Genomic DNA, 288358 nt, shown 5'->3' on the forward strand with positions numbered 1-288358 from the left:
CTCAGCATCCCTCCTCATCAGGGAAATACAAATCAAAACCACTCTGAGATACCTCACACCAGTCAGAGTGGCTAAAATGAACAAATCAGGAGACTGTAGATGCTGGCAAGGATGTGGAAAAATGGGCACCCTCCTACACTGTTGGTGGGAATGTAAGGCAATGGAGCCCTTCTGGAAAACAGTGTGGAGGTTCCTCAAAAAATTAACAATAGAACTCCCCTAGGACCCAGCAATAGCACTGCTAGGAAGTTACCTGAGGGATACAGGAGTGCTGATTCCTAGGGGCACATGTATCCCAATGTTCATAGCAGCACTCTCAACAAGAACCAAAACATGGAAAGAGCCTAAGTGTCCATCAACGGACAAATGCATCAAGAAGATGTGGTTCATCTGTACAATAGAATACTACACGGCAATGAGAAAGAATGAAATCTGGCCATGTGTAGCAACATGGATGGATCTTGAGGGTGTTATGCTGAGTGAAATAAGTCAGGCAGAGCAGGACAGATACCATATGTTTGCACGTATAGGTGGATTAGGAGAAACTTAATGGAGGACCATGGGGGAGGGGAAGAGGAAAAATAGTTGGGGAGAGGGAGGAAGGCAAACCATGAGAGACTCTTGAATGCTGAGAACAAACTGAGGGTTGATGGGGATGGGGGAGAGGGGAAGGAGGATGATGGGCATGGAGGAGGGCACTTGTGGGGATGAGCACTGGGTGTTATATGGAAACCAACTTGACAATAAACTATTTAAGGAAAAAAAGTCTCCTAGAATACTCCTTAAACTAGATTGTCTCTTGCAAATATTTCCTAAATAAAATTTAGAAATCCCATTGTTTTTAACTCACCTGTTTTCAAAATGTATTTTAAAAAGTTTATTTGAAACCATAATCAAGGCGAAGACCAAGAACTGTATCATAAAGGATCATGAAGCAGTAGGAATGCCAGAGAAAAAAACCAAGGTATCAAACAAATTAAAATTAAGAACAAAATGTAGGTGCTAGTGGGCTGGTAGGAAAAGGAATATGGAATTATAATGGGCTACATAATTCTTAATATTAAGTGAGAGAAGCATATTGGTTTTTCAGGAAAGAAAAACACAATATAGCTTGTCTTAATATTAAATTTTTAACTTTATAATTCATAACATAAAAAACACATTGATAAGACAAGACCAAATATCCCTCAGTAGCAAATGTCTATTTTGATAGTTCATAAAATCACCCTAGTGCTCAAGTTACATTTCCCATTTAAATAGAATCGTACACTTCAAATGAAAGAGATCATTTTAAAATTCTTTAAGACTAATTTCTTTTGAAAATTTTAGAAGTAACAATATTTCACTTCCCAATTTATGTCTAGCTTTTGAATGACTTCTCCAGGAAATACGGAATACATACAATTTCCCCTTATTCCTCCTGCTAAAAAACCCTGGACATGTCATGTAAAACAAATACAAGAAGAGTCTGAAAGGTGGAGAAAACAAGGCAGACTGACTAGGAGGACCCAAGGAACAACATAACATTGAGTTCTCTGGATTTTCTTTTTTCTCATCTTCCAGTGCTAGAGAATTTGGCAAACTAGAAACACGAATGGCACAAACAGTAAAAGTTGCAAGAAAGGCCAAAAGGACTAAAAAATGGTCAGCTTAGAAAGACAGGAGTCTATTTAGACAATAACTGCACTACTCCCACCAATCACTACAAGCAAAAATGTGATCGTAGCCCCACACTTGCCAGCAAAAGCTAAGTGGAGAGATTTAGACTTCCACCGTCACAAGGTTGTAACAAGGTGTCAGCCCCCATCCTTCCCCTGGGTGTCAGAAAAGGCCAATAGAAAAGCCAGAAATTTCATTATCAAGAGAGCTCCACTGAGTCACTGTGATAACCCTCCAAAGGCTGGGGAAAGGGCAAGAGAACTTAAAGAAACAATAGCTTTGAGGCACGCCAGGTCTTCACAGAGTACACTTCAATGGTCCCCCAAAAGCTGGAGATAAGGAAAAGTTGGGAGAAATTGGTGTAGAAATTCACAGATGGGTCTGGAAAAGTAAGAGAACTCACCAGAAATTTAAAAAAAGATTTCTTATTGTGATGTTGGAGGTCTCCCATAGTGTTTTAATTTTCCTCTTACCGCACTGATGAGGGAGAATTCCCACCCGAGGGTTGTGGGGATGGCAGAATATGTGATACCTGACATTGGATGGATGAGATTGACAGCAGTTCAAACATATATTCAAGTGGGGAGGACAACATCGCACACCATGCTGGTCACACAGAGGTAGCACGTAGGAGCAGAGTGAACAACAAGGGGCTATATGAAGCAGGCTCTGTAATATGAGAGTGCAGGCTGCCTCCTGGCTCCCATGAGAGGATGCAATTGTCTTGTTTCAATAATTCTCCAGGCTGGCAGGGAATTGAAACCCATGACTTAGAGACAAGCAGGAACTGTGCCTGGTCCCTTTGATAAGGAAGATTGTTTGACCAGGGGACCTTATCCACCAGAGCAGAGTGGGGAAGGCAACTTGTGGTTAGGCCATCTAAGGCTTCAGGGTTTCACATGTCAAGTCAACACATAATATTGCACTTTTAATTTTAGACCTTATACCACACAAAGTTCAGAGAACCTTTTTCTGTGTTATAAAGGATAAGAACTCTCTGGAGTTTTGCCTGTGCTCAGAAAACTTAGTTGGAAGGAAAATCTTGATCATGCTATTGAAGTATTTAAATACTGTGTTGACTTAAAACTAATAAAAGATGAAACAACTTTAGTTTAGATTAGTCCCAGCTCAACTACAAATTGACTCAGCCTGCACACTTGAGTCCTGACAGGAATAAGGGTATGCTCTTCTCTGAGGCAAAGTTTATCTATTATAGTTCTTTTACACATAATGGTTCTCAAAAATTATGAGACAAATGAAGAAATAAGAAAATGTGACCATAGTCAAGAAAGAAAACATCAGGGGAGCCTGGGTGGCTTAGATGTTTAAGCGTTGGCTCTTCATTTTGGCTCTGGTCAGGATCTCATGGTTCATGGGATTGAGTCCCTCACTGGGCCCCTCTGTGATGAGAGTGTGGAGCCCCCTTAGAATTCTCTCTCTCTCTTTCTGCCTTTCCCCTGCTAATGCTCTCAGTGTCTCTCTCTCAAAATAAATGCATAAGCATTTAAAAAGAAGGAAAACAGCACGAAAAAAGGTTCAGGAAACTCTGAGATATTAGGTGTATTAGAAAGATAATTTAACATAACTCTGACAGAATATGGTAGAGAATGTGGACAACCCATCTGACCACAAAAAGCCTTTCAGCAGAGACAAAACTATTAAAAAAATTAAATGGAAATGTTGTATACAAAAAGTATGAGATCAGAAATAACTCATTTGATAAACTTAATAGCACAGTGGAAGTATCAAAGAAAAGAAAACAATCAGCTAATTTGAAGACAGGTAAAAAAAAATATCCAATGGAAACACAAAAAAGATAAGTGTGTAGAGAACAGGAAGGAACTATGTCTAAGGTCTGTAGGACATCTTCATACAGTATGACATACATATAATCTGATTAAATAAAGATGAAAATAAAGGAGAAATATTAGGACAACAAATAAATTTTTAAAGATAATAGATAAAAATTTTCCAAAATTAATAAAACACATCAATACAAACACTCAAGAAGTTGCGAAAATCCCAAGAAGGAAATTATGCCTGGGAATATTGCAGTAAAATCCTGAGACACCTAAATAAAAAAAATATTGAAACCATTCCATAATTAATAAAAACAATTGTATTATATAAAGGGTACAACAAAAAAGGCTGACTTTTCATTACAGTTAATGCAAGATGACAATAAAATGACAGTTTTAAAGTATTCAAAAGAAAAACTGACCTGTTAATTTAGAATTATATATCTGGTAAAAATATCTTTCATAATAAAGGGGAAATAAAGACATCTTCATTAGCCAAAACTTGAAAGAATTTGTCTCCAGAAGACCTGCATGCCAGTCTACTGACAATTTAAATTAAATGGATACATTCCTTTAAAAAAATTACTAAAGGTGATAGAAAGAGCCATAGAAAATCAAAATCTAAAAAGCCTCATTCATAATGAAAACTTTTCAATAAAGAAAATTCCAGGCACAAATGGCTTCTCTAACAAATTCTAACAAAAATTTAAGGAATAAATATCACAAGTATTTGTGAACTTTTATCCAAAAAAAAAATAGAAGAAGAAATAATATATCCCTATTCAATTTATGAGGCCAGAAAAATATGAATATCAAATATTACAAAACTGAATATTTCAAGAAAAATAAAACCACAGACCAATATCCTTCACAGATATGAAAACAAATACTCTTAACTAAACAGCACTATGTATATCAGATAGATAGATAGATAGATAGATAGATAGATAGATAGATAGATATAGGCTAATATATCATGACCACAAGGGGGTTATTCTAAGAATTCAAGGTTAGTTTACGTTTGGAAATCAAGCAATGTAATTCACCATATTAGCAAAAGAAAATAAATTAATGTTTAAAAAGTATGTGTATGTTTCTAAATAGGTACAGCAAAAGCACTGGAAAAAATTAAATACTGGTTTATATTAAAATCCCTCTGCACACTAGAAATACAAAAGCATCAACAAAAAGTGTACTGATAATATCTTTATTAATCATGGAAGATTAAATGCTTGTCCCTTAATATAAAGAACAAGCAAAAATGTTTGCTCTTACAACTTCTGTTCACTATTGTGTTGGAAGTCTTAGACATTGCAACCAGGTAAAGAAAAGAAACAACAAGCAGAGTGATTGGAAAGGAAAAAGTAAAATGCTATTATACAGAAATAGCATAACTATGCACCGAGAAACTCTTTGTCATCTTCAAAAGTAAAACAACAACAACAATAACAACCTACTAATTAGGCAAGTTCACCATATAATGAATCTAAAATAGTGACACAAATTTTAAAAAGAACTAAATTGAATTGCTCACACTGAGTTTAAGATTTAATCTACAGTAGTCAGAAGAGTGTAATATTGGTGTTCCAAATAATGTAAGAGAAAGAGAGTTTTCTCTAAAAATAAAACACTTAAAGAGTGAGTCCAGAAATCAACCCACACTGATTTTGAACAAAAGCACTGTCAATTCAATGGTAATAATAAAAGAAATCTTATTAACAAAAGATACTGGAGCAATAACTATGTAATTTTTAAAAGTAAACCTTCATGTCTAGTGCACTCTAAACTTAAAATTAATTTAATATGGATCATAGACTAAATACTAAATAAAAACTAAATCATTACCTTCAAGTAGCAAACATAGAATAGCTTTATGATCTTAAAAATGATTTCTTTGATGGAGCACAGAAAGCCTGCACCATAATAAAAGGTGATGCATTGAACTCCTTCGAAATTGAAAACTTCAGCTGTTCAAAGGACACAATTAAGGAAAGTGAATAGCAAGTTCTACATTGGAGAAAAATTAGGAATTTAGATACTAGGACAAATTATCCATCAAGAATATAAAATAAATTTCTATAAATTGATAATAAAAAAGACAAATAATCCAATTAATAAATAAGCAAACGCCTTTTGTAAAGACACGTAACAAAGAAGATATACAAATGGCCCGTATACACATGAGAAGATATCCAACATATTCTTTTATCAGAGTAAAGCAAACTAATTAAAGTTATAATTAAATAACATTTCTAGGCCTTTAGAGAACTAAAACCAAAACACCTCACAACACTAAATGCTAGAAGGGAGTAAGGTAATGAAAGTTCTCATCTATTGCCAGTAGAAATGTAAAATGGAGTGGGTGGCTCAGTAGGTTAAGCTCCAACTTCCGCTCAGGTCATGATTTGCGGTCTGTGAGTTTAAATCCCCAATGGACTCTGTGCTTACAGCTCAGAGCCTGGAACCTGCTTCAGATTCTGTGTCTCCCTCTCTCTCTGCCCCTCACTCACTCACACTCAGACTCTCTCTGTCTCTCAAAAATGAATAAACATTTTTAAAAAAGAAGAAATGTAAAATGGTACCAGCACTTTAGAGAACTGAGTGGTAGTTATAAAGTTGAAAGTAATGCATCTCACCCTTGACAAAGGAATTTTACATGGACATATTTACTCAAGAGAAATAAAAACATGTCCACAGGGGCACCTGGGTGGCTCAGTAGGTTAAGTGTCTGACTTTGGCTCAAGTCATGATCTCACCATACATGAGTTCAAGCCCCACATCAGGCTCTGTGTCAAAAGCTCAGAGTCTGGAGCCTGCTTCAGATTCTGTCTCTCTCAAATAAATAACATTTTTAAAAAGCATGTTCACACAACTACTTGTACAAGATGATTTAGAAAAGCCTAGGAGTGCCTGGATGGCTCAGTCAGATAAGCATCCGATTTCAGCTGAGGTCATGATCTCGTAGTTCGTGGGTTTGAGCCATGCATCGGGTTCTGTGCTGGCAGCTCAGAGCCTGAAGCCTGTTTCAGATTCTGTGACTTCCTCTCTCTCTGCCCCTCCCCTGCTCATGCTTGGTCTCTCTCTGTCTCAAAAATAAATAAAACTATATAAAAAAATTTAGAAAAACCTTATTCATAGTAGAAGCCCCAAATTGGAAACAACCCAAATGTCCATTAAGAGAAGAAGATATAAATGAAGAGTGAAATGTCCATACAATGAAATACAATTATATGATAAAAAGAATAAAATGAATATATATATATGTAATAACATGAATGAATATCAAAACTAACATGTCGAGTGAGAGATTTGAAACAAAAAAGAATGCCTATGTTACAGATCTCTATGTATATGAAGTCGACGAACAGGAAATACTAGTTTATGGTGGTAGAAATCAGAAAGTAGTTTCCTCTGGGAGTAGGAGGATTTTTTAAATTTTTTTTTTTCTGAGGAGGGGCAGAGAGAGAGGGAGACACAGAATCCTTAGCAGGCTCCAGGTTCAGAGCTGTCAGCACAGAGCCTGACACTGGGCTCATGAACAATGAGATCATGACCTGAGCCACAGTCTGGTGCGAAATAGACTGAGCCATCCAGGTGCCCCATGGGAGTAGGAGGATTTATTGCAGTGGCCATGAAAGATCTTTTTGGGATAATGTAAATAATTTTACATTTTGCTTTGGGTTGTGGGTTTTGAATATATGCAATTGGCAAAATCATTGAATTGAACACTTATGAGCTAAACATTTTATTGTATGTCATTTACACACTAATTTTTTAACTGTGAGAAAAGATTTTAATAAGCTTGGAATCAAGAATGTTTGCCCCTTTCGAGCAGTAAGTTGATCTTTCTTAAATCAAGTGTACAATCTTTCCTTTTCCAAATACAACAAATCTAATTCTTCCATTCATCTGTAGAGCAGAGATGATCTCCAGGGCAGAAACTCAACTTAAGTTGGCTTGATATTTACCAAAAATTTAATACACCTGGAACATGAAATGGAGGAAAAGAATACTGTGGGACACTAAGAAACTTCACTGTTAGAATCAGCACTAAAATTTAGGGTTTCTAAACCAAGTCAGTAGTCTTTGTATACTTAACTCTGTCTTTATAATATAGTTTCTTTAAAACCACCCAATCCCAGTTCAATTTAAAGCTTAGAAGATTTGTTCTAATTTTATTAATGGGGGAAAATGTTAAACTACTGTTTCGACAGCAAATATATTTACACATATAGATACACACATATATGCATTTACATATGTCTATATATTTAGGTATCTACATCTATCTCTATCTACCTATTTATATATTTACACCAACACCAAAATATTGCTAAAAATGGTTCAATATCAAGAATACTATATTGAGTTGAATAGCAATCCAACAATTATTTTTTTTTTACCATGAGAAAACACAATTAAGGTAGGAAAATAAAAAGCCAATAATATTTCCCCAGTTTATGGAATTAAATAAGTATGGTCCTTCTACTAACTGTCATTATCATATTTAGATGTCCTCAAAATATGAAAGTAATCTTTTGGCAAGAGTTACTTTTCTTAAGCCTCAGAAAAATGGTTAATATAACACCCTAATTTAAATAAACATAGCTTAAATTTAGAGATATATCAGCTGCTGACAAACTCTCATTAGTAATAAATTTAGGAAATGGCCAGATGTCATAAACAAAAGTTATAATCAGAACAAAAATAGCTCACAAAACACTTCACTTTCATCTGAAGTATTCTTAGTAACTGTGATTTTAACTTATTATACCCTATCCCTTCATTAGTTGTATCATTATTGTTCAGTTTTCAGAAGCTAAATTATAAATCAAAAGGTAGCCTTGTGGAAATGGATTCAGTATATAATTAGCAATAATACATCGATAGATTGAAGAAGGTGTACAATACTTAAGTACGTAGGCATATGAATCAATGCTAAATATACCATTAATAGAGTTGTAGTAACAGGACTAATTATAATGACATCTTACATTCACGCTGGGCAACTTTAACAAACACAAAACACCTTTCATTCCTTTCTCAGGCCTTCATTAAAAACAAAAAGGAAAAAAAAGACATATGATCTATTCTTATCATTCACACAAAATGAGAACACTTGCTTTCACAGTTAGAAGAACTTATTTTAACAAACTAAGTATACTCAACATTAATTCTCAAATTTTGGAGATTTTGTATGTCATGACTAGAAACAGCCACATTCCCTTGGAGTCCTTTAATACCTTAGAATAAGCAGTTCCTAAATTTAAGAAATGTTTTAGAAATGTGTTCACTTCAAATTTACAGGTGACATTTTAAATTTTACTTTAAGTATTTAAGTATGTATTTAAGTATCTATTTGCCAGATTAGAATTTAAGGTCAATTTAAATTTAACTAGACGCTAGCAACACACCAATAAAATTAAGAAATTACCTCCATCAGCAGTTATAGTTTGTTGCTTCTCTTACTTTATGCAAATCTGTGTATCCCTGGTTAAATTAGAGAAGCAGAAAAGGAAAATATGTGCTCAAAACATTCTGATGAATACAGGCAAAGAAATTCTCCGGATTTTCACTGAAAAAGCCAACAAATAAACTTTTATCAGTGCTTCTGCCTTTAGTTTTATCAGTGCTTCTGCTGCCAAATCCCAGTAGATAATAATCTCTATTCTGAGTACATCTACCCTAATACAGTTTTTCTCATATTTCCATTGACCGCTTTCTCATGAATTATTTTAAGGAGGGCAGCATGGCAAATGGCTTCAGGTTTGAACCTGAGATCTTTTTTTTTCTCATCCCTGCTCTGTCACCTACCACTGGTATGGTTTTAAGGCTGTCTCTCGATCTTGCCAAGCTTCAGTTATCACCTCTGTGTTCTTCCTCCAAAGATTACATGGTTTAGTGCATATGAGACCACTTTATACAATGTAAAGTAACATATTGGTAAAAGTTGGAATCTTTTTATCTCAAGAAACCAGAGCTATACTTTACCATCCATACTTAATTTCCATTACATTCTTCTCCCCTTGCCAGGGCAATAGTCTGGACCCACCTACCCTTGAATGTCTTTAATCCTTATTCTTACTCTAAGCACTGGAAAGCCTTCTGTGTGCCCACCCTGTTCCAGAAATTCTCACTGGACAGATAATAACAGTTGCTGGATTTTCCCTTCTGAGGCCAATAGAAGGAGAGATTGGCACTGATTTTCCTTCTGCTAATAATTATAATACCTGTTAGCTCACCATGTATTGAATCTGTGCTAAGCATTGCATTAAGTGGCACATAAACAATATTAATCGTATTTAATTTCTCTAACAATCTGTGATATTATGACTCACAATCCCTATTTTACCAAGAAATCAAATGACTGACAGGTATAGTAGCTGAAAATGACACAACTGCCATTTGAATCCAGGCCCTTTAAGTCTGCGGCTTAAACTAAACCCTCGCCCTCAGGTTAACCCAATCTCATACATTAATTTAGATTCTTAATTTTTGTTAACAATGGAAGCCAACTTCTGAAACTGGTGGAAACAGCAAACACAGAGCCTGGTTTCAAAAGAGAGCAGCCGTGTTTGCAAACCCACCTATTGTCTTCGCCTGTGGCTTCTATCTCAATCTGCAACATTAAAGCAGCAACATGCTGCGTCCAAAAAAGTAACAGTTTCTCAAAGCAAAGTCTGTTGATTTAGTAGATGATTCAGTCAGTCAACTGCAAGAGTAGCTGAACAACTGGCTGGGCCATGAGCAATAATAACATTGCAACAGTTTTCAGTATAATGCTTTTCTTAAGGCTGTTTTCATAAATATTGCTAAATTCTGCCAGAAGATTTTCTCTACCCACATCACTACTGGATAATGATGTGTCACACATTTTAAAGGAAAATAAATGCTTTAAAATTCTTCTTCATTGTATGTTACACAAAGTGCTAACACTAGTAATGCTCCAAATAGACCTGTAATCTCACTAGAAGCAACAATAGCAAACTTCTGTGTCTTAATTTCTTTTTTCTTTCAAGTAACATGTTAATTTAAAAAAAGCATTGGTCGTTCTTACCTTAATTTCCTTTGCACATGGGTTTATACTAGATGCTAATATGTGGAAACTTCTGCTGGCCTCTCTTCAGGCTGTCTCCGAATATTCACTTATTTTCAGAAGCAGAGAAACAGGAGCTTAAGAGGGGCAGGGGGAAAAGCACCCTTACAATGGCCTTGCCATTATTCTCTCTGTGAATGCCTAGCAATAGAAGCCCAGAGACCAAGAAACTAAGATGCCTGAGGGCACTGACCCCAGCCCGCCTCGTGTCCTTTCACTGTGGCATTTGATCCTAGAGCCTTACTAAAAAGTGTTATCCAAGCTGAAGTTTTAGTCACCATTGTGATTAGTGTGTTCCAAATAATGCAAGGCTAAGAGACTTTTCTCAAACTTCTTGAGAGCAACATATTTTGTTAATTAGTAATATTTAAGCCTGCATGAAAACAGGCATGATATGGAAAGCATAGCTATTAAGGTTTAAACTTTTAATTTAGAAACAAGAATTCCATTTAGAATCCCATTTAGAAACAAGAAAAATAATAAAGGAAACTAGGATAAACTGCTCTAGCTTTTTTGACTAACACCATTATTGCTGCCCTGGGCTGCGTTCCTGAGTGCATTTCATAGCCACACCTCACTGATAAATCTAATGCTAGAGCATTCTATAGTGTCTTACACAGCTCCTGTAAGTGGGTGGAAAGTGAGTTTTTAGGAGTCTGCATCTCAGACAAAGCTTTCTAGGACAGAGAAATTTCAGTCAGCTGAATCCCTTAACTCAGCTTCTGCCTGTTTCAGCCTTTGTTACCTTTCTTCTGTTGAGTAAGCAGATCTTCCTCTGCGAGCTGGTGGGAGAGCCTGTGCTTTGTCACCTTTTATGTCCTTTGGGACCAGTCTTGCACAGGATAGGTGATCTATAAATACATAGTGCCCGCCTCGTAGCTAGAAGTAGTGGAAGCTTTGACATAAGTTTGAGTTCTTCCTTATCTATAATGTACTCCCATCGAGATTTTTCTCTCCAAGAAGCTGAAACTCCCCAACTAAGAGCATTGTTTGTTGCTGAAAAACCATCTCCAGATTTTAGCACATTCAGATATCTATGTGTGAAACATTTGGAAAGTTTAGATGCACATGGGTGGAAGTTTCATTGTCACTACATTTCAGTGAGTTATTAGTGTCTGCTTTTGAGGGACTATATATATATATATATATATATATATATATATATCCATTCAGGGAAAAAAAAAAACTGGAACACAGTGGGTTTTTTGTTTGTTTGTTTTGTGTTGTTTGAAGCCAGTATTCCATTAGCTACCTAGCTTTTAGGAACTAGGTAGAATCTCTCAAATGAAGTAATTCTTTTTTTTTTTTTTTGTTTTTAATGTTCATTTATTTTTGAGAGAGAGCAAGAGAGCTGGGGAGGGGCAGGGAGAGAGGGAGACACAGAATCTGAAGAGACTCTGGGCTCTAAGCTGTCAGCACAGAGGCTGATGCAGGGCTTGAACTGCGAGATCATGACCTGAGGTGAAGTTGGGCCCTTAACCAACTGAGCCACCCAGGTGCCCTTCATGTGAAGTAATCCAAAATTTGATCACCAAATTCTATAAAAATTCAAAGTCTTGAAGAGCATTGCATCCAGCCCTCCTCTGTGCTCCACCACACTGCTCTATTTAGAGCCTGGGTAGAAAACTACCGAATTGCTTTATAAATATATTTTCCCATCACAAATAGAATGAATTACATAATGAGTCATAGGTCAATAAAAATATGTTTGCTTTGACACTAATGTCTGCCTTAGACATTACATTGTAAAATTAAAACTTATGCCCGGATGCACATAATTCCACATAAAATTGAAAAAGATGAAAAGGCTTTTGAAACAATAATTGTTTGTTATGAGAAAAATATGAAATGATTTTCAACAGAAAATATTGTATGGCCACGACGAACAGCATTGGGCATGACAAAACTGAGATTCTACTTTTCTAATTATTCTAGCAAAATTAGGATCTTATTCAAATGTTTTAAAAATATGAAAACAATATTTTTACATAATTTAGTATACAGCATATTATATACAATGTCTATGTAGTATTATGTATGTACTATATCATATCTATATACATGTATCCAAACATAATCTACATGCATAGCATATAGAATATATATAATTTAGTGTTTTATATAGTGTATATATATTACATATATTATATTATACATATATATGTATAATTTAGTGTAATAATATATAGTGTATATATATTATTTACATATATATGGGGGGAGAGTATGTGTGTGTTTGTATATATAGCCCAAATCATTCTAATATAAGGTAAAGAAATAAGCATTTTGAAGAGTCAAAGGAAGATAAAGAGACATGGGAGTCATTCAGAGGTTACTTTTCATCCATTTATTTTCATAAACTTATGTGCATGTTTATATATGTATGGAGAGAGAGAGACAGAGAATCTCTTTGTAGAAAAGTAACTGGCAAGTCAATTTTTTTTCTTTGTATCTCATCACTGTATCTCTAGAATGTGACACATTTATGTGTTTATTAAAGAATTCTTGAAAGCAGTTTTCAAAAGTAATGTCAAGTTTTCTGAACTTTCTTAATCCCCAAATATCACTTTCTCTACAGCAGCCAGAGGTAATTGATGTAAAATTTTAATCAGATACGTACATTCCGTGTGTGTAAAATTCTTGTCTTTCCCATTATGCCTAAAACATAACTAAGATTCTCAGATGCTAATGATCTTACCACTTCAATCTCATCTGACACCACTCCCTTCTCTGCTTACTATGTCGCTGTCACGCTGATGTTCCTTCAGTTCTCAAACTTGTCACACTGTCATTGAACACTTGAGGCCCCTTGCCTACAAATCTGTCTTCCCAGGCTTCCCAAGGCTGCTTTCTTTTCATCATTAATTCTCAAATTATATAGCTCCTTCGTCCCTACAAGTATTTCCTTCAATAATGTATTTTACAATTAGTTGCTCATTGACTGTTCATTTCCTCCCTACCACGTAACACAATTAGTGGTTATTTCACTGATTTTTTTCTTTCTTAAAAATTTTTAAATGTTTATTCATTTCTGAGAGAGAGAGTGAGAGTGAGAATGAGAGAGAGAGAGAGAGAGAGAGAGAGAGAGAGACAGAGAGACAGAGAACATGAACAGGGAAGAGGCAGAGAAGGAAACACAAAATCCGAAACAGGCTCCAGTCTCTGAGCTGTCAGCACAGAGCCTGACCCCGGGCTTGAATCCATGAATCATGAGATCACAAGCCAAAGTCAGATTCTCAACTGACTAAGCCACCCAGATGCCCCTCCACTTATCTATTTATTTTTAATCATCCTAGCCCAAATGAGTCACTAAAGTCCATGATGGCAAAGGAACATGTTAATCACATTCTGTTGTTTTATCTCATTGCCTAGCACAGTATCTAACATACAGTAGGTTCTAAATAAGAATTGAAATTGAGGGGCACCAGGGTGGCTCAGTCAGTGAGTGTCCAACTCTTAATTTTGGCTCAGGTCATGATCCCAGTGTTGTAGATTCGAGCTCCGTGTCAGGCTCTGTGCTGAGTATGGAGCCTGCTTAAGATTCTCTCTCTCCATCTACCCCACTCCCCTGCTTATGCTGTCTTTCTCAGGAGAGAGAGAGAGAGAGAATTAAAATTGAGTGAATGAAAAGTAACTTCTGAATACCCATAGCTCTTTATTTGTATTTCTCTTTAAACACTTAATCCTTTCTACTTGTTTTAGAGCTATTTGGAATATAACTGGAATATAAAGTCCTCATGTGTCCAGGGCAAGACATGCTTTTTATTTCCTTTTTTTATTATCTATAGCACAGATCTCAGTCTGCCTGTGGTAGATGATGCAGTATGCTACCCAGGTTCTTCTCCAGGAGTAAAGAATTCATTCCCCCAACTGCTGGAAGACAGCCCACAACTTTCTTCGGGAATTATCTCAGCCTTGTTCAGTGTCATACCTCCTTCTGGCAGTAGCCTGCAAAAAATGACCAGAGTTGAAATATGAAGACTCAGCTTCCTCAATCTGACTAGGGATACTTCTGAAAGGGCTTCACTTAGATCTTCACTGGGACTGAAAAGCAGCTCACCTTGTCTCTCAACCCACAACCACTGCCTCAAGCTTATGTAACTGTTGAATTTAGTAACACTGCCTAATAAACTTCCTCAGAGGTAATCTCCATCTCGTAATCTGTTTCCCAGAGAACTTGAACTGCATCATCTACAAATATTTATTTCTCCCTTTTCCGTAGTAATAGAGACGCCTTAATTTTAGCTGAATGAGAGCCACATGTCCTAGTATCTCCTGCAGCCAGTTGTGGTCACGTGACTAAGTGTGTGGGTTATAGCAGAAACTGTGTGTCCCCCTGCCAGAAAACGTCCTTTAAAATTGCATTTGCATCTTTCTTTGCCCCTTCCTCCTTCTTACTGCATGGCATATCTGGAGTTAGCTTGAATCCTGAGAATAACTTGGAATCAAAATTCATACAGGGCATAGCATTAAGATGGAGGAGTCTGGGTCCTGGGCATGGTGATCTATCACTCGGTTGCTGGACTGACCATGTCCAGACTGCCTGCATAGAGAGAAAAGTAAACTTCTATCCAGTTTAAGCCATGGGGATTTAGTGGGGATTTCCAGTGATTGGCATCAAACACAAATGCTAACTAACCTAGTACATGACACAGAGCTTCAAGCATTGTTTTGAAATTTGAATCAATAGGAGTGCCTGAGTAGTTCAGTCAGTTAAGCGGCTGATTCTTAATTTCAGCTCACGTCATGGTCTTGTGGTTTGTGATTTTGAGCCCTCCACTGGGCTCTGTGCTCACAGCGTGGAGCCTGCTTGGGATTCTTTCGTCTTTCTTTCTCTCTCTCTCTCTCTCTCTGCCCCTCCCCCACTCATGCTAGCTCTCTCTCTCTCAAAAATAAATAAATGTTAAATATATATAAAGAAAATTGAATCAATAAATGAATAATTACAGGAAAGTTAACATTTTAGGCAAATGTTCACTGTGAATGTGAATAAGAGATAATGGGAACAGAAGAAGGCAAAGATACTTTAACAATGGGACTCGTTTCTTGAATGGCAGCTTAACAATTTATATTTGAAGGCAGAAAAAAAAGAAATACAAGATGTTATGCTCTAGTTTAAATCACCTTGAATAAGACTATAAAAAATGTATTCTCTTCCCACTGCCCCAATTTCCCTCTTTGCTTGAATCTTTACTATAAACACGATTTTATATCTTCTAAGATATATTTGGTAAGGTCTAAAAAATAGGGTATTTTATACAATCCTCTAAGAGCAATACTATTAAAATGATCCAATTTCAAAGGGAATAAATCCTGCTACAAAAGTTGACATTCTCTCTGCACTTGGTGAAAAACAATTGGTTCCTAAGAAAATAGTGTGCTAAGAATATATAATTCAAATTTAACTTCTCATCTGACAATAGAAGAAAAACAAAATATGATACTACAACATAGTTTTATTTATATTAGAAATTTCATTGTGGTAAAATACATCATTGTACAGGGGAGAAAAATAGTCCTGTGTGTTGACTCTGGAGCTGGAAAGATAATGACATTGGTATAACCCATATTTTCAACTTTGTGTCTCCAAACTCTCTCCAATGGAAAACCATATGATACCTTACATTTAAAGCATATCTGTGAAGGTGAAAAACAATTCCACTTATGGGAAGTTGATGTCATTACACTCAAAGTCAGTCAGAGATAAATCTACATTATGAAAAGTTTACATGGTGGCTTGAATATGTCAGAATTCTCATATCTCCTCTCCCTCATACTTGGAGGACACGGGAAAGTTTATCATCAGTCAGCATACAACTTTTGGAAAAGGAGAGGAGGGTTAATTAAAGTTGTCTCCTTTGTTCAATTCAGGTCAATAATGTACACTGGAAGATGACACAAAATCATATTTTTCTGGTATTTGATAAATGGGGTCATCAGCATCAAATCATTTTCTACATTCTCTACACCACGTGGTTTGCTATTGAAGGGTATTTAATGAAGGAAGGCCAAACTCAACATATACACGAAGAAAAAGAGGGATGCTATCATTGATTTTGAACTAAAAGGGGAGAGAAACTTTTAAGTTTTATAAAAATGTATGCATAAGTTTGAGGAAAATATATTAAGGGAAAACTGAAGGCTTTGTAAAAATCCTGCTAAGTGTTTATATGACCTAAATCAAATGTTGCTTTGTAAATGCATTGCAATAATGTTGGAATGAAGACCTAACATTTCTAATTGTAATATGTGATGTAAGTGCTTATTTGAAAGGACACTGGGCTTCCACTTATCCCTGCTGGAGCCATTTTCATTTTCTGTGATGTTATCACCTGGGCTGGTTTTTAAAATTTTCTTTTCTGTAGTAATTTCATGTAAAGTTAAAATGTATCTAAGTTATGTGTATGTATGCTAAGTCTTCTGTGACTAACAAAAAATAATAAAACAACAGATCTATGATTTATGTGATAGCTGAATAGATTAGTTATATTAGTAATAATAATAATAATGCATTATTTTTGAGCAACTTCATTCAACGTCACATATAGTATAGAATTCAGGATGCTTGTAATTATAATCAATATCTTAATTCTCTAATTTAATACTCAAATATTTTAATAATAAGATGATTCCAGGTGAGACTACATGCACAGTAAAATTGTCATTACTTTTTAGGAAGTGCTATTGTGTTTGGATATTAGTTCAAACCAATTTCAAAAGGACATTTTGAAAAATCAGGGAAATTTGGTTATGAACTGAGTGTTAGATGAACAGGAATAATCTGATATAGTTATATGTGATAATGGCTTTGTAGTTACATAAGAATATGGCTCTGTTTTTAGAAATGCAGGCTAAAGTATTGGGGTAAAATGAGTAGATCTGGAATTGCTTTAAAATATTTCAGAAAAGGAGAAAAAGAATAAAAAACACAATTTTATCAAAATATCTTTTTGGGTATAGGATATATGGGAAATTATATTATTATTTTCTCTTTTTTGAATACATTTTTAAAAGGAAGACTGAGTGAAAAAACAATGAAAAATTGATGGCTTGAAAGTAGATAAAAAAAAGAAATATCCTGATAGTTTTGAAAATAGCATCTATTTTGCTTATTTACATTACTGCTCTTGCAGAAAGTGATTTAAACCAAAGAATCCTTCCTTAGGGATTTGAGTTCTGTGTCATTGTCGCTAGACCACTTGATTACCTTCATAGAATGGCATATATGGCCACGCAGCTATGCCCCAAACACATCTGACCACGACTCTACCCTTGCTCACTGTGAGCAGCACACTGGCCTCTTTGGATGGTTTTACCACAAGACCTTTGCACAAGCTGTTTCTTCAGTCAGGAACACACTTCTCCAGGTATCCACATGCTCCCTCTTTTCTTTAGGTCCTTCCTTAATTGTCTCATTGAGGCTTTACCTGATTATTTTATTTATTCATTTATTTTTAAGATTGAGGTACCCTTGACAAATAAATTTGTAAGATACTTAAAGTGCATAACATAATGATTTAAGAGATGTATATGCCGTGAATGGATTCCTTCCATCTAGTTAATTAACACATATATCATCTCACATATTTACCTTTTCATGTGTGAGGGAGATTTCAGTCCCATTCTTTAGCAAATTATGCAATACAGTGTTATTTATAGTCACATTACATTAGATCTGATTATTTTCCTTAAAACAGTAACACCCACCTGCCATGTCCCAATATTCTGTATCTGCTTTGTTTTCTCTTCTATAGCTCTTATTATTTTATCATATAGTCTACAATAAACGTATAACTTTTTATGTTGCCTGATCATCCTCCACAGCACTGTAAACTCCACGAAGGCAGAATTTTGTTCCTGCTGTAGTCACTACAGTATTTCAAGTACTTGCTAAATAAATTAATGGGGCAGATTTTGACGAGAGAAGAGTAGAGATACAGCAATTGTTAAGTTTTCATCTGTGGTTGCTAGGCAAGCCTTTAGGGAATGGGAGAGAGCATTGAAGGAAGGAGAGCAGTGCTGCAAATGTGGTTCACCTCAAATGGGCCAAGAAGCACAGAAACAATCTCCTTGTTCACAAATACCTCAGACAACATTCCACACCATAAGATTCCATTAGAGTCAAAAGTTATGTTTTAAAATACAAGCTCTTTGGAGAGCTAAATCTTTTATTTTTTCATACTTAATGATGAATTTCCTAGATAAGATCTAAGTACAGTGATAATCAAGAAATGATGAATGATGAAGTCATTTGGAACATATACCAGACAGAATGGAACATTTTAAACATGGGGACCTGTGGGAAGCAGAGAATAAAGTGGAAATGGGATCCCAAGTATGTAAAGTACTGGCACTTTAATCAATTTTATTTTATTATTTTTAATCAATTTTATTTTATCTATAAATGTAACCTATAAATATGACATATAAGATAATTATACATTATGTATGTTATATATAGCATAATAATATATTTATTGTGAGAAAAATACATATAATACCTATAAATATATATATATAAATTTTTAAAACAAAATGCTATGTTAAGAAACTGATAGCTTAAAAATACTTTGAAATCTGAAATCATATCAACAAAACTAAAAGACAATGCATGGAATGGGAAAAGATATTTGCAAATGACATATCTAATAAAGGGTTAGTATCCAAAGTATATAAAAGCCTTATAAAACTCAACACCAAAACAACTAAATCATCCAATTTAAAAGTGAGCAGAAGATAAGAACAGACATTTCTCCAAAGAAGACATACAAGTGGGCAACAGACACATGAAAAGATGCTTAGCACCACTCATCATCAGGGAATGGCGAAAATCAGCAACAATTGGAGTTGGCGAAGATGTGCAGAAAAAGGAACCCTGATGCACTGCTGATGGGAATGCAAACTGATGCAGCCACTCTGAAAAACAGTATGGCGCTTCCTCCAAAAATTAAAAATAGAACTCCCCCTATGCTCCAGCAATCACACTACTGGGTATTTACCCAAAGAATACAAAAACATTAATTCAAAGGGATACATGTGCCTCTACATTTAGAGCAGCATTATTTATAATAGCCTGCCGGGAGCCGCACCAACCTCTCTGGATGACAGTTACAGCAAGGAAATAGCAGTGTTTGCAGCTCCTCCCATGAGTAATGAAAACTGGTATCTCCTTCTACTACTACTGGCTCATGTTGGATATAAGCCTGCTGGTATTGACCAAGCCTCACAATATTCCATATCAGACCCATATTCTGAACACAGATACACCATAAGGAAAAGCATATTTCTGCCTTTGCAAGAGAGATTTTAGATGAAAGCTCTATGGATGATTGTCAAAAGGCTCTTCCTATGGGCCTTGCGGATCCAAGACTTAAGGGGTTAAGAACACAAGAGCTACAATTGAGCCTGGCCCTGAGACAAAGAGCCTATTTCAGGGCAGAACATAAGTTACTACACATATCTTTACTAATTGGTGAAGCATAGCAGTCCCTTCCTCAAGGCCTACTTTCTACAAACACCCTCCCTTACACTGGCAGCTGGGCTGAGGATAGATACGAGTAGCTAAAACATAAACCCAGGTGCAAAGACTGACACATTATGGCCCCCATGGTGCTTGCACATTCAGCATCAAGGTAAAGCCTTGCTCAAGCAATTTAGGAACAAGCCTAATATACATTCTTCCTCTTGTGATTAAAAATTGTCTAGAGGTGTACCCATGCAAAATAAGATAAGTTTGTTAGTACCTTAATCTGGGGGACTGACGTCAAGAATATGGGGAGGTTCTGCAAGAATACTTTTGTAAAGCCTGTTTCTGTACACCTTCCGCTGATCAAAGCATCTTATGACAAATAATTAGCCCCTGTAAAAATTCTGTCTTCTGATGTCATATAGTTGTTGAACCTTAAAATAAAGACACCAAAACCGACAGGACAGAGATGCCTGCCTGGTGATCAGAAAGAATCTTGGGGCTCTCTCATTCTCTTTCACCAACACCGTCCATCCTTCAGGGACCCCTGGATCTGTCGGAGCCAACGCGGCCTCCAACAATAGCCAATATATGGGAGCAAACCAAGTGTCCATTGATTGATGAATGTACAAAGAAGATATGGTATATATATACATACACACACACACGCGCGTGCACACACACAATGGAATATTACTCAGCCACGAAAAAGAAGGAAATCTTGCCATTTACAATGACATGGGTGGAGTTAGAGAATATAATGCAAAGCGAAATAGGTCAGTCGGAAAAATACCATGATTTCACTCCTATGTGAAATTTAAGAAACAAAATAAATGAGCAAAGAGGAGGAAAAAGAGTAAGAGAGAGGAAAGGAGACAAATCAAGAAACAGACCCCAAATTATAGAGAACAAACTGATGGTTACCAGAGGGGAGGGAGTTTGGGGAATGGTTAAATATGTGATAGGGATAAAGGAGCGCACTTGCGATGAACACCCGATGATACATGGAATTGTTGAATCACTGTGCAAGAAAGAGGAGGGTATCCGAAACCAGAGACTTTATCCTGTTTTTAAAGTGTTTTTAAATATATTTAGTAAATTTATTATCACATACTTCAGAGAAATATTCTTTGAAATTCCCTTATTTCGTTATGGTTTTCATATTTTCTAAAATTCCATGTGAATACATGTTTGAATTGTCTTGCACCTAAATGCTGAGACAAAAGTTTCATCACATTTTCATCATATCTGGTCAGGTCCCCATTTCAACAAACATCAGAGCCAAAAACAGATCCTAAGTAAGAGAAGTTTAATAGAAAAAGAATATAGAGGGGAAAGAGAGAAAGCAACAAGATATGGCAAAACTGATAGATGAAGACAATGGTACTCATTTAAAGGATTCTCTTATTTTGATTTGCTAAACTGTTTTTTGCACTAGTTAGCAGTAGGCTTGAGAAAGTAATAGGGACTCAGTTTCCTTAAGTGTAAACTAAAGAGGCTCAAATAATGATCTTTAAAGTTAGTGATGGTAAAATATTTAACCACTGTTTGTGTAGGTGGTGAGGAGGAGGGCTGATTTGTATCATTTGTCAGTTTAAATAGACATTCTTCAAATAGACACTGAATATAAACCAAAGTATTTTAGATTCATGTGTACAATAATTTTGCTGCATGTATGGATCTGCTCTTTGAATCTAGATTGGTTTACCTATATTGGGAGTTAATTTTTTAAGGTAGAATCTAGAGTATGCTTATGTATCCACAAATCTAGAAATATTCTCGAGAACTCCAGGGCATAGAGTCCAAGTTATTTTAATGCCAAGAAAAAAAGGTAAATAAGATTTATTTGCCTTCATGTTTTAATTGAGACATAAACACCATACAATGAATTGCACATACTCGAGGTATATAATTTGGTAAATTTGGCACATGTGTGTAGCCATGAAACCATCACTTTAATCAAGATGATGAATGTATCTATCATTCCCAAAACTTTCTACACACCCTTTGCAATTCCTCACTCCCACTGTCCCCTACTCCACCTTCATGCAAGCACTGATGGCATTTCTGTCTCTGTAGATGAGCTTGCATTTTCTAGAATTTCATGAGTAAAATTGTACTACAAGCACACTATTACACCTGGCTTCTTGAGCTCAGCATAATTATTTTTTCTAATTATCCATGTTGTTGCATGTATCAATAGTTCATTTGTTTTTATTGCTAAGTAGAGTGTTATTCTCTGCATGTACTCCAATTCGTTTATCTATTTATCTGTTAATATATACATGGATTTTTTTCAAGTTTTTTGGCTACTAAAAACCAGACTGTTATGAATATTCATATATAAGTCTTTGTATGGACATATTCTTTCATTTTCCTTGGGAAAATATCAAGGTATCAAATGGCCGTCTTATGTGATAGGTGTATATTTAACTTTTTAAGAAACTATCTATTTTCCATAATGGTTGCATCATTTTATATTTTCATCAAAGTGTATGAGAATTCTAGTTGCTCCACATTATTGACCATACTTGATTTGGCAGCTTTTTAAAATTCTAGACATCGTTACATATCAAAAAAAGAAAAATACTTAAAATCTTTAAATATACTTGTAGATTTATTTCTTTAAAAGTTCTACATGAGTTTGTTTAATTTAGCTTATTTATTAAATTTTTAAGAAATATTTACTTATTTTTGAGTGTGAGCAGAGAAGGGGCAGAGAGAGGGGGAGACAGTATGTGAAGCAGGCTCCATGCTCTGAGCTGTCAGCACAGAGCCCAATGCAGAGATCGAACTCACGAACCCTGAGATCATGACCTGACCCAAAGTTCGACACTTAACTGGCTGAGCCACCCAGGCACCCCATTTACCTTTTTAAATAAAATGTTTGTCTGCTTTTGGTATCAGAATAATGGTGGCCTCACACAATGAGTTAGAAAGTATTCACATATCTTCAATGTTCTGGATAATTTTGTGTAGCATGAATATTATTTCTTCCTTAAGTAATTGGATGCTTAAGTGAAGCTATCTGTGTCTGGGATTCCTTGTGGGAAGATTTTAATCTATAATTTTAGTTCAATTTCTTTAATTAATACAGAGAAATTCAGATTATCTACTGATCTAATTTCTTCTTGAGTGAGATCTGACAGTTGTTGTCCTTCTAGGAATTCACTTATTTAATCTAAGTTTTGAAATTATTGGTGGTAAGTGGCTCAAAATATTTTCTTATTATCCTTCTTATATCTATAGATTCTGTAGTAATATTTGTTTCATTCCTAAAATTTATTCTTCTATTTTCTACTTTATTGATTTTGCTCTAATCTTTATCATTTCCTTTCCTTTTGCTTATTCTTGATTGTACTTGCACTTATTTTCCTAGTTTTATCTCCTTTTAATATAGGCACTTAGTTCTGGAAATGTCCTTCCTTTATCTATATGTCCCAAATTTTTATATGTCATTTGCTCATTTTCATTCATATAAAGATATCCCGTTTTGTTTCCTCTTTGACTCATATGTTATTGAGAAGTGTGTTATTTAATTTCCCCACACTTAGGGATTTTCTGGGGAAGCTTTTTGTCATTGATTTATAATTTAATTTTGTTATATTCAGAGAACATTCTCTGTATGAGTTTAATGGTTTTTAAATGTATTGAAACTTGCCTTATGGCTCAGGATATGGTCTATCTTGTTAGATGTTAAATATGCACTTGAAAATGGTGTAGCTCATTTTGGGTGGAGTGTTCTAAAAAGATCAATTTGGTCAAATGTATTGATAACGTTATTTAAGTCCTTTATATCTTAACCGAATGTGTGTCTACCTATCTTATAATTATTGAGGAAAGAGTGTTGAAGTCTATAATTATGGATTTGTCTAATACTCCTTGAATTTCTAAGAGTCTAAGACCCCAGATCTTGCCCTGTGATGTACATGCTTATATAATCCTTGGAGATTTTCCTTGATGAATCTCATTGAATCAGGTAAACCTTTAAAAGGACAAGCATCCAAGTATGATTTGATGTAGGATAGGAATTCTGTGGGAGGAAGGGTCCCTGTTCCTGGCTTTAAAAATGATGGAGTCCATGTGCCAACATTCAGCAAAGAACTGGGGAACTTAGTCCTGTGACCACAAGATAGTGAATTCTGACACAATCCTGTCGCCTTGAATCAGGACACTGACTTCCAGATTAGAACACAGCTCAGCTGACACCTTGATTTCAGCCAACTGAAACTGAACACCATGCCCAGGCTTCGACCTACAGACCTCTGAGACCCACTAGGTGTTTCAAAGTCATTAAATTTGTGGTAATTGGTCATGCACAGGCAGAAAGTTCAAACAGTGCATAAACATTTAAGATTTCTATGTCCTCATAAGCAGTTGGGCCCTTTATTATTATGAAATAAACTTATTTATCATTGGGAATATTCTTTCATCTGAAACCTACTGATGTTAATATAACCACTCTACATTTCTTTTGATAACTGTTAGCATAGAATATCTTTTACCATCCTTTACTTGTAACCTGTGTTTTATATTTAATTTGACTTTACCAGAGATAACATGTAGTTACAGTTTAATCTGATGTTGTCTGTCTTTTAATTGGGATGTTAAGACCTTTACATTGCTGTGATTCATCGTTATATGTGATTATAGTTAGATTTAAATTTGCCACCTTGCTATTTGTCTTCTATTCAACCCATCTATTCCTTTGCCACCACTCCAAATCCCTGACGTTTTTGCCTTTCCTTGACTTCTTTTGAATTAATCAAGTATGTTTTATGATATACTTATGAGTTTTATTTGTTGGGTTACTAGCAATAACTCCATATGATCATTTTAGTTTCTGTAGTGTTACTAGTACCTGTCTAACTTATCCCCACTTCTATTTAAAGGATATTATTTTACTTATACTTAGCATTAAGAATCTCACTAAAGTATTCTTCCTTTTCTGCTCTTCCAGAATTTGTGCTATTTTGCTATAATTTTTCTTCTACATATGTTATAAACTATACATTATGCCATCATTAATTTTTGAATTAATAATTGTCTTTTAAAGAGATTTTAATAATAAGACAAAGAGCCTTTATATTTATTCATGTGGTCACCATCTCTGGTGCTCTTTATTGCTTTGTAGAGGAATGCGTTTTCATCTGTTATCATTTTCCTTCTCCTTGAAGAACTTCCTTGACATTTTCTATAGCACAGGTCTGCTGCTGTTGACTTCTTTCAGCTTTCATATGTCTGACAAAGCCTTATTTCACTATTATTATTATTATTTTACAATTTATTGATACATTATTATTTTTGAAAGATACTTTGGCTGAGTGAGGAATTCTAATAGTCTTTTTCATTCAGTACTGTAAAGATGTTCCTCCAAAGTCTTCTCACTTACATTTTCTGACAAAAAAAAAAAAAAAAGTACTGCTATCCTTATCTTTGTTCTCCTCTACGTAATGTATCTTTTTCTTTGGATGCTTTAAGAGTTTTTCTTTATTACTAGTCTTAAGCGATTTGATGCTGATTTGCACTGTTGTGTTTTTCACATTTCCTGTGCTTGTAGCTCTTGAATCCATGGGTTTAAAGTTTTCACCAAACTAGTGGACCAATGACCATATTTTCTTCCTCCACCTTTGAGGGTTCCAATTACACATACAGTTCAGTTGGCCACAGTCCATTGATGATTTGTTTTTGTTTTTGTTTCTGTTTTTTCACTCCAGGTTTCATCATGGGTAATTTCTATTACTAGGTCTTCAAGGTGATTGATCTTCTTTTGTAATGTCTTATCTGCCATTAATAATCCCATTTCATCTTGGATATTATTTGAACAGGTTTTCTTTCATCTCTTCTACGTCTACACTTACCATATTTAATCTTACTTCTACCTTATTGACCATATGGAAAAGAGTTAAAAGCATTCAACATACTTGCCTCCTAAATCTATCTTCTGTGTCATTTCAGGGTCACTTTTAAATGATTTGTTTTTCTCCTCATTATGTGTTATATTTTCCTTTATCTTTGCATGTTTGGTAAATTTCAATAGTATGCCAGACATTGCAACTTTTTCCTGTTGAGCATTAGATATATTTGTATTGCTTTAAATATTAAGACATTGCTTTAGGGTATGGTTAAATTATTTGGAAATAGTGTGCTCATTTCAATTTTTGCCTTTAATTTTTGTTAGGCAGAACCAAAGGAACATTTAGTTAAGGGCTAGATTTTCTTTTTTGTTTTTTAAGGGCTAGTTTTTCTTGACTACTGTGCCAAGATGACTGTTGGTATTCTGACGCCTTGTACAGTATGTTGTTTTCCACTCTGGGTACCAAGAACAGGCAGTGTTCCTGGCCCCAAGTGATCTCAGGCATTTGTCCCCTCTGCATCTTCTGCATGTTCCTTTTCCTGGACTCAGATTTTTTCCTCATGTGTATATATTCAACAGTACCCAGCCAAATACTTGAGGATGGCCCTCTGCAGAACTCTGCCATTTTCTTTCTGTATAGCTCCTTTCCCACCAGTATTCTGTCCTGTAAGCTCTAGCCACCTTTGCTTTCCCAGTTTCCCAATACTATTCACTAACTTCAAAGAGAACCCACAGCTCTGTTTAGGATCCTTTCCCTGTGCCATGGCCTGGGCACTTTCTGCAGGTAATAATCTGGGGCAACGACAAGGCTTGCCTCAGCTGTTGCTCATGTGTCAGCAATCATTGTTGCCTGATATCCAAAGTCTAGAAATTTAGAAATATAGCATGAATAAAGCACCACATATTTCTATTTTTATTTTTTATTTATTAAAAAATTTTTTACATTTATTTATTTTTGAGGGACAAAGAGTGTGAGTAGAGGAGGGGCAGAGAGAGAATGAGACACAGAATTTGAAGCAGGCTCCAGGCTCCCAGCTGTCAGCACAGAGCCCAACGTGGGGCTGGAACTCACACACTGAGATCATAACATGAGCCGAAGTCGGACGTTTAATTGACTGAGCCACCCAGTCGCCCCTCTCTCTTTTTAATGTATTGATAGCACAGGATAAAATGACCTTAAACTGTCTTTTTTCTTGAAACCTAACAAAAAAGAAATTGTAGCTTTAAAGCACATGAAATTTTGTTTCAAAACAGCAGATGGCAGTATCAAATTCTAGATTCACCTTGGAATTTTTTTTTCTTAAACTTTTTTTTAACTCCTAATGCTTGGCTTAACGTCAGAAATACAATTAGCTTTAATTCAGGAAATACAGTTTTATAGGCATTAATTCCTGGGGGAAAAAAGGTTTGCAGTATCTAGAACAAAATACTGGGTGGTTTTATTTTTTCAGAATTAATATCTAACCATAGTTAAAAAGCCAGTTGATCAAATTTTAGAGACATTAACATCAAAACAAATGAAATCAAACTCCTAATCCAATTGATTACACTAATACCCCTGGAACACTCCACTTTAAAACTAGGATAATCTCCTCTGAGCATCAGCAGAGATTCAAATGGCCTGTGTGGGAAAAGGCTGAACTTCTTAAAGTCCATTAGAACAAGGTGGCCACTAGCAAGCCCAAGTCCTTGATGGTTCCATAGATTCTAAAGATAAAGTTAAAATTAAGATTTAAAATAAAGTAAAACAATAACATTTGCCAAAATATTCATTTCTTTCCCGTAAGAACTGTAGTCTAGAGTAGAACATATGGGGAAATAGCTGAGGAGAGGGAAGAGAGATGGAGGAATAAATAGTTTCATTCTCACAGAAGAGAGATATTCTAGTCTGGTATAGAAAGAGCAGATTTATTTACTGTAGAATTATGCCATAAACACGAGTTCTTGGTAGAAGAGTTTAGTCAGCGACTTTACCCCAATGACTCCCTTATTCTTATTCTGGTCCACCTTGGAGCTGACAAGGAGGGCCAAGGGTAGAGTCACCAATGTCAAGTGCTCATCTGTTTCTGTGTCTATAATGTTCCGCTTTCAGCAATGCCAGTGATACATCATTCTGTTTTGCCAAGTAGTTTGCTTAGTACAACATTCTGGAAACAGCCTCAAATATTCTCTTGATCCATCATTATCCCATTTCTCTTGCTTATATATATATATTTAAAGGTACTTTTCCTCTCTTTTCTTTATCACTGAAGGGATATATATCTTTTTTTCATCACTTAGCAAAGTATTAATAATTTGGCTTTTTCCATGTTTCCTACCTTAATCTTTTCAACTTCTTATTATGCTTGGTAAAATAGATTGTGGATGTAACTTTTAATTCCATTTAATATATATTTTTTTACTGTTTCAGTATATCTCTGTGTGTGTCACTCAGAGGAGACCCCTGCTCTGATGTATACAGTCACTGTTGTCACTTCTCTACTGAACTTGTATAAATGGTTTGTTCAATTATTTCAACTACACTATAAACAGTGTACATTTGCTCTACTGATTTAGTGACATCAAGAGTAAGATTTAATTGTCTTTATCTATTTTCCTGGGATTAAAAAACAAAAAGACTTAAGTAAATCACTCTCCATTCCTGGTTGTGCAGAACTGGGTTGTTCAGGGTGTTATTATCATGGGATGTCATATGTTTTCAAAAACAAACATACAAATAAACCAAGACAAAACTCAGTGGTGTCTGGAGCTCAGTAAGGACAGGACTGACGTCACTGGCACAGAGGCTGGGGTCCTGTTAACAGTCTGGATTCCACCAGGAAGAGAGCAGAGGAGCAGAAGGAGCAGACTCAAGTGGTCACAGTGACAAATAACTATAGACACAAGTGAAGGAAAATTAGTTTTCTTGAAAAATATACATATATAGTGCCGTCTTTCCTATTTGCACTTTTCATAAAGATGTGGCACATTAGGGTTAGTTTCTATTGCAAAAAAAGAAACCCAGAAAAATGAAAAATAACAATCACTTAAAGAAATAATTTCTCTCTTGTGGAGAAATTCAGAGATAGTCAGGTGCTGGGATGGAAACTCTGTTCCAGAAAGTTCTCAAAGACCAAGGCTACATCTAATCTACTACTCTGCCATCCTCAGTATATGTCCCAAGTCCTCGGGGTCCAAAATTGCAGTAAGAGCTTTCCCTGTTATATCTGTGTTTTAGAAAGAAGAATAAAGTACTATATGAAGAAAAAAAAAAAAAAAGAGAGACAAAAAGCTGTGCAGCAGTTGTCTTTAAAGGAAGGTTCCAGAAACTGTCCTGTAGCACTTGTGCTAACATTTAACTGACCAAAACTTAATCTTATATCCCACCAACCTGCAAAAGATTATAGAAAACATGTGCCTTTCCCGCTTCTATCTGGATGGAGATCCATCATCCCCGAATATTTCTCAACACAGAGATCTATGTAACCACTATCAAAAAGTTAGTGCGGACACAAACCTAGTTCTTTAATTTTGAGTAGAAGTACAAATGCTGTATTAATTGTCTCTCTTTCATTTTTAGTTGTGACAATCAAATCCAAATGAATTTAACTGAAATTAAAATAAAAGAAAACACATTATATTCTGTTGTTATGGTAACTAGGATGGTTGAAATGCACGCATTATTTTCACAGTATAAATGATACATTTCTAACCATGTATTTTAAAATAAATTGCTGTGGGATTTGCCTAACAGCCAGAGTATAAAGGAATATTTGTTTCCTAGTTGGCAAAAATCACAGTTTTGACTAACTCGACACATTTTTTAGCCGTCCTGTAATGCATTTGATATAATTAAATTGTCAACTTGTTTTCACAATGAGTAATGGAAATAAAATTTAAAGGTCTAAACAGAAGAAAATTGAATTTGAATTTATAGATTAAACCACTTAAAATTTTTATTTGCAATTTACTAACTGAATGGATAAACTGATTTCACTGGATATGAACCATCTCAAAGAGAATACGGCCGCTTAAAATGTCACAAAAGATTTAAAGTAGCCTACACATTATGTCCTTAGAGTTGACAAAATTTTAAAGCACATATATTTGGAAAATCAATATTTTGCTTATGACATATACATGTACCAGATGTGCATATGGATACGTGTATATAAAGTTGTCAAAGATAAGGCAAACCTTAAACTTTTGACCACAGTGGTAACTTTCATATTTTAAAAACTTTCAAATGTGCAGTTTTTTGACAGAGGTCCCATGGTTAAATAAAATGTTAACAGTAGAGTGAAAGATATGTAAGAACTCCCTGTACTTTATTGCCCTTTTTGTAAATCTCTTATTATTTCAAAATAAAGACTTTAAAAAAATATTCAGTGTTGAAATGCATTAGAAATGTTTATTCAAAGTTTTACTGGTGTTATGACTAATATATTAATATTACATACAGAAAGACAGAGTGAAAAAATTAATTTGAATATGACTTGTTTTAAGCCAGTCACATTCGATCTTATGGACTTAACCTTGAGCTGGTCCATATCACTTCCCAACTCAGACACACAGTGAGGCTACAGTAAACATGTAAAAGTAAACAGGGGCAGTGTGATATCAAGGATTCACTGTGTCAGGAAATGATAAATTTCCACAACCTCTTAGCCCTTGTGGCAGGCTGCCTTAGAGAAATCATATCTCACATTCATCAACAGTGGTCCCACAGCTTTGAAAGGCAAGGGTGGAAGGAAGTATTTACCTCAGTGATTCATTAAAATGTTGAAAAAAACCCTAATTCAGCTTTCCTCTTCACTTAAATTTATTTTCCTACCTTCTTTTCCACAATTAAAGGTACCACCATTTTTCCCAATGTTGAAGAGAAAAAAGTAGCCTCAAAATGTATGATTTTTGTTGCTGAAATACAGATTTGTATTTATATTCAACTCCTCCTTTCCATCAAACCTTCCAGTACATCATGCTTTTAATCTGGACTCTCTGGCACCTGCTCCCACAGAGCCTCTACCTTCTATTATTGCCAATTCATTTCACGACGCACCTTCAGCTTTTTCGTGTACACATCAATATCTCTGTGCCTGCCCTGATGCACTCCCTCTCTGACTCCGACCCCCCCCATACACACACATATTCAAAGATTTTAAGGCTTAATACTGAGCCCTTGTATTCATTCTATTTAGTTCAATAAATCAAAAGCACATTTTACTACAGGCTGTGGACTAAACACTTTTATTCATGAAGAATTAAGACCAAATGACTACACTTGTGAAAAACAAGTTGAACTGTTTTCCAATTGAATTGGCCATCCAACATTGTACTCATTTCTATTGTCCAAATTTAGTCTATTTTTAGGAAGAACGGACCCTAAGCTCTCTAGATCTGCTCTCTACACTTCTTCTCTCTCTACTTAAAATACCTACCCTTTCTCCATCTCTTTCTTTCCAGTTATCCATAAAGACTTGTTTGAAGAATCACTATTGCAGATTTCTTTTCTAAGCATACAGCAACAAATGATCTCCCCATTTGCTTTTAAGGAAAACTTTACATTATGAATATACGCCTATTAAGCTCCAGGACACAAGACATTTAGAAAATGGAGAGATTTGGTTATATAACAGTTTCAACTTCTACAAATCAAAAACTGAAGAAGCAAAGTTTAATAATAGTAAGTTTTGGAATTGTTTCGACATAAAGGAAGTCTTTCAGCACATACTCAGCACATTTTATTTAATATTAATATAATCCTTGTTTGTGTTTTTCATCTTCTACCAGTTTGTAAGCTTCTTGAGGAAACAAGGAAGTCTTTTAATTTCCTTTTTTTGGTAGTGCTTTCCATTATAACCCACACAACCAGCTGATGAATTATTTGTTGAACGTATCATAATCTACTTACCAAACCCAATAACAGATTAAAAGTACACAACAGTCTAAGAGACAATTCTCTTGTATGTCTTGTAAGCAGGTGCATTCACTGCCTTAGTTCCTGAATGTATTTCCAGAGATATTGGTATGGGGAATGCCTTAGACTATGTGGAGAGTGTCTTTCTTCAAAACAAGAGGAGATTTTATGGTGATTTGGAAAATAGTCATAGTGTTTTATTCTGGGGCAAAAGGCAGACATAAATATTCTCCATTATAAAAGATCTGTGTGTCTCAATATAAAGGTTTTCCTCCTGTATGCAAACACCCTCATGCACAGGCAACATTGTGCTGTCCTATGGGGATTTGGGTGTGTAGTCTGGCCCCTACTATTACTGTGAGTAAGGAACTGTTTTTCAGCTCTGACCCAGGAGTCTTGGATCTTCTGTGAAACTGTGGCTGGCTAGAACTTGCTGGTCAAAACTTGTAGCTTGAAACCTCAGACCTTTGTATTTCTTAACTTAGCATTTTGAAAAATATAGAAAACTGGAATTGGGGAGAACTGAGGTACACATCATGGTCCTCTTCTTCAGAATAGCAAAAGCCAGGAAGGACAAAAATATCAAGTACTGACAACTCTCATCCACAGATGATAGAAGTGCAATTTGATATCACCACTTTAAAAAAAAAACAGCATTTCTGCTAAACTTGAGTATATGCATACCTTCTTATGACCAACAATTTCATTGTTGAATAAGAGCCCCTAAAGTGTTCACTTCTTGTTCCTGAGATGAATTACTATGTTATCTTACATAGCAAAAGGAACTTTAAAATGTGGTTAAGATTAAAGACCTTGAGACTGGGTGCATACTTGGATTATTCAGTTGTGTGTTTGGTCTATGTCTAGAGGCTCTTTGTGTTTTCCTCCTGTACTTTAAGATTCTTTGATGTTTACACCTGGTGAACATGAAATAAAGACCATGCTGTTTCACTGGCAGACGCAGCCCTGCACGTCCACTCAGTCTAAGTGTCTGAGAACTTTTCCTTCTGTGTGCGGCTGCAGACCTTATTTGGAAACAGGGTTTCTGTAGATGCAATCAAGTTAAGGTGAAGTCATGCTGTAATGGAGCAGGCCCTAAATCGAGTAACTTGTGTCTTTATCAAAGAAAGGACAGGCAGACTTGGATACAAGGTGTGGACACACACAGATGTGAAGACAGAAGCACGAACTGGAGTGGTGTGTCCATCAGCCAGGGAATGGCTAGGGCGGCTGGCAACCATCAGAAGATAGGAGAGGGCACGAGAGAACTCCTACCCAGAGGCTTCAAGGGGAGTGCAGCCTTGTGGACACCTTGATTTCAGACCTCTAGCCCCTGGAACTGGGAAAGGATAAATGTCTGTTGCTTTAAGCCAACCAGTTTGTGGTACTTTGTTAGGGCGGCCCTAATAAGTTAATATAACTATCCGTCTCACAGGTTTTTTTAAGATAGGTTGATGGCATGATTTATATGACAGTGTTTGAAAAGAGCTGTACACTGTTTCACCTCAACATTCTCATGGGACTTAGTCTTGAGGTAAGATGTATTCCTCTAAACTACACATCTAAATAACAGATTAATCCTCCTGAGACAAAAAAAAAAAAAAAAGGAATGAAGCGGATGGGCAGAGAAATATATTAAAAAAGCAGTTGACTGGAAGTTTTTTTTTTATATTCCTTTAGCTTTCAGCTCTTTATTTTTTCAATGTTTATTTATTTTTGAAATAGAAAGACAGTGCAAGTGGAGGAGGGGCAGAGAGAGAGAGAGAGACAGAATCCAAAGCAGACTCCAGGCTCTGAGCTGTCAGCACAGAGCCCGATGCTCACAAACCATGCTCGAACTCACAAGATGTGAGATCATGAGCTGAGCCGCAGTTAGGCACTTAATCAATGGAGCCACCCAGGTGCCCCATCAGCTCATTACTTTTTAATCATCACATACAAAAATAATGAACATGGAGGTGGGTTTGGGTGCCTAAGTGGCCTCGATATATAGCAGTGTTTTTCTTTATCTGGATTTGGAAACTGCTGGGAATAAGCAGGGAATAAGCTGGGAATAAGGCAAAGGGAATAAAGCAGAGAATAAAGAAAAACATTACCTGTATTAATACTGAAGCTAAGTTAGAAATTGTGGCTTAATTTAAGAAACCAAGAGGCCTACTCACTGAATCACAGAATTGGTAAATTTACTCCCTCATTCCTCAGTAGCACTAAACTGAAACAAGCCTCCTCACAGGGCTCACACAGGTAAGATTTAGGGCAGAGCCTGAAGGTGTGCTGGACTTTTGTCTATAGAAAAATTCATTTAGAAATGTATTACACAACCCATAGGTCCACGAGGGGTATAGTGATTTATTGATAAAGTTAGAATGGAGAAGAGGTATATAACTTTTCTTATTGTACATTTAATGTAGGGTAAGATTCTTCACAGTATCAGACACCATTTTTCCTGTTCAGATCCAGGAACTATGTCTCCATGTTTATTGTCAAAGGCACGGTTCCTAGTAAATTTCATATCTCCCACCTTGTAGTAACAGGTTATTCATGAGGTCTTGGCTCCTCAGAATCCATTTGTTTTGAACTGATATGGATTGTCTTGCCTCTGCAGTTGCCTAATAGCATGTATTTACTGCTGCTTTCAGAGTTACTCAGGGTGCAGCATCCGCTGCGCTGCCTGTGAATACCAGCATCTAAAGACTCAAGAGTTATTACTGTGCTTTGTTGATGACAATCATACAAATCTTAGAGTACGCAGGAGAATGTTAACAATTTTTTCTCCCTCTCACGTTAACTTTACTGTTGGGAATTTTATTTCATAAACCTAGAACAACTCATCTTCCATGTCTTCTCTTGAACTCTTTATGATATAATCACTGACTTTCCAGAGTGTGATCTCACCTTGCCTCTCGCACATCACCACCAGGGAGGAGGATAGGGAAGGGGCTAGAGACTGAGAAAGTATAGGAACCACGTTTACACAAAAATGTCCGTTTCCATCTCTAGCACCCTTTAAGACCCACTGCTTGGGGCCCCTGGGTGGCTCAGTCAGTTGAGCATTGGACTCTTGGTTTCAGCTCTAGTCATGATCTCATGGATTCATGAGATGGAGCCCCACTGCAGGCTCTGCACTGACAATGTGGAGCCTGCTTGAGATTCTCCCTCCCTCTCTCTCTCTGCTGCTCCCCCACACTCACTCCTTCCATCTCTCTCAAAATAAATAAATAAACTTTTAAAAAACACACAACAGACCAACTTCCTGAGAACATGACTTTGGGCTTTACCACATTGAGAAGCAAGCGAGGACATTATCAGAAAGACTCACAGGCAATATGGAGCAATTATCTTGAAAGCCCTTAGAGCAGATAGGTGCAGCTACCCCTGGAATCTGCCTGATGGCTGGTCTGGGGCCTGCAGAGTGAATGGCACAATGGCTGTGGGTAAAGGATACCTTCCAGCATTTCCACCGCTTATGTGCTGCAGACCAGAGGTGGCACCCTGCAGGAAACATGGATAGGTGAGAATGCATGCAAGAGTCCAGACATATGGGCTAGTGAGAGTCCATGGGTAGCCCAGAGCCCTGAACTGGTCCTGGGCCTAACATGAGTGAGTCACCCTACATAGGCACATCAGCACAATTCTGACTGAATCTTTCTTACTAAAGAAATACTTATCTAGCCAGTGGGAAGTGATCCATGACATGTTCTGACCATAAGGCCCCAGAACAAATCTATAGATATGAGTCCCGGGGTTCTCCAGAGGATCTGGTGAACTCCACATGGAACAAGGCTAGGGGTCAGAGAGTGAAACTGCAAAAAGGAGTAGGAACTCACGCATAAGAATCCTATTCTAGGCTGAGAGTGCCCCTTCTGGAAAGCTCTGATGACCTGGCTGATTCCAGCACTAAAGGAAGGGAGAGTTGGAGAATTTTGAGGAAGCACTCCAAAGAATAGGCAGTGTCAGGAGTAGACTTCTGTCATGAATAAATAGAAGGAAAGCTTCTTTTTCCCAACTGGTAACAAAAGAGGTTGAGGCAAGCCTAATAGTGTATCTTTCTGATTTTTACCTATTGTTTAAATTATCCCATCTTCCTGGGACAGAGTAAGGGTTAAGGAAAGAATTCAGGAGAGTTTAAGGAAAAATCTCTCCTTATAGAGGCCCAAACAATGTAGGAAAATGGTTTGCCCATAACAGGAGAAATAGCTGCCTTTTTCTTCAGCCACCAAAATAAAATTCAGAAAGTTCATACATTTCTACACTCACCTACTAACCCCTTGGTCTCATCATCTGAAGTGAATCTCAAAACAATATGTATATAATGAAAAGTATTTATTTTATCCTTCCCAACTTTTTTTAAGTTTATTTATTTATTTTGAGAGAGACAGAGACAGCCAGCACCAGTAGGGGAGGGAGAGAGAGAAGGAGAGAGAGAATCACAAGCAAGCCACACACTGTCAGCATTGAACCCTATTAGGGGCTGGAACTCTCAAACAGTGTGATCATGACCTCAGCTGAAACTAAGAGTTGGACGCTCAGTCGACTGAGGCAGCCAGGTATCCCTATTGCTCTTTTCTAATTATCTTATAAATAATGCTTAAGAAACTGGCTTACTTAAATTATAATTTTGAACTCTCTTGCTGGATTTGAAGGTACAAGTGCCTCAGTTGTTCATGTTCACCCCCTAAGTCAACAGAGTGTGGTTCATATGAAAAGGTAGCTAATTAAAACCCACTCAGACAAGGCAAAATCCTACTTCTCTGCTTTAAGTAACTTCCGTCTGATGACTGATCTCAGCCACAGACCTCCACCGACATGTAAAAGGAGGGAGTCTTCAAAGTAAAGTTTGGAGCATTGTCATATGTTCTTAGTATATAGCCTCCTCCTTCCCCCTCCTTGTTTGGGATCTGTGCCACAGAACCCATAAAGAGGGATTTACAGAAGGTTCTGCTGTTTTCCAGGGAACAAATTGTGGACCATGAAACTGAAATACCCAGTGCTATTTAAATATATAAATATGCACGGCAGCTCAGTGTGCTTTTCACTGGATTAACAACATGCTGTTAAACCACAGAATAACAACATGCTGCTAAACCACGATGCTGCCAAAGGACTTGATATTTCAAAGCAGGAAACATCAGTGCTAGAAAAAGAGGAGCAGTAGCTCTAGGTTATGTCCATAATCCCTGTGTGAATATGTTATCTGCTTCATTGCCTAAAGCAGAACAAAAGAACGTGGCAAAGAAAACAAAATTCTGGATCAGCCCAACCTAGGTCCTTTGCCCCAACATAAGGCCTTTGTTGTTCTGTTTTCTCATCTGCAAAGTGCATATCATTATTAATACCCAACATAATTCAGATGATTGAATGAGGTTAATTAATTTATAGCACTTAGGTCACAGCTTGAGTCATAATAGGAATCAATAAACATTTAGCAATGGTGTTAGCAATCTTCACTTTCATTTGGATGATGAACCTACAGTATACTTATAACTTATATATCCATAGGAATAATGTAAGGAAAAACTAATTTTTACAAAAATAGTCTGAAGTGCTAACATATATATAGAAAGTAAAGTAGTGCTAAAATAATTTCACAATTTAAAGTAAATGACACTTGTACTACTTTACTTTGAAAAAATAATTTACTTTTGTGTCATTTACTTTGACACTTTGAAAAAATAATTTCAAAGTAAAGTAGTAAAAGTGTCATTTATTTTGAATTGTGTTTATTTGACATCAGCCAAGTGGCCATTTCAGTCCATGTAACTCAGGGGGGTCTCTAAGTATGGTTCCGGGGCCAGTAGCATCAGCATCACCTGGGAAATAAGTTAGAAATGCACATTCTAGGGACCCATTCTAGGCCCGCTGAGAACCACTGATGTAGTTAGGGGGAAACCAACCAAAGCACTTGTAGCATCATGTAGGGAAAAAATAAATCTGCTATAGATAAGTACTTCCTCAACTTTTAAGTATTTATTCTTACAAAAACCAAATCTGACTGTATTGTTACAAACAATACGAAAGTTATAAGTTTTTTTCACAATGTGTTTTCCTCTATTGTGATCTATGTTTAGGGAAATGCTCATCCCTGAATCCAGATATAAATTCAGGATCAGTCTGTTTTCTATCTATATGTTTCTACCTTCACCCCTCTTCTTTCTAGATAATTTTAATAACAACCTAAATGCTTGCCCCGAATATAATTTTCATTCCCTCCAAACATCTACAGAATAACATCAGTGTGTGCTCTTTAAGCAAAATGAATCAGATCACATTTCTCTCTTATTTAAACCTTTTATCACTCTTCCTATTGCTATGTTAAAGATATAGCCCAGTTTGTCCAAACGTAGAGAATGCAGTGTTTACTCCTACAGTCTAGCTGTGATTATTTGTAGTGCTCTCTTTCACTTTCACAAGTGCTTGGTTTGAATAATAAATTGTATGATTACTCTTCTCATTGCATTCATTACTTAATTTGAATTCCATAATTATACATACAAAGTCTTCATTCATGATGTCCTACTACTAAGGAAGGCAAGATTGATCCCACACCCTGATTTCCTTGCTGTAAAATCTGAGTGCATCAAAATCATGGATTGTGTCTTAATCATATTTGTCCCTCTAATATTCAACACCATGTCTGGCATTGAATAGACACTGAATGTTGATTTTTGAATTCTGAGTATTTACCTTTAAAATGAAAGTTTTTGTTACAAATGATATTCTGTGTCTACCATACTTGGATTATTAAGTATAGACATACGGTTTTTTATATTCTTTTTAACATGCTCATTTACTTCTTCAACAAATTATTACTGATACCTATTTGAGCAAGGTACTGGCCATACTTGGAACCTGAGAAACTGAAAACAATTAATGTAACATAAGAAGGATACAAGTGTTAAAAAAAAAAAAAGTTGCTGTAATTAGATTCCATGTACTGTGAGAGCACAAAAGAGGACATGATCAAGAGAACGTGCTGGGAAATGAACAGATTTATGAAATAAATGACTTTTCAACTGAGTCCTGGAAGATAAGCAGTTTTTTCTCTGACAATTTTTTTTTACAAATAGTTTATTGCCAAGTTGGTTTCCGTATAACACCCAGTGCTCATCCCCAAAGTGCCCTCCTCCGTGCCCATCCCTCCCCACATCCATCAGTCCTCAGTTTTTGTCAACATTCAAGAGTCTCTCATGGTTTTCCACTCCCCCTTTCCCCCACCATTTCCCCCCTTCTCCCCCGTGGTCTTCCATTAAGTTCCTCCTAATCCTCCTATACGTGCAAACATATGATATTTGTCCTTCTCTGCCTGACTTATTTCGCTCAGCATAACACCCTCAAGGTCCATCCATGTTGCTACACATGGCCAGATTTCATTCTTTCTCATTGCCATGTAGTATTCCATGGTATAGATAAACCACATCTTCTTGATCCATTCATCTGTTGATGGACACTTAGGCTCTTTCCATGTTTTAGCTATTGTGGAGAGTGCTGCTATGAACATTGGGGTACATGTGCTCCTATGCCTCAGCATTTCTGTATCCCTTCGGTAAATTCCTAGCAGTGCTATTGCTGGGTCATAGGGGAGTTCTATTGTTCATTTTTTGAGGAACCTCCACACTGTTTTCCAGAGGGGCTGTACCAGTTTACATTCCCACCAACAGTGTAGGAGGGTGCCCGTTTCTCCACATCATGAGGTGGTATCTCAGTGTCTCTGACAGACAATTTGGGGGAAGCTATTCCAGGCCTGGGCATGAAGGTGTGAAGTAGCTATGAACATACAGGAAGGTGTAACTATTTAGCAGAACTGGACTAAGACATCCGAGGAGCCATGGGTGAGGCTAGACAGGTACACAGAGGCCCAGTCTAGAGAAAATTATTACTCACCCTGTAAATAATAGTGAGTCTGTAATGGTGTGAGATGAGGGAAGTCATGAGAGATAGAGAAAATCAGAAAGTTCAACCTGATTGCAAATATTGAAGGAGAGAGGTACGTACTCTTGGGCAACAAAATTATTTCAGATATCCAGGGAAAAAAAATTATGTGTGAATTTAGAGACCACTATGGAAAATGAGAGGAGATCAATGATGGACAAAATATTAAGAAGATAGATTTGAAGGACTTGTTGACTAGAAAGGAAGGGAGAAGAAAGATGTGATCAAGGATGAATTACAGCTTTCTGTCTTGGCTACCTTAGTGTTTGGTGCTGTCATTTGCCAGAATGAGAATATCAGAATGAGAAATGAATTTTTGAGGAGTAATGAATAGAAAAAAAGGGGAGGGTCTATAAAAAGACTTATGAAGAAATGGAGAAGTAAGGTAATAATCAGAGAGTCACCGTATCAAAGAAATTTAGAATTGAAGGATTTTAAACCATGGGGATTATCAATAGTAAAAAAGGCTACAGACCAGCCTGGGATTATAAGGACTGAAAAGCATAAGAAATATATTCATATTTCAGAAATAGATATCTGAGTTTACTAATGCCTTTGGCAAAACCATGGCATAATGTGTAAAATTTCATTCAGTTATAACCACATTTATTCAGTTCTTCTGGAGTTTTAGCTTCTAGACTAGGAACTATGAATACTAATATGAACAGAACCAAGCTTTGTCTCAAGGACTCCTGGTCCGCAAGGATAAGTCAAACATGTAAGTCAAGGTAGCCACTTTACTCAACAATTTCACCTTGTCTGAATACTAATGTGAAGTTTTTTTTTTTTCTTCATTGCCTTTAACCATACTATGTTCACTTCCTCTTTCCCATCCCTTGGTAGAATTTCAGTAGCTATATTATTTTCCTGACAGATTTCAGTATCCAGTTATTCACTCCAGAAGATGTTAAAGCTTCAATAGCCATAGCCTTCAAAACTTCCTTGTTCTCCTCCTCAGAATGCCGCATCTGTGACTTAAAACCCGAGATGAGAAGATGGAGTTTTTATAAATACTCTCCATTTCAGGTCCTTTAAGAGTTATCTGACAGCCACAGTTGGTGATAACATTGAATTTAACTGTAGTAGCAACAGTTTGGCTATTCTAAACATGAGCAAGTTTATGTTACCTAAAGCATCATAAAACTTTCCTATGTTGTGTAAATTTTTAAGCATGGTTGATAAACTGGACTAGAACGTTTCTAATTCTAAAAGCATTGTTCAATGGAGAGTCAATGTCAATTGGCTAGAGGGCTTAAAAAAAGTGTTTGGAGATAGGGAAGAGCTACTTCTTGAACCTGAGTGATGACACCATCATGAAAATCTTGAGCCAGTAGTCTTACATGGATTCATTACTTTTGGGGGGGGGGGAATCCTACTCTAACCACTTGAAATATTCTTTCTTGTGAACATTCCATATTTACTGAGAAAGCTACTGGAAGGAGCTATTTGTCATTCTGATCGCTTAAAATCTAGCATTATGAATTCAATACTCTATTGCTAGCTCCTCTGAATTCAGCATACTCTCTGGGTATGCTGGGTAGAAACTGTCTTACACTTTTTCCTGTGGGAATTCCTTATATTTTAAATAAACACTAAGTGTTAATGCATGTCAAATCTCATCTTGCCATTTTGAGATTTTCAAAACCTGCTAGCTCTGAAAGTTAAAATGTTAAATCAGGTGAAAAACATTATAATAGATTAAAAATTGAAACCTCAAAGGATTGTAAATATAATTCAAGAATTTTAAAAGTGCAAATGTCTTGCCAATAAACAATAAATAATTTATTATTTTATTTTATTATTTATTTTTAAAAAAGTTTAATGTTTATTCATTTTTGAGAAAAAAGAGACAGAAAGACAGACAGAGCATGAGCAGGGGAGGGGCAGGGAGAGAGGGAGACACAGAATCTGAAGCAGGCTCCAGACTCTAAGCTGTCAGAACAGAGCCCAATGCGGGGGTTGAAACTACAAATTGAGAGATCATGACCTGAGCCAAAGTCAAACGCTTAACCAACTGAGCCACCCAGGTGTTACTAATTTATTATTTTAAGGAACAAAAACAAAGAATGTGTGAGACAATTGAGTCATTCAAGCAACAGCTTTATTAAATTACTGAAATGAGTTTAGAGAAACATAAGATATACATGTTAATATACTTGGCTGTTTCTGAAAAAGGGATGAATCAAAAATTTCTCATCAATTGATACTAAACAAAATGTTTGTTCAGACACAAATGAGAATTTAATTTGATGTTCTTAATTTAAATCATGTACTTCATTTAGACTGTCTGCCAATTAAAAATCAAATGGATCTACGAGACAGCTATTTTAGGAACTAATATAGGTGATGAAAATTATGGCTATGAATTATTGCTATGAATTCCTAATGATCACTAAGTTGACAGTAAATACATGTACATTCATATATACATATATATACACACATATATATAGTGAATGCTGTATGTGTCCTGAATTAAAAAAAAAATAAAAACACAACTACATATTAGTAGGAAGGAAATGAATTTTTCACAGATTTTAAATGCAAACACTTGTGAAATGAACAAAGAAGAGAAGCTAGAGGTGGAGAAAGAGCTGGAGATAGAGGAAGAGGAGGAAGGAGAGGAGGGATATAGGAAGTACTCCTTCAATAAACTGTGTGATAGTTGGCACATTCTGAAAATGTTATGTAATATAAGAAGTGAGACTTGTTGGGAGATAGAGATTAGACTTGTTCTCTCATGTAATGACTGTATTGAGTACCACCTAGGCTAGAGATACAATAATAAAAAAAAAACACAGAAATTGAAGGCAGGAGATTCGGTTGAAATCTAGGCCCAACACTTAAGGCTCTCTAAGGACTCTGTTTCCTCATGCTTCAAATAAAAAGGAGAATGTGATTAATGGTTCATATCTCAAAAATTAATGTGAGAACTAAATTCTAAATGAAGCCATGAGCATATTACCTGCCCCAGGTCAGTGTTCAAGAAATATTATCCCTTTTCTTTTTCACTATCGGAGGTAGTGGGTTCTTAATCTTTGTACATTTTCTTGTTTGTTTTACATACAGGTAAGGGAAAGCAAGATAGTATCTTGAGTTATTTATAAATTTGTGACTTGGAGGAAACATGTTGTCAATCAAATCATCTTTGTCCACAGAGTGTTACACTAGCTGGTGAAGAGTATTAGTTTGTGAAATTTGGTGTGGCAATAGCAAAATAGAATTTTATACATCTGTATGTTGAAGCAGAATTTCCACTGTGGAATTTTAAAATACTTTTTTGTTATAGTCTCCTAATTCAAATGTTTAAATTAGTTACTGAGGTATAGACTAAAGTTCTCTTTTTTGGCCTTATTGAAGGAACTACAAAAATTACATTGAAAAACATACTAGAAATATTATTGTACATTTAATTAATGAATGCATTTATTATTAACTATTTTAGGTATTAAATAAGGCTAATAATCTGAAAGCTTTGTTTACTGAATCTGTTTTTAATGTTTTTAGGATACATTTTTTATAAACTATTCTATAATTTTATTAGAATAATAAAGAATAGTGTCAACCTTCTTTTATCCAAATCACTGAGTATATCAGTAAAGTTTAATTTAGGAAGACAGGAGCAATAATAGATTTCTCAACAGAGACAACCTAATATAAGACTTGTTTACATTGTGTTGAAGGGCAGAAAAATAACATAATGGGTTAACATAGAGATTAGTAAGTATAAGAAAACAGGTGTCACCCATAGGACTGGCGCAATGAAGGTCAAAGTTTGAGTTACCAGAATCTAAAATCTTAAAGTGGGACTCCTGTCAAGTTGGTATTCACATTTCTGAGGAGAGGGAGCTGGCATCTCAGGAGCCAGAGCTGCAATCAGACCCCTGAGGAAATGACACCCATGAGGAAGGGGCAATGCCTGGCTGGCTGGTGCTAATAACTCAGAAGCCCAAGGGGAGAGGCCCACCTGGTTCACCTCAGGCGTCAGAGGAGAGAACGCTGCCTTCCAGCTCCTGGAAACTCTGAGGGCAGCAACAAGATTGTTACCGGAAATACACGAAGCACCTTGTGGACCGAGCCAATTGCTGCTACCGGTATGAAGGAAGATGGTCGGAGTCAGGTTATACCAACAATAACAGTCAGCAAGTAAGGATCAAAAATCCCTTCTCTCCCATCTTCCACTATGTCTTCAAATCTAACAGCAGGCAAAGGAACATGGTTTGTGGATTCTAGCCCTAGCACCAGTGAGGAAAAAAAAGGAAAAATAGACCTGGACTGAGGAGCAGTAGCTTTGTAACTGGTACAGTGATATTTCCTAAGTTTATCAAAATTTTTCTCATCATCAGTTTTGTTCGGCAAATTCACTTATTCAGGTATCATTGTGTGTTGGGGCACCTGAGCGGCTCAATTAGTTAAGTATCTGACTCTTGATTTCAACTCAGGTCGTGATCTCAGGGTCATGACAGTGAGTCCCTCATCAAGCTTCATGCTGGGTGTGGAGCCTGCTTAAAATTCTCTCTCCCTCATTCTCTGCACATCCTTCACTCATAAGTATATGTGCACTTTCCCTCTATCAAAATAAAACAAAATAAAAATGGATATCAAGGTGTTTATTTTGTGATAATCCATTGACAAGGAATTGAGTATTTGGTGTTCATGAAAAGCAAATTAATATCTCAGTACAAATTTTAATGCAATGTTAATTGTCTTAATTTAGGTACGGAGAACTGTCAAATTATCATCATCTGTTCAATTGATTACTCAAATATGAGAATCTAGTTGTAAAATTGGCATTCATTCTGGTAAATTATTACTTTTTAATCAAAATTTCAAATATACATTACTAAGATATATCTTCTACTTTAGGACTCTAAAATTTAAATAATAATTTAGTATTGTTATCATCATCAACATATCATATCTACTGCACAAGTACCCTGTTATGGTCTTTATTCATACAATAATATCCTGTATCCTGAATAGGCCCAGTGTGGAAGTCAAGCTTCTCTATTTAATGTGTTCAATGGAGGAAAATGTGACAATAATTTGAGTAGGCACATATTTATATGTTTTTCATATAAAAAGGAGACTAACCCTTAATGTTGCCAAAATTTTTTCTGCTTGTATAATTATCTCTATTCTCAGTGCTTCTTTTCATCACCTATGAGCCTGCATTTATTTAAAAGTTCCACTTGAATCACAATTTTGTCATGGAGTATACATAGCAGAAATCAAAACACATTTTATTGAAGCTATAAGGACAGAAAGTCTGAGGAATACAGTAACCAGAATATTCTAATGCTTCGCAAGGGATCTATGAATCTATACCTTACTAGATGGCACCTTTCAAGTTTTCATTTTCTTTGCAGAGTATCCAATAGTTCTGTCTTTGAAAGTGTTTCTGCCAAGATTGATAATCTCAGGACTGAGTCTGAGAAGCAAACAATTCAACATCCGGGTAAAAAGAATGGAGAAAGATGAACACACATTTTTCAAGTTTATTCTTTTTTTTTTTTATTCTGATAAGTTTCATCACCCTACAAGAATAAATGATTCTACTGGCTGGATAAATATGTTTCACTCATAGAGGTTTGAGAGTAATAAAATTAGTAAAGGTGGAAACTATAGGTCAGAAAGGGAAAGAATCAAAATGCCTCAATCAACCTGAGTCTAATGAAAATACCAAATAGCAAAGCTAAAATGGTACAATAATATTTTGAATAATTTGAATCAAAGTGAAAATAGCATTTGAATATTTTCATGTACACAGTTGGCATTTAAGAAACTTTTGGGGCAAATTGCGAGGTTTTAAAGATATGCACTCTCAAAGTCAAAGAACTCTAGTCCTCACAGGAATCCCTTGTGTAAGTAGATAGTGTCCTACAAAAGGAAATAGCAGAACCAAAGGAGAGGCTGAGAGATTAGTGGGTAAAGAAGTGCTTGGGAACCTCCTGGGTGCTTTCTCTGATACATGCCAAGTTCTGGAGATGTAGAGAAATGTGAGGCCCTCAGTTGTTTGATAAATAATCATTAATTTGAACTGAATATTTAGTAGCAACTGGATCACAACCAGAATTTCAAAGTCCAGCAAAATATATTTAAAAAGTAAATTTCTTGGAATATAAGTTATGTTCTCTTTGTCTATATCTCATTTATCAATCAACATGTACAATTGCTACTGAATTGTGTGGGCAGTTTAGAATGGAAAGGCCTACAAGGTGGAAAGGTAAAAAATGAATAATGAACGCTTTTGATCTTCTAGTTGGTTATAGGAAAGGTAAAATCAGAAGACACATTCTTTATAACCTGATTATTCATTTCTTTAAATTTTCAGTCCTAAACTTTGTTTATTATACAAATTGTATTTCAAGTTAATCTCCTCAACCCCACTCTTTTTAAAGAATGACAAATGAAATGGTAACAATCAAGTGATATTGGTGAAGCTGATTTTGAAGACTTAGATTAAAAAAAAAATAAAACCTTAAATTTATTTTTAGTTGAGCATATTTATTTCAAGATATTCATAGTACCAGCTTTTGTTTTCTACCCCCAGATTTTGTTCTTTACTCTCTGAAACCTGCAGAGTGCAAAACAAGCCCTTGAAAGGAGAGGATGGGATGATACTAATTCTATGTATCTTATTTCCTGGCATATTTGTTTATGAGAGTGAACAAAGGGATTCGTGTCTATGGTAAAAATATGGCCTCTGCATCATCCACTGCTGTGACACTGGTTGGTTAATCTTGGGCCCGTCACATGGCTTCTACAAACCTCAGGTTACTTGTACAAAGCACTAGGCTCATCATGTAGCTACACAGTTTTTATTTCAAAATATAACCATCATCCTGATGGATTATTTTTCTAGGCCTCCCATACCAAAGTGCCAGGAATTGGGTGGCTTAAACAACAGAAATTTATTTCTCATTATTATCCTGGGTCAGCGGAGTTGGTCTCTGTGGTCTCTCTCCTTGGCTTGTAGGTGGGCATGTCCCTCCAGTGTCTTCACTGTCTTCTCTGTCTGTGTGTGTGTGGCCTAATCTCCTCTTCAGTCAGTCATATTAGCTTAGGCCCAGCCTGATGACCTCTTTTAAATTTAATCACCTCTTTAAAGATGTTATCTCCAAATACAATCACATTTTGAGGTCCTGGAGGTTAAGATTTCAATACCTGAATTTGAGAGGGACACAATTCAACCCATTACACTTAGGATGTTAACTCTCTTGGCTATCAGTGCTTTGATAAATGAATTTCTGCTACTTGAATCAAGACCAATATTTTAGAAAGGGAAAGTCATGAGAAATAAAAGGAAAAAACTGAAAGAGAGAAAAGATAAGGCGAAGGGGGAAGAAAAATCCTGGCTAAACAAGAGGTTTCCTAATTCTGTGAAGTGTCTAAATTCTATCATCTAAGGATTCAGAGAAACTTTTGTATCTGTCTTTGCCTTCATTAAAAGTCTCAATATGTCAGTCACAATATACAATTCATATAGAGAAATTTCCTCAAATTGCTTTCTCTAAATCCAAAGCAAAAATTAATTTGCATATTTGGCAAGTATGCAAAAACTCAACACCATCCTAACACTGACAGAATAATTCGAAAGGATTTTAGATGAGACTTAGCATATTATTACTGGATCTAATTAGCACTCTAAAAAGTATAACATTCTTTGTATGCAATTAAGCGCTATTCAGAAAGGTGTTAAATTTATTATCTTTTCTTGGGGAAACGAAAGATGTGGAAGAAATCTTGAGAAGTAGGACTATAGTGATCATGAAAGTGTAAATCATCTAGATCAAATAATTAAAGCTTTAATGGAGGAAAATATCACATAAGAATAATTTCATGTATGTTACTAGCTAAGTGTTTCAAGCAGAAATCAAGAGGATACAAGTTCTGCAATGTTCTCTTGTTTTGGATAGGAATTAAAGAGGGTGTTCCTTTCTCTTATAGGACCAAGTGACTCCATCTAGATGTTTCTCCTTAGAGAGCAGTCTCTGAGATGCTGATCCTTTTCACAATGAATTGGAGCATGTACCCTGTTTCACTACTTCTTCCCTTCTCTGCCACTGTGGCAGGTCATTTCTAGGTCACGATAACACATGATACTTGTGAATCTCTTCTCATCTTCAGATAAGTCTCTCTGTACCACTACAGGATGCATCCTGCAGCTTTGTAATCAAGTTTGGGGAACCTCACTGCTTGCAGTATTTTTAAGGTTTAAAATTCCTGAATAAGAACAGTCTACTTTAAGTTTACGTATGCTAAATAACTCTCTTAATTACATGCATATGAGTGGTTTTTAACTAAAAATTGTATATATAAAAACAAAGTTGAAGCTCTTCAACTATTAGAATTGATGGGTCCCAAGATGCACCTGCCAGTACTGATATACTCTGATAGATTTTTTTTTTTTTTTTTTGGAAATTATTCTAACAGAGTTGACTTTACTGATAGGATGGGAACAGAATTGTTTTAGACAGAAGAATGTTCAATGTTTTCAAATCTTTTCATCTCTGATGTAACCTTTGGCTTTCTAAAGTGTTCCAAATTTTCACCCTTACTTAAATTTCTAGTTTAAAATCCAGTCATGTGCGCTGTATGTGGCAAATGGCTGAACTCCTGCTTCACTTCCTGATACCAATCATTTCTTTTTTTTTAAGTTATTTATTTATTTATTATTTATTTATTTATTTATTTTTATTTATTTATTTTGAGATTGAGAGAGAAAGAGAGAGAGAGTGTGCCCACAAGCGAGGAGCAGAGAGAGGGAGAGACAGAATCTTAAGTAGGCTTGGCCCTGTCATCACAGAGCCCATACAGGCCAATTCAGGCTCAAATCCACAAACTGTGAGATCATGACCTGAGCTAAGACTAAGAATCCAATGCTCAGCTGACTGAGCCATCCAGGTGCCCCATGATGTCTATAATTTCTTAATGAGTTTTAATTTTATAGACAATTAAATTGAATGGTTTTAAACAAGTTATTCTGAGAAATTTGTAATAAATACAAGATACACTTGGACCACTTCTCTTTTGCTTCTAGGTAGATTCATTTTGATGCTTGACATTTGTTTTCGTACTTTTTTGCCTCACTGGGAAAGTGTCTTCATCCTCACTTCCTTTTCATCTAATTAGTAGCTCTTTCATGTCCAGAACTAAGTCTATCCTTTACTTCCATAAGCATTATTTAATCATATGTGGCATTTGTCTCAGGAGATGAACAGTAAAATGATTATCCCCCTTTTTTCCACTAAAGTATGCTTTAGAAGTTAGGTAGAATTAGCTATTTCACACACCATCATGGTAGTTATTTACATATGTTAGCTCTCCGTTTTCACAAGTTTACTAAATAAATATAGTGAACCATTCCATCTTAAACAGCAGAGGGCAAGTGGAGGAAAAAGTCAACTGTAAATATCTGGAGCTGCATTGTGTGCATTGTGTGCCACTTAAGAAGAAAATATGGTGACAACAGGCTTTATTGTTTACTAGTTATGTCACATATCACATGAAGACTAAGGGGTCTTAGCAAGATACCTAATAAGAAACTTGGAAAATTACATTGCTAACTTTATGGAAAATGCAGGAATGTTCTTACAATTGTAGTAAACAGCACAAATAACCTTCTTTGAGTATATGACATTATTTCTTAGGACAGATCTCTAGAAGTGAAATTGCTCAAATATACAGACATTGCTTTTGGTACATATTTTTTAATGATCTTTTTAGAAAAGGTAATTCTTAGCAGGTGAGTCAACAGATTATCTCATATTGCTGGACACAATGATACTTTATCCTTTTTCTTGTAGGCATTTATTTCTAATGAGCTTGTACTATTTGTGTAACAACAAAAACTAATATTTATATATCTTTTCAGTCAGTCCTATCATGGAAATCCACTTTTATTTTTAACATGTGTGAGGGTGTTATTTTAATCATTTAAATATTCCCTCCAAGTTAAGACTCTAATCCATGATGATTAAGGAGACTGAATTCTCATTTAATTGCTTGTTGTTATAGACATAGAGAAATAAACTAAGCCATTAAACATGGGTTGCTTTTACTACTTGGCAAATCGTTTCACTATTCTTTCTTTACTGCACATAACATCTACATAGGTGTATATTTGTCTATTATAATCTTTTTTTTTTTGTCTATTATAATCTTTTATCTGTATTTTAATTATCACATAGACGTATGCTACTTTCTTGCTTGAAAATCAGCTGCACACATTTGAGTAACATCAGTGAGATTTTTTTTATGTGAATTAGGTTTTCTTTTTGGTGATTGTGTAAAGATGTTTGGGTGTTATTTTTCTTTGTTATATATGAACTTGAAGACATACCTGTGAAATCTCTAGTTAGATTTCCTGTAGGAATTGAAGATTTACATTTTAAGCATATTAATTTCTGCACTTTAAATTTTGATAATGTTAAATAAAAATGTACTTTATTTTTTAACCATTCTTAAATGTTTAATATCCACTGCTATAAAAAAAACCTTCTTCGTGATAATCTGATTACTCAGAGTTTCTTCCTATCCTGATCTACAAAAACAAAAACAAAAAAACAGCTTTGAATATAATGGTTTAATGGGGAAAATTAAAGAAAATTTAATTTTTAAATATGATTCATTGTCAAATAGGCTAATATACCGTGTATAAAATGTGGTCTTGGTTCTTGGACTAGATCTCCGTGGTTCAGTGGTTCATCGCTTACATACAACACCCAGTGCTCATCAAAGAGAATTTAAATCAAAATGGACTTAATGAACAATCATTGCTTACCACAGAAAAGTTGATTTAAGAGGAACTTATTCATAATACATAAATATATAAAAACAATCATTAGGCTGAAAATATAGACAAGATGTTGTCCCATTCTTGTGAAGATAATAGAAGAGAAACAGAATTCAAGTGATATTTATAAAAATTAAAAATAAAAATTAATTTTAAAAAGATTGATTATATACATGATACAATATGATTTTTTTAATCAAAATGGTGTTACGAATATGTATTTATAGGTGTCATTATTTTTTAATGCTAAACTGTTTATCAAGTACCCATTAAATAATTTCTTCTTTGAATAATTTCCCTTTCTTAATTTTTTAATAATGTAAATTTCCAATTTTAGTTGGAATAGTAAGCTTTCAAAACATTAATGACATGCTTTTCATATACAGTTGAAGAAAATTTCTGTTTTTTTAAGTTTATTTATTTATTTTGAAAGAGAAAGAGAGAGAGAGAGGTGTCCTGCTGTCAGTGTGGAGCTGAGCTTGAACTCACAAACCTTGAGATCACGACCTGAGCCAAAATCAAGAGTTGGGCGCTTAAATGACTGGGCCACCCAGGCACCCCAAGAAAATTTCTTACATACCACTTACTATTATCTACAATCAAATTACCTACAGAGGGAAATAAATCAGATGCCCGCATAATTTTGATGTTATATGAAAAACATGCTCATTTTATTAATTTGCTGTGATTTCTGTTTACAAAGCATATAACTTCAATTCAAAAACGCTACACAAGACATTACAATTTCTCCTGAAATATTTCTTTTCATCCATTTATTTTTCCCCTGCTGAACTCAAATGCTCCTGAAAAGTGGAAGTAGATCTGTCACTGCCATATCAGTCTGTCCATTTTTCACTCACCTGGAACATTAGAGACTGAGTTTATCTCTGAATTGGATATTCATTCTGAAGCTTTTCAGAGCTTCTGTCTTGATGAGTCTGGCAAATTTGGAAACCATTTGTTGTGTCATTTTATTTCTCTCCCATGGCAAATCAACATAATTCATACAGAGTTCTGCCACTGCCCCTTTAAAGAAATCTGGTTTCAAGAATGCAGAACTGCTGATTAAAGATAGTAAATGTTAATTCTATTGCTATCACTATTATTTCTTCAGGATACTGAAGCAAATTCTATGAATGATGTTGTTCTTGTAATCCATACACTAAAGAGAGAAAAGAGACACTGGTAGATTTTAAATTAATGATTCCTGTTAATACTCCTTGCCTACCCCTCATCCCAATTTCCCACAACCTCTCTATCTGGCTGGGAATGTTTTATTTGCCACAGTAAACCAAAGTTATTGATAGGGAGGCATTAGATATCTCAGGTATGTTGTGTGTGGAACAGGAGGTTGGGGAGGGCTGAGAATAATGTTGAAACTGGTGTAGTGACAAAGTTTCCAAAGGCACCCTATAGGAGAGGACTAGGTAACCGTAATGGGTACTTATACTGTGGATTTCTACTGTGCTTGATTCTTTGCTAAGAACCATATTATTTATTCCTCACAACAATCACACAAGACAAGTAAGGTATCCTCATTTCATAGACAAGAAAATTAGAGATTAGAGAGGTTGGATATTTGTCTCAGGCACTGCTACTAAGTGGTCGAAACTTGGTGAGTCCCTGTGTTTAACTTGTACCTGGTACTCCTATTCTCAGAAATCTACCAGGCTCACTAGGACTTAGTGCATTTCTTGAGCTCATAAATATGTTTTTTTCTAAAGCATTTGAACTTTTTAAGTCCTCAAGTGTTTAAATATTTTACCTATCTGGCTTCAAAGTCTTTGTCTTAGAATTGCACATATCTTCATAGTCTTGGCACCACAAAAACCACATGGATATTCAAAATGATACGCCATTGAATTTTACCTATTTCACATGGCACTCTCTCATGGTCGCAATTTATAGTCATTCTACATTTTTGATGATATACTACAATATTAGTAGATGTGATAAATTACACCATGCTGGAATAAATGTCCATCATATTTTGCTGCCTACGGTATTGTAGAAACAGCATGAAGTTGTTGATGGGATCAAATTAGAGAATCTTCTTTGGACACTATGCTCCCTCTTCATTGTTCTTCCTATCCTTTTGGAGTAACTCTATGGCCCTGTCTCAAGCTCAACCCCTTTTAAAAATCCTACACAGTATTATCCCAACTGTATCCATTAGGCTTTGCCTCCTGTGTTCACTATGAAATTACAAGAGAAGCCTACGAAGATGCATTTCACACATCTACAGAAGATGAGAAAAAGGTACAGATAGAGAATAAGATACAGATGACCCAAGAATCAACATTACGTTGCCCCTTGTGTACAAAGATAGTAAAGATTGTATTTTCTTCACTTAAAACACATTAAATCCATTCTTATTCACTCTTTAATACTTGGTCATGAGAAGCTTCCTTATTTATCATGTTGTTCCATTTTGCAGAACAACCTCACCACATGGTACACCTAGAAAATTAGTTGTTGTAAGGGGAAGACAAAGAGAGTCTAGGTTAACCATGCATCTCATACAATGTTAATTTCTACCTAAATTACTGTGTTAACCTCAGATAAAACAATCCTTGCCGGGAGCCGCACCAGCCTCTCTGGATGACAGTCACGGCAAGGAAATGGCAGTGTTTGCAGCTCCAGCCATTAGAAACGAAAACTGGTATCTCCATCTGCTACTACTGGCTCATGTTGGAAATGAGCCTGCTGGTATTGACCAGGCCTCACAATATTCCATATCAGACCCATATTCTGAACACAGATACCTCATAAGAAAAAGCATTTTCCTGCCTTTAAAAAGAGATTTTAGATGAAAGCTCTTGGATGATTGTCAAAAGGCTCTTCCTATGGGCCTTGCAGATCCAAGAATTAGATCATAAAGGGGGTTAAGAACACAAGAGTTACAATTGAGCCTGGCCCCGAGACAAAGAGCTTAATTTAGTGTTAAGCTACAGATAAGGGCAGAACATAGTTACTACATATATCTTTGCTAATTGGTGATGTATGGCAGTCCCTTCCCCAAGGCCTACTTTCTGCAAACATCCTCCCTTACAGGTGGCTAGGATGAGGATAGGTAAGAGTAGCTAAAACATTACCCACAAACAAAAGGCTGACACACTTAGGGCCTCTATGGTGTTTACACATTCAGCATCAAATAGGTTTTCACAAACAACTCATTCACTAGCTCAAAAACACTGGTCCTCTTGAGAGCCAGACGGAATGACTTTTAGCCCATCTATACACTTAACCTATGACCTAACCTTAGCGTTATTAACTTAGGACAAATATGTATCCTGTCTTTTACTAAGAATACCCTGTTAATTCTTTAGTTATAAGATTTATTTAACCCCACTATAATTGGAATAGTTCTGCAAGAATATTTCTGTAAAACCTGCTTCTGTACAATTTCCAAAGCATCTTATCACAAAGAGTTATCCATTGTAAAAATTCATTTTTCTGATGTCATAACCTATAAATAAAGACACCAAAACCGACAGGACAGAGATGCCTGCCTGGTGATCAGAAAGGATCTCGGGGCTCTCTCACTCTCTCGCCAACACCGTCCATCCTTCAGGGACCCCTGGACCTGTCGGAGCCGGCCTCCGACAAATCCTATTAAAGAGTAGCAAAATATGTAGATTTCATTTATGAAAGAGACAATCAAATATATAGGTAGTAGTTATTAAGAAAATGTGCACATCAGTAATGTCTCCCAATAGGTTATTCTTCCATATTCTTTATGAACTGTAGGCCATTCAATGAGTCAAATTTTTTTCTCAAGTTTAAAATTTAAAGTTATATTTATACAGTTAAAAACTTACTTAATACTATGCTGTCAACCAATGATGAAAAGAAAAATAATATCTTTAGTAACTCTAGTTTCCTTTGTCCTTGAATAATTCAATTGCCTTAAGAATACAAAGCTAAGATACTATAAGTAGAACATAAGTAATGTCACTATTGATATCACCACCAGAAATTAAAAGTTTATTGAATGCTTACTATGTTCAAGGCACTTTGAAGGGAGAAAAGAGTAGAATACAGAACTATAACTATAATTCTAAATGACAAAAATTGGTTTACAATTTTCTTTCTTTTCTTTCTTTCCTTCTTCCTTCCTTCTCTCTTTCTTTTCTCCCTCCCTCCTTCCTTCCTTCCTTCCTTCTTTCTTTCTTTCTTTCTTTCTTTCTTTCTTTCTTTCTTTCTTTCTCTCTTTCTTTCTTTCTCTTCCTTCCTTCCTTCCTTCCTTCCTTCCTTCCTTCCTTCCTTCCTTCCTTCCTTCATTCCTTAAGTCATTTTCCCCTACAAAGAATTACCAATGTAGAAAAGGCAAAATTTTAAATACGAATGCTTTGTTTTATAATAGCTTAAGTTCTTCTTGATTTCTATGGTCAAATCCAAGTCCAAAGCTTATTTCTAACAGAACTGCATCCCACCTTTTTTCTCTCACCCTATACCACACCCAATCTGCAGAGTTATAGAGTAACTGTTAACTCAGGAGACTATTGCACCCTTTGGAACAGTTCCTGATAGATTATCTTAGCTCTGCCACTTAACAGCTAGGCAATTTCAGCCTTTTACCAAAATACTTTGAGCTTCAGATTTCCTGACTATAAACCTTACATAATAAAACTTAATTTACCACTTGTTGTGATAAAATGATACAGTACATTAGTCTTTTGTGAAGCATAAAGTATCATATAAAGGTGCTACAGTATCATGCTGTGCTAAAAGAAGCACAAAAATTCAACAACCACTCCAAAATAATTCTCTCATTAGTCTGCCATGGGACCTAAGAATATACCCCTTTGACTTAAAACTTTAGGTTCCAAGGAGGTTCTCTTTCAATTATAAGCATATCATATCATATATTAAATAATTGCCATAATGGTCTACCAAGGTAACTTGCAGTGGTAGGTCACAGTGAAAAACATTAATGCAATAATAAAAAAGTACTAAAAGGAAACAAACTACTTATACATGCAGCATGAGTAAACTTCACAAATATGTTGAGTGAAAGAAGGGGAAAATTTCATATGATATGATTCTTTTTTTGTGCAATTCTAAAATATGTACAACTAAAAAGAGCAAAAGGGAATTTTCTGGGGTGATGAAAATGTTCTGTCAAAATAGTGGGGATTACACTGATGCATATGTTTTTCACATCTAATTTAAAACAACACTTAAGATCTGATGATTTCACTGTATGTAAATTATAATAGAATTTTTTTTAAAGCCCATGTAAGTGTTATTGTGGTTATTTAAAAATAGTTCTTATGTTTTATGTATACAGGCTGAAATATTTACAGATAAAAGGATATATGTAATTCTTGGGATTTAGTAAAAGATGAGGGGTGATGATAAAAAATGGAAAGTGGTTGAGCATGTAGACGAAACGTGACTAGCCATGCATTGAAAAATGGTGGCAGTTGGGTGATACTCACATGGGAGTCTTTTATTCTCTCTGCTTTTGTTTATGTTTAAACATTTTCCATGATAAAAAGTTGAAAAGAAAGGGGGTCATCTGTATTCATCTCACTTACAAAAGAAAACTGTGAACAGAGGACATAACTTGTTTAAAGTCTCAAAGCCAGACTGGAAACCAGCTCTTTAAGTTTCCTTGTGATCCCAAGGAAACAAAATATGACTGTTTGGAAAGGCTGTTTTTTAAAAAGGCAGACCAATAATGCAAGGACTTGTAATATATATATATGTAACATATGCGCGGGCTTGACAATTTTTGCATTGCTCAACACATTTTCACGTCAACAAATTACACATATAATTTGCTTCCTGTTTCTTTTGGTTTCAAGGGGTTGTTTGTAGATTTAATTGCATTTTACTCAAATTTCAGATAAAATAAAACAAACAACAACAAGAACAAAAAACATACAGCTAAGACTTGTGTGTTTGTGCCCCCCACCCCACCCCCTTCGGTGCTAAAATCATCCTCTCAATTCAGGCAAAAACAGCAAATGGATTCTGTTAGAGGGAGGAGCTTGGTTCTCCATTCTGGTGTGATCCAGGAACAGCTGTTTTCCCTCCAGCTCTGAAAGACGTGAAAATGTGTTAAGCAACGCAAAAATTGTCAAGCCCGCGCGTACATATGCGCGTCTGTGTGCGGGATGGGGTATGTGGGGTGTTAGCTCCGAGGGCAATGCGAATCACATCAGAAAGGTGAGTCGGGTGCAGAAGGGACGAAGAAATTGAATGTGATGGTTCGGGAGAATAAACCACGCTGAATTTGTCTCCTCCATCAAGCACTCGAGTGTGGAGAGTAAATTCCATTTCGAGAACGAAAAACCTTAGGACCGCTTGGTATCGACGTCTGGGGAATATTTATTCCGTATTCCACTGATGGGGGGAAAGAAATCGGCGACTGGCAGCCGCGGATTGGTGGACAAGAAAATGGTGATAGTGGGGTGGAAAGAGGATTTGAAGAGGCTCCGCCTGCCTCAACCTGTAACTCTTCCTTACTAGTTTCCTCTCCATCCGCGGGACCCTCATCACCTGAGGTTAAGAGCAAGGGAAGATCTGAAGGATGTTTGAACAAAAGCATCTTAAACACTGTGTCCTACAGCCGTTAATAAAACATTACAGCGATGCGAGGGAAACGTGCTCTTCCTGGTAGTGCTGGTAAGAGCATCCTTCGCGAGCGGCTTGCCTCCTTCAGGAGCCTCCCCAGAGATGGCTCTGTCTTTGGTGGTCGAGCTCTCCGACCTCCGCTGCCCCAGGCTGGCTCCCCCAGGGGGTCCAGCGAGGAGCCAGCGGGAAAGGCGGAGACAGCGGAGGAGGGGGGAGGGCAAGAGGGAGAAACCTCAGCCTGACAGCTCCCGGTCGCCACAAGAGTCCCTTGATCTTGAACTTGAGGTGAGGCGCAGGACACCGCACCTGCCGCCCCCAGGCGCGGGCTCGCGGCTGGAGGGTGAGGCGCAGCCTCCCCCCGCCCCCATCCCCATCCGAGTGGAGCGAGGTGCACGCGGCCGGGAGGGCGGCGAGCGCCGGGAGAAGGGCGGGGAGAGGCGCTGACAAATCAGCAGCGGGGGCGGTGAGCGGAGGGGAGGGAGGAGGGGAGAAAGGAAGAGGAGGAAGACCGCGACGACGAGAGGGGACCCGAGCGAAAGGGCGAGAGACCCAGCGCGGAGACGCGGGGCGAGGTGCGTGCCGGCGGTAGAGCAGATCCCGGGACCCAGCCGGCCCCGAGCATCCTTCGCGCGCTCCCTCCCTCCCCTTCCGACCTCCGTCTCTTTCTCTCGGATCCAATTGTGCGGGGGACGGGGAGTGGCAATTCGACGACAGGTTCGCGGGCTCGCCTCCCCCGCCCCTAGCCTTTCATCACCAGGGGGTGCTGACCGCAGCCTCCTCTGGGGACTGTCCGCGTCCTGGGGCCGCCTCCTCCCTTTCCGTGCGCCTCTTCTCCTCCCCCTTCCGTTTAAATAACATTGGGGAATTGTTAACAATTTGTTCTTAGGGGCGGGTGGAGAGGAATTGTGGTTCTGAGGATCAGAGGGATTCAGGTAAGGCTCAATGGATCGGAAGGGGCAGCTTTGGAAATGCTGGGGAAACGGGGAGGAGAGGAGTCGTGGACTGGGAGGGGGTGGGGAGTTGGTGCGGCAAGGAGGACCCTCTGTGTCAAGTGTCTACAGTGAGCTTGACGAAAGTAAGTTGACCTCTCGCTTCCGACATTCTGCTCTTCTTGTCCCCAAAGACTGAGAGGTTGGGCTGCTTCTCTGGGATACGCTTTTTCCCGTGGGAGACGCGACGATGCTCGATGGAGCGTGAGGTGCCAACTTTTATTTCTCTGTTACCTTAAATCCCCCACTCCGCCCCCTCAGTCTTCTCGGGGAAGTAATCGAGCTACGTTTGGCACTTGATTAGATGGAAATGCAGGGAAGGCAAGTCAAGTCAACAGGTGGTAAGGGGTTAACAGGTGCGGGTGCCTGGTGGGTGGTGAATTCACGCACGCGGAGAACGCCCCCTCGGGTGGCTGGCTCCAGTCAGGAGACTGTTCCCGGGTGTGCACAGGCGCCTGCTCTGGGTAGATAGCTGGGGGCGGGCGTGGATGGTCGGGTGGATTAGAGCGCAGGGGAGGGTGGGCGCACTGTGGGCCCGAGGTTGAGCCACACCCAGGGCATGTAGGTCTCTTCCCTCCCTTCTCCAGGATCGACCAGTTAGCCCTCTTCTGGAATTCATTTTAAGACTGTCCCTGACCCCATACCTCTAGCTTCTTTTCATTTTCTTTTCCTGTGACCTTTTAACCATACTTCTCATTTTTATTTGTTTTTAATTTTTAATGTTTATTTCTGAGAGAGAATGTGAGTGGGGGAGGGGCAGAGAGAGAGAGGAAGACAGAATCCGAAGCAGGCTCCAGGCTCTGAGCTGTGAGCACAGAGCCCTAAGCCCTGGGCTCGAACTCAGGAATCCACAATCTGTGAGCTCATGACTTGAGCGGAAGTCACAGGCTTAACGGATTGAGCCACCCAAGTGCACCTTAGCCGTACTTCTAATTTACCTTGTCACCGTTTGGACTCGGGAAAGTTCAAAGAGGGGTCCATCTTTTCAGGCAACTACAGTTCGAGAATACAGTAAGCACAACTCAGATGATTCATCTTATTCCATGCTTAGGCAGCTAGACTTTTGCTAGCCAAGATGGATGAGGAATGCTAAATTTTTAATGCAAAAGCTAAAAAAAAAATAGGCTTGCTTCCCCCCACCCCCCACCCCCCCCAGTGGTTGAAATAAGAGTATACTTAAAAGTGTCTCACACACTTTTGGGAGTGATACTGATCTTTCTGTGGTTTTTACCTTGGGTGGTTCTAATTTTATTTTATTCTACCCACAAGTTCTCACTGAAATTATATCTTGTATTCTCCAGTGTGGTGTAAAGGAATTCATTAGCCATGGATGTATTCATGAAAGGACTTTCAAAGGCCAAGGAGGGAGTCGTGGCTGCAGCTGAAAAAACCAAACAGGGTGTGGCAGAAGCGGCAGGAAAGACAAAAGAGGGTGTTCTCTATGTAGGTAGGTAACCCCCAAATGTCATCTTGATATTTATTTATGACTGGTGGGTTAGGATGATCGATGCTCTAAAGGCTGGTACTTCTTGCTTGATTCATTTTTGCATCATCACTTGTCGAAAGGATAAACTGAGTCAGGGAACTGTGTGAGTAGATAAATGTGTATGTTTAGAGCTAATTAAAAAAGTGAGGATAACTTGTTTTTTCTGATGATTTCATTTTTTGGTATGAATGCTTTTGTATATGTGACTACATTTCAGAAAAAGTTTGTAAAACTCAGTCTCAGAAATAATTAAGAATATTTTTAAGAACCAAAATCATTCATGGGCCTTTGATTTTTTATCATCATGAGTAATATAGGCAAATTTTAGTGTATTCATATTTGAAAATAAGACTTTTTGATATGGCCCTGGAATATGTAAAAAGAGACCTACTGTGGCCCTAAAAAAAGAAAAGACAGGAAAGTCTTTGGTACCGTTAATCCTTGTGACTACTTGGTAAACTGAAGATTAATTGCCCAAAAAAATGTGCTTGAAGCCTACTGCTAGTATCTCAGAGACATTTATACAATACATTTATCAAATGACACACATACTAAATAATGAGATGGATGCTTATCATTTTTACTTGTTCCAAATCACCACTTTGTAGTATTCATGTAGATGCTGACACTCTTTTTCTTATCTTGAACTGTGTTTGTTTGGGTGTTATTTTACAAATCCCTTCAGATTTTTTGGGAAAGGAATAGACACATACATAGAAAAACACTCATCCACAGGGACACAGACACACAGGCACACAGTCACCTTCTGCCCGTCCTGCCTCTCCTCTTACTCTTCTGCTCCCCTGAGCCCTTCCAGTCTCTGGTGGCAGCTGTAGAGGCTGTAGCACAGGGTATGCAGTAAGGTGGAGGGTAATGTACTGGGGGGCATAGGGCGCTATGCCTATGTCTGTGGGTGAAAGACAGCTATCTCGTCTCTCCAACATGGATGCACTGAAGAAGAGTTATGAACCTTTTTATACTTTTTATGAATCTTCTCATACTATTTTTTTCTCACTGCCCATAGACTCAATATTAGCTTGAGTTTACTACAAATCTTCAGTTAAATTCTTCTTCTATCTTAAGACATATTTTCAGAAATTCATTGAAATAAAGAGTGTTACAAGAGAAAAAAATGATGACTTAATTTCACGTGTTTTGGTGAAGTGTGAATTAGATCTTTTTAGATGGAATTTGGAATACTGAATCAGTGATGGGCAGATAACCGATATCTTTCTACTTGTCTTCAATTTTCCAAGTTGTCCAAGTGTACCCTTGCAACTACTTCTATTTCAGTTACTTTATAACTTAGTAACTTTTTTTAAAATATTTTTTTACAAAGCTAGTATTTACTCCATTAGTTTGTAGTGAGTTCAGGAACTGTTGAATATTTATTTAATACATTGCTCTCTTCGAGGTAATAAGCAAGCTTTATCACCTGGAAAACTTTATTTTCATTGTCAACCATGAGTTTGCGCAAATAAAATGATTTTATTTTTTAGAGATTAATTCTGTTATTTACTCTGACACTGTAATATGAAATTATAATTAATTTATATGTCACATGTATTTTTAAATCATCTTCAGTATTTATCATGGTATTTAATACATAGTACATTCTATAAATTGTATGTTGGTTGTGTCCTGAAGTATAATTAAAATTTGAACTCAAAAACAGGATTTAGGATGAAAATTGACCATAAGAAGACACAGTATATAGGTCAGGGGTTGGGAAACTTTTCCTGTAAAGTGCTAGATAGTAACTATTTTAGGCCATAAGATTTCTGTGTGAATTAATCAACTCTGCTGTTGTGGTATGAAAGCATCCATAGACAATAATTATCTGTGTTCCAGTAAAATCTTACTATTTAAACAGGTGGTGAGTTGATTTGACCCATAGACTATATAGTTTGCTGACTCCTGGAAAAGTAGAGAGAACATAGACTTGGTGTCAGACAAACCTCACATCTGGTCTGGGCTATGTTGTTTATTGCCTTGAGAAGACTATAAAACTTACTTAACATCTATGAGCTTTACTTTCTTCATTTGTAACAATATGATTTAGGTAAATGCAACTACCTTGCAGAGTTTTTGTGAGAATGTCATAATAAAATAAAACACATGAGTGATAAAGTACACTTAAAAAATAGACTTTTTTTTGTAGTGGTGTAGATTCATAGCAAGATTGAGAGGCAAATAGCAGAGGTTTCTCATGTACCCTTTGCCCCTACACATGCATAGCCTCTCCCATGGTCAACATCCCCCACCAGAGTGGTACATTTATTAAAATTAATGAACTACACTGACACATCATGATCACCCCAAACCTATAGTTTATTTAAAGATTCCCTCCTCGTGTTGTACAGTCTCCGGGTTTGGACAAATGCATAATAAAGTATACCCAGTATTGTAGTATCATCTAGATATTTTAGGTGTCTTAAAAATTGATTGTATATCATTTAGTCATCTCCTTCTACCAACCCCAGGTAACCACTGATATTTTTACTGTCTCCACAATTTTATCATATCCAGAATGTCATATAGCTGGTATGGAGACTGTTAAGATTGGCTTCTTTCTCTTAGTAATATGCATTTAAAGTTCTTCCATGCATTTTCATGGCTTGATAGCTTATTTCCTTTTAGCATTAAATATTAATCCCACTGTCTGGATGTATCACACTTCATCTGTTCACCTACTGAGGGACATCTTGGTTCCTTCCAAATTTTGGCAATTATGAATAAACCTGCTATAAACATCCATGTGTGGGCTTGAGTGCACGTAAGTTTTCAATTCCTATAGGTAAGCACGAAGGATCACTATTGATGGATCATATGATAAGGGTATGTTTAGTTTTTTAAGGAAGTAACAAATTGCCTTCCAAAGTGGCTGGATCATTTTGCATCCCACCAATACTAAATAACAGTTCTTGTTGCTCCACATCCTTGTCAGCATCTCATGTTTCAGTCTTCTAGATTTTGACCAGTCTAAGAGGTATGTAGTCATGTCTGATAGTTTTAGTTTACATTTCCCAGATGATAAATGATGTGGATCATCTTTTTATAAGCTTATTTGTCATCTATACATATTCCTTGGGAAGGTATCTGTTAAGATCTTTGGTCTAGTTTTTAATCTGGTTGTTTGTTTTCTTACTGAGTTTTAAGAATCCTCTATTGGATTGTAGTTCCTTTTCAGACGTATCTTCTGCAGATATTTTCTCCTGGTCTATAGCTTTCCTCACTCTTGACTCTTTCATGGAGCTGAAATTTTTAGTTTTTAAGGAAGTTCAGCTTATTGATTCCTTATTTCATGGCTTGTGATTTTGGTCTTTTATCTACAAGTCATTGGAATACCCAAGGTCATGTAGGTTTACTCCTATGTTATTTCTAGGAGTTTTATAGTTTTGTTTTACATTTAGGTCTATGACCTTTATTGCATTAAATTTTTTTTGTGAAGAGTGTAAAGTTGGTGTCTAGACTCCTGTCCTCCCTTTCCCCCCTCCTCCTCTTCCTTCTCCTAATTCTTTTCCTATTCCTTTTTTTCTCCTCTTCTTCCTTCTCCTCCTCCTCCTTATGCATGTGGATGTTCAGTTGTTCCAGCACCATTTGTTAAAAAGACTGTCTTTGCTTTATTGTATTGGTTTTGTTCCTTTGTCAAAAATCAGTTGCCTATATTTATGTGGTTGTATTTACAGGCTCTCTATTCTGGTCCATTGATATATTTGTCTATTCTCTTGCTGTTATAACACTGTCTTGATTACTGTAGCTTGAAGGCAAGTAGTGTCAGACCTATGATTTTATTATTTGACTTCAATATTATCTTGGCTATTCTGGGCCTTTTGTCTCTCCACATAAACTTGAGAATCTATTTGTTGATATCTATTAAAAACACTTGGTGATATTTTGATTAAGATTGCACTGAACTATACATCAAGTTTGAAGAACTAAGATTGTATTGGACTATAGATCAAGTTAAGAAGAATTGAGATCTTGACAGTATTGAGTATTCCTATCCATGAACATGGAATATACTTCCTTTTATTGAGTCCTCTGATTTTGTTCATTTGTAGTTTTCCTCATACAAATCTTGTATATATTCTGTTAAAATGTCTACCTAATTATTTCAGGGGTTTTTGGGTGCTAATAAAATTGTATTGTGTTTTTAATTTTCAATTTTAATTGTTCATTGCTGGTATATAGGAAAGTGGTTGACTTTTGTTTATTAACCTTGTATCTTGCAGTCTTACAATAATCACTTAGGGTTTTTTTGGTCATGATTGATTTGTTAGGATTTCCTACATAGACAATCATGTCATCTGTGAATGAAGACAGTTTTATTTCTTCATTCCCAATTTGTATACCTCTTATTTCCTTCTTGTGTCTTGTTACACTAGCTAGGATTTCCAGTATGATGCTTGTCTTGTTCCTGATCTTAGTAGGAAGCTCTAGTTTCTTGCTATGAAATATCATGTTATCTGTAGATTTTTTATAAATCTTTATCAAGTTGAGGATGTTCCCCAGTATTCCTAATTTATCAAAAGTTTTTATCGTAAATAGATGTTGCATTTTGTCAAATGCTTTTTCTGCACCTATTGATATGATCATGTAATTTATCTTTTTTTACCCTGTTAATGTGATGGATTGCTTTAACTAATTTTTGAATATTGAACCAACCTTGTGTACCTGGTGTGAATTCCACTTGGTTGTGAAGTATAATTCTTATTGCACATTGCTAGATTTGATTTGTTAATATTTTGTTGAGGATTTTTGTAAAGCACACTTTTATATAGGAGCCATGGTTATTATTATCAAACAAGGTGTTCAACAGAATACTTGCTTTGCCAACATATTTTCTTTTTATCTTTTCATTCTTCATTACAAAACTCATCAATAGCTAGAGTGAAATACTGGAAGTGACTAGAGAAAGTTTTCAATTTCATTATGGCTGAAGATGGTTAGCACACAGTTCTCTTAAGCCTGAGGATGAAAGTACTCTTATTCCTTCATAATATATTTTTATTATATATTTTAACTAAGTGAGGAACTACCTTTTAACCAAGTGAGGAACAACCATAAGAATCAGTACTATTTTATGATTTTTCTTCATTTGTGATATGTTTGTATACAAACATTCAATCAATATAGTTCAATTCAATAAATAACATTTATCTCAATCAAATGGGTCAGAAATTATAAATGCAGAGTCAAATTGAAGAGCAAAAACAAAATTCATTTTCTTCATGTAATGCCAAGTATTATAACTGTAAAGGCAAAATTATCTTCACAACTCTCCCAAAGCCACTTTGCTCAGCAAGCAGCAGTGGTCAGGAGCATGGATTAATATCAAACTCTCAAAACACAATATGCTCCAGCTGCATCAAACTGACAAAGTCAACATAACATGCACAATAGCAGTATAGTTGAGTTCTTGCAACTCCTATGCATTACTTTCAACCTTCTCTATGCTGTACCTTGTGAAGTCATGAGAGATAAGATGGGATAGCTGTGGTTACCTCATCCCATGGAAGCCATCAGCACTGGTCTCTCTTCAAGTTACTAGTCACGTAGCTACTTGGTATCTACTTTGTAGCTATAGATTTTCAATGACGATTACTCATCCATGAAATGTTAGTTATTAATTACACATACTAACAAAGAATTGACAGCAAACAACAGGTGATAAGTTTGATGTGAAGCAACTTCATTAAGACTCTCATTTATCTTTGAATCAGAATACATTCCATGATTTATCCCAAGGTCAAATTCTCAGCTATTACTCAGGCAGAAAGGAAAGACCACAGACCAACTGTTAAATATTTATTTCAAATAGTTGTTTTTAAAAATATAGGGTACAAGGAGTTAGTAGTAATAAGAAGTATTCTCCTAAATAAAAGGTGTTCTCACCTTGTATAGTTCCGGGATACAAGAAATTTCAGATACCACAGTTAGTTGAATAATACTAGTCCCTCACAACACAGGTGGAATTTCTGTTACCACAGTACATAAACTATGATTACATAAAGTACAAACTTTGCTCCTAGCCTTTCAGCCCACAGACTGCTATAATAAATAACAGAGAATCATTATAATCCATAATCAAGTTACATCACTCTTTTCAAAGTTTTTTAGTGACTGGTCATTGTACATCTGCTATTCGGTTCACACAATTGGCAAAGCCACTAGCTGTATTGGTTCTCCCAGTGATAGACCCATGTGATATTTTACAAACACGCATAGTTGAAAAAAAGAAATTGGCCACAAAATATTGAAATGCAGCAAAGAAATAAAGTGAAAATTGCTGGATGTAAAATTTGAAGAAACAATATTTTAATCACACAACAAATAGCTAGCTTTGGGAATACTGACACAGCTACTGTTCAGGAGACTCAATAGATAGTGGAACTTACTCAAGCTGATTGAATAAATGGAAGAAATTGCCATGAATAAGTTGGAGATGTTCCAGAGGAAATGCTACTGCAGAAGTAACCCACATTAGAGGAACTATCAGTGAGAGAGAGCATGATGTTAAAAGGATAACATTTTGGAAACTGATCCAAACTTACAAAGGTGGATGACAATTCTCTAAGACTTAGGAAAGATGCTCACTCCATATAGAAAGTTATACAATGAGAAGACAGCAGCACTGTTTAAACTCCTTTTGATAAGTGTTTTTACAACGAAATGAAACGGTTTAATTCTCAATGTCTTAATCTATAATATTACAATATAAAGATTTGACTAGTTTTTCACTGACCTACAAATTTATAAATGAGTAAGAGAATTTTTAATGTTTTGAAAAAAACATTTAAAGGTCATGGAACAAATGTACTGTTTACTACCAATTAATTGTCATTTCCTTCATTGATATTTAAGACCAGTCTCTACAGCTTCACCTCAGCACGTGTATGCTCACCTTACAATCCCACAGTTCTGTGCAAAGTGAACACTGACACTAAAATATGCACATGTAAACACACGAACACATTGACACATCCTATGATATATATGTAAAATATTATGTTGTATCCTTTTATATATTTAATAACTGCACAATTTCATTTATATGAATTTTTCATTAATGATTTGTCCTATATTTCACCTGAAAATCCCTTTACAAATATTATATGAAAATAATAATAGTGATTTCTTACTATTTGCTATGTATCAAACATAGTTTTAAGAACTTTATATGTATATTTCCTTTATTTTCATGTTTGCCAAATGATGTATATTTGATTATTATGATAAAGATTGTAATGCAAGAAATCTAAATCCAGAACACACATTTAAAATTTTAATTTAATTTATTTTTATTATTTAAATATGTTAACATCCAATGTTACATTAGTCTCAGTTGTAATAGTGATTTGACAATTCTATACATTAGTCAGTGCTCACTGCAGTGAGTACAGCCATCTGTTGCCATACAATATTATTGCAGTAAAGTTGAGTATATTCTCCATGTGGTACTTTTCATCTCTGTGGCTTATTTATTTTATAACTGGAAGAGGTTGTACTTCTTAATCCTTTTCACCTACTTCACTCATCTCCCACCCACCTTCCCTCTGGCATTCACCAGTTCTCTGTATTTATGAGTCTGTTTCTGTTTGTTTGTTTGTTTGTTTTGTTGTTTAGATTCCACAGGTGCAATCATATGGTACTTGTCTTTCTCCATCTGACTTATTTCACTTAATATAATATCCTCTATTGTCCATCCATGTTGTTCCAAATAGCAAGATCTCATTCTTTTTTATGGCTGAGTAGTATTCCATTGTGTGTGTGTATGTATGTATATATAACACACTGTATTTTCTTTATCCATTCATCTATCTGTGGACACTTAGGTTGCCTTCATATCTTGGCTATTAAAATAATGCTACAATAAACATAGGGATGCATATGTCTTTTTGAATTAATGCTTTCATTTTCTTCAGGTGAATATTCAGTAGTGGGATTACTGAGTCATATGGTATTTCCATTTTTAAGTTTTTGAAGAACTTCCATACTGTTTTCCAAAGAGGTTACACCAATTTACATTCCCACCAATAGTGGCCCAAGGATTCCTTTTTCTTCACATCTTTGCCAACATTTCTTTCTTTTTGATACTCACCATTCTGACCAGTGTGAGGTGATATTTCACTGTGGTTTTGATTTGTACTTATGTGATGATTGGTGATGTTGAGCATTTTTTGATGTGTCTGTTAGGCATCAGTATGTCTTTGGAAAAATGTCTATTCAGGCCCTCTATCAATTTTTTAAAAATATTTTATTTCTGAGAGAGACAGTGTGCGTAGGGGAGGGAGGGCCAGTGAGAGGGGGAGACACAGAATCTGAAGCAGACTCCAGGCTCTATGCTAGCTGTCAGCACAGTGCCTGATGCGGGGCTCGAACCCACCAACCATGAGATCATGACCTGAGCCGAAGTCGTACACTTAACTGACTGAGCCACCCAGGCGCCCCCCTCTATCCATTTTTAAATTGGATTATTTGTTGTTTTTGGTGTTGAGGTGTAAAAGTTCTTCATATGTTTTAGATATTAGTCCATTATCAAATATATCCTATGGGAAATCCTCTCCCATTCAGTAGGTTCCCTTTTCATTTTGCTGATGGCTTCCTTTGCTATGCCAAAAGCTTTTTATTTTGGTGTATTCTCCATCATTTGTTTTTGCTTTTGTTAACTACGTCAGAAGACATATGCATAAATATGTTGCTAAGATTGAAGCCCATTTTGAGTTGATTTTTGCATATGGTGTAAGAAAGTGGTTTGGTTTTACTATTTTGCACGTAGCTGTCCAGTTTTCTCATCACCATTTATTGAAGAGACTATCTTTTCCCATTGTATTTTCTTGTCTTCTTTTTCATAGTTTAGTTGACCATGTAAGTCTGGGTTTATTTCTGGGGAAAAACTACATTCTTACCTACAATGCTATAGTTTATTTTATGTTTTATCTTTATTGGAAGTCCTTCAATATATTCAAATTGAAACTTCCTAACTATTTTGAAATGGTTTTATTAAATGTGATACTTTTCTTGACTGTTTAGTAAAATCTAAGTTTAAATATGATGCATCCAAATTTCACTTAATGCCTTTATTGCATATTTTCATAAAAATATTCAGCAAACATTTAGTGAACACCAAGCTATGTATGGAATTGTTGAATCACTATATTGTACACCTGAAACTAATATAACACTGTATGTTAACAAATGGGAATTGAGATAAAAACTTAAAAACAACGTTTTAATTGTGGGTTAAAATTTTAATGAGAGAGAACCTCCTTCTAGCATTGCTTCTTTCTATTTGTTGTGTGATTACCATATTTCCTTGTTTTAGGTGGGTTTTTTTTTACACCTACGGATATCTTTCTATATGAGCTTCTGAAGATTGAGAATTTTCATTAGTTGCATTTAAAGCTAGCTAATCAGCAATATAAGGACAATTTAAGACTTATTTATATTTTAAAATTTGTTTTTATAGGCTCCAAAACCAAGGAAGGAGTGGTTCATGGTGTGACAACAGGTAAGCTCCATGGGGCTTATATTCAAGAATGATGTGGAAACTGGTAAGCATCAATCATTCAGAATGTAATTGTAAACAACCACTGTGGTCATAGAGAAGCATTCTAAGGGAACAACAGCTTTGTTTAACCTTAATTCTTTATTACGTATTTTTAAGTAGGTTAATATTTATTATAAATAAATAAAATGCAATATATTTCACTGTCAAGAATGATGGCTCTGAATTGACCAGATAGGTTTAATTTATGGTAGTAATAGCATTTGAATATTCTGACCAACATAACACTTTGGGAAATGGCTACCATAAATTATGTATAGGAATTGCCATTTTTCAAAGGATTAATGTAAAATTTTCTGTTTAGAGTATAATAAAACATTCTGACATTAAACTATACTCAGTATAATATTTCCTTGATGATTCAGAAAGCGTTTCTGGAAACACCCTTGGAATGATCGGTGAAGTATTTATTGTTTCTGTCTCTATTTGGCATAATTTCATCAAGAATCTGAATAGGTCTATAAGAAAATTGTAATAACTTAATATCAAAAATGATGAAAATGTTGGTGGTAATGATGAGAAGGAAGAGTCTGATAGGGATAGAAATAGAAAAAAATGAAAGGAGAACTGAAGTTTAATAATCGTAAGAGCCCAGAGACTTGCTGTGATTCAGTTTCATGTTGTATGTATTCCAGGCTGCCTGGCAAATGCAGTAAAACAGGGTATATAAATCAGAAATACAATTCATACGACCAGAGAGCAGTAAGTGTAATAGTGTCTCAGAAAGATACCATGTTCCCATTACTGAATTATAAAATGGAAATGGGGAAAATCAAGTGAGAGTATTAATACAGTACTGTGGTTGATACCATAATTCTGGAGCCAGACTTCCATGGTTTAAATTTCTACTTATTGTTTGTGAGTTGTGTGATTTTCTGCAGGAATCATAACTTTTTTGTGATTTAGTTTCCTCATCTATAAAATAATAAAGAGAATTAATGTATATAAACTCCTAGAGTAATGAAGACAAGTAGTGTGTATTATGTAAGTGTTATTTATCCTCACTTTATAATGAGTCTATCTTGAACATTTTACAGATAGTGGAGAAAAATATTTCATATGACTACTTTATACATACTTTTGATAAATAAGTGAGGATGCAAGATTAAAACAGAATGCTTTGAAACTGTTTCTGCTAGAAGGTAAATTAAAGTATGCTGTTTGGGGCGCCTGGGTGGCTCAGTCGATTGAGCATCCGACTTTGACTCAGGTCATGATCTCTCAGTTTGTGGGTTCGAGCCCCATGTGGGGCTCTGTGCTGAAAGCTCTGAGCCTGGAGCCTGCTTCAGATTCTGTGTCACCCTCCCTCTCTGACCCTCCCCTGCTCATGCTGTGTGTGTGTGTCTCTCTCTCAGAAATAAATAAAACATTAAAAAAAAATATGCTGTTTGTATTTGCTGTGTTGGCAATTCAATCAATATGTAATGCCAAGAACTAGGCAAGTAAATAAACTGTATTGACTTGTAGGGACCTTTCCATAAATATGATGTTATTAAGCATGATTTTAATATGACCTGGATAGCGGTGCCTGGGTGGCTCAGTTGGTTAAATGTCCAGCTTCATCTCAGGTCATGATCTCACGGTTTGTGGGTTCGAGCCCCGCATCATATTTGGAAGCTTTGGATTCTGTGTGTCCCCCTCTTTCTGACCCTCCCCTGCTCTCTCTGTCTATCTCTCTCTCTCAGAAATTAAAAAAAAAAAAATGACCTGGATAGCAGACAGTTGGAGACTGTACTATTTGAATGGCATAGTTAGATTAGTGGTGTTCCAATTGATAGTTGAAGAATCCATGTGGTTTATTTATTTATTTATTTTTTTACAAATAGTTTATTGTCAAATTAGTTTCCACATAACACTCAGTGCTCATCCCCAAAGTGCCCTCCTCCATGCCCATCCCCCATCCCCCCTACATCCATCAGTCCTCAGTTTTTGTCAGCATTCAAGAGTCTCTCATGGTTTGCCTCTCTCCTTTTCCCCCACCATTTCCGCCCTTCTTCTCCCCCTTGTTCTTCCGTCAAGTTCCTCCTAATCCTCTTATACGTGCAAACATATGATATTTGTCCTTCTCTGCCTGACTTATTTCGCTCAGCATAACACCCTCAAGGTCCATCCATGTTGCTACACATGGCCAGATTTCATTGTTTCTCATTGCCATGTAGTATTCCATGGTATAGATAAACCACATCTTCTTGATCCATTCATCTGTTGATGGACACTTAGGCTCTTTCCATGTTTTAGCTATTGTGGAGAGTGCTCCTATGAACATTGGGGTACATGTGTTCCTATGCCTCAGCATTTCTGTATCCCTTCGGTAAATTCCTAGCAGTGCTATTGCTGGGTCATAGGGGAGTTCTATTGTTAGTTTCCTGAGGAACCTCCACACTGTTTTCCAGAGGGGCTGTACCCGTTTACATTCCCACCAACAGTGTAGGAGGGTGCCTGTTTCTCCACATCCTCGCCAGCATCTAGAGTTCTCTGATTTGCTCATTTTAGCCACTCTGACTGGTGTGAGGTGGTATCTCAGTGTGGTTTTGATTTGTATTTCCCTGATAAGGAAGGATGCTGAGCATCGTTTCATGTGTCTGTTGGCCATCTGGATGTCCTCTTTGGAGAAGTGTCTGTTCATGTCTTCTGCCCATTTCTTCACTGGGTTGTTTGTTTTTCGGGCGTGTAGTTGAAGAATCCCTGTGGTTTAGAAAGCAGATAAGCAGGTGGCCAAATTTGGAGTCTGTGGTAAAATGAAAGAATACAGCTAATATAAAATCATGTAATGGAGACAATGGAGATGGGCTGCAGGGACAACTGTTAACAAAGCACTTTTATCTTCTCCAGAATGACAGATAGTAAATGGCTGTGTGTGTGTGTGTGTGTGTGTGTGTGTGTGTTACTGAAGTTTGTACAATAAGGCAATATTTTGTTTCTGAAGAGCAGTAGCCTGCTACCTTATGATTCTCTGATTTTATAATATTGAGAAGTTTTTGTATCATGTCTTTGACATACTGAGGAATCTGAGATGACACATAGGAAAGATGTTTTCATAATTTAGTTTAATCTAGGGCTTCTCAAATGAATGTGACCTTATTTAAATTGTTACTATAATTGAATGAAACCAGTGTTCCACACAAAACTATGGAAAATGCTGCTAAGCAGCAAGGCCATGATAATTTTGATATGGGTGATATTTACAACCATTGTACTAATCAACTGCCCTGGCAATAGTAAAATATTAAAAAAATGTCATAGGTAGTCTGACCAGGAGAAATGCATTGGGATAAATCTGTAATAAATACCATCCTTCTCACATATCAGGTTGTGAATCAGATTATTTAATATAAAATCCAAATTCCAAGTATAAGGATAAATAAGACAATTACCTCAATGGTTAAGGAGAAGAATTAGATATTATACTTGGTCTAAAATATTTATCATGGCTACATAATATAAGTGCAAAATCTATTATATAGTATATAACATTATCAGCTGATGTGAAAAGAAAAGTTTCCTTAAGATTCATCCCATTACTTATTTTTGCGGGAATATCAACTTCAATAAACTTACTTAGACCAGGAGTTTTCTACCTAAAAAAAATTTCAAGAAAAATGAATTCCCCTGGTTAGATAATCTCACAAAAAAAAAATCTAAAAATTGCTACCTTAAACCCTAGCTTTTTTATAACAGTTCATTAATGTTGTAGTTGCCAACTGAATACATAATTTTATAGAAAAATATAAGCGTGTATTTAATCTGGACTTACTGAATGACATATCTTTGAAGGTCCTTAAAAAAATAAATGTTATTAGGGCACCTGGGTGGCTTAGTTGGTTAAGCGTCCGACTCTTGATTTCTGCTCAGGTCAGATCTCACACTTTGTGAGTGAGATCCAGCCCCGCATCCAGCTCTGTGCTAATAGTGTGGAATCAGCTTGAGATTCTCTCTCTGCCTCCCTCTCTCTTCCCTTCCCCCACCTGCTCTCTCTGTCTCTGTCTCTGTCTCTCTCTCTCTCAAACTTAATAAACAAACATAAAAATAATATGAATGTTAATAAAACCTTACTTTTTCCCTCATGGAAGTATGGTATAAAGAAATTCCAATTAGTGGAGATTTTCTGAAGGTTTTGATTCTTAGAAACAGAAGTTTATTACATGTTAATGAACACAACCAATTTCAACATGCTTTAATTTAAATTTCCAAATTAAAATGTTTTATGACATAAATTTATTTCCTCAAATATATGATTTGTACTCTTCAAAGCTAGTATTCCTAACTTTTTAATTATGTTTAAAAACAAAGTTTGGATTTACTATATCTATTCAAAAAGTTGGTGCCACATTTCCTTTCTGAAATTTTATTTTTGACTTAAATCTAATTATCAAAGTTAATGAATAAATTACAGAATACACAAAATTTCTCTTAATGCATTCAAAATCATTTATTGAGTATCTGCTGTGAAATAATATGAAGAAAAGTAACAGGATCTCTGATTTTAAAGAACTCCAAATAGACTGGTGGAGGTGGATAGACATAATGGGAAGTGAATAATTCTGGCACAAAGTTCAATAGCAGAGATATATCTAAAACATTAGGAGATCACAGGAGGAGGAACAGGATACCTGTTGGGGATAAGGTTTTTAACGTGGAATTAGACATCTGAGGTGGATTTTAACAGCAGCTTGAATTTCCTGAGTAAATAGACAGGAGATAATAAACTATTTGTAAAAAAAAAAAAATAGACAGGAGATATCTGAAAAGGATCAAAGGTTCTGGCCAGATGAAGCTGTATGAAAGAAATTGGGAAAGCTAGGAACATTTGGGGGAAAACATTAAATATTATACTATCAGTTAGTTGGAAGGAAGTATCCATTTTGATCCTGGTTGTGAGGTCTTTTCCCTTAAAAATGAATATTATTTATTAGATGAAAAATGACTAATTTGAATGTGACTCCTTTCCTTTTGTTTTGTCACCCTTTTGTTTGGCATATCAACGAAGAGAGAAACAATGTAAAAGTTCTTAAAGGGGATTTGGGGCTCAAGGTCAGTGGATAATCCACTAGATAAATCAAGTCCAATGACCTCTTTTAAAATGTGTCTATTATTGCTACATTTACACTCTTGTCATTTTGTAATGGAACTAATTTACTTATTCTTACAGTGATAAAACCTGGCCAATTATAATAAAGTACAGAGTGCATTTTATTGTGAAGTTTATGTGCACTAAAAGTAATGTGTATATATATACAAAGCAGAGTCTAGATATTGTGAAAATAACCTCTCATGGCTGGCAGAAAAAATATGAGTCTGTAAAAAGATCATAATTTATTCTTGTCTTTGAGATACTGTAAGAAGAAAGTGTTCATTTTTCAAGCAAAATTTTCTATTCATGTCCTTGGAAAAAAAATGAAATGACAAGTTAAAGCCCAAAATTCACTATTTTTAAAGGATCAACATTCTGGAAATGTTTAAAAACATGAAACCTCCAGTATAGCTTCTCACTGACATTTAAATTGAACTTTGCATTGGGAATAGCCGTTGCTTGTTAAGAGGCATCAACGATATCCCTAGAAGTGGCAGAGGGCAAATATCAAATAACATCTTCTAGGGACTCTTCGTGGTTTTATACTCCCGGCTCAATTCAGTTTTTCCATGCTACCTAGAACTGAAGAGTAAGCATCTGTCCTTACAGACTACCTTACTTCCATGACCTGCTATCCAAAACCCAATTGCTTTGTCCACATTGTTCAGTCGTTGGCCTCCTCCAATGGGTGACATGAAGTCGGTATAATAATCATGTGACTAGCATATCACAACTACCACCTTAACAGCCGACAGTGTAACTCGTCGAATCCCTTGGGATGGGACGTACCTGGAGAGGATGTAAACAAGCATAAAACATAACTTCCCACCCCCCAAAAATGTCTCCATTTTCTTAGGAGAGGGCCTGAGGAAAAATGTCAGTTAAAACCCCAAATTCTTGATATCTGGTGAAAAAGCAGAAAATAAAAAGTTTGTGAGGCAAAAAGAAGGCAAACATTACGTAAATGGAGATAAGAGACACAAGATGTAGACTTTATAAGGGTTACAATTTTTAGATGAAGAGAGATTTTTTTTCCCTATTGACTTTGAGATTAATAAAAGAGAAGAAGCTCTTGTCTTTTGTTTTTTCATAGAACTCCTCATTTCATTGAAACAAACATTTTTATTGGAGTTTCCTTTATTTGGCAATTGCACGGAGGTAATATACAAAGATTAAAAAAACAATTATATCAGATACGGTTTTGGAGAATTTTTGATATGAGATTAAGTCTTTGTTTCTAAACCTAATCACAAACTATTCACACTGTCTTCTCTCAATCTTTAACTTATTTTAAAAAAATCTACTGAATCATCATATTGTATTTTGTTTTATGAAAACAAATTGTAAATTTGCTCACCAAACTTCATTTTCATACTAAATGTCCAGTTCTTTGTTACCATTAAAATTGTTGAAAATAAATCTTTTTATTACAAACTCTTTTTTGACACTTGAAGTTTGATAAAAGGATTAAAATTTCTTCATAACCACACCTTACTCTATTGCTCATTATTTTTGTGGGCTTAAGTTTTTATTTTAATTCCAGTTAGTAAACATACAGTATTATATTAGTCTCGGGTGTACAATATAGTGATTCAATAACTCCATACATCATCTGGTGCTCACCATGACAAGTGCCCGCCTTGATCCCTGTCACCTATTTAACCCATCTCCACCTCATTCCCTCTGGTGACCATCAGTTTGTTCTCTATAATTAAGAATATGTTTCTTTATTTCTCTATCTGTTTTCTTTCCCTTTGCTCATTTGTTTTGTTTATTAAATTTCACGTAGGAGTGAAATAATATGCTTGTCTTGTATGACTTATTTTGCCTAGCATTGTACTCTGTAGCTCCAACCATATTGTTGCAACTGGCAAGATTTCATTTCTTTTTATGTCTGAATAATCTTTCATTCCATCTATTGTATCTTCTTTATCCAGTCATCAATTAATGGACACTTAGTTTGCTTCCATAATGCTGCTATAAACACTGGGGTGCATATATCCCTTAGAGTGAGTGTTTTTGTATTCTCTGAGTAAATATTTAGTAATGTGACTGCTGGATCATAGGGTAGTTCTATTTTTAACTTTTTGAGGAATCACCATCCTGTTTTCCACAGTGGCTGCACCAATTTGTATTCCCACCTAGACTGTATGAGTTTTCCTTTTACTCCATATACTCACCAACATATGTTTCTCGTGTTGTTGATTTTAGCCATTCAGACAGGTATAAGGTGATATCTCGTTGTAGTTTTGATTTACATTTGCCTGATGGTAAGTGATAATGAACATATTTTCATATGTCTGTCAGCCATCTGGATGTCTTTGGAGAAATATCTGTTCATGTCTTCTGCCCAAGTTTTAGTTGGACTACTTGGGTTTTTGGGTGTTGAGTTCTCTATAAGCTCTTTATATATTTTGGATACTAACCCTTTATCATACTTGTCATTTGCAAATATCTTCTACCATTCTATAGGTTGCTTTTTAGTTTTGGTGATTGTTTCCTTCATTTTTTATTTTTCAGAAGCTTTTTTATTTTGATATACTCCCAGTGGCTTAATTTTGCTTTTGTTTCCCTTACCTCAGAAGACATCTAGGAAAACAAGTTTATCTGGCCAATGTCAAAGAAGTTATTGCCAGTGTTCTCTTCTAGGATTTTTATGGTTTTAGGTTTCACATTTAGATGTTTAATCCATTTTGACTTTATTTTTGTGTAAGTGGTCCAGTTTCATTCTTTTGCATGCAGCTATTCGTTTTCTCAATACCATTAGTTGAAGAGATTTTTACACTGGATATTCTTTCCTGTTTTGTCAAATATTAATTGATCATATACTTGTGGGATAGTTCCTGGATTTTCTGTTCTGTTCCATTGATCTAAATGTCTATTTTTGAGCTAGTATCATACTGTTCTGATCACTATAGCTTTGTAATGTAACTTGAGGTCTAGAATTATGATGCCTCCAGCTTTGCTTTTCTTTTTCAGGGTCATTTTAGCTGTTTGAAGTCTGTTGTGGTTCTATTCAAATTTTGGAATTGTTTGTTCTGCTTTTGTGAAAAATACTGTTAGTATTTTGAAGAGATTGCATCACACTGCTTTGGGTAGTATAGACCTTTTAACAATATCTGTTCTTCCAATCCATGATCATGGAAAGTCTTTCCATTTCCTTGTGTTGTCTTCTGTTTCTTTCATCAATGTTTTATAGTTTACAGAATACGGGTCTGTCACCTCTTTGGTTAGGTTTTTTCCTATGTATCTTAGTATTTTTGGTACAATTGTAAATGGGATTGTTTTTTCAATTTCTCTTTCTGTTGTTTCGTTATTGGTATATAGAAATGTATCAGATTTCTCTAGATTTGTTTTGTATTCTGTGACGTTACTGAATTCCTTTATCAGTTCTAGTAGTCTTCTGGTGGAGCCTTTTTTATTTTCTATAGATAGTATCATGTCATCTATAATGTTCATTTCAGAGGGAAAATGAGCACGTATGTATTGTGTGACGCAGAAGATATGCTGAAAATGGATGTGCTGGGTGAGATTAAAGAATTGGAATTGAAATTGAAATAAAGAAATAATTACTTCATACCACAATAGCTGCACCTTAATCATTGTTTTCCATAAACTTTCCTTAATAAAATGTTAACCAAACCTCAATTGCTCAAAGGCTTTCAATATGTGATCATTACACTTGAAGCACATTTTAATATCTGCATGATTACAGCAACATATCTTAGCAAAGATTTAATGTTTGCCTAAACCACATTCACTTAAAAATTTCCTTAGTTTTATTTCTTCTGACACTGTAGTTATTTATGGCGTGTGTAAATACAGGTCTTTAGAAGTTAACAGCTAGTGGAAGTGAAATTATTGAAGTCCTGGTTGTTCCACTGCCCCTTAATTTGTTGTTCTGGATTTATCCCAGTGGCTGAGAAGACCAAAGAGCAAGTGACAAATGTTGGTGAGGCGGTGGTGACAGGGGTGACAGCAGTCGCACAAAAGACAGTGGAGGGAGCAGGGAGCATCGCAGCTGCCACTGGCTTTGGCAAAAAGGATCAATTGGGCAAGGTATGGTTGCATACATTTTATGTTACATTTGCAAAGTCTCAGGATCACAGTGCCTTCTCATGGAAGGAAGGAATAAGATGCTTACTTGAGGGAGAGCTGACTCACCCTCCTCTTGTAAAAAGAAAAAAAATGTCTACCTTTATGTGTGCATTCTTTTTGGAGACATTAACCCAGATAAATGCCATGAAAATTGTACAGTAATCATGATTGTTACATTTTCTGGAAGAAAGTTAATGAAATGAACAAATGTTATAAATATGAAAAGAACTGTGACATTTCAGAAAGAATGGGTGCTTTCAGGTTGGCTACGAGTCTTGCAATCTCTCTTTGTTGAAACATAACAAATGCTTTGTGCCCAACTGACAGATTTTAAAAATGAAAATCTTTTAGTTGATTTCTTTATCATGACATCATCTCTTATTAAATGGCACATTTGCTTATCGCATAGCAGTTCATTTGCAAATACGTTTGTGGAAACAGAGAGATTTGAATTGTATATCGACCAGAGATTGTGCTTTTGGGGTGATTTTAAAATTCTCAGAACTTTGCATTTCTTGACAAATATGAGACTCTAGTAAGAATATACCAAAGATATTATGACTTTCATTTTAAACAGGTAAGTGATAGAAAATGAGATGTCAACTGGAAGATGAAATTTCATAAATTTTGTGACCACAGCAGCAGACATTTTTGCTATTTCTCTGGCACCGGGGCCTCCTTTCTACTCATTAAACAAACCAAGTACTCCTTTGCCCTGGCTCCTCCCTCTGTCTGCAAAACTCAGCCCCAAGATTATATACTTGATTCACTTCCTCATCTTCTCAGGTTGTCGTTAAATGGTACCTTCTCAGTGAGGCCTACCCTTTACTCTTCGAGGTTGGAACCATTCTCTTCACCTCTGGTATTCCCAGTCTTCCTACTGTTTACTTTCTCCTTTTATACCAGACCATGTGTCACCTTTAACAAAAATAAATAACTTACTTATTTTTTATATATGTTGTTTATTATTTTCTTTGTCCCCTCCTAAAATATAAGCACCATGAGGGTGGAATATATTTATTTTGTTTGGTGATATTTCACAAGTGTCTGTCAGAGTACCTGACACATAGTGGATAAGGAGGAATATTTATGAGGGAGGAAAAGAAGGAAGGAAATAAGTAAATAGGCAAAGTGATTCTTATTTCTGTATCTAATAATTATATGCATAGCATAGCAACTGTGGCTATTCAACTATCTGAAAGTTATAAACAAAGTGATGTTGTAATAGATATTTTGAAAACTATAGGAAAATAGCTTTATTTGCTGGCAAACTACTCTGGGTTATTTCCACTCCATGCAATTCTATGTAGCAGATGGATCTTTAAAACATTGATATTAGAAAGGCAGGACTAAAAACCTGTGACACATTTTAATTTATCACATGTATTATTATCATCTGGGCAATTGATGCTAGTTATGGAAAATCTGGGCTGGACTTCTAGGGAAGTTATTCAGCCTACACTGAAATGTATGGCTAGTGAAAGTAGTGTTCTTTTGTGCGGATTATGTTCTTCAAATAATCATATTACTTGTGCTAATACTTGTACAAATTTCTACTTTCTGTCTCAATTTGTAATTGTATTATAGCTTTAGTACATTTCAAAAGTTAGGAGGGCCTCAGGTATTAGCACAGAGGCAATTAACCTGTTTATTGTCCTAGACTCTTTTGCCAATCTGATAGAAGCTATGTACTCTCTTCTCAGAAATATACACAGTGAATGGCTTAGGGGGATCTTGGAAGCCCATCAATAGACAGAGCCCATGATTTAGACCAATTCTCTGGTTGTGCAGAGGGGGAAAGTGAAATCTACAGAGGCGACGTGAGCAGTCCAAGATCACATGGCCAATTGTAACTGACTGGATACCAGTACTGCTTTCCTATCCACCAGGTCGCTACCCCAATCACTTGCCTTCCTTTTGAGCTTTTATAACTGAATTATGGACAACCAGATTTAACTAGAAAAATTCTGTGCTTCAGAATATTAAGAAACCAGGGAAACATGTACCATCTCCTTCTCACCCCTATCTAAGGCATACAGCGTAAATTGCAAATAAAGCATGAAAGTGCTTCATTTCTTACAAAGTTGGGCTTGTTTTTTACTTTTCTAAAAATATTGCTATTTATCTTAATACTTTAGAAGTATTAGGCAGAAATCTAAATGATATAACAAAATTAACCATTTGGAGATATTTCTCTTATGTGTACTTACAAGTTCTTCCAAATTTTTAATATGAAAATGAAGCCATAAAATCTAGAAATTGCAGCATAGTTATAGAAGAAAAACATTAAACTAAGAATTTAAATAGCTTATTTTCATCCCCACTCTATCACCAGCAGGCTGAATGACCTTTTGAGACTCTCCTAAGAGTCTTTCTCATATAATGAGAAACTATACCAGAAAATTGTTAAAGCTCAATTTAGCAACAATATTCTGAGTTTCTATTATAACTCAAGAAAGATGCTAATAATCTTTCCACTGTGGCTATATCTATGAAATCCCCAAATGCTAGAGAGTTTAGATAAGATCATTCATTTTGCTCATTATGAGATTTGAAGTAATGTAATTTCATCATTCAAACTCTGATCAAAATGATTCTGGTAAACGGAAATAAGTAAATTATCATAGCTTTAACCACTAGTTAATGATTCCATCGACATACTCATTCTTCACTCAAGAAATAATGCTTGCTCACTGTATGTCAGAAACTTTGCTAGACATTGAGGTTAAAATTATGGAAAAACTATACACTGTTTTTTCTCTTCATTAAGCTTACAGTCTAGTGACAAAGATTAATACTCTAATTGCCACACAATATGTATGCAGTCCTAAACTGTGAAATACTATGGAGTACATAGTGCTGAGACCATCCCAGCTAGTATGCAGTAGAGATAAGGGAGAGCATTACAAAGGCTTCCCTGAAGAAGTGATGTTTGTGCTGAGATCTAGAAAAATGACTGGCAACTAATAAGCAAGTGGGCATTGGAGGAAAAAAAAAACATTGCAGGCACAAGTAACAACATGAGGAAATCTCATGTGGGAGGAAGGGACTATGGCAAGTCAAATAGGACTGTTGCTGGAACCACAGAAAATAAGGTAGAAGAAGCTGGAGGGGTGTATGGAGGTCACATCCTGGTTGACCATGTTGAGAATGTTGGTCTTTATTCTAAGAATGAAGGAACCTATTAAAAGCATTTAAGCAAGGATCTCAGCCTATAATTTTGCATGTTGAATAGATGTCTCTACTTGCCAGGCAGGAAGCAGATTAAAGGCAGGGAAGAGTGAAAACCAGAGACATTAGTGGGCTGTGGTGGAAGGAGGAGATGATTGCATATTCTAAGATGTTAGTGGGGGAAGGGAGAGGAATGGATTAATTTAAAGACTATGTAGGAGGTAATATCAACTAGCTTTGGTGGCTAATTCCATGAGGCTTGGGGGAAGAGGGATGTGATCAGCAGGACTTCTGGGCTGTTGAAGTGTATTGTTGGCTGTGCCATTCTCTTGGCAGTTGGTGCCTCTCTTGAATATTAAGAAAACTGCAAAAGGAGTGGCTGTATTGATGTTTAGCCTTCATGCCTTTTGAGGGTATTGGCTCATTACTCCCTGACTAGTGGAACAAATCTTTGTTTTTTTCTTTTCTTTCCTACTTTCCTCTCTCCTTCTTTTCCTCCCCCTCTCCCTTCCATCCTTCCTTCTTTTCTTCATTTCCTCCCTGTGGTGTTTTCTCTTCCTTTTTTTTTAAACCAGAGCCCCAGTAGCTCTTTTTGGTTTTTCTGTTTTTATTTGATAAATTCATTTATTTGAGCATGTTTGCTTCGGTGTACTCATCTCCTTTTGATGTTAACAGAGAGCTATAATGACAGATACCTGAGTATTGTTTTGATTTTGAATTCCATAAATGAAGCAATCTTTAGATCCAATTTCTAATTACGAGACATTAGATTAAAGGACAAATGAGATGTCTTGAATTTTAAGAATTTGCTCTATCAAATATTATTAGCTCCTCTACTGAATATATTAGAATTCTACATCTACTGATCTATATTTTTACCTGTGTGCACATAAGAGGTTATAGCTATTTCATTTCCTAAAACTTATTTGATTGGCATAGTAGAAATAGGCTGCAAGTGCATTGGCAGAGATACTCAAGTTTTAAGTTCATACAAAGAGTGATGGTATATAGGCAAAATTTGTTTCCTACTTCTAATGAGAACAAATTATCTGCTTATACAAGACTATTAGAAACAAACTATCAAGCAAGAGGTTCTGTAGCACATTTATGTTTTCAGTATACAGCTAGTCACTACAACATTTTCTCCATTGTAACCCCTTAACAGTGCTTTGCATGTGGTTACTGCTTAAATCAATCCTTGTTGAACAAATGAGCATTTATTTAATGCTATCTGGATACTCTAGCAGAGCTGGATCCTCAGTGTCCCTAAGGTCTATAATTTTGTAAAATATTTCTTTTTTATTTATAGAGTGAAAATTCTACATATACTATAGAGCTACTGCCTGACAAATAGTACAGCAGCCAGTTTCGTTATCACATGCCATTTAGGCATTGAACTACCTGCATTGAAATTAATAGGTTTCATTCAAGAAATAAGCTTGAAATATTTATAGCCTCAGATACTTGAAATATTCAAGTTCATCTGGGGCTTTTTTTTCCCCATCAGAATCAGAGTGAAGTGCCTAAACAGTGTCATTTAAAAAAAAAATAGATCAGATTTTATTAAGATATTTTTACTGGCCCCAACATAGTTATCTGGAAAATATTGCTTTCCAAATGGGTAGTAGCATTGCATACTCTGTGCTCCTGCCTTAATTCATAAGAAGATAGCTAACCATATGTGTGCTAGAGGAGTAAAACAAAGCAGGTATGAAAAATAACAGACTTGACATCATTTATAACATTTAAGTGCTTCTACTTAACTTCCTTTGACTTAGCAGGGCTACCATGTTTAGCATGATGCAGACTTAGTTTTAAAAACCTGAGTATTATAGACCTTCTAATCAAATAATCTGATGATGGGTGTTGACATCAGCTAACTCATTTATGCCGATTTCATAAATAAGCCAAAGGTCACAATCTTTCAGATTTCTTTGAAGAAGTAAACGCATATTATAGGTATAATCTTAATAGTGTATTGTTTATAACAAGGTAACACAAGATGTCAAGATTCGTGAAATACTCTGATTTACAGTACATTTTTCTTAAGTATTTAATAATGATAGATATGATATATTGTCTCAAATAATGAGAAGTTTGAGTCTTGTTTTTATGCCTGACCTCTGAAGATACCAGCATGATTGTTAGTTATATTTAAACCTAAACTAAAAGCTCTGTTGCAGTGAATTGCCTGATTTGTATTTGTGGTTGTAGTGGTGTATACCATGCGCAGCATCATAATCTTTGGTGAAAGTGTGTTGTAATCAAAGAAAAAAACCTAACTTATCTGATTGGTTTGTTTTGTAGTGGTGTATACCATTCGCAGCATCATAATCTTTGGTGAAAGCGTATTGTAATTAAAGAAAAAAACCTAATTGATCTGATTGGTTTGTTTTAAAATGTATATAGTCAGTAATAAATTGCACTGCGTTATGTAAAAATCAATATTTTAAGCTTATATGAAAGTTCTCTAATATCACATAAATTCTCTCCCCTTGGAAACACATCTATTGTGATGGACTTTCTTTGTATCTAATAATATTTCACTGGGTTCAGGATGGATGAATCATGATTCCTAATGACCCTTAATCTTGTAAGGTTGTACATAAAAAGGTGCACAATAATTATATATGAAGTTGTAAGGAACATGGGCCTGTGGTTATGTTTTCATTAAAATTCAATAGCATTCATTCATTTAATGTGTACTTTGTATGTGCTGGACACTCAGTTGGTCACTATGAGGAATACAGAGGTGAGTAACACGTGGATTGCCCTGCTTTCAAGAAATGTGGAGTCTTAGCTCAGCAACTGACATATTTACTCCTGGGAAAAAGGAGCATCTCTGCTCTTTGAGACTGTGAATGTATGTGTAAAAAGTACATATCCACCATAGGAAAAAAATGCTTGCTGTTAGGAATGAGAGAGAGAGATCTATACTCTCAATATATATTCTACTTTAAATTTGTTTTTTGTCAGCAGACTATGAAATTACCTCACACACATAGAGATAACAGCCACAATTTTTTAGTTGTTTAGACAGAAACATAAAAATTCTTCCACCTGAGTCCTAGGGCCGGTTGTTAATAATGTGTAAATATTATAACCCCACAATATATACATGACTACAAATCCAATTTCAGTTTTCAAAGAACCAATTGTGATAGTAGTTGTGTTTGTTAGAAAATGTATTATAGGAAGAGCATGATAGAACTGCTTCAAGGTACACCTGCAAATAGCTTTAAACCATATTTGTGAAATTGGCTTATTCCTTCATAAATGCTTAATGTGAATTAAAATTCTACTAAATGCAATGTGAAAGCAATAACCATACTTTTATGAATCAGTCTCTACTTCATGTGGATAACACCTATTGCAAATGTCCCCTCACATGCACAAAGAACATTTTATTTTTGATAGTTTCATGAATCAGATACTATTATATATAGAATGATTTCAGACCAAGGCATTTTCATTTTAAAACTCTGTTACCATCTGAGCCATATTTCTACCTCGTAATTCAATGGAAAACCTGGAAAAAGAGTATTAATATGTTTAGGTGACAGGAATAAAAGAAATAGGTGTATTTTTTTATTATGACATAGAGTAGTCATTTCCCAAACTTCAATGATAATCAGTTTTTTTTGTACCTAAAAAATTAAGAATAATTTGATTTTCTGCCCCTTCAAATATAGGCTTTTAGTTTTCCAATTTTCAGAGAGATAGTTGATGGTGTTTGCTCTATCAAGAGAAAATAGATATTCAAAATACACAAGAATCTAGGACAAAATATGTTTACTTGAATTCAAAGGAATAGAAATAAGGTAAATGAGATGTCAATTGTGTTTTGCATACAAATACACAATTATGGAACTAGGGTTGAATGATACATCTCATCAAGCCAATTGTTCTCTGATGAGGAGAAAATGAATAGTTTATCAACAAATTTTATCAAAACTTTGCAAAACATTTAAATATTAAAGTTGTATTTTTTTAAAAATTTAAATTCAAGTTAGTTAACATACAGTGTAGTCTTGGCTTCAGGAGTAGAGCCCAGTGATTCATCTCTTATATATGAAACCCAGTGCTCCTCCCAAAAAGTGTCCTCCTTAATGCCCATCACCCATTTAACCCATCCCCCCACCTACCACCCCTCCAGCAACACTGAGTTTTTGTTCTCTGTATTTAAGAGCCTCGTATGGTTTGTCTCCCTCTCTGTTTTTATCTTGTTTCTTCTTCCCTTCCCCAATGTTTATCTGTTGTGTTTCTTAAATTCCATATGTGAGTGAAATCGTATGATATCTGTCTTTCCCTGACTTATTTTTCCTTAGCAAAACACAATCTAGTTCCATCCACGTTGTTGCAAATGGCAAGTTACAATTTAAATATTCCTCTTTATCAGATGATTCTGGAATCACTAAACAGATATTTTGAAAATTCTCAAAGTAGTATTTAATTCTTAATATGGCTATAGTGTACATTAATACAAGGAACACTGAGCCAGAAATTATGTTTGTTGAATAAATAAACAATTGAAAGAATGAATAAAAGAAGTTTTTTAAAGAAATATATATTTTATTTTCCTGATTAGAGGTGGAAACTGTCTTACTTTTATGTTCTTCACACTAACATAATACGTTTATTTGGAACTCAATTAATAAGAATGAATTCATTTGGCAGTTTTGTAAATTGTTAACTATAATGTAAACTTTTAACTTATGAATTTTGGAATTCAAGAATAGAATTTAACTGACAAGCATAATAGCAAATCATCTCCAATTCATATACATATACACACTTTATCCTATTTGATTGTTGGAAATCCTCAAAAAAGTAAAGAATTGTCTTTTCAATGTATACCATGCTACTTTATGCCTTTGATTTCCCCAATGTGATTCTACTGATTATCACATACATGTTGTAATTAGAAAGAAATAATTTAGAGAAACATTGAAGTAAACGAAGTTAAACTTTTTTTCTTTTAACTAGAAGAAAATCCCGAGGCCCTAGTATCTTATTAGGAGTAGAGATGCTGTCTTTTCTAAATGCCCTTTTAAAACCAAACCCATGGAGAGTAGTTCTAGATGTTTAGTGTAGCTCAGGTTTGGAGCTCAGGCTGATAGAAATTGTCCTCATTCACTCTTGTTGTCCTTTCCTTAATAAGGCTGGTGTCTAGGTCCTGGGTTAGAGACATTTAGAGAGATTATCAGGACTCAGCATCTCATATCTAAATCCTATTCTTTTATAGACATTTTCCATAAAATCTCTTGAACAAAGCCAAAGAAATGACTGTCCTCATTCCTATGAAGTTTTTGTACCAAATCCTGATGAAGCTCCCTGCTGACCTCTATAGGGGCATGTCTATAGACTGTTTGGCTGTGTATCTTCTTGGTCCCTTCCCTTATACTCAAAGGGAGGAAAGTGCATTGAAGAGAAGAAGGCCAGAGAGTGTTTCCTGAAGCTAAATTTCTATGCCAAAACTTTCTAGAATGGGAGCTTCCAGAGGAGGAACAATCCCAAGCTTCATGATAAGCACTAATGCTTAGTTTATAACCTTTAAGGCCTTGCATTTAATCTTCCTTTAGTTATTTCCAGTCTTAAGCAGATTTATTATATAAATATTCAACCAAATATAAGATTTACTTGTTACCAAAACTTAACATGAGCTCAAAGTTTCCTCTCCCCAAGTTCACTCGGGAATGAGATGATATGTCTGCAAAAGGGGAAAGAAGGAAGGATAGGAACAGCAATATCCTCTTGATTGGTCCTGGTTTTCATTTAGCACAACTATTAATGTCCTGGGGTGACCCTCTGATGTAGTACGTGGTATGGTCTAAATGTGCCCATCTATCCCCTCCTAACCTCAGGGATCAAAGACAACCATGCTCTCCTGTCATGCCCTGCTTCTGTCCTCCACACTTGGCCACTGAAGCCCATATACTCTTCTTTTTACCTGATCTGGGCTCAGGGGAAGCAAGAACCCCTGCCACACCAGCCTAAACTCTCAGGGAATCAGGGGAGATAGATATAGGGGAGCAAGATTAAACTCTCCAACTTGGTATGTCAGTCCTCCTACCATGTCTGTGTAGTTATTTGGTCACACTCTATTAGCACCAAGAAAGCTAGCTGGTCTTACTCTTCAAGCAGAATCCTACCAGGGAATGAGATGTGAGCCTTCCCAGCTCACAGACCTCTCCAACTTCATGAGTTACCACTGTCTCCACAGAGAAGTGTTCAGGGGAAAAAACAGATTCTGACACTCCACTAATACTTTCTTTCCAATCTATTCCCCTAGAAATCTCTTTACTCTTTCTTTTCATACTTTACTGTTGTGAAGATAATGAAAGGGTCTGTAACTTGAACTTTTATAGTTTAGTTTCAGTGGCTCATCTTATTTCACAGCAATCCTCATAGCTGTTTAGATGTGGGATAGGGAATTACCTATTACAGCTATTACCCAAGGTTACAGTGCCTTCAGTTGGTGTTTCACATTTCTGGCAATTTTATGTGACAGACGTCTACTCAATAACCAACATAATGGTTAGAGAACAAATTGATACATATCATTCTTGAGGACATGTTGGAAATCTATATTAAAAGCATTGAAATTATGTATATTCTTTAAATCAACAGTTTCACTTCTAAGAATTTAAATGACCATGAATTTAGGGATACCTGGTGGCTCAGTCAGTTGAGTGTCCAACTCCTCATTTTGGCTCAGATTATGATCCCACGGTCGTGAGATTGAGCACCATATCAGGTTCTGTACTAGAACCTTTCCCCCTAGCTGTGCATGCTCTCTGTAAAATAAAATTTAAAAAATAAAAAAATATGAATTTATTTATTATTTATTTATTTATTTATTTATATTTTATTTATTTATTTATGTTTATTTTTAAGAGAGACAGAGTATGCATGGGGGAGGGCAGAGAGAGAGGGAGACAGAATCTGAAGCAGGTTCCAGGCTCTGAGCTGTCAGCACAGAGCCTGACATGGGGCTCAAACTCACAAATAGCGAGGTCGTTACCCGAGCCAAAGTCTGCCGCTTAACCAACTGAGCCACTCAGGTGCCCCAATGATCATGAATTTAAATATTCAACTCAGCATTGATTATAATGTTAAGTTGAAGAAAAAAATGTTAGTAGTTTGACAATAAGATTTTAGATAAGGTTGATAAGGCCTAAGATATGAAGAATCTGTATAGTGGTATACTGAACAGCCATTAAATGTTGAGGTGGAAGAATACTTAAATGGAGTGGAATGATGCTCTTAGTGCATTAAGTGAAAAGAACATATTACTAAACAATATGAACAGTTTATATAGTATTACCTAGTTCTATTTAAAATATCTGTACCTGGTATATGTATGTATAAAGACCTCAAGTAAATGCATCAGGCTCTCAGTTTTTCTCAATGAAGCACTCCTTGCATTCTAGTTGGATAATATTTTGTTTTGGAGAACTCTCTCATTCACAGGCATTCCTGTGAGATGCCAGTACTATTCCTCAGGCATTACAGCAACCACAAGATCCTCCCACATTGTCCTTGAGGAAATCTTACAATAGACTATTTCTGGGTCATGAATTACAGTCATTTTATTGTCTCCCCTTGCTTACTTATATTTTCTTTAGTTTCCTTTAATAAGTATGTATCAGACTCATAACAAAAGCATAATAAATGGTATTTATAATATTCCACTGTATTCAACATTTGTGTGACTAAGCATTCCGCTCCTTTGACCATAATTAGAACTTAAGCTAATTTTCCTTTTTAGTGTCCCAGTTCTGTTACGTTTGTTCAAAAAAAATTCTTAAAAAATCAGTTTCATGGGTACTTAAAAGTATAGTTATACTATTAGTTATTCATCCAATCACCTATTTATTCATCCATTCATCTGGTCCATATTCATTAAAGTAATGCTGTATGCGAAAAGTTATGCCAGGTATCATCAGAAATATAGTGATGTACAAAACCAATTTCTTGTGCTCTAGGCATTGATATGTAGCTCTTAATCATGATGGATATATATAGGAGTTTGTTAATCTATTAGTTTCACAGACTTTGCTTGAAGATTGCTTCCCCAACCTCCTTCTCTTCCCTTTAAGTTTGGAGAAAGGCTGTCTCTGAGTGAGATATCATAGCAAGCATCGTCTGTTATTATTTCTCAAAAAATATCTGGCTATAGACTTTCATTTATTTCTCTTGATCCTACCGTCAAACCAAATTAAAATGCCATTTCAGCAGTTGTCTTTTTGTTATCTAATAATACTGGGTATCACATCTAAATTTCAAGATAAATTTTAACAAAGATTTCAGAGTAATGAGTTATACTGCCTGAATGAATTTAATGCGTTATTTGTTCTTTCATTTTTGGCAAGTTTATCTGATCATTTAGGGCCTTACAATCTGCCTTTGCAAAATTTGAATACAAATCTTTTAGGCTCTGAGAAAGCTGTCATCATTTTATATTCATGTATGCTCAAAATCTTTGCCTTTCTCCTTTCAATATGCTTTATCCACAACTTGTCCCAATCCCTAAGCTTGCAAATAACGTTTTAATGTTTTTGTTAATCTGATGACATTTAGAAAGACATATAGAAAGTAGAGGTGCCTGGGTGGCTCAGTTAAGTGTCTGACTCTTGATTTCAGCTCAGGTCATGATCTTGTGGTTTGTGGGTTCCAACACTTTGGCTCCACGCTGGCAGTGAGGACCCTGCTTGGGATTTCCTTGCTCCGTCTCTCTCTCTGTCCCTCCCCTACTAGTGCACACACATGCACATGCTCTTGTGTGTATATACACTCTCTTTTAAAATAAATAAATAAAACTAAAAAAAATTGTAAAAGTCTACTTTTTTGGTAGACTTCTTTTTAACTGGAGTTTACTACGCTTGGAATTAGATAAATTCATCCATAGTGTACAATTTATTTTATATATGAACAAAGGCTTTGTACCTGGACTGGGAATACCTTTATATTCTTTAGCCTTTCCTATAACCTGTAAGTATTTCATTAGATACTGCCTTTTGGTGATAACTAGCCAATCTGATTATCCCAAATGCCTAAAGTCACATTTTAAACTGTTGTCTTTTTGGACCTAAGAGTTTATTGAAACGTAATAACAATGAGCTAAGTATTGAGGATACATAGAATTCACTTGCAAAAAGAAATTTGAAAGTAATTGATACCTTTCTAAAAAGAAGCTACAAAAGATGACTTGGAGAAGGTAGTACTTTGTTTTATGAATGGTGGTTTAGTGTTGTGGATGTAAGTATATATATGAGTGTGGGTGTGGGGCGTGTGGGTGTGAAATGAAAATTTATGGTAACAATTTATTTAGAAATCTGCTTGGTACTTCTGAGGTCAAACATTTTATAAATGCATCTACATTGATCTATCTTTGGAATCTATGAAATGGCTTTGGCAGTACTTCCTTTAACATTATTTGGAAGTTACTAGCTAGATTAGTTCTAGAAAAATTAGTCAGTGGCTGTGCACTATCTATAGAATCAAGCCCCAAGACCTAATCTTGGTATTCAAGACCTATTTTGTTTTGTTTCTCTTTTTTTCAATCATGTATTTCACAATTGCTCGACAGAACTCTTCAGTCTAGGCAGACAAGTGTTTTCAAAATACTTCCCAGTTACCTCATCTAATATGTAATTCTTAACTCTGCCTTACCTTTGGGAAGGATTTTATGATTCCTGCCTGAATTTTATCTGGTCTAAAACGTCCAGTTCGGGGCGCCTGAGTGGCTTAGTCAGTTAAGCGTCCGACTTTCGCTTAGGTCATGATTTCGCGGTTCGTGGGTTCGAGCCCCGCGTCGGGCTCTGTGCTGACTGCCAGCTCAGAGCCTGGAGCCTATTTCAGAGTCTGTATCTCCCTCTCTCTCTGACCCTCCCCTGCTCACGCTGTCTCTCTCTCTCTCCTAGAAATAAAAAATATATATATATATACTTTAAAACGTCTAGCTCAAGCCTCCAGAACTACAAAAAAGCATCTCTAACTGCTGGAATATATAGTAATTTTACCTTACTGAATGTTCCTAGTATTTGCATATATTCATATTTGGTTGCTTAGGTGAAAACATTGAAAGAATCCTTGATTCTTTTTCTTTCATATCCTCCATCCAATTCTGTAGCTAATCAGTTCACCTGTATTTCAAAATATACCCCTGATCTTACCATGGCTTCCTTCTCCATGCCACCATCCTAAGCCAGGTGTTCATCATTTCTTCACCTAGACTCCTTCCCTAATCTCTCTTTTTTTTTATTTTTTTTATTTTTTTTAATGTTAATTTTTCTTGAAAGAGAGGGAGACAGCTTGAGCAGGGGAGGGTCAGAGACAGGGAGACACAGAATCTGAAGCAGGCCTTCGGATCTGTCAGCACAGAGCCTGATGCGGGACTCGAACTCAAGAACCATGAGATCATGACCTGGGCTGAAGTTGGACGCTTAACCACCTGAGCCACCCAGGTGCCCCTCCTTCCCTAATCTCTTAAGTGACCTTTCTGCTTCTACTCACACACCCTAGTAACTCTGCTCCCCACCAGTCACAGTAATTCTTTTGAAACAAAAACTAAATCACCCCTCCCTTGCTGTTAACCATCCAGTGGCTTCCTTTCACACACAGAATGAAATCCAAATTCTTACTGTGGTTTATAGGCTCTACATCATGTGGCTCTCACTAAGGTCTATGTCCTATCCCTTTTCCCCTGGTGCACTACCCTCCAGCTATGCTGGCCTTACAAGTACATTTCCAATATGTAATAAAGGTACATAAAATGAATTTTGTTTATTTAAATATAGACTGTTTCCTTCTTCTGAAAGCAAAGACAAATGGTATAGTTTTCTTCAAAAAAAAAAAAAAAACTAAGTAACCAGACTTTTTATTTTAATTTTATATTTAATTTTTATTTAATTTTTTAATTTTTTAACATTAATTTATATTTGAGAGACAGAGAGAGACAAAACATGAGCAGGAGAGGGCAGAGACAGAGGGAGACACAGAATCTGAAGCAGGCTTCAGGCTCTGAGCTGCCAGCACAGAGCCCGATGTGGGGCTCGAACCCACAGACCGTGAGATTATGACCTGAGCCGAAGTTGGATGCTCAACCAACTGAGCCACCCAGGCATCCCTGATTTTAATTTTAAAAAGATAAACTGAAAAAATGTATAAGTTGGCAAAGATCATTCTCTATTTCAGATTTCCATGTGATTTTTGGTGCATATTAGTAATTTAGCATATTATAGAATGTGAGCTAGTTTTAATAAAATTACTTGTATCTTTCATACTCATCACAAAATTTCTTGCTTTTCCATGCTTGTATAACAATCCTATTTGATCTTACATGGATACGTGAAATTAACTTTCTCCCTAAGAACAAAGCAGGATTTTTACTCACAAGATGAATCTTGGAGATTTAAAAAACTGCTTATCACTATATATTATTCATATTCCATTAAATGTTTTCCTAGTAAATCACATAAATTAGACTGACTATTGGACAGATGGGCAGAACCACATGCAGCCAGTATGAGGCAGCTGGTGAACATGAGATGCCAGAAAGAAGATTAGGAATATCAAGGCAGGAAGCTTCTGATTGCTTTTGAAAAAGAGGAGCCTTTTGCTCCTGACTCACCACTACATGTTTTCCTTTCAAAGTAAAGCCTTCCAAAACAACTTTCCACACTTTCTATCTAAACACACACTCAATGTTTTCTCATGGTAATTGATATAGAAATAATAAAACGGAATGTTTAGGCAGATGGATAAAGGAATTATCCCTTCCCTCTGCCTTTTAGGCAAGGATGACAGCTATGAAATGTATGTTTCCTCTGCAAGGAGTGTGACAGTGTTCAGCCACGAGAAGATGAGAGGGAGAGAAAGGCTGCATATGGAGGAATAGCATGTCATTTGTCACTGCCTGGATTCATCAGCCGTGTGGAACTCCGGGAGGCACTGGCTGAGATACCAGTCTCCTTTATTTATTTCTTCCAGAATATTTCAGCAATACAGATTTCATTAAGAGCAGAGGAAAACATTAAAAACTAGTTAGCCTTAGTAATGGGGAGCAGCCATCTCAGAATATTGATCAAGAGTCAAAAAGAAGGCTTTTTGTAACTTATTTCATCCATAGGTTACACTGATTTATCTAGAAAACTTAATTTTAGGATGTATCTTTGGAGACAACAAATGAGGATTCATCCAAAACTACAGATAAATTCTGCCTACTATAATGTTTGATCTGGTAGAAACCATTTGAGTTTAACAAGCCCCCCTCTTTAAGAGGGAACAGTTGATACCCTACAACAAAATTATGTTAAGGGCCACTAGCTTCACATCCAATGCTGATTTTGCATATATTTGCTCTTTCTTAATCCAAAATATATCTCTCATATCTAGATGTTAGTGAAAATTGTGTGAGCAAGACAGCTTGAGGGCCACACTCTTTTTCTACTTCCTATCCTCAGATCCCTTCTAACTGATAGAGTAAAATTTGATGAGCTGGAGAGCAGACCACTGTGGCCTTCCCATACTGCCTCACAAAGGTAGAATTAATGGCCACAGTGATGCTGATCATCCTCACTTTTTATGTTCAGATAAATTTGGATATTTGCTTGGAGTTAATACTTTCTACCACATTACAATTGGGGGGAAATTGGTTATATAAATCAGCATGCCAAATTTTGTTTCATTTATCCATTTTATTTTGAGTGGTATTAATTCAGCCCTAACTTTTCACTTAGTTATTCTCTACCCAGACTTTGAACCCACATCAACCAAACATATAGAAATAAATGGCTTTTGCCATCATCATGGTTAATTCTTTTATTTTTATCTTTTGGTTAATTCTTTTAAAATTAATGCTTAAAATTTGGTAAAATATGCTTTAAAATTTGCATTTATTGAATGTTTTTCATGAACTCTTTTTTCTTTTCCTTTGAATACATGTTGAATTGATTTTCATCTTCCTTTTTTGTTTTCCAATTTATATTTCTAATTTTTAAAAATTTTTAATGCTTTTAAATTATAATCCTCGTATAGTTAACATACAGTGTTATATTACTTTTAGGTGTACAATATAGTGATTTAAAAATTCCATATATCACCCAGTATTCATCATGACAGATATCTTCCTTAATTTCCATCACCTGTTTCACCCATCTCCCCACCCACCTCCCCCCGAATAACCATTAGTTTGTTCTCTACAGTTAATAGTCTGTTTCTTGGTCTCTTTCATACTTTCTCTTTCTGTTTCTCTCTCTCTCTCTCTCTTTTGTCCCCTTTGCTCATTTGTTTTCTTAATTTCCATATATGAGTGAAATCATACGGTTTGCTTTTCTCTGACAGACTTATTTCACTTAGCATTATACTCTCTAGCTCCACCCATGTTTTTACAAATACCAAGCCTATTATTCTTTTTTGATGGTTGAATAATATTCCTGTGTGTGTGTGCGTGCGTGCGTGCGTGTGTGTAGAAAGAGAGAGAATCTTTTCTATCCACTTATCAGTCAGTGGACGTTTGGGCTGCTTCCATATCTTGGCTTTTGTTAATAATGCTATAAATATAGCGGTGCATGTGTCCCTTTGAATTAGTGTTTTTGTATTCTTTGACTAAATACCCAGCAATGCGATTACTGGATCATAAGGTAGTTCTATTTTTAACTTTTTGAGGAGTATCCATACTGTTTTCCACAGTGGCTGTACCAGTTTGTATTCCCACCAACAGTGCATGAATGTTCTTTTACTTCATATCTTCACCAACACTTTTTTCTTCTGTTGTTGATTTTAGCCATTCTGACAGGTATGAAGTGATATCTCATTACACTTTTGATTTGCATTTCCCGATGATAAGTGGTGTTAAGCATCTTTCCATGTATGTTGGCCATCTGGATGTCTTTGGAGAAATGTCTGTTCATGTCTTCTGCCTATGTTTTAATTGGATTATTTGGTTTTGGTCTGTTGAGGTGTATCAGTCCTTTGTATATTTTGGATATCAACCCTTTGTCAGATGTCATTTGCAAATATCTTCTCCCATTCTATAGGTTGCCTTATAGTTTTGTTAATTGTTTCCTTTGTTGTGCAGAAACTTTTTATTTTGATAAAGTCCCAGTGGTTTACTTTTGATCATCAACTTACTTTTCATGTTAGTTTCTATTAACTTCTCTCTCAGTTCTAAATAGTCTTTACTTAATTTGTTTTCTACATGTCTCTTTTCAGACTATTGAAAGAAGATTTATTACTTTTTTGAGAATTATATCTGTTACTTTAGGGAATATATTTTTTTAAATTTTATTTGTTTATTTTGAGAGAAAGGGGAGAAAAGAGGTGCAGAAAGAGACGGAGAGAGAATACCAACCAGGCTCCATATTGTTAGTGCAGACCCCAACACAGAGCTCAAGCTCACAAACCATGAGATCACGACCCAAGCTAAAATCAAGAGTCAGATGCTTAACCAACTGAGCCACCCAGGTGCCTCTGGAATGTGTTTTAAAATATTTTAAATGCGATCACCGATTCATAAGCATTGAAGTTTTTCCTGTTAGAGATACACTGTTTTCTCTATACCTCACTGGAAGAGAAGTTGGCATGATACTGTTAAAATGTATTTAGCTGGCATTAACTCTTCTAAGGTGCATTGTTTCTGGGAATACAGTTGTTTGGCTTCACTCAGGCACATTTAACACAAGCTGATAGAGTCAGTGCTTCTTTTCAAGACCTATTACTGCATAGACATTAAAACTTGGCAAACTTTCATCTTCCTATTTCAGAATCTTTATGTAATTTAAGTTAGACACACATTTATGTGTTTAGTTTTCTTTCTTTTTTAACATTGTATTTTGAATGAAGTTTGAGATGATCTTCTAAATAGCAACCAATAACGATTCTAAGAGCAAAATAACTTAAAAAGCAACCTTGTAGCAAATATAGAACAGAAGTGAACCCTACCAAAATTATATGAAGTTTTTTTTACATTAGTAACTCCTTTCATATCTGATATTCAACAATATTCAATTTCTATATGGTGCCATAAACCATGGTAAATTTTAGGATACAAGAATGAATAAGAAATACTCTTAGATCTTAAGGGAAAAAGAACATAGTATCTCTGTGTAATAGTTAACCCTGACAAATCTCAGTAAGGTTAGGGAATGTTTTTCTCAAATCCATTTTCTCAAACAGAGAAAACGGATTTGAGACTCTAGACTCTAGACACTTAGTGCAGTGATTTTTTTCCTCCTTATCAGTTTATAATCATTAGAAACATATTAACTTCTGGGCAACCATGAAAATGAGACAGACAGATGCTAAATCTGCCACATATTTATCCTGATATTCTATTTTGTCTTACTTCATACTGAAGGTCATGAAGAGAATGAGGTAGTTTTCATGTGTGTTTGTCTCTCTTTCTTACTTTCTTTCTTTCATTGATAGAAGGAAAACAAAATTAAACAGCAATATGAACAGAGACAATGTCTGGAACTGGTTCTTGGGTAATTAGGAGTCCTACACTTAAGAATCTCCATGTAAGGATGCCTGAGTGGCTCGGTCTGTTGAGCATCAACTTTGGCTTGGGTTGTGATCTCATGGTTTGGGTTTGAGCCCCACTTTGAGGTCTCTGTCATCAGTGTGGAGCCTGCTTCAGATCCTTTGTCCCCTCCCTCTCTGCACTTTCTCACTGGTTCTCAAAAAAAAAAAAAAATCTCCATGTAAAGATCCTATACTTACCTACTATCAATAAGCTATGAAGTAATCTATTGTGTGTAGTACAGTTTGAATTCTAGAAAATTGAGTTCTAGAAATGGTCCCTGCATTTAAGGATATATAATGTAGCTTTTTCCAACTTTCCATGAAAGTAGAATTATACTAACTTCATTAGCTTTGTTATCATGAACAAATTGCTTCACTATTCAGTCACATTCTCTGTAAGAAATGAGAATAAGAAAACTCGCATCTCAGAGATATGATAGACTGTACATGAGATAAATGTGGGCCCAGAAACTGGCACAAGAAAGCTTAATAAACTATAGTCTTCAATGATTCTTTATTTGTATTCCAATGGAAACTTGTTGTACCATGCTTACAGCAGTGATCGATTGTAATGTGGTTAGTTGAGTGCTTTCTTGCCAAATTGTGAGCTCTTTGGGGTAAGGGCCAGCACAGATATGACCTAGTATTTTACATAGTGTTTTATGATTTTCAGATTGTTTGCATATTATCAAATACACAGCATAGTTAAGTACATATTGTTGTTATTACAGTAGTTTCATGGTGAGATGGGCAGCATGAAAGAATATATTTTTCATTTTACAAATGCATTGTTGAGGTTGAATGGAGTCAGGTGAACCAAAGTCACATACTTGTGAGTGCCTTGAGAGGAAGAAACTAAAACCACTGACTCTAAGTTCAGTATTCTACTATCCCATCGAGACCATCATATATCCTAAGAATGTTTCCAACATTGTATGACATGATTCTCAGCTATATATTTGTATACATCAGAAAAAAATAGTGTCCTGCTACTCAAAATTGCTAACAATTAGCAGGTCCTGATGGTCAATACTGTTTAAATCATTACCAAATGAAACATTGATATCAATGCAAGGAAGGACAAAGAAAGGTTTATATCCTGTATATGTCACAAATCGACTTTCTTCAATCTCTTGGTAGTTAAACTGTTAGAAAATTCTTTATATTTAGCACACAACTTTTTTATAATTTCAACACATTTTCTCATCACTGTAATTAAAAAGCAGAACTTTGGTTGTCAGATCATTTCTTGGCTACTTGCCTGTTCATTTCAAGCAGTAAAGCCTACTACACACCTACCGGAATGACTAAAACCAAAACACTTGCACCTCCTAATGCTGGTGAGGATGTGAAGCAATAGGAACTCTAATTCACTCCTGGGGGAAATGCAAAATGGTACAGACACTGAGGAGGTCACTTTGGCTTCTTACAAAACTAAACATACTCTTACCGTACAATCTATCAGATTCCTCAGTATTTACCCCCTAAGAGTTGAAAGTACATGCACATAAAAGCTTGCACATAGATGTTCCTAGAAGTTTATACAGAATTGCCAAAACTTGGGAAAAACTAAGATGTCTGTCTGTTGACATATGGATAAACTGTGGTGTATTCAAACAATGGAATATTATTTGATGATGAAAAGAAATAAGCCGTAGAGCCACAAAAACATGAAGGAAGCATAAATGCATATTTCTAAGTGAAATAAGCCAGTCTGACAAGCCTAAAGACTGTATGATTTTAACTATATGACATTCTGCAAAAGGTAAAAGCATGGAAAGCATTAAAAAGACCAGTTGTTGCCAGAGGTTTTGGGGAAGGACAGAGGGAGAATTGTGGAGCACATAGCTTGTTTAGGGCAGTGAAGCTATTCCTTTTGATACTTTAATGGTGGGTGCAGGACACACAATTGTAGAATTCACAGAAGGATATGCATAAAGAGTGAACCCTAAGATACATGATGAACGTTAGTTACAATAATGTATCAATATTGGTTCATCAGTTTTAATGAATGTATATATTAATGTAATATGTCAATAACAGGAAAAATTGGGGGAAGGAGGAAAATGTATTCATCAAAATTCTCTGTATTTTCTATAAACCTAAAACTTCCCTAAGAAATAAATCAATTTAAAACATTGTAAAGCCAGATGAGCAACAGTACCAATATGGTAGAAGCCTTATTTTACATTATTTCACCCGTGCAATATGTATAGTTATGCTTCACTTTGGTAAGACTCAACACACAAATGTCTGAATTTAAGGTTTATGAGGAAACTATTTGAATTCCAAAATAAGCCTTAATGTTCTCCTAAAGTAAGACAAATAGGGCAGTTAATGTTTCATTTATTCACAGAAGATTGATGCACATAAGATATGCCAGGAATGCAGTTAGAAACTGGGAGGTATTATACTGACAGATCCCACACAGAACTGTGAGGCACCGTGTGGTATTTTTTTTTCCTTCCTCCTTCAAATTTCATTTAGCCACACATTCAACTAATACTTACTGTGGGCTTGGGATCTGGCCCCTTGCCAAGTACTGACAATACTCTCTTTGCCATCGGGGTGATAATGTACAAATACCACCTTTATCTACAATCTTACTTTGGTTTTTGTTTGTTTCCTTATTTTTGTTTTGTTCTGTTTTGTTTGCACCTCAGGAGATTGTAAGTTCTTCTGAAGATAAAGTCTACATTTTAGTCACCTTTGTAACCTCCATAGTATCTAGTACAATGTCTTTAAAAACAGTAGGCTCCGAGAATTTGTTGACTCAGTGCAGAAGTGCATGACTAAATTAACAAACATCTCCATATACTTTCCTGCTTCTTATAAGATGTGACCATTAAAACTGAAACCATCTCATTTCTTCTTGGGAATAGTGCAGTTTTAGGGTTCTACCTGCTTGCTGTTATTCATTGTAAGTTTATTTTTTTCCTTTCTGTTAAAATTAAATTTTGGTTAGTGCAATATTGGTTTCAGGAGTAGAATTTAGTGATTTATCACTTACATACAACACCCAGTGCTCATCACAAGTGCCCTCCTTACTACCTTCACCCATCTAGCCGATTCCCCTCCCCACCTCGCTTGGTCAACCTCATTGTAAGTTTAAATCTATTTCACATGGGAGTAATAAGAGCAAGAAAGAATTTTTAGTAACCTTTTGTATTCATAACCAGCTTTAATTGACTAAATCAAAGTGTGAGAGGTAATATTGGTGTCAATCAGTGATTATCACAAGGCTGTCTGCACAAAACATTGCCATGATTGGAGCTAATATGGACAAAACACCTCAAGGACTATTTGGTAATTTGCTTTTCTGTAAATATTTTGATACAAACCTACTCTGTATCAGTTATAATTCCTGCAGAAACAGATGGTGCACACAAATTAGGTAATTTGTGGAGACTTTCATAAAGTGAGTAGTTATGAAGGGTTGGATAGAATTAGGATGTAGTGTAGTACTTCAGGAGAGTAACAGTACACATCATTATAACCACTAGGCCTGAATGAGGAGGGGCAGGAGAGGAGTTACAGGTTCTAAGGGATGGGAGGGGGAAGAGAATAGGTATATGTGCATGTGGAGGGAGAGAGAAACTGAGAGTGAGAGAGAGAGAAAGGGAGAGAATACATGAATAAGCAGAGATTGTTTGAAGATAGCTGCCTGACAGGAGCTGTGATATTTGGATGGACACAGATTGCTTACACTGACCTGGCAGGGAGTGGATATTTGGAAAACCAACAACCTGATCCTACTTTTCTCCTTCCATTTGTTCTTCTGTTGCTTCCATTGGCCAAGCACACATGGTAACCACTTTGATATAACCTTCTGGTTCTCAATGCTAGAAAGGGGACGCAGCAATTTTGTTCCTAGGGGACATTTTTGGTTGTTTCAACTCTGGAAGGAAGGAAGGAGATGCTAATGGCTTCCAGTGGGTTGAAGCCAGGCATTCTGCTAAACATCCTCCGACAACAAAGAAGTTTCTAATTCAAAATGTCAGTAGTGCCAAGGGTAAGAAACCCTGATGTAGTTCATACAAGTTATCTTCCCAGAGCACAGAGCAAGTGTAGAGGGGAGAGAGCTTCTACGGAGGAGAAAGGAAGAAAGCAGCATATTTCACAAAAGAAACTAATAAAAATAGCAGACATGGGAAGAGAGAGGACTGAAAACATTGAAGTGTCAAATATATGACTGGTAGTCTTTCATGGAATTTATTAAAATTCATCCTTGAGCACATAATATTTAGCAAACCTGGTTTGTCTTTAGAGAAATAGAAATTCTTGTGAGATTTATACAAGGATTGATTAATAAAGGGCACACACAATAGAATACATTGAGTCATATTATGCAAATCATGGACAAGAACATAATAGAAGAATTTCATGAGGATGCAGGCAATCCTCTCTTCCTTTTATTTATGCATGCTGAAACTCTATGGTGTACATAGTACAACAGCCATGTAAAACAGTAAACTTGACATTTAGGCAGCTATATATGTTTGCACATATCAATATTCATGGTCTTTCTAGCTATCTGATATTTGATTCTTTTATTCATCTCCACTTTATTTCCTATAGCACTCTTCTACAAAAACTGTTTCTCATACTTTTATAATTTAAGGTGTATAGGTTCCTGATTCATTCTCTGAGTTTTGCTTTTTCCTCAGCAATGTCATATATTCTCATTACTGTTTATCTTTTTATACATTTCTAGAGGACTCTCTTTCTTAATAGACAGTCTCATATTTCTCTTTGTCTGGTGCACATTTTACTTTAGATAACATATCATCACTTTGGTCTAAAGTCAGGCTTAATCTTTTTCCCAAACAAGGAGCCCCTCCATATCAGTTATCACCTAAGACACCAGTATTTTCTCTATAACCTATGGCATAAATTTTTGGTGTATTCACAATATCCTTCTCACACTTGGCCATAATATGATTCTAAGGATCTTATTTTTTCCATTCATTATTCCAATCTCTTTCCTGTCTCTTCTACTATGGTTTGGATAGGAATCTCATTAACTCATGCCTACATTAGTGCATAGGCTCTCAGTTCATCTGTCTGTGGCTTACCTGGTTCTCCCAGTAAATTTTTAACTACCATCTGCACTGCTTCATACATCATTTTCCATTTAAGCATATGCAAAAAATTGTCATCAGATCAATATTTTAGTGTTCACATTTTTTCTTACATTGTTATATTTTTTTGTCATCTTTTATATGTACATTTAAGAGTTGGCTAACATTTGAACATCCAAGAAATGTAGTATCTATCATATGAATTCTCTAATGCTATTTCATTCACCATCACCAGAACGTATCAGGCTTTCCTATGTTTATGTATATACTTAAAACTTTCTCTTAAATCACAAATATCTCAGGCACATGTTTTGGCCCAAGATCACAGAAATTCCTGCCATAAATTTTTATAGAATCTGTTGCCACACTACTCCTGTTCAACTAGCCAGAAATGGCTGTTCATATTAGTTATCTTTTCAGTACAACATTTTTTCCCTATCTTCATTGTAGTTACTTTAGTGTTGGACTGTGATTTTTTTCCTCTTAGTTTCTCTAATAGCTAGTACAATTTCTCACCTATAATAGGTGCTCAATAAGTGCTTCATGTGTATCTCTATGTCTGCACTGTCCAATATTGTAGGCACTAGACTTAAAATGTTATTAAGCCCTCAAAATGTAGCTAGCTTGAATTAAGATATGGTATAAAATACAAAAAGGATTTAAAAAAACTTACGTCAAAGAATATAAAATTTCCTAATAATTTTTATATAGATGACGTGGATATTTTGAATGTTACATTAAGTATAAAATTCAGCTGTTATTTGTTTGCTTTTCTCACGTGGCAACTAGAAAAGTTTAAATTATATAGGTGACTTACATAATAATTATATTGGATGGTGTTGTTCTAGGCAATAATGGGCATAAGTAGTTAATGTGCACCATAAGCATATGATCAGACAAAATCTTTCATATTTTCATCATATTCCTTGATGGCACATTATTCTTAAACTTGATTCTTTTGTGGATGCATATAGTTAACAGTGGTAATGTGAGAGAGCAGGGTAATAGCAGGTTTCCATCTTTTTGACTAACCTGTAAAGCTGTATGTGAGGACCCTAGGTATCTGAATACTTAAGTAATCTGTATTCACTTGAAGAATTCCAAGAATGCTTATGGACCTTCATAACGCTTTTAATTTTCTATCTCAGTGAGAATTTTTCTTGAACTGAGCATGTGATATTCAAACATATTCCTGTTTTCTGAGATTACCTTTTTATATCACTGTGATTTCCAAGAACATTTAGGGTTGTGTACTGCATGTTGCACAGTTTGATCAATTGCACAATGTGTACTACATGTGTTAAGATGCTCATTATTCTAATATTTCAAACCCTTGGGGGTGTTTCCTTGAGGTTTTCTGTCTTTAACCTAAATATTTAATATTTTGATTAAAGATTATAGAATTTCTAAGTGGTTCAGCAAAAATAAGTGTCCTTCCTATGAGGAGCTATGCAGTGCAGTGGTTGAGAGCATTGGATCTAGAGTCAGAAAACCTGTGTTGCCTACCTACCTATGCAGAGTAACATACCTGCTGTAGTACTGTTTCTTCATCTGTACAGTGATAATAACAACAATAAATTCCAGACTGTTGCTACAAAGATTAAATGAGATTTATGCATTTAGAATATATGTGATGCATAGTGAACCTTCAAAGAATGTTAGGTATTACTATTGGTATTTTAATCCTTTAAGAATCCTAGCTTCTTCTCTATCAATAAAGCTAAAGTTAATACTTCATATAAAACTTGTAAATAAACAATGAAGACTTACCAAGTACATTGTATATTTTCTATTTTCTGAACACTAATTTAGAATTTAATAGGAAAATATAATTTAACACTTGACCTTACGTTTCTTTACTTATTTTTAAAGTTTTAAAAAATGCTTATTTTTGAGATAGAGACAGCACAAGCAGGGGAAAGGAAGAGAGAGAGAGGGGACACACAGTGTCTGGAGCAGGCTCTAGGCTCTGAGCTGTCAGTACAGAGCCCGAGGCAGGGCTCAAACAAGTATTTGACCTAAAAGAATACCCATTCCTGATTTTTTGCTTAAGTTAGCAAAGTCAGCAAATAAGGAATAGAAGGGAACTCTGATAAAGGACAATCATCAAAAAAAAACTAACATCATACTTAAACATGGAATACTAAACACTTTCTAAGATAGAAAATAAGGCAAGGAGGCTAACTCTCACCATTTCTACTTAACAGGAATATTAGGAATAACTATATGTCAATAAATTTGACAATGAGATAGTGGGTCCATACTGTGGGTTCTAAATATACAATAGGGCAGGAAAAGCAAATTAAAAGCATAAAAATTGGAACAGGAGAATGAAAAGTGTCTGCATTCACCAATGATCTGTTTGCATATGTAGACAATCCGAATAAATCAATAAAACAAGTGGTAAAAATTGTTCAAGGTTGCAAGACATAAATTACAAGATCAATATACAAAATCAATTGAATTTTGTATACTAGGAAAAACAATTCAGAGATGAATTTTTTAAAATATCATTTCCAATAGTGTCAAATAATACACTATTTCAGAGATAAATTTAACAAAAATATATAAAACTTCTATACTAAAAACCAAGACATTTCCATCTGAGTTTTTATAGACATTGACAAACTAAATTGATAATTTATAAAAAATACTCAAAGGACCTAGAGTAGCAAAAACAGGCTTAGAAGAACAAAGGATGGTATGGTATTAGAAGAGATCCATTAACAAATTTTAGGATGTACTCTAAAGCCACGAAACCAGGACAGTGTGGTATGACAAGAATAGACAGTGGGGTGCCTGGGTGGCTCAGAAATTAAGCATTAGACTCTTGATTTCAGCTCAGGTCATGATCTTATGGGTGTGAATTTGAGCCTGGCACCAGGCTTTCCACTGACAGTGCAGAGCCTGTCATCCATATGCCTTCTTTGGAAAATGTCTATTCAGGTCCTCTGATCATTTTTTTAATTGAATTATTTGATTTTTTGGTGTTGAGATACACAAATTCTTTCTATATTTTGAATATCAATCCCTTATTGGATATTTCATTTGTAGTTATCTTCTTTTGTTCCGTAGGTTGTCTTTTTGGTTGTTGATAGTTTCCATTGCTGTGCAAAAACTTTTTATTTTGGTGTAGCCTCAATAGTTAATTTTGCTTTGGTTTCCTTTGCCTGAAGAGGCATATCTCGAAATATATTGCAAATGCCAATGTCAAAGAAATTACTGCCTATGTATTCCTTTAGGAGTCCTATGGATTCAGGTCTCATATTTATGTTTTTAATCCATTTTGAGTTTATTTTGTGTGTGATGTAAAAAAATGGTCCAATTTCATTCTTTTGCTATGTATCTATTAATTTTTTAAAAGGTTTGTTTACTTATTTTTGAGAGAGAGCAGGCGAGGGGCAGGGTGAGAATAGACATTTTCCAAAGAAGACATATAGTTGACCAATAGAGAATCACTAAAATAAAAAGCACAAGAAATAAGTGTTTGTGAGGATGTGAAGAAAAATGAACCCTCGTGCACTGTTGGGCATAGTACAAATTGGTGTAACCATTGTGGATAACTGTATAAACATTTCTCAAAAAGTTAAAAATAGAATTACTATATGACCCAGTAATTCCACCACTGTGTATTTTCCCAAAGAAAACAAAAACACTAATTCAAAAAGATATATGCACTCCTATGTTTATTGCAGTGTTATTTATAGCAGCTAAGATATGCAAGCAATTGAGTGTCCATGGATAAGTGAATGGCTAGAGGACATAGTTGTCCTAAAAGTAGTTGCCTAATGATTATCCCAGAAGGAAGTACCTTATAAAGGACTAATGAATGAAACACATGACATTTAGCAAGCGGGGGGAGTCGGGGGGGGAGGGGCGAGGCTAGATTTTGTCCTAAGTTAAACTTCAAAAGATCTGTGAATAATATACGTTTTGAAAAGGGTACAGTATCTTCCCAGTATAAATTTTGGGTCCATAAAGGGATTATATTTATTTGTCCAGGGAAATGAAACCTTGAAGATTTATTAAGGGGTCTGGAGAAGTGAAATATGAAGGATCTCTTTGCTAGCTGAGATATTTGGCTTTCAGAACATGTGAGATGAGGTCAGGTTAATTACGCAGTGGTGCTTTCCTATCACTGGTCATAGGATGAATTGATCCTCTGCACTCTCAGCTTGCTCCCCTTCCCATAATCTGTTGTTTCCATTTTTTTTCAACTCTTTCTCTCTCTTTACCTACTTCCTCTACTCACTGTCAGTCATAAAATCTGTGATTTTATTTTCTATATACAAAATTTCTGGAACTCACTTCAGGGCTTCAAAATCTCTTTGGTAGATGATTGCAGTTGTCTCAGCTCATTTTTGTTTTTCTCTCCCTGCTGCCATCCAAACTCATGTCTCATAACTTGGAGTTGTCCCTGCTTAACATGTAATTCAGCAGCTCTCCTTCAGGTTCAAGACAGGCTCCTAGATTTTGACTTAGGAGCCCCACGGTGTGCCAGCTCAGGCTTTTTCTCTTACCTCATCTCTTATCTCTGCTGCCCACATTTTCCCCTCCACTTGTTTGGTGTTCCCTCAGCATGCTCTGCATATCTTTTCAGAGTTTTATGACTGATGATACATGGTAACTTTATTAAATGATAATTTCCAAACTATGACAAGGAACTTCCTAAAGGTTAGGATCAATCATATCATTCTCATTCTTAAAAAGTCCTCAGCATTTTACCAAGTCCTTAAACAGAAAAGAGCCACAAATAATAAGTCAATTGTTATTTAGTGGGTTGTTTCTCTTCTGCTTTTCATTTTTTTAATAAAAGTAAAAGTTGTGATCTTTTCTATTATCTAAAATACATAAATTGAGTTTGACATAAATTTTAGGAAAACTAGAGATATTACTTCCTAAAAGTTTCCTTTCTATAAGCTTCCTAAATATTTTTCCACAAGATGCAAAATAATAGGGAAAAATTGAGTTTCAATATCAATCCATGAAGTGCTATTATGACAAATAAGGCTCAGGAGCTATTTGAATTCTCACCACTTTAGATTAGACTCTAATCTAGATTTTGCTGCTCTCATGTCGATTCGTTTCATTGGAATACTATACAAAGGCTGGAATACTATATTGGAATACTATACAAAAAAACTGGTATTTTTTTCCTCTGGTAGAGGGTGTATTTCCTTCTTTTGGAATATTGAAGAATAGGACCTAATTTTTCCAGTTAATTCCTCCATATAAACTTGAGCTAATTTTAGTTGTCAGTCTTCTGTCCACAGAGAGCAAGGTTTACCCTGCCCTGTGGGCACGGGAGGCCGTGTCATGTGAAGTGAACAGCTGCTCTTTATCTCTGTCTGCTGATCAAGTAGCTCAGAGTCTTTCTTTAGCACTCTAATAGAAATAGGGATATTATGTCCATTGCATGACCTGGTAACATTTTTAGCTATAATACTGTATTGCAGTTGTAATGGATGCGGTTCCAATGAAAATATGCCTTATGTACTTTTTAACAGTCATTAAGTCCACGTTTAATAGATCAAGGAATCCCTGAATAACAATCCTGTAGTAAGCGAGGTCTAGATTGTAAGATGGTAGGAACTAAACAAGCTTTAAGTTTATTATGTCCAAAATAAATAGAGGAAAAGTTCATTAAAGTGCTCCTGAGCTTTTATTTCTTTCTTCACAATTTCTTCGTCTAGCCCAGTTAAAAAGAATGCTACATTTTATGTAAAAAATACACAAAATATGTGTCTCTTGAGGATAAAAATATTGGAATCAGGATGATTTCTTCCCTCTCGCTCTCCAAAACACCCAGACTACTGACTTGGCTTGGCTTAAGTGTTGTCTTTACCTCCCCCATTATGTGTCATTTCAGGTCTTCAAAAATTTTCAGATGGCTTGTAATAATAACTTTCTAATTGCTTTCTGTAACTATACACATTCCTGCTATACCAGCATAATATTGGTCTCACCCTATAACCTCGAGAAAAGAGCCTATCTTAACTGACTGAGAGACTTGGAACATGTTATATTGACTAGTAGTCTTTAGGACCTCTGAGGGGCCTTTGGGAATTATACAAAATACTCTGAGTGTGGTAGGGATGTGCAATTTGAGGAAAGTGTTCATTCCTGTTTCAGGTTTTAATAGGTTTAAATAACACTTAAAACATTAAGAACATTTACAATATGGAGAATTCAAACGTCTTTTCATCATCATCACCACTCAGCCATCATTCTTTATCCCTTTTTGAGTTCTGCAATAGAACTCTTAAGAAAACACACACAGAACCAGCTTTAAGTGGTAGGATAAAAGGCCCTCTAAAGTTCTTTTCTTGCACACAACTAACATTAATCCCCCAAATATTTCTTCAGCTCCTACTTTGTACCAATTGCTGTTCTAGGTGCTGGAGATACAGACATGAAACACACAAGATTCTGCTTTCATGGGACAATTTATAAATAAGCAAAGAAATAAATAATTTGGATAGGTGTAGGTGCTATACAGAAAATAAAGCAGGGGTGCCTAGGTGGCTCAGTCAGTTAAGCATTCAACTTCAGCTCAGGTCATGACCTCACAGTTCACGGGTTTGAGCCCCATGTCAGGTTCTGTGCTGACAGCTCAGAGCCTGGAGCCTGCTTGGATTTTGTGTCTCCCTCTCTCTCTCTGCTCCTTCCTCCATTCATGCTCTTTCTTTCTCTCTCTCTCAAAAATAAATAAACATTTAATTTTTTTAAAAGGAAAGAAAGCATGTTACTTATAATAATAATAATAATGCCATTTGTTTATACTATGTGCCAGGTACTGTGCTACAAGTATTTATAAATGTAACTTCAATTAATGCTCAAAACAATATCTTGCTATCAATCCTCAAAACAATATCTTGAAGTCAACCTCAGCTTATATATAAGAAAATTGAGGTTTAAAATCTTCCTCCTGTTAATATAGTTACTAAGTGACAGAACAAAAATCTTGGCTTTCATTCATTAACCCAAGTTGACTGAGAGCTTTTTATATGTCCAGCAGTGTTCTAAGATACTAAGTACAGTTAGGAACAGAATAAACAAAATGTCTGCAAACAAAAAATTAACACTTTTATGGTGGTTAGGAAAACATAAAACAAAGAAAATAAGTATAATATACATGATATTGGATTACAATAAGAGCTATGAATGGCCTTAACCTAGAAAGGCAAGGAAACATTCTCCCTTAAAGCCACAGTGGAATAATACTATGCCAAAATAGTTATATCACAGAGCTATAAAATGTAAATATAACAATACTTATGGAATTATTGTAAATGCTAAAGAAGAGAATGCATTTAAAGGTCTAAGGACAGTATCTGACATAAAGTATTGCATATTGTAATATCATCATTATCAAAATTTAGGGGCTAAAACACTTGGCCTGCATGTAAGGAGATATAAGATTCTCTTGCCAAAGTCAAGGTTAGAATAGAGTATATCCTGGTAGATAACAGCTATCAAATAAGAAGAAACTGAACATTTGTTTGGGTTACATCTAATTTAAAAGGCAATAAGGAAGCCATTGTAGGATTTTGAGAGGAATATGCAGGCTAAAGGGTAGATTAGTCTCTGGCTACATTATATATAAAGACATGAAGGAAATACAGTGAGACTAGACTGACACACAGTGTATACTTGTGACAGTCATGACCAGGAAATTAGTATGGGAATAAATAAGTTTCAGAATCAAACCAAGGATATTGTATTAACATGGGGGAATGTCCACAGAATGATTCTTTAGCCAGATGTTGGGCTGTTGTGAAGGAATTTTGTACATACTACATCACTGGGTTTCACCAGGGAGAAATTGAGCAAGATGGGTTTAATAACTCATGTCTACTACTAGCTTCTGGTGTAGGCAAGTCCCTTAAACTTGTATACCTTATTTCCATTTGTAAATATGAGAATGTATTACAGGATCTCTAAGGTTCTTTCCAGGGGTAAATTTGTATAACTTCCCATTGTCTCCACAGTGGACATTTACTGTTACATAGCAAATATTCTAAATGTATGGAATGTGAGGAATAGTCATTTCAAAAATAATTTAAAAATAAGCATCCTAGAAATAAACACAGTGTCTTTATTTCCCTTCCAAAGTGTCCATGATACAAACCATGCAGAGGTAAAAAAATGTCGTGATGTTGTTAGCACAAGTTGAAAATTTTGCTCTCCTGAAGCTAGAAAGCCCTTTTCATTTTTGAGTACTTTTCATTTTCCCAAATGAAACAATTTGGAAGGGTCAAGATCTATGTATGAGGATGGCCAGTTCAAAATTACTTGTTTGCAAGATATTTTTACCCATAAAAACAATTGGCATATAACATAGAAGCAAGCAATTTGATTGTAGGTATATTTACAAAACACTGGAAAATTATAATCAGCCTGATTTTGAAACAACCGTATATCATTACTTTTGGTAGTGGTTAGGGTTAATAAAAGCATTTCACCAGGTGAAGTAATGATGATGGGGGAGGGTAGCAAGGGAAGGGAATTTGTATTCTGTTTTTTTTGCAGACAAAGAAACACATTCTTCATTTTTGTCACACTGCTAAATCACAGCTGTGCAGAATTATTAATGTATTCTTGTGAGACAAGCAAAAAGCCACCAAAGGAAATCAACACTTGTTCTCCTCACACTCAGAAAGCAAGATGAGAAACATATCTATCAGTGGCTTTTGTTTTGATCTGTGGAATAACTCCTCTTAAGAAAAACAAATTAATTCAATGACTATCTATTTAATCTTTGACCTTTATTTTATAAGAGATTTTTCCAGATGACATGCAGAGCTGTCCAATTATGTCAGCTTGTCCCCTGAGATAGATGAGACAGGACTACAAATATTATATAGCACAAAATTTTTAACAGCAGTTATATACCAAAACACTACTTAAAGTTTGTATAATACAAATAGTACTCATTATATCAGAAAGCATTCTATAAATTAATGAACTAAAACAGTTAGAAATATTGAATAGTAACTATTATTTTGAACTAGTTTGTGATGTTCCAATTGTCAATATTAAATTGATAACGTGTGTGTGTGTGTGCGTGTGTGTGTGTGTGTGTGTGTATACATATACATATGCAGCAGAGGTGGTTTCTTAGCGGCCAGGATTCAGTTACCCACATAGGTTTTTGCTGAAATTGTCCTTCTGTCATCCCATTGTCTTTAGCCATTGCTTGTATGTCTTCTTCTACCATCATTTGTCACCAAAGACATAGTCCCCTTCCTGCCATCGATATGGAAATTTAGACAGCATTCACTACGTACCAAGAATGAGACCATGAGTCTTGCACAAGTTTGCTTATGAAGACTCAGTCCCTTTCTGCAGCAGCCAGGAGCCCCGGCTCCCCTGCTTCAGGACTTCTTATCTTACTATTGAGAACTAGGAAAACTTACTGCTGAGAACTAAGATAACAAGTACAACTAGCAACTAGTAGAGAAACCTGGGTCTTGAGTATGGACTATTAGCATTTCTTGGTTAGATACATAGGACAGATAATACACTATTACAGTTTCATGACATAATGAATAAGACAGACTGTTATGGACTTGCTTTGGGAACTAAAAAACATCCTTAATGTAATTTCTGTGGTGGAAATAAGGTCATTGTTTCAGCAAATGACTTACAAACACAGTTTTGGAGGAGTCACATTTATAATTGAGGAGACAGTGCCCTAGGCAACAATGTTCTCTTTCTGTTACAATCATAAGTCATAATTAGTTTTTTTTTATATACCCTCACATGTATTGGTTCTTTTTAGCCTAGTTTGGTTGCATTACTGCAGATATTACTTTTCTGTTAATTTCTCAAAGCCCTCAGTAAAATATTATATGTTGTACATTAATCATGAGATTTTTAATAAGATTATTTAGCATAATGAATAGATGCTAAAATTATTACATAAAATCTAACTTATTGCATTAAATAAAATACTGCTAATCAGCCCTGTCTTTATTCGTTTGAGATAATTTTGGCATTTATTGTGAATATTCAAGGAAGAGAATATATTTTTAGTAGGAATCTTATATACCTCCTACACAGAAATGGAATATTTAGTGAAACAACCATGAGACAAAATGTTTCAGAATGTGTACAATACATTTCTTATAACTTCTTTTGTAACTGTATTTGCTTTTACTAGAAAAATCATGTTGGCTTGCATATATATGCTCTAAGTAAGCAGTGTTTTAGTTTGTGATAAAAAAGATTACAATTTTAAGCACATAAATAAGGTCTTATTTGTAATCCAAGTTATGCTACTGGAAAATTGAAAAAAACGTTTCATGTTCTCATGTGGCCCTTGACTTTCTTAGTCTAGAAAGATATTTTAAAACCAAGGGACAAGAGAATAAATATTTTTATTTTAGTCTGAGTGAAAAATACAGGTTTGAGTGCTTGATCCTGCTATTTAGGAAGTAGCAAGATGCTGGTCATCAAAGATAATTAATTATAAGTCTCAGTAGCCAGCTCTGATTTCTCAGATATCTCAAGTATTCTTTTCAATTCAGGCAGAATTTTGAGAAAAATATAAATACTCATATTAGGTAGTCTCTAGAGGGATGTTTTTACAACTTCAAAAATGTTACTGTTAAAATTTTCTTTCATGCATCACTATGTTAAAAATGAATTAATTCATTCATCTTCCTATATTCCTCTTGGTTTTTCTTCCTTTTTTCATTTCCCTTTCCTCTTGCTGTGGAGACACACAAACATGAGTGCCTGATGTCTGAAGAGGTTGCCAAAAAGAGCTCAACTGCAGTGGGCCCAGAGTGAAAGAAGTGAGAAAGGGAAAGGAGAGGAGCCAAGATGGTTGGCAAAAGAGGCAGCCTGAGTGATTATAATATTTGTCATACTAGACAAATAATTGAACAAATGATAAGTGCATAATAATTTTAACATACTCTGGCTTGGATGGTAGAGTTGTATCATTGTTGACTTACTGGATGTAGGAGTTGTATAGTATCAGTTGTATGATGTCTTTTTGTTTTGGGGAGATAGATATTGGAGTATTTAGGTTAATGCACTATTGTGCTGGGATATATATATATATAGTTGTTGGGATATATATATATATATATGTGTGTGTGTTGAGTTGATAACTTCTTTATAGATTTTAGATACTAGACCTTTGTCTGATATGTCATTTACAAATATCTTCTCTCATTCCATCAGTTGTTTTTTAGTTTTGCTGATTGCTTCCTTGGCTGTGAAGAAGCTTTTTATCTTTATGAGGTCCCAGTAGTTCATTTTTGCTTTTGTTTCCCTTATCTAGAGAGACATTTCAAATAAGAAGTTGCTGTGGCCAAAGTCAAGGAGGTTGTTGCCTGTTTTCTCCTCTAGGATTTTTATGGTGTCATGCCTTATGTTTAGCTCTTTCATCCAGTTTGAGTTTATTTTCGTGTATCATGTAAGAAAGTGGTCCAGGTTCATTCTTTTGCATGTCGTTGTCCAGTTTTCTCAACACCATTTGCTGAAGAGACTTTTTTCCTTTGGATACTCTTTCTTGCTTCATCAAAGATTTGTTGGCCATACATTTGTGGGTCCATTTCTGGGTTCTCCATTCTGTTTCATTGATCTGTGTGTCTGTACCATGCTGTCTTGATGATTACAGCTTTGTAAGATAGCTTGAAGTCCGGAATTGTGATGCCTCCATCTTTGGTTTTCTTTTTCAACAAAAAGAAATTGGGGTTTTCTTTGGCTAATCGGGTTTTTTTTCTGATTCCCTACAATTTTTAGAATCGCTTGTTCTAATTCTATGAAGAGTGCTGGTGTGATTTTAATAGGGATTGAAATGAATATGTAGACTTTTTGGGGTAGTATCAACATTTTAACAATATTTGTTCTAATCCACGAGCATGATACTTTTCCTTTTTTGGTGTTTTCTTCAATTTATTTCATAAGCTTTCTATAGCTTTCAGTGTATAGATTTTTCCCTATTTGGTTAGATTTATTCCTAGGTATTTTATGGTTTTTGGTGGAAAAAACACTTTCATACTGGAAAATAAATCTATAGTTATGTTGCATGCCATGTATACATAGAGATATACATATGCCTATGCATATATAGATACATATATATGTTTTGAGTGTTTTATATATGTATTTTAAGTTTTTAAAATGAAATTGTTTTAAAGGAAATTGTTTTTTAAAAAACAAAACATACAGTGAATATTTATTGAACATCTGTACACTAAAAATCATGCTATCAATTTCTATAAAAATATTCAAAAACAATAAAAGTTTTATTTCTCATTCACATAAGTCCAGGGTCGATATGTTGGACTAGGGGGTACGTTTCCTGAACAGCATGGAAAAACTGTTCCTATTTTACAGCCTCACCATCCTCTAGGAGGACCTAACTTGTTCCCAGTTTGAGGTAGCATAAATTATTTCCTCTCTTCCTTCACTGGATATTGGACACAATTAATTCAAGACAGACTGTAAAGTGTAGTATATAGCCACATGCCCTGACAAAGAAGGAAAAACAGATTGTACTGGACAGCTACCAATCTCTGATATAACCTATCATTAAGCATGTTTGTAGATAGATGCTGACTAGATGGAGATTTTTTTAGCTTCACCAAATATATGCTGAACACCTTTTCTTTGGTTGGAACTGAATTAAGTTTTGGGGATGTTAAAATTTTATAAACAGACATAGTCACTCTTTTCAATGAGCTCAGAAAGGATGAATATGTGAAAAATGATAATACCTATGTAGGGCTTGTGTCACTTAAGTAAAATGAATCTTCATGAGTATAACTTTTAGCAGTAAGTTTTTATGAGATGGTTAAAAGTCATCTTTGAACGTTATTATGCAAAGGAGAAGATGATGGGTTTAGACATTAATAATTATAGTTAAAAACAGTTCTTAAATTTTTTAGTCTTACTTTTCTATGTTTAAAAATATCTATACCTGCTAACATTCACAAGGTAGAGACTGTGTTTTTATAATCATGACAAAAATACATGTTACTAATGCAAGTGCTACATTTTTTACAGCCAACTAAATCATGTTGACCTCTTTGGACTAAGTTGACTGTTAAGATTGATCTGGCTAAGTGTGCAGACATGGCCAAATGTGGAAAACCCATGTGTGTTGCAAGTTTCCTTATTCATTCTTCCAAATGCTCCTTAAATTTTTATTAGAAGGTACTTTGAAGACCAGACACCCTCTTGGATGTATCATCACTTTTCTAACAAATCTATATGCTATTCTCACTGAAATATTTTTAGACATTGCCCTACTGGGAGTTTTTTCAAGCAATTAATATACAGCTTTTGTACCATCTTGAACTTGGCTTCTTGGAAATAATTCATTCTTAGCAGAACCTCGTGCCAGAAGAGCATTGTAAGCTTCTATGGATGTTAGCTAACTCAGAACTTCCTTTCTTTTCTTCTTTTTAAAAATAGTTTGTCTTGAGGACAGGCCTTGTTTAGTAGGCAAAAAGTTTCTTTTATTTATTATCTTCTAGTTTCCTCTTTGTCATTTCTCTGATTTTCCTAAAGGAATCCAAAGTATTACTTTGGTAAGTAAAATTTATGAAGAGAAATCAGGTGAAGTATTGACTTCAGCTTATCTCTCACCTTTCTAATAAACTTAATTTTAAGATCCTTTTTAACTCTCTTACTTTTGGTATGAATGAGAAGTTCTGTATTCAGTTTTTAGTTCATACCAGAGTATCATAATATACTGTGACTGTTTATAAAGAAAAGACCTTAAAAATATATTTATTTCTTTTAGTTTTATTGACATATGATTGATAAACAAAAATTGTATATAGATTATTCAGCATGATATTTAAGGTATATAATGTAATGATTTAATATACATATATATTGTGAAATGATTACTACAGTCAAATTAATTAGCATATTTATCACCCCACATAGTTTCCATTTTCTTTTTTTGTGTGAGAATATGACTATACAATGCAATGTTAATACAATACTAGTAATACGGTATTATTAACTGTAGTCACCAAGCTTTACAATTAGATCCCTGGAGCTTATTTATCTTATAACTGAAGATTGTACCCTTTGGCCAACATCTCCCCTATTCCACCAATCCCTAGCAACCACTTTTCTACTCTCTAGGTTCTATGAGTTCCATATTTTTAGATTCCATATATAAGTGATATCATACAGTGTTTGCCTTTCTCTAGCATATTTCACTTAGCATAGTCTTCCAGATTTATCCATATGTTCACAAATGGCAGGATTTCCTCTTTTCTCATGATTGAATAATATTCCATGACACATATGGATACACACACACACATACACACACACACACACACACATTTTCTTTAATAATGGACACTTAGGTTTTACCTATATCTTGGCTGTGGTGGCTGTGGTGAATAGTTCTACAATGAACATGGCTGTGTAAATATGTCTTCAAGATAATGTTTTCATTTCCTTTGGACATATACACAGAAGTGGGATTTCTGGATCATATGGCAGTTTTATTTTTAGGTTTTTTTTTTTAGTAACTTCCATACTGTTTTCCATAGTGGGTATACCAATTTACATTCCTGTCAACCGTATACAAGAGTTCTTCATTTCTCCACATCTTTATCAACACTTGTAATCTCGTCTTTTTGATAACAGACAACCAACAGGTGTGAGGTGATACTTCATTGTGGTTTTGATTTTCCTTCTTCTGATAATTAGTGATGTTGAGTTGTTTGTTTTTTTCATATACCTGAGCCATGTGTGTGTCATTTTTAGGGAAAAAATGTTTATTCAGATCTTTTGCCTTTTTATAATTGGTTTGTTTGCTTTTGTTCTTTGTTTTTGTTTTTTTGTTGTGATTTTTGTTGTTGAGTTGTAGAAGACTTTTGTATATTTTGTATATTAACCCCTTATTAGATACATGGTTTGCAAATATTTTGTCTCATGTTATAGGTTGCTTTTTTAATTTGTTGATTACTTACTTTTTGTATAGCAGCTTTTTATGTAGTCCCACTTGTTTAGTTTTGTTTTTGCTGCTTGTTTTGCTGCTTTTAGTATTATAGCCAAAGCATCATTGCCACGACCAATATCATGTAAATTTTTCCCTGTATTTTTTTTTCTAGGAGTCTTACAGTTTCAAGTCTTATGTTTAAGTCTTTAATCTGTTTCAAGTTAATTAATTTGTGACTGTTATAGGATAGAGGTCCAGTTGCATTCTTTCACATGTGGATATCCACTTTTCCTAACACCCTTATTAAAGAGATGATCTTTTTGCCCTTGTGTATTCTTGGAGTCTTTGTCAAATATTATTTGATCATATATGCGTGGGCTTATTTCTGACCTCTTTATTTATCTATGTGTCTGTTTTTATTCCAGTACTATTCTGTTTTGATTAATATAGCATTGTAATATGGTTTTAAACTGGGAAGTGTGATGCTTCCAGCTTTATTCTTTCTCAAGATTGCTTTGGCTATTTGGGGTTTTTGTGACTCTATATGAGTTTTTGGATTATTTTTCTATTTCTCTGAAAAATGTAATTGGAATTTTGGTAAGAATTGCAGAAAATCTGTGGATTGCTTTGGATAGTATGGACACTTGGACAATATTAGTTCTTTCAGTCGATGAACACAGGCTATCTTTCATTTATTTGTGTCTTCTTTAATGTCTTTATTAGCATCTTGTAGTATTTAATGCATATATCTTTCACCTTTTTGGTTACATTTATTCGTAAATATTTTATTCTTTCTAATGCTGTTGTATATGGGATAGTTTTCTTAATTTCTTTTTTGGATAGTTTTTTTATAGCATATAGAAATACAACTGGTTTTTGTATCCTTCAAATTCACTGAATTTGTTTATTGGTCCTAAGAGTTTTTTAGTGGAGTTTCTTGGGTTTTCTGTGTATAATATCATCATCTGCAAAAAGGCAATTTATCTTCTTGTCAATTTAGATGTCTTTTATTTACTTTCCTTCTGTAACTGCTCTGGCTAGGACTTCTAGAACTATGTTGAATAGGAGTGGTGAGAGTGAGCATACTAGTCTTTTTCTCGATCTCAGGGGAAAGATTCAGCTTTTCACCACTAAGTATGATATTAGCCGTGGGCTTGTCATATGTGACCTTAACTATGTTGAGGTACATTCTTTCTACACTTTGAAAAATATATTTAAAGTTAAGTATATTATGTAGCATTTGGTATATATGGCAGCATAACAACATGTTGTTGGCTGTGCTATAGCCTATTTATCTTCCCTTTCAACCTTAAAAAAGAATTCTTTTCATCACAATTATACCTAAATCCACATCCAACAAACATCTGGGAAAACCATCAGTCTTGCAGTTAGAGTATGGCATAGAGTGCCTGGTAGAGTTCTATATCTAGTAATATCTAACATAAATTTGAGTCTCAAATCTGTCCCTAACTACTGCTGTGCCTGTGACCAAATCATGTGACCTCTTATGGTTTCAATTTAATTATGAATAAAATGCGACTCTTTATTTATAATTTTATGTATTATAAATAATGTTTTGATAAATATCCTTACATTTAAATCCTTGTTTATATCTTCATTAATTCCTTAGGAAAGATTGGAGAAATAAATTGAAGGTTCGTGTCTGCTGCTCAAAATACTGAGAATTCTTGCTGTGCAATAAATGTAATGATACTTAGCAAATATTTCTCTTTTTTTTTTAATTCCTGAGAGAGAGAGAGATACAGCGTGATCAGGGGAGGGTCAGAGAGAGAGGGAGACACAGAATCCGAAGCAGGCTCCAGGTTCTGAGCTAGCTGTCAGCACAGAACCCAATGCGGGGCTCAAACCCATGAACCGTGAGATCCTAACCTGAGCCGAAGTCCAACGCTCAACCAACTGAGCCACCCAGGCGCCCCAATATTTCTCATTTTTAATTTATTCAGAAAAGGCTATGCTTAAATGAAAGTATTGGGTTTAGCTCTTAAAAGTGAATGAAATTCAGTGCACATTTGTTTTGAATTGAATAGATGAACAAATGAATGAGCTGATGTAAATGAACAAACAGATAAAGCATATACATTTTAGATCATCTATAAAGCAACAAAGGCTTTTAATTCTAAAAGGTAGTGGAGTCAAGAAAAAGATAAGTCAGCTTCTTTCATTCTTTCTTTTTTAAGCAATTGAACAGGTTTGAATCAGAAAAGTATGAAGTGGGATGTATTAAATTTATTAATTAAAAAATGGTTAGATATAAGATTTTGGTCTAGAAAAGTTGAGGGGAATGAGATACAGAAGATAAATGGAGTTTAAAGCCAAATCTTTTAAGAAAAAATAATCTTAAATAGATTTAGGAAACCAAAACCAAAGATATTATAGGAAAATACCTTTCTTTAAATGATCAGCTTAAATTTAAAGTGGCAAAAATTAGTTCAGAGTGGATTTTCCTGTTTTTAATGGATTACTGTGTTTTGCTTTAAATCTGTTCAATTGTAATTTATGGACTACATTAAAGTAACAAAGTACTTCCTCGTTAAAAATTATTCACCCTCTTGCTTTTGCAGTAGTTTCCTGAAAATAAAACATACAAAGTTTTATAGTGGAACTAGAAGAAAACCAGAGAATTCAGTGTTCTTGCTTTTGAAGATCAGCATGTTTTGTTAATAGCAATGGAATTCTGTCACTCCATACTGCAAATCTACATTATAGGATTTCTGGGACCAATCTCTTTTATGTTGCTAGACTTTCACATTCTCTGCCCACGCTAACTTAGAAAAGTAAACATTTCTTGATAAATATTGGTTGATAGTCCCATTTCATATTTCTAAAAAGAGTTCCTTTAAGGGGAATTTATTCATTCAACTTAAAGTGACTTAAAAATGATTCATGTATTTCAAATAAAATATATTGTTATCTTAAAAGAAAATGATTAGACTCTTAAATTTTTTGGTCAGGTAGAAAGATCAATCTTAAATGAGTTTCTAAGAATTGTTTAGCTTCTACTACCTTAGGAAGGAACAAATTAAGGGAATTTTTAATAAAGACACTTCATTTATGTGGCAGTTTCATGTTTAGGAAATACTACCATAGGCATTTTATAAATACATATTAAATTCTTCATATTCTTGAGAAGCTTCCAAAATGCCAGGGATATTTCAAACATAAATGTGGTTGCAGAATCTCCATCTTAACATTGGGATGGACCCTAATAGGCCCTCATCTTTCATTTTTAAACCCAGAGTAATTAACTAATCTTCCCAAGATCACAAAGCTAGAAGGTAGTGGCATGGAGAGAAGTATTGCTCTCCTAAGTGCTATAGTCTTCTTATTACTAAGCCTTCTTAGTGTTAAGAATGTTTTAACAGTATTGAAGATACCTCTGCTATTGATGTTCTTTTCTTGATTTATTTCATATTTTTGTTCATTTGTTTTATATTTTTAACCAGTTGAGATACAATCCCCCTGTTCCCTATAACCAAACCATTTTAAGGAACTGAAGGAACTTAATTAACTAAACACACACACACACACACACACACACACATGTAATCTGCAAGATGACTGATAGTGATGACATTCCACGCAAATGTTTCTCTCCAAGGCAGGTTTTTTCTACTGAAAATAGAAATATTATATATTATCAAGTTGTACAAAAATCTTCTTCAACAGGGAACTTTAATGCCCTCCCACCTTATTATAGCAATCTGAGTATTGTGGTCCCATGTCCTTCTAGTGTCTGTGTTTAAGTCCTTTTGTTCACAGGTGAAGGAAACATGTATATGTAATTTGTCTAAGAGATTTGGAGTGCTCATGAAAGATGGCAAAGGGTCCCTTTTTCACTGATATTTCAGAAAAATTACCCAAAGAATATATCACAGACAGTATCACTATGATACTATGTCAAATTTATAACTTAAGGTATTTTAAATACAGACATTGAAAAAGGATATGGATCTCATAAAAATAATATTAGTAGTTTTTTATTACTCATCTCCCTATTATGTGGGTCAATAATTAACAAAAGGAAAAAATAGCTTTCTTTGATCTATCAAAAATATGTATGTAAAAATTAGAAAGAAATGTGTATTCTTTCAAGTCACCTCTCTAAAAAAAATTTAAATGTGAGAATAGAAATTTGTCCTTGAAAATTTATCACAAACCCAGTCTTTATGCCTTTCCTGCTCCCTGGTGGGTTGTGTCAAATAACTGGAATCTGGAACTATGATTCTCATTCTTAATATCTTTCTTAACATTCTATTGATAACTGGAATAAATATTTTTTGTCTTACCTGATTCCTCCAACATCATAGTGATTACAAGGACCTTAATGTTCCCTTTGGTCAGCAGAAAATAATTTAACCACTGATGGAAGTGGGAGATTAGTCCAAGAGCAATTAAAATTAAGCTTAGAATTCTAAGGAGTAAAACAATTCTAGAGAAATTTGTATTTAAGTCATTAGTATAATACAACATGTTTGCCCATGCATGCAGAAACAACCAATTCCACATGGATATTTTTATTCACAAAGAAGTAACCACATGGGGGGCGCCTGGGTGGCTTAGTCGGTTAAGCGTCCGACTTTCGCTTAGGTCATGATCTCGCGGTTCGTGGGTTCGAGCCCCGCGTCGGGCTCTGTGCTGACTGCCAGCTCAGAGCCTGGAGCCTGTTTCAGTCTGTGACTCCCTCTCTCTCTGACCCTCCCCTGCTCACGCTGTCTCTCTCTCTCTACTAGAAATAAATAAAACATAAAAAAAAAAATTAAAAAAAAAAAAGAAGTAACCACATGGGATCCCACAGCAAGAGTATTTTTCTAAATGTATAAAGATATTTTGTCTAAAAAAAAATCTTGTGTTGGTTCAGCTAAAGCAGGATATTTTCAGTTGGTGGTGGCTTTTAAAATTAAAACGAGTTCAGTATGTAGGCCATTAACCTTGGATATGTTCTTTGTTGTCATGATCTTTAGCCATCCATTCTCAAATATAAAGTTATTTTTTCTTTGCTAGATTATACTCATTCTCACAATACTGAAATGATTTCACCATATTTAAAGACAAGAAAACTGTAAAAGTAACACCTTCTACATCCTTATATTTAAAGATGAATTCCTAATGGAATACTTTCTTCTGAGTTTGAGAAAGGAATCAAGTGATATCTATGCTACTTGGGTAGACTAGTTCTAAGTTGTTTCTGGCTGTTTTTTTTTTTAAACATGTATCTGAAAGAAAAATAAGAAAGTCAGTATTCGGTTATATTTGCTTTAAGAATATGTTTACAATATAAATAATAAATAAATGTTTTCCTTTTATGTTCTTGTTTAAGAGCAAGATATAAATGGTTTTAAAAAATATCTAGGATTAGTATATGAACCTAAAGTAAAGGAAAGTTGGGTTCCAATGACATTTGGTGAAACATTATACTGTTGTCTTACTATAAAGTTATTTAACTGAAAATATAAGAGTACATCTTATTCAGGATTAAATGTCAGCTACAATCAGGATTCTACATTCACTAAGATACATAGTTTGCTTTTTCCATGGATGGTATTGAATGATTCTGAGATACATACCTCTCTTGGGGCCACAGCATTGTTGCAGTGCAGTCAGCTAGACTTAGAGATGCTCTTTTAGTGTGTGAAAGAGTGATGCCTGGTGTGAAACTGTGGATCTAGAAGGGTGTGATTATGAGCTCAATGCTAAGCAGGAAACCATAAGACTTCCAGTTACATTTGTACAGGCTAGTGAAACATATTTCATACTTTTCCTATAAGATCTTATTCATGCAAATCTTGTTACAAACTACAATCAATTGATCAATGTTTTGTTTTTTTATTTTGTATTAGATGTAAGATATATATAAGGCCTTATTATGTGGGGTTCTCTATACAAAAAAGTATAATTCAATTCATCAATTACTTTTTGGATCTCTATTCAACTGCCCTTAGATTTTATAATCTAAATGATAAGTAGAGATGCATTAATCAATCACTTAATTAATTAAAAAACAAAGCAATTAATATAACTAATACTTAATTTATATAATAATCAAATTATGATAAATTAAATCAATGTGTTAATAAATAAATATTTTATTGCCTATTATAATATAGGCAATAATTTTGGAAAATAATAGGATAAAGGGTTGGTTGTCTAAAAACTAGTCACACTATAGTTTTAATCATATTCTTGAGAACTTTTAATGATAGAAATAACATGATGATATTGAAGACTTTAAATATTCCGATGGCAATACATAAAAATGAAGAGAGAAGTTAGGGGTAGGAATAATAATTTGAAGGCTATAACAGAGTCATATCTGAAATTTCAAGATTTTGGAGTGGTTATTTATATAAATGTCAGTTAAATACTTAAAGGATAGTTTCTTTAAGAAAAGAAAATTCTGCTAACAGTGGCTTTTGCATAATAATTTAAAAATAATATTTTCCCTAGCTTTATGCAATAGATTTAGAAAGGCTTTTAAAATGATTTGCATATTACCAATTGATTGGCTTTTACAAAATGAGAAGCTGGTATAGTATTTCTTAAGGTCCCTATGATAAATAATATGTGAAATATTTGTCATTGGTTCTGAAATATTAACCACGAACTATTCTATACAATCAGATGTTTCCTGAAAACTATTTGGGAATTTTTGTCATCTTTGACATTTGTTATTTCTGTGTTTAGGTTTGGAGTAGGGATGTATACTTCATAATAGCAGAAAAAACAATCAGTGTTTAAGGAGTATAGCATGGGTCAGAAAGTGGCACTAGAGGGCTACACTGAGGGTTTACCAAAAGGTAGCAAAACACATGGATAGAAATCCTTGGAAGGTCTTCCTCTGGAGTGAAAATCATGCACATACCCTCACCTTCACACATACACACACACACACACACACACACACACACACACACACACACACCACAGGACCGGTAGGCATCTATGAGGTAGTAAGGGATGGCCATGATATTATAGACAAGCATTCTGAATGGCCATTTAGGAACAGGTTTCAGTTTCCACAGGAACATGGCATGGACCCAACCTAAGCTAGTACAACTACTTGGCATTGAGAGGCAGGATTCAAAGCAGGATCCTAGGTGTACAAATTGAGGGCAGGGGAACTATGTCACTGAACTATTGGCTTAAAATTACTCACCCCTCTTTGGGTTTGTATGTTGTGGGACATAGGTGGCAAGGAGATGATTCTATGAGCCAGGTTGCTATAAATACATAAATATTCATAAATATTAAGGAGGACTTAGATAAAAAAGTAGATGCCTCATGGTCAGGGCTAGGCACTTCCATGATGAACCTAATAAAAAGGTGACTTGGTGTCCATTGTGCCCCAGATCTAATTACCAAAGAGAAGTAAATTAAGAACAGATTATGAACAGGGGCTCCTGGGTAGCTCGGTTAGTTAAGCATCTGACTGCTTGGTTTCGGCTTAGGTCATGATCTCAGGGTTTTGTGAGTTTGAGCCCCATGTTGTGCTCTACACTGGCAGTATGGAACCTGCTTGGAATTCTCTCCTTTTCTCTCTCTCTCTCTCTCTATTCCTCCCTCCCCCCCAGTCATGCTGTCTCTGTCTCTCTCAAAATAAATAAATAAACTTGAAGAAAAGAACAGATTATGGACAGAGAAATAAGGAAGAGTTCATTAAACAGTGATGTCTTAGACATATTCAGCTGCTTAACTAGAACCTTAAGTCAAAATGGTTCTGGAATGTGAGAGGAGGATCAGCATCATGGGAAATCAGTAGGTCTGGCAATTCCAACAATTTCAGAGAAATGCTGAGGAGTATTTGTTGTTTTGATTATAATTAACCTCACAACTGAGACCCCAAATACTTAATTGTTGGGGATGTATTTTTTATTTTAATCTTTTGCCTCAATTTTTTAAACGTAGTTTTCAAGATTCAATATAGTTTACAAGCATAGTATATGAGCAAATGCTTCTTAACAGCTGGAACTTTTTCTCTATATTTCTCTGTGATTCTATAATAGAAGATTTGAAAATCTTCAAACCCACTTAACCATCCAATCTTATGCAACCCATATATTCATAAAACGTTTGTGGGTCACACTGTGGGTTAAAGATACAAAGATAAACAGAGGTCATGGTGTCTCAAAAAGTATGTAATACAATGTGAAGGTACAGAAATGGAACTAAGTTTCAAGTGATATGGGACCACTGATAAGCAAGAATTGAACTCTGAACGAGAAGATGTGGAAAGCTTCACAGAATTGTCATTTGAACATCTGCAGAACCAAATCACTTCTAACAAGACCTTTTTCCCCCCACCTTGGTACCCTTGTACCACTCTCTCTTTGAGCTTTGCCTTCCTTCCCCTTCTCTTAGCCACCTCTTCCCTCCACTTCAAGACTTCCTGCAGACATCACATCCTCCAGTCAAGACTCCCTAACTGTCTGCTCTTCCCAGCCTAGCTTATTCTCTTCCCAGCCTAGCTTATTATATATCCTTCCTCTCTGCTTTTGTGGCTCCTGTACCCACTGCTGTCATCGCACTACCCAGTTACTTTACTGCTTTTCTATCTCCTGCAGTTATATTCTGAGGTCACTGAGAACAACAACTACTACATTCACCTTTATATCCTGGACACCATGCTAAGACCCTGAGAGGGAACACCCAGAGGTGAACCTGGGAAGTAGGTTTGCTATATAGTGAGTCACTCTTTATGTCCTGTGCATTTGAACTCTAGCCAGTAGCAATATGAACACATTAACAGTGTTTCAATAGGGGTGAGGTAAAAATCACATTTCAGTTTTAGAAAGAAAGCTCTGAAGATGTACATAGAATTAAGGGAAGAGATTAGAAATAAAAATTCCAATTAAGAAATTTAAGCACAAGTATGGGTGAGAGATCACTGCAGGTCTGACCCAGATTTCAAATGTGGTGATGGATAAAATAGTTAATAATTTGAGTGTGAGGGGTGAGAGAGAGGAAAAGAGAGAGGTGTGAAGAATGAGTAAGTGTGGAACTGTTTTTAAGAAGCAAATGAAAATTTGAGTATTTAAGTTAATTAAGCCTGATACCCACTTTTGGACAAAGTTAAATGCTTGCAACTTACATTTCAGCCATGGGCTAAAAATATATACATATAAATCTTCACTTCACAACCACTTGCATATATTTGATTTGACAGAGGAGTCCAACCAGTTCCATTGCCTCCAAACTCCATTGCAATCCAAAGCTAACAATATAAAGTCTACTACTTACCCCAAGAATCCTATATAAAAAGTTTATTGCCTATTTTTCCAATCATGTGTCTAAGTATGGGTTGAACTTTTACCTATGTTTTAAGAAATTTTTGTATAACCATTTTTATACATCAATGTATCAAGTAAACAAATCATTTCCCTAACTAAAAAATTTACAACTGGGTAAAAGTATTTCCTCCATAAGAAGCATAGAAATGTCATAATAAATAATTTTATAATTAATTAATTTCTTTATAAATGTTTAAAAACATTTAATATTTATTTTTGAGAGAGACAGAGAGACAGATAGTGAGCAGAGGAGGGGCAGAGAAAGAGGGAGTCACAGAATCTGAAGCAGGCTCCAGGCTCTGAGCTCTCAGAGCCTGACACAGGGCTCGAACTCATGGACCACGAGATCATGACCTGAGCCGAAGTCAGATGCTTAACTGACTGAGCCACCAAGCACTCCAAGAATTAATTAATTTTTAAATATCTATTATGTAAAATATGTCAGTTCATTTAAAAAGTAGTATGATTAAAAAATACTTCAATTTTGTCTGCTAGCTATTTCTATGGATCTTTTTCATATAATTTCACACTTTTATACCACTATTACAGATTTTTTTCTTCAAATCTTGATAAGGTATACTTCTGTGCACCCTAGACCACCAACCTGGAATCTACACATATCTGAATAAACATTATTAGCTTAAGGCTATTGTTAATAATGTAAGAATATGCATGAGTTTACCATCAAGTAAATGATTGTATTGTATTTTATGTTCAATCCAAAAATATTTGAAAATTTATTTCCAAACCCATAGAATGCTGATAAAGAAAATGGTCAGAAGACTCTGGGTTTGATTTTTACAAATCTGAAACCATTCATTGGTGGATTAGTGAATAAGGTACAAGGAGATACTGAATAAGAAGAATTAGTGAATATTATTTAGGCAGAACATTAAGGCTGGCTACAGGATTCAGAGGGTCAAAGAGACAAGAACAATGCAGGATCCAGGAAAGCATCCACATCTGTGTTCTTCTATAATGCTTTTCTGAAACTTTAAAAGACAAAGAAGAAAACTTGGGAAGCACTAGGTATTGACAGCTCTGGGTGTTGATGAATAAAAATGTAAATTGCAGAGCGCTGGCACCTTGCCCAGCCCCCATTGTCTTGGGACTGCTTTGCAGCAAGGCTGGCTGACAGAGGTGAAGGAAAGTGATGCTTGGTTCTAGTCTCTTTTTCCTTCAAGCTGCACTTGACCCCTTCCTCAGTTTACTATCTCTAGGTGTGAAGCCTGAGAAAAGATGCCCATCTTATTTTCTTTCTCCCTCACCACCTATCTCAAGTTACAATGGGGAAATATTACTTTTTTCAAGACTTTGGTTGCGTCTTTTCTTTTGTAGAGTCAGCTTCCTTCATCTTCTTTCATTCCACAAATAATTCTGAGGCTCCACTCAGTACTTGATGCTGTAACTCTTACAAGTATGTTTTACAGGTCTCTTTCCTAAAGCTCAAAGTTTAATAAAAAGTTTATAAATGACAATTATGAGTTCCTTTATTTGATCATCAGCTATTTACTGGACATCTGTAGTTAGTCAGAGACTGTACTAACACTAGTGATTCAAAGATGAACAAGAGAAACCTTATGCTTAAAGAAATTTCTGTTGCTAAGTTTTATGGTACAAGTGGGTTCAGGGACCCGGGAGCACAGGGACTGGCAGGATGTGTTTTAATAGGATCTGAGCCTTGTCTTAGCTTTGTTGGAAACTGAAAGCTGATGTTGAAGTATAGTGGAGAATGCAGGTAGTTCATCTGGGTAGAAATTCCAACGAAGAGGGAAGAGTGTGACAGGTAAGGTGAAAAAGCCAAAATAAAGCTATGTTATTGAAGGCAATGGAGTCTCAAATCCTCTGTTATCTCAAGAATCATATGGACAGTTTCCCTGGATTATCTGCCTGAAGGACAAGAGAAAGAAACCCATGAACTCCCATCTCCCATCAATTGAAACTTGCCACTAGGATATGAATTCCGTGAAATGCTGCAGGAGTCCTATCTTGGGTTTGGCACTGCAGAAACCCCTAGATGGAAGTAAAAACGACACAGCATTTTAAGGCAAGATGCTGGCACAAAATAAATCAACGGCCATGGGAAACTGGATCCAGCACTGGCAAAGGATTGTGACACTGGCACTTTTGATATTCCTTTTGATCTGATCTGTAGTTCTTCCTGTGTAGAGGTGAGTATAAGCATGCTGGACAAATGGATTAACAAGTGCACAAGCATGGCAGCAAAGAGCATATCTTCAGTTCAGGAAAAGTCAAGATGTGTTGTGCTTTTCCTGACTGAGAGTCAGAAAGAAAAGGTGTGTGAGAGAGAAAAAGAAGTTGAGATAAAATGTTAGGTGGGGTGAGATCTCATGCTGGAGAGTGTTGGCTTTATCCTACAGGGTAAGAAAAAACTCCTGAAGGATTTTAAGATTTGTATTTTAGAATGGGGCTTTTCGCACCATTATGGAGGTCTGACGTAGGGACAGCAAAACTGAGGGCAGAACGATCATTGATGCATTGATGATGCAGAAATGAGAAAAGTGTCATCTTGAACCAAATCATGAAGCTACTTGGGATATATAATCAAGAAGATTTAACAGGTTGGATATGAAAGGAGAAGGAGCAAACAAGTCATTTGTTTCATTTTGTTTTGTTTTTGTTCATTTTGGTTTTTTCCACTCATTCTCTCCTAGTGTGGATGAACTCTATAAACACTTATACCAGAAAGTTCTGGGCATTCAGACTTGTCTCTTTGATGGGACAAGTAAGCACTTAAATATTTAAAATTCCGTAAACAAGTTTAAGTGTTAGGAAAAAACATTTAAAGCATAAAATAAATTTCCTGGATGGGAAGAGGGGAGATACCCAGTTTAATTTTTTGCTGGCAATAAAGTTTGTGATTTTTGTACATTATGCTTATATCTAGACTCATATTTTGCTAATTGGAAAGTGTTTCTCTTTTTAGGTACTGTTATCATTGTTATATGTTTTAATGTTATATTTTTTGCAAACTTGGATATCTATGATCAATCCAACTAATCATCTCTGACAACTTTTAAAAACATATTTGAACATGCAATCTGCATGGCTACTATATAGAGGCACAAAAAAGAAAATCCCATCAGATTTGGGAAGAGTTCTATAGTTTATTTACCTGTAATTGCAGGAAAAAGGCAGCTCTCAGGTGTTTCAGCATCAAATTTTTTTAAATGAATACCTAAGAAGAATTATCACTGAGGTAGAATTGAAGCAGCAGTCAGTTCTCAAGCACAAAGGCCATTGCAGTAAAAATTTCCTCAGCTTCCACTGCCTCAGTCAAAATGTTGGCTTTTCTGTAATAGATGAAAAAAAAAACTGAAAAGAATCTGTTGCAATTTTGAAATACCTTGAAATTTTACTGGGGTGAAGCCACCTTCCCTTAAATAAAGGCCAATTTGCTGGTTGTTTTCTTCATAGGCAGATGGGATCAATGCCCTCTTTCTCTATTTAGTCTCAAAACCTCATCTGTTACCCTGTATCAGAAAAACAGGACACCATAAGTGGAAATACTATGAATGGGGGTAATCTGACAAGGGACTAATAAGCAAATAAGAAGGTTGGTGTGCAGGTGGTCTGGGGTGAGGGAATGATTTGAAACCGAAGAACAATAATTAGCAGAACGTGGTGCATGGTGTGTTTGTTGTATCAGAATGCAAGAAAGAGAAAAACAGGCAGATTTTTGTCTCCAAAGATTAGTCTTCAATGGAGTCCTGGAACTCTTTTATTATTGGGGAATAAATAATTCCCTGACCGCTTCATGTAGGATGTTGGTCACTTGGAGATGTCATATAAACACAAAGTTATACTATATACTAATTTAAAACAAAGAAATTACCTAAAGGATTTCAAAAGAAGGTGGCTCAATGACTTTTAGAGCTAGTATAGTATGATAGTTCAAAACATGGAAGCTATTGAAGAGAAAGGAATACAGAGAAATGATGAGATGACCTTTTATTTGTATCATAGTGAACTCTTTTCTGTGATTGTGGGACAGACCTGGAATTAAGAAAGGATGGTCAGCTGGAAATCAGCTATTGGTGGGTAAAATCTATATTAAAGCCAGTGCTGGATGCAACACAGATGTCACCATTTGTTAATATTATTGAAATATTAGGATTAGTTTGGACATTTACTGGTACATTTTGCTACTAATCAATAATTGTTAATCTTAATTTCTACCTAATTCCGGAACGAAATAGAAGAGATAATACTAAAAAACTAAAACTAAAACAAAACAAAGCAAATTTTGTTTTTCTTTTAAGAATGTCATATTAATATGGTGGGCAGGATAATGCTCTCTGTTCCCCCCACCCTTTTTTTTTTTAATGTTTATTTATGTATTTTGAGAGACAGAGAGAGTGTGGGAGTGGGATAGGGAGAGAAAATCTCAAGTGGCTCCAATGCAGACCTTGATCTCACCTGTGAAATCATGACCTGTACTGAAACTAAGAGTTGGATGTTTAACTGACTAAACTACCCAGGCATCTCCTCCTTCCCCCCTCTTTAACCTCTAAAGATGTCCAGGTCCTAATCCCTGGAAACTGAGAATATGTTTTTTTATGGAAAAGGAAAATGAGGTTGCATTTGGATTTAAGTTTGCTAACCAGCTACCTGGAGATGTAAGAGTACCTAGGATTATCCAGGTGGAGCCTATGTAATCACCAGGGTCCTTATAAGTGAAAGAGGCAGGCGAGAGCTTCCTTGTGATGCCAATCGAGAAAGACGCGACCAGCCATTGCTGGCTTTCCAAGAAAAGCTATAAGCCCAGAGGGGCATATGCCAAGGAATATGGGGAGAATCAGGAAGCTGCAGCAGCAAGGAAATCGTTTCTACTCTAGAACCTTCAGAAAGAAATGCAGCCCTGCCGACATCTTCACATTAGCCTGGTGAGACCCATTTCTGTCTTCTTACCTCCAGAATGGCAAGAGAATACATTTCTGTTGTTTTAGCTAGGGCATGTTTTGAGATTTATTATAGCATCAATAGGAAATGAATATAATTAAAAATCATAAAAGACAATTCAGTGGGAATAATACTAAAAGAATTTTTAAAAAATCATAAAAATTTCATTGCCAATGAGGAATTTAAAATTCATTGTTCCTTTTAAAGCACAGACTTTTCAACTATGTAAATATCCCTTTTAATTTCATCAAAATATAAGTATTAATTGATCTGTGAAAACAGTTATAGTTTAAACGGAAGTCAATGCTATGAAGAAACAGAAAAAACATAGTATACAGAAAGTCTGTTTAATAGACTTTATATCATACACCTATATAGGTGTTCATGGATTCAGAGGTGGGTTATGAAATATCCTCAAAAAAAAAATCTTAAGGGAAAAATATATATTGTTCAATGAAAACTTAATATAGCTGTTATAGGCCAGTAAACACTGCATCTTTTGAACATCAGGCTGTATTTATTTAAAATTTTGAAGATTAAATCAAAGATTTAAACTTCTAAACTAAGACCTAGTTTTGATGTGGAACAGTTGTTTGATGTTTAAAGAATAGAAAAAGCTAAAGAAATTCAGCTATACAATTATATTGTGAGGTAGAAGATAGTCCATAACTATTAATTAAATTTTATTGGTTATACCTTAAAGGAAAATGTTTCATTTTACTGTCACTTAAAAAGACAAAAAACAGAATTTTTATACACTGCTAAAAGAAAAAAATCAGTATTAAGTATATGAAAGAGGAAAAATATCTTTTCTTAACTTGTCTTGCATCTTTTAGAAGTTCAACTGCCCTTTACGTGAAAAAAATAAATTGAAATAGTCTCAGAAAAGTCTAAGATTTTGATTTTAAATAATTCACTTAAAATAATTTCCTTAAATCTTCATGCTTTATCTTCCACCAAGTCTAGGGTAAAATAATAAAACCCACTTGGACTTTAAGGTAGAAGAAAAATATCAGTGTTTTGAAAATCCCACACTTTATTCCCTCTACTTATTCTGAATGCAGAAACAAATCGTATGGATTTAGTTTGTCCTGGGATCTCACAAGTGTCAGTATTTCCCTCTCCCCTTATCTTGATAGCAACTTGAAATAGGATCTCACTAACTGAAGCAAATTTGGGCTCTGAGATTTGGTTAAACATTATTTGGCTGGGAGCCTGTTGCTGAGGGAAGAAGTAACGAATCCTGAGCATATTTTTGGAGCCAAATGCCAAATTGTCTGTGCTTAGTATCACAGATTCAGCCTTACCCTTCAAAATGATTCCAGACCAAATGCCAGAAATGTTCTGGTTCTGGCTACAGAATTCACAAGGAACAAGAGGCAGAATCCCAATTCTATGTGACCCTTCATGTTCTTCAGATTAAGTGTCTTTTGCTTTTTAGTCATTTACCATTCTGATTGTCTTTACATTTCATAATTTTTAAGGTGACTCCTTCAATAAGAAGCACTGTGATATATGTATATATTTTAAGCACTCAAAAATTTCTGAAAGTACTACAAATCTTGCAGTGTAAAATAGAGGTGGGGGGACTTAAAATATTCTTTTCCTACGCTGCCTCACTTTAGCATCTGTATTTTTTAAATTTTCCATTGTTAACACTTAATTTAGTGACAGTAGCTGTTACCAAGGCAACTCTGTAACTCCACCCAGATCAAAACAAGTCTTTCATCTTAAGGATGGGTTTCTATGCCTCTGAGCATAAATTCAAAATGCTTATAATTGAGTAATCTCCTATATATGTGTGTGTGTATGTATGCATATACATATAATTTATATTTCACATATATGTGAATAGTAAAAGAAGCATAAAACATATCTAAACTTTTAATTTTTATCAGTTTATAGATCTATATTTATACTTCTACTTTTTTAGCCTTAGTATATGCAAATAATTATATAGTGATTGTTCTCTGTGTGAATATCAAGTATTTCCAACAGACTGAAGACTTTATTAAGGCCACTTTTGTAACCATCTATTTGTTTGCCTTATTTCTTTCTTAATCTCCCTGCTCATTTTTGCTTAAGTCTCCCAGCAAATGGCTTGTGACCTCAGTCTTATCCAGTGGAAATACTGGTAATGACAAAGTACATATTTCAGATTAAGGTAAAATGGAAACAGAATGCCCGTTCATGGAGAAGAATCTCCTCTGTACTCCAATAACACCTTTTGTTCTGTGTTTCTGATCTTCTCTTGCTTAATCAATTGTAACCATCTTGAATATAATTTATACATTTAAGAATAATTAAAACAGAAGCAGTGATAATTTAAAAGCAGAGACCTATGAAGAATTAAATGAATTACAGTAAATTCTCATCACTTTCAAGAATAGATTCACACTCATTTTTCATTTTCACTTTATTTTGACTGGAGCAGTACCCCTTTCATCTAAGGAATTAGCAACGTCACCACACTTGAGTGAGAAAGACCTTTAGTATCTTTAAGACGGAAGGTACCATGTGACTACTAAAATCAAAAATTTTTCATCTACCAGTGGTTAGGCACCTTAATTACACTCAAACATGTAGTAAGAATTCCTCAAGCAAATTATTCTTTCATATTATGTTGAGATCCTATAGGTCATAGCCTCTCATTCTTCCTGGAATCTCTTACCTCTAGCACTATTCTGGTCATAGAGCAGATATTTGCTGATGAATTGAATAAGGATATGTACAAGGGACAGAAGTAGCATAGTTGGAGGAGATGTAAAATGATAAAGAGCAGCTTCGGAGGGTTAATCTTCAAAGCAACCAGTAATATCTCCTCATTTCTTGGTCAACTGCTCTTTAATTTCCATGATTGAGCCAAACATGCAGCATTACACTATTTCCATGTGTCTTTAATACCTACTCCTAAGATACACTATTAATTTAATAATACTTTTGGAAGAACTTGGGGAGACAAGCAGAGCAGAGACTATATGTACTAATTGTAAAAAATGTACCCCAATATTAGAAACTAGAAAAATATGGAAAATTGTGGGTCATTAAATCAAAGAAACAGTATTTTAAACTACTTTGTTTACTATGACTTGGTAGCAAATTACTATAATCACCGACTTCTATTGAGCACTTAATATGTACCAGGAATGGGGTTCTGGCCTTTGCATGTATTATCTCATTTAATTTTCACAATAACCTAGGATGTAGGCATTTTGAGAAATTAGGCAAGTTGTCTTTCATCAAAGACCTAGTAATTAGAATTCACAGACATGTCCAACTACAAATCCCATGCCTCTTAACCATCATAGTCCCTACATCAGCTTGCAAATTTATTTGCAACCCACATATTAAGAGGTAAGTCCTAAAGTTAGTAGCACCTTTGTATCTACTTACTAAGCTTTATCTTTAAATGGTGGTTTAATCTTAATTTATATATTAATGAGCATAGTATAATTTTATATTAGGTAACAAGAATTTATAGACATGGATGGGCATGGTTACAGATAGGTCTATCTCTTATGCTGTTTCACAATGGCAGAACATAACAAAAAATGAAACTCAATACGTAGATCTCATTAGGCCTGTGGCATGTGAAGAGAAATAAATGCCGCTACAACAGAGGAAGGAAATATGTGAAGTATTCCAGTAAACAAAGGCCCTTCAGTCACAGACTTAGGAAAGTAACAACCAAACCACACTTAAAATTTCTCCTGCAAAGTTCATAAAAAGACCACTTTGTTTAAACAAACTGTTACATAACTACTTAAAGAGTTCTGTCAAATATTGCAAATTTTTTCCTGAGTACTCTTCTGCCTGTTTCAGATGAATAGGACATGGCATACTTTTAATTTGCTTTAATTTCTTAGGTGGCAGATAGCAAATGTGTTAGAACAGTGGTCTCTGGGTTGGTGTTGATGTAAGAGTTCTGCTTCCGACTTCCCAACTGTACCATCCTGAGCAAGTCCCTTTGCCTCTCTCTCAAATCTTCTCAAAGGAGAGCAATAGGAATACTCACTTCAAACAAACAGGTGTTAACTGTTTAGAAATATGCCTCGTACATAGTGAGCACCCAATGAATGTTGGATTTTATTACACTCTGGAAATGGAGAGTGGGATTATAAAAGTTATGTTTCTAAAACCCTCCTCCGTGACAGATTTGGAAACAATTATGGAAAAAAAAATTATGTTTAAGAGAGATCAGCATGTGTTTTTAGGATAAGACCATTCCACTTCAGCTTCCAATGAAAGGGTATCGCTGAGTTCTTAATTTTCTTTTCTTTTTTTATTTTTATTTTTTATTTTTTTAAATTTTTTTATTTATTTCTAGGAGAGAGAGAGAGAGACAGTGTGAGCAGGGGAGGGTCAGAGAGAGAGGGAGACACAGACTCTGAAATAGGCTCTAGGCTCTGAGCCGGCAGTCAGCACAGAGCCCGACGCGGGGCTCAAACCCACGAACCGCGAGATCATGACCTAAGCGAAAGTCGGACACTCAACCAACTAAGCCACCCAGGTGCCCCGAGTTCTTAACTTTCAATGTCAGCCTCTTGCCCGAGATACAGAAGCTTTGATTGGGACAAGGTAGAGTTTTCATTGTCTGCAAATTTTCTTAAATATTTATCTTTTTAAGTTTATTTATTTTGAGAGAGCACATGAGCAGGGTAGGGGTAGAGAAAGAGGGAAAGAGAGAATCCCAAACGGTTTCATCTTCATTGTCAGCACAGAGCTCCACGCAGGGCTCAGTCCCACAAACCATGAGATCATGACCTGAGCCGAGATCAGGAGTCAGGCGGTTAACTGACTGAGACCCCTACCTAGGTGCCCCAAAAAGTTTCCTAAAGGAAGTAGACCCCATTCTTCCCCCATCCCTGGAGTCTGATCCAGCCCAGGTGACTAGTCAAGTAAAAGCAATTGTTCCCTCCATGTAGCCTAAATTATATATATTATATATATAATATGTAATAAAGTATATATGTATATGTATGTTTATTTAAGTTTATTTATTTTGAGAGGGAGAGAAGACACAGTAGGGTAAGGGCAGAAAGAGAGAAAATCCCAAGCAGGCCCTGCATTGTCAGCACAGAGCCTGATGTGGGTTGGGGCTTGATCCCGTGAACCACAAAATCATGACCTGAGCCAAAATCAAGAGTCAGATATTTAACTGACTGAGTCATCTAAGCACCCTTAGATATGCTTTTAAGTCCAGGGAATTCTGTGTGTAATATATTTTTACTATATGGGTCTGCAGTTCCTGGGAATAAAATAGTCAAAGTCAGGAACCAGAGTCAAAGTCACAAGTTAGGTGAGCACATCACCCAGTCGATTTGTGTGTCACTGTGTAAAGCCCTAATTGCTACTACTTTGACTTTTGTTCCTTATTTACCAGCTATTTCCCAAGTGCGTACTATGATCCAGTCTCTGTGCAGGTCCTTGACTTGATTTGCCTTTTCTTGTTGTCTTCTGCTGCCCCCACTGTTCAAATTATAAACATGTAAACTAAAAAAATAAAAATCTGTCTTCTCATCAAAACCATCTTTAAACTATGTTTTTTATTGAAAATGTATATTTCACCCTAATAAAACTAGTGTTTAGGTGTACTATTCAGAACTTTTTGCTTGTATCTAGACACCTGTATTCATGTACATAATTTTAGGAGGATTTTATTATATTAATATATAGTTGTACCCTGTTTTGCTTTTTACCTAATTCCTTGATATTGACCTAGTTGAGTCTTGACCTACTTGAGTATTTACCTAGTTAAGCATTATGGGACTCCAGAGTCTTCCTAATGTGAGCTGTCTGGTATGAAGCCTGGCTTATCATAGGATTTCATATGTAAATATAAAAAAGACATTTTAAAACTAGCCCTTCTGCTGAAGTAGTACAGGTAGAGTTATGATACCTATTTTATTTTGCAAAGAACTAAGTGTCTTGCAGATCACATAATTTTAATCATATAGTATTTGTGTGTACATGTATTAATCAGCTATAGAACCCTTTAAGTTATAGAAGCATAGCCATGATAATCAGTCATCTAAATTTGGTAAGCATATGTGATGCTCTAATGTTGCTTCAGTGCAAAGTAGGGTTTTACTTAGAAATGTAAGGAACCATTTAAATCCCATTTGAAATAAGTCTGTCACTGGCTAAAATATATACTAATACATAGGCAAACCTGCAACCTACCTGTTAGGTCACAGGTCAGCATCCTCAGACTTCATTTTTCTCTCACTTCTATAATCCAGATGTGTTGGGTGATTGGAAAATAGGACTTTTATTGAATAGGGGAGCAGCCACGGGGAGGGCTCAGTCCAGGGTGAGACTGGAATTGGGAGCAAGCCACATTTTAGTGCAGAGACTGTGATAGCCCAAGTGTTGGAGGTGAGGATATTGATGATTCCCTCATCCCTCCATCCAGTTAATCACAGGGGCCTAGAAATCTTACTTTCCAAATATTTTTTCATTCCATCTTTCCTCCCAAGTTCATCAACATTCACGTAGTTCAGACCTCCTGATCTCTCCCCTAGTCTCTAGATAGAGCTTTCCACAAATGCAATTGTGCATAATCCCAGCTACAACACTTCCATGATTACCTACCACATACATAATAAAGTCTAGACTTCTTAATAATGCATCCAGATACTCTATGACCTAGCTTTGTTTTCTTCACATTAATTTTTTAGCAAGTGACTTCTAACGGTAATGAAGACCTAGACATGACTGCATGATAAATTTAAAGCTGAAGATTCCAAATGGAAAGAAGATGCAATGAAACTTTTACATTGATAATGCAGGAAGCCTTATAGTATAATGGGTAAAAGCTTGATCTTTACGGTTTCAGATACCAGTTGCCAACTATGAGACATTAGAAAAGATGGTGTAATCTTTTTTTAAATTTTTATTTATTTTTAGAGAGTGCAGTGTGGGGAGAGGACAGCGCAGAGCCTTATTAGGGGCTCAAACTCACAAAAATTGAAATGATCTCAGATGAAATCCGGAGTCAGTTTCTCAACAGACTGAGCCACCCAGGCACTACAAATTGCTTTAATCTTTATGTGCCTCAATTTCTTCTGTGTGAGAGGAGAGTAAAAGTTACTACTACCTCATAGGATTTAAATAAAGCTTTGAGCACAGTACATGTGTTAAGTGTTGAATAAGTGTTTAGCATAACAATTACAAATTTAGTGGTAGTGGGAAGTTTATTGATTCCTGCTTTAAACAGTCTGTTACGGGGGTGCCTGGGTGGCTTAGTCGGTTAAGCGTCTGACTTTCACTTAGGTCATGATCTCGGGGTTTGTGGGTTCGAGCCCCACATCGGGCTGTGTGCTGACTGCCAGCTCAGAGCTGGAGCCTATTTCAGAGTCTGTTTCTGAGTCTCCCTCTCTCTCTCTGACCCTCCCCTTCTCACGCTGTCTCTCTCTCTCCTAGAAATAAATAAATAAAAATATTTTAAAAGAACACAATCTGTTAGGTGCAGCTCTATGGCTATAAAACAAAGGTGAGAAAATAACATGGCAAGTATTTGCTTTGGGATAATCAAAGGTAGTGATGGCAGAATAAATAAGGACACCAAAGTGTGAACCTGCTGTAGCAAAAATAATGAAGCCACTGGTCTTGCAGGAACTAGTGTAGGGGAAAGATCAAAAGGCTATTCATATTTTTTAAGACTCTCTTGCCAAAATGGAAATGAGAAATTTGGGTCTTAAAAAATTAGGGCAATTGTAACATCTGGTTTCCACATAATTCTTTTCCCTAAAGACGATTCTATAAGAAACACAGAGGATAAGAGGCAGTCATGTATAGCATTGCATTTCAAATCATCTTGTACTTACTAAAATTATAGCTTGTTTCCAATATAAAAATAAAGTTTGCAAATTAAAAGAAAATGGGTTCCAAATTTGTGACAGGTAACATAAGGATAAAAGCCTTTTAAGAGATGAATTCTATCTCTTTAGAGATTAAGTACATGACTTACCAATGTCCAATCAAACCTGCAGCTAGCATAAACTCATAATTTCAAAATGTTAATGATGCCAATTAACAATACAATATCTCTGGATATTACTGAAAATAAGTTTTGCAATTTTACATTTAGTAGAACTAAGAAGTAATATTCTACCTGAATGAATATGGAAATCCAGTATCATGAAATATTATCTGTTGGGATTAGAAATAAATGAGAACTTTTATAGCTTTCCATTTTCTTTTTCCTCAATGGTGTGATCCCATTGAAGATAGTTATGCATAGTAAGGTGAGTATCCTCTTTATCTGAGGTTAAAAGAGAGAACATACTGCTTTAAGCATAACTATTAAATTCGTTTATAGTTAGGCAGTAATTATATTACTAGCTTTGGTCCTGTTACCATTTTCATGTGATATTACACAGTGGTATTTTTAAAAGTTGAATGCCTTTTGGTATCCATAAACTTTACTGAAAGATGAATTTATTGGTTTGCATCTGCTGATTTTTATAATCATAATTTCACTCATAGATTTCTTACAGTATTACAACAAATGATTTATAAAGTACTAAATTTCATTTAATACATATGAATAGGGGTGCCTGGGTGGCTTAGTCAGTTAAGCGTCCGACTTTCGCTTAGGTCATGATCTCGCGGTTCGTGGGTTTGAGCCCCGCGTCGGGCTCTGTGCTGACTGCCAGCTCGGAGCCTGGAGCCTGTTTCTGTCTGTGACTCCCTCTCTCTCTCTGACCCTCCCCTGCTCACGCTGTCGCTCTCTCTCTCTCTCCTAGAAATAAATAAAACATTAAAAAAATACATATGAATAAGCTTTTACTCATGGGAAACAAATATTGATCTGAAGTTACTAAAAAGGCTAATCAAAAATGTTATAGCTTTAAATGTTATAGAATTTCTATTTTGAAAGTTAGATGTTAGGAAAAATCATGATCTCTGGGTATATTAGAAGCTACTGATAATTCTATCAATTATATAATTCTCCAATAACACATTTCCTTAAGGAATAATATGAAATTTAGTAGTGAAAATATATCAATGTGCTAATCCTGCATAATTCAACTAACTTAGAGATGATCTCTAAACCCATTTTAAATTTCATGATATTTTCCATGGAACCTTCACTTACTTACTGAACGAATATTTGTTGAATGCCTACAATATATAAGGCATTGTATTTAGCCTAGAATTTACAGTGTTCTATAGGTTAATCTTTCAAATATTAATGAAAATACTGACAAAGAAAAGATCTGAGGAAAGACAAAGGGTTAATATGTTTAAGAAAATGACATTGGAGGACTAGCTTTTTTGTTTTTTGTTTCTGTGTATTTTTTCTTTTTTTTTAAATTTTTAATGTTTATTATTGAGATAGAAACACAGCATGAATGGGGGAGGGGTAGAGAGAGAGAGAGGGAGGGAGACACAGAATCTGAAGCAGGCTTCAGGCTCTGAGCTGTCAGCACTGAGTGAGCCACCCAGGCCCCCCATTTTTTGTTTTTTTGTTGTCGTTGTCTTGGTTTGTTTGCATGGCATAAATTTACCCACCTTTATTAAAAGTAGATGTTTCAGATTTAGGATGTGAGACTAAAAAATAAAGCTCATTGAACAGCTGCTACACTGATGACCTTCTTACCTGAGCACAATGTTTTGTACTGGCTACATTCTTCAGCTTTCATAATGGTTAATTTCTTCCATCCTCATTAGTGACTTTTCTGAGTTTTGGTATTTCCTACAGAGCCTAGAGTATAAAAGCCTATTTATCTAAATGAAAAACAAAGACTAAGATATAACAAATGTGAATGAAATACAAATGGCTTTGTCAATTTATTATAGCATAAAATGGGTGTCTGAGAAATTAAAGCTGATGCTAGATTACATAACTGCTTTTTAGCTAGGAAATAGACTCTTGAATGCTGAGAACAAACAGGGCTGATGAGGGTGGGGGAGAAGGGGGGGTGATGCACATGGAGGAGGGCACTTATGGGGATGAGCACTGGGTGTCATATGGAAACTAACTTGACAATAAACTATTTTAAAAAAAATATCCCATGTCAAGTTTTATGTACTTTGGGTTTGAGAAAGAAATAGAATTTATTTTTATGCACTGTCATCTGCTTTCTAGAAGAGCTCTCTGATGAAGGAGCACCATGTAAATATAGTAGATATGTAATTATAGGCTTTCTTGACCTAGTTCCTAAATAATAGATGTCATTTTAGGAGCGACTCTAATACTTTCCTTTTGGTCCAGACTATATTCAGATACATATCCACTCTGACTCCCAGCCAGTGGGACTATACTGTTCACATGCCCCTTTTAGTCCTCATGCATGTAATTCATATTAAGTGGACCTTAGGATAGTGACTGGCTCTGCCTACCCAGGGTCATGGTGTTTGTTATTATGACTTCATGAGGAAAGGCAACAGTTCTAGGTAAAGTGGCATGAGGAAGAATAATCCACCAGACAATTGACCCATTGATTTGCCATCTCTGCACTTAAAATGGTTTTCTCCTGAAATTACAGCTGGTGCAGATCAAAGTCAAGTTTAAAAAGCTGTGGTTTTCAGCAAACAACTATCTTTCTTGGCTTAAGTGAGTTTAAGATCTTAAGTATTTCCTTCCTAATGGTAATTGTTTGTATTTTCATGTTTTATTAACAGTATTAAATATAATTATACTAAAATATCAGCAAATACGTACAATAGGGTTAAAAGGGTAAATTAAATGGGAGATCTGTGTAACTATAAATAATGAAAATGATGATCATATGAATGTATAAAAATAGCCTATTGTGGAGAAAGGGGCTGCATAATAAATAAAAACGCTTATAAAAACAACACTTTCAACATGGCTCAGTTGGTTAAGCATCCAACTCTTGATTTTGGCTCAGGTCATGATCTCATGGTCATGAGATTGAGCCCTACATGGGGTTCTACACGAAGTGTGGAGCCTGCTTAAGATTCTCTATCTCTCTCTCTGCCCCTCTCCCCAGTTCACATGTACTCTCTCTAAAATAAAAAACAAGCAAACAGCAACAACAAAAAAAACCCCCCACTTTTTAAGAGTACATTCAGTTGTAAGTCTGGAACCATTAATAGATGGGTGTGTAATTTGGGTTGTTTCCTCTCTGTGCGTATAAGCTTGTCTTTTTTTCCTCTCATAAATAAGAATGCCAAAGTAGATAACATGCTTTTTTTCTATATGTGTTTCTAAATGGATTCCTCAAAAGATGGATGCTTGATTAGATTTTCTTATCCTGTGAGAATATATAAAAAGTCCCAGTTAAATCAGCATTATTTATTTCCTGGGGCCCTAAATAAAGGGAGCCATTCTCGAAGTATGTTATTCCAAAATTCACAAAACCAATGTGGAAGTGTAGGCAAACAAGGTGAGGTAGCCCAGTGAAGCGTTTGCCTTCTTTCTATTATATAAGCACAATTAATGTGTAACATATGTTTAAAACTTCTGTAATAAGGACTTTTTGCCCCCACATACTGCATCATCAAAAGACTAGATATCAAACAAATTTCAATGATGGAAAGGATATGAGTGAGAAGCTAGACTAGGCACTTGAGCTTCACTGTTTTTCACCACAAATCTCTTTAATGCTTCCATTGTTCACTTATGTTGAATCTACTTGACCTCTGGTGGCTAGATTATATTCTTGGATAAAGTTTTGCACTGCCATATAGTGTACAGAATAGCATTGGACATTGGTTATTTTCTGTGTCTTCCAAGATCTCTCTTTCATAACCACCTTAGAATGTTTTAATCATTCTTAAGAACAGCCAAAGACCATCATCCCTGATAGGGCTCACATGAACAAAATTTAAAAGAGGTTTTTAATTGAAGGTCATTTTAGTCTTCAGATAACGTTAATCACATTGAAAACAAATCTGTCACTGAACAGAACTCCAAATACTAGAGCCATTTGCCAAATGTGATCTTTTTAAATAGGAGTGCTGGCAGTTAAGAGGAGTGTTCTGTCACACTTGAGAGCATTTGGGTCCCTGAAGATTTATATGAATGCTTAGCTGTTACTGAACCATCTCCCCATAGATGGCCCACTAAATGTCTGTTTTTGCATCAGATGATGGCTTACAAGTTAATCTCCTCTTGTTCCGAGTTACACACACACATGCATACACCCATACCCTTTCTTTCCAAACAGCTTATAAAGTGGGACAAAAAGATTTTCATTTATAACTGTGTGATCTGATAAATTTACACAGGATACCTGCTCATCATCTCCTGGTCACACAGGCGGAGTTATAGTTTCAATGATACTGAAAACAGTACACATATTAGGATATTAGCAGTCTTCTGAAATAGGTTTTACTGTAGTTTTAAAATCACCCAAAGATTTTACCTCATGCTTTATAATACTTAATACTAGAATTGACAGATTCAATTTGTAACTGAACTGTTTTGAGTAACTATCCATAGCAACCCCCTACTACCTAAATTTCAAATCTTATTTCCCTGCTATAAATAGTTTGCCTATAATAGGTAACATGGTCAGCTCCAAAATAAAAATCCATATCAGGATTCATTGTATTAAAACAGACATTGTTTTAAAGGCCATTTCATGCCAAAGCTGTCTTTTGTGAGTAAAGCACACCTTAAAAAGTGACCTGGAACAGTGAATTCCAATCTCTCAAAACACACACCTATTGTTTTGAAGGATATCCTTGTTCTTTCCTGGTACATTGCATTATGCATGCATTCATTATAGTCACAGAATGTTTATACTTCATTTCAGCATCTCTGAAATAAACATCTATATTTTAATCTTTCTCATTCCTTCAAAAATGTCTTCTGCAGAGATCCTTCTATAAGTGTACATACTGTGCTTACAACACTAAGGGTGGAAAGAGGTAATGAACCAAACCTCTAGTGTAAATGTGTGGGAAGTGTTTGAAACTATAGACTGAAACAGTTCCAACAAGAAATGCATTTGTCCAGTCCAGATTGCCTTAGTCTCTAGATAAAAGATATTTGGGGGAGGGGCATTATATACCTTATTTTATTAAATGGCTTGTTTTCTTTTAACACAGAATTTATATTTCTGGCCATCTTTGTAACTGGTGCCTAAAAGATATTAGTGAATAAATGGCTAGCAATAAGAACAAGTATCTATACAAACGCACCCTTTATTTAGGTGTAATTCACTGTTTTGAGTTGCGTCTAAAAATGACACCTGCAATTAGTTAAATAAACCATATGTTTACTATTAGAACATTAGGCTCTTTATAAGCCCAAATAATAACATTTCTATCTCATTGTTTTTTATGTTATCAGATGTTGGATTTTTATAAGTTTTTCCAATTATTTCACTTAATTTTTTGCTGCTCACCCATTTGCTGAACTCAAAATAAAACCAGTCAAAGAGAGAAGTATACTTCTCTTATACTAGACAACTATACTTTTTTTTTTTTTTAACATTTAGTTATTATTGAGAAACAGAGACCAGGCATAAGCATGGGAGAGGCAGAGAGAGTGGGAGACACAGAATCTGAAGCAGGCTCCAGGCTCTGAGCTGTCAGCACAGAGCCCGATGCGGGACTTGAACCCGTGGTTGGTGAGATCATGACCTGAGCTGAAGTCGGAGACTCAACCGACAATTGAGCCACCCAGGCGCCCCTAGACAATTATGTTTAAAATGAAAATAAATACCTTATTTTTATTGTATGTTACCTAGGCCTTTTAAAAGGTCTTCTTCTTAAAAGTCTAGGTATTATTCTTAAAAGTCTGGAATTCTTATAATCATTTAGAGTTGGATGATTTTTTTAAAATTGTTTTTAATTTTCCTTTGAAAATATTAAAGAATATAACTCTGCATTCCACATTTATGTCCAAACATTTAATTTTAGCAATTTTGCAGGCTCCCTATAAAACCACCACTTACTCTTTTACAATGTAAAGAATATGTGACAAAGGCCATCTTTCAACTTTCTTTAAACACTTCTTTCTATCCCCTTTTGTCAGGAATTCTGAAGTACTAAATTTTGCCTTAAGTTTCACAAAGCAATTTAGGAGAATATTTAAGCTTAAATTCTTTTAAAGCAGTTACTTTCAGAACAAATTAGCATTGCATGTTTTGGGGTTATATATGTAATGAAGATTTCAAACTATTGGTTAAATAAAATTTCTGTTTTAAATATATTTACTAATTTAAAGTTAGGAAAGGTATCTAAATGTTTATACCTTTCCCATGCTATTAATCATAAATAGTCTTACCCAGTGGTCATATAGGGTGTACTTTGTAGAAGTGTTTGTTTGCTTTTTGTTTGTTTGGGTTATTTTGTATTCAAAGAATTCATATAGTTGCTTTACTTAGTGGAACTGATGAAATGAAAATTTAATAACATATACTCAGTTATTTTATATTTGCATTTTATGGTAACTATTTTTAGAACAAGCTTTTAAAATCTTCCAATAATTTACTTACATTTGTATATTTGAAAAAGATCTGCTTTTTACTTTCAAAATATGTGACTTTTTAGTTCTACTGAATGATTTTAAAGATGGGTCTACAAAAAGTGCATTTTTAAAAAGAATTTTAGCCTAACAATAAAGTTGCCTGAGTCCCAATTGGAGATGAAATGGATGGCTGAACCTTATCACTTTACACCCCCCACTGTTATGCAATATGGCCACACAAGTGAGCACACAAACCCATCTGAATCACTCTCAGTGCTATAAATGTTTTAATAGTTTTCTTGAAATCTGGAAATGGAGCTGTCTACAGACGATGCCTCTTCCTTTGAATGTCATTATTATGTCCTTTACAAGTTAATTAATAAAAAACCTTAGATGTTTCATTAGCAGTTGATGAAACCTTATTAAGCCTTGATATTTTGATTCTGGGGTGAATAAAAATCCTTGGAGAAATGAAAATCTTGAACATGTGCAAGAACATTCACAAGATATAAAATACATTTTTAAAGCAGTTTGCAAACATTTACTATTTTAAAACGTGTTACATGTGATTTAATATAAAGTATTATGTGCTTTAACTTGTTTCCAGATTAAAAAGTAAATGTTTACCTCTTTGTTTCAAGTAGTAATCCTAATGATTAGAGCAGCAATTTGCCTGGTATAGCTTAGTTAGAAATAATCTTTATCAGTTACAGAACATAGAGTTATTTCATTAACTGAGATAATGTTTTAACTAGGTAAACATAAAAAAATACCCATACTCTGTTCAGTTTCCATATAATCTTGTTTCATCTGTGGTGGGGGAGGGGTAGAATCTAGCCAGGGCCATAAACTCTATTATAATCACTTTCCTCTCCAATGCATTCTACTAGATCCATAGGGATATGGGAGAGATAGAAGATGGTTCATGATAGTTCATCACTATCACAAGAGAGAAAAAGATACTGGAAGCACATGTACTGACAGCATCATATGCATGCCAGTGAGAGCATATTAGTATCGTCAAATCAGTTGCAGTTTGTCATGGTTGGAAATCAAATGAAACCCTTAAATGTATTGAGTCATTGGACTTAGTGACTAATTACAGCTAGATTTATGGCTGTGCTAAAATAAAGCTAGTTAGGAAACAGACTAAATTCCCTGAGATACCACGCCTGACTGATGACTCACCTTAAATTTGGGAAGCATCATTTATCCTCACTTTGTTTGTCTGTTTGATGGCTTGCCAGTATCCATTAAATAGCTGTGAGGAAAAGGAAAAGTGCTGCGTGGGTGCATGACAAGACACTGGGATTGATTTGTGGCTTTTGATAATTCCTGGATGCTGTTATCTGTTTTAGTATAGAAACGGATCTGCAACTGTTGATAATCGCTGGCTGTTCCCATCCCAGAGGTCACTTACTTAACCCAAGTAACTTCAGATCTGACAGCCTGAAGATAAACATGATTTACCTCCGTTGCAGAACTCCATCTGCAGGGCCTGAGCCTTCCCTCTGGCTTCCCACTGATCTATTGGGATCTCCAAGGATATCTCACATGTGCTCAAGAACAAGTGTGCTCACTTTTTCCTGCTTTGCTTTGCTTTCTGAAATCTGCTTCCCTCAAGTTACTAAGGGAGGAATCCTTCCATTGCCACTCTTACCAGTGACCTTGCTTCCTGTGACCTCGGTCAAAACAGTGCCTTCAGCATTTGCTGTACTTCTCTCTCTTCCTCCTTAAGCTCCCTAGAGTCAAGCTGGCAAACAAACGACTTATTTCCACTTTTGCACCTCTATATCCGCACTTCCAATTTCCACTTTTGCACCTCTATATCTGCACTTCCATTCTCCTAAGACTACCTCCCTTTATTGTTTTTTGTTTGTTTGAGCAAAGCATCATAAAATAGATTGAGCACATAATGAAAATAGAAGCCCATTAGCTATTTGGATTCTGACAATCCAGTTTATGGAAAGTGTATACCAGAAGGCCACATTTAAATTGCGATCCGAAGGGTGAGAAGGGGCTGACCATGTGATGAGAGAGAGAAAGAGAATATGAATATTTGGGGGTAGGGTGATGGAAATGCAAGACAGAAGGAAGGACAAGCTCCCATATGAAGGCCTGGAGAAGGGGAGAATCTGATGGTTTTAAAGGCATGAAAGAGGCCAGACTAGCTACAATAGAGCAAGTGTGAGAGAGAAAGGAAGAGACAGACGCTGTAGATAGAAACCATTAGAGATTGTATAAGCTATAGTAAAAAGGACTTATGTGTAGACTTGTGGGAAGGCATTTAAACTTTCTACAGAGCATATTCACATTGCCCGATTTATGTCACTTATGATTTATAACCAAAAATGTATAAAAATAAGGGGGTTTTTTTGTTTTTTGTTTTTTTAAAAGAGCACCAATACTGTGGTGGTATTTTTGGACACAAAGCTTATACACCTATTTTCACAATGTAAAAAATCTTTTAATATAAATGTGGACATGTATGAGCTTATGAATTAAGGTTTATGGGGGAATATTGCTAAAGGTGAGATTTATTACTCAAATGAAATTTATTAGAAGGAAACCTCTCAATACTTATTGAGTTGATGCATGCGTTTTTTTGTCTTTCTAGAAAGCTGTGAGAAAGTAATGTCCATAAAATACTTTTCATTTCTTTAAAGAAAGTAATATTATAAATAGAAAAATTACAACAGTTAGGTCCTGACAGCTTCCAAAGTCCTCATTCAGAAGCAAAGAGGAATTTGCTTATTGAAATGGCTCATATTCAGCTAAGTTCTCAAAAGCATTTGTTTTCTTAAATTTCTTCAAAACACAAGGAATCTTGACTTTAAGTTGTTAAGTATCCATCTCAGAGTAGAGCTTTTAAAAATCTGATTCTAATATATTTTGGAAAAAAAACCCAAACTATACTTATAACTGTATTATATAAAATTCTTTACATCATACTGAAGAGGACTGCCATTCTCTTCATGCCTTTATAAGTACATCTGCCTGTAGCATCACAACTCTCCATTTGTTGAAGTTCCTCAGATCTTGACCACCTGCCATAATAGTAATGTTTTAGTTACAGTTGTTCATTTTACATACACCTCTTAAGAAATAGATCATTGGCACAAAAACAGTAGATTATCAGTACAAAATCTCGTTGTTCAATTTTTTTTTTTTCCCAAAAAATATATGTTTGGGGCTCCTGGGTGGCTCAGTCAGTTAAGCGTCCAACTTTGGCTCAGGTCATGATCTCACAGTTCATGGGTTCAAGCACTACATCAGACTTTGTGCCAACAGCTCAGATCCTGGAGCCTGCTTCGGATTCTGTGTCTTTCTGTCCTTCCTCAACTCATTCTCTGTGTGTCTCTCTCTCAGAAATAAACACTAAATTTTTTTAAATGTATGTTTTTTCATACTTTTATCACAAATACAAATTTCTTTGGCTTTAAGAAATAAAGTCCAATGCCTTTCTCTTTTCTCAGAATATCCCCCTCTTCATAAGTTCTGTACTTATTCACAGAGGACTATTCCAATATCGGATGCTATTGTCTGTGGTTCTTCCTGGAGCAAGTGTTAATTAATCTCTGTGGGTGTGTGGGTAGACTGGAGATGGGGGACGGATGAGGAGGAGTAGCTGTCAAGGGACTTGACCTCATCTTTATAGGAGAGCAGACTGATGTTCTATATAAACAGCTTTTGAAAAAGGAAATGGAGCAGCCTCTTCCCAGGGGCTTCCCCAGTGGTCAGAATCCTTCATTGCTTTAGATTCTGTGGCTTTTGTCCTTCTGAGCCTACTTGACTGGATGGATAGCCATTGTTCTTGTTCATATTTTGGCATCTTTTTACCTGTGTTCTTCAGAAAAGATGCTTGGAATAGGATACATGCTTTCTCTGAAAACACCAAAGTTCATAATACATTCCAAATGGAAAGGGAAATAAAAGAGAAAATATATTTTAAAAATAATTTATAGAAACATCCCATGGGATGGATGTTTAAAAAATCCATCTAATGTTCCTGTTGAGTTCCTACTAAGTATATTATATTTAGTAGGACTTAGATATCTAGAAAATAGTTCTTACCTTTTAAAATAGTTACCTTTAAGTATGAAAGTTTCCAAAGAATTTTACTTCTCTAATTTATGTAACAGATTATGTTACTTAGGGAGACTATAAGTAAAACATTTTCTGAGGTTTTAAGTAATCTAAAATCATATAGAATATTAAAACTCAAAGAGGAAAAAATAATTCAACAATGCTTCAGGAAAACCTAGAAATTGGTTTTTCTGCAATATATTATAGTTCCAAAAGGAAAAAAATTCTTTCACACAAAAGGAGCATGAATACAAGTCAAAGATTTTATTCAACTAATTAATATAGGAGCCAGGAAACTGGGAAGACTGGTTCAAAGGAGATTTTGAGGAATAAAGATTTACGGAAACAGTGAATCAAAGGAATTTTAAAATGAATTGGCTAATAGATGCAAAACTGGTGGGTACTTTACTCATCAATGAACCTTTGGAATTACATGTTCTACTGAATGAAAATCTGGAATTTAACATAAAATTTCAACAAGTTTGGGCTCCAAATAGTTAATTGCAAAGTCTGAGATCTCTTCTCTCAGATAATTTAATCAATTGGCAAGCTGATTTAAAATATTTTAAAAATCTATAGTAATCATTTTTTGTTCCCAAGCTTTAAATCTCTTCATAAGCATGAGTGCTATGAAATTTTTAAATAATAAAGACACCCCATAGACCCAAAACACCTCCAAAACGGCATTCTAGTCTGTAGTGTGTATGTGTGTGTACATACACATGTGTTTATTTGTATGTTAACTAAAGGATGCTTAGAGACTGTTACTAATTGATTTTAGAGCAGATAGTGTGCTCTAGAGAAAGAAGAATGAAACATAATAATCACTTATGTTATATTCAGTTTGTTTTCTTTTTCTAAATTCTTTAATAGAATTCAGAAGATATCAGGTTCTGAGAAATGTGACAAGAATTCAAGTCCAATTCAGAGGAAACTAGAGATTTATGAGTGAAGGTTAAATGGGGAGTGTTTCTTCAATGTCTCTTGTACTTGCATTTGAGTCATATAAAAGTCCCCACCTGTTAAATTTTAAAGGTTCTGCTGAAAGGGATACAGACTGTTAATAAATGTCACTAAAATTTTAATGGTTTAGAAGGTAAAAATATTTTCTCATTTGCCTGAAATTCCAACCATTAATGTAAACATCGGTAGACAGATTAAACATAAAGAGCACACTAGTATGCATGTACTCCTAAAGGTACACCCACACATATCCAGGTGGTTTTTGAAAGGCACTGTGGCCTGGTAGTTGAGAAAATGGCTTCCAGAGCTAATATTCTTGCTTCCATTTCCAAGTTGATTAAATGCGGGTAAATTAGTTACGTTCGTAGAGTAGACCTCATCTTAATAACTACATCTTAAGATTATGGGAAATAGCCCAATGAATAACAAGTAGTAAATCTTCAAAAAACATTAGCTACCATTATTGTCTAGCCTATAGTTTCATTCTTCAAGATACTTTAAATTTAAACATTGTTTATATGCATTCATTTTTTCTAATTCCAAAAGACTACTTTTCTTTATTATTAAGTACTTTACAATTAATGCATCCCTTCTTTATCCAGAATAGACCATCTGTAATGGGATTTGGAGGACTTCTGCAAAGAAATAAAAGCTAAGGAGTAGAGGCCACTTCATTGCTTTGGATGATATAGTCACTGGGATCAAGGTTTTTCTAGAGGTGTATGCTCTAAGAAAAGCTGATTACATTTTTATTTTCTCCAGATAAAATTATTTTCTCAGAGAAAGGAAACTTACTAGCCAATGCATATGTAAAATTTTGCAATAGCAGATAAAAACAGTCATTTTTAATCTTTACAATTCATCCAAAGAGGTTATTTTTAAAATTCATATTCTTGTTGGTTAGCCCCCAAAATTCTGATTTAATAGTTAACCATCAAAGTTTAGGAGCCTGCATTTAAAATGAGTACCTCAGTTGATGGGCATGCATATTGGCCTTAATGTACTAAAAAAGTGGTTATACACAAAAGGAAAATAAATTTAAGAATTTAAATTTATCATAAACATTTAATAGCAAACAATATATATTTGTACCTATTATACAACAAATCATATCATTACGGGGCATTAGTATGTCTTTTTACTTGGATCTGAATCCTAATTTCTGCTATAAATCACTGAGGGAGTCCTACTTTACACAATTTAATTGAGTTCATTTTTTTAATAACTCTTGGTTTTCTGTTTTCTCCATTGGTGTCTTTATATATGTTTATTCATCTTTAGATTTTTTCCTTGGCATTCTTTGCTAGGCAAAGAACTATAGAAGATAAAGACGAATATAATTTTATTCATGATCCTAGGAACTTAAAACCTCATAGAAGATATGCACCTGCACCAATAATCTCATGACACTTTATGCTGAACTAGATCCATGGGGAAAGCATTTAGCAGGGCACAGAGCAAAGAGAGATTAGCTCTGACAGAGGATATCATGGAAAATGTTATAGAAGAGGTATAGTTATTCAATGATTATTTTTACAAACTACTTACTAGCTGTATATGTTATTCTAGGGTCTAAAGATATGGTAATGATGAAGACTTTAGGTCACTCCTCTTAGATACCTTCTCTTCTAGTGGGCCTTAGAAAAAGGTAATTAAGGAAATTGGTGAGGAAACCCAAGAAGTTCTTTTCACTCAGTTTGCTTGCTTTATTTGCATTTTTATTTTAACACAGCACAATGTAGTAAGATATCCTCCAAATATCCTTGTGCCAGCTTTGGTAGGCATTTCTGTAACCAAGAGCCAGTTTCTCTGATCATTACGTTAACCTGGGAAATGACCCCGAAAGCAATGTACCACTCCGGCTAATGAATTATCAGTTTGCTTCTTGTTTTGCGAAGCTTTCACATCTTAAGTTGGTGATCTAGTGTAGGAATAACTTTAGCATCTTGATCACAAGCACCTGAATCCTATTTCTTTACTAGCTCAGTTAAAATCTGATTAGATAAGTACATTGTAGGCTAAAAACGTGTAGAAAGTTCAGTGACCTCCTTTAAAAACTATGTAGAAATAAGATTAAAGCACATTCCAGAGATCTTTTCAAGAATATCTGTATATCAGAAAATTTAGCTGACGAGCAATCTTTTTCTTAATGTATTTTTTCTTTTGAAAATGAAGAACTAAAAATACTTAAAGATGCAGAACAGCAACCTGTCTCCAGTGACCATCTCTTAATTAACGTGGTGATCTATGTGGAGAAAAGGGGCAATTGTAAGAGTCCCTTAATAATTACCTAGCCAAGGGCTTCAGATAATTACAGCAGGAAGATTTTCAAGACACAAAACAGTTTGCAAAATTTGACCTCTCATTTGATTCAGGCATTTTGTTTTAAAAATCTTTTCTTTCATGTTGATGCCTATGCTTCATAAAGTCAGCCTAATGTCAGATGGATCCTTGGAAAGAAAAACAGTGCTCAGTTCACAGTAAGAGGATTTCAGTATAGTAAACCAGGCTTTAAAAAGCCCTATAGTGAGAATAAGAAGACTTAGTGGAAAGAAAATCAAGTAATGCTCCAGTAGGAATAGGGAAATGTGGAGTAGAATAATAAAACATATTCAAAATAGGAAGTATTAACTCTTGTCAAGGAAAAAATAGTACCAGGCAATGATATGTTCCATTGTGTAGATCATTAATTAGTGTTCTTGCTGTGGGAAACATTGGGGGGAAAAAATGCTGAACCACCACATTCATGAATATTAAAACCACCCATTAGCAAAACTTCTCTTTTGCTTAATTTCACAATTCATAGTCCAAATAATATTCAGTTTCCCCGCATTGCAATTAAATAAAAAAAATTTAAGCCTTTGGGTAAGTTTCTGGACTTTATAAATTCAGTCAGAAACTGCATAAAATATTTTGTTTCTGTTAAAAGCCAGCTTGCCTTTATGATCTATCCAAATCTTTAAAAAGTCTTTCCTCAGCCCTCTCTCTAACTTGAATAATGGCAGTGTTTTCTGAAAATGATAAACTCTCTCCGTGGTGTGCCTCAAGATACAGAGTATATAAACCATCCTTGGAGATTGAGCTCTCAATTCTGAATTGTCCTTTGTGAGACCAGGCAAGGACACTGCTTTGTATTAAGTGGCCACAGTATTAAGTATGGCCAGAGGCAACACTACATTTTCTAAACACCTTATATTCTTTTTAAAAATGACTGGCATGTCAATTAGATTTAAGTTGACAAATGCATAGATGTTATAATTTCTGTTTCCTGTCTTTTTTTCCCTGAGTTATTTCCCTATTTTAACAGCCTTTTCTCTCATGTGCCTTGCACTCCACAGTGGTGTGTGTTCACACTAACCAAGGCAGTTGTCTTACCTGCCAGAAATAGCTGTGACATTTAAAGAGAGGACCAGAGTAAAGAGCAGTCCTTAACACCGAGGCTGAATAGCTAATAGTGAAATTGGGACATCAGCTACACAGAGATCTAGGGGTAATGCGTATGCAGGTCCATCTTTACATATTTTATGGAATGGTTTCTGTTCTAAATATGATTAAAACTAACCCAGGTTAATCCTGATTGTTGATTTATTAACTCATCAATACATACTGTGCTATACTGTGAAGATAATAAAACTGAAATTCTAATAATTCACATTTAGACACTCACTGAATACTTGTTGTATAACACCTGCCTGTACTGATGTGTATATGTGGTTTGAAAGTCTTATTTTATAGGTATGCAAATGAAATACAGATGATCTAACCAGTCAAATTATAATTTATACCTTGAAAGTAGCTTCAAGTTTCTAAACTGACGATACACAGTTGTCTCATGCTGTCTGCCCTTTTTCCTGAAGTAATAAGTTTATATCTTTCTTTTGATGTAACATAAATCTAATTGATCATTGTGGTTTTCACACTTCCTTCAAGGAACTCTATATTCCTTTGATGTGCCTAACTACCCTGTCCCAGGGGAAGAGGGATCGATGGACCCACGTCTATCTATTTACACAGAGATTTTAAAAACTTTCTTGTGAAGAGGTAGTTATATTATACTCAATAACAATTATGCTATGATGATGATGATACAGAAGTTTAAAATGATTGGCTTGTCGGGGAGCCTGGGTGGCTCAGTTGGTTAAGCATCTGACTTTGGCTCAGGTCATGATCTCACAGCTCTTAGGATTGAGCCAAGCTCACAGCTCAGAGCTTGGAGCCTGCTTTGAATTCTGTGTCTCCCTCTCTCTCTGCCCCTCCCCTGCTTGTGCTCTCTCTCTCTCTCTCTCTCTCTGTCTCTCAAAACTAAATAAACAGTAAAAAGAATTCAAAAGATTGGATTGTCAAATATGGGCAGGAATTGTTACACTGTAATAACACTTAGTGAAGCACCAAACTGCTGTTTTCTAAGCATAAGCACATGAGGACTCCAATAGAGTCCTAACACCTGGTTTTTGTTTTGTTTTGTTGGAACATTCAGTGGCTTTCCATTTGCCTAGGAGAATTCAACAGAGGCAAACACTGTTTTCAGGTTGCTGAGTCCTCTAGGAAAGGAAATTGTGTGCACTGGCTCTTCTGCCCTACTGGATTTTCTCATAACATCATCTTTGTGCTGCCTACATCTTGGTTTCCATAGAGATGGGATGCATGGGTACTCCACACCAAATTATGATTTGAGATATGAAAAATGGGATAGGAAGTCCAGAGATTAAATTAAAAAAAAAAAAAAACACCAGCACTGGAAAAGTTAGGGCTAGAGAAGATTAAATAGTTCCCCAGACTTAAATTCCAGAGATACTGAAATTAGAAGAGGAATCTAAAATGAAGGTAAATTAAGCAGTAAAAGTTTGTATAGGAATGTGCAAAGCAAATACAGTAGCCATTCAGAATAATTAAATATAGATTTATATTGAATTGTTCTTAATCTTAAAGATCAGATTTCATTTCTTCTCATTTTAAAATTTATTATGGATAACCTCTTTGCATACATCAATTTTATGTCAAAGTAGCTTTTTTCTTGTTTCAAAATGCTTGGAATTATTTTAAAAATATTGTATGATTTAGGAATTTGGGTGAATAGAAAGTGGTTTTATATTTAAATATAGTGTTTATACATCTGTCTGTCTATCTATCTATGCTTTAGACTTGGCTTTTAGTTAATGTAACAAACTGGGCCATCCAAATGATTTGTTTAGAAACTAGCTATGAGGTCCAGGAAGTCACTCTATGACAAGAAACTGGCAGTAGAATTCTGAGGTGGTTTTTCACCTATTAAATACTATTACATTATTGCTGTAAAACAGTTGACAGTGAACTTAGTCCATGTGCAGAGTTCAAAAGTTAGACTAAATCCTTTGCCTGCTAAAGAAAAATCAGGATATTGGGCTCATTGGTTCAACAAAACAAATAATGATACCCAGATTCCACTTGGCACTCATTACTACTCAATAGCTGGTTTCTTTCTTTCTAATTGATACTTTATTTTTCAGAGTCCATTATAAAATTGTTTCCTTAAGACCACAACACCATTACAGCAATTAAAACTTAACTTTAGCATAAAATGATGCTTTTGAAGTCAATTTTACTGTTAAACATCTTCGTGACTTTAGCCAAACATGCAATCTTTGATGTTCATGTTTATCATCAATAAAATGGAATGATTCCAATAAGTATATGTTCCTTCCACGGTCTTTCTCACCCTGAGAACCTTATATTTATGATCTCATTACTATTTTACTGTAAAAAATTGAGACCATATGTTTCAGGCTCCTTTGGGTTCTTTTGTTACCACCAAGAAATATATGCGCATGTTAATGTGTCCTGCCTCTTTCAAAGTAAACATCCCTGTGTTCTTGATTCCATCCTTTTCTCTCTCTTTTGAGATTTTAAGTTATCAACAAAACTCTATCCCTATTGAAATCATTAAAGTCTCTCCACTTCTTTTGTTGTTTATTTTTGAGAGAAAGAGAGAGACAGACAGAAACAGAGTGCGAGTGAGTGAGGGGCAGACAGGGAGACACAGAATCTGAATAGGCTTCAGGCTCTGAGCTGTCAGCACAGAGCTCTAAGTCAGGCTCAAACTCACCTAGGTCACTTAGATCATGACCTAAGCTGAAGTCAGATGCTTAACTGACTGAGCCACCCAGATGCCCCTCTCCATTTCTTTAAAAAGAAAAACAAAACACAAAACAAGAAAACAAAACCAACAAGACTAGTCGTCATTGCAAATCCCATTACTCTAAAAATTAATTGTCCCAACAACTTTCTCTACTCATAACTTCTCAGTTTTGTCCACCATCCTGGCCTCCAATGGTCCCGTTTATTCTTTTCTTCCCTGAAATTTGACTTCTTCATCTTTTCTGGATTATTCAACAAACTTAAATACTTAATAAACATATATGCATCCCTCTTGGATAAAATACTCCTTCAAGTATACCGGTGTTCTTCTTTCTTTTTTCCGTTTTTGAAACCGCCAGTGATAGTACCAATCTGTTAGTAAAACCGTATTTTCATGTAGCTTCTAAAATATTGTTATTTCCTGTTGGCCTTTGCTTTTACCTCTTTTTCCGGCCTTACCTTCCAGCTAAGAAGGTTCTTCATGGGATACCATAATGCTTTCTTTCACTTGTGTCTTTTTCTTAGTTTTGTGAACTCTGATAACTTCTATGGAGTATATTGAAAATGTATCTATTTCCAAAGCTTCAACTGTAATCTAATATTTTCAATAATATTTATGGAGACACCTCAGAGTCAATATAATAGAAAATGACTGGCATTAAAATTTACTTTGTCCTTTTTTTCCTCTATTATAGCAATGGTAGCCCACATATTCCTAGTCAAAATCAAAGCCTGTTTTTATCCCTTTTCCATGTGTCATCTATGCACATTCAAGTAATGTTAAGGTTAAGAGTCTCACATTTTTGTACATCTTGAAAGAAAGGCACTAACTACCTTCTGTTTGAGACTGTATTTCAAGGATTTTTGTAAAGTGGACAGCTTGGAAGATAAAAATAGTTTCTTTGTCTAAAGCAAAGGGCAAGTGTGCTTACAGTCTTGGTTGGAGATAATGTCTCATTCTGGAGCACAGGAAAGACATGTTCACTGCCTACTATAAAAGATTCAGTTTCCTAGACCCTGGATTCCTCTTCTATAAATGAAATCCACTGACTGTATGTGTCACCTGATCTTCCCTGTAGGAATTGGGACTTAGAGAATCAACTCAAGAAAAATGATGATACTTTGGCTACTGCTGTTGTTACAGGTAAAAAAGACATTTGCCTCTGCCCCAGAACTCTTGTGTTTTTGGCCAGCATCTATAAAACTGTAACAAACTAACTTGTTCCCTTACAGGTTAGATAAAAATCTCAGGCTTCTCACAGTTCTTAAATATCAGGTGCTAAATTCTGTCCATTCAATTTCTACAACATCTCACGGAGGCAATCCCTTTGCTCCATTTCCATTCCCATTCTTCTAGTCACCTGACCACCTCTTTCCAAATTATTGCTGTGGCTAATCCACTTCATAATCCTTCCCTTTAATAATAATTTCTATTAGATGAGTAGGTTGATATTGGCAATAAGATTGCCTGTTTGATAACAATATAACACAAAATGTATGGAAGCTCTATCTCTGAATTATATTCTAGAGAAACAACATTTTCTGTTTCATAATTTATGATTTGGAGACATTTATTGATAAATAATATAAAAGTTATCATTAATTGGTCAAGTCATTGTACAAAAGTGTTAATTCTACATTTGCCTTCCTGAATTGTATAGCCCCTAAAACGCAAATATATTGCACATTTTTGGAAGCAGGTCACAGTGTTCTCAAGTTATAGTGACACATCATCTTAAATACTAATGTTGAACTATTGGTATTTGCCATTTTTAAGACCTCTGTTGTTTATATTCTTTCCCATGTGTGTTTCTATGTCAAGGTTGTAACTGACTGATGTAGCAGCCTAGGGTTCCTTAGGCACAGTACTAACCCTTTTGTAAGGCTGACCCAAGAGTCTACAAAACAAGTAATAGTATATGCCTTGTTTCTCTTCAATTATGAGAAGCTAGTTATTACATGGATAAGAGGTGCTCTCTTACCAGCATTCTAAACATCAAGAAAAGTACATTCATCTTTAAGTACTGGTGCTATGAATATTTCTTACCCTCGGTATTGTCTACATATAAATTACTTGTGAGTCTTTAGTGAAAAACAGGACAGTGTGTTTGTAGCATTTGCACTGATAAATAAAAGGCAAATGCTATAGAGCTATCTCACTTGGATGTACTCAGAATATAACAAGGCCTATCTATCACTTAGTACTCAAAGTTTTCAGCTGCATTTCTAGGCATCTGAGAGAAAGGGGACACAAGGAAGACTTGTGAACCAGTTTGAGAAGAGCAAAATCCTGAGGTCCAATGGAGAGTCAAATGCACCTAGCCAATTAAAGAGGCAAAAGCTTCCATTCTTAAAACAGCTGTTTGTTTCAATCATTTCCTCCCTACTCCACCCAAAAGCTTTATAAAAATTTGCAACAAGATGAAAATAAAACAACAACAGCAGGTAATGTGTATTGAGATAATATAGGATATACATTATTGGGATACATTATTGGGATAACAAAAATAAAATGCTTAAGTGGCACCTGAGAGGCTCAGTTGGTTAAGTGTGTGGCTTTGTCTCAAGTCATATTCTCATGGTTTGTGGGGTCAAGCCCCACATCTGGCTGTGCACTGACAGTGTGGAGCCTGCTTGAGATTCTCTCTTTCTCCTCTCTACCCCTCCCCCACTTGCTCTCTCTCTGAATAAACTATTGTATATGTATAATACATAATATATGTATAAAATGCTAAAGACACTCCAGAACCTAGTAAATGCCTAGTAAACATTTGTACTATTCTGACTGTACTGGTCATAATAGGCTATTTTATGTGCATCATTTCACTTAATACAACAGTCTGAGAAAGGTTTTATTATCATTTTCCAGTTGAGACCTCTCTAAAGCTCTCAGATACCATCTACTGCTAGGTCAATTGGCTACCAAATCCCATGCTTTTAAAAGCATATTTTTTCCTTGTCTTTCCAACAACAAATAGTATATACAATTTTTGGAGGGAGGAGACTATGACACAAAGTATTTAGAGTGACTGTGTAACCACAAGTTTAGTTCCTCAAGAGTAATAGAATTAAGAATCATTTTTAATATATAGTTTCCAACACACAGACACACATGTGAACCCACCCCCACCTACTCCTTGCCACCGTAGAGACTGTTGCAGCATCTTAAATACAGAATATTCTGTGTGTTTTTGTTCTTCTTCCTTTTATACAGAAATTCATGAGTTTCCACTTAATAAAAACCAAAAAAGAGATAAATAAATCAAATTAAAGAAATGAGAATAGTTGAAAATTAAATACAGAACTCTGTATCAAAAGTTCAGCGATTAATCCAAAAATAATGGATGCTTTATAAGTGATTAAAGATCACAGACGTTTAGTGCCCAAAGAAAGAAAAAAAGACAACATTAAACAGAGGACAGGGTATTCATTTGTTATGATGAGAAATAAACTTTGATTCCCCTTCAAAGTCTCTATGGGATAAGGTAGAGTAAATAAACATGACTAAGTGTAATATCTGCCCCATGGACTTAATGGGCCATTATGTTTTATTGTGATAACCAAAATAAACTTGGTACAGGGGCTTGGGAGAGATTGCCATCTCCAGAGGAAAGCTAAGGAAGACAAGGCTATGACCCAGGCAAAAGCTTTATTGGTTGATCAAAAGGGTTGAAGAAGCAAGCTCAAGTGATGATTTTGCAAAGCATTCTAAAAAAAAAAAAAAAAAACAACTGTAGTTTCTGTGCCACACATTTGGGGTCAAAATGAACAATTAATTTCTGACAATTTTAGCATCTTTATTCTGTTAAAAGACACTAAGGAGAAGGTTTAAACCAGAGAAAATGCTATGCACTGAATTCATAATAAGCTATTTCTTTATAAAAATTAATTGGCTTAGTGTTTGCAGATTTAATAAACATATGGTAAAAAAAATTCGATCTGGTTTTATCCTTGTAAATACATTTCTCATAGATAAGGAATTCTTTTAGTCCCTTATTTTTTTAATTATAAAAATAGGGACAAATTCTAAGTAGCAATAGACCTCAAATATTTAATCATGAAATATTTTGTATACTGTTCTTAACTATTCATTTTTTGAAACAATTTTATCTTGAGTAAGCTCAATGTTTCAATAAGTAAGAATTTTGTTGTTGTTTTTCGAAGAATCTTTACAAATATTATTGCATAATAGCTGAGTGCCTTTGGAGCCAGGCTGCCTATCTCTGTTCATTCATTGATAAAATAGAGATAGTAATAGTAACTTTCTCATAGCATTGTTCTTATTTTTTAATTATTTTTTTAATGTTTTATTTATTTTTAGGAGAGAGAGAGAGACAGCGTGAGCAGGGGAGGGTCAGAGAGAGAGGGAGTCACAGGCTGAAACAGGCTCCAGGCTCTGAGCTGGCAGTCAGCACAGAGCCCGATGCGGGGCTCGAACCCACGAACCACGAGATCATGACCTAAGCGAAAGTCGGACGCTTAACCGACTAAGCCACCCAGGCGCCCCATAGCATTGTTCTTTAAGATCAAATAATGCTTGTGAAACTCTTGGGACAGTACCAAATATAGAATAAGCACTAAATAAACCTTAGCTGTAAAATGGAAAATTAAGCATTTTAATATTTTACTTGAATGACCTTCTAAGGATACACCCAGGCCATTATCTTTCTTGATCATCTTTTAAACAGATTTCCTTTTATCTATGATCTGTTGAGACATGGATAGAGGTTTTCAGAGGAAACTTTTTCTAAGTAACCAAAAGAAAGTAATGACCACAGCAGTGTGACAAAGCTTAACAATGAAAAAATTTACAGGATAGAATACTTGCAACACCTGAAAAAAGTGACAACTGTGGTCTGTGGGGCATTGTTCCCAGAGCCCCTTCTGTCATAGATGCTACTATAACATACATGTGTACATAACTATGGAATTCCAGATACTATGGAATACAAGACATTCCAACTTGAAAGCTGAGATCCACTTGAAGAGTTCTCCTTCCAGGTCTTCAAAACCTTTCACACATGAGGGGCGCCTGGGTGGCTTAGTCAGTTAAGCGTCCGACTTTCGCTTAGGTCATGTTCTCGCGGTTCGTGGGTTCGAGCCCCGCGTCGGGCTCTGTGCTGACTGCCAGCTCAGAGCCTGGAGCCTGTTTCAGTCTGTGACTCCCTCTCTCTCTGACCCTCCCCTGCTCGCGCTGGGTCTCTCTATCCTAGAAATAAATAAAAACATAAAAAAAAAAAATAGTGATGCTTTAAAAAAAAAAAACTTTCACACGTGACTGGCATCTGTTCCCAGTAGTAAGGAGACTCGTGGAACCTCAGGTATCACATGCATCTGACTACATGTACTGTGTTCTGCTCTGGCTTTCTTAGAGCCTTTCCTAGTCTTAACTTTCATAGATGAAGAAGACACATCTTTATCTTGCTCTTTAAGATTCTCATCCTAGATTTCACATCCACTGATTTTGAAGCTACTGTTTTCACTCTCTGCTTCAGAGCCCTCTGGTCCTAGCCACCCTTTGGTGTATGAGCAGTACATTTTGCCTGGCACATTTTCTCCCAGTCAGATATCAAGACCAGTTTCCCACCAAGTTTTGAAAGCAAACACCTGGATCTTGGATCACTAAGATTTTGATCGCAGATTTTCTCCTTATGGGAGCCTTTTAGCATTCCTAAGATCCTTAAAATATAGAAGCAGACTCCTGATCTCTTTCTAACCCCTCACTGATTCTATACCGAGTTGCTGGTTTTAAGACTTGCCTCCATAGATGAATGCATTTGCAAAGATAAAATGACTGACTGCTTCTGAGTCAAGACAAGAGTAGATCTTTCTTAGGTTGACACGCTTTTCCTCTGATGTCTCATTCAATCACTATCCAAGGGGCATTTTTCAAAAATTCTATCTATGCAAACTTAAAACCATAAATTTAAATATGTATATGGTAGCATTTTTTATTAATTGAAGAAGAGGATTAATTTTTAGCTGTGAAAAAAATAGTTTATTCCTAGACTTCCCATTGTATATTAGTGTTTGGAACTAAGTAACAGGAGAAAAAAACAAGTAACAGGAGAAAGAAAAAGCTGGCAGTGTTGCTCTGCTGTGAAGTCTTATTAGGTGAGTCAGCTAATTACATGGCACAGTATAAATGTGGCAGTGACTGAGCTGTTTGCTATGCTTGCCAAGAAAAATAAAGTATAGGGGTGGCTCAGTCAGTTAAGTGTCCAACTTCAACTCAGATCATGATCTTGCAGTTCATGGGTTCGAGCCCCACATTGGGCTCTGTGCTGACAGTTCAGAGCCTGGAGTCTGCTTTGGCTTCTGTGTCTTCCCTCTCTCTCTATCCCTCTCCTGCTCATGCTGACTCTCTGTCTCAAGAATAAACAAACATTAAATCTGTCTCAAGAATAAACAAACATTAAAAAAATTTTTTTTTAAAGAATAAAGTTTTAAGATAGAATACTACCACTTGGCTACACAATGGAAATTTCTCCTAAAAAATGATTTCACACTAATTTCTGATTTATAGAACAGTTATTTTGTAATTTATGATTGAATGTACTTAAAACTGGGTTGAAAGAAAATACTGATAACATCCGAAAAATCCCCAAATAGACTTAATGTATTAATCTTACTTTTTCCTTCATTTTTAGCCTTTTAAAAAGTCAAACAAATTTTAATTGTATCTGTTACCTTTATCTTTCTCTGAGGGGATTGCCAAGACTAAGAAATAAAAGGGCAGAAGGCAAGAAAATAAGCAGTATGCTAATAAATTATCCCAAATAGGGTATAAATGGCTTCTAAATACATATTTCTATGGAAGATTGTTTTCTCTAAAAGTATCATTTAATTAAAATCAATTTGCATTTTAAAGTTTATTTATTTATTTTGAGAGAGAGCACGTGCACAAGCAAGGGAGGGGTGGATTTAGAGGAAAGAAGAGAATTCCAAACAGGTTCCATGCTGTCAACACAGAGCCCAACATGGGGCTTGAACTCACAAACTATGAGATCATAACCTGAGCTGAAATCAAGAGTTGGTTGCTTAACTGAGTGAGCCATCCAGGTGCCCCTAGATTTTCATTTTTAATCTGAAAAGATTCCCCTGTAGGTAGGAACTATGTATAGTAGTATAATGTGTTTACTATAGATTTACGGTGTTCATCAATTTGTACCCAAGTGATCCAGATGGTTGATGACATAGTAATTTGTAGTTTTGCTGAGACAATCTGAGTAGGTGTATAACACATGAAGAGCATAAGTTGATTTGTCAGTAAGAAAGCCTAGCAAATGACCAGGAGCTATATCTTCACTTAGCCTTGTTGCTGGGTTTTGTTTACTGTGGCATATGTAATTTATGATAAAAATCATGTTCTGTAGTTGCACTTTTTTAATTAAGGGAATTATGATTGTCTCAGGAGGTAGCCCCAGAGATAATCAGTGGTCTAGTATAATACCTGTGGTATGTGTGTGTTTTCCCACATCCTAAAGCATGTCTTCTACAAGTGAGAAGTAAATGTTAATAGAAAAATTGTGGACTAAAACATCTAAAACACAAAAGGATACTATATTATCAAAACTTAAAATGTTCTATCTTGTTGAAAAATTAGGCCAACTGAATCTAAATTACTACTATATTGAAAAAGAGAAAAAATTTCAAAGTATTATAAGTTACAGATTTGTCTCTGTGGCTATACCAGGCCTATTACTTTTTAAATCCTACTGATGCCTTGCCTTCCCACTTACTCATTCTCTTTTACATCTCTCTTACTACACAGTGTTGAAACTCTTGAACAGATTAGTCCAATAGGCTTCATCTCCAAGGTTTCTAATGGCAGATAGCCATTAATGCTGATTCTGCTGTATTTGATGCATTCCTAAAGGTATATCATTGAATGGACCAATTCTATTAATCATTTTAATTATGCTCTAGATCTAAACCATAACTATACCTTACCCTTAAATAAAAATAAAAATAGAATTTTAATTTAACCATACATATTTGGAAAAAAGAGGTGGGAGTTCATTAAGGGTCTCTTTAGCAATATTTTTTATTCTTTGCATGTTGACTATACCAGAATATGTCAATTTTCATGGTTTCTCATGTCATAGTACTTAGTTACTAGAATGCATTGAAACACTCTTGATAGTCTTTAAACAATAAATATAATTTTAAAATGATGTAATGTTCTATTCATAACATTAAGACTTAAAATACAGTGGTATTTCTGAAGTACATATATTGTTTTGGTTTTAAAGATTAAATAACATTGGCCAAAGTTTTTTTATTAGTATTCAATTTTTTTATAAAATTTCTTATGTTTAAAAAAATGATTTTTAGTCAGATGCTCTTTGCTCTCCATTTCAAATGACATTGTTAGAACACTAAGAATTAACAGCAAAAATTTGAAAATATTGAATATTAACCTTATTTTTAAAAAAGATTCTTATGCCTACCTACTTGATTTTATTAGTTTTCTATAAAATAAATGCTGCTTAGCCCTGTCTACACACATTTCATTTACTCCCTTTTTAAAAATCAAGAGTATATGATATGCACATTATTTTAAAAGTCTATGTCGCTGTCCCTGGGACAGGAGTTCTTTATTTCATATCAGAAACATTGGACTCTTTAAGATGAGTGCTATGTTGAGCCTTTTTTCTCTCTCAAGTTGGAGTTCTTTATTTAGTTTCTTTATCATTAGGGTTACTATCTTTTGTTTGAGCTATTGAGTTATTTGGAGTTGATTAACATTGTTTTACAATGCAATAAAATAACAGTTCCATCCAAAATATCTTTCAATGTAAAAACAGCGAGGAAAATGTTTAAGGCATAGATGCCTGGCAGCGGATGGCCCTGTTACTAAAAATATTTTCAGGTATTGCTTCTTAGAGTCTTTAGAACACCTCGTCCATTTGCCCACAATCTGTCATAGAATACTAAATGAAAGATTTTTTGAAAAGTGGTTTTTTGATATATTCACACTAACAGCAAGCACATTGCTACACTCCAGACCAAATGATGCTGCAGAGTTTACAAACAGTTGATGTTGAGTAATAATTTCCAAGGAACATATAAAACATTCACAGGGCCCTAGAAACCTACATTTTTAACAAGAACCCCAGATGATTGTAGGTTTGGTTTTGCATAAGAGGATTGTTTGCAGAAGCAATTTTCATCACCATTGTGCATTAGAATAAATATACAATATAATTAAAAGTCCTGCAATTGAACAAAAACAGCTTTATTACACAAGGTATTAATTTACATTTGTTCAAAGATAAACTGAGGCATCATAAAATTTTTAAGAGTTTATTTGAGCAAAACATTAATTTGAATCGGGAGTATTCCAATCTAGCAGGTAGACTGGAAGGAGCCCAAGCTGTATAAAATGAAAGACTAGTAGGCAGAAGGGAGTGGGAACGAAGAAATTATACTCAAGCAAAAAAAAGCAGGTTGGTTATGGCAAGGCTAGTTTCCTTTAGGGGATGGTGGGGCATCTATCAGGCAGTGAACCTAACTAGTGCTCATCAGGAGACTCCTGATGGACTCATTTAAGTTTCCATTTCTGGAAGAGCTGAAACTTCGATGAAATTAAGTCATGGTTGTTGATATGGGGCTTACCTTAAATGATTCCGTTTTGGGCCTTTTTTTAATTGACGATTTTCCCCTTTTGATCAGACTCTCAGCCTAATTGAGAGACATGATTACTTTAAGGAATTAGCACTAATTCCAGTTACCACTCTGGAGCTCTCATGGTTTTTGCTGAATTTCATCATAGCACCCACAGGTCACAGTGTCAAGTTCACATTTTTTAAGTTGGTCATTCTCTTTGTTCCTTTTATGATGTTCCATTCTTAGATCATTTGATTGGTGGTTAACAGCTGTGAACATGCACTTAAATCTCTTGAGAATACAGCGCACCAGCGAGACTACTCTGATTATTATGGGCAGGATAATTTTTTTCTTAAATTTTTCTTTATTTTTTTAACTTTTTATTTAATGTTTTATTTCTGAGAGAGAGAGAGAGAGAGACAGCGTGAGCAGGAGAGGGTCAGAGAGAGGGAGACACAGAATCCGAAGCAGGCTCCAGGCTCTGAGCTAGCTGTCAGCACAGAGCCCAACACGGGACTCGAACCCATGAACTGTGATTTCATGACCTGAGCCGAAGCCGGACACTTAACCGACTGAGCCACCCAGGTGCCCCAAGGGCAGAATAATTCTTGATGTGTGAAGTGCACTTTACAGCCATGGTCTCCAAGACCCAAACCAATCAGACTCAAGTCAAAGGAAGACCGCTTTGAAGGGGTCTATTTCTTAAGCCAGTTGGCTTGTTCAGTAATCTTCTGTAGCTGAGTCTCACCTTCCCCAGAAATGTAATTTAGGTGCAGCAAGTGCTGTTGGCCAAAGGAGCAGTTCCTGAACATAGCCTCATTTACACTTACTCCTAGCCGGAGGCGTAGGGATCTAGCAGAGCAAGTAAATCTTGAATCATGAATGCCTTCTGGTAATTCCTGTTTGAGTCTGCGGCTCAGGACTGGAAACAAGACACCCAAAGAGACTGGTAAAATATAAGAGTCTATAGACCATGGAAGTTATTTTATATGTTTACCCTTGCCTTGTCTCCCTCTCATTGTATAGAGCCTAGTTGCAAAGTTCCCTGGGATTGGGACTGTTAACTAGAGATATGGAAATGGAACTCCTAGGGTTCAGGAGTCTGACACGACAGAGATGGGGCTGAGTTTGTTTCAGAGAAACTGAGGCATTGGAAATCAGAAAGGTGTGTGATGGCCAGAACTTCTGGATCACTAGCATTGTGGCAAATCCAACAGTCCTTTGGAGGTTGGATTACCCTCCTTTGCAATAGCCAAGATATGTGAATAGTGGCATTATCTTTCCAGGCCAGAATAAGGAAAGGGTAGACAAAAGAATCATAAAGATCTTTGTGCAGTCAGAGAAGAAAGAAATAAAAAAGAAATGTTCTTGATTTGACATCTTAAGAAGCGGTCTGCCTCAGTGTCAGCTACTTTTCTTTCTAGCCAACTTGATTTTGAGGTCTTCAGCATTTATACAGGACCAGATAGCAGGTGGAGCTGTCTTCATGTGTGAGATATACACCTGAATTTTTATAGCTTGAAATTTGTCTACAATGTCAGGGGTCAAGAGCACTTGGTAGGATTCTTTTCATGAGTTTTCATTTTTGCGAAAGCATCAGAGTAACACAGAAATGGTCCATAAGTGACAAAAGACTTTAAAATGCCCATGGTTAGGGGTCCCTGGGTGGGTCAGTCGGTTGGGCGTCTGACTTCGGCTCAGGTCATAAACTCACGGTTCGTGGGTTCGAGCCCCGCATCAGGCTGTGCTGACAGCCAGCTTGGAGCCTGGAGCCTGTTTCAGATTCTGTGTCTCCCTCTCTCTCTGACCTTCTCCTGCTCAGGCTGTCTCTCTCTCTCTCTCTCTCTCTCTCTCTCTCTCTCTCTCTCAGAAATAAATAAAAAAATAAAATGCCCATGGTTAAGGATGAAAGTTCATTATAATGGAATTGATGAGGAATCTTGATTATTTCTGTGACATACATTTTAAGATAATAGCTGGAATTATTACTGACAATATTGAACCAGAACACATCATATTTTTATGAATTTTGTACAAATTTGAGAACACATATTTATAACATGCATCTATATATCTCTATGTAGATGTATAGATATGTGTGTACAAATATATATACATATGCCCACAAATATAATCTAAAAAGGCTTATCATCTCTTATTTAACAGTACTTAACACACAATTTAATGTACCAAATAAACCTAATTGTTTGATCATCTCTCTTTTACAAGGTGAGAGACAACTCCATTGAGATTTTTCCAGGGTTCCCCTAGGAAATCTCAAAATTAGCTGTAAGTTAGAATTTGATTTTAAGAAAATGTCAAAGGTTTGAAGATTTGATTGATTAGGATTACAAGCCATCATAAATAACATTTATCTTTTTAACAAAAGTGACAAAAGATGTTAAAGGCAAATACGCAAGGCTACATAGTTAAGAACAAAACTTAGCTCTCTTTTTTTTATTTTTTATTTTTTCCCTAGGAGAGAGAGAGAGAGATTGACAGCATGAGCAGGGGAGGGTCAGAGAGAGAGGGAGTCACAGACTGAAACAGGCTCCAGGCTCTGAGCTGGCAGTCAGCACAGAGCCCGACGCGGGGCTCGAACCCACGAACCGCGAGATCATGACCTAAGCGAAAGTCGGATGCTTAACTGACTAAGCCACCCAGGCGCCCCCAAAACTTAGCTCTCTTAATAGAAGGTTAGATCTTATTAAGTAATCAAAGACCTGATGAAGACAAATGTGAAGCACAAAGTCATTGTGGTAAGACACAAAATCTTTGCTGACCAGGCACATGACTTAAAAAATAATGAGAGGGGCGCCTGGGTGGCTTAGTCAGTTAAGCGTCCGACTTTCGCTTAGGTCATGATCTCGCGGTTCGTGGGTTCGAGCCCCGCGTCGGGCTCTGTGCTGACTGCCAGCTCAGAGCCTGGAGCCTATTTCAGAGTCTGTATCTCCCTCTCTCTCTGACCCTCCCCTGCTCACGCTGTCTCTCTCTCTCTCTCCTAGAAAAAAAAAAAAAAGATTAAATATTAAAAAAGTAACAAGACACCTATGTTTAAAATTTCTTAGCACGAGCAGACCAATAATCTAAGGGAATATTGTCCTTTTAATAGACAAAATCAACTTCTAGATTTGTACCAGTATACTTTTGATATTAAAATGAATTTTTGAAAAAATTAAATCCATTGTATCCTTAGCCAGCTTGACCACACATAAAATACCTTTTCCAATATTCATTTTCCACAAAACTTCTACAACGTTCATGTAGCCATTCAGTTGCTTTCCTTTTTTTCATTCTGAAGCAATCATTTTACTTTCCTTAGCAACTTTTCATATATAGTGGTTTCCTTTGATCTTTATTATTTCTAAGCAGCTTTAACAACATACATTGATTAGAATTCTTAACTCTTAGAATTCTTCATTCCTAGTGAAAACTAAGAAGTCAGCAACTGTGGGTTGTTACAGCAGCATTCTGTGGATTGGTGAATTTATAAATCATTTAATACTTTTTAGAAGAATATTCTTTCCCGTAGTAAATTTTCCAATGTGGCATCTTTGCTAATAGACCTAGTTATCTTTAATTTCACTATAAAAGAAGGCCAAAAGTAAATAAACCTGTGATCAATAATTAATGTTTTAGTATTTTATCTTCTTTGGAAGTTATGTAGATCATCAATGAATGTACATCATTTAACTTGTGTCAGTATAAATTTAAGGTTTCAAGTCACCAAAAATATTTTGTAAACTTTTTTAAAGTATACATATGATAAAACATAATTATTGTTGACATTCCATTTATAAAATTTACTTACATCTATTTAATTTATTTGTTCTTAACAATTATGATTAGATGAGACATGAACATTTTTGAAACATTAAGCAGCTAACCTTCATTTTAAGTTATATTTCTTGCTAACAAATTCTATACAGAGGCATTGTGAGCTTGACTTTTAGTAAACCTAGGTAGAATAAATGTATTATATTTAATGCTGATAACTCTAAAGACCTGCCTGTTTATATTAAACTAAAAAAAGTTTAAACTAGCTTCTACTTTACTAAAGATTATCTTAGGTCCTGTGAAATTTAAAAACATTGGGATTAGTTTCTATTTTCTGAGAATATAGTTAAATTTTCAATGCTTGTTCATCTTTAAGCAGATTAAATAGAGCTGTATCCAAATTAATTTTGACAATACCATCTGAAGGTAAAAAAAAAAAACAAAAGTCACACACTTACAGCATACATACATAGACATACATAAAAACATACATAAATGCAAACAGAGGGGCACCTGGGTGGCTCAGTCAGTTAAGTGTCTGACTTTGGCTCAGGTCATAATCTCATAGTTCGTGAGTACAAGCCCCATGGCAGGCACTGTGCCGACAGCTTAGAGGCTACAGCCTACTTTAGATTCTGTGTCTCCTTCTTTCTGTCCCTCCCCATCTCCCACTCTGTCTTTCAAAAATGAATAAACATAAAAAAATTTTTAATGCAAACGGAGATCTCATAGCTTTTTTCTTATGTAATCCATGAGACAGATAAAATAATATAGAATTTACTAGCTTATACATCAGTTGAATCCAAATGGTGTTTCTGGCAGATAGAATAAGTTGTTACTTGCTCAGATGCCTAAATCTTTTTACTATTTATGAAAGAGACTTTTAAGATTTTTCACAAGCCTAATTTTCAAAACAAACTTTTATTTTTTTCCTTTTGATAAGAATTCCTTGGTTCTAAAAGAAGGCCAGGTAGAATAATTACATCTCAGAAGGCACAGAGAAAAAATGTAATTTCCACCAAGAAGACTTTTGTTCCCTATATCCAGATGTTTTATGGTATCTGAAAGTCTTTTTGAAATAAATAGGGAAGTTTGGGGATTGGTAAAAAGGATAGGTGGGCTTTGAATTGTTTCTAGAAGCCTCATTTTTGTTCTTGTAAAGACTAGATGTGGAAGACAACTACAGTTGCTTTTAATTCCTCAAAGAATTGCGCTGCAATTCTTCACATGATAGTAAGAGATTGACCCACCCATCCAACTATATTATCCTCATTTTGCTTCTTTATATCTGGAAGAAGATCTCCATCTAAGATGTAAATCCAATGATCCCTATGTTCTAGATTTAGGGCTGTGGGTCTTGGAATGTTTTCATAAATCTTTCCACAGAGGTTTCAGAATGCTTCCCTCTGGGTATATAGTTTCATTTTTGCTTAGGGGAGAAGGCCTAAAAAAATAGTTCTAATTAGGCTATGAATATCAGCTTCCAACTTGTGCAACTTCTGAGAATAGAGCTAGTGTATATATATATATATATATATATATATATATATATATATATATATATAGTGTGTGTGTGTGTGTGTGTGTATATACATATATATATGTATATATACATAACATATCCTTTTGAATATCCTGTCAGGTGTCAGCTAGACATTAAGTAGACATTAACTATTCTCAGCAGTTCTCTGGGGAAACCCTTTTATCCGTTAAAAAAAAAAAAAAAGGTGTAAAAGAACCCTCCGAAGAATCAGAGCCACTCCTAAAGATACTCAAAAGAAAAACAGATGAAAGAAAATCTCCCTGAAACCTGGCAAGAGTCAATGGGACCATAGCCACAAATAGGTTACAGCCTGCATTTTTTGTCTAGCCATATTTTGGGGACCCCTAACTGAAGGTTGCCAAACAAAGTTCTCAGTACATAAAGTAAGACAAATAAGAAGGTAATAGCTACACCTGGAAGAGAAAAGATCAACAAAGAACAGGTACCTGAAAGCAAATTGACGAGTCATGAAGATCACAGTCTTCTTCTTCTTCTTTATTATTATTGTTATTTGCCTTTAATCTGAATTTGGAAAGAAAGGGGCAGTGTGAAATTTTACCTTCCTATTCTGACCAGGCAATACATATAGAGATGTGGGAGAGCTGACTTTGGTTAAGAGTTTTCGTCCTTCGCTGACCGCTGCCATTTTTCCCTGGTCTTGTCTTCAGGCACTGAAGTGAGTAAGGTGTCCTGGCAGGTCTCATCCTGGCCACCAGAAACTGTAACAGAGGAAAAATAATTTTCCCTCTACCCTTTATGTGAGTGTTTGGCTGAGACCCCTTTTTCTCTAGAGCACCTCACAAATAGATAAGTTGTGTAGGTTAAAAGTTCTTTATTATGGTCACTGAAATTCAAGATTATCTTTTGTAAGATTAATATGTCTGTTCAGCCTTAAAATAAAGCTTTATTCACATGAGGCTTCACAGTGGACCAAGTCCAGCTCAACTCAGACTCTGGCTAGTTCCTAGGCCCATTCCAGAAAAAGAAAAGCTCAGAGTCTGAAAGCTTATAGCCCCAAACTGCAGAGCTATGATTCAAAAGGGACATCCCATGACCTCCAGACATGGCAAGAACATGCTGAGCTCAAAAGGCTTCAAAGATATATTTACCTCCTTGCTTGCTTGTCCTGGAGCTTTCGTTCTCGCTTCCGACAACAGAACTGCTAAAAGATAAAACAAGGCATATTTAAAAATTTTAAAGTTTATTTGGGCAAAAATTATTTGAATCAGGCAGTATCCGATCTAGACAGGAACTCAATTCACTGTACAAAATTAAAGACTTACAGGAAGAAGGAAAAGGGAACAAGGAAGTTATACTTGAGCCAAAAAGCAGGTTGATTATTGCAAGTTACTTTCCTTTAGGGGTTAGTGGAGTCTAGGAAGCCATTAACCTAATTAGTGCTAATCAAGGGATTTGTGATTGTCTGGTTTAAGATTCCATTTCTGGGAGAAATGAAATTCTAATTAAGTCTTGGTTTGGTGATGTGGAGCTTAGCATAAGTGACTTCATCTTGGGTCTGTTGTCCTGTTTCTTAACATATCCAAGTATAATATGACTAAAACATCAAATAAGATGCATCATATGGTTGCATTCATAAAGAAAACTATGCTAACCAAAAGTTATATTACAATGAGAAACAAAACTGACAGATAAAAATATACATAAAGTTAATGAAATTTGACTTGCCTTTTGAAATAGTCTCTTTACTGTTTTCCAAACAAGTTTTTAATACAGGGAATTATTCTCTTCCATAGCCAACAGAAAGGCCATTAGAGGTACTGAGGGTCACGGAAGCTGTTGCTAGTTTGCTTGAGATACAACAGCAGGCTGAGTGATTCTCATGTCGCTGTCTTGGAGCGGACTGAGCAGTTAGCTGTGACTGTCTCCTCATGCTGCTATTGCTTTTCATTCCTCCTTTGCTTGCTCCCCCTTCCCCTCACTTTCACTTTCCTAGAAATGCACTTCCCAATTGGTGATTGGTTATATACCAGGTTTTTGACATAACACGTTACTGTAGAAAAAACTTGAGTTTGTTTTTTAAGGTGGAAGAAGTCAGAGCCATTTTCAAGTCTATACCTTTACTTAGCAATGGAGGGTCATTCCACTGTGGTATTTCTGACAACCTGTTTTCTTTCCTTGGGTCATAGGCTGAGGTTAGATACTAAACTTAAGTATTTCATTGTTGTTAAGACAATCTCACTTGACAGAGGAAACCACAGATACTCTGGAGACTGAGTCTATAAGAGAGAAAGAAAGGTATTCTTTTATTATATCTATATACTCTATTGAACTTTGCATGCAAGATCTCTTCCTAAACATGCAGGCATAGGCCATAATCTAGGCACGTTTTTCTCATGCCTAGATTCATGAGAAAAACCTCATATATTCTGTCTTGATACATTATAATGAAAACTTGGGAACAAAAATTTATTTCCAAAGGTGTTCAACATTTGTTATGTAACTGGTTTTTTGTTTTTTTTTTTGGTGTGGTAAAAATGAATAGAAGCTGAATTTCATATTGTATAAGATGGATTGTGTTTTGGAAATAAGACCATAATATCCATAAATATGAAATATTAATGTTTAACATTCAAAGCATAATTAGGCACAGTTCTAATTTAGAGTTAAAATTGAAATTTATTAAGAGATAAAGTGGCAAATATATGTTAAAAATAAAATTATACCTGACGATTAAAGTATTTCTTGTGATAATTTCTTTGGAATAGCTGCCAAATATCGATCACATAATCATATTCTGAAAAACATATTTGTGTTAGAGACTATTGAAATGAATTCTATTAAACTTGTTATGAAAAATGACATCTACAACTGATCATCAACTTATAGATTGATCCTTTTCTCCCCACCCAAACCTGGGTAATAATATAAAAGCAAATACCTAGATATCTTATTTTATAAGTAAACATTTGATTATTTAATTTCTAAGAGTTAGACACTTTTTTAATGCAAAACTCCAATATATTATCATACTTTAAAAGTAACTCTTTAAATATCCATTCAGTGTTCAAACTTTCCGAACTGTTTCATATTTGCTTAAATCAAGATTGAAATAAGAATAAAATAACATTCTTAAATTGCAATTTCCTGATGCTCTCTCATCTACTTTAATGTATAGATTCCTTAAAACTTTTGTTTACCTTGTTTTGGAGCCAAGACAGGTCTCGTTTACCTGTTGGAGTAGCTGCATCATTTGTCTTGTACTCAGAAAATTTGCTAGTTGCACCTAACATGAGCATGTTCTACAGCCCCTTACATTGCTGTAAATTGTCAGATCTAGTGATAGATGTGAATCCAGTTCAGATGTTTGGCAAGGATACCTTATAAGGAGCATAGAATGTCTGGTTATATCTCTTCAAGTCTTGTCAGCAGCCATTGCCAATTGTTGCCTAGATTCCTTGTAAAAATATGATGCTCTATTTTATCTTCTTTAGAGTGTATCCAAAGAGAGAAACTTGTATTCACCAGCTATTTGTCCAACCTAAGGTATAGTTTGTACAGAGAAGGCAAAATACATTCCTGATGATTTCTGAGATTACATTCCTCCTTGTCAATTCTGACTCTAAGTTTTTCCATAAAATAATCTATCTTCCACCTATTCTGTGCCTTTCTCATCCCACAGCATCCTTTTCTGATCACCATGTACTAAAATTTACTGAAGACTTTGGGACACCAGGCTATGTGTGAGGGGGAAGGTGGACCACAGTGAAATTATTTTGCAGCAGAGGACGCAATAGAAAATAGGATATTGAATTAACAGTTATCTTTGTCCTTAAAGGATTTTGCTTACTTATGTGGCAAGAATCGTCATGGGAGTAGGCCTAATTTTACACTGTCACTTCAACTCTACCAATTTCTTAACCCTCACTAGTTTCACAGCTATGTCTTTGAGGTAGATTTTTCTATATACAAGTGATTCATTAGAGTAGTTTGACAGAGACCATTTTCACCCATGCTTTAACTAATATTGTTTTTCTGTCTGGGTAAACTATAATATAAAAGATGCAGTGGCTCCATAGAATATATAGTATTACTGAATAAAATTCTTTCATGGGTTTCAGCAATCAAATTGCAAGAATTTCAAATTTCATTTACCAGGAATAGAGACTCTTAACTGGTCTTAAAAACAATAGATTGGAGATAGGGACATGATAGAAAGTCTAATTTCTCAGTTACTGAAATCTGTACTTTTCAATTAAAATGTCTGGATGCCAGAACTCTTTGGGAAATTCAGAACAGTGGTTTAGAGCATAAGTCACCTGTGTCAATTTGACTCTGAGTAAATTACTAAACCTCTCTAAAGACCAAGTTTTCCAGGAAAGATATGGCTGAGGATAGTTGGCCCAGAGGAGTTCTGTGAGCTGTCCCCATTCTATGAAATGTAAAATAGTTATTTAAGATTTTTACAGCCAATTAATAATTTATTAAAATATTAATATAGTCAATAATTTTATTCTCCAGAGAACAACACTTAAGAAGTCTAGCAGTCAGACTTGTGAACACAATATGCCTTTAATGAGTTCAAGATTTCTGAAAGTATAAACCTGTTCTTGTTACAAGCTGATAGTTATTGACTACCCTGGGATTCTTTGTGATTGCTTATCTTTATCTTCTGTTTGTTAGATAACAAAGGTTTAAAGATCTAATTGGCTTTATTAAACAATTAATGAATGGGGCAGCATCCCATCCAACAAGTGGGGGGTGGGGCAAGGAGATGCACAGAATAAAAGGTTTTTAGAGAAGGAAGGTGAGGCAAGAAGATTATTTTTTTCTAATGTTTTATTTATTTCTAGGAGAGAGAGTGACACAGCGTGAGCAGGAGAGGGTCAGAGAGAGAGGGAGTCACAGACTGAAACAGGCTCCAGGCTCTGAGCTGGCAGTCAGCACAGAGCCCGACGCAGGGCTGGAACCCACGAACCGTGAGATCATTACCTAAGCGCAAGTCGGACACTTAACCAACTAAGCCACCCAGGAGCCCCAAGGCAAGAAGATTATTAGCAAAAGAAATGGATTATTTCAGTAAGGCTACTTTCTCTGGGGGAAAAGCAAAGTTGTTTTTTTGTTTGTTTCTTTGTTTGTTTTTGTTTTAATCATGCACATTACTTCTTTCTTTGAGGGATGGAGAGGACCCAGGTGGCAGACTGACTGGCACTGACCAGTATTCCTTACTAATTGCTGAAAATCACATTTCTAGGGGAGGCCGAAGTTGAAATTAGAATAGGTATCAAGCCATGCTTTGGGAATTTAGTCTAAGTGACACCATTTTGGGTCTGTAGATTTTGTTATAACAATTCACCACTTTTGAGCAGACTCCGCTTAAGTGACAGATGTTCTCAAGCTCTAATGCATTGGTTTCTCTCTAACCTATCTCACCGAAGTTCCCACAACTTTGTTTGCTCCTTTGTGAGGCACCCATGGGCCATGAGATTTTTACTTAACCTCTGTGATATTCATAGGTTTCCAATTGGCATTTTTTAAGTTGATAATTTTTGTTGTTGTTGTTCCTTAGATGTTCCAGCCTTAGGGGGATAATTTGCTTGGTGGTTAGTGGCTGCAAACATACATTTAAAGATTTTTAGAGAATATAATGGAACAGGGAGATTATTATGATTACTATAAGCAAGATAATTCCCAATCTTTAGAATATACTTTGGAACCATAATCCTTAAGATCCAAAATCAAATAAGTCAAAGAAAATTCCCATGGTAGGAGTCACCTTTATAAAGTCAAGCAGCATGTCCTTATTTGAGTTTTCACTTCCTCAAAATTGTGAATCTAGGCATGGCAGGTGGTGTTATGCTAAAAGATAATCAAGAGTTATTCTGTTATCAAGGACAATTTTGGCTAGAGAGTTTAAGGACCTTTGCTGGTCTACTATTGCTTTGGCAGACTTTTTAATGATTTCAAGAAGTAAGGAGACATATTTTATTGTAGCCTCATTTATATTTAACCCTAACCAGGGAAATAGGGACCTGCCAAAAGGAGTGAATCCTGAATCACAAAAGCCTCCTGAGAGGTCCTTTTTAAGTCAACAACATAAATTTAGTAGAACCAACTAATGAGATGTCTTATTTTGCTTGTGAAAAATTAGGGGCACAGGATTTTCTCTTAGCCTGAAGTCAAAGACGTAACTCCTTGCCTTAGCAATGCCTGGGAGATACAGATGAGGGTGTTATCTTTCTAGGCCAATGCCAGAGGAGAGGAAAGAAAAGGAAAATAGGAAGGAGGGGCTTTATGTTCAGTTCAAGTATGAAGTCTTTATCTGGCATCTTGGGAGGAAGCAGTCTACCTTGATGCCAGCTACTTCTCTTCCTTGTTGATTTGATGTAGAGGTCTCTAGCATCTTTTCATTTTGCAGCAGTGTCAGTGGTTGGAGGCACTTGCTAAGGTCCCTTTCAGTGGGGCTCAAGGGTTGTCTTCCTCTGATGACATTTTAGACCAGTCACCACACTGTAGAGGGTAACCGAAGGGTTCCTTTAAATTAGGATCTAACAAGCCTTCTTTAACCTATGGATGACAGGCTTGAGCATAAAACATTAGAGATTTGTGGTAGCTGATCATACTAGCATGAGACAACAAGGGATCAGCAAAAGGCTGTATACTGATAGAATATCAAGCTGATAAAGCATTTGGTAAGGCTTTTAGGATTAGGCTGGTAAAGTAGATGCCTTGATCACTGGAGATTCTAGAAAGTACACTTAATTAGGAAACACATTTAAGCTTTTTGTTTTTTGTTTTTTCCTGTAAGGGCATCAGACTTGGAGCAAGGAAAGAGTTTAATCCATTCAGAAAATGCTTATACAATAATAAGAACTTATTGATATTGATATATTGATATTGAACATATTGATAACCCATACTAAGTAGCAGTTTAGTGAAGTCTAGTTGCAGGTGTTTTGCTGAATTTACAACCATTATTCGTCCCTATTAAGTTTTCTGGTTCAGAAGCAGGCTGTTGCCATGTCAAAGGATATTAAGATGGCAAAAGTCTGGCAAATAGGGGCCATTTTTGCAGAAGGAAAATGGACTTGATCTACATGACCACAATCCTATAAATATAAAAAAGGCTTTAGTATTATTTATTTTACAGTTCTTCCATGTAAATTACATATGAAATGCCCAATTTGTTTAACAAGGTTTTGGAATATTTCAGGTAAAAAGGTCACCTAAAAAAAAATAATTTGATTTTGAGGGCACCTGGGTGGCTCAGTTGATTAAGCATCCGATTTCAGTTCAGGTCATGATCTCACAGTCCATGAGTTCAAGCCATCCTTCAGGCTCTGTGCTGACTGCTCAGAGTCTGGCACCTGCTTCAGATTCTGTGTCTCCCTCTTCTCTTTGCCCCTCCCCCACTCACATTCTATGTCTATCTGTCTCTCTCTATTTCTGTCTCAAAAATAAGTAAGAAAACTAAGAAACTTAAATTTAAAATAATTTGATTTTAGACATTTCTCAAAATACTAAAAAAGGGCTTTAAATAAAACACTTATCTAAATAAGATCACAGATAATTATGAAACATATTTAAAAGGTAAAAAATCATGTACAGGGGCGCCTGGGTGGCTTAGTCAGTTAAGCGTCCGACTTTCGCTTAGGTCATGATCTCGAGGTTCGTGGGTTCGAACCCCGCGTTGGGCTCTGTGCTGACTGCCAGCGCAGAGCCTGGAGCGTGATTCAGTCTGTGACTCCCTCTCTCTGACCCTCCCCTGCTCACACTGCCTTTCTCTCTCTCTCTCCTAGAAATAAATAAAAACATGAAAAAAATCATGTACAATAATTTTACTAAAATGAGACTAAAAGTCCAAGAAAACTAACTGTCCTTTTAACAGAGACAAAACCAAATTTTAACTACGTACCAGCTTATTTTGATATTAAATCTATTTTAAAAATAAATGTACTTAATCTTAGCCAGCTTGACCATATATTAATTTTCTAAAGGTTTCTTGTTCATAAACCTTTTATAATTATATCTTATACTATGATTTTGTCCTTTGTTTTCATCAACTTAAACTAACCTTGAGTTAAAACAAAATTACTGTTTTTCCACTTCAACAGAAAAATTCATCTTAATTTTTCATTTCTTTTTTTTTTTTTAAACTGAAAACGTATCCTTTCCTGGCATACAGAGATGTTTCCCCTATTTTTAGTAGTTTTAATTACATATATTAATTAGAAGTTTAACCCTTAGAAAGCTTAATTTCTGGTGAAAACTAAGGAGTAAGCAATTGTGAAGGGCCGCATCAGCATTTTTAAAATTTTCAAATGTATGAAAATATTTTAAAATTTCTAGAAGCATGTCTCTTAAAGCTTTCAAATGTAGCATTAACATTTCCAAATATCTTCTAATTTCTCTGTAACAAGCCAAAAGTAGATAAACCTGTTTATTAATTAATATTTTAGTTTTTTGTCTTATTTGGAAATGATCTAGATATTCAGCTTAACTTGGTCCTTTAAGGTCGAAAAACTTTTCTTTAAGAGAGAGACCACAGGCATACAAAGTAGGGGAAGGGGCAGAGGAAGAGGGAGAAAGAGTATCTAAAGCAGGCTCCACGCCCAGCACAAAGCCAGACTGGGGCTTGATTTCCCTCACATGGATCATGAACTGTGCCAAAATCAAGAGTCCAGATACTTAACCGACTGATTTACCCAGGCATACCTAAATCCACAAAACTTTAAAGTTTTAGGGGGCACCTGGATGTCAGAGACCTGCTCCAGCCACGGTCCAGGGGTCCCTGAAAGATGGACAGTATCGGTGAGGGAGGGATGAGAGAGGCCCCAGAGTCTTTCTGGTCACCAGGCAGGCATCTCCACTTTGACTGGGACTCAACTTTATTTTATCATTAAGTGTTTGGGGGATGGCACAGAAGTGACATTTGCCTTAGACAATGATTTCTGATAACAAACTTCTTTGATATGCAAGAATTTCCCAGAACATAGATTTGTAGAAGACTTCTGCATAACCTTTATTAATAGTGAGATAGGTGATTTAGATGCAGTATATCAGACAATGTTTTTAGCCTAAAAGGGTGAGGTTACTTCTCTGTGAGCAGGAGTCAAACAGGTCTTTCAGGAGACACCTCTGCTCCCATAATCACAAAAGAAGTTCCTCAATAGGTTCCTCCATAGGGAGCAATCAGCATATTCAAGGCCAGAATAAGTCATTCCAAATACTTGATAACAAATGCCTTGAGGTGGGGGGTGGCTAGTGCTCTAGTCAGAAACAATGGGGTGGGGGTGGATATCTGCCCTTAACTCTAAATTAGGCTCTTTGTCTCAGGGCCAGACTCAAGCCCCCTTTATTATGTAAGTCTTGGGTCTGCAAGGCCCTTAGGAAGAGCCTTTTAACAATCATCCACCATGTTTTCATCTGAAATCTCTTTGGAAAAGGCAGGAATATTCCTTTCCTTATGAGCAATCTGTGTCGGGAATATCGGTCTGATCTGGAATATTGTGAGGCCTGGTCAATACCAGCAGCCTCATTTCCAACATGAGCCAGTAATAGCAGAAGGAGATACCAGTTTTTGTTTCTCATGGCAGGAGCTGTGCAAAGTCTACCATTTCCTCGCTGTGACTGTCATCCAGCGAGGGCAGTGCGGCTCCCAGCACCTGGATGGTTCAGTTGGTTAAGCATCTAACTTCAGCTCAAGTCATGATCTTGCGGTTTGTGAGTTCGAGCCCCACCTTGGGCTCTGTGCTGACAGCTCAGAGCCTAGACCCTGCTTTGGATTCTGTGTCTTCCCTTGTCTCTGTCCCTCCCAAAGTCATGCTCTGTCTCTCAATAACAAATAAACATTAAAAAAAAAAATAAAGTTTTAAGTTACCAAAAAGATTTGGGAAACATTTAAAAATTAACTAAACTTTTTATTTAATCTACTTGTTCTTAACAATTCTGTTTAGATTAATTACAAAACCTTTATGAACATTACACAGGGTGCCTGGGTGGCTCAGTCGGTGAAGCATCCAACTTTGGCTCAGGTCATGATCTCAGCGTTCATGGGTTCAAGCCCCACATCAGGCTCTGTGCTGACAGCTCAGCCTGGAGACTGCTTTGGAGTCTGTCTCCCTCTATTTCTCCCCCTCCCCTGCTCATACTCTGACTCTCTCTCTCAAGAATAAATAAAACATCAAAAAAAATAGATATAAACACTACACAAAGTCATTATCCTAAGCTATTTTTATTGTTGTTGACAGATCTTGTTAAGAGATAACACACTTATTTGGCTACTAAACTCAGGTAGAATAAATGTTTTATGTTTAATGTTGATAACTCTAAAGACATGTTTGTTTTAAGTAAACTTATCAACTTTAGGTTTTATTTCAAGTATTTTTTCATATCACATGAATTTAAAAACATTTGGATTAGTTTCTGTCCCTGATTTCTAGAATGCCATTCCTTAGAGGAGCCATCTTCAAACCAATGAAATAGTCCTCTCTTACAAATTAATTTTAGCAATACCATCCAGAGGTAAAAACACATTGTAACACACATAGAAACACATAAACATACAGACAAATACAGACTTTACAGTTTCTGATGTAGAAATGTTGGGGTTTAGAGCAAAGAGTCAAGAATGAATTCTTGAGATGTCTTCAGTGGGAAAAGGTAGTTTTATTAAAGCATGGAGACAGGACTTGTGGGCAGAAAGAGCTGCCTTGGGGTTGTGAGGGGTGGGATTATATACTTTCAAATTGGGAGGGATTAGGGATTGTTTAAATCTCTAAGGAATTTTGGAAACAAGGTTTCCAGGATCTTGAGAGAGTTAGCTATTGTTATGAACAGGTCATTTATTACTGTCTAATAAAACCTTAGTGATCAACCCCTTCAGAGGTTTATTAGTGGGCCATATGCTTGGTGGATGATTGATAAATTATTATCTTGGAGGTGCAGAGATAAAGCAAGCTTCCAAAAGAACTTTTATATGTTAAAGAAGGCTTGCAGGATCCTGGGGGGCGCGGTGGGTAGGTGGGAGGCAAGGCTGTCCAGGTAATGTTAAGGTTACCTTTTGCTTTTAGCAAAGTGTCAACATTGAGGAGCTTAGTTCCTAGAGGAAGGTCACTCTGCCAGTTTCAAGGACTCCTCAATGGGTTGTAGGTAGTAAGAAAATTTAATTTTTTCTCCTGCTTTTGTTTCTCACATCAGCTTCTATTTTAAATTCACTGACATGAAATAGGTACAAAATTTACTAGTTATAAATATTGGATGAGTTTTGTTTTCCATGCTTTATTAAAATTACATTTTTGCACTGAATTTAAGGTTATTGGTCTAGATAGCTGAAGTTTTTAAAAAATATTGTGGAGAAGACAGTTAAGATTTGTATTTGGGGACACCTGGGTGGCTCAGTAGGTTAAGCCTTCAACTTTGGTTCAGGTCATGATCTCATGGTTCATGAGTTTAAGCCTCCATAGGGCTCTCTGCTGTCAGCACAGAGCCAGCTTCTGATATTCTGTCTCCCTCTCTCTCTGCCCCTCCCCTGCTCATGCTTGTGTGTGCTCTCTCTCTCTCTCTCTCTCAAAATAAATCAACATTATTATTATTTTTTTTTTTGCGATTTGGATTTGTCCTTGGCAAGCCAAGTTTTAATCCCTTTAGCCCTTGTTATTTCTTGATAAAAATCACCTCCCTAGAATTTGCATTTTTAAAAAAAAATTTTTTTTTAATGTTTTATTTATTTCTGAGAGAGAGAGAGAGAGAGAGCGTGAGCAGGGGAGGACCAGAGAGAGAGGGAGACAGAATCTGAAGCAGGCTCCAGGCTCTGAGCTAGCACCTTGAGATCATGACCTCAGCTTAACCAACTGAGCCACCCAGGTGCCCCTGGAATTTGCGTTTTAAAGAGATGGACTAAGTTCCTGGAAAAGACCAGGTAGCACAATGAATATTTACATTTCAATAGCATAGGGGAAAAAATGCAAGCACTTTCTAGAATGACTCTTATTCTCTCAGGACCAGGATTTTTACTATATTTATACGTATTTTGAGATAAATAGGGAAGGTTGTGGGATGGGCAAAAAGTATTGGTGATCTTTGAATTGCTTCTGTAATTACCTCTGATCCTGTAAAGACTAGATTCATAAAATAAGAAACAGCTTTTATTTATGTCTTAGACAGACAGACAGACAGACAGCCTGAGCAGGAGAGGGTCAGAGAGAGAGGGAGACACAGAATCCAAAACAGGCTCCAGGCTCTGAGCTAGCTGTCAGCACAGACTGATGTGGGGCTCAAACCCATGAACTGTGAGATCATGACCTGAGCTGAACTTGGACGCTTAACCATCAGAGCCACCCTGGTGCCCCAGAAACAGCTTTTTAAAATTCCTTAAAAGATTGGGTTGCTGTGTAATGATAGCAAAAGACTGATATACCCATCCACCTATGAAAATGTCTTATTTTCCTCTGGGTACACTGAGCTTAGCTGAAAAGGCCTAGAAGTTTTATATCAGATTCTGAATATCAGCTTACAATTTGGCCAAATTTCTGATTATACTGTTAAGTCTTTTCAAATATCTTGTCAGGTTTTAGCTAGGACAAACAGTAAATATTTCTGGCAGTGTTAAACAACTTCATGCACCCAAGAGGAATCCTCAAAAAGGTGTAAAAGACACTATTTTTTTGATACCTGGAATTACTCCCAAGACAGCCAAAAAAAGAACTGACAATCTGAATGTCCCAGGCAGGCAGAAATTCAAGCCATGTTCTTAAGATGTAAAATGAGAAAAGCAAAACGAAAACACTTCTCCCCGGAGAGAAAGAATAAAAAACTAATATGTGTAAATTTGGACCAGAAGGGATAACATGAATTTTTTTAAGGTTTTATTGTAATCACCCAGTGCTCAGATTGTTAGACCTCCCTTCCCAAAGGAGAATCACCAAGAACAAAGCCCACAAAACACAAAAGGAGTTGGTTATTCGGGTTTATTTTAGTCCTGCCAGATGGCTCCTCCCAAGCACCCCAAACGTCCTTGGAAGAGCGCCCCTCCACCATAGTTCAGGGTTTATATAGGGAGAGGGGCAAAGCCGGTTTACAGAAGTGAGAATTTTGCGGTTAGAGGTGGGGTTGCTTAACAGTTGCTTGTAGAACACGTTTGACCCTTCTAATCACAATGTTCACTAAAGATTTACATCTCAGGGGCTGGCTGCAGCCAGGAGGAGCTAGGTTGCTCAACCCCTGACCTTTTACCAGAATAGAATTTGAGATCAAACAATGGTTGGTATGTCCTCATTTGCAAGCCCCTCACCTTTTGGCCCAAGGGAGTTTTTACAAGATCTGCAAGTTCATTCCTTAATCCCCATCACCTATTTACCCCTCACCCCAGACCCCTCCACTCTGGTAACCATCAGTTTGTTCTCTATAGTTAAGTCTGTTTTTTGACTTGTCTCCTCTCTTTTTTCCCCTTTGCTCATTTGTTTCATACATTCTGCATAGGAGGGAAATCATATGGTATATGTCTTTCTCTGACTTACTTCGCATAGCATAATATATTCTAGCTCCATTCATGTCCTTGCCGATGGCAAGATTTCATTCTTTTTGTGGCTGAATAATATTGATTGTGTATTTGTATATATATATCACTTATTCTTTATCCATTCTTCATCTTTTGATGGACACTTGGGTTGTTTCCATACCTTGGCTATGGTAAATAAGGCTGCAATGAACATACAGATGCATGTATCCCTTTGAATTAGTGTTCTTGTATTCTTTGTGTAAATACACAGTAGGGTGATTGCTGAATCATAAGATAGTTCTATTTTTACCTTTTTGAGGGACCTCTATAGCGTTTTCCACAATGGCTACACCAGTTTGCATTCCCACCATCAGTTAGAGGGTTCCCTTTTTTCCACATCACCAGCACCTGTTGTTTTTTGTGCAATCACTTTCACCCATTCTGATAGGTAGAAGGCAATATCTCATTGTAGTTTTGATTTGCATTCCCTGATGATCAGGAACATCCTTTCAGATATCTGTATGTTTTCTTTGGATAAATGTCTGTTTATGTCTTCTGCTCATTTTTCAAATGGGTTATTTGTTCTTTGGGTACTGAGTTGTAGAAGTTCTTCATATATTTTGAATACTAACCTTTTATCAGACACATCGTTTGCAAATATCTTTTCCCTTTCTATAGGTTGCTTTTGAGTTCTGTTGATTGTTTCCTTTGCAGTACAGAACCATTTTATTTTGATGTAGTCCCAACAGTTTATTTTTCCTTTTTTCCCTTGTCTCAGGGGAATTTTCTAGGAAAAAAGCTGCTCTGGCCAATGTCAGAGAAATTACTGCCTGTGTCTCTTCTAGGATTTTTATGGTTTCAAGTCTCACATTTAGGTCTTTAATCTATTTTGATTTTTTTAATTTTTTTTATTTATTTTTGAGAGACTTGGACAGACAGACCATGAGTGGAAGAGGAACAGAGAGAGAGGAAGACACAGAATCTGAAGCAGGCTCCAGGCTCTGAGCTGTCAGCACAGAGCCTAATGCAGGGCTCAAACTCACTAGCCATGAGATCATAACCTGAGCTAAGTCTGATATTCAACCCACTGAGCCACCCAATGCCCTGGTCTTTAACCAATTTTGAACTTATTTTTGAATATAGTGAAAGAAAACGATCCAGTTTCATTCTTTTACGTGTTGCTGTCCAGTTTTCCCAACACCATTTGTTGAAGAGACTGTCTTTTTCACATTGGATATTTTTCCCTGCTTTGTCAAAGATTAATTGACCGTATAGTTGTGAGATTCTTTCTGGGTTTCCTGTTCTATGGATCTGTGTGTCTATTTTCGTGCCAGTAACATACTGTTTTGATTACTACAGCTTTGTAATATAACTTGAAGTCTAGAAATATGCCTACAACTTTTCTGTTTCACGATTGCTTTGGCTATTTGAGGACTTTTGTGGTTCTATACAAATTTTAGGATTGTTCTAGTTTTATGAAAAATGCTGCTGATATTTTGATAGGGATTGCATTAAATCCATAGATTACTTTGGGTAGTATAGACACTTTAACAGTATTTGTTCTTTTAGCCCATGGGCATGGAGTGTCTTTCCATTTCTTTGTGTCCTCCTCAATTTCGTTCATTAGTGTTTTTTTGTTTGTTGTTTGTTTTGTTTTATTTACTTTGAGAGAGTGCAAGTGTGGGAGGGGTGGAGGGGAGGAGGAGGGAATCCTAAGCAGGCTCTGTTCTGTCAGCATGGAGTGCTATGTGGGCCTCTGATGAACCATGAGATCATGACCTGAGCCAAAATCAAGAGTGGGACACTTTACTGATTGAGCCACCCAGGGGCCCCTGTAAGTGTTTTATACTTTTCAGAGTACAGATCTTTCCCTGTTAGGTTAGGTTCATTCTTTCGTATATTATTATTTTGGCACAATTGTAAATGAGATTATTTTCTTAATTTTTCTGCTGCATCATTATTGGTGTAGAGAAATGCAACAGATTTCTGTACACTGATTTTGTATCCTGTGAATTTACTGAATTAATTTATCAGTTCTAGCAGTTTTTTGGTGGAGTCTTTTAGGTTTTCTGTATAGAGTATTAAGTTATCTGCAGTGAAAGTTTTACTTTTTCTTTATGATTTAGATTTTTTTTTTCTTTTTGTTGTCTGATTGTTGTGGCTAGGACTTCTAGTACTAAGTTGAATAAAAGTGATGAGAGTGGACATCCTTGTCTTCTTGACTTTAACAGAAAAACACTGACTTTTTCCCCCTTGAGGATGATGTTAGCTGTGGATTTTTCATATAGACCTTTGTTATGTTCCTTCTAAACCTACTTTATTGAGGGTTTTCATCATGAATGGATGTTGTACTTTGTCACATGCTTTTTCTGCTGCTATTATAATGATCATATCAGTAAGAGAAAGGACAAAAACCATATAACGTATCACGTTGATTGACTTGTGAATATTGAAACACCCTTGCATCCCAGGAATAAAGCCTACTTCATCGTGGTGAATACTTTTTTTAATGTATTGTTGGATTCAGTTTGCTAATATTTTGTTGAGGATTTTTACATCTATGTTAATCAGAGATATTGGCCTGTAGTTTTCTTTTTGTGTGTGTCCTTATCTGGTTTTGATATCAGAGTAATGCTGGCCTTATAAAATGAGTTAGGAAGCTTTCTTTCTTCTCCTTCTTCCTTCTTCCTTCTTCTTCCTTCTTCCTTCTTCCTTCTTCCTTCTTCCTTCTTCCTTCTTCCTTTTCTTCTTCTTTTTTTGAATACTTTGAGAATAGGTAAAAGTCTTCTGTAAATGTTTGGTAGAATTTTCCTGGGAAGCCATCTGGTTCCTGGCCTTTGTTGGGACTGTTTTGATCACTGATTCAATTTCATTGCTAGTAATTAGTCTGTTCAAACTTTCTATTTCTTCTTGATTCAGTTTTAGTAGGTTATATGTTTACAGGAATTTATCATTTCGCTAGGATGTCAAATTTTTTGGCATATAATTTTTCATAATATACTCTTATAATACTTTTTATTTCTGTGGTATAGTTTGTTATTTCTCCTCTTTCATTTCTGATTTTGAGTCCTCCCTCTTTTTATTTTTTACTGATGAGTTGTGCTAGAGGTTTATCCACTTTGTTGATCTTTTCAAAAAATCAGATCCCTGTTTCATTGATCTGTTCTCCTATTTTTTAGTTTCTATTCAGTTTATTTCTGCTCTAATGCTTATTATTTTCTTTCTTCTATTGGTTTGGGATTTTGTGTGTTCTTTTTCCAGCTATTTTAGTTGTAAGTGTAAGTTGTTTCAGATTTGTCTTGCTTCTTGAGGTAGGCCTATATTAGTATAAACTTCCCTCTTAGAACATTTGCTGTATCCCAAAGATTTTGTACCATTGTTTTAATTTTCATTTGTTTACATGTATTTTTTTAAATTTCCTGTTTGATTTCTTGGTTGTACTATTCATTATTTAGTAGCATGCTATTTAACCTCTATGTATTTGTTGTATTTCCAGATTTTTTTTCCTTATAGTTGATTTCTAGTTTGATATCATTGTCATCTGAAAAGGTGTTTGGTATGACCTCCATCTTTTTAAATTTGTTAACACTTGTTTTGTGGCCTAATATGTGATCTATTCTGGAGAATGTCCCATGTGCACTTGAGGACAATGTGTATTTTACTGTTTTAGAATGGGGTATTCTGAATATATCTGATAAATCTATCTGGTCCAGTGTATCATTCAAAGACACTGTTTACTTGTTGAGGTTCTATTTAGATGATCTGTGGATTGATGTAAATGTGGTATTAAAGTTCCCTACTATTATTGTATTACTATTGATCATGTTTATTATTAGCTGTTTTATATATGTAGGTGTTTCCATGTTGGATGTTTAAATATTTACAGTTATTTTGTCTTCTTGTTGGATTGTTCCCTTTATGATTATATATTGTCCTTTTTTGTCTCTTGTTAGAGTCTTAAAGTCTATTTTGTTCAATATAAGTATTGCTATCCTAGCTTTCTTTTCACATCCATTTGTGTGATAAGTGTTTTTCCATACCTTTACTTTCAATTTGCATATGTCTTTAGATCTGAAATGGGTCTTTGTAGGCAGCACATAAATGAATCTTTTATTCAGTCTGTCACCCTAAGTCTTTTGATTGTAGTGTTTAATCCATTTACAATCAAAGTAATTATTGATAGTATGTACTTATTGCTATTTTGTTACTTGTTTTAGGATTGTTTATATAGCTTTTCTCTGTTCTTTCTCTTGCCCTGTTCTCACAGTTTGCTGGCTTTGTTTTGTGATATACTTGGGTTCCTTTCTCTTGATTTATTGCATATCTATTACTGGTAGTTACCATTAGGATTATACATAATATCTTATGTATATAGCAATCTATATTAAGTTGCTGGTCACTTAAGTTTGAACCCATTATTTACTCCACCCCCTGCCACACACACACATTTTAGGTATATGATATCACATTTTACTTTTTTATTTTATGAATCCCTTGACTGATCTTTATACACACACATACACACACACTTAACTTTACTGCCTTTGTGATTCCTACTTTCCTGACTCCTTTTTATGGTCTTTCCTTTCTACTCAAAGGGTTCCTTTTAATATTTCTTGTAGTGCTAGTTTCATGGTCATGAATTCTTTCAATTTTTGTTTGGTAAACTCTTTGTCTCTTCTTCTATTCTCAAGTAGGGCTTTCCTGGATAGAATATTCTTTGTTTCAGGTTTTCTTTTTCAGCTTTTAGAATATATCCTGCCACTTCCTTCTAGCCTCCAAAATTTTTGCTGAAAAATCAGCTGATAACTATATGGAGTTTCCCTTGCATGTTACTGTTTTGCTTTCCAATACTGTGTCCTGCAGTTTGCTGAGCTGCTCTAGTGCTTTTTCTGGTCTATATTTATTCCATATTGTATATTTTTAATTTCAGTTATTGAGTTCTTTTCCTATTTGTCTTTGTGGATAGTCTCACTGAGGTCCTTCACACTTTTCTCAAGTCCAGTGAGTATCTTTATGACCATTGCTTTAAATTCTTTATCAACCATATTACTTATCTCCATTTCATTAAGCTATCTTGCTATGATTCTTTTCCCCCTGTTCTTGCATTTGGGACATATTCCTCTGTCTCCTCATTTTGTCTAACTCTCTGTGTTAGGAAAGTCAGCTATGTCTCTTGTTCTTAGAAGTAGTGGCCTTATGAAGAAGTCCTGTAGTTTTCTGCAGTGCAATGTTCCCTGTTCACCAGAAGACTTCAGGAGTATCTCCTATGTATGTTGCATGCACCCTGCTATTGTGACTGAGCCACTTTTGCCTTCAGTCCAGTTGTCTTCAGTGCCTCTCATTGCTTGCTGTGGGCAGAGTTTTGTCTATGTCTTGATAGTTGGTTCATATGTAGCCACCTTGGGCTTGAGTTGAGTCAGATCAGGCACTTCCTAGAGCTTTGGCTGTACCAAACTGCAGGGCACTTTCCTTCTGTTATCCCCTGAGAAGCTTTCATGCTGGGCAGGGTCTGTAGTCAGACCATGTGTCTGCCCCCAGCCCATTGCTGGGGCCACAGTCAAACGCGTGTATGTGGTTATCTTCTCCTCTCTCTTGGGAAGGAATTACTTTGAAGTGGTGCTGGCCCCTGTCAGCGCTGCTTGCATACTACTGGGCTTGTGACACTGTTTTGGATAGGCTCTGACAAAGGGCATATTGGAAAGGGGCAGGTCCATTGGAGAATACAGAGGCAGAGCATGTGGTGTTAACAAGCTCTATACATATTTGCAGCAAGAGGTGACCTGGGGTCACTTAGAAACTTCCTGCCACAGCGTGGAATAGGAGAGCTCACAGGAGAGTGTGGGGGTGGGAGGCATAGTGCCTGCAAGGCCTGCACAGGTTCACTGCAGGAAGGGATATACAGCTACCCAGGAAAACTCCTGCTGAGGCTAGCTGGGTTGGATGGGGTGGAACTACAAAAGCCCATGGTGGCAGGGTACCTTGTTAGTGGCACTATGCTGGTTCCTGCTCATCTGGGTATCTATGTTGGTGGACAAGGTAGGGAAATTGCACCTAGTAGCTCTGCTGTTCTTGGAAATGTTTCCCAAAGATCCCTGCCCCTCAAGCACAAACTGAGATTAGTTAACACATCTCCCTCCTGTATACCCCAGACGTTTGTCAAACTGCTGCTTCTATGCTGCATCTCCATAGGGCTGTTTGTGATCTTGTCTCTTTAACAGCAGAGACTCTGTTCCTTATTACCTTGCTAGCTCTCCCAGAGCCAAGCGTGCTCATTTTTAGTTTCAGATGTTAAGCCCTGCTATTTATAAGAACTCATGAAATTAGGTCCCTCTGGTTTTCAGAGACAAATGTTATAGGGATTCACATTCTCTGTGTGTATTCCCTGTGCCTGAGGTGCCTGGTTGTGAGGGTCTGCTTCCTTCCTTTCTCCATGCCAACATGGTCCCTCCCTCCCATGAACAGTCTTGTGGGTTACTTTGACTCCTGAAAAGTCTCTACTATTCCAACCCACTTCAGCGTAGTCTTTTCTCTACATTTAGCTGTAGATTGTCTGTTCTGCCAGTCTTTGGGCCATTTTCTGGGTTATTTACATGAATGTGCATGTTATTTCCTTATATCCTTTGGACAAGGTGAGCTTAGGACCCTCCTACTTTGTCCATGAAGTCAAACCTCACCTCTTTTAATATTGAAAAGACTCCAGTGGAGAGGTGTGTGTGTGTGTGTGTGCGCGCACGCAAGGAACAACTAAGTAATCAAAGACTTGAGAAATACAAAACACACACTCTTTATTTTCTAAGCAGATTATGTTAAAGACAAACATTAAATAGAAATTGTAAACAAAGAGCAGACCAGCAATCTAAGAAAGCTTGTCTTTTAACAGAAAAATGCCACATTCTAATTTTATATCTATGTACTTTTAATATTAAAACTCTTCTTTAGACAAATTCATATTAATTTTACCTTGATTAGGTACTAAATTTTCTTTTCAAGGATTTTGTTTCCAGACCTTCTTCAACTTTCCTTATTAGATTTGAATTTTGTCCTATATTTTTCCTCTTTAAATACGCAGCCTTACTTTAGGTCAAAACTTCTTTCTTCTCCCTTAACTAAAATGTATTTAGATTCCTTTTATACTTAGATTACTTTCTTTTACCAAAAGCATACATCTTTCTTTTCTTGCATAAGGGGATTCTTGCCTTATTATTTCTAGTAGCTTCAATTACATATATTAATTAGAATTTTCAACTCCTAGGAAACTTAACTAAGAAGTAAACAATTAATTATGGTCTTTTACATTGTCATTCTGTGAATTGACAACCATACATTTTATGATTTTTAGAAACTTCTACTTTTCTGGTTTCTGCTTTATTCGTAGAAAATTCATCAGTGTGATATAAAACATGTTTATTAATAGGTGCAAATATTTTTTCCTCTGTAAAAGTAAGCAAAAAGTGAATAAGCCTATGGTTAGTGACTAATGTTTCAGTATTTTATTTGGAAATAATTTTGATACTTAATGAATTTAACTCATCACTTAGCAAAACTTTAAAGTTTCAGGTTATCAAAAAGATTTGGGGAAATGACCTTTAAAATTCACCTAAGTCTTTTATTTATGGCAACTCAGTTTACTTCTTCTTAATTATGTTTAGATTTGAAACATTAGACAAATCAGAATTCTAATTTCTTTCTCTGACAAATTTTGCAATACAGATAATATGAATTTGTTTGAAGAGTAAGCCTAGGCAGAGTAAAAAAATTGTTTGGATTATAAACAGTGCTGATAAGTCTAATATATGTTTATTGTAATCAACCAGCAAACTTAAATTACCTTTAATACTAAATATTTTCCCAAGTCTTGTGAAGTTGACAAGCATTTGTCTATTATATTTCTGAAAATTTCTAAAAATTTCTTAAGTTATAAGTACTTATATTTAGGCCAATTAAACAGAGCTCTTTAAAGTTATTAGTACCATCCAGAGGTAGAAAATATCAAATTCTATAATAGAAACACATAAACACATAATCAAAATCTTATGGTTTAAAATTGTTTATCCACAAGACGAGTATGATAATACAAATCTCACATGGGGGCCCTCATTCAAAGGTAGATATGGGGGAGTGTCTGTAAAGTCATTAACTTGGTAGACGTCTGTTTATGGTCATGTAAGGCAATTTAGACCAAGGAATAGGAGGAGTCTTGAAATAAAAGAGGATAGAGAGAAATTGTAAGAATTATCTGAGTCTTACAGTCCTTTGCATTAGTTACCTTTTTGTATCTTTTAATTTTTTATGTTTTTTTGCCATGAAATTTTCAGTGAAGCTATTTTTGGAGTTTTGAAGGCTTTACTTTCAAGTACACTTTTTAAATGATCTTCTCTAATTGGAACATTCCTCATAATGGCCGTTGTAATTCTAGATTGTTTTTAATAAAAATTTGCCATTTCTGTAGATATTCACACATTCTGGAACCATAGTTTTTAGAAATAAGCAGGTGTGCTGGAAGTTGGTGTGCTTGACTGTTCACAAAAGGATGTCATTGGCAAGTCTTTGGGTTTCTCAGAGCCAAGCTGATATCTAAAAGGGATGTGCAGCTGCGTTGGGAATTGTGCATGTTTTACAGTGTACCTTGTTGTACAGAAATGTTCTTAAAGTCAATGGGTGACCTAGTGTCTATCTAACACACTGTGTAACCAATTTATCCTAACCTGGTAGTATTTGTGTTAAGTGGTGTGCACACTAATAAATGCTCAATGCATGCCCACCAATTTTTGCAGGTACTTAGTGTCCAAGATTCCCTTTAGTAATCAGCCTTTACCTCACGTGCCCATTAACAGAAACTGGTAGTTACCAAGGAAACAAAACCATGGACACCAGCAGTAAGCAAAAAAGATCAAACCAGCAGACCTCAGAGAATGGGGACTCTGAACTAATTCCAAATGCAACTGCCACCAGCAGTTCTCAATGTGGAATCTGAGGATAGAATCAAGGGCTGGGTTTCAGAAGTTACTGTGAACTTGCCAATAGAATTTCCTTTATGCACCACCAGCATTTCCCAAAGTGGACTAACCAGCAGTCTCCATTAATGGAAACTGTGGACTGGAACTGGGAAAGGATTCCAAACTGAAATTGCAGACTGAAACAAGGGCTAAGGACTAACATTCTGTTAGTGATCCTCCTGTTAGTCTCAATATTAGACTGTAAAGGAAAGTAGATTGGGAGGTTGATGCAAAAAACAGAACAAGCAAAAAAAAACAGATCAAACTGAGAGGAAATCACCAATGGCCCTCAGAAATGGTGAAAAAGACAATGAAGTCAAAAGGGTTGGTGAGGCATCGGGCCTCTGTTTCTTATTATCTCTGAACACTGTCAGAGTTTACTTCAGTCGTCAATACTGCCACCAAATTTGTTAAAAAAACAAAATTCAACTGAGTAAATTTAAAGATTTAATTGGCTTTACTCAATGATTCATGACTTAGACAAACAGAAATGCATTCTATAAGCTGCAGAAAAGGAAAGTTATTTTTAAAGGCAGAAAGGGAATGGTAGGGAAAAAAGAAAATTATTTGCAATGAATGCATTGTTTTAGGAAGGTCACCCTCCTAAAGGGAACAGAAATGGTCTAATAGCAGATTACCTCCTAGTGTTGACCAAAATTAGTTTGGCTGGCTAAAGTTTATTTTCTTGGAGGTGCTAAAACTGTACTTAGGTTGGGTATTAAGACTTGGTTTACTGACATAGGTCCTTAACATAAGTGATTATATTTGGGGCCTGTGGTTTTCTTTTTAACAACAGGTTCACCTTATTTTCCTCATACTTGACAATCACTAAAAGTTACCTAAATACTAATAGTGGATTAATGATGTCATTTCCTCTTCCCTGTTAAAAGAGGTACTGTTCCCCATTTTTTCACTAAGGTAATTGGTGCTTAGAAAAAGCTTAAGAAACTTGCTCAATATCACAAAATATCTAGAAACTGGGATATCAGGAAGATATGGCAGAGTAAGAAAATCCTGAACTCACTTGGTCCCTTGGATACACAAAGATAGCAGCTACATATGTTATCTGGCAGAACAGACCTTCCATAGTTATTCATAAAGAGGAGGCCACATGGAAGAAAGTAGAAGGCAGAGGTGCCCGGGTGGCTCAGTCAGTTAAGCATTTGACTTCAGCTCAGGTCATGTTCTCGCGGTTCGTGGGTCTGAGCCTCACCTCAGGTTCTGTGCCTGGAGCCTGTCTCAGATTCTGTGTCTCCCTCTCTCTCTGCCCCTCTCTCTGGCCCGCCCCTGCTCATCCTCTGTTTCAAAAATAAATAAAAACTATAAAGAATTTTTTTTTAATTTTAAAAAAAGAAGGCAGACATATAGTTGGGAACCAAACTCCCCAATGAGAACAGTCACAAATGAGAGGGACATCACAAATAGAAGAAACAAGATCAAACCCCATTCTAGCCATGGGGAATCAGCACTGGAAATCACCCCCATAACATTTGGCTTTGAAAACCAGCAGGAGTCAACTTTGTGAGCTTTTCCTATCAGCAGGGTTTAATTCCAAATGCTTTTAAAATCAGTAGGGGTGCCTGGGTTGTTGAGTCGGTTAAGCATCCAACTTCGTTCAGGTCATGATCTCATGGTTTGTGAGTTTGAGCCCCACATTGGGCTCTGTGCTGACGGCTCAGAGCCTGGAGCCTGCTTCAGATTCTGTGTCTCCCTCTCTCTCTGCTCGTCCCCCATTCACACTGTCTTTCTCTCTGAAAATAAACATTAAAAAAAAAAAAAGTAATGATCATAATGAAACTCACTGGACTTGAAAAAAAGAGTGGAAAATCACATTGAGACCTTAAAAAAAAGGTAGGAAATATAAAAAAGAACCAGGTAGAGATGAAGAATTCAATAACTGAAATTTGAAAAAGAAATACACTAGAGGGAATCAATAGAAGATTAGAAGATACAGAAAAATAAATCAGTGATATGGAAAACAGGTAAGGGAAAGCAAGATAAATAGCAAAAAGAAAAATTAAAAATGAGAATAGGTTGAGGAAACTCAGCAACTTCAAGTATAATTTGCATTATAGGGATATCAGAAGGTGAATAAAGAAGGAAACAAAAATTATTTGAAAAAAATGATAGCTGAAAACTTTCCAATTCTGGGGAAAGAGACATTTAGATCCAGGAATATGGAGAACAACTAACCATATTCACCAAGGAGGTCCATACCAAAGCAAAATATTAAAATGACAAGAAAATAGCGACAGATAATTTTAAAAGTAGCAAGAGAAAACAATTACATATAAGGGAAACCATAAAAGGTTATCAGCTGATTTTTCAGCAGATACTTTGTAGGCCAGAAGAGTGTCATGATACATTCAAAATGCTGAAAGAAAGAAACCTTCAATGAACAATACTCTATCTAGCAAGCTTATCATTCATCATGGAAGAAGAGATAAAGAGTTTCCCAGGCAAAAAAGTTAAAGGAGTTCATCACTAGTAAACCAATCTTCTAAGAAACATTAAAAGGAAATCTTTGAATGGAAAGAAAAAGCCTTAACTAAAAGTATAAAAATTATGGAAGAAAAATATTCATAAGTAAACGTAAACGTATAATGAAGGTAGTAGATTATAAAACCAGAATGGAGATTTAAAAACTGGGGAGTTAGTGGTGTTGTAAAAATTTAGTACTTTTAGAATAAGTTCAACGTAGCTGAGCATCAGCTTAATATAGATTACACATAAAATGTTATATATGAACCTAACAGTAATTGCAAATCAGGAACTTATAATTAATACACAAAAAAGAGAAAGGAAACCAGGCATAACACTTAAGCGAAAGGAAACCAAGCATAACACTAAAAAAAGCCATCATACCCAAAAGGAAGAGATCAAGAGAAGAAGAAAGGAACAGAAAAGAATGATAGCAACCATAAACCAAGTTACAAAATGGCAGTAAGTACATAGGTATCAATAATTACTTTAAATGCAAATGGCCTAAATGCTCCAATGAAAAGACACTGGGTGACTGAACAGATAGAAAACAAGACCCATCTATATGCTGTCAAAAAGATACTTACTTCAGACCTAAAGACACATGAAAACTGAAGGTCAAGGAATGGAAAAACATTTATCATGAAAATACAAATGTAAAAAACCTGGGGTAGTAAAATTTAACAAAAAAACTTTAAAACAAAGACTGTAGCAAGAGACAAAGACACTATATAAAGATAAAGAGGAGAGGATAAAGCGATTGTAAATATCTCTGCACTCAACATGAAAGCACCTACATAAACAGACAAAAAAGGAGAGATTGGGGCGCCTGGGTGGCTTAGTGGGTTAAGCGTCCAACTTTCACTTAGGTCATGATCTCGCAGTTCGTGGGTTCGAGCCCCACAACGGGCTCTGTGCTGACTACCAGCTCAGAGCCTGGAGCCTGTTTCAGTCTGTGACTCCCTCTCTCTCTGACCCTCCCCTGCTCACGCTGTCTCTCTCTCTCCTAGAAATAAATAAAACATTTAAAAAAAGAAAAAAAGGAGAGATTGACAGCAGTATAGTAATGATTGAGGACTTTACATTTCATTTACATCAGGGGATAGTACATCCAGACAGAGAGTCAACAAGGAAAAAGTGATTTTCAACAACAGATTAGACAAGATATATATGAATATATTCTATCTAAAAACAGAAGAAAATACATTCTATTTAAGTACTCATGGAAAATTCTCCATGAGAGATTACATGTTAGGCCACAAAAAAAGAATGAATGAATCAATGAATTCAAGAAGAAAGGAATTGTTTCATTTTACTTTTCTGGCTATAATGGTATGAAAGTAGTAATCAATTACAAGAAAAACTATGGAAAGAACACAAACACATGGAGGCTAAACAACAAGCTACTAAACAATGAATAGGCCTGCCAAGATCAAAGAGGAAAAATAAACAGAAACTAATGAAAATGAAAACACAACAGTCCAAAATCTTTTGATGCATCAAAAGAAATTTGAAGACAACAGTTTATGGCAATATAGGCCTGCCTTCAACAATAAGAAAAATCTGAAATAAACAACACCAACCTTATACCTAAAGAGGCTATAAAAAGAAGAACCCAAAGTGAATAGAAAGAATGGAATAATAAAGATTAGAGCAGAAATAGAGCTTAAACCATAGTAAAGATTAATGAAACAAAAACCTGGCTCTTTGTAAAGATCAACAAAATTGATAGAATCATTAAGAAAAAAAGAGAACTCAAAATTAGAGATGAAAGAGAAATAACATCACAGCAATACAAAAAAATCATAAGTAAATTATAAAAAATTATATGCCAAATTGGAAAACATAAAAGAACTAGATAAATATCTAGAAAAATATAACCTTCCAAAACAGAATCAGGAAGAAAGAAAAAATTTGAAGAGAGCAATTACTATCAATGAACTTGAATCAGTAATCAAAAACTCTAAAGCAAAAACTCAGGACAAGATAGTTTCATAGGTGAATCCTACCAAACATTTAAAAAGTTAACAAATATTTTTCTGAAAGTATTCAAAAGAAAAAGGAGAGGAAGAGGGGGAAGGGAGAGAATGGGAAGATGGAGGAGGAAGAAGAGGTGCAGGACGAGGTGGGAGAAGGAAGAAGGAGGAGGAGAAAAGGGGAAACTTTGAAATTCACTTCATGAGGCCAAAATTACTCTGATATCAAAACCAGAGAAAGACACCGCAAAAAAAACTACAGACCAATATATCTGATGAACATAGATGTAACATCCTCCATAAAATATTAGTAAAACAAATTTGATAATACATTAAAAAAATCATTCACCACAATAAATTGGGATTTATTCCAGGGATACAAGTGTTCAGTATTTGCAAATCAAACAGTATAATACATCATATTAACAAGAGAAAGGATAAAACCATATGATTATCTCAATAGATGCAAAAAAAAATTGACAAAGTACAACATCCACTCATAATAAAAATCCTCAACAAAGTTGGTCTAGATGGAACATACTTCAACATAGTAAAGAATATATATGAAAAACTCTCAGATAATATATTCAAAGGGGGAAAATCAAAAGCTTTTTCCCTAAGATTAAGAACAAGACATGGATGTCCACTCACCACTTCTATACAACATGGTACTTGAAGTCCTGTCTGCAGCAATCAGACAAGAAAAATAAAAGGCATACAAATTGATAAAGAAGAAATAAAATTTTCACTATTTGCAGATGACATGATACTGTATATAGAACACTCTAAAGACTCTACCAAAAAAACTATTAAAACTGATAAATTGGGGCGCCTGGGTGGCTTAGTCGGTTAAGTGTCTGACTTTCACTTGGGTCATGATCTCGCGGTTCGTGGGTTCGAGCCCCACGTCGGGCTCTGTGCTGACTGCCAGCTCAGAGCCTGGAGCCTGTTTCAGTCTGTGACTCCCTCTCTCTCTGACCCTCCCCAGCTCATGCTGTCTCTCTCTCTCTCTCTCCTAGAAATAAATAAAAACATTAAAAAAAACCTGATAAATGAATTCAGTAAATTTGCAGGGTATAAAATTAATGTACAGAAATCTGTTCCATTTCTATACACTAAAAACAAAATGCCAGAAAGAGATTAAGAAAACACTTAATATCCCACTTACAATTGCACTAAAAAGGATTAAATACTTAGGAATAAACTTAACCAAGGAGTGGACAGACCTGTACTCTAAAAACTATAAAACATTGATGAAAAAACCTGATGACACAAATAAATGGAAAGAACTCATAGAAGAATTAGTATTTTTAAAATATCCATACTACCCAAAACCATCTACAGACTCAATACAATCTTTATCAAAATATGAATGGCATTTTTCACAGGACTACAACAAATAATTTTTAAATTCATTTGGAACTACAAAAGACCCCAAACAGCCAAAGTAATCTTGATGAAGAATAAAGCTGGAGGTATCATAATCCCAGATTTCAAGATATATTACAAAGCTGTGGTAACAAAGCACTATGGTACTGGCACAGAAATAGACACATGAATAAAGCCAAGAGAATAAAGCACCCAGAAATAAGCACATGCTTCTATGGCCAATTAATCTACTACAGAGGACATAAAAATATATAGTGGAAAAAAGACAGTCTTCAATAAATGGTGTTGGGAAAACTGGATAGCTATATGCAAAATTATGAAACTGGACCACTTTCTTATACACTAAAATAAACTTAATTAAAAACCTAAATGTGAGACCTGAAGCTATAAAATTCCTAGAAGGAAACATTGGCAGTAATTTCCTTGACATTAGTTGTAGAAACACTTTTTTAGATATGTCTCCTAAGGCAACAGACACTGAAGTCAAAACAAAACAAAACAACAAAAAAGACCTTGTGAGACTTCACCAAAATAAAATGCTTTTGCACTGTGAAGGAAACCATCATCAACAAAACAAAAAGGAGCCTACTGAATCAGAGAAGATATTTGCAAATGTTATATCCAATAGGGGTTAATATCCAAAACATAAAATACCTTATACAATATCAAAAATAAAACGAAAAACAGTACAATCAAAAAACTGGGTAAAAGATCTGAGTAGACATTTTCCAAAGAAGACATACAGATGGCCAGCAGACTTGTGTAAAGATGCTCAACAACAGTAATAATTAAGGAAATGCAAATCAAACCATAATATTTATTACCTGACACTTATCAGAATGGCTAGAATCAAAAAGATAAGAAGTATCAAATGTTGGCGAGGATGTGGAGAAAAAAGAACCCTTGTGCACTGTTGGTGGAAATGAAACTTAGTGCAGCCGTTCTGGAAAATAGTATGGAGTTTTCTCAAAAAATTAAAAATAGAAATACTATATGACCCAGTAATTCCACTAATGAGTATTTGCCCAAGGAAAAAATAACACTAAAACTAGTGCATAAAAGATATATACACCCCTATGTTTATTGCAGCATTATTTACAATAGCCAATATATGGAAGCATGGCTACTGGAAAAATGTTCATGGAAAAATGAACGTATAAAGAAGGTGTGGTGTATGTATACACACACACACACACACACACACACACACACAATGGTGTATTGCCCATGAAAAGGGATGAAATGTTAACATTTGCGCAGTATTGATATATCTAGAGGGTATAATGCTGAGTTAAATAAGTTGGACAAGAAAAACAAATACCATATGATTTCATTCATATGGGGAATCTAAGAAACAAAAGAAATGAACACAGAGACAGACTCCGAAATTCAGAGAATGGGTGGTTGCCAGAGGAGAGGTGGGTGGGGCAATGGGTGAAAAAAATAAAGGCGATTAAGCGGCACAAACTTCCAGTTATAAAATGAGTATGTCAGAGAGATGAAAAGTATAGCATAGTCAGTGAGATTGTAACATTGTTTGGTGACAGATGGTGATGACACTCATCACGGTAAGTACATAGAATTGTTGAATCCTTATGTTGTACACCTGAAACTAATATAACACTATATGTTAATTATATTTCAATAAAAAAATCTAGAATCTAGAGAAGCTAAGCTTTGAACTCAAGTCTTGTGATGCTACAGAACTCATATCTAACCACTATTCAACAGAACCTGTATTTTTGATTTGTGCTAAGAAATCTTGTAGAAACAATATCTTTATTTCCACATTTATAAGTAAGGTATTTTGGGGAGTGTTTGTATTTTATTTCATTTATAAAATGGCTTTTTGGTTTTTAAAAAGGGAGGGCAGGAGAAGATGATATATAAATTCCTCAGCCCTGCTAATGTAGGCATGAGCTATAGTCTGACCTTTTCACATGGGCATACATTTCTTTTTCCTTGCCTTCCTGTCAGTCACTGATGAAGACAAGAAGAACTATTGTTTGCACAAAGGCATATTTTTAAACATAAGCTCCACTGGCTGAGGGACTATTTGATCTCTTTGAGTAAGTCCATTTTAAGCTCACTTTGCCCCCTCTGCTTTTTCAATTTTCAGTGAACTTTATCTTTTATAATCACTTTACTGGAATCCATGCAAAACAACAAAAGGTATTAATGCAGGATACGAGTAGAGACATGAGTTCAAGTTGAATTTATGGTATCTTATTTCTAAGGATAGAGATGTGGGAAATTTGTGGATCATGTATTTGGGGTGTGAGTGTGTGTGTGCGTGTGTAGTTTCAGTTTTGAAATTTCAGAAAACAATTTCTTTGCCAACACTTAAATATAAATTATAAAATATGTGTACTTTTTTTGCACCTGGGTGGCTCAGTTGGTTAAGCATCTGACTTCAGCTCAGGTCATGATCTCATGGTTCATGAGTTCAAACTACGGATCAGGCTCTGTGCTGACAGCTCAGAAGCTAAGAGCCTGGAGCCTGCTTCAGATTCTGTGTCTCCCTCTTTCTCTGCCCATCCCCTACTCAGGCTTGGTCTCTCTCTCTCTCTCATACATATCTTCATAATAATCTATTGATAGATGAATTATAATTTTCTAAACTTTTCAACAGAAGGTTGAACTTTTAGACTAACAATTTTTTTTACTGCTGTCATTGATCCTATAAAAAACATATTTGGACTATAGCTTTGGACTATTTCCTGGGTGGTGAATTACTTGGACAAAAATTCTGTAGATTTTTAGGTTGGTAATGCATACCACCACAATATTTCTGCACAGGTATTGCATAGTTTAGAATGCTAGCACTAGGGGGCGCCTGGGTGGCTTAGTCGGTTAAGCGTCCGACTTTCGCTTAGGTCATGATCTCGCGGTTCGTGGGTTCGAGCCCCACGTCGGGCTCTGTGCTGACTGCCAGCTCAGAGCCTGGAGCCTGTTTCAGTCTGTGACTCCCTCTCTCTCTGACCCTCCCCTGCTCACGCTGTCTCTCTCTCTCTCCTAGAAATAAATAAAAACATTAAAAAAAAAATTTTAGAATGCTAGCACTAGTATGAAGGAGTGCTATTTTACAACATTTTTACCATTTTCTATATAAGATGTTTTCAAAGTGCTTAATTTTTAAAAAGTAAAAAATGGTACCTCATTATATTCCCTTTGTGATTTCCATTTAGAATGAAGAAGGAGGCCCACAGGAAGGAATTCTGGGAGATATGCCTGTTGATCCTGACAATGAGGCATATGAAATGCCTTCTGAGGTAAAACATTATATACATACAGCTCTGAAAATAAACGTCAGGAGTTCAAGTCAGGTCTTTCTAATAAGCAGTACCAAAAATCTGTCACTCTCAGATTTTCATTACATTTGTTTTTATTGAAAACTATTTACTTTCTAGAGGGATAAATTGGCCAAATCCAGGATATGCTTTATGAAGACAAATTGAAAACTAAAAATGGTTTTTACATTTGTAAAGCATTGTGTTAAAAAAGAAAAAGCTACAGAGACACTATATTGTCCACACAACCTAATATATATACTTGCTTAACCTTTATAGAAAGTGTTTGCTGAACACTGCATTAGAAAATTATTTTATTAAAAATAATAAATTTTTTTCTTAATTTAAATTTTAGTTAGCACTTTCTAACCTTTATAGAAAGTGTTTGCTGAACACTGCATTAGAAAATTATTTTATTAAAAATAATAAATTTTTTCTAAATTTTAGCTAGCTAATGTACACTGCAATATTGGTTTCAGGCATAGAATTCAGTGATTCATCACTTACCCACAACACCTAGTGCTCATCACAACAAATGTCCTCCTTTAATACCCACTACCCATCTAGCCCATTTCCAACATACCTCCACTCCATCAACCCTCAGTTCTCCATCATTAAGAGTCTCTTGTGGCTTCTTTCCCCCTCTTTTCTTTATTGTCCCTCTCTTCCCATAAGTTCATCTGTTTTGTATCTTAAATACGAGTGAAATCATATGGTATTTGTCTTTCTCTGATTGACTTATTTTCTTGTCACAATACGTTCTAACTCCATCCATGTAATTGCAAATGGCAGGATTTCATTTTGTGATGGCTAAGTGATATTCCATTGTATATGTATACCAAATCTTCTTTATCCATTGATCAGTCAATGGACATTTGAGCACTGTCCATAGTTGAAATGGACATGTTGAAAATGCTGCTATAAACATTGAGATGCATGTATCCCTTTGAATCTATATTTTTGTATCTTTTGGGTAAATACCTGACAGTGTAATCACTGGATCCTAGAGTGTTCTATTTTAGTTTTTTGAGGAACTCCAACTTGTTCTCCAGAGTGACTGCATCAGTTTGCATTCCCAACAACAGTGCAAGAGGATTCCTCTTTCTCTACATCCTTGCCAACATCTGTTGTTTCTTGTGTTGTTAATTTTAACCATTCTGACAGATATGAGGTGGTATCTCATTGTGGTTTTGATTTGTATTTCCCTGATGATGAGTGATGTTGAGCATCTTTTCATATACCTGTTAGCCATCTGGATGTCTTCTTTGAAAAATTGTCTATTCATGTCTTCTGCCCACTTTCTTAATTGGGTTGTTTGATTTTTTGGGTATTGAGTTTGGTAAGTTCTTTATAGATTTTGGATACTAACCCTTTATCTGATCATGTCATTTGCAAATATCTTCTCCCATTCTGGAGGCTTCCTTTTAGTTTTGTTGATTGTTTCCTCACTGTGCAGAAGCTTTTTATCTTGATGAAGTACCAGTAGTTCATTGTTGCTTTTCTTTCCCTTGCTTTCAGCAACATGTCTTCTTTCTAAAAAGTTGCTTTGATCAAGGTCAAAGAGATTGCTGACTCTGTTCTTCTCTAGGATTTTAATGGTTTGCTGTCTCACATTTAGATCTTTCATCCATTTTGAATTTATTTTTGTGCGTGGTGTAAGAAAGTGGTCAGGTTTCATTCTTCTGCATGTCACTGTCCAGTTTTTCCAATTCCATTTGTTGAAGAGACTCTCTTTTTTTTCCATTAGATATTCTTTCCTGCTTTGTTGAATATTACTTGACCATGTAGTAATGGGTTCATTTCTGTGTTTTCTGTTCTGTTCCACTGTCCTATGTGTCTGTTTTTTTTGTGCTAGTAGCATACTGTCTTGATGACTACAGCTTTTAATATAGCTTGAAATCCAAAATTTGGGTGGCTCCAGTTTCATTTTTCTTTTTCAGGATTGCTTTGGCTATTTGAGATCTTATGTGGTTCCATTAAATTTTAGGAATGTTTTTTTTTGGCTCTTGAAAAATGCATATTTTGATAGGGATTGCGTTAAATGTGTAGATTGGTTTGGGTAGTGTAAACATTTTTAAAATGTTCTTCCAATCCATGAGTATGGAATTCTTTTCCATGTCTTTGTGTCCTCTGTAATTTTCTTTATAAGTGTTCTATAGTTTTCAGAGTACAGATCTTTTACCTCTTTAGTTATATTTATTCCTAGTGTCATATTGTCTTTCATGTATTGCAAATAGGATCAATTTTTTTTATTTCTTTTTCTGCTGCTTTGTTATTAGTGTGTAGAAATGCAACCAATTTTTGCATGTTGATTGTATATCCTTCAACTTTGCTAAATTCATCTATTAGTTCTAGCAAATTGTTGTGTAGTCTTTTGGGTTTTCTACATAGAGTATCATGTTGTTTGCAAATAATGAAAGTTTGACTTCTTCCTTGTGATTTGGATGCATTTCTTTTCTTTCTTTCTTTCTCTCTTTCTCTCTTTCTCTCTTTCTCTCTCTCTTTCTCTCTTTCTCTCTCTCTTTCTCTCTTTCCCTCTTTCCCTTTCTCTGTCTCTGTCTCATTGCTGAGAGTAAGACTTCCAGTACTATGTTAAATATTTAATGGTGAGAATGGACATCCTTGTCTGGGTCCTGATCATAGGGGAAAGGCTCTCAGTTTTTCCCTATTGAGGATACTAGCTGTAAGTCTTTCATATATGGCCTTTATGATGCTGAGGTGTGTTCCATCTATCCCTACTTTGTTGAAGGTTTTTATCAAGAATGGATCCTGAATTATTTTCAGATGTTTTTTTCTGCATCTATTTACAGAATCATATGGTTATCTTTTATTTTACTAATGTGGTTTATCACATTGATTGATTTGTGAATATTTAACCAGCCCTGTAGTCCAGGAATAAATTACACTTGATCATGGTGAGTAATTCTTTTAGTATACTGATGAATTCAATTTGCTAGTATTTTATTAAGAATTTTTGCATCCATGTTCATCTGGGATATTGGCCTGTAATTCTTTTTAGTGGAGTCTTTATCTGGTTTTGGAATCAAGGTAGTACTGGCTTCATAGAATGAGTTTGGAAGCTTTCCTTCCACTTCTATTTTTTGGAACAGTTTGTTCCAATGGAGAATTTGTATTGATTCTTTTTTAAATGGTTGATAGAATTCCCCTGGGGAAACCACTTGGGCCAGAACTCTTATTGGGAGATTTTTTATTACTGATCAATTGCTTTGTGATGATGGGTTTGTTCAAGTTTTCAATTTCTTCGTGTTTCAGTTTTGGTAGTTTGTAACTTTCTAGGAATTTGTACATTTCTTGTCAGTGACACCCTTGCTGGATAAAGACTTCTTGGTTGCTTATTTTTCCCATTCAGCAAGTTGAATATACCTGCCACTCCTTTCTGGCCTAACAAATTTCAGTGGACAGATCTGCTGAGAACCTGCTTTGTCTTCCCTTTTAGGTTAAGGCCTTTTATTCCCTTGCTGCTTTTAGGATTCTTTCCTTGTCTATGTATTTGTGAATTTGACTATGATATGCCTTGGCAATGGTCAGCTTTGGTTGAGCTCAATGTGAGTTCCCTGTGCTTCTTGGATTTTGATATCTGTGTTTTTCCCCAAATTAAGAAAGTTTTCAGCTATAATTTGTTTTAATAGACATTTTGCCCCTTTTTCTCTCTCTTCATCTTCTGGGACTCTTATGATATGAATGTTACTGCATCTTAACAAGTCACTGAATTCCCTAAGTCTGCCTTTGTGATTAAGGACCTTTGTTTCCCTCTTCTCTTCAACTTCATTGTTTTCCATAATTTTATTTTCTATATCACTAATTTGTTCCTCTGCCTTGTCTATCCTTGCTGTCATGACATCCGTTCAGGTTTGCATATTAGTTATAGCATTTTAATTTCAGCCTGACTAGATTTTAGTTCTTTTATCTCTGCAGAAATAAAGAAGACACTCTATGGTATCTTTTATGCTTTTCTAAAGCTCAGGTAATATCCTTATCATCATTTTTAAATTCTAATTCAGACATTAGATGTAATTACTTACACCTGTATTGATTAAATCACTGGCTGTGAATTCCATTTCCTGTTCTTTCTTTTGGGGTGAACTTCTCTGTCTCATCCTTTTGTCCAGAAAAAAGAGATAAACAAAAACAAAAACAAAACACTCCCCAGAAACAAATAAAAACAACAAACCTAGATCCTGAGTGTATTTTTGTCTGCTTACTTAAAGAAATCTAGATCCAAAAATAAAAGTAAATACAATATGAAAAGACAAAAATATTAAAAAGGAAAAATTTATACAATATATGTGAACATAAAATAATAAAAAAGGAATTAAAAAGTAAAAAATAATAATTTAAAAAATAAAGAATAAACATAAAAAGGAAGCTAGATCTTATTTTCCCTAGAGCTGAAGCTTTTCACACCCTATGATTAGAAGACTTGGTGCAAGAGAGTTTGTGCTGGTCTTCTGGTGGGGCGGGACAGGGGCTGTTGTACTGTTTCTCAGGCTGACTTGTTTTCCTGGAAATGTGCCTCCCGGAGGCAGGGCGATAGATCTTGGTGAAGTGGCTCCAGCCTCCACTAGGTGGTGCTGTTTTCTCCCTGAAGGCTTTCAGACCTTATGGGCGGGATGAATATGGCAGCATCCTGGTCTCTAGCTTTGGAGCTGAAAGATCAGTTCTCCACTCTTCAGGGAATCCTCATGGAAGAGCATTCAATCACCTCTCTTGTGTTCCCAGTTTCTGTCAGAACCCTGTGTTCACTCTGTCTGTGTCTGAGCTTTTTTATCTCAAGCACATGACTGAGTTTCAAAACTCCAAATTTCACCAGCTCTGTTCCTCTGGGGGAAGTTTTTGCTGTATTTTTGCAAGCCCATGCTAGGAAAGCAGTCACAAGACCTCATGGCAATTCAGGGTTTATGTCAACGAGCAGAAAGGTGGCACCCCTGCTTGATGCCCTCAGCCCAAGTGCCAGCTCCTAACCCTGGAAACAGTTCACACATTGGTGCCACTCATCCTTCTTGGGACCCATGGGATCCTTAGACCACACTGTCACTCCTGGGATTCTGCCCCAAGTGGCCATCTGAGCACCGTTAAGCCATGCACATCCCTCACTGAGAGGGACTTCTATAAGTTCAGATTTTGCACCCCACTGCTTATAATATTTTGCAGTAGCCTCCATAAATAGATTCCCTCCCAGCCACCATACCCACAGCTTTGTCTCCTCCAAGTCAACACTCTGCATCTCCCACCTTCCAGAAGATGGTTGCTTTTCTACTTGTAGACTTATAGTTTTTTGTTCTCTCAAACCTCTGATTGATTTCTTGAGTGTTATGAATGATTTAATAACTATGTAGCTGTGTTCCAAGGACAAGACAAGCTTAGGATCTCCCTACTCCTCTGCCATCTTAACTCCCCTCAAAAACTTACTTTCCAAAATAAATCCCCAAATGGAAGTTTGGATAAATCAACTGAATGCCTAAAGAAAGTAATTATTATTTGCCATATTATTTCTAGCAAGATATTTGCATAGTAAAATAAAATGTGCCCCCCAAAACATGCTAAATGCATGGTTTGCAACAATTGATGTATTTCAATTTAGCATTTTAAACAGCTAATTTGCCCATTTTAACTTGAAAAGAAGTTTTTTAATAGAAAATTTATCACAAGGAAAACTTAAAAGTATTTTTAGATTAATGAAGATGACTCAAGAAGAAATAGAAAATCTGAATAGATCTATAACAAAGTAAAGAGACTGAATTATTGTTTAGAAAATCTACCCACAGGGTTTCTGAGTGGCTCAATAAGTTAAGTGTCCAACTTCAGCTTAGGCCATGATCTCATAGTTCATGAGTTTGAACCCCTTGTCGGGCTCTGTGCTGACATCTCGGAGCCTAGACCCTGCTTCGGATTCTGTGTCTCCTTTTCTCTCTACCCCTCTCCTGCTATGCTCTTTTTCTCTTTTAAAAATTAACATTAAGAAATTTATTAATAAGGAAAAAGAAAATCTACCCCCCCACACTCAAATCCCAGGACCATATAGGTTCACTAGTGAATTCTACCAAACATTTAAGGTGTAATTAATAACTATTAATTACAATTAATACCAGTTAATTCCTCTTCCAAGAAAAAGAGGAAGCAATACTCCTCAATTAATTTCATGAGGACAATACTATACTGATGCCAAACCAGACATCACAAGCAAAGAAGTTGTATTCATAAAAATTAAGTTAAAATGTCATGTTATATATTTTTCTTCATGGCATTAGTAAAAAACATACTGATAATCCCACTTATAGAAATTGAAATTGGTTTTTTTGCTCAGATTTTTACCAAGAATACTGAGTCTTTTTAAGTTCAGCACAATGCTAAACACTGTAGAAAATGTAAGAAAGTTCATTGATAGTACCAGGACACAAGTGGTATACGTTCTAAAAAACAAATACAAATTTACTGTTTCATTTATTCTAATGACTCCTTTAACAAACATTGACTATCTTCTATATATCGGGCATCTCAGAGGCAAAAAATATGGAAGATATACAAAAAAGTATAATATTTTACAGAATCTGTTTAGAGTGATCAGGAGTTTTATAGAAGAGTTGGTGTTGATCTGTGTAGGAGGGAATATGATAGGCCAAAATGAAAAGGAAGATATTCTAGCACAGGTAATATTAGAAGCAAGGCATGCATGTCTGAGCATGCTTAAGGATATGTTTGAAGAACAGTGAATAGTTAAACAGGATTTTAGCTTAGGTAACTGAGAGAACTGTAACAGATTAAGACTGCAGAGATGAGTCAATGACAAATTGTAGAATACTAGAAGAATCTTTGCATTTAAGTTTGTTCTGTACTCAGCAAGCAACTTGAGTTATATTTGCTTTAAAGCAGGATCTTGATTCGAGTTCTTATTTAGGAGGACTATTCTGATCACTTTAGTTAAGGCCTTTAATATTTTTATTGTGGATGTTATCTATATATATTGTATGGGTAGAAGGGGATTTAGAATAGAAGTAATAATTGCAGCCAACGATGAGGAAGAAATTTTCAAAAGGAGAGAAAACATCACTTGCCTTAATGTCTTTGTCTCTCTTTAAGAATGAGAACATTTTAGCCCTGGAAGAGGATTTTTAGGCCACTTGATTTGACCCTCATAACTTATAGTTGAGGAAACTGGGAGCAAGACAGACCACCTAACTTGTTCACATGATTAGAACATATGATTGTTAATTGGCATCTGGAAGTAAAATTCAGATACTGTAACTCTGAGCAGCATAATTCACTTTTATATTTGACAGTAAGACAAAACTGTTACAAAATAAGATTATATTGTGTATAACTGAATAGTTGCAGAACCTTTATTCAAAGTGATGAGCCATGTACTATCTCATTCACCCTAAATCCTTGATTCCTGATGACTAATATTAACACTGCATGTTTTCTTTTTTATTTTCTTCATTATTAGGAAGGGTATCAAGACTATGAACCTGAAGCATAAGAAATACTTTTGCTCCCAGTTTCTTGAGATCTACTGAGCGATGTTCCATCCTGTGCAAGTACTCAGTTCCAACGTGCCCAGTCATGACATTTTCTCAAAGTTTTTACAGTGTATTTTAAACTCTTCCATCAGCAGTGATTGAAATTATCTGTACCTGCCCTTGCTCAGCATTTCAGTGCTTCCCTCTCACTGAAGTGAATAAATGGTAGCAGGGTCTTTGTGTGCTGTGTGGATATTGTGGCTTCAAATCTAAAATGTTAAATTAAAACACCTAAGTGACTACCACTTATTTCTAAATCTTCACTATTTTTTTGTTGCTGTTCTTGAGAAGTTGCAATTTATTATCATATATTATAAGATTTCTAGGTGTCTTCTAATGATTCTGTCTAAAGATGATGTATTGTGAAATTTGTTAATATATACAATACTTAAAAACATGTGAGCATGAAACTATGCACCTATAAATATTAACTATGAAATTTTACTGTTTTGTGATGTGTTTTATTAACTTGTGTTTATATATAAATGGTGAAAATTAAAATGTTATCTCATTACAAAAATCTTATTTTTAATCCCATCTCATTTTAAGTAATAAAATCTTGGTTATAACATTGTGAACTGAGAACTGCCACAATTAAAGTTCTTGACAGCCATTTGGTGGAGAAGGAATTTTAGAAGAGTTAAGCAAATGAAATGGAACATTAACCCTTTACTCTGGAAATAAACTGAAGCAACACTACCCAAAGTATGAAAACATGGGTTCCACCGAACAGTGATTTTAAGAGATAATTATGGCTGTCTGCTTCAGATAGCAATAAAACATATTTGCACATTAAGGCTCTGAGAGAACCTGGTTAACTTTGTTTAACCCAGCATTTTATTTTTATTATTTCTAAAAACACCCCGACCCCCCATCGCTCTCTAGGAAATGCCTTTCAACATTTTTTGGAACTACCAGAACATCACTGTAAGAAATGTCCATACAAATGGATAAATTCCTAGAAATAATATCCTTCAAAACTGAACCAGGAAGAAATAGAAAATTTGAAAAAATGATTACTCGCAATAAAATTGATTTATTGATCAAAGAACTCCCAACAAACAAAAGTATAGGACCAGATAGCTTCACAGAGGAATTCTGCCAAATACTTAAAGAAAAGCTAATAACTGTTCTTCTCAAACTATTCCAAAAAATAGAAGAGAAAGGAAAGCTTCTAAGTTTATTCTGGGAGGCCAGCAGTACTCATTTCTCATTTACAATTGCACCAAAAAGAATAAAATGCCTAGAAATAAATTTAACTGAAGAGACAAAAGACTACTCTGAAAACTTTAAGTCACTGGAGGAAAAAAATTAAACACTATACAAATAAATGGAAAGATATACTGTGTTCATGAACAGAAACTTTAATATATTAATTGTTCCAATACTACCCAAAGTCATCTACAGATTCAATTCACATCAAAATGCCAAGGGCATTTTTCACAGAACTAGAACAAAGAATCCTAAAATGTTTATGGACCATAAATGAGCCTGAACAGCCAAAGCAATCCTGAGAAATAAGAACAATGCTAAAGGTATAATGCTCCCTGATTTCAAACTACATTACAAAATTATAACAGTGATACGGTATGGCACAAAAACAGACACCTAGATCAGTGGACTAGAATAGAGAGCCCAGAAATAAACCTATGCTTATATGGTCAATCTATGAGAAAGGAGGCAAGAATACAAAATGAGGAAAAGACTGCCTCTTTAATAGTGTCAAGAAAACTAGACCACTATCTTAAACATATACAAAGTGAAATTCAAACTCTGGTTTCTCTTCAAATCATATAAATCTTTTGCCTTTTACAAAAAGAAATTCAAAATGGACTAAAGACTTGAACATAAGACCTGAAACCATGAAACTTCTAGAAGTAAACATAGGCAGTAACTTCTTTGACACTGATCTTAACAATATATTTTTGGGTCACTTTCCTCATGCGAGGGCAAGAAAAGCAAAAATAAACTATTGAGACTATACCAAAAAAAAAGCTTTTGCACAGTGAAGGAAACCATCAACAAAATAAAAAGGCAGCTTAGTGAATGGGAGAATATGTTTGCAAGTGATATATCTGATAAGGGGCTAATACCCAAAATATATAGAGAAATTCGTCAATGAAAAGTCCAATAATGGTACAGTACCTACATAAACAGTTTCCAAAGAAGACATCCAGATGGTCAACAGACACATGAAAAGATGTTCAACATCACTCATCATCAGGGAAATGTAAATCAAAAGCACAATGAGATATTACCTAACTCCTGTCAATGGTCAAGAATAAAGAAGAAATAAAAAGTGTTGGCAAGGATGTGGGACAAAAGGAACACTTGTGCACTGTTGATGGGAATGAAAATTAGTACAGCCAGTCTGGAAAACAGTATGGAGTTTCTTCACAAAATTAAAAATGGAAGTACCATATGACTTAGCAATTCCACTACTGGGTATTTAGCCAAAGGAAAAAATAAAAGAAAAAGAAAACCACCATTCAAAAAGATGCATGCTGTTTATTACAGCATTATTTATAATATCCAAGATATAGAAGCACTCCAAGTATCCTTTGATAGATGAACAGATAAAGAAGATGTGGAATATGGAATATTAGTTATAAAAAGATGAGATCTTCTTGTATCAACATGGATGGACCTAGAGGGTATTATGCCAAGTGAATTAAGTCAGAGAAAGACAAATGCCATCTTATTTTACTTACATGTGGAATCTAAAAAACAAAACAAATGAAGAAATAACAACAAAAACAAACTCAGACTCTTAAATACAGAAAACAAACTGGTGGTTGCCAGAGCAGAGGTGGGTAGGAGAATGGGTAAAGTAGGTAAAAGAGATTATGAGATACAAACTTTGAGTTATAAAATAAGTAAGTCATGGAGATGCAAAGTACAGCATAAGGTATATAATTAATGGAAAAATATTGATTCTCTAAATGTATAAAAATCTTATGACTTTTAAATTCTGCTACCTATATGAGTCTCAGGATACATTTTTTAGGAAAAGTTTTCTATTTAGGAAAGATGCATTAACTCCGCAGGGGTGCTGACAGTGAATTTGACTATGAAAACCCTATATAAATTAATTGAAAAACTATTTGGTTTACCTTGTTAGTTATTCAGGAGAAAAACAGCAGTCCTCTTTAAAGTTCCCAGTAGAAAGCATATTTTTAAGTAAGAAGATTCTAGAGGTGCTAGGCAGTTCGTATGTGATTGTGAGTAATTTGATGTATATTGGGCATTGGCAAGGAACGAAAAAGGAATGAGTATAATGACTATAAGCATGATTGCCATAGAAACTTCCATTTTTGCCTAATTGAAAAGAGACCATTATGAGTGTTAAACTGCCTATGTGGTCTTAAACTGGAAAGAAATTAGGTATCTTGTTTGATTTTGGCACATTAATGTGTATTTTTAATTAGGAAAACAACATGAAAAACTAAAATATCTTTGTTCAAAAAGCATTCTAGTACTAATATACACCAATGGTGGTTATATTGTACCAAGCACTTAAACAAAAAGTTAAGACACAAAAGCCTTTTCAGGAAGCTTATCTCCTAGCCACTGCTGAGGCATCCACCTGAGAAGTGACCTGAAACTCTGGTTCTAAGTTTATTTTGCAGATACCATTCTCTCAATGATAGAGTTATTTAGTCTGATATGACTCTATGGGGCTTTAACAAAACAAGTCAGGGTGGGCTTTGGCACCCAAATGGCAACATAACTATCTAATACATAGTTTGGCCTTGTAAGTTGGATTTCTTTCAAAACCTCCCCGCTGTGGGAGATGCAAAATATGTTTACTCATCTCTCCAGCTCATGGTCTAGGCAACTATCGGATTAAATATACACATACCTCAAGGACAACCATTAATTCTCAGGGATAGTGCTGTCTACATCCATACTGAGGAAGAAAAGCACATTTTTCTACAAGGAAACTCTAAAGACTTCTCTGTCCATTGTACTGACACTACTCTGTTTTTATCCAGGATGAGTCATCTCAGTGTTTTCTTTCTGTCTTGGGCAGGAGGGCAATGGGGATAGCATTTCCCTGTGAGCTCTGCCTCTGCCATTGGAAGAGGAAATATGTTTTTATTACTGTGTCAAATATAAACTTAAGTGATTATCAATATTAGCTCATTTAATTCTTAAAACAACCCTAAGAAGCTACATTATTATCCTCATTTTATACATGAGTAAATTGAGGTTCCTGCAGGCTAAGTGACTTTCTCTTAGCCATATGGCTAGTAAGTCCCAATTATTATAGGGCCAGAGTCTATGTTCTCAGCCCCTAGCCCGCATTGTCTCTCAGAGTGAGAACAGACAGCTATGTAAGAGAACCCTCTAGAAATTTAGGGGCTGGGGTAGTGGCCCTGCTTTTCTACATATAATTATTAGAATATTTCTATTTTTCTTCAGATACCTATGTGTAGAATAAGTGATACTCATATATATATATATGGAGATATTTCTAATTCTAAGACAAATTAGCCAGACTCTGATTCCGCCAATTGACATCCCCTTGTAATTATTTAACTGTGAATATCCTGACAATAGAACTAAGTTATTTATTTTTAGTAGAAAATAAAAAATAAGTAAAAAGCAGTCCCCAGTAGGGTACACTTTATCATTTTTTTCTGTTCAATCACAGGCACTCGCCTTCTGTCAAATGGCATATACATATGCCACACACAAAGTACACATATGTATCATACAAGTAGTATTTTCAATGATACATACTTAGTATCATAATGCCTGAATTTATAAATAAACTGGAAAGGGCAAGCATTAAGAATTTGTATTTTTAAATATTGACACCTTAACATTTCATAATACTTTGAGTTTCTAGGTATATTTTTTGATTCAGTAACACTGCATTTTAATATTTGAGTAAGCCTAGATTTAAATAATCCAAAATCAATAGAATAAATGTAACACACACTGTTTGAAAATATAGTATTAGTTCTGACATTTCTTGTATAACTACTTAAGATATCCTTTACCATTTCTTTGTAGCTACAATGCTATCTTTGATTATTTTAAGTCCAATAACACAGATGGTATTTTGGAAGTAGTTAAAAAAATGTTTCTTCAAAAGGCCAAAGTTTGAGCCTCTAATAACTTTTGCTGATATAATATACTTCTAAAGTCAGGTGGGATTGCATAGGGGATTTCCAAAGTTGTCCTGCAACTAGAAGTTAATATACTGGGATTGCTTCTCTTATGAACCCTATGAAAATTTATCCTCAATTTCCCTTAAAGGTCAATGACCAGAAATTTCCACTGTTTCTATGGCAACACAGCAAGCTATGGTGCCTTGGAAATGTGCTGCATTTTAATTAGGTTCCTCTAGGGCTTCCTAACTGCCTTTTGTAGGTAAACTAAATACCAGGTTGCCCTATATCTTGCAGTGAGATAAACGCTAACCTGTGTCTGCAAATGTCAAAGCTAAGCTTGGCTCCCATGAAGTAAAATCTAAACAAATAATAGTAGCAAGCCTATGTGTTTATCTTAGAAAATAATATAAAACTTTTTACCTAGAATAGTCATGGATGTTTGCTTAATTAAGCTGACAGAAGTAGTAGGAAGAATATTGGATTTAAAACCAATCTATGTAGGCTGACTCTCAGCTATGTCACTTCCTACCTTTTTTACTTTGAGCAAGTTACTTAATCTCTCAGTGCCTCTATTTCCTTGTCTGTCAAAAACATAATAACAGTAGAGTCTCCGAGCATTGTTATATGGATTAAATTAGTTAATATAAGTAGAATACTTAGAAATATGCCTAGCCCATAGTCCATGATCAATGAATTAGTGATGCTATTAGTAGTAGTAGCACCAGTAGTGTGGTAGCAGTAGTAGTGTACACTGTATTTTTCAAGGCCAATAAGAAATATTTAAAATATTCAGATATATTCATTTATATCTTCTCCAAATATGAAACTATTAATAGCCAAAGTAATCTCAAGAAATAAGAACAAAGCTGGAAGCATCACACTTCCTGATTTCAAATTGTATTACAAAACTGTAGCAATGAAACCAGTACAATATTGCACTAAAACAGTATAGATCAATGGAACAGAATACAGAGCCCAGAAATAAACCCCTGCCTGTATGGTCAACTAAGCTGCAATAAAGCAGCCAAGAATATAAAATGAGGAAAGGACAGTTTTTGCAACAGCCACATGCAAAAGAATGAAACTGGACCACTACCTTACACTACACATAAAAATGAACTCAAAATGTATTAAAGACAAGTATAAGACTAGAGACCATAAAACTTTAGAAGGAAATGTAGGCTATACATGGTTTGACATCAGTCTTAACAATGATTTTTTTAGATCTCACACCAAAAGCAAAAGTAACATATGTAAAAATAAACAAGTGGGACTTCATAAAACTAAAAAGTTTCTGTACAGCAAAGGAAACCATTAACAAAATGAAAAGGCAATCTAATGAATGGGAGAAAACATTTGCAAATCCTATATCTGATAAAGAGTTAATATCCAAAATATATAAAGAACTCACACAACTCAAAAACAGTATGATTTAAAACTGGGCAGAGGATCTGAATAGACATTTTTCTGAAGAAGATATATAGATAGCCAACAGCTACATGGAGAAGTGTTCAGCATCACTAATTATCACGGAAATCAACCACAATGAAATATCACCTCACATCTGTTACAATGGCTATCTATTATCAAAAATACTAGGCAATAACGAACATAGGAAAAGATGTGGAGAAAAGAAAATTTTTGTGCACTGTTGGTGGGATGTGCCTGGTGTGGTCACTATGGAAAACAATGTGATGTTTCCTCAAAAAATTAAAAATAGTACTACCGTACAATTGGCAATTCCACTTCTAAGTATTTATCTGAAGGAAATAAAAACACTATCTTAAAAATATATGTGCTTCCCATGTTCATTGCAGGATTATTTATAGTAGACAAGGTATGGAAGCAACCTCCATGTCCATGAATGGATGAATGGATAAAGAAAATGTGATGTGATATGTTTATATAGTGAAATATTATTCAGCCATAAAAAAAGAAGTAAATCTTGCCATTTGAGACAATTTGGGTATCATGCTAAGTGAAATAAGACAGATGAAGATAAATACAGTATGATCTTACTTAAATGTAGAATCTAAAATAGCAGTGGAATTTATACATACAGAAAATACACAGGTGAGTGGAGGGGGTAGGTGTAAAGTCAAGAAAGGTAGTCAAAAAATATAAAGTTTCAGCTATAAAATGAGTAAGTCATGGGGATGTAATACACAGTATTCTGACTATAGTTAATAATATTATATGTTTGAAAATTACTAAAAAGTAGATCTTAAAAGTTTTCATCACAAGAAATAAAATTTGTAACTGTATATGGTAAAGGATATTAACTAGGTTTATTATAATCATTTTACAATATATGCAAATATTAAATAACTATATTGTACCCCTGAAACTAATTTTATGTTAATTATATCCCACAAATAAATTTATATTTGTATTAAAAAACAGTAATCAGGATTAGGATGATGGTAGAAACACTTAGGAAACTTGAACAGAAGCTATGGGAGCATTTTCATGGTTTAATAACCAGTATTGGATATTAGTAACTATTAACTAGCACCGAAATACATTGGGAAAGTAATTTGGTGAATATGCACCAAAACTATAAATACTATCTTTATAGAGCACATATATCTTTAGATTCAGCTATACTCATCAAGCCACATTATCTTCATATTGAAGTGATATGTTTTTGCTATTTATATTTATACAATATATTCACTGATTTTGATTCTGATCACCGGAAAAAAGGAGAAGCATATATAAAATTAAAATGCACTGTTCCAAAACAGGTTATCATTAACCACAGGGAGATAAAAAAGACACTTGAATCCCCATCAATTTCCCAAATCTCACCCATTCCCTAATATCTTCCCCCAAACATCTGCCATTTGGTAGGTTCATCTTGGACCCAAAATATATGCACCATTTTACCTGACAACTTCTGCATTACACTAGAAGCAACAGAAATACCAGCAATCAAATGGTTCCAGGAAAGGTACTGTTTCTCTTTATGTCTTTAATGAGTCCCTGGATATCATTGCTCCAAAAGAGCAAGTGAGCTGGTAAAATACTGTCAGATTATCCTCCATAGCAAATACTAAATGTCCATCAGTAGGACAATGCACACTTGTCCTTTTACCCTCTGGACTGTTTGACACAGACTAGGGAACTAAATTATAGTAGCAGAAAATTATTATTCAGTACTGTATTTCCTAACAAAAATCAACTCTTGTGGTAAAAATAACCAAAAACTAAATCCAGACAGATGAGCATCTAGAACATATTATTTGTCATACAAGACCTCTCCCTAATCTCTATGGAAATGGTTAAAGCAAGTTTTGTGAGGCTGCCAAGCATTTGTAATTCAGCAGGACCGACTCCTGCTGTTGAAGATGAAGCGCCATGTTGAATGATGAGAAGTCTGGCAAGTCGTTTTGGCAAACGTCCCCAGCAATAAGCCGCGGGTACCCTTTGTGGTTTGTACCAAGCATTTAACTAGGCCACTTGCCTGAAAATTATGAGCAAAAGTGTAAAGCTGAGATAAAGACCTTCTTCATGATTTTTTAAATCTCATCTGAACCAGAAGAAAATATATGATTGTAAGCCATTGTAAATTATGTAGTATTGATAACTGATTCTGAGCTCTAATTATCACAGCAATGTTTAGATATGAAACAGTGTATACTCAGTGACCTTCTAATAAGAAGTTTGGAACAATTCAAAGTCATGTCCAAGAACAGCTCTACAAATCAATTAAGGAGTTTGATCTGGCTGTTTCGTTACTGCCCATGGTGAGGATAGACATTCTATTGCTACACTCTGTTGGGTTTTTCACTATCAGCCTGAGTTCCAGGTCATTAGACACAGCTTTCCATCATCGTTTTCATGCCAATAGTTCCTGGATGCACTAGCAATAGCTTGCTCAAAGTAATTCTTTCTGGAATAAAAATGATTTTCACATAATAGACACCTTTTTATAGATGATAACTGATATTGACAGTTTGTAATTGACTTGAATTCCTCGAGCTATTTCTTTACTGACAAACGTTCCCATCCCTGCTCCCACACACACCCATCACTAGTTTAAGACACAGCAATCTATAATCTTGCATGCTTAACTGTAGAATACATTCAATATGAAAGTGTTGATGTTTTAATCTTTAACACTTAATATCAGGATTGTGTTCCTGACTCTGAATGTATTTATCATTTATATCAAATATACCTCCAACAGGGATGCCTGGGTGGCTCAGTTGGTTAAGCATCTGACTTCAGCTCAGGTCATGATCTCACAGTTCGTGGGTTCAAGCCCCACATCCGGCTCTGTGCTGACAGCTCAGAGCCTGGAGCCTGTTTCAGATTCTGCATCTCCCTTTCTCTCTGATCTTCCCCTGCCCACACTGTCAATCTCTCTTTCAGAAATAAATAAAAACATTAAAAAAAATACCTCCAGCAAAGTCAGACAAGAATTACAACAAAACAAACAAACCATCATACCAATAAACAAAAAACCCATCACAATGAATTGTAAAATAAGGCTGAAATTTTTTAAGTGACAAATTAACTATAGAGAGTTGATAAATAAGTCTACTGAGAATATGGTGTGGAGTAATATATTTACACCCTACACTGAGATCTAAGTTTGTTCGTAGCACTATGTGAATGGGAAACACAAAGACTATATAATTTTCAGTGTCTACAGAAGGAAGATATTTTGTTGATGGAGGTGGTTATTATTACTTTGCAGAGAGATAGAAAAGTCCTTTTAATTTTCCCTGTTTTTATATCCAGTATAAATTTATCACCAAATAACTATTTTAAAAACAAAACACAGCAGAGCGCCTAGGTGGCTCAGTCAGTTAAGCATCCAACTTCGGCTTGGGTCATGATCTCACAGTCTGTGAGTTCAAGCCCCACGTCTGAAAGCTCAGAGACTGGAGCCTGCTTCAAATTCTGTGCCTCCCTCTCTCTCTGCCCCTCCCACGCTCAAGTTCTGTCTCTCTCAAGAATAAATAAATATTTAAAAATTTTTTTTAAAAAACACAGCCCTTCCAAACCATACCCCTTATAGTAAAAGACATATTTATAACCAGACTCATTGCTGAGGAATAAACAGTGAAAGTCCTGGACCATCCTAAAGATGGGTAGCTGGGCAAACTATACTGTCCTCTTCAATGCAGGCCCACATTATGGGCAGAATAGACAGGGACAGATGTTTCAATTTATCATCTCTTCTAGGTTTCTAAAAGTAGTGAGCCAAAGTCCCAAGCACTGCCTACTCAATGACAGAATTAAAACCATTACTTTTCCTCGAGGAGAAGGCCTGTGAGGTGATCCGTACAAATTGGGAAAGTGTCTCATAATATTCAGGCATAGCAGGCTCAGATACTTGTAGTCTAGGACATTATCGGGAGGAACAATATTGTGAAATTTACTCATCTACAAAAAGAAGGAAATGCTGGGAAGAAGTCTAGATATAGAGGCAACAGGGAAAAAATTATACAACAAATGACACTGCACTGAACATCCAACAAGAAGCCAGGAACATACAGGTGAGATACAATACTAAGAATAGAGGACCAAGTACTATTTGTCCAGACAGGAAAAGGGAAGTCTGACAGCAGACAGCTTCATTCCTTCCACCTCAAGTCAGAAATATAGTAGTGGATTTCCAAAGCTTTTGGTACATTGGCAATACTAGGGTCAGGCTGCAGATCAAAACACCAGAGTTTTGAATAGATTAACAAAAAGCTCTACTTAAAATGCCTTATCAGCCTAGATAGCCCAAAAGGTCAGCCTTGACTCAGAGGCACTTGGCAAAATAATAAGCAAGGTTCTTACCATGCTTTTGATACTTAGAGAAATTCAAAAAATTTAAGAATTGGTGCTGAGAATCTTATACAGAAGCAAACAATTTCATATGGATCTTAGGCCAAGGTAAAGCAGAAATATGAAAAATGTCATTGTGCCATGTATTTGGACCTCACAATCTCTAAGATACAATGCATATTTTAGTTCATTTAAGCCCTGAACATATAAATTCCAGGGAGCAGATTAATTGGCATTGTGCTTTCTGAAAATCCTCAAAGTACACATTTGAAAAAGTTTAAATTCCTGGGTGGAATCTTGACTGCATTTATGTTTACTGTGGGTATCTAGTTAGTTTCCTTTTTGGTGGATGCCTTCATCTTGTTAAGTTCAGACAGGAGTTGTGAGTAGATTTACTGTAGTGAAATTCCCCCAAGTGACAGCAAAGAAAGAACTGTTCAGAAACAGTGTAGATTGTTAAAAGGTACAAAAAATAAGAGTGAGACCAGGTCAAGATTTAGAATCCAATGTAGATGCGGGAAGTAAAATCAATCTCCATAACTCTGTATGTCAGTCTATCAATGAGTGCTGACAGCTTTCCCAGAAGACTAATTCTACCTTTCCTCCCCCATTAGCTCTTCCCAGTGGTAGAGAAGCCCTGCCCACAGTGACCGTGAAGTTATGGGCTGGCTGAGGATCAGAAAACCATCTAATTTTATAATTGTTCAATGGCTTTATTTTATAAAGAAGCAAACAGTCAAGATTGTATGGTCTTACCATTTTGGATAGAATTAAACTTTCAACCAATAAAATATTGTAGTGAAAACTAATAAAGATAAATTCTACCCTAATTCATAAAAATATTCTAAATAAAATTTCTAGAAGGCATAAAAATATTAACACTAAAAATCCTCCTACGTTATTAACACTAAAAATGCTCCTACGTACACTGGAAGCATAATAATGCTCCCAAATGGTGATAATTTTCTGTACAGCGGATTCAGGATTTACTATTTTCTGGTCCTTTCAGCCACTGTATCCATTCCTATCCCCATACTTTCCTTATTGCCTAAGGGGAAAAATGTAATCTTTAAGTAATTTTTTTAAGTATAATAAATTTATATATAAATATACAAGAAAGTAAACAAAATGTTATGTCTAAATTTTAAACACAAAAATAAGAACTTAATATATATGTCAAGAATGACCCATATACTCATACAAATATAATCTTATCAGGCTCTTTACTGAACATATTCTGGGGCCCTTATAGTCCAGTTCCAGGTTGAATCTTGCATACAGTAAATATCTAAATGAATGAATCAAGCTATTAGAAGTTATTCCTAAACATAAAATACCTTGTCCTGGATATATCAAGATTGAGATTGAAAGAAACTCTTTCTTATACATTCACTAAATATGAAAACATGATTAAAACTTGTTACATCATTCAGATGTACAATTAATATAAATATGGCATGGGTAACCTTTCAAGTGCCTACCATCAAGTAGAGTGACATTTACTTTTGAAATGCTATTTTTCTGTCCTTTAAACCATGACCAAGTTACCTTGATCCTTTAGATAAAGGGACTTTGGGTCACTGAAAAAAAAAGGTTAGTGCTTATCTTTAGAAAAAGAAAAACTCAGTCATTTCAGGACACCATCAGCTTAAAAGAGGCAGCACTTTTTTGGGAGTATGTTTGACATTTTCCACATATTCCAAGAAGGTCTTAGTGATCTAAAATTGTAGCAGATGGAATAGCAGCAGGTGTGAACTCAGCAAATATACAAGAGACAAGATTCTAAACTAGGCCAGTCACTTAAGGCCTTTGACAATTGAGGACTAGAAAAGATATTAAATAGTGTGTGTGTGTGTGTGTGTGTGTGTGTGTATAATGGACTAAAATTTATGTATTTTTCTATATGATGTGCCATGGATCTAGATCCTAGGACAGAAACAATAAGCATGGGGAAACAGAGGTAAGAGATACCAAAGTAAAGAGAGAAACTTATTCCTAGCTACTGTGTAAACTAACTCAGTTACTATACTTTTAACCTTAGGCTGTGGCTTCTCTAAAGACAAATTCTTATTTTTTTGAAACGTTCATCCCAAATACTTGTTCTACAAATTATTCTGAAATTGTTTTAAAAATAAAAATATACTGACTATTTTAAAATCAAAATCCTCGGGTTCAAGTCTTACCTCTAACACATTCTAGGAAATATCTTAGTTTCTTTAAAAATAACATGATGAATAATGGAACTTAGATACTTTGTTGTAAAGATTAAATAAAATCTACTGTAATTAATTACTCTTAATATCTGGTATTTCTTCATTTCCATTTTCTCATCTTCAGTGATAGGAGCCAAAATTTTAAGAGTAAGATGGAATATAATTAAAATGTCATAAATATTATTCAAATAAATACGCATTGCAAATAAATATATCTGTTTGGTTTAATGCGTAGTAATACCTTACATTACTATGGTGAATATTATAAAAAGGGGAAAACACTTTCAACAATAAGAGCTTAGGGAAAAAGAAACATAAAGAAAAATGTTTTAAATAGATTCCAACTTTGTTACCAGTGTAGAAATACTTTTCTCTACATTATGTTGGAGAGAACTGGGTAATTTCCGAAAAGACTTTTGATTCAGTAAGAAGCACATAAACAAAGAAACTTAAGTTAAATTACAAAGTAAAATATTTTTGTTTACTTACATCGTCCTAACTTATGTAGAGGAAAAAGAAAAATGATAGAAAACTAAAAATACTCCATCCTTAGACATACATCTGAAATAGACTGCACACTAACCAAATACAGCATGCATTTTGTACTTTTGGCTGCAATAGAGCACAGAAATGTTTTACAAGCTGTTGAACTGACTAAATATTATGCTTGTGAGTATCAGTAATATAAATTCAGTAAGGAAATTCTAATATATCTTTAAACTTTATCTACTAAAGAAACACATTTAAAATTTTGTATTCTAAATACTATACTTCAGAATATATACAAGAGGGGTGGAAATCATCCTTGGCTTCCTTGTTCTTGGTTCTCTGATAATGTCTCTATCTTGAACTTGCAGGTGATTCAAAAGAGCAGCAACAAGGGCAAAAGGCACACATTATATTTTTTAAAAATTTTAATGTTTATTTATTTTTTGAGAGAAAGAGAGGGACAGAGTGTGAGTGAGGGATGGGCAGAGAGAGAGAGAGAGAGACTCTGAAGCAGGCTCTAGGCTCTGAGCTGTCAGCACAGACCCCAATGCAGAGCTCAAACTCATGAACTGTGAGATCATGACCTGAGCCCAAGTTGGACTTTTAACCAACTGAGCCACCCAGGTACCCCAAGGCACACAATATATTGCATAAAGGGCAGGAGTAAAGCTGATAAACTTATCAAGAGCTGACTATTCTTCATAGTAGCAGTTCCAAAAGGGAGGCTTAATTTGTGAGTGAACCAAGTTCAAGTACCAATGGTAGGTTTTAACTATCACTGTTTAATATATGCAAAATTTTGAATTTTATGTAAATTAATATATATATATCTGTATAACTTTTTCTGGATAAAAATATTTATGATCTTCTGCTTCTGAAGTGGATGTGACTCGGGAGAGGTTAAGAAATTAAAGAATAGGGATGCCTGGGTGGCTCATTCTACTTAGTGTCCAACCCTTGATTTTGGCTCAGGTCATGATTTCACAGTTGTGAGATTGAGCCTGCTGTCGGGCTCCATCCTGGGTGTGGAGTCTGCTCAAGATTCTCTCTCTCCTCTCCCTCTGCCCCTCTCCACTCAAACAAACAAACAAAAAAATAAAAGTGCACTTCCTGACCAAATATTCAGTGATAGATAATCAAGTAAAAATTGTATAATACAGTTCAAATCAACCAAGTTTTAGTGAGAAAAATAGGAACTATGCCTTTGACATCATGCTGTTCTCCAATGACCAAATAACCATAGTTTTGCACAACTGGGTAAGTTGATTGGTAGGTCCCGGTTGATGAGTAATTATTTACATATTCTTTAATTATCTGGGCAAATTACCTTTGAAAAGTATATTGCTTGGCTCTGTTGTCACAGGATCCTTACTTCTTCCTCCTTAACTAGTCACTACGTGAAGAGGAAAGACAATGACAACAGCAACACCAAAAACTCAACACATCAGAACAGTTAAAGACAGGGCAGAAAAAAACAAAAAAAACAAACAAAAAGTCCTTTTTATCAGCAAGCTGCAGGTGTTAGAGTCATCGGGGAAATTTAAAATGTGGTAAGTATAGCCAAGAGCTTTATTTTTTGCTACAGAATGACCAGAAATTGAAGTTTAATCCATTGGAAACCTATGTGGAAAACAAACCACTCCAAAAAGACTAATTAAACTTGAAGAAGAGTGGCTCTACATTGTCGTACTTCCTAAGACTCAAATATTCCGTGTAACTGCTTCTAGTGTTACAAAGACCTATAGGATTGATGTCCCTTATGAATGAATTGGAAACACATTTTATTTCTACAAGAATCACAGCTATAACCTAAAGAAAGAAAATAAAATTGCAGCTCACCCTTTTTTCCTACCTACTTTATCAGCTGTTCAATTATATCCAGTAACTCCATTTAAGCTCACAACTGGTATTTTTCTTTCATTCCCTCTGCTCACACTAATGTTTTTTAGCTTCCATGTTCTCCTCTAGTTGCACCATCTTGTTTTTGCCTGCATCTGTTCGTCATTAGCCTCCCAGAGAGGTAAGTGTTTATTTAACAATATTTATGGAGTACCCATGATGAGCACAAGACTGAATATCCATTTGGGAAGATTTGTTTCAAGAGTTACAAAGCTGACAATCTTACAAGAGAGCAAAGGACGAAAATAGCTGTTACTTTATCCAACAAGAATATGATGAATTTTTTGATAAGTGGCTTTTTTGTGTGTGCAGTAATGAGATAGGGAATCACTTACTTGATTTCTCATTTGTAAAAGGTTATTTTGATATTACCCAAAGTTTGCTTTGGAAACTATTGTTTCTCATTTGTAAAATGGCAAGAGGTTTTACATTTTAAAAAAATTACAAATATTTTTAGAAAATCTTCATTGTTAAAAACATGTTAGACGTATAATATTATTTAAAATTCTGACCTGATTATTATTGTGCTGTGTCCTTTAATAACTATCTTTACACTGCTGTTATTAGATAGGACACTGAATTATGAAAACATTTATATGGTATATTAAAAATTACTGAAGTGAAGTAAGAATATAGTTGTCCAAAAATATAATAGCTGAATTGATTTAAACTCATTAGGTAGTGGCTAAATACTTTCTGTATACTTATGTTATGGACATATTCTGCAATAATTTTGTTTCAGTAAACTGCAATATTTTTTAATGTTTTATTTATTTCTAAGAGAGAGAGAGAGTGTATGAGCAGGGGAGGGTCAGAGAGAGAGAGAGGTACAGAATCTGAAACAGGCTCAAACCCATGAACCGTGAGATCATGACCTGAGCCGAAGTCAGACACTTAACTGACTGAGCCACTCAGGCGCCCCAGTAAACTGCAATATTAAATGTGGATTTGTAGTATGGATATCCTTGGATTTTCGTTTCATTGTTGTTAATGTAAGTATTCTAATTTCAGTACACATTTTTGGAAAAAAGTATCTGTCATACATTTGTTAGAAGGTAGGAGAAATGTAAAGGAGGACATTAATGCTTACAGTGTGAAAATAAATGCATATACCTGGTAAATACAGTTTAAACACATTACTTGAGGTTTATTTGTTTGCAAGTAACAGACACCAAACAGAGCTAGATTAAACAAATAAACATATTTCTAGGAAGATACTGTCAAATTTCACACAAGCTAAGCGAGAGCTGAACTGGGTCCTGGGTAAAGCAGATATCAGAGCTGTTCATAGGCCTCAGGGTATTGCCATCAATAAAACTCTACTAGAAGTTCCTATTCTCTGTGTCTTTTATTCCAACTTCCTAAATTACTGGGATCATGTGATGGCCAGTGGTTAAATGAGACCCAGTTAACCACAGCAGGCCATAAAGAACAGCCATGACTGGTAGAGATCCCCTTCTGTATCAGGTTCCAAAGATGAAGAATGATTGTCATCTAGACACTAAGCCAAAAGATGTTTCTTAAAACCAAAAAGAAAAGAGTGAGATAGTTTGCCAAATTAAATTTTAATGATAATTAAAGTTGATGATTATACCTTTAAGAATATCTATTCACCAGTTATGGGCAGATTATTCCCTAGTTCAGCAACACAACTAAAATGTGTGTTCAGTTTTCTTGTATAACACAGAGAGAAACACTATAAAATGAATTCAATTTTATTCATTATAAGTAAACACTTAGATTTTTAAAACCCAGCTCAATAAGCTTTAATTTTTCTCTTTGTGCCTTGCAAAATCTTAGATGTGAAATGTAATCATTCAATTCTATTAAATTTTATAGAAAGTTGAAAACCTAATGGTATGGTAAAAGAATAAGGTGACTTCTTTATACACAAATGCATATATAAAGCAATATGTAGTTGTGCTAACTTTTAAGAAGTAAGCTGTGGTGGGGGGTGGTATCTGGGTGGCTCAGTTGGTTGTGTCTGACTCTTGGATTCAACTCAGGTCATGATCTCACAGTCTGTGAGATTGAATCTCATGACCAGCTCTGTGCTGGCAGCACAGAGCATGTTTGGGATTCTCTCTCTACTTCTTTCTCTCTGCTCCTCTCCTGCTTATGTGCTTCCTTGCTCACTCTCTCAATAAATAAATACATACATACGTACATACATACATACATACATACATACATAAATAGTAAGCAAGCTTTAAAAAATGTTAGGGTTCCTTTTTAAACATTATAAGATACTAGAGCTTCTGATTGCTCTTAGATTAAAGGCTGTTACTCTGTTACTGACTGTGCTTGAAGTTAGTGAAGAAGTTGCTTTTGTTTTGTTTTGTTTTACCTGCTTTCCAAAAAGTAATAATCCCTCAGCCTTATTTGCTTTACATTCAGAATTTACCAAGAACTTCAGTGGCTATACAAGGAGCACATAAATAAGCAAAGAACAACAACAACAACCAAACAACAAAAACACTGAGTTCTTTGAAGAGTTACATAATCTGCCCTTAATTTTTAAACAACACAAATCTGCCCATTCGACGGTAGCATAATGACATGACCAATAGAAATCATGGGTGATTCTTTATGATTACTACAGGTGACGAAAGAGCTGATTTCAGTAGCTTGTGAAAGACTTCCATGGTCAAAAATAGCTGAATTTGTTTTCTCTCCTCTGGTAATAACCAAGCACTTAACTCCTTTAATGAATTCCTTTTGTTGGATCATGAGAGTGAAGAATGGAAAGCAGGAAATTGCAAGATGAAGAGACAGGCTCTCTTTGTCTGAGCAGCTGACTGCTGAGCTGGAGCAACATCAGGAGGGCTCAAGCCAAAACAGAAATGACAAAAAAAATACAACAGATTCCTTTGTACATTCAGTGGTATGTTAGATTCAGGGGCAGATACTAGCCGTGAACGGAAGATAGGAACCAAGCATGGATGTCTGTGAGGAGATGAAAGCCTTGCTGTTTTGCACACTGGCAATGACATGCATGGAAACACCAGGGATTTTTCACAAAGTTCCATTTTCTTGTCCTTTTTTTTGTCGAAGAAGGAAATCAATTAAACTGGGAGCTCTTGACCTTCACCCTCAAGGATGCAAATTGGCAAGAATGACATTCCTTCTGTGATAGCATGCCAAGCCGCCTAGAAAGGAATTGCACTAGGAATGAAAACCAGAGGTTTCTGGGAATACAGATAAGGGAGTGTGTGAAAACAGATCCCATTATGTTCCATAGGTTAAGGCAGCATTACTAGAATTTTGCTGGTATCCATTGTGAGTCACAATCAATTGAATCTTAATAGGAAGTGTATGTGTATGTGTGTGTGTGTGTGTGTGTGTGTGTGTGTAATGGCATTAACTTCTTCATAGAAGTCACATGGTTGGTGCAACTAATGTTAACACAGTTGATTCTAAAATTAACCTAGAACTATTACTAGGTCTCTGTCAAGAATTCTAGTGTCTACTTCTGATAAGCTTGAGCCATAGCTATGGCCTAGAACCTTCTGGATCAGACCCCAACACATCAGGTTGGCCTAAATAGACCAGTTTTAGATCAGTGGTAGCCAGTGACTTAGTTGCAATATATGTCTTATTTTGAATCAGAGGTATTCCATTAGACAGAATCAAATTCAAATATATAAGCTATTAAAATTAACCTTATTCTATTTGCAGTATATTAAAAAGTAATAAGTGATTGGACTTAGTGAAAATCATCAAAGAGCCTCTGCTTGATGCTGAAGTATGGGCTTGCAACTCAGTTTAAATTTTGTTTACTGGAAAAGGTATCAAGCAAGAAGATAGAATGAAGTTTGATGCAACTGATTGTTATTCAACTTTCTTCAGCTGAAATGGATGGAACACCAGAAAAAGGGAATGCACTGGCTGGTAAAACATATCAGGCTTTTGGAAGATTCAGTGGAAGTACTAATTATGAGGACAATGGAATCAGATAGCTCTTGCTGAGCATAATTGATGCACTGGAGAAAGACACTGAATGCCTAAGGGTAATTTCACAAATCAAAAGCAAAATGTGAAATTCAGAGGTCCTTCTAGGCTGCATATAAAGTAACTCTTATCATTTACAGTCTAGAACAGAAAAGGCAGAGGATTGGGGCCGATAGCATATATCCAAAGGTTAAAATCTCAACTACATAAAGTCAAAGCTCTAGTTGGATAGAAGTGGAACTCTGAGATATGAGAAAGCCATGTAGAGAGAGAATATTAAAGACTCTTCAACACCCTGGGTCTATAGGAGTCCCTCTCTGTTAGAGGAAAAATCAAAGGGTCTCAGTTTCCCCTTGCATAAAGACAATGCAGCAGCCTCTGGATTGTACCCCACCCTGCCAAAAGAATCTAGTCCCACGTCCCCTCCTAGCCACCAGACCAAGATGTAGCATCAAGTCACAGCAGAGCATGGCCGGTGAAGTGTTGGGACTAGAGGAGAAGAAATGGCGATAGCCTGAAAAAGCCTCATGATTTAGTCGACATGAGTTAGCAGAAGTCCTCTGTGTGGGGCTAGATTCTGAAGGTAGTAGACCATGGAGTTTTAAGTGGGGAAAGGAGTGGGGGGTGGGGATGAAACAGAAAGTTGAATAATGAAGAGTTTATTGACATGATGATATTCTCCCATAGCACAGGAACTCCTAATCTGGCAGGAACCTCAGAAGATGATGCTAGTATACTGATTTTTAGTAGGCTAATTACAAGGTTCTAATTCGGACTTGGGTGACATTTAGAAGTTTGGAGAGAGCACTGACCCACAGTAAGTAAAATAGAAATGGACTAACTGCAGTAGCAGATAGTGAAAGCAGGCATGCTAGATCGATATCTACAGGAGTTAGAAAATCTGCTAGCTGACCATGTTCCATCAGTGGAGTTGGTGGAGTTTGTCTACCAAAATGACAAATTATGTTCCAGTGAGAGGAGAGTATTAAAATTCATTGGTTACTTTTCCTCTAGAAGAAAACAGTAGGAGATTCTGTTATAACTGAGCTCTAGTAGAATTGGAAATTATAGAATCACAGAATAATAGATGCCAGGTGGTGGCACTTAACTGTCAGAAATAAAATAAACTCAATATTAGACTGTTAGAATGAACTTAATGAGCTGCGAGGTTGGTATGGCAAACAGGGCACCTGATCCATAGGGTACTATGGAAACAGTTGATAAAACACAGCTTCCCTAGGGATAATCTAGATGGGTAACCAACAAGAGTATTGTTCAATCCATACAATCAACAGAAATCAAGAAAGGAGTTTAAGGGCACCAGGTCCAATAAAATATTTCAAGTGCTTGCCCAGGTTTTAGACCTGAGCCATTTTGCAGGTCTGAAATATTGACTAAAGTCCTCAAGAGAAAGGACTCTGCCAGACTGTAAAATTGAGAGAGTATACAGAAAAATGATCTCCACAGGCCTCAAAGAGATAGACATTCACTGAAGTAAAAAAATAGTAAGAAAAAGGGAATACAAAAATATTTCAAAGAAGTTTAATCCCTGAGTCTCAGTTCATGTGATCATCAGGAATGTGAAGAATATAATAAATGTAATACTCTCCAAGGTTACTTTATAGGGAATTCACTGGGTCCCCTGACCGTCCAATGTTTAGTTCTCTGGAACCTGGCCCTGAACAGATGTTTGTTCTTAGAATTCCCACATAACTTCCTCCCCTGACTCACAGATTATGTTGTTGTGGGAAAGGCCACATGGAAGCATCTAAAACTGACACCGTCTCACCGCAACCCCATTGGTCAAGCTGGTAAATCAAAAACAATATTGCATATTGGAGGGAATGGCAGTGATTAGTGCCGCCTTTAAAGGTTCAAAGCAGGACGCCTGGGTGGTTCAGTCTGTTAAGCGTCCAACTTCAGCTCAGGTCATGATCTCACAGTTCGTGTGTTCAAGCCCCACATCGGGTTCTGTGCTGGCAGCTCAGAGCCTGGAGCCTGTTGCGGATTCTGTGTCTCCCTCTCTCTCTGCCCCTCCCCACTCATGTTTTGTCTCTCTAGGTCTCAAAAAAAACCTATTTAAAAAAAATTTTTAAAAGGTTCAAAAAATGCAGGAATTATGATCTCCATTATATTCCAGATTAATTTACTAGTCCAGTAGATGAATTCTATTTGCTGTGTAGGATATGGATAATTAAAGTGGGCTCAGATATATAGTATGTGGCCATTGATCTAACAAATGTTTTCATTTGTATTCTTATTAAGGAAGAAAAAAAAAACAAAGTTGTAGTAATGTGGAACAGACAGAAGTATACTTTTATGGTCTTGTCCTAGGGCTACATTAACCCTCCTTATAATCTTTTAGAATATATTTGGAAGATGTCTGGACTGTCTGAATATTTATAGAATAGCACACATGAGTACACTTTGTGGATAATATCATGTTAATGGAACTAGATGAGCAAGAAGTCACAAATATGTTAGAAGTTTTGATTAAATACATGACCTACAGAGGATAGGAGACAGACCTTATGAAGAATCAGGGTCCAATACATTAGTAAAGTTTTGCGGGGCTCAATGACCTGTGTCATGATCTTGCAGCTCATTAAGTTCCTACAATGCTATTGCACCTCACACCTAAGAGGATTTTGGTGTGATGTAAGCTAGGAAGATAGCACGTTTGAGTCTGTGGCAGAATAGCCCACTGGTGGGAATAGTTCTCTGACCTTTAGTAGATGGCATGAGTCCACCAAACTGGAGTGGGATCCAGGAGAGAAAGTTGCTCTGCAGTAAATCCAAGCTGCTATGAACGCCGTTCTACAACTTGGGTGTCCAACCAAATAGTAGTCATGTGAAACTACTATTTTCATATTTCTACATGGCCCAGGTTAAAGTAAAGGATGATTTAAAGGATGATTGAATAACAACACTAAAGATAGGTATCCCCCAGAGCCATTTGTTTATATTCCAAAGTGGTGGGAAAAAAAAGCTAGAGCAACTTCTTCTCCTCCCTGGAGAAGGTTTGTTTATTTCCCAGAGAAAAAGTCTCTTCTGGAGAGGAAGAAGGCAGCTGTGTCATGATTTCAGAGTTCCTCTTTTCCAGTGCAAGTAATATCTGGCCCTCATTGTGTTGCTCAAAGGGGACTTAGGGTCCTGATAAGATACTTGGTGAATAAATTGCCTTATCTAGAGACCTGGAGTTTCTGTTAGTAGCTAGATTGGTAAAAAAGAACAGCTAACTGATTAACTTCAAAGTAGAATAACACTGCAGATCCTTCATAGTTTCAGACTTAAAAATGTGATCCATCATTTGGGGTGGGGAAAAATATATGTTTATGCAATTTCTGACAATTCCTTGTTGAAATTTAACACCATAAATCCTTAGGGTTTTGGAACTAGAGAATGCTACCTACCTACAGCAGAGAATTAACCACCATTAACAAAACACAGTTTCTGGGTTGCTTTTTGCCCCAACAGAGATTCAGATTGTATAGCTAACTGGCATGAGCCATGGAAGAGCATATAATTCTAGCAAGGAAAGAGAAGATTAAGTCTAAAGTGCCAGTGAAGAGCACAGAGTGGGCAGATGCTGCCTCTCAACCTCTAGAGATAAGAGAGAACATGCAGCTATACTGGAAAGGAGAGGTTACTCAAGGTCTTCTAGGGAAAACAAGATTTTCTTTAAATCCAAAATATGCACAAAGAGTTTTATAAAGAGTTTTGGAATCTGGAGTCCATTACTAGTGGAGCTGGAGATTCAGCGAGGAAGGAGTATAGAAGGAATAGAAGAGGGTATATGGGTCAAGAAACAGAAACATACAATGGTATTGACACGAGAATTAGACAAAGCACTACTTACCCAAGAGTCTACACTTAAGGGATGGTTGAAAAAAATAAGAATGGGAAGCAGGTTGATCTGAGGTGCAAGATCAGTGCATGATAGTGAATGACAGGCATTTGGTCAATGACATATTGACCATTCATTTTATGTGTCATCTTGACTGACCTAAGGGATGCCCAGAGAGCTGGTAAAACATTATTTCTGGGAGTTTCTGTGAGAATGTTTTCAGAATAGATTGGCATTTGAATCAGACTGAGTAAAGAAGACACACCCTCTCCAAAGTGGTCTGGCCTTATCCAATCCTTTGAGGTCCTGAAAAAGAAAAAAAAAGGCTAAGGAAGAGTAAATTCTTGTTCTCTTTTGTTGAGCTGGAACATCCATCTTCCCCTGTCATCAGACATTGAAAATAATGGTTCTTTGGCCTTCAGACTCTGGGACTTACACCAACAGTCCTGTGGCCTTCAGGCCTCTGCCCTCAGACAGGGAGCCTGCACCATTGAGGACCCTGGTTCTCTGGCCGGTGAACTCAGTCAGAATTATACCACCAGCTTTCCCGGTCCTCCGGCTTGCTGACGACAGACTATGGGATTTCTCATTCTCCATAACAGAGATAATAAATAAAAATCCCTTCTCATAATCTCCACAAAAAATATTCTATAATGGGGCGCCTGGGTGGCTTAGTCGGTTAAACATCCGACTTTCACTTAGGTCATGATCTCGCGATTCGTGGGTTCGAGCCCCATATTGGGCTCTGTGCTGACTGTAAGCTCAGAGCCTGGAGCCTATTTCAGAGTCTGTATCTCCCTCTCTCTCTGACCCTCCCCTGCTCACGCTGTCTCTCTCTCTCTCTCTCTCTTAGAAATAAAATTAAAAATATTATAAAAAATATTTTATATTAACTATATATACCCTATCAGTTCTATTCCTCTGGAACCCTAACTAATACAGTCAACTTGGGACTTAACAGTCACCAGGATGGAAGGCTGAGCACTAACGGCCTGACAATATAATGGGGCAAGTTTTAAATCACTGGTGACTGACAGCAGTGACAAGGTCATTGGAGGGAGGCATTCCTCTTCTCGCTGAGATGGATAGGAACCCAGCTGCATATTCTTTTTGCCTAACCAGACTATTTTCAGAGAAAATTAATGAAACTCTAGAAGACTGCCAGGCCCACAGTTTCCTTTTAAGACCAAATGATTGTCTTGGGCCAGTGTGAGAAAGGCAAACAAACCTCAAAAAACTAGACACTTTGCTAAAGTAATTATATTTAGGTGAAACTGCAGAGGTCAGTGCAGATGATAATGAAGCTAACCCAATGAGACTGTTGGGGAGGCCTGAGAGTTCACACAAAGGGGCATAGGGAGGCCAATGTCAGTCACACTCATGCTGTATTCTCGATGATACTATATTATTCTAGGTCTCCCTGAAGGCCATTCTGCCAGAAGATTATGATGTCTGAGGATGGAGCATATGCTAACGCTCTCAACCCTATTTCCCCATGTGTCCACCCTCATTGTAAAGAAACTGAGTGGCATTTTTCTTATCAGTAAAATTAATTCTGCCATAGAGCTAATGTTTTTTGAGGGCTTAAAATATGCCAAACTCTGGGTGGTGTTTTTTTAAAGCTTTATCTTGTTTTGTACTTAAAGATTTGTTTGGTCTTATTATTAATCTTAATGTCTTGGAAAGGAAACCAAGGTACAGGAAGTTAAGTAAATAAATCACATAAATGGTAAACTGTGCAACTTGTTTTCAAACTCAGGTAGGTGACCTCAGAGCCTGTGCATTGCAACCTCTAATCATGTTGCACTGTGTTTTTCCTTTCAGTGTTTATTTCCATTTTCACTTGGGAATCTCTCTGTTAGGACAGCTGAATGTATCTAGTGTTGTTTGCTCTAATATTCTGTTTGCTCACCTGGAAATAAATAAAATGGCAAGATAGAGGTAACCGAAAGAAGATAACTTTGGTTATCTTCTTCTGCTTAATGTGAATGGAGCCAATTCATTTAGAAGACAAATAATTTTTTGTTTGGAAGGGCAGAAAGTAGAGAACAATCAGCTAACAGACTTCAAACCTATAAAATAGAGAACAGATCAAATGCCACCTGGAACACTTTTAGCCAAGTTCTAAAAACATGCAAGTCTATTTTGGTATCATAGATGCAAAACCCAAATTTTAATTCTAGATTTTATGTTCAATAAAAAATGGAACATTTATCACATATATATGTTTTTTCATATATCAATTTCCATAAACTTTGTCAAATATCATTTATATTTAGATCTCTAGGAATTAAGTGATTAGAGGACAGATTTACAAGTAGATTTTATCATGCATTAACTCCTCCTTCCCCATCCTTGAAACCCAGCCACTATTGTGAGGAATCTCAGCCTATAAGGAGCGGCCAAGTGTAAATGTTCCAGCTGCTAATCCCAGTTAAGGAGTGTGTACGACAAGGCTGACTGATAAATTAATAGGCACACACTCAGATGATACCAGTCCCCAGGCCACAAGGCTTTTCTCTGAGTGTAAAACCTATCTTCTCATCTTTCAGTTCTCTAATTAAATGTTACTCCCTCACAGAGGTTTTTTTTTTTTGAACTCTTATATTTACTTAAATCGCCCTTTTATACATGATCATGATACTTTGTGGATTCCCTCCATTATGAATATGGAATATAGGTATAGATCTATTTGTATAGTTATTCATCAAAAATTCTGTGCTCCCCACCTGCAAAGGGGTCAGGAGGTGGTTCTTTTTGGTTCGCCCTGTGTCCCTAGTGTTCTAATTTGAATCCTTAATAGACATTCAATACATATTTGTTATGTAAATCAATTGTTACTCCAACGACTCCAATATTACGTCTAAGGAGCTAAGGCACCAATGTTCTGAGAATTCCTAGATACTCAGAAAGACTATGGTGTTTGTTACCCTTGGAGATTGAGAGGGTGATCGTAGAACACTGAACAGCACAATTCTCCATTGTGCATTCCTATTTTAGTTAAGCACATGTTTGTTTTTTGTTACGTAAATAAGGAACTCATCTGAGCAGATTTTATTGTAAATTCTGCTTCTTCCTTTGGAACATACAAACGACTTCTTTTAAAATACTTTGCTTCTTTCTCTGCTGTGCTCTAACATCATTTATCATTCAGATAATGAAGCTATGGTATAAAAGATGGAAAAAAAAAAGGGAGTCCAGAAGACAAATTTAATTGTAACTAAATGGATGATGAGCTGAGTGACCTAGACCTGGATAGGTTTCAAATCTTCTTACATCTGTGGCTCTACAAAGCTGCGAAAGCAAAGACTTCCTGATAGAAACAGATGCACGTATATATGCAGCTATATGTGTGGTACAACTTAATGCCATGTAAAGTAATGATAAAGATCTTGGGGATCTTTCCCTGGGGCAGCGTGTTATAGTAGAAAGAAGAAGGGCTGTGATATCAACAGACCTTGAACCTGACTCTTTCACTCTCTAGCTGGGCCTCATCTCCAAAGGGCCCTAAAATGAGAATTAAATGAAATAAAAGTATATGAAACACAGTATACATTAAGCTCTCCAAAATTTTAATTTTTTTGTCTGATAGATATTAAAGAATCAAATCTATAGCAAGCTGTATGTATCTTAACTAAATCAATATAAATATTCTGGGTGTAATATTGTACTATAATTTTATAAGATGTTACCTTTGGAGGAAAATGAGTAAAGAGGAAATGGGATGGTTTTGTGCTGCTTACAACTCATGTGAATCCACTATTATTTTAAAACAGAAAGTTCAGGGGCACCTGGGTGGCTCAGTCGGTTAAGCGTCCAACTTCGGCTCAGGTCATGATCTCACGGTTCGTGGGTTTGAGCCCCGCGTTGGGCTCTGTGCTGACAGCTAGTTCAGAGCCTGGAGCCTCTCTTTGGATTCTGTATCTCCCTCTCTCTCTGACCCTCCCCTGCTCACACTGTATCTATCTCTCTCTCAAAATAAATAAAACATTTAAAAGTTTTTAAAAAATAAAATAAAAGTTCAATTTTTAAAAATCTGTAGTGAGAGGAAGGAGAACCTCAGTTCAATCAGTGCTATGGTTGAGAGAATCTTTAAAAGATTCCATTTTTGGTGCGGGGGGCACCTGGGTGGTTCAGCTAGTTAGGTGACCAACTCTGGCTCAGATCATGGTCTTGCAGTTCCCAATTTCTAGCTCCATGTCGGGCTCTGTGCTGACAGCTCAGAGCCTGGTGCCTGCTTTGGATTCTGTATCTCCCCCCCCTCTCTCTGCCCCTCCCCTGCTTATACTCTGTCTTTCTGTCTCTCTCTCAAAAACAAATAACAAAAAAAATTCATTTTATTTACCATTATTTTACATATGATATAAATGAATCATTCACAAGTGATGTAAGGAAGCTTAATACTGTTTTAAGTGACTTGGGTAACATGTAGATAGTTATTGATAGAGCCAGAAAAAAAAGTTGTGTCCTAGTTCCCAGCTGGTTTTATTACCAAAATGTTAAGTAGATTTTTGAAGAGGAATCCTTGACACCTACATATTTTTTACTGTTCTAACTCTGGAGTTGCTGTATTTGTATCTACAGACTTTTATAGAGACAACTATTTATTTTTTCTGAACAACCTTTGTGATTCTTAATATAGAATTTCACAAAATTATCTCATGTTGTACTTTAAGAAAGATTCTTTTGGCAAATAACCTTGAAATCCTGGAAAGAAGTTTGAGTAACTAATTGGAACTAAAGATTTCTGGTGTCCATTTTCTATTGTTGTTTTTAGACAGAAATGCCTTTCAGCACTTATATGCATTGAGTCTTACTGTCTATGAGACAAGAATGATACTATAGCTACTAACATATCCATTCTCTTATTTGTTGAAATATGATGAATGGGAAAAATTCAACATTATAAATAGAACACACTGGATGTACTAATTTAAACACTTGAAATATCATCCAGGGCTAAGAAGGGCTTTGTGTAGTATGTCTTGGCGTACCCCAGACATCCCCCCTTCTCAAAAGGCCCTACCGCTTTGGCTGTCTTTCTTTAATATTGCCATTGTTTTTATTCCTATTGGTTACATCTAGATAGAAATATCTCAGAAAAGGGTGTTTTGTTAGTGCCAGTGTTTTACATTGCTACCCAAAAGGAGACTAGCTGAAACTAACATCCATCCTAAGGTTGTAAAACAGGATAATAAATTTTGTTGGAGGAAACATTAAACCATGATAAGGAAGGGCTGGTCTTTATGGACCACAATGATGGGACCTAATGCAGTAACACATTTTAGTTAAGGATAGAGGGTGATGGAGGGCAGTAAATCAAAATGGGGAGAGAGAGATTGAAGAGGTTTTTGAGAAGGACATCTTAGAAATACATTCTACTATTATACTATTACTATTACTATTTATTATTACTAAATACATTATTACTATTTTCTGGTCATATATAGTAAAATAAAAGTCTTCACAAATGTTAGGTGTGAATCTTATTAAAAAGCATACTAAAATTATTAAAATTAACATGCAAAGTGATGGGATGGAGAGGTATAGGATATAAATGTTTTCCCACAAGAAAATATTTGTATGTATTAAAGGAGACTGGATATATATTTTTAATGCTTTATAACTGTAAGCTCTGACATTACAATGAAATCTCTTTTTATCCACTAATCGACTTAGGGTTACAGCTCAAATAATCTAAGTATACTCTTGAATTCTACAAAAAACAATTATTCACATTTCTTTTCCATTATTTTGGCTGTCTATCAGAATAGCCCTACATAAGTGGGTATGTCACCCTGCGCTCTCAAGATAAGTATCAAGCTTAAAGCAAACAGCATAAATCACAGTCTGACATGAATAACTACATAGTAGTTCATTCTGCTGCTCTTTTAGTATAGCTACCATCAAGCCATTGCTTAAATTCTATACGAATTTACTGTCTTCAACACTGCATTAGAAAACATGAAAGCATTTTTTAACATTTTCTCTCAAGTATATACAATCCTTATTATTGAGAATTCCACATTTAAATGAAACAATGTTTGAAGACAAATGATGAAAGACACTCATAATTTCTTAGCATATGTGGCAATGTTTACCTAATACCATTTCTCTGATATGGAGGAAATCTCTACTGTGGTGGAAAAAATACTTAGTGCATTGCTTTCACTACTATTTGGTTTCTAAAAGCTCTTTAAAAAAAATCATAAATGGATTAAAACTCTAATGCTACAGAAAAGAAGCAAAACATGATAGTCTTTGTTAAACTTTAACTCCACCTAAGGTTGACCATTAAATCATTATAAAAGTTTACTGGGTATCCTTAAAAGCCTATTTACTTCCAGTTATAAATACCCACAAATCTTATACACAAGCACATTCACACACACACACTATAGCATACTATTCATATTATTTTGTGACTTACTTTTTTACCCAATAGGCTATACATATTAAATAAATTGTTATCAGTGATATTTAGGGTATTGCCAATTGCTATTACAAACATATGGGAAGAGCATCCTTTTATATATTTTTGTATATACATAAAATATGATTATGATAGTTTCTTAAAAAATAACGTACCTAATCCATTTTAATTTTTAAGATATTACCACATTTCTCTCCAAAGAAGCTAGAAAATATTTACACACCAACCAGTAGTGTCAACGAAGATCCATTTCCCACCACCTCAATTTAAATCTTATAAACCACTTTGTCCAGTAGAATCTTCTATAATTATGGACATTAGAATTTTCAGCAAATATAGACATGTCTTATATTCATGCTAATACAGTAGCCACTAATTATATATGGCTATTAAGCACTTAAAGTTTGGCTACCAAAATTAAGGAATCAAATCTTAAGTTTCATTTAACTTATTTTAAATTTAAAAAGCCATATGTGGCTAGTGTCTACGTATTGAACAGTGCAGTTGTACACAAAACAAGATCTGATTTAATTTGTATTATCCTGTTTATTCACAAAGTTGAACATCTGACACACTTTTAAAGTGGTTTGTCACTTTATTTCTCTGATAAATTTTGCATACTTTCTATTTTTTCTATTGTACTGTCCTCATCATGATTTGTAAGTAATATTTCTATTGTATGTTTATTTCTATTGGATATTTGTTAACATTTAATCTACTATATAAATTGTAAATATTAGTTCCAAGTTTTTATTTATTGACATGTTTTGTAAACTAGGTACTATCATGAATTACACATTTTCTTTTCCAGTATATTATCTCACTGGTAATGATTTGCATATATGAAAACGATTGTGTTTTGTATATTTATTTTCTGTTTTGTCACATCATTTAACTATGAGTATTTTTGGGTGATTTCATTAAAATTATATTCTACTAACTTATTTTCTCATTTTACCTTTTCTTCCTCACTCCTCTCCCTCTTGGAACCCCATTTTGTGTACGGTGTCTCACTTGTCTCTGTTTCTTATTTATTTCTTCTCTGTTTTTAGATTAGATCATCTCAAACGATCTATCTTAAATTCCACTTATTCTTTCTTCTGCCATTTCAAATCTTACGTTGAGTCCCTCCAGTAAATTTTTTTATCAGTTATTGAGTGAAATATTTCTACTTAATTCTTTTTTTTGGTAATTCTATTTCTTTATTCTTGGTTTGAGATATAATTCTCATACTTTTCTCTGATTCTCTATATATGCTAAGCTTTAGTTATTAAAGATATTTGTAAGGCTGATTTATAATCTTTGTCTACTAAGTCCCATGTCTGACTCTTCCTCAGAGGCAGTTCTATTGATTTGTTTCCTCCCTATATATGGTGGATACTTCTATTTTAATGAAAAGACATTTAAAGTAACTAATTTTGACACTCTGGAAATCAAATGAAAATCAGATGCCTTTCACTTTCCAGGGTTTGTTGCTATTGCTGTTTGTTAATGGTTGGTTTTCTTTGTATGGCTTTCCTTTTGTTTGTGATTTTCCATATAATTAATCCCTATTCTATGCAACCACTTAAGCACTTGTTTTGTTAGTTTAGTCTTAAGCTAATGATTAGACAGATTTTCTTAAATGTCTTGGAAACCTAAGTTTCATAGACTTTGTAAGGCTCTTTGTGTTAATGTTTTGGCACATCTTCAATACTCAAGTAGACAGTTTACAACTCTGCCTTAACCTTCAATTATTGTTTATGCAGACCCAAAGTCAACCATAGGTGAGAGATTCGGGCCCTCTCAGCTGTTTCCTAGATGTGATCACAATCCTGCACATGAGTGTGGCCTTCTAAATTCTCAGGAGATGTAGCTAACTTTCATAACACAGAGAAACAGGTGCAGAGAGTTGGACAGGAAAATATGTTCCAAATGAAAGAACAAAGCCACAGCAAGAGACTTAACCAAAATGGATAAAAGTAGTATGTCTGATAGAGAATTTAAAGTAAAGATCATAAAGATACTCACTGGACTTGAGGAAAGAATGGAGCACAATAGTAAGACCCTTAACAAAGAGATAAAGAAAGAAGTAATCAGAGATGAACACAATAATTAAAATTAAAAATGCACTAAATAAATAGCAAGCTAGAGGAAGCAGAAGAATGAATCACTGACCTGGAAGATGAAGAATACAAAGTAATTAAGCTAAGCAAATGAAAGGAAAACATTACACAAAATGGGAATAGACTTAGGGAACTCAGCAGCTCCATCAAATGTAATAACATTTGCATTATAGGTATCCCAGAAGAATAAAAGAGGAAACAGTGGCCAGAAAATTTATTTGAAGAAATAATAGCTGAAAACTTTTCTAATCTGCAAAAGAAAACAGGTATCCAGATCCAAGAGGCACAGAAATACCCAAACAAAATTAACCCAAGGAGGTCCACACCAAGATGCATAGTAAATAAAATGGCAGAAAGAGAATTTTGAAAGCAGCAAGAGAAAAGGACATAGTTATATACAAGGAAAGCCCCAAAAAGCTATCAGTGCATGTTTCAGCAGAAACTAGTAGGCAGACGGGGGTACCATGATATATTCAAAGTTCTCAATGGGAAAAATCTGCAGCCAAGAATACTCCATCTAACAAGGCTATCATTCAGTTTAGAATGAGAAATAAAGAGTTTCTCAGACAAACAAAAGCTGAAGGAATTCATGACCATGAAACCATCCCTGCAAGAACTGTTAAAGAGGACTCTTTGAGTGGAAAGGAAACAAAAGCAGTAAAATAAGCTTACCTATAAAAAATCAGTCAAGGGATTCACAAAATTTTAAAAAAAGGTAAAATATGACATCATATACCTAAACTATAGGAGAGGGGAGGAATAAAGAACAGTTTCAAACTTAATACAGATTGCTATATGCAGAAGATGTTATATACAAAGCTAAAGGTAACCACAAATCTAAAACCGGTAATAGATATGCAAAAAACAAAGAGAAAGAAACCCAACCCAAATGTTTTGCTAAAGCAAGTCAGCAAACTATGAAAGAGAGGAAGAGAAGAAAGGATTGGAGAAGAACCACAGAAGCAACTGCTAAACAAGTACCAAAATGGCAAGAAATACATATTTATCAATAATTACTTTGAAAGTAAATGGACTAAATGTTCCAGTCAAAAGACATAGGGTGACGTAATGGATGAAAATACAAGACCCATCTATATGCTGCCTACAAGAGACTCGTTTCAGATCTAAAGACACAGGCAGATTGAAAGTGAGGCGGGGCACTTAGATGGCTCAGTCGGTTAAACGTCCAACTTCAGTTCAGGTCATGATCTCACGGTTCATGGGTTTGAGCCCTGCGTCAGGCTCTGTGCTGACAGCTAGTCCAGAGCTTGAAGTCTGTCTTCGGATTCTGTGTCTCCCTCTCTCTCTGACCCTCCCCTGCTCATGCTCTCTATCTCTCTCTCAAAAATAAATAAAACATTAAAAAAAAAGAAAGTGAGGAGATGGAGAAATATTTATCATGCAAATGAATGTCAAAAGAAAGCCAGAGTAGCAATACTTAAATCAGACAAAATAGATTTTATTTTGAGAGAGAGTGTGCATACGTGAGTGGGAGTGGAGAGGCAGAAGAGAGGGGAGAGAGAGAGAATCTTAAGCAGGATTCATGCCCAGTGCAGAGTCCAACACAGGGCTCAGTCTCACCACTGTGAGATCAGGACTGAAGCTGAAATCAAGAATCTGGAGCTTAACCATTTAGCTGCCCCAAGACTTTAAAACAAAGAATACAATAAGAGACAAAGAAGGACACTGTTTAATAATAAAGGGGATAATCCAACAAGAAGATATAAAAATTGTAAATATTTATACACCCAGCATGAAAGCACCCAAATACATTTAAAAAAAAGTTCATAATAAAAAGGAACTAATCTATAAGTAATAGAATAATAGTAGGAGACTTTAATACCACACTTATATCAATGGACAGAGCATCCAAACAAAAAATCAACAAGGGTACAATGGCTTTGAATGACATACTGGACTGATAGATTTAACAGATACATTCAGAAAATTCCACCCTAAGACAACAGAATAAACATAGTTTTCAAGTGTACAAGGAACATTCTTCAGAAAAGATCACATATTAGGTCTTGAAACAAGTCTCAACAGATTTAAAAAGATAGTAATCATACCATGCATCTTTTCTGATCACAATAAGTATGAAACCAGGAATCAACTATAAGAAAAAAAATATGAAAAGAGCACAAATTCATGAAAGTTAAATAACATGTTACTAAACAATAAATAGGTCAATCATGAAATCAGAGAAGAAATAGAAAGCTTTATGGAAATAAATGAAAATACAATGGTCCAAAATCTTTGCAATGCAACAAAAGTGGTTCTAAGAGAGAAGTTTATAACAATACAGAGCTACCTCAAGAAACAAGAAAAATCTCAAACAACCTAACCTTACACTTAACGGAGCTAGAAAAACAACAAACAATACCTCAAAACAGCAGAAGGAAGGAAATAATAAAGATTAGACCAGAGGTAAATAATATGGAAAGTAAAAAGCAATAGAACAGATCAATGAAACCAGGAGCTGTTTCTTTGGAAAGATCAACAAAATTGATAAACCTCTAGTCAGACATACCAACAGTAAGAGAGAGAAAGAGGGAAGGGGGAGAGGAAGGTAGACAGGGAGGGGGAGGAGTAGTGGGAGGGGTAGAGAAAGAGAGAAGGCCCAACTAAACAAAATCACTAATAAAAGAGGGCAAATAACAAACAACACTACAGAAATACAAAAAATTGTAACAGAACATTATGAAAATCTTTATGCCAACAAATTGGACAACTTAGAAGAAATGGGTAAATTCCTAGAAACATAGCATACCAAAATTGAAGCAGGAGGAAACAGAAAATTTGGACAGATTATCAATAATGAAACTGAAACAGTATTAAAAAAAAAAAAACCTCCCAACAAACAAAAGCCTAGGCCTAGACAGCTTCACAGGGGAATTTTAGCTAATAGTTAAAGAACAGTTAATACCTGTTCTTTTCAAATTTTTCCAAAAAATAGAAGGTGAAGGAAGATTTCAAAATTTATTCTACGAGTCCAGCATTACCCTGATATCAAAACCAGATAAAGATGCTACAGAAAAGGAAAACTACAGACCAATATCTCTGATGAACACAGATGTAAAAATTCTCAACAAAACATTAGCAACCCAAATCCAACAAAACATTAAAATATTCATTCACCAAGATCAAGTGGGATTTATTTCTGGGATGCAAGGGTGATTCAATATTTGCAAATCAATCAAGTGATACATCACATCTATAAGAGAAAGGATACAAACTATATGCTCATTTCAATAAATTCAGAAAGAACATTTGACAAAGTACAATATCCATTCAAGATAAAGCTCTAACAAAGTAGGTTTAGAGGGAACATACTTCCACAAAATAGAAGTGTCATATGACAAATCCACCGCTAATATCATCCTCAGTGGGGAAAAACAAAGCTTTTATCCTGAAGTCAGGAACAAGATAAGGGTGTCCACTTCCACCACTTTTATTCAACAGAGCACTAGAAGTCCTAGCCACACCAATCAGACAACAAAAAGAAATAAAAGGCACAAATTGGTTAAGAAGAAGTAAAACTTTCAGTATTTGCAGATAATATGATACTATATAAAGGAAATCCTAAAGATCCCACCAAAAGAACTAGTAGAACTGGTAAATTCAGTAAAGCAGCAGGATACAAAACCAATGTACAGAAATCTCTTGCATTTCTAAATGCTAATAATGAAGCACCAGAAAGAGAAATTAAGAAAACAGTTTTATTTACATCTGGACCAAAAATAATCAAATACATAGGAATAAACCTAACCAAAGATGTGAAAGACTTGTACTCTGAAAACTATAAAGCACTGATGCAAGAACTTGAAGATAACAAAAAGAAATGGAAAGACATTCCAATGTTCACAGGTTAGAAGAGCAAAGATTGTTAAGATACATCACATCTATACCACCCAAAGGAATCTACAGATTTAATGTAATCTCTATCAAAATGTCAGCAGCATTTTTCATAGAAACAGAACCAATTATCCTAGAATTTGTATGGAACCACAAGCCCCAAATAGCCAAAGCAATTCTGAAAAAGAAAAACAAAACCAGAGAGATCACAATTCCACATTTCGGTTATATTACAAAGCTGTAGCAATCAAAAGACTATGGTACTGGCACAAAAAATAGACACATAGATCAATAGAACAGAATAGAGAGCCCAGAAATAAACCCAGAATTAAATGGTCAATTAATTTTTGGCAAAGGAGGCAAGAATATGCACTGGGAAAAAGATAGTGTCTTCAACAAATGGTGTTGAGAAAACTCAGCAACTACATGCAAAAGAATGAAATTGGACCACTTTATTACAACATACACAAAAATCAACACAAAATGGATTAAGGGTGTAAATGTGAGAGCTGATACCATAAAAATCCTAGAAAAGAGCACAGGTATGGATTTTTGACCTTCGTCATAGAAACATCCTTCTAGATATGTCTCCTTAGGCAAGAGAAACAAAAGCAAGTATAAACTATTGGAACTACATCAAAATAAAATGTTTCTGCATAGCAAAGGAAACAATCAACAAAATGAAAAGACAACATACTAAGTGGAAGAAGATATTACAAATGACATATCCAGTAAAAGATTAGTATCCAAAATATATAAGGAACTTATAAAGCTCAATACCAATCAATAAATAATCTAATTTAAAAAGGGGCTGAAGACAAGAACAGACATTTCTCCAAAGAAAAACACAGATGGCCGACAGAAACATGAAAAGATGCTCAATATCACTCATCATCAGGGAAATGCAAATCAAAACCACAATGAGATATCACTTCACACCTGTCAAAGTAGCTAAAATTAAAAAACAACAAATGTTGTCAAGGTTGTGAAGAAAAAGGAACCCTAAAACCCTAATGCACTGTTGTATGCTATCTGATACAGCCACTGCCAAAGATGGTATGGAGGCTTCTCAAAAAATTAAAAATAGAACTATCAAGCCAGGCATCATACTACTGGGTCTCTACCCAGTGAATACAAAATCAGAATACTAATTTGAAGGTATATATGCACCTCTATGTTTATTACAGCATTATTTACAATAGCCAACTATAGAAGTAGCCCAAATGTCCATTGATGTAGATCAATGGATAAAGAAGATGTGGTATATATACAATGGAATGCTATTTAGCCAAAAATAAAAATGAAATCTTGCCATTTGCAATGACAAGAGAAATAAGCCAGTCAAAGAAAGATAAATACCATATAGCTTCACTCATATGTGGAATTTAAGAAACATAACAAAGGAAAAAAAGAGACAATCAAAAATCAAACACTTGACTATAGAGAATAAATAGATGGTTACCAGAGGGGAGGAGGATGGGGAGATGGATGAAATAGAAAAACATACACTTATCTTGGTGAGAACTGAGTAATATATTAAACCGTTGAATCACTATATTGTATACCTAAAATTAATATAACACTGTATGTTAACTACTCTGGAATTTAAAATAAATAAATTTCTTCATCAGATTTTTATGAGCTTCATATCTTCACCTCATGAAGCCATGATTTGAAGTAACTATCAATGATTGTTTTAGACACATACACTGGGGATATGACTAGATAAACACAAAGTGTGAACATTTTCAGACAGCTTCCATAAAGGAAGTTCTGAATCCTGCTTCCTCCCTCCATTGACTTCTATGTTTGTGGTTACACAGCTACCATGGTTGCAGTTGCAAGTCTGTTTGTTTTCAAGGCTACCACAGAACCGGTCAGATGGGAATGAGAAGAAGTCATGTAAAATATCATGAAGTTCAGTTTTTACCAGGATTCATTGGTTTTTCTAAAATAAATTTTTTTCTGGGGCACCTGGATAGCTCAGTCAGTTAAGCAGCTGACTTCAGCTCAGATCATGATCTCGTGGTTTGTGAGTTCGACCCCTGCATCAGGCTCTGTGCTGACAGCTCAGAGCCTGGAGACTGCTTCAGATTCTGTGTTTTCCTCTCTTTCTCTCTGTCTTTCCCCTGCTCATGTTCTGTGTCTCTCTCTCAAAAATAAACAAACATTTGGGGCCCCTGGGTGGCTTAGTCGGTTAGGCGTCCGACTTTCGCTTGGGTCATGATCTCGCGGTTCGTGGGTTCGGGCCCCGCGTCGGGCTCTGTGCTGACTGCCAGCTCAGAGCCTGGAGCCTGTTTCGGAGCCTGTGTCTCCCTCTCTCTCTGACCCTCACCTGCTCACGCTGTCTCTGTCTCCTAGAAATAAATAAAAATATATATTAAAAAAAAAAAAAAGAAAAGAAAAATAGTATGCAAATAAACTCATTTAAAAAAAAAATAAAAAAATAAACAAACATTTAAAAAAATTTAGATAAATTTCTACTGATGCTTGAATATTTTTGGTTAGTTTCTAGGCTTCTAAAAAACTTTAATTTTTATAATTTTTGCCATTATTTCTACTTCTTTTATGAGGGAATGGTCTTGGAGGGCTTCACAATTCTGTCAATGCTTCTCCCTCTTCCTTTCATTTTAAACTTTTTAAAATATTTACTTATTAAAGAAGGTGAGGAATATATATATATGTATGTGTATGTATATATATGTACATATATATAACACTTAATAATAATGAAAATATGTGTAATGGACAGTGTTTATATTCAACAAAATAAAATTCAAGGTGAAAACATTCATGGCACCAACTGGACACCCATGTGCTAAAAAAAACACATCCAGACACAGACCTTACCCCTTTTACAAAAATAAACTTAAAATGGATCATCACCTAAATGTTAAACACAAAACTGTAAAACCTGTAGAACTTAATAGGAAAAAAGTTAGATGATGTTGATAGAATTTAGATATAACATCAAAGGCATATCCATAAAAGAAATCATTGATGAGCTAGACTTCATTAAAACAAAGAAAATCTGGTCTGTAAAGAATGATGTCAAGAGAATGAAAAGATAAGCTATGGACTGGGAGAAAATATTTGCTGAAGACATATTAATATAAGGCTGTTATCCAAAACATGCAAAGAACTCTTAAAACTCAAAAATAAGAAAACAAACAACAAAATAAAAATGAGCCAAAGGCCCTAACAGATATTTCAATAAAGAAAATATGCAGATGGAAATATGCATCTGAAAAAGTGTTCCACATCATGTATCATCAAGGAAATGTAAAAAATGAGATACCACTATACACCTATTAAAATGACCAAAGTCCTGAATTCTGACACCACCAAATTCCAATGAAGATAGGGAGTAAGAGAAACTCTCATTTATTGCTGGTGGGAATGCAAAATAATACAGCCACTTTGGAAGATAATTTGCCCATTTCTTACAAAACTACACATATTTTTATACTGTGATCCTACAATTGTGCTCTTTGGTGTTTAGTCAAAGGAGTTGAAAACTTATGTCCATACAAAAATCTATACACAGATATTTATAGCAGCTTTATGTGTAGTTCTATAACTTGGAAACAATCCAGGTGCCCTCCAATGGTTAATGATAAAGAGGTACATCTAGACAATAAAATACTATTCAGTATTTTAAAAAGGAAGGGGGGGGAGGGAGAGAAAGAGATATCAAGCCATGGAAAGACGTGAAAGTAACTTAAATGCATATTACCACATGAAAGAAGCCAATCTGAAAAAGCTACATGTGGTGTGATTCTAACTATGTGATATACTGGAAAAGACAAAACTATGGAGATAGTAAAAATGTCAGTGGTTGCTAGAGGTTGGGAAGGAGGAGGGATGAATGGGTAGACAATGGAGGATTTTTAGAGAAGTGAAAATACTCTGTATGATACTATAATGATACCTACATGTCATTCTACATTTGGTCAAACTCATAGGAGGTACAACCAAGAGTGAACCCTAATGTGAACCATGGCTTTAGAATGATAATTATGTGTCAATATAGGTTCATCAATTGTCACAAATTTACGTCTCTGGTGAGGATATTGATGATGGGGAGGCTCTGTAAATATGGAAGCAAGGAGTACATGGGAACTTTCTGCATTTTCTTCTCAATTTGCTAAAAATTACTAAAAAATAGTCTTTAAATATGAAAAAATATTAATGGTGAAAATGGAGATTTTATTTTGATGAATATGAAGTAATTATGGTGTTTGTGTTACAAACAACATACTTTTGAAATCTAATGATGTAGAGAGAGACATAAAGCCATAATGGTCAAGGCTTTAACATATTACTCTCAGAAATAATTATATGTAGCCTAACTTTATATAGTATTGCAGTATAATATTTTAACTAGGTTTTGGAAATCTTTCTATCTGGAGGTGCCTGGATAGCTCAGTCAATTAAGCATCCAACTTCGGCTTAGGTCATGATCTCCCAGTTCATGAGTTTGAGCCCCACATCTGGCTCACTTCTGGCAGGAGGATACTCGCTTCAGATTCTCTGCCCCCTTCTCTCTCTGCCCCTCCCCCACTTGCACTCTGTCTATCAAAAATAAAACATTAAAAAATCTAATTAAAAAAAGAAGAAATCTTTACATCTGACAAAAAATATAATTTACATTCTTTTTAAAGTCTTATAGAACAATTACAAAAAACCCTTCAACTACAAAGAAAATCGCTAAAATTTCTCCTAAGTAGAATTTCAATGCATTACATTTTCTGAGCACAATAACCTCTAGTTGATAGGAAACAAAGACAGAGAAAGTAACAAAACAACCCTACCTAATCTGAAAAAAGCACTTTTCTAAATAACTTGTAGGTTAAAGAGAAAATCAAAATTGAAAAAAAAATTTTTTTTAAGGTATGACTTTATCTTTTCAAATAGCTACTATTCTTTTTTGGATACATTATTTGTTGAAATTCTCTAAGGATACATATTTCAAACAAAACCTTTTTCTTTTTATACCTCTCTTTTTTAAAAGCAGATTTTGACAGTATAAAATATTATAACATCCATAATTGCATTCCCCAGAAGCAACTGCTTTTTCCACCTCAATTTTGAGGTTATCTCCTTAACTCCGAATAAACTATTTATATCTCTATTTTGTGGATTAACAATTTTAGACATTGTCTATCGTCTCCTCCTTTTAAAAGATCAGGATTTGCTCACATTACTCGTCATGTCTTTTTATCTTTGTCATTTTACTCTAGATATTTTATTTTTAACTCCTCTGTCGTTACCTTAGTAATTTTTTTTTTCTGTGAGAAAGAGAGAGAATCCCAAGCAGGATCCACTCCCAGTGTGGAACCCAGCACAGGGCTCAATCCTACATCCCTGGGATCATAACCCAGAAATTTTTTGAGCAGAAATCAAAAGTCAGATGCTTGACCAATTAATCCACCCAGGTGTCCCTTAAATAATCTCTCTAAGCCTTTCTTTTTTATGACAATACATGACTTTTAGACAAGGAAATCAAGTACCCACTATTAATGGGAGGAATTCTTGACCCTACCACTTAGTTTTCTTCTTATCTAAAACTTCCATGTACACACTTTGATTATTATGTCAAAAGGATAATAATACATTTAATTTATCTGTGCTTAGTCATAAATTTGACCAAAGTGTTCAAAGCTAACAAACTGAAGTTTCATTATTATGTGTATTTATGTACTGGTCACTCCTGAGTCAAGTGGTGTACTAGAATTTACCCTTTCTTCTTGATAGGTATAATGCAAGGACCCCTGTGACTCTGAAAACATTAAGTTCAAATAGACTCTTTACTCTTACATTTCTCTGAGAACTCAAAATCATGCCACTTTTAACTTGGCTTAATATAAAGACCTTTTTTTTGTGTGTAGCCTTTGATTTTTCCCGGTAGTTTTAAATTATCTTCCTTTTTGTTGTTAACAAAATCATATTTTGTGCAACATATTCTCCAAATTATCCAGTCTTTTAGAGACTTTTGAATATAAATTATAATTGGTTGTGTTTCTCTTTCAGGCAATTGATTTTTTGCTAATTTTTGGTGATCACTTCTTTTTCTTCATTATAAAGAAAGACTAATATGATTAATATTGATGTTGGGAGAGGATTTTATGGTCCTTATGTACATATGTTTCTCTATAAGTCTTCTTAAAAAATAAAAAAAATGCAATGTCTGGATTGTATAAGGACAGCTTATGAATTTTTAGGCTTTGTTTTATTTATTTTATTTTTAATGTTTATTTATTTTGAGAGAGAGAGAGAGACAGTGTGAGCAGGGGACGGTCAGAGAGAGAAGGAGACACAGAATCTGAAACAGGCTCCAGGCTCTGAGCTGGCTGTCAGCACAGAGCCCTGTGCTGGGCTTGAACCCACAAACCGTAAGATCATGACCCAAGCCGAAGTCGGATGCTTTAACCGACTGAGCCACCCAGGCGCCCCTAGGCATCACTTCTAATTTAATTTGGTTTGAGCTTTTTTGAGCCCCACAGGCATTGTGGATTCAAAACTCTATCCCATGCCTTTATTCTCTGGCTTCTTACTTCTCTGCTCAATTTTTAACTTCATATGTCATATGTCATTTAAATGTGACTCTTAAAAGACCTAATTATGTTCTTTGTCTTTGATAGAGGAATTTATCTAATCAATATGTTTAAACTTTTTGCTGCCATCTTGTTATTCATGTTCATGAATATGTTTTTTAAATTTATTTCTAGTAGAGAGAGAGACAGCGTTAGCAGGGGAGGGTCAGAGAGAAAGGGAGACACAGACTCTGAAATAGGCAGTCAGCACAGAGCCCGACGCGGGGCTCGAACCCACGAACCGCAAGATCATGACCTAAGCGAAAGTCGGACGCTTAACCAACTAAGCCACCCAGGCGCCCCCATGAATATGTTTTTAAAAAAACTTTTCTGTATTTAATCTTTGTTACTTCTTTCTCTCTAATGAATCTCAAATTCTATCTTATTTCTGTCACTCTTTTACTTATCTTTAAATTTGAAACAATGTATTTCAATCCATTTTTTCATCAATATCAATAACTGATCATTTGAATTTCAATATATTATTAAAATTGTTCATTACAATTAAAATTGTGTATCATCTGTTTTATGAATTCTCTTTTGAGAATGCATTAAATTTTAGAGTAGCAGCCTCATTAATAATTTAGTTAAGTGAACATTTTTCTGGCCTTTTTTGCTCATCGTTATTTTCTTGAATCCAAAATTTTCCTCTTCCTTGGTTGTAGTTATCTTCTGATATTGTGTCCTCTAGCCAAGTGTATGGCTGCCATCACTAGCTAAATCATGGCTGCAGAAATACAACCATGCTAAACTCTTACTTAAAATTCAACTAGAAATCCTACATAGGCTCTTAATGCTGGTCTGTAATCATACTACATTTCTTATTTTATTCATTCCCCTATTTCTCTAGACCTGTGCTATCCAATGATAGCACTCACTATCCTACATGTGAGTATTTAAATTTCAACTTAAATTAACTAAAATTAAAGTCAAAAAAATCTTGTTCCCAGCTTCACTAGCCATATTTTAAGTGTCCAATCACTATATGGTGATTAAAATGATTAATGCCCCCCCCCCAACATTATGTCCATACCCTAATCCTCAGAACCTGTTACCCTACAAGGCAAAAGGGGCTTTACAGATGTGATTAAGTTGACACTGAGATATGGATATTAGCCTGCATTATCCTGGTGGAATCAATATAACCAGAAGGATCCTTAAAATTGGAAGCAAGAGGCTGAAGAAAAAAATAGGGTAATGAGTTGTGAGAGGAATCAAGAAGCCTCACTGGCTTGAAAATTTCATGAAGGGAGCAGAGCCAAAGAATACAGGTGATCTCTAGAAGCTAGGACAGATGAATTCTCCATTAAAGCCTCCAGGAAGGAATTTTATTCTGTTTACACCTTGATTTTAGCCCAGTGAAATTGTGCTGGACTTCTGATCTATAGAACTGCAAGATACGAAATCTGTGTTGTGTAAGCCACCAAATTTGAGATGTTGTTATGGGAGAAATATAAAACCAACATAGCTTCTATATTAGATAGTGCAAACAGAAAAATATTTCCATCACACCAGGAAGTTGTTTTGGACATTGCGTTAATTTATACAATTTTAGATCATCAAACTCTGGTAAATGGAACTCTCATTCACTTCTTGTAGCTTTCTATTTTTCATATGTGCTCATTTGTTTGGGAATAGCATGCTCAAAACTGAATTCCTGATTTCCTCCGTTGCACTCTTATTTACATATTTCTCTTTTAAGTTATTGGATATTATACTATTTTTGATGTATCAGGCAAATCAGAAATCATTTCTGACTCCTTATTTCTCTCATAACATTCATAGAACCTATCAGGAATCTTGTTCACTCTACGTACAAAATATATCTTGAATGTAAGGATTTTTATCACTTCCATTACTACCACCCTCTTTCAAGCCACCATCATCTTTAGTCTTGAATATTGTAATAGTCTGCTCTATTAGTCAAGATTCAGTGGAATAAGAAAACCTACTTTGGGATATTAATAGAAGGCAATTAGTAGTTACAAAAATCTTAGAATATCTGAAAAAATAAACAGAAGACTTTAATTAATCCAGATGTTAGTTATTACAGACATCTGCTACCCTACCCCTAAAGTTAGTTTTATTGGAACCCCAGATTCAAGATTACCCAAACAAAGTGGCTACCAGAGCAGTCTGCCTAGCAGGGACTAGACAATGGAACATGTGCTACAGACAGTAGAGGCACAAACCAGAACCAATTAAGAGAGGGAGCAATACCCTAGTTTTTTTTCTTTCTGCCTTTAAATTCATAACAATGTTTCTCTTTATTCAAATTCAGCTTAAACCTGTTAGCAATGTGGGCTTGGAGGTCTACTTCTCAAGGATTAGACTTCTAATATATAAATCTGATCAGAGGAGGGAGCAGGAATGGATTTGGAAAAAAAAGGAGCATACTTCATAATTTGTCCCCCAGCTTCCATTATATAGCTATCTATCCACTACCACTCTCCAACACACATGTTCTATTCCAACAGAGCAGGCAAAGTGATCCTATTATAAGTCATAACAAATCATTTTAGTCTTCTGCTCACAATTCTACAATTGGCTTCTCATATCTCAGAATAAAAGTCAAACTTATTATAGCAGCCTACAATCTCTTTATGACCTGCCCCTTCCCTACCCTTTGCCTCTTTGACCTATTCTCCTTTACCCTCCTAACTCAAATTTCTCCAGCCACAGTGATCAGCTGGCTGTTCCTAGAGGACACCAATCTCACCTAACTCGATCTTTCTAACAGCTCAGATTCTCTTTTCCTGATGTCCTCACCTGCTTCAAAATATCATATTTTCAGGCTGAAGAACAACCCTTGGTTATTATAGCTATGTGATGAGAACAGTGAACAGTCATACATTGTAAAAGAATAGAACTGGGAGTTCTGTGTAGTGCCCACTGCTTTTACTGATGCTATTGACTCCTTTACTATATTAAACTATGCTAATTTAACTCATCTTTGTTGTTTTCTTCTATGATTTGAAATCCAATAAAAAAACATTACATTATTAACAAGGTAATAACTGTAAAAAGAATTGAACAAGCAAATGAAAATTCAGATGTCACCTCAGAAAATTTTTGTTGTTGATGTTGTTCAATACAGTTCATTTCATGGTTCAATTCAGCACAGTGTCTTGCTTGAACAAAATAATAGAGGAGAATGCAGCAGACTAAAGCAACAATTTCATTATTATACCAAAAACAAGTGCTATCTGAATGAATCATAGACTTGACAGATTTTCAACATGAAGAAGCTAATCTAGTAGAACAGTCTTGATTGTAGGTCTTTTTCATCTCTTTCTCTTGTTTCAAGGAAATTTTTATTAAATGCTGACTGAAGCATACAGTTAGATCCTGCTACATTTTAGAAATATTTCTTGTTTTCTCTCAATAAAAGAGAAACAACAACAAAACAATACATGATTTAGAAGTACAATCTGCTGACAAAGCAGAAATCAGTGTGTCGATACTTCTTTGCCTCATAGCTGCCCCACACTGTATAAGTGATCCCTTACCTGAATGCGATATTACTTGCTCTCCTCAATTAAGGTCAGTTTTTCCAGTGTTGATCTGCAATCAATCTTCCTGGTCAACAGCAAGCATGGTACTTTGCAAAAGCGATCACAATCCTTGCTTCTTTCTGTATCCATGCCATTTTCAATGTGATTTTCAGCTCTTCCCCTTAAAAGGTAGAGGCTTTTTTCTCATCTGTATACCTGCCCTGGCCTGGGTATACAGAGAATGTGGGAGGAGTGATGGTGTTCCAAGCCAACATCTCCTGAGGCCTTGCATGTAACAATATATTTCAGAACTCTGCCACTACCACGGGTACAAGGCCAGGCTAAAGTCTGCTGAAGGTGAGAGATACCCAAATAAAGATAGAAGCTGTCCCACCTGAGGCAATCCTGGACAAGCAGCCCCCAATCAACCCAGCAGCAGATCATTCATACATAAGTAGCCTAGAAAAACCACGCAGCTGATTGAAGCCCAATTGTCGATCTGAAGAGATGTGAGCTAAATGAATAGTTGTTGCTTTAAGCCTCTATGTCGATTGATGGGTACATGGCAACTGTTAGGCACTGTCTCTTTGTTGACAAATGAAAAAAAAAAGTTCCAGATTTCATCTCAAATTATAAGTTGGTTTTTAACTAGAAGAAGAAGCAATTCTCTTTTAGGTACCACAAATTATTTGAAGAAGAAGAAGGAGGAGGAGGAGGAGGAGGAGGAGGAGGAGGGGAACAACAACAACAACAACAACTAACTTCTTTATTGCTCCACAGTGTCTCCTCACTAGACCATGACACTAGATGCAAGTGGCTGGCAAGGAGTCAACCTAACATAGGAATTAAAGGGGTGACCCAAAAAGTCTGTCCATAACATAATCCATGATGTTTCTCTGAACACTTCTATTATTTATTCACCCTCTCTTATGAGGATTTTGTCCGTGTCCTTGCTTTAATGGCTGTAATCATGCCTTCTTCGCATGGAATCTAAAATTGTTTCACTATTATTATAACTTATGTCTTCCAATAGAATCTGTGAAACCATGGCGGGATAACTTACTAATTTTCAAGAAGAGTAAAGTTATATACGCTTTACAGTTCTTAACACAGAAATCAGAAGTGGTTGCCTCTGGGAAGGAAAACACTTAACTGGGAAGAAGCACAAGATAACTTTCTGTGTGAAAGAAATGTTCTATTTCTCACTGTGAGCAGTGGACACAACTGCCGAAGGTGAACACTTAAAAAATTATGTATTTACTGTATGTAAGTTATAAATTTTAGCCAATGACAAAAAAATTAAAAATAAATTAAAAGTTTATAATTTATAAACTTATTTTAAAACAGATACAAATAGATTAACAGTAAAACTTAATCAATTTTTTAAAGTTTCTAAAAATGCTATACTAAATGGCATTATATCAATTATTTTTCTGAATAATTTAAAATTTGTTTGGAATATTATCACCAATACACAATTTTTAAGTGACAAAAATTAAATAAATATTCATGAATAATTGGAAAGCAACAGTTACCAAATTAATTAAATGAATGACAATTCAGAGGGAGAAAAATATCAGTCTGATATAAAAGGTTTAAAGATCAATAACTCTTGATAAGTTTTAATGTTTATTGTTCAGGTTTTATGAAATGTCTGAAACTATAACCAGGAAGGCTTCAGTGAAGACTTTTAAAATGTGGCTAGTGAGGGAAGCCTAGAAAAGACATCAGCAGAATTTTGTGGAGAAGGAAGGATACTTGCAACAATATCCAAAATATATTAAAGGCAAATTAAAATCTAATAATTTATTGTTTTTTAAAATAGTTACAAATTCACATCATAGAAAAACAGAGGTATATATTTTAAAAGAAATATGTAGGCTTTCAATTTCCAGTACATGTAGGAAGCTTAAAACTTGCCACTCTGTCCTAACAGCACTCTTTAGTTTTTTGTCTAATAAGTATAAAAAGCTAAACAAACTGAAAAATCAACAACTTTTCTTAGATTTGTAAGAGTAGTGAGAACAAGGTGGAAAGATTGACAGACAAATACAGAGAATCACAGCTTAATGGAGAAAAGACCCAGGAGCTGCAACTTCTGCTCTGCGGGAACTAAAGTCGAGACAGGGAAACCTGAATGTAATTGATGAATTGCTGGAGTCTCAGTGTGGACAAGTCTGAGAGAGAAATTCTCCAAGGAGATCCAGTCATTGGGGGAATAGGGAGGGGACCAGGGAGAGGAGGAATGGCCCCACAATTTTTTGAATTTTTACCTCCTGGAGCTCTATCAATTTCTCACAATGAATACCAGAAAAATATCTCCGTATGCTTCTAGCAAGGAGAAGAAAAAAAGGAACCAATCTGAAATATGTCAAAGTGGTCTGTTTGTTTTAACATGGTCTACCCTTAAGACACTCTATTTAATCAGAGTTTAACATGCCAGGGTTTTATCAGAGCTTAACTAAATAATAAAATACCTAGTGAAACACGCATTTCCAGCCCACTCTAGTCATCCTGCCTCATGTAAAAGGGTATGAGCTGATAAGCCAGTGTGAAGTTCATGATCCAGAACAGGCTTACTAAAAGACTGAGACCTAGTCGTAAGAGTACAGAATGCTTCCTGTCCCCAGCATCTTATTACTGCATTATTAAAGGCCTTTTTACAGCAGTTTGTTTAATCTGGTATATCATGGCTGGCTATCAAGAAAAAAGTTTTTTATTTAAATAGTTGAAGGAAAAAAATTGGTAGAAGAGACAGAGCAAGTATCAGAACCACTCAGATACAGCAGGCTGGTTGAAATGACCAGATTGGGAATTTAAAACAACTATAATTAATATGCTAAGGGCTTTAATAATAGAGTAGACAGTATGAAAGAACAGACAGCAATGTAATGAGGGAGATGAAAATTCTAAGAATCAATTAGAAATGCTAGAGATCAAAAGCACTGTAACAAAAATGAATGCCTTTGATCGATTTATTAGAAGTGGATATAGCCAAGGAACGAATCTTGGACCTCTATTATATCTCAACAGCACCTTCAAAACAGAAAAGCAAAGGGGCGCCTGGGTGGCTCAGTCAGTTAAGCGTCTGACTTCAGCTCAGGTCATGATCTTAACGGTTCATGGGTTCAAGCCCCACATCGAGCTCTGTGCTGACAGCTCAGAGGCTGTAGCCTATTTCAGATTCTGTATCTCCCTCTCTGACCCTCCCCAGTTCATGCTGTCTCTCTCTCTCAGAAATAAATAAAATATTAAAAAAATTTTAAAAACCCAGAAAAGCAAAGAGAAAAAATTACTGGCCCAAAAAAAAAAAAGAAAAAAAAGGAGAAAAAGGAAAAGAAAAAAAATCAGACTACCCAAGAACTTTAGGATAACTACAAAAGGTATAACATATGTGCAATGGGACTATCAGAAAGAGAAGAAAAAAGGAATAGAACAATTATTTGAAATAATAATTAGTAAGAATTTCCCCCAATTAATCTCAGATACCAAACCACAGTTTCAGGAAGCTTGGAGAATATCAAGTATGATAAATGCCCAAAAAACTTCGGCTAGACATATCATTTTTCAACCTTGAGAAAATTAAAGATAAAGAAAAAATTCTGAAAGATACCAGAAGAAAGCATCTTACCTGTAAGGGACAAAGAATAACATTGGATGTCTCAGAAACTATACATGCAAGAAGAGAGTAGAGTAAAAATTTAAAGTGTTGAGAAGAAATAAAAAACTTCAATTTAGAATTCTCCACTCTGAAAAATTATCCTTCAAAAGTAAAGTGAAAATAAAGACTTTATCAGACAAATAAAAAATTGAATTTGTTGCCAGCAGATCTGCCTTTCAGGAAATGCTAAAAAAGACAAAATTCTTAGAAAGAAAGAGCCTGGAGAAGTGAAATTAAAATAAAACCTTTTATTTTTCTTATTCTCAATTAAGCCAACAGATAATACTTTCCTCAGAATAGTTAAGTATGCATATATAAATATGTGTGTGTGCGTATGTGTTTGCACACTCTAATGTATATTTATTCAGAAGTAAATTAATGACATCCATGATATGAAAAATGAGAAGGAGGAATTAGGATTATTTTGTTATTATAAGGTACTTGCACCACCCATGAAGTAGTATAGTACAATTTGAGATGGGCTTAAATTAGTAGTAAATGTATATTGCAAACTTTGGAGTGACCACTTTAAAAGTATTTTTTTAAGTAAAAAAAAAAAGGACAACTGGTATAATAAGAAAGGAAAGAAAATAGAATCATAGAAAATGTTCAGGTAAACCACAAGAGGCAGAAAAAAAATGGAAGACAAAAATAGAGAAAAGGATAAGAACAACAAACAGAAAACAGTAACAAACATGATAGATAATAATTAAGTTATATCAGCAATCATGTTGAATGTCTATTGTCTAAATTCACCAATTCAAAGACTACCATTGTTAGAGTAGATCAAAACAACAACAAAACAAGACCAAACTATATATTCTCTACAAGTAAGACTTTATTTATTTTATTTACTTATTTTGAGAGAGAGAGAAAGAGTGGGGGAGGGACAGAGAGAGAGAGGAGATAGAATCCCAAGCAAGCTCCACGCTATCAGCATAGATTGGAAGTGGCGCTCGATCCTGCGAACTGGAGACCATTACCTGAGTCAAAACCAAGAGTTGGAGGCTCCACCGACTGAGCCACCCAGACACTCCTAGATATAAAGACATATATAGATTAAAGGTAAACAGATGAAATACAAAGCTAACATTCATCAAAAGAAAGCAGGAGTTACTATATCCATTCAACCAGGACAGATTCCGGAATAAGGAAAGTTATCAGGGATAAAGAGGACACTGCATAACAATAGAGGAGCCAATTCTAGAAAAACAAAACAAAACAAAACAAAAAACACAACATTACAATCCTTAACAAACATGTGTCTAATAACAAAACACCCAAATATATAAAGCAAAAACTAATAGAATTGCAATAAGAAATATATGAATCCACTAATAACTGGAGCTTCTAACACCTATCAGGAATAGACAGATCCAGCAGTTAGGAAATTAGGAACAGCATAGTTGAACTCAACAAAATCACCAATCAACTGAATATAATGAACATTTATTCACTGCTTCATTCAACAACAGCAGAATGTATACCTTCTTAAACTCACATGGAACATTCGTTAAGATAAACCAGATTCTTGGGGCTCCTGGGTGGCTTAGTCTGTTAAGCGTCCGACTTTTGCTTAGGTCATGATCTTGCGGTTCGTGGGTTCGAGCCCCGCATCAGGCTCTGTGCTGACTGCCAGCTGAGAGCCTGGAGCCTGTTTCATTCTGTGACTCCCTCTCTCTCTGACCCTCCCCTGCTCACGCTGTCTGTCTCTCTCTCTCCTAAAAATAAATAAAACATTTAAAAAAAAAAAAGATAAACCAGATTCTGGCTGAGAAAATGCAATTTAACAAATTTAAAACAATTGTAATCCAACAATTTCTACTCTCAGACCACAGTGGAATTAAATTAGAAAACAATAACAGGAAGATAACTGGAAAATCCCCAAACACTTAAAGATTAAGTAACAGAATCCTAAATAACATGTGTCAATGAGAACTATCAAGAGAAATTAAAAAATTATTTTGAACTAAATGAAAACAAAAACACAACTTATCAAAATTTGGGAGATGCAGTTAAAGCAGTGCTTTAAAAGGAAATTTATAGCACTAAAAGCATATGCATATAGAAAAGAAGAAACACCTAAAATGAATTATCTAAGCTTCCACCTTAGAAAACTAGAAAAAGAAGAGCAAATTAAATTCAAAATAAGCAGAAGGAAAAAAAAAAAACAGCAGAAATCAGTAGAATTGAAATTAGGAAATCAATAGAGAAAAATCAATGAAACAAAAATCTGATCCTTAGAAAATATCAGTAAAATTGATAGGCTTCTAACTGGGCTAACTAAGGGGGAGAAAGAATGCAAATTACTAATATCAAAAATGAAAGAGGAAATATCACTACAGATCCCATGGACATTAAAAAGAAAATAAAGGAATACCAGGAACAAGCCACAGATAGGATAACTTGGTTGAAATGGGCCAGTTCCTTGAACATCATAATCTGCCAATACTTACACAATAAGAAATAAGCAATCTAATAGGCTTTTATCTACTTAAAATTGATTTAATCATTAATAACCTTCCAAAACAAAAAGCACCAAGCCTGGATGGACTCATTGATGTATTCTACCAAACATTTAAGGAAGAAATTATATCAATTCTCTATCTCTTTCAGAAGATAGAAGATAAGGGAATATTTCCTAGCCCATTCTATAAGGCTAGCATTACCCCAATATCTAAACCAAAGATATTAAAAGAAAAGGAAACTACAGACCGATATCTCTCATGAACATAGATGCAACCTCAGTAAGGTATTAGCAAATTGAATCCAACAATATATAAAAAACTTATCCACCATGTACAAGTAGCATTTATTTCATGTATGTAAGGCTAGCTCAATATTTGAAAATCAGTTAATGTAATCCATTATATCAATAAGCTAAAAAAGAAAAGTCACATGATCATATAACTAGATGCAGAAAAAAGACGACTAAATCTAAAACTGATTCATCATTAAGAAAACCTCAGTAAATTAGGAGTTGAAAAAAAAGTGATAGAGAATATCTACAAACAAACAAGCCAACAAACCAAGAAAACAAAACTTAATAGTGAGAAATTTGAAGCTTACCCTTCTGAGTAAGAAAAAGGCAGAGATGTTCCCTCTCACCACTGCTTTTCAACATCTTTCTGAATGTTATGGCTAGTAAAAAAAAAAAAAAAAGGAAATCAAAAGTATACAGATTAGGAAGTAAGAAATAAAACTGTAATTACAGACGACATGATCATTTATGTAGAAAACTGGAAAGAAGAGGCAAATACACATACTATCCTATACATTATCAATAAGCAAGTGAAATTTGAAATTAAAAACATAATGCCATTTTCATTAGCACCAAAAAAAATAAATACTTAGGTATAAATTTAACAAATTATGTGTATGATCTATATGAGGAAAATACTACATATTTGATCAAATCAAATAAATAAATGTAGAGATGTTTTGTGTTTATGGATAAGAAGAATCAATATTGGGGTGTCTGGGTGGCTCAGTCGGTTAAGCAGTGGACTTCGGCTCAGGTCATGATCTCGCGGTCTGTGGTTCGAGCCCCGCGTCGGGTTCTGTGCTGACAGCTCAGAGCCTGGAGCCTGTTTCAGATTCTGTGTCTCCGTCTCTCTCTGACCCTCCCCTGCTCGTATTCTGTCTCTCTCTGTCTCAAAAATAAATAAACTTAAAAAAAAAAAAAAAGAAGAAAGCCTTAAATAAAAAGAATCAATATTGTCAATATGTCAGTTCTTCCCAACCTGATATATAGATTCAATTCTTTCCCAATTAAATTCCTAGCATATTATTTTGTGGATATTAACAAACTAATTCTAAAGTTCATGTGAAGAGGCAGAAATCAAAATAGCCAACACAATATAGAAAGAATAAAATTTGAGAACTAACATTACCAGACTTCAAGACTTAGGTATAGCTATATTAATCAAGACAGTGGTATTGGCAAATAGACAAATAAATCCATGGAACAGAATAGAGAGCCTAAAACTAGAACTACATAAATATAGTCAACTGATCTTTGACAAAGGAGCAAAGGCAATAAAATGAAGCAAAAATAGTCTTTTCAACAAATGGCGTAGGATCAAGTGGACATTTACATTCAGAAGGGGAAGGACCACTTCAACACAGAGCAAGGACCATTTCAAGACAGAGCTTACACCATTCACAAAAATATTAACTCAAAGCATAGCTTTAAATATGAAACACAAAACTGTAAAACTCCTAGAAGATAACATAAGAAAAAATGTAGTTAACCTGGAGTGTGGAAATGACTTTTAGATGCAACACTAAAGGCATGATCCATGAAAGAAAGAATCAATGAGCTGGGCTAATTAAAATTAAAATTTTCTGCTTTTCAAAAGACAGTTAAGAGAATAAAAAAATAAGCCACAGATAGGGAGAAAATGTTTGCAAAAAAAATCTGAAAAAATACTGTCACCTAAAATATATAAAAAGACTCTAAAACTCAACAATAACAAAACAACCTAATTTAAAAAGTGAAAGACAGCAACAGACATCACCAGAGAAATACACAGATAACAAATAAGCATCCAAAAAGATGTTTTACATCATATATCATCAAATAAATGCAAGTTAAAACAACAATTAGATATCACTGCACAACTATTAGAATGGCCAAAACTGTGAACACTGACACACCAAATATCATGGAAGATGTGGTGCAACACATGAGATGCTGGTGGAAATGCAAAACGTTACAGCCATTGTGGAAGACAGTTTGGTCGTTTCTTACCAAACTAAACATATTTTTACCATATAATCCAGCAATTCCCTCCTTGGTATTCACCAAAGGAGTCAAAGCCTACACATAGATGTTTTTAGCAGCTTTATTTAAAGTTGCCAAAACTTGGAAGCAACCAAGATGCTCCTTAGTAGGTGAATGGATAAATAAATTCTAGTACATCTAGACAATGGAATGTTATTTAGTGCTTAAAAAGAAATGAGCAATCAAGTCATGAAAATACATGGAGAAATCTTAAATGCTTATTCCTAAGTGAAGAATGCCAATCTGAAAAGGCTCCATACCGTATGATTCCAACCATGTGACATTCTAGAAAAACCAAAACTATGAAGAAAATAAAAGTCTCCATGGTTGCTAGGGCTTTTGGGGGGGAGGAGGAATGAATGAGCAGAGTATAGGGATTTTTATGGATTTGTCCAAAACAATAGAATATACAACACCAAGAGTGAACTCTATAAAACTATGGACTTTGGGTAATTATGATATTGATGTAGGTTCATTGATTGTACCTCCACTCTAGTGGGAAGAATTTTGATAATGGGAAAGGACTACGCAAAGCAAGGAGCATATAAGGAACCTCTCTACCTTCCTCCAAATTTTTCTATGAATTTAAAATTGCTTTAAAGTTTATGTATATTAAAAAATTTTTGGTTGAGCAAATAATTTCTCTGAATGAGATCGAGTCTAGATACAAAGATAAAATGCATAGACATTAGGCATTAAAGAATCCTGAAACTTTATCATAGAAAAGAAGTTAGTGATATCTGAATATAATATAAAATATGTAGTAAGGTAGATATGGGCTAGAGATTGGATGTTTAAAGTAGAACATTTTGGGGTGACTGGGTGGCTCAGTTGATTAAGCTTCCGACTTCGGTTCAGGTCATCTCGTAGTTCATCGGTTTGAGCCCCGCATCGGGCTCTGAGCTGACAGGCTTTGTGCTGACAGACAGCTCAGAGCCTGGAGCCTGTCTTCAGATTCTGTGACTCCCTCTCTCTCTGATCCTCCCCTGCTCATGCTGTCTCTATCTCTCTCTAAAAAATAAATAAAACATAAACAAATAAAGTAGAAAATTTTAACTTTATTATAGGTATAATTTAAATTGTTCCAAACACATTCTAAAATGGTGTATTATAAAGATGCCTATGAGCATTTTAAAACGGGGTGATTCCATGAAACCAGTATATGTTCATTCTGTCAGGCAAAGCATATCCAACCAATTTGAATTTCTCTTTAATCTAGGCCAGTGACTTTCTAGTGGTAATTTCCAATCTATTTAACAAGATTTTTAGTAAAAGAAAAACAGGAGATAATACTGAGTGTACTACTACATATGATCAAGGAAAGTATTGTTTTGTGAAGCTTGTATTTCCATTGTGTGTGTGTGTGTGTGTGTGTGTGTGTGTATTTTTCTACTTCACAATGTAAGATATATTTCTTTAAAAAAAATTTTTTTAATGTTTATTTGTTCTTGAGAGAGACAGAGAGAGACAAAGAGACAGAGTGAGAGTAGGAGAGGGACAGAGAGAGTGGGAGACAGAATCTGAAGCCGGCTCCAGGCTCTGAGCTCTCAGCACAGAGCCCTGTGCGAGGCCTGAACCCACGAACTGAGAGATCATGACCTGAACCAAAATCAGACGCTTAACTGACTAAGTCACCCAAGCACTCCTGTTTCTTATTTTAAGTACAAAGTCAGAAATATTTGAAAGCTACTATTCTAGTCAAGGTTGTATAGTATTTGAATAGGAAACTTGATAGACTAGTTGGTGCCAGAGGAAGGTAGCTACTATAACTGATTTGTTCTACATACTAGCTTTGGATACAAACCGTTGTTTTTAATATATAAAAACTAAATGACTCTGAACCTTCAGTCAGTAGTGATATCTCATTTATCTTTCCTAAAATTCCCTGAAAATAACAGGATGCAACATTTTCTTTATCTAAGGTATTTGCCCATCATCCCACTAATAACTGCAGGTGATCTAATTGGCCATTTGCCTGGACAGAAGAATTCCTAGCTTGTTTCTGTTCTGCTGTCGAGGATATGTGATGCTGCTGTGGAGCAAGGATGGATGACCAATCAGCATATTGACTGAATGAGGCATAAACTACCTCTGCTGGTCTGGTAGTAGTTTCTCCTTTTAGGGTGAGAGTGAAAATGCTTCTCCTCCCCAGAGTTCCAGTAAGCCATGGTCACTCCATGCCACCCAAGCCATGAGCTCTCTGAGTTAGAGCATGTCCCAGAGAGAGCACTTTTTGTTCTCTTCTATATATCAGCCATTTTCATTATGCAGATGGATAGTGATGGAGAGGTTGATGGTCAATGCCATCCACACGCTGGGCTCAGAAATATCCTTTTCCTATTGTCTCAGGGAGAAGAGGCTGTTTTTCCAATGCCCAAAGAATCAATCTTACAACTTTGTGATGCTGGAAGTTAGACATGACCATACACCTAGAATTGTTACCATAGCAGGGGACAGGAGGCCTCCCAGAGACTTGGTGACAGTACTGCTCACTCTGGCTTGTCTTCAATGTCAAGACCACCTCAACCCCCAACACTGAAACCATTCTTCCAGTTATTCGTCCAGACTCCAAGACCTGGATCCATAGAAGGTCCCTTCCTGTGTTCTTTGCTTCCAGAAAAGCAAAATCCACCCCATTTCCAGTCACATAATTTTTGGCAAGTGAGACACACTCTTTTACATATTCATCTGAAGTGTTTTGGATTGCTGAGGCATTACCTTTGCTATTTAGTCAGACCCCGAACTTTCTGCACTCTAAGAGATTTTTCTATACCTGGAAGCAGCATATTTTGCTGAGTCTTTTCTTAGTCTTCAAATTATCCAGATTTGAAGTGAACGCTGAATCTATTAGTTTAAAGCTATGTAGGTATATAACTTTGGGAAGCTTACTCTGAACTTCAAGTAAGGCTATTTATGTTTAAATGCTAAAACCATAGCAGGTACTCAGAAACTATGAATTATTTTTATTTTTTCTTTTGTTATACAAAAGTTAACACATGATAGAATCTCACTAACTGGTTGATTTGGCCTCGGTCCACTAAAAAAAAAAAACAAAACTTTTCCAAATTAATAATTGATATTAGGATTGGGATACCATCTATCATTGGGAAATTATCATTTTGATAAGAAAAATGTCAATCAGGGAATTATTTTTAAATTGTTAGTAATAGTGAGGTTAATTTGGGAATGGAAAAGGGAGGCCGTTGAATAGAATTATGTCATGTTTTACGAAAGGTTCAGTAAGAATGTGTGTGCTTATGAAGGAAAAAAAACGAATGTACTGTGCTTTGAAGAGTGACAGAAAGAAATTATTCTAGTAAGAATGACAATTACTAAAAATATCAATCCTGGCTGTGACTGTTATATTTCTACCTGATCCTCTGAAAATGTGTTTTATTTATTTATTTTGGAACAGATGGCCATTTTAATTTCCTGGGTGAGTTCTCACAGCTATCACCTTTCTGGATTTCCTCCCAAATTAAAGCTATTCCAATGTAATAAAGGAAAGAAATACAGTCTGTTGAATTATGTTTGTATGTCTCTCCTGAAAACTCTGTAATGGAGGATCATATGGCTTCTCTTGACCTTAGGGCAGAGGGTGGTAAAATGAGTTGTTGGCATTGTCTGCATTATGTATCTGGAGGCAGGGCTACAGCTGGTCTTATGCACAGATGAGGTACGCAGCCTTGTAGTAGTAGTAATCCTTTGTATTCGAATTAGGGGTACATCTGGAGGGAATGTATTTTCCCAATACTACATAATACAGATCAAAATAGCATTAGCTCCCACAGGGCCTGTGGAGAAATCCAGGTCCATTTCCCTCAGTTTTTGTGGATTTAAAAAAAAGACCTTCCAAGAAAAAATTGTTTTTCAACTTTACAAATCTTTTTGCTGTAAACTGTCAGGGCACCTGAAATTCCTCTTTTAAAGATTACTTGCACATCATAAGGATCTTTAGTTAAAATCCGAACAGCCCCATGAGGCATAATAGAAGGACTATTATCCTCCAACACCTGTAAGGATTTTTCCCTAATGGGATTACTAAAATAATAGACAGGAGACAAGGGAGGTTAAGTATATGTGGGAATGGCAGCATGAGTGTTCTAGGAACTTGGCAGAGTGGGTCTGAGAAAGGAAGTTGCATGAGTTGGAAAAGGAAAGCCCCACCTCACCCCCCCAGAAAAAGGAAAAGGAAAGCCCAAGGAAACTTTCTCTATCTTATCACTGTATCTGCCCTCCGTCCTGAATGTAGAAAAAAAAAAAAGAAGAACCTTAAAAATTGGATTATATAATAAGAGATGTAATAATGCTGCTTCAAGGACCTCAAGAGGAATGGGCTTAATATTTCAAGTCTGATCTCAGACTTCCTGAGACTTCAAGGAGGAGGAGGACTCTAAGACCAGTGGATGTAGAAACCTCTTCGTTGCCTATAAATCTTCACCTGTTCTAACCAACTTTTATTTCTGACCAAGTAATCTGCTGATGGGTGCATACTTAGGAGGGCAACCAGGAAACCTACCAACCTCACAGTCAGGCCTGCTCAATCCTATTCCTGTCCCCTCTCCAGACTCTCCCATTCTCTGCCCTCCAGGAAGTCCCTTTTTAGTCAAGAGTCCCTGACACCCCTCACCCCCCAAAAATCTTAAAGATCCCTTGCTTAAATAACTATCTTAAGCAACCACATCTCCTGGATAAAAGCTACTTTGATAATAAAGTCTTATTCTAAGTAGAGCTGTCTACACTCACAGTTGAACATGATAAAGTTTCTGTAAATACAGCACTGCTTTGTCCCCACCCAGGTGAGGATAAGCAAAACAAACCTTGGGCAAGGTAGCCATGTCTTCAAAGCTCATCTTCCAGGTTTGCTCCTGGTCACTCTTCCCTGTTTACCTGACTTCCAGCCAGCTTTTCTTTTTCATATATCAAATACTCTTATGAAAGTCTCAACTTCCTTTGCTAAAGTGTGTACTTGGGAGCAGCAAACAGTGCATTTCTTCCTCTTTAACACCCCAGAGTCTATAACTTTCTCCCAGACCTTTTCCAGCTTTTAGTCGTTTATCATATATTCCAATAGGTCCAGTTTAGTTGTCACTCTAAAGGAACTCGCTTTCTGTAATTTCAGATCTTTCTCTAGGATCATCAACCTAGAACAATATTCTCTGCTTGCTCTGCCCACCTCCATTATTATATCACAGACAGAAGAAGAATAACCTGGAGTTTAGTTCTTACGCTTCTGTTTGCTGTAGTTATATTCTTTAGAGAATGAAAATTAGTGTCTCTGGGCCTCAGTTATCTCATTTGTCAAATGGGTAAAAATGCCTGCCTCATAACAATGTTGTGGAGATTAATATATTAACATATGTAAAGTACCTTCAGGTAAATAGTTGACAGGCCAGTCTTCAAGACAAATTAATTCTTAAATTAAGAAAAATAATTTCCAGTCACTGCCTTTCATCAATGACAGGTTTCTTTTGCAATGTAGGGAGTTGTTAGACATACATTATACTTTTTAGATATTTTTACAGCTTTCTGATAAGTTTTTATCATATCATGTTACTTCACCTAGAACTCAGTAGATGTCTAGACAATTATGGATGCTTACTGATTTCCACACATAGTTTTTCATTCCTTTCTTTTTTCACTTATTAAACTTTATTCACATTATTATTATTGCTATTCTTACAACACTGTAGTATTAAAGTATTAATATGACAGTATAATCTAACTCTACCTTAAACAGAGTTTTTAAGAAGAATTATGATTTAATCATTTTTGGATTTCCAGTGTCCATTTTTCCTGATGGGTACATAGATGTTTAATAAGTTTTTATTAAATTGATGAATAAATTATTTAATACCTTCTGGATGATTGAAAGTAAATGTGTCATATTATGTCAATTATACTTGCATAAATAAAAGAATTTTTTATTTTTATATGTATAACATGCAGGGTTATTTCCTAAGTTAGAGCATAAAATCTTTCTTATGGAAGGAATGGAACAAAAATTCTATTTCAATAGCATAATGTAGTGCATAATATTATGGATTTTGTAGACAGACTTTCTACCTTTTAATGTTTATGTTACCCAAGCAAGTTACTTGACTTCTCTGTGTCTTAGAATACTAATTTCTAAAATGGAAATAATACTGATATTGTATTATTATTAAAATATTGATAACATGTAACTCATACAATTATTATCTACAGTTATTGGATGAATAACATCTCTTCAGTCATATTGGTAGTTTGTATTTTCCTAAAGTTTTATCCATTTTATTTAGATTATCAAACTAATTCACTAAAAATTATATGTCAATTCCTTTGTATGAACAAATATAAATATGTATCAATAATTCTACCCTCTTCCTTATTCCTAATGTTTGATCCACTTTCCATTTTCTTTCATTACATTATCTAATGGTTGTCTACTTTATCTTTAAAGTAACTAGCATTTTTTTTATTGATCAGACCATTTTTGGTTCAGTTTGTCTTCCTTGAATATCTATCAATTTCTTTCTTCTTACATTATGTGAGTTTTAATGAACTCCTTTAACTCCTTGGCTCATTTAATGTTAAACATTTTTATTAAAAAGTGTATTTTTGGCTAGTGTATTTTTACATCTTAATAATGTTGAGTCTTCCTATCCATGAACATGATCTATCTATCCATTTATTTAGGTTTCTATTTCTTTCAGCAATGTGTGTCTTTATTCTGTGTATAAGCATTGTACATATTTAATAAATTTTGATGCTAATGTAGACAATTTTCTTCATAATTTTATTTCACAAGTATTCTTTCTTTTTCTTTTTAATTTTTAGTTTCATATGTTGTATTAGCAGAAAATACTGATATGATTTCTGCTTTGGAGAATTTCATAGTGAATTAATGTATGGTCAGTTTTACAAATATCCCTTGGATACGTTAAAAGGAAAGGTTCTCTTCGTTGCGTATAAAGTTTAAGATATGGTCATAAGTAAAGCTTTATGATTTCTTTATTCAATCTTTCCTTTTTTAATTTTTTAATATATTTAGATTGTTGATTTCTGAGAAAAATATGTTTATGTCCTCCATTACAATTGAGAATTTATTAAATTATCTTTACATTTCTATCATAGTTTGCTTAATTTGTCTTGATGCTATATTATTTGCTGTCAAAGACTTTTATATTTGTTGTCAAAGATGTCATACATTCTTTTATACGCTATTTATACCACTACTTCTGCTGTTCTTGTTGCCTTTGCTGATTCTGAGATTTCTATTTCATCTCTTTATTTTCAGCCTTTTACTTCATTTTGTATTAGATATGTGTCCTGCAAACACCTTGTGGCTATATAATTTATCTCCTACCAAATGTGATTAACCCTCCCTTTTTAATAGAATAATTTGTTGAACACTTATTACGGGAAGTGATATGTTTAGAATTATTTCTGCATTTCAGAATATGATGAGGGAGGCAGGGATTAGAGTGATGTGCCTACCCACCAAGAAATGCTATGGATTCCCAGCAATCACCAGAAACTAGGAAAAGGAAAGGAAAAATCCTTTCCTGAAGCCTTTAAAGAGAACAAGCCTTGGCCGTACTTTGGTTTAAGACTTCTAGCCTTCAGGAACATACATCAACATAATAAAGGCCATATATAAAAAAACATACAGCTAACACTACAGTAAGTAAAGAAAACTGGATGCTTTTCTTCTAAGATCAGGAAGAAGACAAAGATGTCCACTCTTCTCACTTTTATTCAACAAAGCACTGGAAACTCTAACCATAGCAATCAGATAAAAAAAAGAAATAGGAGACATTCATATCAATAAGGAAGAAATTAACCTCATTATTTGCAGATGGCATGATAATATACAAAACCCTAAAGACTCCACCAAAAATGTGTTTATTATTAGCAGTAATAAATACATTCAGTAGAGTTGCAAGGTCTAAAATTAACATCCCCAAAATGGTAGCATTTCCATACACTAATAACAAAGTAGAAGAAAAAGAAATTAAGAAAATAATTCCATTTATCATTGTACAAAAAAAAAAAAAACCAACCTAGGAATAAACTCAACTAAAGAGGTGAAAGACAGACCTGTACTTTAAAAACTATGAAATATTGGTGAAAGAAATTGAAGATAACAGAAATGGAAAGACATTCCACACTCATAAATTAGAAGAATATTTTTAAATGTCCATACTACCCAAAGAAATTAATATATTCAATGCAATCGTCATCAAAATACCAATAGCATTTTTCACAGTGCTAACACAAGTAACACTAGTATTTGTATAGAGCCACAAAGGACCCTAAATAACCAAAACAATTTTAAATAAGAAGACCAAAGCTAGAGGTATTACAGTCCTTTATTTCAAGAAATACTACAAAACTGTAGTAATCAAAACAGTATGGTACTGGCACAAAAATAGAACATCAATTAATAGATCAGAATAGAGAATCCAGAAATAAACCCAGAATTATATGGCCAATTAATCTTTGACAAAGGAGGCAAGAATGTGCAATGAGAAAAAGACACTTTTTTCAACAAATGGTGCTGAGGCATTCTAAAGAATGAAACTGGACCCCTTTCTTACACCATATTCAAAAGTAATTCAAGATGGATTGAAGACCTAAATGCAAGACCTGAACCATAAAAATCGTAGAAAAGAACATAGGCAGTAATTTCTTTGACATCAGCCAAGGGAACATTTTTCTAGATTTGTCTCCTGAGGCAAGGGAAACAAAAGCACAAATAAACTATTGGGACTTCATCAAAATAAAATTCTTTTGCAAAGCAAAGTAAACCATCAATAAAATACAATCTACTTAATGGGGGATGATATTTTTGAATAATACATCTGATAAGGGGTTAATATCCAAAATATATAAGAAGAACTTATACAACTCAATTAAAAAAAAAAGCCAAACAAAAAAGAAAGAAAGCCAAAAGACCCCCAAAGAATCCAAAAGACATAATCAAACCTATAAACACAGAGAACTATTGCTGTTTGCCAGAAGGAAGGGGGTAGGGAGATGGGTAACATGGGTAAAGGGCAGTGGGAGATACAGGCTTCTAATTATGAAATTAATAAGTCATGAAAAGGTACAGCATAAGTAATGGCTAGCCTATTGTCAAAAGCCATTCTTGTTTTACGGGTTTGTGCTTCATACATAGATTTTCTTTTTGTTACATCAGTAGAATTGCCAGCAGCATAGGGAGTGAATGTGCGTGGTCAGTCTGTCATTTTGAGTCAGGGCACTGATGGTTTTAATCTACTTATTTATGTGAGTTTATATATATTTTTTTCATCAGGCCTTTCAAGCCATATTGGTATTAAAAGATATTCTGTTAATTTTTTGACTTTGTCCAGATGCAAGCATAATTTGTGGCTGCCACTGAACATAAACAAGTATTTCTTCCCTCCACAGGAGAATTATTGTTTGATTTTATGCAAGCTGAAATTCAAAGATTCTCATGTATATCAGAAATAGAGGTTGTATAGTATTGGAATCATATTCTCAACCTAAGAATGATTCCTTAATATCCTTTAGTGACTCCAGGTTTAAATTCTCTTTATGTTCCAAACTAGTCATGTATATCAATGCAAGTCCTTAAATTTAGGAGACAGCTAATCTGTCTTCTTTAGTAAAACTGCCAGTTTTAAAAACTGCCAATGTTTTTCCAAATGCCACAAGTAGTCCAGTTAGATTTTTCTGGTTCGTAGAAACAGACTCCAAAATGTACAATTTGAATACTTCCAGTATTATTTCTTAAGGTAAATTTAGTGCTAGGGAAAGATTCTCAATTTACACTTACACAGCCAAATAATCTTAAATATGTGTAGCATAAAGCATCTTAATGATGCTCTGCTTAATTATTAGGAGCCAACTAAAACAAATGTAAAATGAACATGAAACTAAGGATTTTGAAAGTAATAAGAAGCAAGTAATATACAAGAGAATCTGAGCAGATTTTTTTTCATTGTTATTTCATTTTGTTTGATTTTTTTTTTAAGGAAAATAGTTTTTCAGGGCTCTCCAATAGATGAGCTCTAGGTATATGCTTGATACCTCTTAAAACTTCAGAAGCAGAGCCTAAGAACAGTAGGAATTAATAAATTTATAGTGAGATGATATTTCTTTTATTTTTTATTTTCTTTGTTATCATTTTATATTTTGTGGTATTCTAGTCATTCAGAATATAAAAAGAATATTACAAGGAATAATTATGTACCTACCACCCATATTCAACAAATGTTAACATTCTAACATATTTACTTCATATTTTTTGTCTTTTTAAAAAATTGTTTTTAATGTTTATTTATTTTGGAGAGAGAGAGCATGAGCATGAGCAGGGGAAGGACAGAGATAGACAGAGACAGAATCCAAAGCAGGTTTCAGGTTCTGAGCTATCAGCACAGAGCCTTACATGGAGCTTGAACTCATGAACTGTGAGATCATGACCTGAGCCAAAATTAGATGTTTAACCGACTAAGCCACTCAGGCGCCCCTCTTTTGTCATTTAATGTGCAAAAGGTCAAGATATAATGTGAAGCCCCTATTTCACTTCTTGCACTCTGATAACCTTCCTACCTAGAGATAGTCACTGTTCTGAGAGAGTCATTTACTTCTATTTCTCAATTTTTCTTACTCTACATTTCTATGGTTTTCTTGATTTTTCCTTGTTTGTTCTTTATTTTTTCCTGTTTTATCCTTATGATATGCAAAATTATTTCTTATCTTCCACCTAAATCAAACAAGGATCTTGACTTTACCTCTCTCCTCGCACCCAATCAATCTGTTTTTATTGACAAGTATTTTAGTTTCATCTTGTTAGCCCCTATATATTTATTATAGTCAATAGATAAATAAATTTGTCAACATATTTTACCGATTTTTATGGTTCCTGTTTTTTCATGTTTCCTATTCTTTTTTTTTTTCTGGATTTAATCTTTTTTCTATAGTACATCTTTGAATATAGTACATCTTACTGGAAAAATATGAATAGTAATTTGTTTTCTTACTTTCTGTATCTAAAATTATATTATCCCTTCTGTCTTGAATATATCCTAGCTGAACAATTAGCTTACCTCAGCACTTTAATGGTAAAGTATTACTGTCTTCCTGTATGCTTTGTTACTCCTGAGAAGTCTACCTTTAGCCTGATTATGGTTCTTCTATGGGAATCTGTCTTTCTTCTGTGGTAGATTTCAATGTTTTTTTTTCCTTTAGTTTTGATACCCTAGTTTCAATAGGATGCATCTTATTAATTTCCTTGCTTAGCCCTCAAAGTTAACTGCCAAAATTAAGTCTCATAGTTTTATTAAAATCTGTAAATATTATAATAATTTTGAATACTTTTTCCTTTCTTCCAAAACCAAAATAAATGTTTTATTACTGAAATTTAATGCAATGACTGTCTTTATTAATTTTTTCTTACATGGTTAGGAATATTGATTTGCGGACTAATATTGACCATGATTCTCCATTTCAGCCTCCTGCCTAGAGATTTTACAGCTGCTTCTACCCGGTAAGCTGTATAATGCTGGTGAATTTGAGTGTATGTGGCACTATGATGTTGTCCATACCTCAGAGTAGCCATTAAGACAGGAGACCACTTGGCTCAGGTCTTGACAAAGAGGCTTCCTCCTTTCTTCTCCTCAGGCCACAGCTGCAGGGGCAAGCCACGGCTTTTTTGAAATTTCTTCCATTTGAATGGAAATCTTTAGTTTCAGGCAGTGAACAGGATTCTATCCTCTATCTACAGGATGTGCATTTAGTTTCCATTATCCCAAAGTATCAAATATCCTAAAGCATCTGCTTGCTTCTGGCCCCGAAGCTTTGTGGATCTGCAAGTTCTACCTTATTTTTCACTTTGTGTTTCTGTTTCACTTCGGATCAACAAAAATACTTGTCATGCTTCTGAAAATAGCTGAGCCATGGTAATTTTCACTTTTCAGGTTAATTCTGTCACTATGTGTCAAGAGAGGAAGAGATCCTCAAACTATATATTTACTGTCCTTATTTTGGCTGAGGCATTAGGGAAACAATTTTCAAGTTGTATAATGACTGAATTATATTTAAATGATGTAATATAAATCTATACATCTATATATGTACATACATATATTTTACATTTTCAAGGCTTATAGCAAAGGTTTAGATGGTTCACTTGGTTAGACAACTGACTCTTGATTTCGAATAGGGTCATGACCTCATGTTTCATGGGATCTAGGTCCACAGTAGGCTCTGTGCTGAGGATGCAGAACCTGCTTGGGATTCTCTCTCTCTCTCCCTCTCAACCTGCTCCTCCACTGCTCACAATCTCTCTCTCTCTCAAAATAGGTAAATTAACATAAAAAAAGAAAACTTACATTTAAAAAAATCTCAAATTAATATTTTTAAATTTCTCATATCCTTAGATCATTATTTTAAAAATACACCAAGTCCCAGAAGCGAGTGTGTTTGCCCATTATTAAATGAGGAAATCTCTGTTTATTTTATATCTTTTTTGTGGTATTTGAATACAAATCAGTTGGGGGGAGACTCACAATAAAATGTGAAGGAGTCTACTCATTTTCATATTCACCAATTAATTGCTTATTTTTATGACAATGAATGTCTTTCTCACTGAAATAAATAGTGCCACCTACTGGTTGAAATTTTGTCATAAAATACACTCCAGTAAAATGAGAGTTGACAAGAACTCACATTGCACCTAATTTGATTTCCTGCTTTCACCTTCATATGATGGCTCAGTGAAGAGCTAGAAGTAGAACTCTGATCTAAAACATTTAGCTGTTTCAATTCAATAATGGTACCATTTTTATAATGACAGAAGCTATGAGAACTTGGAACTAGCCATATTTGAATAGGTAAACAAGAATTTTTTCATAGCACATTAGCTTTCTCTAATTCTTTAAAAATTATTTCCCTTGGTGAAAAGTATTTATATTGAAACATAATAAATTAAATATACTGAGTAGTCTTTAGTACTATTGTAACATAAGGAGGTGCCTGGGTGGCTCAGTCTGCCTAGTGGCAGACTCTTGATTTTGGGTCAGGTCATGATCCCAGGGTCATGAGATTGAGCCCCGCATCTGGCTGACACTTACATTGTAGAGCCTGCTTGGGATTTTCTCCCTCCTTCTCGCCTGCCCCTCCTCTGCTCCAGCTCTCTCTCTCAAAAAGAAAAAAAGAAACACTTTTGCTTCTGGAATAAGGTGGCAGGACAAGATGATTGGTATATTTAGCATATTCATGATAAAATGACTTGTCCCTTCTCAAAGGCTAGGGGTCAGGCTGCCTGGTATCTGTGTCAACTTGAGACTTGCTATAAGTGAGAGGGAGGCAGCAGGCAGCAGGGATCAGATGAGGAACTGATAAATACTAGTACGAAGAAAACAACTAAGTTAGATGGTAGTTACATCCCAAACAAAAGCTTGGTATATAGGTTAATGTGTTAGAGGTTTAAAATACGATGATAATGTTCCTATAAAAATTATGTCAGTAAATAGTCATTTACAAAACAGGCTTATTATGTCTCATTTGAATTTTATTTAAGCCAGGAGACTCAAATCCCACCTCCTGATAATTACAGGGGTCTGCAGCCTCTAAAGACACCTATCACTGTTTACGAAATCCTAAGATTATAGGAGACCTTAGTATTTTAGTTCATTGATAATATCATTTCTAGTCAATATATCCCATATTATAATCTCTAGGTATAATCAGCTATCTAGAACCATAGCTTGATTGATTAGCAGTCAGCAAAATAAATCTAATTAGATGATTTTGTTGACCCAATATTTTTTTTAAATTTTTTAAAATGTTTTTTATTTATTTCTGAAAGAGAGAGAGAGCATGAGCAGGGGAGGGTCAGAGAGTGAGGGAGATACAGAATCAGGCTCTAGACTCTGAGCTGGCTGTCAGCACAAAGCCTGATGCGGGGCGCGAACCCAGGAACTGTGAGATCATGACCTGAGCCAAAGCCGGATGCTTAACCAACTGAGTCACTCAGGTGTCCTGAAGACCCAATATTTTTTAAGGTAACTATTTTAAATCTCAGATTTCTAATAAGGCAAATCCTAATTTTATTTTCAAAATTATTTAAGACAGCAAAATTATGTACTAATTTTAAAGAAAAAATTGAAAAGCTGCTCTCTTAGTCCAAGATTAGCAAGGTTGAGTGTCAAAATTTGCATGCTATAATTATAAAAAATATCAGCTGCTTGCAAAGTTGAACCTTGATAATTTTGATCACTTAATCTTTATTAAAGACACAGACTTATAGTTAAAGAAGAAACCTATTCATAAGTTTGGATCTGTTGAGGTAATGACAAAGTCCAGTTTGATGTATTGTCTAAAGTTCAGTAAAATCTGAGGTAAGCATTCACAAAGAAGAGCAGATATATTTAAATAATGTCAAAACTACATCTCTATCAAATGCTAAAACCAAAACCAAAACCAAAACTTAATGAGTTTCTTGAAGGGATAGAAAATGAAGAACAATCAGACTTGATTTTCTCATCCAAGAGAGAAAATTTCCTGAGTATTAGAGACTGAGGCTAGGCAGTCAACACCACAGAGCATTTCAGGGGTTTGGGGAAGCATCTGGCTGAGCCTCATACACCTACAGTTCATGCTCAGATATCTGCTACCTAAGCCAGGGAGCCCCTACAGACAACTTGAGGTTAAACAATTTTTCTAGAAAAACATTCACTGGTAAAGATCAACAATCAGCATGATTGTCCAGATTTTTCATTAAAATCAAACACTTTCCATATGGCGGTGGAGCACTTTGGCTGACGGAATGGAAGCACCACAGCTTCTGGAGATAAATGTAATAATCATAAACAATAGCAGAAATTATAAACATTAAATGGTAAAGAGGTAAGCGTTATCTCAAGTAATATGTATAAATATGTCAGTTATGGAAAACCAATGAGGAATATCTTAATTGATGGCTTCCCAATTTTTTTCAACTGAAATTAAAAATAAAAGTTAATGGATCCAAATATAGAGGTCTGATTCCTACAGGGTCCTATTAACTTTCTTATCCTACATGAACACAATCTTATGAGAAACACATCCAATTGCTCTGTATGTTTTGTTTTGTTTTGTTTTGTTTTGTTTTGTTTTTAAATAGGGGCACCTGGGCGGCTCAGTCGGTTAATTGTTCAGCTTGAGCCAGGTCAGGATCTCAGCTTTGTGAGTGAGAGCCCCACATTGAGATCTGTGCTTCTCTACCCTCCCCTCTCTGCCCCTTCTCCACTCATGTGCTTTCTCTCTCTCTCTCTCAAAAATAATAGATTTTTAAAAATCATTAAAAAAATAATGTGGAAATCCAAATACAAACCAGTTATATTTCTGAAAGAATATTTAATTTCTTAATTGCCTGTATTTTTACTTTTTACTTTTGAATATGTATGTATTCTTGTTTCAAAACTGCCATTTGAGGGAAAAAAAGTTATCGATTAAGTGTTTTCATATATAACATATGAAATATGTATTATACCATATATAATATATATCACATATGACAGTGGATAATATTTTATTTTGAATTATGGAATTTTAAAAATAATATTCATTTTTGGATATTTTTGGTTTTACTTAGTTATCAAGATTTCTCAAAATTAATCTTTTCCTAAAAGAGAGGAGGTATTTTTAAAATTCTATCACCATAGAAGGGTATAAAATTGAGACCAATAATCCTACCACTAAAGTTTTTTATTATATATTGATAGATTTGACCTAAGAAAAAAGCATACACATAAAAAGATCAACTATTTCTTTTATTCTAAAAATAGGCAGGAAAATAAATAATACTTAAGTTAAAGAGAAAATGTTCTACAATGTCTGATTGTGTTAGCTTATTTGGAATTTTTTTGGAGAAAAATTCATGAGTTTTATAAATATAACTTTGTGTAAAATAGTTAAATATTGGGATATTTGTGATGAAATAGTGATCATGCATTCAAAGCTAAACACAATACCTGGAATTTACAAGCTGTTGTTTTTTTTGCTTTTTAAAGTTATTTTTATTTATTTATTTAGAGAGAGACAACAGCGGCAGGGAGAGAGAGGGAGAGGGAGAATCCCAAGCAGGCTCCACAATGTCAGTGCAAAGCTCAGTTGTAGGGTTGGAACTCACATACCTCAAGTTCATGACCTCAGCCAAAGTCCAAAGTAGGACTCTTAGCTTAACAGACTGAGCCACCCAGGCATACTGTGTTTGTTTGTTTGTTTCTTTGTGTATTCTAGAATAGATTCTGGTGATAATGAAAGTTTTGTAGCATAATGTGACAATTGCCTTCCTGATATTTCATTAGGTAATGTTTTTTTCATTTACTTTTGGATCTTTCTCCCATTGTCTTATTATTCCTTCGTTTCTGACTGCTTTTATGGTTGTGCTGGAATAAGCAAAGACCTGGAAGACATCAGTTACATTTCTTACTAGCAAGTTAATTAAAGACACTCTAAGTCCTTATCTTCATTTCAGTACCTAAGCAATGCATCAAGAGAAACTAAGTACTGTGGGCAATGAAGAAGCCGGCCTTGGCCAAATAAATATAACACAAGATATAAACTAAGACTAGATGGTGTTTAGACTGTTCAACTATTTTGATTTTAGGACTTAATTTTAAATGTTTATAGATTCATTTAAACATGTTATTATCCTATTAGAGCTGAAGTCACATTCTCACATGACTCTGAGTAGGTCAGAGGGCAAGTCCTGGAGCACAAATACAGGGTTTATAATGGATTTGCAGTAGATGTGCCTAAAGCCATGTACAGAGAAGTGGTTCCACTCACCCTGGATTGAGCTTTTTCAAAGCACATTGTTCTGCTTGTGGAGCAATGACTGCCAAACATTGCTATCATACTGATCCATGTCAAGATAGCATCTAAAACAGTTCTGGTCAATGATCAGAGTGAATATACCTTTTTTAAATATTCCATGGTCAAACTACTCCAAAAAAGGGAGTGTCAAACAGTAATTAGTTAGAACTGTGTTTAAAACATGACGATCAGTGAATTTAATAAATTATCCAAGTAATGGTTCTATGAGAATTGACAGTAAAAGCTTTTAAAATACTACTTGAGAACTGAAAAGAATTATTTTTTCCCTTTCAGAATGACAATGTAGTGATGTTGTTCATATTAAAAAAAACAAGTTAGAGTTTTTCATTACAGAAGTTACATTAATTAAGCTAATTCTACAACTTTATAGTTTACTGTAATACTTTTTAAAAACCTTAAAATGACTGCAAAAGAAAAAAAAAGTACAGGAGTGTTTGGGTGGCTCAGTCGGTTAAGCGACCGACTTCAGCTCAGGTCATGATCTCACACTATGAGTTCGAGCCCTGAGTTGGGTCCTGTGCTGACAGCTCAGAGCCTGGAGCTTGCTTCCGTTTTTGTCTCCTTCTCTTTCTGCTGCTCGGCTGCTTGCTCTCTGTCTCTCTCTCCCAAAAATAATAAACATTAAAATCAATTCAAAAAAAAGAAAAAAGTACATAGTAGGCTAAAGGGGATGAAACATTCAGGTAATATACATTGACCTCAGAGTACATATATAGATGTATATTTATTGTTCAATGAGTAAATCAAAAAATATTTTAAACTTCCTAGTGTTATGTCAAGGAGCGCTGCTTATCCAAGTGATTTTTGATTAATTCTGCCTCGGAGCAGTATCACTCAGTTCTCAGGGTGATTAGGACGACAACCACCAGAAGATGAACATAATTTACGGTTGTGTCCCATTTGGTTCTGGCTTCTGGATTTGGCCCAAATCTAACATTTAGTTTCATCTTTGATCTTATCTTTTGAAAGCCCAAATAGACAAATGTCTGCTGTAGTGTTATTCCTGGAATAATCAATAGATGTATGATCAAATAGATTACCATCTATATCTAAGCAAGTAACATCAGTTATACGAACAAGAAACAAGGATGTAAACTTCAGATGCATTGTTAATGTCTTATTATTCACTTGCAAATATAGGTAACTTGGAGTGACATTTTTATAATAAAATCCTATCAGTGAATTTAAAGTATGAATATATATATTTTCATAGTAATAAAATGAAGCAATAATTAGTGATGGTTGTACAGCTGCGAATTATATTTACATAAAGCTTTTTAACAGCTTTCAAACACTGAAATAAATAGGGAAATAGATTGACCTTTATGAATGTTAACAGAAAATGTATTACAAAGATAAATTTTAGGAAGAATGTTGTGTTCTTTTGGAGCCAACAAACTGCTCTAAATCATTTAATTACCAATAAATCAAAACTAAGACTAGGTCATATTATGTTTCTATCTTTGTAGAATTGTTTAGGGACTAGTATATGTAACACTACATAAAACAACTTCTTAGAACTGTATTTAATATTCAATCATTTAAATTTCACTTTGATAGAAGTCTTATTTGGTGGTTCTGTAGTCTTAGAAAAGATGATTTAACAGATGGATACCAACTTGGCCTCCTTTGTTTATCACATGTGACAGGTGGCAACAGTATCATAAGCGGGAATCTAAGCAAAATGAACCAAAATATTCTTTACATCAATTAGTACCCCAATTGCTCAATATGGTGACTGAGGGAAAACAGTCTTGGACTACATGGTGATGAGACATTCTTGTTTCTGCACTATTAAGCCAAACAATTAATTATTAAAATAATTGGTCTATATATTAAAATTTCCAAATTATTCTTTTATTCAAGATGTTCATTCTAGAAGATGAGAGTCTGCTTTGGCAGACACTTAGACATTTGACCTCTTTGTTAAAGTGTATGTATCATATGTGTGTGTGTGTCTGTGTGTACACATATGCACACACACATATATACTTATCTTCAGGAAAAATAATTTTTAACTATGATGGAAATACTGAATAATCAAAAATTCAGAAGAATTTTAAAAATACAGCATATTTGTACATTCCTACAAAAGTATAGTATATAATCTCAGTTTTTTCTCCATAAGTATAATTCACATGTACATGCACGTACACACACAAACACATTCACTATTTTGTGCTTATGTAAAAAAAATTCTAAAATGCTGAGGGGAAACTTGTCTTAATCCTTCAGGGTATTTTTCCTTTTTGTGAATAATTCTCATGCATTGGTAAAAAAAATATATCTCTGCATTTGTTTATTAAATTGTCTGGAAAATTTATATATTTTTATATGAGTATCTCTTCACACTGCTGCCCTCAATGGAACAGAATGACAAATTTTCCTTTTTCTTCATTTTTTAGAGAGAGAGTGAGTACAAGCGGGGGAGAGGGGCAGAGGGAGAAAAAGAATCTTAAGTAGTCTCCATACTCAGCACTTGGTGTAGAGCCCAACATGGGGCTCAATCCCACAACCTTGGAATCATGACCTGAGCTGAAATCAACAGTCAGGTGCTCAATGGCCTGAGCTTCCCAGGTGCCCCAGAATGACAAATTTCAATGGCACGATAATGCAGTACTTCCCACATGCATATTTTATTGTAGGCCAAAAAGATATAATATCTTATAATAAGTAAATCTGTGAAAGCAAGTGGAAATGATTTTCTATAAATTAACCAAACTGACCTGGAAAAAGCTGGATAGATACTTGATCTTGTGAGTATTTTCTATTGTTCTGTATGATTAAGATGAAATACATCACATTTGCATAAATATTAACATATTCATATATGGGAACAATTAGTTTATATTTGGACTTCAACAATATATTCAATCAACCTTTGCTGCCATAAAATCAATTATGAATTAATATTAATTTTTAATTAAATTAAATATTAACAGAAACATGGTTATTTCTCTTCTTTCAAGTTCAGTTTCTAAGCATTGTTTCTCCTGAGGTTAATGTCTAGTGACTAACATAAAGATGTAAGAGGTTCACATGACAGCCATCTTGTTTTGTCCTCAGAGGCTAAAATTTAATGTTTGCTCTCATTATGGATATTACACCTAATCTACTTCGTAATGATTTTTTTTTTTTAAGCAAGCTGTAATTATGTTCTCTGCATCAGTATCTAGTGATAATAGGTCAGGTATAATCATTATACTGGGAGTGGGGCAGCTCTGTAGAGTTTTAAGGTGATGTGTTCCCCATAATTTCTGCCCAAACACCTAGAAATCGATGGGTTCTGAGATATATTAATTTCAATGGAACTCCATAAATTTGAATGAACTTTATATTTCCTCTGTGATTTATTACTTGCCTGTGGGATTTGAGGTTTTTTAGCCAGACATCTTTTACAGAGATTTGTACAACTTTGTATATCAATTTATTTTTCATTTCAGTCAAAGCTTTAAGTAGTACAACCTAGGGTTATTTAAGTTTTTATTCTTCCAATTCTGAAAATCTCTAATTGTGTAGCCTCTTCTTTACATGTATGCTTTAGGAATAGTATTCATTAAATGGCATTTGAAAATAATAACAGAAGAAAATACTTTATAGAAAAATCTTAAGTACTAATATTTTAGCCTAGATTGATTGACATTGGATTTAATTGTTATATATCATTCATATTAAATATTTTCTGTTTAATTATTCTAATCTGACTGAATTCAATAAAAGAAAGAATTTAGGAATTCAAATGAATGGTAAAATCAACTTACTAAGCTTTATGTAGTTTAAAAAGAATAAATAGAGGGGCGCCTGGGTGGCTTAGTCGGTTAAGCGTCCGACTTTCGCTTGGGTCATGATCTTGCGGTTCGTGGGTTCGAGCCCCGCGTCGGGCTCTGTGCAGACTGCCAGCTCAGAGCCTGGAGCCTGTTTCAATCTGTGACTCCCTCTCTCTCTGACCCTCCCCTGCTCACGCTGTCTCTCTCTCTCTCCTAGAAATAAATAAAACATTAAAAAAAAAAAAAAGAATAAATAGAAGGGCACCTGGGTGGCTCGGTTAGTTGTCTGACTCTTGGTTTCTGCTCAGATCATGATCTTGTGGTTTGTGATTTTCTGCCCCATATCTGGCAGTGCAGAGCTCAGAGCTTCCTTGGAATTCTCTCTCTCTCTCTCTCTCTCTCCCTTCCTCCCTCCCTTTCTCTTCCACTCCCCTGTTCATGTGTTTTCTCTCTCTCTCTCATTCTCTCAAAATAAATAAATAAACTTAAAAAATAATAAATACTATTTAATCATAATTAGTGTAATTTGATAATAAATATTGACAAGCTGTCAAAATCATAGAATCCAACTACAAAGCAAAGGCTAGATTCGTCTCTTCACTGTTTTGGCTAAGGTACTTTTTCGAGTATTCTGAAGCATCATCAATAAACAGGTTTAATTTCTATACTTAGATCTAATCATTTTCTTCTTTGCATATTTACAGACTTTTGAAGAGGTTGCTCTTTGGGCTATAGAAAATGCTTTTATACCATTGTGTATGTGCTTCTGTGTTAGGTGTGAATTTCTATAAGTCACCTTTGTATTTTTGGGAGTCGTATGAGTACCTTGAATGCAGGTGAATCAAAGAACCTCTCCCAATAATAAGAATTATATATATTTGGGAATCGCTCTATTAAATATTTGATAACTCTAATCATTATAAAATGTTGTTATAAAGAGCTGAATTTCTCTCCCTGTAGGATTTACTTAGAGACCTTGTTTTTGTTTTTATTTTTGTTTTCTTGAGACAATACACAAAAACCCTAAACTTTTTGGACATGGGTTATTTCATATGCAATTATTGAGGCAATCAGTCATATTTCCCTACCTTATATCCCTCTTCTACATGTTAAGTATCTCATCCTCAGTTATCCCAAACTGAAAGCATGGGGCATACTTTTAATAATTTTATAAAACCTCCTGATTTTTCTCCAATAAAAGAAATTATGTATGTCCAGATTACCTGGAAAAATGGTTCTCAAAAGTGAAATACTGTGTTTGAACACATAAAGCCAGATCCATGTAGTTCTAGAAACTTTATTTCTTAAAGGAAATGACCTGCTAGTTACATGTTTACATGTAAATTCTGACTGTATACTTTTTTAGTTATGGCAGTATTGGAGGGAATAAAGCTATCTTCCATGTGAAGTTAATAGATGCTGCACACACACACAATATATACATAACTTGTTCTTTAATCAAATTAGCTTGGAAAACTTTCCGTTAACTCAAGTGCCAGCAAATTTAAATCTAAAAGGCTTTTAAATTGTAGAACACATCAGTAATTTTAATATGCTACCGTGCCTGACGACTCCCTTAGGGATGAACAGAGTGCAGTGTTTCCCAAACATTTTCGACCCCAGATCTCTTTTAATAGTGTGTCTTGCAGGACATATTTTGAATTAGAACATTGTTACTCTTTAGAGCATGAAGTATAGAAGGTACAGAGTCATCTGAAAGATGAAATTGAAGTTAGTCATGCAACATAAATCTGACTGATTATCATGGAAGATTCCCATTTTTTTAGACCTAAATGCTGAGCTCAGTAGTAAAAGACTAGGACTTGTCAAGAGAGCAAGGTATTTGGGCAATTGGTTCTTGGAAAATGAATTAAAAGAGGGCATTCTCCGAATGCAGACAAGTTAAGAGCTAGAGATAACTTTAATTCTCCAAGAGGAAACTTTGGCTCTGTACCTACAAAGCTCTATGAACCCATTCAGGATAGGAAGCTCCTCTTTCTTTTCAGATAACATGTAAACTGAGGCAGAGTTTGAGCCTTGGTTGAAACCTTGAAGTCTTCTGATAACCTTGAGTGACTTCTTGAAGTCACTGATAATCTCTCTTGTTTTTTCTTAGTATTCAGTAAAATCTCTGAAAATTCCAACCAGGCTCAATTTTGTAATGCACATCCAAATTAAAGAGTTTTGTCTTTGCTTGTATTGGAAGAGAGCAATGCACACTAGCATTCAATTTTATGATGGACACTATATTAAGTGATTGAATTCTGACAAAAAGGCAAAACTGTATTGACAAGTTTATAAGGTCTATTTTATCAGATGCCTTCTTCGCGTGGAGACCCTCATTTGCTACTACCTGCTAAAATCTGAAAGATTCTGTATTCATTTGTGGATATGATTTTCTTACAAACAGTTCAGTCATGCATTATTTTCCCCCTCTTTTCTTTCTTTGTCTGAGGGAGCCACATTACCTATTGATTTGCTTTGAGCTGATAACTAAAGGAAAACAACATATCTTTCCTCTTATTCTATTTTCTTTACCTCTGTTTGCTATTTAGTTATCTTTATCTTTGGAACCCAAACCAAGAATTTATATTGATTGCTTTTAAAGTCAATTTCTAAAGATTTAGACCAATCTTCTA

The 288358-nt window shown here is 35.4% G+C and overlaps 1 protein-coding gene across 5 annotated transcripts; it reads left to right on the plus strand.

Annotated features, from left to right (window-relative positions):
• The first annotated feature begins 56588 nt into the window (after positions 1-56588).
• Positions 56589-211303, plus strand: SNCA (synuclein alpha). 5 transcript variants are annotated; one of them, XM_039245375.1, is made up of 6 exons: positions 56589-56677; positions 59376-59521; positions 69033-69074; positions 78119-78261; positions 203220-203303; positions 210787-211303. In XM_039245375.1, the coding sequence occupies exons 2-6, from the start codon at positions 59401-59403 to the stop codon at positions 210817-210819; spliced, it is 423 nt and encodes a 140-aa protein (XP_039101306.1). In that variant the 5' UTR covers positions 56589-56677; positions 59376-59400; the 3' UTR covers positions 210820-211303. The 5 variants fall into 5 exon arrangements, with proteins under 5 accessions (XP_039101306.1, XP_039101307.1, XP_039101303.1 ...); XM_039245372.1 differs by lacking the exon at positions 56589-56677 and adding an exon at positions 57558-57657; XM_039245373.1 differs by lacking the exon at positions 56589-56677 and adding an exon at positions 57699-57799.
• The last annotated feature ends 77055 nt before the right edge of the window (positions 211304-288358 follow it).

Source organism: Hyaena hyaena, unplaced genomic scaffold (genome assembly GCF_003009895.1).
Source record: "Hyaena hyaena isolate Hyena2069 unplaced genomic scaffold, ASM300989v1 scaffold_255, whole genome shotgun sequence".
In the NCBI taxonomy this organism is placed as follows: domain Eukaryota; kingdom Metazoa; phylum Chordata; class Mammalia; order Carnivora; family Hyaenidae; genus Hyaena; species Hyaena hyaena.

Coding starts and splice junctions, on each gene's coding strand:
- SNCA (XM_039245375.1), top strand. CDS start 59,401: ATGGATGTATTCATGAAAGGACTTTCAAAGGCCAAGGAGGGAGTCGTG. Junction 69,075..78,118: donor GGTTCATGGTGTGACAACAG/GTAAGCTCCATG, acceptor GATTTATCCCAG/TGGCTGAGAAGACCAAAGAG. Junction 78,262..203,219: donor AAAAGGATCAATTGGGCAAG/GTATGGTTGCAT, acceptor ATTTCCATTTAG/AATGAAGAAGGAGGCCCACA.